The sequence below is a fragment of the Canis aureus genome, chromosome 19 (genome assembly GCF_053574225.1).
Source record: "Canis aureus isolate CA01 chromosome 19, VMU_Caureus_v.1.0, whole genome shotgun sequence".
NCBI classification, from domain to species: Eukaryota; Metazoa; Chordata; class Mammalia; order Carnivora; family Canidae; genus Canis; species Canis aureus.
In genome coordinates this window covers 38665187-38909662 of record NC_135629.1, presented here as the reverse complement: position 1 = coordinate 38909662, position 244476 = coordinate 38665187, and the positions used below count along the sequence as shown (strand labels likewise).

At 54.5% G+C, this 244476-nt stretch overlaps 11 protein-coding genes and 1 long non-coding RNA gene across 32 annotated transcripts; 5 read left to right on the top strand and 7 right to left on the bottom strand.

Moving 5' to 3' along the window:
- Positions 1-5363: 5363 nt before the first annotated feature.
- On the top strand, positions 5364-7593 carry GPR62 (G protein-coupled receptor 62). Its single transcript, XM_077858702.1, has one exon. The coding sequence runs from the start codon at positions 5721-5723 to the stop codon at positions 6813-6815; it is 1095 nt and encodes a 364-aa protein (XP_077714828.1). The 5' UTR covers positions 5364-5720; the 3' UTR covers positions 6816-7593.
- PCBP4 (poly(rC) binding protein 4) lies at positions 7543-17792 on the bottom strand. 3 transcript variants are annotated; one of them, XM_077858701.1, is made up of 14 exons: positions 17602-17789; positions 12294-12417; positions 11265-11405; positions 11099-11122; positions 10966-10998; positions 10621-10732; positions 10251-10382; positions 9974-10102; positions 9648-9722; positions 9457-9501; positions 9317-9380; positions 9128-9180; positions 8869-9038; positions 7543-8433 (listed from the first exon to the last, which is right to left on the bottom strand). In XM_077858701.1, the coding sequence occupies exons 6-14, from the start codon at positions 10642-10644 to the stop codon at positions 8145-8147; spliced, it is 981 nt and encodes a 326-aa protein (XP_077714827.1). In that variant the 5' UTR covers positions 10645-10732; positions 10966-10998; positions 11099-11122; positions 11265-11405; positions 12294-12417; positions 17602-17789; the 3' UTR covers positions 7543-8144. The 3 variants fall into 3 exon arrangements, with proteins under 3 accessions (XP_077714827.1, XP_077714826.1, XP_077714825.1); XM_077858700.1 differs by lacking the exon at positions 12294-12417 and having other exon boundaries at positions 7543-8236; positions 10621-10737; positions 17602-17792; XM_077858699.1 differs by lacking the exon at positions 12294-12417 and having other exon boundaries at positions 10621-10737; positions 17602-17790.
- Positions 17793-18747: 955 nt separating this feature from the next.
- ABHD14B (abhydrolase domain containing 14B) lies at positions 18748-22494 on the bottom strand. The gene is made up of 4 exons (XM_077858696.1): positions 22340-22494; positions 21170-21405; positions 20172-20413; positions 18748-19790 (listed from the first exon to the last, which is right to left on the bottom strand). Exons 2-4 carry the CDS (start codon positions 21378-21380, stop codon positions 19611-19613), a joined length of 633 nt encoding a protein of 210 aa, XP_077714822.1. The 5' UTR covers positions 21381-21405; positions 22340-22494; the 3' UTR covers positions 18748-19610.
- ACY1 (aminoacylase 1) lies at positions 21692-34377 on the top strand. Of its 4 annotated transcripts, none has more exons than XM_077858690.1 (15): positions 22069-22201; positions 30242-30353; positions 30986-31050; positions 31122-31226; positions 31573-31667; positions 31943-32019; positions 32113-32202; positions 32302-32358; positions 32709-32782; positions 32868-32917; positions 33008-33152; positions 33254-33322; positions 33743-33822; positions 33958-34018; positions 34101-34377. In XM_077858690.1, the coding sequence occupies exons 2-15, from the start codon at positions 30260-30262 to the stop codon at positions 34263-34265; spliced, it is 1227 nt and encodes a 408-aa protein (XP_077714816.1). In that variant the 5' UTR covers positions 22069-22201; positions 30242-30259; the 3' UTR covers positions 34266-34377. The 4 variants fall into 4 exon arrangements, with proteins under 4 accessions (XP_077714817.1, XP_077714814.1, XP_077714816.1 ...); XM_077858689.1 differs by lacking the exon at positions 22069-22201 and adding an exon at positions 29622-29864; XM_077858688.1 differs by lacking the exon at positions 30242-30353 and having other exon boundaries at positions 21828-22201.
- Positions 22638-28094, top strand: ABHD14A (abhydrolase domain containing 14A). 4 transcript variants are annotated; one of them, XM_077858693.1, is made up of 6 exons: positions 22638-23463; positions 24924-24982; positions 25695-25906; positions 26085-26200; positions 27298-27401; positions 27742-28094. In XM_077858693.1, the coding sequence occupies exons 1-6, from the start codon at positions 23142-23144 to the stop codon at positions 27922-27924; spliced, it is 996 nt and encodes a 331-aa protein (XP_077714819.1). In that variant the 5' UTR covers positions 22638-23141; the 3' UTR covers positions 27925-28094. The 4 variants fall into 4 exon arrangements, with proteins under 4 accessions (XP_077714819.1, XP_077714821.1, XP_077714818.1 ...); XM_077858692.1 differs by having other exon boundaries at positions 23127-23463; positions 27298-27533; XM_077858694.1 differs by lacking the exon at positions 24924-24982 and having other exon boundaries at positions 23300-23463; positions 27298-27533.
- Positions 34378-36861: 2484 nt separating the features above from the next.
- RPL29 (ribosomal protein L29) lies at positions 36862-39236 on the bottom strand. Its single transcript, XM_077858698.1, has 4 exons — positions 39139-39236; positions 38738-38782; positions 38356-38420; positions 36862-37397 (listed from the first exon to the last, which is right to left on the bottom strand). The coding sequence occupies exons 2-4, from the start codon at positions 38772-38774 to the stop codon at positions 36981-36983; spliced, it is 519 nt and encodes a 172-aa protein (XP_077714824.1). The 5' UTR covers positions 38775-38782; positions 39139-39236; the 3' UTR covers positions 36862-36980.
- A 44439-nt stretch (positions 39237-83675) lies between these two features.
- Positions 83676-91001, bottom strand: DUSP7 (dual specificity phosphatase 7). The gene is made up of 3 exons (XM_077858687.1): positions 90410-91001; positions 88498-88932; positions 83676-85752 (listed from the first exon to the last, which is right to left on the bottom strand). The coding sequence occupies exons 1-3, from the start codon at positions 90924-90926 to the stop codon at positions 85445-85447; spliced, it is 1260 nt and encodes a 419-aa protein (XP_077714813.1). The 5' UTR covers positions 90927-91001; the 3' UTR covers positions 83676-85444.
- Positions 91002-107851: 16850 nt separating this feature from the next.
- On the bottom strand, positions 107852-175223 carry POC1A (POC1 centriolar protein A). Of its 12 annotated transcripts, none has more exons than XM_077858675.1 (14): positions 174894-175204; positions 171993-172077; positions 170863-171034; positions 170281-170460; positions 168947-169054; positions 167915-168030; positions 160347-160480; positions 152016-152084; positions 149634-149729; positions 149502-149531; positions 126643-126786; positions 109155-109258; positions 108182-108223; positions 107852-108058 (listed from the first exon to the last, which is right to left on the bottom strand). In XM_077858675.1, the coding sequence occupies exons 1-13, from the start codon at positions 174909-174911 to the stop codon at positions 108184-108186; spliced, it is 1296 nt and encodes a 431-aa protein (XP_077714801.1). In that variant the 5' UTR covers positions 174912-175204; the 3' UTR covers positions 107852-108058; positions 108182-108183. The 12 variants fall into 12 exon arrangements, 11 of the variants coding, with proteins under 11 accessions (XP_077714801.1, XP_077714812.1, XP_077714808.1 ...); XM_077858686.1 differs by lacking the exon at positions 174894-175204 and adding an exon at positions 174654-174672; XR_013357869.1 differs by lacking the exons at positions 108182-108223; positions 109155-109258 and adding an exon at positions 123951-124126 and having other exon boundaries at positions 174894-175202.
- On the top strand, positions 152263-153946 carry LOC144289964 (uncharacterized). Its single transcript, XR_013357870.1, has 3 exons — positions 152263-152411; positions 152864-153079; positions 153233-153946. It is a non-coding gene; the product is annotated as an uncharacterized LOC144289964 (long non-coding RNA).
- Positions 175224-201165: 25942 nt separating the features above from the next.
- On the top strand, positions 201166-214805 carry ALAS1 (5'-aminolevulinate synthase 1). The gene is made up of 11 exons (XM_077858673.1): positions 201166-201323; positions 202304-202523; positions 205299-205526; positions 206352-206501; positions 206922-207144; positions 208047-208231; positions 208784-208963; positions 209504-209668; positions 211991-212259; positions 212900-213062; positions 214496-214805. The coding sequence occupies exons 1-11, from the start codon at positions 201168-201170 to the stop codon at positions 214654-214656; spliced, it is 2100 nt and encodes a 699-aa protein (XP_077714799.1). The 5' UTR covers positions 201166-201167; the 3' UTR covers positions 214657-214805.
- Positions 214806-220499: 5694 nt separating this feature from the next.
- On the bottom strand, positions 220500-227516 carry TLR9 (toll like receptor 9). 2 transcript variants are annotated; one of them, XM_077858671.1, is made up of 2 exons: positions 224641-227516; positions 220500-223743 (listed from the first exon to the last, which is right to left on the bottom strand). In XM_077858671.1, exons 1-2 carry the CDS (start codon positions 224641-224643, stop codon positions 220648-220650), a joined length of 3099 nt encoding a protein of 1032 aa, XP_077714797.1. In that variant the 5' UTR covers positions 224644-227516; the 3' UTR covers positions 220500-220647. The 2 variants fall into 2 exon arrangements, with proteins under 2 accessions (XP_077714797.1, XP_077714798.1); XM_077858672.1 differs by having other exon boundaries at positions 220500-223698.
- A 144-nt stretch (positions 227517-227660) lies between these two features.
- TWF2 (twinfilin actin binding protein 2) lies at positions 227661-238301 on the bottom strand. The gene is made up of 9 exons (XM_077858674.1): positions 238133-238301; positions 234000-234077; positions 231245-231423; positions 230785-230880; positions 230470-230574; positions 230201-230326; positions 228917-229067; positions 228637-228758; positions 227661-228242 (listed from the first exon to the last, which is right to left on the bottom strand). Exons 1-9 carry the CDS (start codon positions 238155-238157, stop codon positions 228075-228077), a joined length of 1050 nt encoding a protein of 349 aa, XP_077714800.1. The 5' UTR covers positions 238158-238301; the 3' UTR covers positions 227661-228074.
- Positions 238302-244476: the final 6175 nt, after the last annotated feature.

Below are 244476 nucleotides of genomic sequence, written 5' to 3'. Positions count from 1 at the left end.
TGACGTTAATTTTGATCTCTTAAGAGGGTGTCCACCAGGTGTCTCCATTGGGAAGTCACCATTTCTCCTGTTTGTAATTAATCAGTAATCCATGGGAAAATATTGTGAGGTATAATTAATCAGTAATAAATGGGAAAATATTTTGAGGTATTTCCATGGGAAAATATTTTCATATCCATCCTGGACTTTCACCACTAGCTTTAATATGCATTGAAGATTTTTACCCGAAATCGACGACTTAGATCAATTTTTGCTAAGATAGTTGCAAACAACAGTTACCTAATTCCATCATTTTCTCTTGCATTTATTAATTACTGGTCTTTCTTTATTATCCTTATGGACTTGTGGATTCTTATGCAATGGGTTCTAATCCATTACTGTAATGTTGATCTTCAAAATGTCCCAGATTTTGCCAGCAAAAAGTCTTTCAAGCTGACTTCCAGATCTACATCATTTTTTGAGCACTTCCTTACTTTCTGGCATCTCAAGATGTTCCAGGCTCATCTCACGCAAACCAGCCATTTCTTCAAGGAGCTCTGGTTCTCTAGAGCAGGAAATGGTATGAAACATCCAAGATTTGGGTAGTAGGTATGCTTCTTGGTTCTGGGGTGTCATTGCTTTTAAATCCTCATAGTAAAAATAGCCAGGAAATACGTATATGTGAATACATCTACCCATATCTATTTCTCCAATTCCAATCCAACACCACAGGGTTCTTCCATTCGTCCCCAAATGTATATTTAAAATGCCTCCTTTCTGGGATGCCTGGGTGACTCAGTGGTTGAGCTTCTGCCTTCGGCTTAGGGCATGATCCCAGGGTCCTGGGATTGAGTCCTGCATTGGGCTCCCTGCGGGGAGCCTGCTTCTCCCTCTATGTCTAACTGCCTCTCTGTGTGTGTGTCTCTCATGAATAAATAAATAAAATATTTTCAAAAAATAAAAATAAAAATAAAATGCCTCCTTTCTCTAACAGTAATAATCTTGGTTTCCATCAACCTTAATAAATTTACTTACTGCCTAATCCCATACAAAAAGGAGTTTTAGAATTGCTACACTCATACCATTGTGAAAAACAAACTTTGTAAGTTGAGCTCAAGATGTACTGAATCTTCTTCAAGATTTAACTTTTAGGCTAAGGGTCAGTGGTCAAAGTAGCAGTTTGAGCACAGGTTCAAATATTACTTAGATGAGCTGTTTATTTCTCTCCAGTATTGTTGTTATACATTTGAAGTATAGGTAGGTTCATTTGTTTCTGTTCATAACTTTTAGGTGTTTTTCCTTATCTTCATTGATTGATTTTTTCAATACATAGAACATTAACATAGTTTCAAAAAGTCTAATCTTTTGGACGAAAATGTGTGCTCAGAAGAACATTCTTCTCTAGCCTTTCACTCCATTCCCACCCACTTGCTGTAGTTTCTGGTTTATCCTGCCTGCATTTCTTTGTGCAAATTAAAAGAAAAGAAAACAAAACAACAACCAAAAAAACCCACAGAAACATAAATACAGAGTGTTTCATTATCCCTCCATTTTTAAATTTTTTTAAAATTTTTTAAATTTTTATTTATTTATGATAGTCACACAGAGAGAGAGAGAGAGAGGCAGAGACATAGGCAGAGGGAGAAGCGGGCTCCATGCACCGGGAGCCCGACGTGGGATTCGATCCAGGGTCTCCAGGATCGTGCCCTGGGCCAAAGGCAGTCGCTAAACCACTGCGCCACCCAGGGTTCCCATTTTTTTTTTTAATTTTTAAATTTTTATTTATTTATGATTATCCCTCCATTTTTAATTTAGTTGGACTACTTTGGAGCGAGCATGCCCTCTCCAACCCACTATCACCTCCATCCCTCCCTATCATCTACCCAGTCTACTTTTCTCATTTGCCATTCGCACTTGACCCCTGCTGACCCCTCTCAGACCCAGGTGGTTTAGGCACTGCCCCAAGCCCGTAGGCCCAGCTGGGCAGGGAGAAGAGGAAAAAGGAAGGCATTGGACTTCCTCTTATTCCGAACCAAAACCTCAAAAATCCAGCTTTACCTCCTAGAGGCAAAGGCCCACGTTTAAGTTGTGGCCAAGCACAGGAAGTGGTACCTGTGTAGAAAGAGCCCAGGAAGCCAGTGACCTGGGTTCCAGGTACAACTCAGCTGTGTGATCTGGGACACATTCCTCACCTCTCTGGGCACCAGTTTTCTCATCTGAATAACAGAGAATTGGACCAGGCCCCTCAAATTCCAGCAGGAAATGAGTCAAATTTGGAGGCTCAGGCCCTGGTGGCTCTATCATCTAGCTCTGTACAGTGCTGATCATGTGCCTGGGGTGGGTTCTACGGGCACAGACAAAGACAGAATCCCTGCTCCCCTAGAGCTTATAGGCTAATACAACAGACTCTAAACAAGCATGTGCAGAGATATGAAATTTCTCAAGTAGGAAAAGTGTCAAGAAAAAAAATAAGGCAGGGTAAAGAATTAGTGATGGGAAGGTGGGGGGATTTTTGGAAAGATGGTCACCAAAGGCATCTCTCAAACAGCGCCTTGAATTAGGTGAGGGAGGGACCAAGTTCTGGACAGAGCTGAAAGAAGTGTGTTCTGTCAGAGACAACAGCACATATGAAGATCCTGAAATGGAAACTGGTTTGACATAGTGCAGGACCAGCAAGATGACTGCTATGGCTGCAGGTATGGTTAGCAAAGAGTGTGACCTCAGAGAGGTGGAGATAAGGCCACCTGGGCACCAAGGAGGTGAGAGTCTAACCTGATCGTGGGAAGCTCTTAAAGGGATGACAGCAGGGTCATGACATGATCGAATTTTAGAAGGATCCACTTCAGTCGTTGTATAGAGTGGACTGGAGGCTGTGACAATCAAGATCCAATCAGCAGGAGGTAGGGGGGGTAACTCGATGATGGGCACTAAGGAGGGCACAAGATGTAATGAGCACTGGGTGTTATATTCAAGTGATGAATCACTGAACTCTACCTCTGAAACTAATAATGCACTATATGTTAATTAATTGAATTTAAATAAATTCTTAAAAATCCAGTCAGCACAGCTGAAATCACCCTAGGGATTCCAGACAAGGAGAATATGATAGAGACAAGGAACTGAACTACCAAAGGGGATAGGGAGGCCATCCAAGGATCAGCAACAGTAGAAAGTTGCTACCACTCTTAGGCTGGAGGGATAATGGAATGAAATGGTATTCCACTGCTCAGAGGCCAAGGTCTCCCTGCAGGCACTCAACCACAAAGGGGGCTGCTCTAGGAGAGAGAGGCTGTCCCCTGAGGAGGTGACCCAGAGACCCAGGCTGAGTGTGAGATGGAAAATAGCTTGGCTTCTTCCCTCCTCCACCTTCCAGTCTTCTGCTGCTGTTATTAGCCGAATATACCCAAAAAACAGCTGGAAAATGAGTCTGGGAAGTACAGTTCCCTGGGAGGTGGAGCACTGGGGAAGACTGGGGACTGGATCTGGCAAATGACCAGCACAAGGTGCAGGAGCAGAGGCCAGGAGACCAGTTAGGAGGATGCTGAAGTGGTTCAGGTGTGAGGTGGTGGTGGCTGGGTCCACAGATATTAATGGGTGGGATGTGGGGCCTGGGGGAAGGTAGGCATCAGTAATGACTTCCAAAATGGAGTTTATTGAGCTGCAGAAGGCTCTGAGAGGAGCACATTGGAGAAGGCTCTAGAATCATGGTTCTGCTTTGGACATAGGACATTTAAGATGCCCAATAGCCAAAGTACTAGGGGAGATGTTGGAGAGGCAAAGGAGAGGAAGGAGCTTCAGATACAAGTCAAGCCATCAGGATATAGAAGGGGTTTGACAGGGGACTGGGTGACTTTACTTAAGGGCATATGCCCCATTGGAGTCATATGACTTTCTCTGAGCCAACCACCTTGGATGTGGAGGATGCCATACACTGACTGACCAGGACTGGATTTTGTGCCTTACCAGGAAAACGGAGGGTGGGGATTTTTCTCATCCAAACCATAAGTCCTGAGAGTTGGGAAAGGGTGGTTTCCTAAAGGAAACTCAGGGTGCTCCTAGCAGAAGGGGACTTGTTTGCTAACAGTAAAAACGAAACCAAACAAAAAGCAGCAGTTTGGGGGAACCTGGCTGGTTCAGTAGGTAGAGCATCTCATCCTTAGGGTTGTGAGTTCAAGTCCCATGCTGGGTATAGAGCCCACTTTAAAAGAATAGATAGGGATCCCTGGGTGGCGCAGCGGTTTGGCGCCTGCCTTTGGCCCAGGGCGTGATCCTGGAGACCCTGGATCGAATCCCACGTCGGGCTCCCGGTGCATGGAGCCTGCTTCTCCCTCTGCCTGTGTCTCTTCCCCTCTCTCTGTGTGACTATCATAAATAAATAAAAATTAAAAAAAAATAAATAAAAGAATAGATAGATGATAGATAGATAGATAAAAAGCACTCAGCAAGACATTAAAAAAAAACCCCAGCAGTTGAGATGGTAACTACACTTAGTGTGGTGAGCATTTTATATTGTATAGAATTATCAAATCATTATGTTGTACACCTAAAGTTATCTATAATACTATATGTCAATTTTATTCTTTTTTTTAAAGATTTATTTATTTATTCATGAGAGACACAGAAAGAAAGAGGCAGAGACATAGGCAGAGGGAGAAACAGGCTCCATGCAGGGAGCCTGACGTGGGACTCGATCCTGGGACTCCAGAATCATGCCCTGAGCCAAAGGCAGACGCTCAACCCCTGAGCCACCCAGGTGTCCCAAAAAAAGAGAATTGTACTTCAATTGAAACAAAAACAGTGGGGCACCTGGGTGACTCAGTCAGTTAAGGATCTGCCTTCAGCTCAGGTCATAATCCCCGGGATGAAGCCCCAGGTTCCTTGCTCATTGTGGAGTCTGCTTCTCCTTCTCTCTCTGCCCCTACCCCTCTGGTGCTCTTGCCCGCGCATGCTCTCTTGCAAACAAATCAATAAAATCTTTTAAAAAATAAAACAAGCAAAAACAGCAGTTCCCCCAAGGCCTCCTCTCATTAATTCTACACGCTATCATGAAGCACCTATTCTGTGCTACGCTAATCCCTGTTGAGAGCGTACTATGTGCCAAGGCCTATGGTTTTTTTTCCCTCACCTTTCCCAGCCTCTCTGAGAGAACTAGCCCTCCTAGAGCCCTCTCTGCTCCAGCTCTTGCCTTACTGGTACCTCAGTTTCCCCTCAGGACAAAGGCTGATCTGCTTGCCCCCATTGATGGAGATGAGAGGAGAGAGCATGTAGGGGGCTACTTCCTACTCCCACTCCAGCAAGGCTGGGCTGACTCCAAAGCCCACATTCTGATATCCTCAATCTAGAGTCCAGCCTGTGCTCTGGGCCCTTCTCCAGAGGCACCCCCAGCACTTCCAGTCGGCAGCTGGCTGCTGCTAGGACCCAGGGGGCCGGTGCCAGGCCCTGCTCCTCCCTTGCCAGCTCTGTGTGTCTCTAAAGGGCAACATCAGAGTGTCAGCCAGTACCATCTCCAGCAGAGGCCGAGTTGCCCGGGCAGAGGAGAGAGCTGAAGTCCCAGCCTTGCACCTCCGCATAAGGCCGGCCAAGGCCCTGAGAGGATGGCAGCCTGGGCGACGGAGCCAGCGCGCGGGCAGCCTCCGAGGCGAGGGGCCGCAGGAGCCAGGGACAGGTGATGGGAAGGGGGGAGGGGAGATGCTCCGTTTCGCTCTCTGCAGTGCCGCACAAGGTGAAGCCTGAGCGCTCGAATGGCCAACTCCACAGGGCTGACCACCTCGGAAGTCGTGGGCTCGGTGGGCTTGGTCCTGGCGGCCGTGGTGGAGGCAGCGGCCCTGCTGGGCAACGGCGCGCTGCTGGTGGTGGTGCTGCGCACGCCGGGACTGCGGGACGCGCTGTACCTGGTGCACCTGTGCGTCGTGGACCTGCTGGCGGCCGCCTCCATCATGCCGCTCGGCCTGGTGGCCGCGCCCCCGCCGGGCCTGGGCCGCCTGCGCCTGGGCCCCGCACCGTGCCGCGCCTCGCGCTTCCTGTCGGCGGCGCTGCTGCCCGCCTGCACGCTCGGGGTGGCCGCGCTCGGCCTGGCGCGCTACCGCCTCATCGTGCACCCGCTGCGGCCGGGCGCGCGGCCTCCGCCCGGCCTGGTGCTCGCGGCCGTCTGGGCCGCCGCGGGGCTGCTGGGCGCGCTCTCTCTGCTCGGGCCGCCGCCCGCGCCGCCCCCCGCCCCGGCGCGCTGCTCGGTCCTGGCCGGCGGCCTCGGGCCCTTCCGGCCGCTCTGGGCGCTGCTGGCCTTCGCGCTGCCCGCCCTCCTGCTGCTCGGCGCCTACAGCGGCATCTTCCTCGTGGCGCGCCGCGCAGCCCTGCGGCCCCCCAGGCCCGCGCGGGGCTCCCCGCGGCCGCGCTCCGACTCTCTGGATAGCCGCCTCTCCATCCTGCCGCCCCTCCGGCCTCGCCTGCCTGGGGGCAAAGCAGCCCTGGCCCCAGCGCTGGCCGTGGGCCAGTTTGCAGCTTGCTGGCTACCTTACTGCTGTGCGTGCCTGGTGCCCGCTGCGCAGGCTGCAGTGGCCGAGGCGCCGGTCACCTGGGTGGCCTACTCGGCCTTCGCGGCGCACCCCTTCCTGTATGGCCTGCTGCAGCGCCCCGTGCGCCGGGCACTGGGCCGCCTGGCCCGCCGGGCACTGCCCCAGTCCCCGAGGGCCTGCACTCCGCGGGCCTGGCATCTGCCAGCACTTCTGCAGCACCTCCAGGGGCCTTCAGAGAGCCCTGCTCTACCGTCTTCTGAGGCACCAGAACAAGCCCCAGATTTGCCAGGAGGGGAGAACCTGAGTATGTCACGGGCCACCTGAGAGGACATCGGTCTCCCATGCTGAACTGAGACTGGAGAAAAGATGGTGCTATCAGAAGGAGCCCATCAGCCTCCTGCACAGTTCCGGGCAGGTGCCCTGCCTGGATTTCTGGCTCTGGGACGGGGAGAAAGGGGTCCTGCGGCCTAGTGAGATCAAGAGGCTTCTGGGAGCTAGGAATCCTGGGTTCTGGGCCCTATTCTTCATAGTCTTGAATACAGACCTACTCTTCCCTAGGCCCGTTTTCCCATCTGTATCCTGAACCATCTCTGAGGGCTCCTTCAGCTTAGGTGGTTTGAACACTCATGGATAGTCCCCAGGCCAAAAGAAAGAGAGGAGGTGTGCAGGGTCACCAAGACGAGGGCCCTATGAGCTTACAGCCAAAGGGATGGACCAAGCAGGGCAAGGTCTAGGTAACAGCCACAGCAGGAGGAACCAGTGGAGAGACACTCAGAAGGACTTTCCTGACAACTGCACCAAGAAGAGGCTGGACAAAGCTACTGGAACTCCTCTATTAGCTTCTAAAATGCCCAGAAAGCAACTTCATCAGTGTGGTGCCAGGGGCAGGAGGCTGGACATCATGAACCCAAAGGGCCCTGAAGCCCCAGAACTGGCATGTGGAAGGGGCCAAGACCCAATGGGGACAGGCGGATTCACAGATAGGGTCCTCTGGGGCCTTGGCCACACTCATTCTCTGGAGGTTTTGCCAACACCCACAATGTTTCACAGCTTCCTGGTCTCTGAGAATATTTATTCAAAAACAGGGATTGAAAAAACTGTACAGAGTGTCTGCTGCTGAGAATTCGGCCCCTGCCTCCATGCCACTCCCCCAGCTGCCCAGCAGGGTCCCTTCTTTGGGTTGCCCTCTGCCAAGCCCAGCAGGTCCATTCCAGTCAAAAGGGTATCGGTGGAAGCAGCAGGAATCTGCAGGGAGGTGGGGAGAGAAGCACGGCCCCCATCCACCCCCCAGCCCTCCTCCCTGATCCCCACGGGGGGGGCCAGTAGGCTGGGAAGCCCTAAGGGATGGGGAGTGCATGAGTGACCCTCGGAAGTGGGGGCACTAAGGATGCTCCCTGCATCCAAGCATAGAGCTAGAGGGGGTGGAGCCCCCTACCCTGGGGCTGCTGCGGCTCCCGGGCCCTGGGCCAGAAACTGCTCCCACTCTGAGAGGAGGAACTCCCACAGACCTGGGCTGGGTGGGGGGTGCATCCATGCGTCTGGGCATTAGTGGCATTTGGGACCCCAGGGTGGAGTCTCCTTGGGCAGGTAGGGTGCAGAGGCAGCCCCCTACCGGTGGTCCTGCCTGCCCCTGCGCCTGTGCCTCAGCCGGCCTCAGTAGGGGGAGAATTTCTGCCGCTCAGCTTTCTTGCTCCCATTGGCTGCTGCCATCTTGGCAGTGTAGGCCGCCAAGCCCGGCGGCGGCCCTGGGGAGGCAGGTGGTAGAGCCAAGAAGGGCACAGGCTTGAGGCCGATGAAGTTGGAGAGGGAGATGGCATAGGGTGTGCCCAGCAGGCCTGGGGGAGCTGTGGGCAGGGCCGTCAGGGGCGGCGAGAAGGGGGCAGGCAGGTCTGTGGGGGCCGAGCCGGGCGTCCCCCCAGAGGTAGACTTGGCCGTTTCTAGACTGGAGAGAGGGATATGGGGGGAGATGAAGGGGACAGCGGGGGTAAGAGAGGGGCAGTGAGGGAAAACATGGGGGTGGGGGGAGATTAGATGAAAGACAGAGAGGAATCAAAAATAATGACATGGGGTGGATGTTGCGGGGAGGCTGGGAACAGCAGAAGAGAAGGCAGGATAACAGGTATGGTATGTGGTGAGGGAAGACACGGGGAGGCCAAAACCCACAAGAAAGAGACAGGGATGGGCAAAGGGACAGGAGGACATGAGGGATAGATGTGGAGGGGAGGAGGGGGTAACATGGAGTGGGTAAGGCAGGGTTTGGGGAGGCAGGGGACGCACCCAGACAGACAGGGAAGGGAGATCAGCTCTCCCCACCCCAAGTGTACCTTTCACAGGCATGTGAGCCCCGTGACCTGGGCCACCCCCGCCTCAAACTCACCAGGCAGTGATGAGGTACTGGGCCAGGGCGATGGAGACAGGGGAACCAGTGATGGTCACGTGCCTCTCGCCCGCACCCTCCGCTTGGTTCCCGATCTTGATATGTGCCCCTGACATCTGGCGGATCTCACTGATCTTGCTGCCCTGGCGCCCGATCACACAGCCAATCAGCTGTGGGGAGAGTGGAATTCAACCCTGGGCCAGGCCTAAACCCCAGGACCCCTGTGCAACCCCCTCAAACCACTCCATCCCCTGCTCACGTCGTTGGGAACCAAGAACTCCTGTGAGCTGGTCTGTGCGCCAGGATCCAGTCCTGGGAAGGAGGAGAAGGGGGATTGGACATGGTTCTAGGCCTTTCCTGCCTCCCCATGTACATTCTGCAGGGAGGAGGAGGGGGTCCGCCTGGCCCCAGGGGTGTCGCCCCTGCCTCCCTCTGCAGGGCTGCTCACCTGGCACCATGCTGGGTGAGGCAAAGGGGACTGCGTGGCCAGAAAGCTGCTGGAGTTTAGTGACCTGTGCCAAAGAAGAGGGGTCAGAAGTCAGAGGAGGCCTGGTTCTGGGAGGGGACCCTGGGGCTATGGTCACTCACCTCAGCTGGGGTCACAGCCCCATACTGACCCTGGACGGAAAAGCCCTGTGGGGACAAAACAGGTGAACTGGGGTTACTGTGGCCAGTCACTCCTCTCCTCTGCCAAGCTCCAAGTCCTCCTTCCATCCCTCCCCCACCTCATTCCCCCTTCCCCAGTAATGCTTCCCACCCCTCCTACTGTTCCATCTCACCTGGTTGGCAGAGAGAAGGACGGTACCTAAGGAGAGGCTCGGATGATATGGGATAGTAGCTCCTTTGGGTGGGGACTAGAAGGCACCAATGGGAAGACGCTCTGTCAGGCCCCTTTAGGCCCTTCTGACCTCCCCAAGGGTCCCTATGTTCTCCGGTCCCTCCCTATGACCCCCAGGTAAACGCATCCCGATATCCTGGAGCTCCCAGTCCATCCATGCAGCCCTGCCCTGCCTCCACCTTGTGCCACACGCACGGGATTTGGGGGCCTAACAAAGCAGGCGCAGGGCCCATCCCCTGTCCCCCCGTCCCTGCACCAGGGCAGCACCTCCAGAATAACAGCACAAATCTGGCGCACACACAGGATGATGGCATCAGGCACCCCAGACACAGTGACAGCACGCTCTGTAGAGTTGGGGAGCAGGTCTCCTGCCACCTGTACCTGGGCACCTGTGGTCTACAAGCAGAGAACAGGAGCGACTCATAATCCAGACTAGGGCTGCCCAGGCTCAGAGCTCCCCAGGGGACAGGAAACAATAAGCCCAGGTTCCCTCTCCAAAGTGAAGGGTAGGACTCCCTGAGGGTGGTAATCCCCTTCTCCTCACCTCTCGAATCTCCTTGATCTTGGTGCCAGCCTTCCCAATCAGTGAGCCGCACTGGCTTGCAGGGATGACAAGGCGCAGGGTCACCGGAGGCCTGGAGACATTTCCACCATTTGCAGGAGCGGCACAAAGGTCCTGGGCAGGAAGACTGTGGTTTGGCTGTGCATGCCCCTGCTGCCCCCCCACCCCTGGAGCATCTTCCTACTGAGGTCTGAAGGAGGGCAGCCCTACCCGAGTCCTCACTCATGAAAGAACCCTGCCCTGGGCCTGGCCTTCCCTGCCACCTACTGCCATCTTGTGGGTTTGGAGCCCTATTCCCCCCACCCTGCCCTGGGGCACCACCCCTGGCCTCCCAGCCCAGCCAGCCTCGGACCTCATCCAGCTTGAAGGCGATCATGGAGACCGCATGGAAGACAGCGGCGGTAGATCCAGTGATGGTGGTGATGCGCTCGGGGCAGGAGCCCTCAGAGATGGTGATCCGGGCACTGCTCTGCGGGTACAGACAAGGCCGGGCAGCGGAGCTCCTTCTCCACTTCCTTGCCAGGAACCGGTCTGCCTGCCCACTCACTTGGCCCCAGCCAAGGCTGGAAACAGCTACCTTCCAAGGGCACTCACTGGTCATCCCAGATGGTGGGGTTCAGGGAAAATGTGGGCCAGGGATCTCCCCTCCCCTCCAAACCTCCAAACCCTAGGCAGCATTCCCACACTCCATCCTCACCTGCTCCCGGATTCGCTTTACAGTCTCTCCTTTCTGTGGGAGAAAAAAATATGAACTGGCTCTTAGCCTGTGGCCCCTTACCTGGCCTGAGGCCTCGGGTTGAGGTCCATACAGAACAGAACTGGGCACCTACCTTCCCAATTATGCTGCCAACCTCCTGCAAACAAGATAAGAATAGAGTCAGGGGGGACCAATGCCCCAGGCCTGTCCCCCAGCAGGACAGGGGCTCTACCAGAGACAGGACACAGGAGCTACAAGTCCTGGCTGGCCACGCCTTACCCTGCCCCTCATCCACTCACCTTCCCATGCATCAGCATCCGCAGTGTGAGGGTGATGCTGAGCTCTGGCTCCTCCTCCAGCCCCGCATCTGAGCCGCTCATCCTGTCAGGCGGGGCTGGGGCCACAGCAGCCTAGGAGTGTGTCCACGGTGCCTGGCGGCTCTGATGGGGGGAGTGGAAGAAGGATTAGAGGGGAGCTTGGGTTTCTTTTGGGGCCCCTGCCCTTACATGGGGACCTCAGACCTCAGACTAACCAAATTCCCACGGATGAGAGACAGAGTAGACCTCCAGATTTTTAAAATTGTATTTATTTATGCATGAGAGACACAAAGAGAGAAGCAGAGATACAGGCAGAGGGAGAAGCAGGTGCCCCACAGGGAGCCTGATGCAGGACTCAATCCCAGGATCACGACCTGAGCCAAAGGCAGACGCTCAACCACTGAGCTACCTAGGTGTCGCTAGACTGCATTTCAAATGTCACACTGACCACTACCCTTGCGTGCAACTCACTTGCTGTGTAACCCCAGACAGCTCATTTAACCCATCTGAGCCTCAGCCTCCCCATATGTAAGCAGAGACTACCAAGTCCTACCCCCAAAGAGTTAGGAGAATTAAGATGAGCTAAGCACATATGTGGTAGCCAGCCAGTCTCCATGGGTATCTTCCCCTTTCCTGATAGTGGAACAGTGGAAGAAAGAATTAACCAGAAGCCTATGAGAATCCAAAGAGGGGGCGCCTCCTCTGTGACCCCTTGGAAGAGGGGGCCCCTGTGGATTGCGCCTTGAAAGTATGGTTAAGATTGAAATGTTACTTCAAATAAGAAGCACTTGTGTCCAGGGGCCCCTCTCCACCCCCCCACCCCTGCCCTGCTGACTAGAGCATGGGGTTGCAGCTGGAACAGAGGCTGGAGCAGCCACAGGGAGCCACAAGGAGGCCTTGAAAGGAGGGAAGAAGTGAAAATAACAAGGTTCTAGGAGGGTCCTCTTGCCCCCGCCTCCCCCTGCGTGGCAAAGGCTGTGGGGAGGGGGGCACGGGAGCTGGAAGCCCCACCTCCAGAGGTCACTAAGGCGGAGGTTCTCTGCAGGCAGCTCTGAGAGCAGGGTTCCTTCAGCTCGTGGGGTGAAGGGGTGATGCCAGGAGCCCAGCAGTCTGCACAGGGCTGCTCTCCTGCGTGCTGTGGAGGTAAGAAGCGGCCATATTCCCAGCCTGCAACACTGTCTCTGTACCAGAAACAAGTCACTGGGCTCCTGGGCTCCACAGCTTCACCTATAAAATGGAGAGAATGCTTCCCCCAGGGACTGGGTGATGGGTAAAAAGGGATTTGGGGGCTGGGAAATGTCAAGGCCGTTAACTGACAGAGGAAGGAGGAGCCAGAGATTAGCCTTTGGGATTAGCCCAGCCGCCAGCCCTCCCTACCCGACCCCTTTTCATGCCCCAACCTAATCCTGAACCTTAATCCTGCTTGGAAATCCCTCTCCTCCAGTGGCCCTCTCCCACCAAGTCTCAGCTGTGATGGGGAGCTGAACCCAAGCAGGAAAACAGAATGAGACCAACTGGTGCTGAAGAGAAACCAAAATCAAGCCCCAACCCTGCAAATTCCTCCTGCCCAGGAGGGTGTGGGAGCCAAGGATGCATGCGTCTGCCTAGAGCACTCTGGTGACCACTGGGCACCTTCTTCCTCAGCCCCCTGCCCTATCCTGACATGAAGGTCAAGGGCGTGGAGCACTCTCCAATCCCCTCTTTGGAACCCCCTTGCTAGCAGAGCTTGGGCATGGAGTAGGAACTGGAGAGCTCCCAGCCTAGCTTTCTCAGGAAGCCCGAGCAAACCACTTATGGCATGAAGCCTCTTCCTTCATCTGAACCATCGGGTAACAACACTGTCTCCTCAAGAACTCAATCACTTGTCTTCCCAGCAGCTGCCCCTCCCTCTGCTTGACTTCTGCCCATAGGCTCTCTAGATGTCAGAGGTCAACAGTGGGTACAGGGACTGTACGAGATGAGCATCCTGGCCAGCCTCATGCTGGCTGTCCTTGCTGACATTCCCCCAGCTGCGTGCACTTCCTCCAGCAAAGCACTGGTCTCTCCCTGGGCAGCCCAGGCCAGGAGCCCCTTAGAGCAGGAGCCAAGGCTGCCACCTTCTCCTGGTGTCCCCAGAGCTCAGGCCAGAGCCAGGCTGGAGAAGGTGCTCTGAACGTAATGGCTAGCTGAACAGATGAATTCACCAAACAGAAGAGAATCTGATGCCAACAGAGGGTCTATCACCCGCCCAAGGTCATAGAGAGGTGGGGAGTGGTGACAGCATGGTCCTGCCTGCTAGCGTGGGGCTGTCTATCATAGGCCCCATCTGCCTTCCCTTTCTGGCTGTCCCATCTGGGTCTGTCAGACCAGGGAGGTTCTTCAAAGGTGGGGAACTGGCTTTAGTAGTTCCTGAAACCCCTGCCTGGCTAGTACACGCAGGTCATGTTTTGGAAAGGACTGACAACTTGTCGAAAGCCACAGTCCTGAGACTCCAGAATATTCTGAGACTCAGGGACTCCTGTGGAGTGATAACCAGTGGGAGACCTGACATACCATTGCCACATCACCTTTGGGGTCATAAGGCTCGGGGAAAAAAGGGCAAAGGGGCTAGAATGTGGTCAGAACTAGAATTCCCGCCCTGAAAAAGATACCTGAGTCTGCAGGAGAACCCACTGTCCCAAATTCCATGGGTAACCTTGGCCAGGCCTTCACCTAACCTGGACCTCAGTTTACCCGCCTGTGCTATGTGTGTATGTGTGGAACTGGGGGGGATTCTGGTGCTGGTCTCTCTGTGTCCTTCCTGTTCTGAGACACCCTCAAGATCTTTCCTGTTTTTAGGAGAGAACAGGAGTTCCAGACACAGGTTTCCCAAATTATCCTCCTAGGGGGTCCTAAGAATAAGTGACCCTATTACTTATTGGCTCCCCTTCTACCCTCACCAGGGTTCTAAGGGAATTATTTGCTGGTGGGCCCTAGGTCCCTGCTGGGCCACCCACATGGCAGCCAAACGTCATGCCACACTGACCTCCAGCTCACCTCTGGGGGTGCCCAGCCCCCTCTGGTCAGCAGGGCTCCCTGGCATAACATACCAAGCTCAGACTAGGCCTCTGCCTCTGACCTCGGGTGTTCCCTCCTGCTCCCCAGGCCCCCTCCCCAGATCCAGTGCCCACTCCTTCTGTCCCTGGCTTCCTGCCACTCAGGCTGGAGGGGGCGGGGGGGGGGGGTGACAGCTGTGTAAGCGATGGCGGCTGCCCCTTCCTGCCCCTCCCCCCCAGCTGTCTCTCTCTCATGACAGCTGCCCAATCAAAGGGCCGGGGGCTTAGCCAGCTCCCCCCCACACGCAGGGATCAAGTGTCCACCCTGGCTTTGTTCTGGAGCAAGAACAATCCGGGGGAGGGGAGGGCTCCTGGGGCCAGGCAACTCAAGTGGACTGGCCCGCCCCTTGGGGGATTCCCTTGGCTCTGCTAGCCAGTGTCTGGACCAACCAGGGCTTATAGACCCACCTGAGCTAGGGAGAAGGTGGGGGGGCAGTCTCCAAGTTCATCCCCCACCTCACATCCCCTGACATTCCCCTCAGCACCACCAGGCTCCAACCTAGCAGCCTCCTACTCCTAATCCAAAAGCAGCCATGCTGGCCACACCCAGTGATGCTGGGGAATGGCTCAGGACATCAGAAGGAGCAGGGCGTGGCAGGAGGTGGACACTGGGCTTGGGGAGATCATACTGAGGGATCCTGACTCCCTTGCCTGTTCCCTTCTCTGGGTAGGCTCCTCCTTCCTGATTACCCGGGTCTCCGCAAGAAATGCCCTAGTATCCTCCGACCCATGCACCCAGCCTCTCAGCCTTACAGCCTCCCAGGATGGCCATTCATACCACCCCTTGGGAGAGTCGGGGGAGGGGAGGCCTTCAGGGGAACAGCGTGGGGTCCATGAGTTTCCTGACACAAGGCTGTCCTGTAGACTCGATGCTAAGCAGCAAAGGTAAGCTCTGACAAGTTGGCTGGTCCCAGAAATGGTACAGCCTCCTTAGAGCATCATGAAGCAACCCCTCAAGAGTCCTCACAGCCAAGAGAAACTGAGGCAGACCCAGGCCCAGACTGGGCTCCAAGAGAAAGGATACAACTTCTTGGTACAACCCCACCCACTGGTACCCATCCCCTCACTGCCTCACCCAAATTAAGAAAAGACTCTAGCTTTCATTTTCCAGGCTGGGGACTGGATCGTTCTGCTGCTCAACAGCCATCTTTGGCTCCCCAGTACCCAAGGAATAAAACTTGATCACCACAGACAGGCCTGGCCTCTGCCTGCTTCTCTTGTCTCATCTCCACCCCCTGCCCCCCTACACATCAGGCTGCAAAACACGCCTAGTACCTCCAGGACTCTGGGCTTTTGTTCGGGCTGATCCCAGCTTCAAATGCCCATCCTCCTCACTCTCTGTCAAAATCCTTCTCAAATGCCACCTCCTCTGTGAAGTCCTCCCCAAGCTTCCAAATCAGATATAATCACTCAGGCCTCTGTGCCCCAACTAAGCTCAAAGGAACCGTCACGGGCATTTTCAAGCCTATCTTTCTGCTATCCAGGAGGACAGGAGTTCCTCCAGGAGGGCAGGAGCCAGGACTAGGCTCAGTGCATAGGGAGAAGGGCCTGGAGGCATTAGGGACTGGAGATGGGGCTGAGGGTCCCAGAGAAGCAATGAGGATGGGGTGAGATCGAGGGCACGAGAGACCAGACACGGGGGAAAGCCAGGGCCTGCCAGGACAGAAATCCCAGTTTCCACTCCTCAGCACCTTCAACCCCTGTTCTTGCTGTTTCTTTGGGTCTAGGGGCTCCCCAGGCATATCACTGGGGTGGGGGATTTGCGCTGAGCTTTGAGACCACTAGAGGCCCAGAATGGGTTTCTCCCTGTGGAAGGGAGGCTGGAAGAAGAGCTGGGGAGTGGTATAGGTTTCACAAAGTCAGAACCCGAGGCCCAAAGAGGGAGGAGCTTGTTTATAAGGCTACATGAAAAGCAACTGGCAGAGCTAGGAGAACCAGGGGTTCACCTGTGCGGCCCAGGGCTCTTTCCTCAAGAGGTCAATGCTACTGGGCAGTGGTGATGGAGGCTGGAGGGGGGGCAGGGATGAGAGTAGGGAGGGTGGACACAGCCTGTCTGGGGACACAGGGCGGGGCAAAGCCAGCCTCCCTGTGGCCTGGGCCTGCCAGGGTGTGTGGGCCGCCTGCTCCCAGCCCCCCACCCTGAGCATGCAAGAAGAACAATCCCCTTGTGTTTGGGCAGCCTGAGCCTGCATGCTGATGAAGCCTGGGGGGTGGGGGCTGGGATGGGGGTGCTTTGGAGATTGAGGGGGTTCCAGAGCTCAGAGAGACTAGGGGACCTTCAGATGGGGAAAAGATAAGGCCCCAGGTGCTGGCTCTGAAGCAGTGAGGGTAACCTCAGGAAAGAGTGAAGGCTGGAACTAAGGTTTAAGCTCCTGAAGAGTCCCTGGGGTCTAAGAGCTCTTTGTAGGAGAAGGAGGGCCCCTAGGGACACATGCCCTGTTGGTCCAGCATGAAGGTAAACAGTGTGGGCTTGGTGGGGACCAAGAGCCCACATTCTGGGAGGAGGGAATGCAACTGGCCCTGGGAGCATCCCCTTGAAGACCACTCCCCAGGGTGCTGGAGCCGGGCGGAGCACTGGGTGCCACAGGTCCCAAGATGGCGGGCTGGGATAGGGGGGTGAGGGGGTGGGCACCTCCCTCTCCTGACCAGGCAGGCATGAGGACCAGGCTGAAGTGAGTACCCAGAGACACCCCCAGCCCCCCCCCCCCCCAGGGGGACTGGCTAGAAGCTAGGTCAGAGCTGAGGGGCTGAAGAGCCACAGAGCATGAGGGACCACTCTGAGCCCCCAACTGTCACCTCCACACACCCCTGGTCTGGAGATCTGTCTGCCCCCACGCCCCCACCCCCCCAGGCAAGGACTGCAGAGAATGGGAAGGGGTGTGTGGTGAGCCAGGAACTGCAGGGGGATGGCAGATGGGGACAGAGATGGAGCAGAACCAGAACCCAAGGCAGGAGGTCCAGGGAAGAGCAGGTCCGAAGGACAGAAACAGCAGGTGGGATGTGGGCCTCAAATCTGGGGTCTCGTCCAGGACGGCCCTCCCTGACGCCGGGGGCTCCTCTGGCAGAGCAGCGCCCCCCACCTGTGCAGGCCTGGGCCCGAGTGGGACAGGGAAGCGTGTTCCTCGCGGTCTCCCGGTCTCCCAAACCGGGACCCCGGCCTGGAGACTCCGGCGCGGGCTCCCCGCCCCCCCGGCTGAACCCCCAAACTTCGCGGCCCGCGGTGCCCCGCCCGGCCCGCGCCCTACCTCGCTGGGGCTGTCCTGCGGCGGCGGCGGCGGCGGCGGCGGCGCGGCGGCTGGGCCGCTCAGTCCCACATTGTCCCCGGGAGAGGCGGCCGCTCACAACTGCGAGTGACATCAGCTGCGAACAATGAGGGGTTTGACAGGCGCGGAGCCCGGCCGGCCCGGAGCCCGGCTCCGCGCCCCCCCCACCCCCCGGCCCGCCCGGCCCGGCCCCTCCCCGCCCCCTCCCCGGATCCGATTACAGCGCGGCGGGCCCGCCCCAGCCGCCCCAATGCCGCAGCCGCCCGCCCCGCCCCGCCCCGCGCGCCGCGGTGCGCCCCGAGCGGCGGCCGCTTCCGGGAGGGCTGGGGCGACCCTCCCCGGCAGCGCGTCCCGGCGCCGGGAGCTGGGGGGCGGGGGCTCCCGCCGCGAGCGCCCGCGCGGCCGCGCCCCCCGCCCCCGCCCCCGCCCCCGCCCCGGCCCCGCAGGGCCGCCCGCCGGGCGCTCCGCCGACCCCCCGCTCCCCCATCCCGGCCCCGGGCCCGCCGCCAGGCCCCGCGCTCCGGGCTCCGGCTCCCGGCTCCCGGCTCCCGGCTCTCCTCGCTTCTGCGCCGCCCGGCCCCGCGCGGGGCTCTCGCCCACCAAGCCCCGCGCCCCTCGGCCACCCAACCGCTTCCTCAAGGCCCGGCCCTTGTCCGTCCCGGACAGGTGACCGGACCGGCTGGAGGAGGGGCCTGAGAGCGGTGTGACCCCGTGCACCCCGCCCCGCCATTCCCCCAAAGCTACCCCCAGGATGCCTTGTGGGGGCTGGGGTCGCAAGGGCCGCGGCGCGGTCGTGCACTCTGCTAGGGAATGGGAGAAGTTGGACGGTCCCCAAGCCCTCTTCTTCCCCCACCGCACCTCCTGGGGGGCAGACCTATCTCCCCCTCTTCTCCATAATCGGCTCAGCCTGGTCCCACTGACCTCCACCTCCCCCCACAGCTGAGTCTCTTGGCACCTGGGTGTGTGTGGGTGGGGAGGGGAATCCAATCTCCCTTCCCCTCCATCTGGCCGGGTGGACAAAGGGCAGGGGGACCATCTGGTCCCGCCAGAGTGGGGGAGGGGCCCACAGTGGCGGTCCCCAGGGGCGGGGGAGGGGCGGCGCTCCGGAGACAGCAAGAGCCTGCGGGGTCTAATTGCATCACTTTATTTCACCGACCTCCACTCTCCGCTCTCCGTTTCCCCAGCCCCCAAACCTCAGAGCAGGAAACAAGCTTGGCTGAGCAGATCCAGGCCTAATAACCCAGGGAGCACCCGGAAAGAGGGGGAAAAGCAAGGAGATCAGAGGTTCCAAGGGATGGCCCTCACCTTCTGGGAGGCAATTCTAGTCTGGGGCCAGCTGCAACCTGTGAATGGAGTTTAGGGCTGGCTCCCATAGGGTCCCCACCTTCCTGGACGGTAGGGTTCTGCATGGTTGGGAGGGTGCATGTGCCCATGCAAATGAACCACAAGAATGCATGTGTGTGAGTGCACGCACTGCAAACCTGCTGGTGACTGTGCATGTCTGTCAAGTTGCCTGTCCGTAGGTGGTTGCTCCCAAGTGAAGGGTCATATTTGGGAACATGGATGGCTCTAAATGCATAAGCATGGATGTGGGCATGGAAGTATCTGTGGTCTAAGAGGCAAGAGTAGGAGATGTGAATGCCCTGTAGGGCAACGGAAGGAAGAGGTTAGAGGCAGGATGGGGAGGCTGCACAGGGCAGAGGAAGGGGTGTGAGTGAACAGGAAAGCCTATAGGAGAAGTCCATCTAACAGATTACCCTCCACCAGATTACGTCTCTTGATTCCTGAGGTTTTTCCTCTTGATTTCACCTCCTTAGTCTGTCACTGCAAGAGAAAGAGGAAAAGGCAGACCCTAGAGACAAGAATCCAGATAGACAGAGACCCACCTGTTGTGTGTATATGATGAATAGGAACCCATGGAGGAGGGAGGCAACAGAGAGAGTCCAAGGCAGGCCAGCAGCCACCCCCCACAGCGACAGCAGGGCTGGGTCTCATGCTAGCCCCTGCAGGAAATCCAGCAGCCCCGTGTGCCACTCCTCAGGTTTGTCAAGGTAACAGGGGTGCCCTGCCCCCTCCATGACCAACACCCGGTGGTTGGGCAGCTGCTTCAGGTGTTCAAAGCTGGTCAGACCCATGGGGTCTTGGTCTCCATATACTATAAGAGTTGAGGTCTAGAGAAAGGAAAGGGAAACAGTAAGCAGGGATCGGCCACACCAGCCCAGCCTCCTAGAGGTCAGCTGTAGGCCCACCACCACTTCAGTCTCTTCCTGGGGTCACCCCAAATGAGAGGGAGAGACAAGCTGGTCCAGTGGGGAGTAGGAGAGGCCCCAGCTCCTGGGGGACAGAGGCATGAATTTTTGCTGCCCCAGTACACAGTTTAGCACAGGCCAAGGCACAGTAATCTGCTAAATAAAGATAAAGGGCAGAGTTTGGTAGTTTAGCTCCCCCCAGAAGCTACACCTTGGTTACCCTGCCCCAAGTGACAAGAGGCCCCCCGGATGGACCCTTTCTTGCTCATGGTAGGGGCATCTCAGCCTCCCACACAGGGATACCTTCACACTGGCATAATCCGCAGCATTGATTTTGTCAGTGCAGATGGGGGCCACTGGCACATAGCCCCGGAGCTGGGAGCCAGGGGCCGTGAGGAAGGGCAGGGAGTACATGCCACTCAACGATGGGCTGATCACAACTGGAGAGCCCAGGTCCAGGGCATCCACCACAGCTGCCAGGAAGCTGCTGGGGACCAATTCCCCGATAGGGGCAGGGGCCACTGCTTCCTTGGAGCGCCCCAGACCTGCAGGGATTCAGGTGTGAGAAAGATAAGGGCATTGAGTAGGAAAATGGAAGAGACAGTCCCTTCCTTCAGGAAACCCTCCTAAGTCAATCTCTCTGTGCCAGGTTCCTGCAGCACACAGTGTGCCCAAGTTTATTGCTACGGCAGCCTAGATCTGTCATATCTGTGGCAAGCACGAGGCATTTCCCTTGTCTATGCCCATCTCTCCCAGCAGTAGAGTGTCCTGGAAAGGATCAGGCTCTGAAGTCCAACACAGCTGGGGCCAGGTTTCAGTTTTCCACCCAACTGTCTATGTGACCTTAGGAAAGTCTCCTCACCCCTAAATGTGTCAGGAGACTCAGTCTCACTCCTTAGGGCTTCCAACAGAGCCTATACTTATGGCTCTGTCAAAAGATTTTAATTCCAATTGGCTGAGTACTGATTATTAGGTGCTGGGTATTGGTCACATATTCACGTAATCTCAGTCCATTCTCACTAGAGCCACCCATCCAAAATCTGTATCTCCCATTACAGATGAGGAAACAGGCTCAGAGACCCTGAGACACTGCCCTGGGCAACCTGGTTAGAAGCAGCTGGAGAGTGTCCAGACCACATCCCAATGGAGACCAGAGAAAACTGGAAGGCCCTGGCTGGCTAAGTACACTGCACCCTGTCAAGCTCAGGGCCTAGCCTGGCTAGGTCCTTCCAGTGTCCTGGTGCACAGTTTCCCCAGTGAGGCCCCCACAACCCCTGTCCAGAAGCCTGCCCCGGAAGTACCTGGCAGGTCAATGGCCACAGCCCGGTAGCCAGCCTGAGCCAGCTTGTGCAGCGTGCCCAGTTTCTGCCAGGTCTCGGAGGAGAAGCGGATGCCATGCAACAGCAGAACTGAGAAGCTGGCAGCCTGCCCGCCGCCTGGGCGACCCTCTCGGAAGAAGAGGCTCTGGCCCTGTACCTGGATGGTGCCCTCCTGCTGCTCCACACCCGCCATCCCTGCCGCTGTCCTGGTGAAGCACCTGTGGTTCAAGGCCAGACTGATGAGGAGCCACAGAACACCCTGCTCATGGAGCAAAGAGAGCAACAGAAGGGGCAGGGGTCCCTCTGGGAGCAGCAAGGAGGCCTACAGGGGGCTACCAGAACTCTCCACATGCTGTGGGGTGGGGAAGACAGGGGTGTTATTTATGCCTCTGCCAGTCAACTGTGTGGCATTGAGCTTCAGTTTCCTCTTCTGGAATAAGGGGCAATAAAGCCTACCTCAAGAATTAAAGAGTTGGAAAAAAAAAAAAAAAGAATTGATAAATGAGGGTGCCTACCCTTGGAACTCAATACCAAGAGCTCCCCTTACGATTATTGTCCTCATTGTTATTATCCTTTTCTACAAATGGGGATAATACAATAGCACTCAGCTTAGAGGCGGTCGGTGAGATTAAATTAAACGAGCTCAAGCCCGGAAAACGCTGGACGCCGCTCCCAGCGCACAGTGAGCATAGTAAGTGCTCAATCAACAGCAAGTAGATGTTTTGCTTCCACCTCTTCCTCTTCCAGGCACTGTTCACAGTTTGTAGGTTGGCACCACAGGCCGGAGCCGGTCGCGGTTGGAGTTAAAAACCCATTTTCCGGAGGCGGAAGCCGGAACGCAGAGCTGGGGAAGTCTTTGGAGTTCCGGCCCGCGAGGAATGCGGGGTGTCCGGCGCGCCGCCCGCCGGGCCCAGCGCTCTGACGCCGAGGTCAGGAGCTCGGCCACCGGCCATCCGCGCCGCGGCGGCTCGCTCGGTGCGCTCCGCGGACTTCGGTCCTGGCTCGCTGGGCCCGGTAAGGCGCACGCGGAAACGGTGGGGCAGGCCCGAGAGGGGACCCGGGAGCCGAGATCGGAACGGGAAGCACTGGGGGCAGATGGGGGTGGGCTCTCACTGGACAGGAGAAGAGGGGGTCGGGGCGCAGGGCTGGTACCTGGGGAGCTGCGTAGGCTCGCGCGGACTAGAGGCAGGCGAGTTCTGGCGGCGACTGGGGCCCGGGGCAGGGAGCGGGGCAGCGGCCCGGCGGAGGGCGGGGACCGGGCCGTGCCGCGCGGCGCCCTCTTGCGGCCACAAGCCGTGGCAGGGCCGGTCGGTGCCGCTAGATCTTTCTCGTCCCAGCGGCCTCGTTGTCCCCGAGCCCTTGGGCGCCAGGTGCTCCAAGCACCCGCCTTGCGTTTGGCCGCCAGCAGCGTGCCCCGGAGGCACATGAGGCGGCTGGAGGAGAAGGGTTCTTGGGGTCTCATCCCTGCTGCTCCGTCCTCGTCCTCCCCACCCTGCTCATCCCTGGCCTTGACTGCCCAGGCCCTGAGCCGTGCGCTGGCAGCAGGAAGCCCGACAGCTTTGAGTGCACTCAAGGTCCAGCCAGGTGGCCTCGATCGTTTTCACGGCGTCTCCGAGCCTATTTCCCGGCCTGTAGGACGGGTGTGATGTTGCCTCTTTGGCACGGGGTCCATAACGCAGTCCTATGTGCCCCGCGCTGCCTCCCGGTACCCGCCCTGGCCGCCACCAGGATAGGTGCCATAAAGAGCAGTGAAGGAGGCGCAGGCCACCCTAGCCTGTGACACTACGAGCGCCTGTGTACTTGTCGGGGTTGGGCTGAGACCTGGAGCTGCCAAGTAACAATGACATCTGACATTAAACAGCGAGGCCTCCTCTCCAGACACAGTGCTAAGGCTTGACCGAGGGTCCTTATCCATAACTCCGCTGTATAGACGAGGGACTGACCCACGGTAGTGATGGTCTGCTGGGAAGAAGCCGGTGGCTCTCCCCTGGCCCTGGGGCTGAGAACAATCCGGGAAGTCTGGACAGTGGGCCTGGCCTACTTGCTTTCGGGCGCCGCCTGGAGTCCCCCCTCGGTGGGGTTAGGAGGCGCGGGGCCTGCGACTGCGCACTGCGCAAGCGCGCCTCTCTGGCCGCGCTCTCCACCGCCTGCCTGGTCCGCACAGCAGCCTGCAGAGCCGAGGAGGCGGCGCAATGGTCGCGGCGTTGTTTGGCTGCTGGTTCCGCGTGGGCGGGGCCCGCCCTGGGGTGTCCGGCCCGGTCATCCCGGTCGGCCCGGTGAGTGTCCCCGGGGAGTGAAGACAGCGGGGTGCCCGGGAGCGGACCATCCTGGCTCCGCCCCCTGCCCCCGGGAGCCCTGGGGCAGAGTCCTGCGGGAGTGGCAGGCGCTGGGGCAGGGAGTGTGCCTGTGTCCGTGTGTCGTGTGTGAGCGCTGGCGTTTGTCTGAGTGCGTTCTCGGGGGTCTGAATGTGCGTGTGTGTCCATGTGGTGTCTGTTTCTACGTGCCAACCTTTGGGGGGGGGTGTCGGTCTGTCTGTATGCTTGCGTCTGTGTATGTCTGCTGTGTGCATTTCTGTGTACATGTGATTTTGAGGGTGTGTATCTACCTGTGTATTTCTGAGGCTATGAGCGTCTGTTTGCTTGCACATGTGTGTTTCTTGTATGCATGTGTAGTTTTAGGATGGTGTATATGACTATGATGAATTTGAGGGTGTGCATGATTTTGAAAGCATGTGTGTCTGTCTGTCCATCTGCCTTCCCGATGGCTGACCATGTGCCTGATTTTGAGGGTATGTATTTCAAGGGATCGATTGCTCATGGGCCAAGCAGGGCTGCCTGTATGTGCCATGCCAGGAATAGCTTGTGCAAAAGAAAAGCATTGTGGGAGCAAGACTGGATGTTTGTGTGCATGTGTGTACACCTGTGTGTCATTGTATACATGTATGCTAAGGACCTAAGTTGGGTACAGCTTATACCACATCTGGTATCTGAAGCCATCCATATCTGTAGCATATGCTGGGTTGCCGGCTAGCTGCCCACTACCATGATCTGCCTAGGTTGCTAAGGCAACAGTCAAGGTCCCGCCTCTCCCTTACAGCAGGCTTCCCACAAGGAGAGGTCTGCTCCAATTCTCCCACTAGTGGGAACTTAGGCTCAAGTGGAGTGGGAGTTTGCTGTTCCTGGTCAAAAGGAAGAAAAGAGTGGCCTGTTCCTCCCCTCAGCTCCTGGCTCTCCATCAGCACCAGAGGGGCTGCCACTGCCCCCTCCCCCACGGGACTGGGAGCCTAGGGGCGAGGGCTTGAGAAACATCCCCAAAGCTCCCAGGAAAGGAGGGTGGCACCATATTGGTTTCTAGCTGGGCCAGCACCCATTTGGCACTCAATAAAGATGTGTTTACTGGAAACTGGGAATAAGGCAGGTGTACTCATCCTAGGCCCAAGAAATGATGACAGGACAGCCCTGGGTCAAGTCCACTATATTACTGAAATATGGGAAACTGGAGAGGGCTGATGCAGGATTATTCTTCCTCTCATTTTACTGACAAACTGAAGACACACAGCCAGGAAGTGGCAAAGCAGAGCCTCAAAGCCAGGGCTAGCCGTTCTGTCTGGGTCCTGGGTCCTGATGTCTGTCCTCTGGATAGGCAAAGGACCCAGACTGCAGGAGTCTGTGAAGCAGGTCATGAAACTGGGGTAGGGTTGGGAGGGAGCATTCATCTCTCTAACCTCCATTTCTAGGTGTACCATGCTCCTCCCTGGCTGTAGTCCCCTTATGCCTCAGCATTTCTCCATCCCAGGTATTCTCCATGAGCCCTCCTCCCACTTAATATCAGCTGAAGTAGAGCATTAAATATTTTCATCAGTGGGATGGGGCTTGCTGTCAGTGGGATGGGGCCTTATACGTAGCCTTTCACTTGTGATGACTCTCAGTACTCTATCCTCACCAGCAAGGCTCCAGTTCATCCCTCACCTTTCGGCCCTGTGATCTCTTCCTTGGCAAACTGAGTGTAGCCTGGTCGTTAGCAGCCCAGCCCTGGGTTTGGATCCCAGTTCTGCCACTTGCTACTCTGCATTTTGAGCAAGAGAATTTACATCTCTGAGCCTTTGTTTCCTCATTTGCAAGAGAACTCTAATTATATCTGCTCCCCGGTGTTCTTGCCTGGATTCGTGAGCCCTGGTATGTGAAGGGCCAAGCACAGAATCTGGCTGTCATAAGCACTTGATGAACGGAAGTGGTTTTAGCTGGCACAATGAGGATGGTGGTCATGGAGCATGCTGTGTATCCAGGGACATCTCAGATGCTCCTTCTCAGGCTGTAGGGTATCGGAGCCCTTGCCCCAGCATGTGGAGAAGTTGGATATGAACCTTCAGACCCCTGCCCAGAGCAGGATGAAAGGGCAAGGGCTAAGCTCTTCCTCTGCTGGGGGCTTCTGGGTGGATTTGGGGATGGGGTCCAGGGGACCTGATGGGGCCACAGCCCCAGCATCTTCTTCCTCTCCTCTCCTCCAGACTGTGGTACAGACCTCCATGAGCCGGTTCCAGGTAGCCCTGCTGGGCCTGGGCCTGCTGCTCATGCTGCTCCTGTATGTGGGGCTGCCAGGCCCCCCTGAGCAGACCTCCTGGCTCTGGGGAGGCCCCAATGTCACAATCCTGGCTGGTCTCACCCCTGGCAACTCCCCCATCTTTTACCGCGAGGTGCTCCCGCTCCACCGGGCACGCAGGTGGGTGCTGATCCCAGGGTGTAATGGACAGACTAGGTCCACAGGGAAGTCCCTGCATGGGACCCCAGCTCAATTCAGGGCTCTCAGGGCCTGGGGTGGTGGTGGGACAAGCCTAGAAAGAACGAATGGTGGGCCACTCTGAGACCCTCAGGACACACACTCCCCTGTGTGCCCACAGGGTGGAAGTGGTGCTCCTCCATGGAAAGGCCTTTAACTCCCACACATGGGAGCAGCTGGGCACACTGCAGCTGCTGGCGCAGAGGGGCTACCGGGCCGTGGCCCTTGACCTCCCAGGTGAGAGCCCCCACTCCGGGGTTTAGGGAGGCAATATCTAGCAGGTACAAGGGACAGTTTCCCAGAGGGAGGAATTGGAGGGGTAGAAAAGCCTTAAGGTATGGTGGGGTGGCTGCATTTGGACCCCAATGTCTGGGGCAGGTCACAACACAAGATGGTTATACTAAAAGGTCTGTGTCTTTATTTTCTACCTTGAAAACTAGAATGTGGAGTGTTGCATGCCACAGAGCTAGTAGAAACATGATTCACTTCACAAGTGCTTGCATGGAGAGATCTCCGTGTACTTATTATGACAAACTAAGTAGCTTTTTGGTCTTTTAGCCATGCAATTGATTTATGTTATCATTCTTGTCTTTAAAAATCGAACAAAAGTGAGGCCCTTGGAGGCCCATGCCACATTTCTCTCCTAAGTGTTGCCCAACCCCCTTCAGGCATTTCCATATATAGAAAGACAATACCCAAGATTGTGTGGTGAGGTTAGAAACATGACTAGTGTCCTGTCTGCTTAGCAAATCTATCTGCAGCTTGGTTTTCTCCCCTTAAATTACATCTCATAGAGCAGGCCAGTCACTATGAACCTCCGTGTCTGTACTGGGTGCCATTGGAAGGATGGACAGGTTTTATCTGCCATTTCTCTATAGGTAGATATATAGGCTGATTTAGAGTTTTCAGCATCAGTGGAAATGCTTGAAACTGAAGCAACTTTGGACATGTTTCTTTGAGCATGTAGGCAATAATTTCTGTAGGGTAGCTACCAAGGATAATTGATGGGTCAAATGACACACATTTAAAAATTTTTGACAAATATTACCTTACCCTCCAAAACTGCTATATGGATTTGTGCCTCCCATCAGTCATGTACGAAAGTGCCCATTTCCCCACATCTTTCCCAGCACTGCACATTGTCAATCTTCTTAGTTTTGCCAATATAATGGATGAAAGATGCTTTTCTAGCAGACCTATCACATTACAAAAAATGGCTTCTGGGAAGTTGGGAGTAGCACTGCCGTGTGCCTCTGCTTTTCCCCCATTGCGGTGGGCAGGAAGTCCTAGTTCCTTTCCAACCTCCCTCAGCTACTGCCTCCTGCTGTTCCCAGGTTTTGGGAACTCTGCACCTTCCAAGGAGGCAAACACAGAGGCAGGGCGAGCAGAGCTGCTGGAGCGGGTGCTGCGAGACCTGGAGGTGCACAATGCCGTTCTGGTGAGCCCCTCTCTGAGTGGCCGTTACGCCCTGCCCTTCTTGATCCAAGGCCACCACCAGCTGCGTGGATTTGTGCCCATCGCACCCGCCTCCACCCAGAACTACACCCAGGAACAATTCTGGGCTGTGAAGGTACTGGAAGGAGGGTTTCCAAAGGTCCAGCTTCCTATTCCTGTCTCAAGTCACGGGGCGGGAAAGGACTCATGTCTCACTTGGAGGAGGCATGGCCTCATATGGATAGAAAGAGATGGGGTGTTTGGGAAAGATTTCCTAAGGAGGTGGCTAGAGGGTCAGTCCCCATCAAGCTCCCCAGATCACAGCCCCTTACCTTGCCCTGCAGACCCCAACTCTCATCTTGTATGGGGAGCTGGACCGTATCCTGGCTCGGGAGTCACTGCGGCAGCTCCGGCACCTGCCCAACCACTCTGTGGTGAAGCTTCGTGATGCAGGACATGCCTGCTACCTCCACAAGCCTCAAGACTTCCACCTTGTCCTTCTTGCCTTCCTTGACCACCTGCCTTGAGTTCACCCACTGACTAGGCCCCAGACCTGGCCTGAGCTTGGAGAATCTGGACCAGTGCTCCACAAGGGAGGCAGCCCCTGGGATTGGAGAGTGGAAGCCAGGGGGCAATGGCCAGCCAGGACCTCTCATTTCATCTCACAGACACAATAAAAAAACACATTTTTGTCATGCTTGGTGAGTGACAGGTCCTATTTCCTGGCATTACAGCAGGTAGAGTGGGAGTGAGAGGCAAGCCTGGGGCTGCTTTGGGGCTGGGAGCTGGAAGGAGGCTTCTGCAGCCTGGGAAGGCTAAGAACATGGGCTACTTCCTAGCTGGCTGTCCTCACCACTCTTGACTTCATTTCCTCACCTGTAAAATGGGCATGATGGTAATACCTGGCTCAAAATTTGGTTTTAGGTTTGACTCAGTCTGCTTAAATGGAGCATTTGGCCACACAGGGCTGGAGGGGGTCAGGGCAAGCAAGTGTTACTACTGCTGTGTGACCACTGGGATTGGTGGGAAATTCATGGTCTGGCAATTGAGCGAGTGAATCAGGAACGCAGGACCTATGGCCAAAGGGAGCAGGATGTGCAGGGATGGAAGTGAGGAATGTGGTTTAACAGTGAACATAGCATTGCTGGTGAATTACCAAGCCTGATTGCCCCCTAGGTATGTGTGGGTCAGCAAGCAGATTAGACTTAAACACCAGGAGGGTTGGGATGGATCCCCCACCCTGCCCTCCCAGCCTGCCTCCTCTGGGTACAGAGGTTGAAGTTTTCAACTCTGTCATCCATAAGCAGACTTAGTCCCTGTAGCAGGGGGCAGAACTGGCCCAGAGTACAAAGGGCAACCAGGCACACAAGTGGGCAGCTACAACTGTGAGCAGCCTGTGGGTGGCCAGTGCGACACCTGTGCCTCTTTATCCTTCCTGTCCGGTGGCTGTAGTAGAGCCAGGGAGCCTGGCACAGGGTCAGCCAAGAATATGCCACATGTATGCTTTTGTGCTGTTTCTCCACCTCTCACACAATCATACAGCCTCACGGTTACATCCTGTCACCATGACATTCTCTGTCACACCCAACCAGCATCTCACACTCGTATTGTCACACTCACAGTCATGCACATTGTTGAATTAGCTCACACAGAGGCACATTCGCGCCATCTCACATGCAGTCACACATGTGCCCCTCTGTCCATTTATCCTTCACTAGTGGCACGTTGTCCAGCGTCTGCTCTGTGCCCTGCTAGTGACAGATTCCTGCGGGTACATGGACCAGCCTCCTGGAACTTACAGTCTGAGGGGACAGATATTGACCAATAACCTCTCCAGCCAGGGGGTGAGGCAGTTAGGGAGGATCTCCCTGAGATGCTGAGACAAGGAAAGGGGAAAAGTCAGAGACTAGAGGGAGGGGCTGGGGTTGCAGGGAGGGGCCAGCTCTGGCAGGACTTTGTAGCGCTGTACCCCAGGGGGGAGGGGCGCCTGCGGGGGCACAGGTCTGCCCTGTGTCTAGGTCTGCCCTCCTCCCTTCCTGCTCAGTCTGGAGGCTGCAGAGATAGAGCCCTCCGGGGGCGGGACCACCCGGAGCTCGCGGCCTAGGCCGGCGGGGCGGGGCGGGCGGGGCGGGGCGGGGCGGGGCCCGCGGGGCTCGCAGCGGCCGCGGGGCGGAGCAGGTGGCGGCGGCGGCGGCGGCGGCGGCGGCGGCTGCCCCCGAGAGGGATCGCGTAATCCGAGACGAGGCTGGAGCCAGGGGCGGGCTGAGACGCGGTCGCCGACTCTGCCACAGAGACTTGGGCGGCCCTTACGCTCAGTCTTCGGCCCCGCCCCGCGATCCGGTGCAGCCACGTGGTGGGCAGACCGGGGCGATTCTGAGCCCTCGACCTCGCAGGACCCTGAGCCCTGGCCACAGTCCGGGGCAGGCGCTGAGAGGCGAGCGCGGGCCAGAGACCAGCGAAGAGCGAGGTGGGACCCCAGAGAAGGGCAGGGGGGTCAGGGGTTACGTGGCATAAGATCTGGGCCATTGGGAGAAGTGTTTTGAGGAGGGCAGGGAAAGTCCACGTCTGGATTCAGACCTGGCCTCGGCTACTCTGTGGCCGTCTCTGAACCTCTCAGCCTCAGCTTTCCACCCTGTAAAGTGGGCATTCAGAGGCACGAACTTCCTGGAGCTCTTTGGTGCATTCAATACGGGAATGTGTTGAAAGCGACCGGCACAGCTCCTGAAACAGAAGGGGGGCTCTCACGTGCGGGGAACCGCCCCGGGGAAGGGCTGGGTGCAGATCTAGGGGTCCCCTGGGCCCCAGCGGCTGGGAGGGGTAGGTAGCCACTCGACTTGCCCCTAGCTCACCAAGCGCGGCGCCATGGCCAGCGAGGGTCTCGAGGGCGAGCACCCGTCCGTGACGCTCTTCCGCCGGTACCTGCGGATCCGCACCGTCCAGCCGGAGCCCGACTACGGTGAGAACGCGGTGGTTTCGGGGCCTGCGGTGGGATCCGGGGCGGGGCCTGCTCTACACCGACGCCCACCAATTGTCACCCCGCTGAGCCCCACTCTGCTGCCCCAAGTGGCGCCTCCACGCCTCTAGCGGGCTGTTGTACCAAAAGTTACTCCTGGCGCTAGGGAAGAAACAACTTCACCTCACTGCCGGGGTCTGAGGTGGGGGAGGGAGATGGGACAGCCCCAAGGGAAGAGGCTCCAGAAGCAACGGTGGCAGGACAGAGACCACAGCCCTCGGGGAATCAAGCTTGGTGGCTGGGAATTATGGACATGGGTCCAGACCCTCGCCCTGTACTTACCAGCTGGGAGACACTGGCGGAAGGTCATGCCTCTGCCCATCCCTGAGGAAGAGAGCAATTTCTAACTCTGGACTTCCCACCTGACCTTCCACAAAGGGTCACTGACTGGCCAAAGATAATCTTCGCTGGAGACAGAAATGCGGGTGTCCCCAAGGGATGTGGAATTGCACTGAGGAGGCAGTGGCCTGTGTAAGGGTCGGCTCCTCTCTCTGGATGTGCCCCCCAGCTCTCCCTGGGCTGGTGGGAGGTGTGGGTAGAGGCAGAAGTAGGCCCAAGACTCTATGTGTCCCCAGGGGCTGCTGTGGCCTTCCTTGAGGAGAGAGCCCATCAGCTGGGCCTGGGCTGTCAGAAAGTAGAGGTGAGCCTGGGGCCCTGCATGGGGTTGGGAGGTGCCCCTGGGGCACCTCCTTACCTTCTGGTCCTCTCCAGGTGGCACCTGGCTATGTGGTGACCATTCTGACGTGGCCAGGCACCAACCCCAGACTCTCCTCCCTCATACTAAACTCTCACACGGATGTGGTGCCTGTCTTCAAGGTGTGTGGGGGCGCGGGGAGCGGTGCAGGCCTTGGGGTACACAAAGATGATGCAGACCCCCCACTGGTCCCCAGGGAGCCTAAGGAGCTGGTCCCAAAACTGACTCCCAACCTCATAGGACATCATTTTGTCCAGTGGGCCATTCTGTGCCCAGGGTAGGGGAGGAGGTGGGAGTAGAGATGAAGAATGGCAATCAACTGCCCTCTGCAGCCCTCTTCTGTCCCTTTCACCAATCCCACTCGTCACCTCAGCCGTAGGGTTGGCTTCTAGGGCAGGACCACAGTTGAACAGAGTAGATTAATGACTAAATGTGGGACTCGGGTCCCTCCTCTCATCTCTGCCCCAGGAACACTGGAGCCATGACCCCTTTGAGGCCTTCAAGGATGCTGAAGGCTACATCTATGCCAGGGGTGCCCAGGACATGAAGTGTGTCAGCATCCAGTGAGTGTTCTCCCATTTCCTGTCCCCCACAGTGTCCCTACTGGCCTATCAAAATGACTCGGGGCCTAGGGTGTGATTGAGAACCTTGAGGCCGAGGAATTTACCCCTTCTCTTGGACAGGAATTGTCACCCTTACATGGATAGGGAGACTGAAGGACAGGGCCTTCCCATGGTCCCCTGCCAACTGCGGGCTCCAGCCTACCTGCAGGCATCCGGTGGCAGGACAGAGACCACAGTTTAAGGCGCCTGGCTTAAACCCTGGCATTGCCCCTCAGGTACCTGGAGGCTGTGAGGAGGCTGAAGGCTGAGGGTCGCCATTTCCCCAGAACCATCCATATGACCTTTGTGCCAGGTAGGAGTGGCTTGGGGAGGGACGCTTTTAGGGAACAGGAGGATGTGTTGGCAGAGGCAGCTCCTTCATCCCAGGTCCCTGCTGCTTTCGCAGATGAGGAGGTTGGGGGTCACAAAGGCATGGAGCTGTTCGTGCAGCGACCTGAGTTCCGGGCCCTGAAGGCCGGCTTCGCCCTGGATGAAGGTGAGCAGGGTGGCAGGCCCCTGAGCAGCCGGTAGGGGGGATGTGGAGGCTGCCGGTGGCTGGACCAGTCCACCCCCTGAATCCCCTTTCCCTCCCCAGGCCTGGCCAACCCCACCGACGCCTTCACTGTCTTTTACAGTGAGCGAAGCCCCTGGTGTGAGTATGGGCTTGGAAGGAGGGCATCTCTGTGAGGTGGGGCACTAGGCCAGAAGGGGCAGGGGCCTGCCTAGAGTCCTGCAGCAAGTTGGAGCCTGAGGAGGCCTGGAACCCAGAGTCTCTCCCTCCCAGCCCCTTCCTACTTGGGCTTCCTCCTGAGTTTCTGAGGGTAGCCCCCAGGGTGGTGGCGGGGGGTGTGGGTGGCAGGGGAGTCAGCTCTACACTGTTCTGAAGCGAACAGTCCTGCCAGAGGAGCTTGGAATGAGGGGAAGACCCAGGCCCACTCCAAGGCTGATCGCTTCTCCAGCCTCTCCCTTGCTGAAGACACCCTCTTCTCCCTCATCTCCCAGGGGTGCGGATCACGAGCACAGGGAACCCAGGCCACGGCTCACGCTTCATCGAGGACACGGCGGCAGAGAAGCTGGTGCGTGGCACACAGGGAGGGAGTTTGGGAATTCCCAAGGCTCTGTCCTGGGGCCACTCTCACATCTGACCTCACACTCTCCTAGCACAAGGTTGTGAGCTCAATCCTGACTTTCCGGGAGAAGGAGAGGCAGAGGTGAGGCAGCCTGGGGAAGAGGCTGGGGGTCTGGGCGGCTGTGCCAGAGAGAATGGGGGCTCTCTATCGTTTTCCTGCCCCCCACTGCAGGCTGCAGTCAAACCCCCACCTGAAGGCAGGGGCTGTGACCTCGGTGAATCTGACCAAGCTAGAGGGCGGCGTGGCCTATAATGTGGTACCTGCTACTATGAGCGCCAGCTTCGACTTCCGTGTGGCACCAGATGTGGAGCTGAAGGTGCCAACTCTACCTGGGTTTGGAGGAGGGAGCCGGGTCCTCAATCCTCTGCTGGAGGCTCAGGGAGAGCCTGAGAGGTCAGCTTATCTCCCTTCTCATAGGCTTTCGAGGAGCAGCTGCAGGGCTGGTGCCAGGCAGCTGGTGATGGGGTCACCTTCGACTTTGCTCAGGTATCAGCTGGGACTCTGGGTCAAGAGCTCTGGAGGCAGGGGAAACGGGGCTTGTTGAGTGGGTGTCACAGTGGGGATGCAGGCCTGGTGTGCCTGTATACGTCTGGGCATTTCTTTAGGCAGGAGAGACATTTTATTCACCAACAAGCCTTAGTTGTAGAGGCCACTGTTGAGTGCTAGGGATACCGTAGGAGTGAAAGTAGACCCAGTTCATGGTCTCATAGTCTTTATAGCATGAAGAGAGGCATGGACCTGAATTAAACATTTATATAATACTACTTTTATTTATTTTTTTAAAGATTATTTATTTATTTATTCATGGGAGACACAAAGAGAGAGAGAGAGGCAGAGAGAGAAGCAGTGAAGAATAGGGCAAGATGTCCGGGCCCTGTCTTGATCCTGCAATCCTTCTCCTTCCAGAAGTGGACAGAGTCCCGAGTGACATCTACTGATGACTCAGACCCCTGGTGGGCAGCATTTAGCGGGGCCTGCAAGGACATGTGAGCACACTGGCCAGCCTTTCTCTTCCCCTTTCCTCTCTCCTCCTACCTCCCTTCCACCTGCCTCTGCCCCTCCAGTCCTTCCCTTGCTCTCTCCCGTCAGCCTCCTCATTCACCAGGCTCTTCCCTCTGTAGGAACCTCACCCTGGAGCCAGAGATTTTCCCTGCTGCCACCGATAGCCGCTATCTCCGTGCGGTGAGCCACTTGCAGTGGGTGGGCAGTGGGGTGGTTCTGGATGCTGGCCTTCCTCCTAATGGCTTCTCCTTGCCCCCTGCAGGTAGGGGTCCCAGCTCTGGGCTTCTCGCCCATGAACCTCACACCTGTGCTGCTGCACGACCACGATGAGCGGTTGCATGAGGCCGTGTTCCTCCGTGGGGTTGATATATACACACGGCTGCTGCCCGCTCTGGCTAGCGTGCCTGCCCTGCCCAGTGATGGCTGAGTGCCGGGCTTCCCAACTTCTAGACTGGGATCATCCTCCTGATCAGGGTCAAGGACCCTTCCCTCCCCCCACCCCAACAATAAAGTCTGTGTGGACAGGGGCCAATTCCGAAGTGCTATGAGCAAGGACGTTCATGGAGCAGGGATTCTCGTTTCTCTGGGGACATGCTATTACCATCCCCATTTCACAGATGAGAAAACTGAGCCTGGCTCTAGATACCTCCCTACCACCCCCATGCTTCTCTGTGCCCCTTGACACAGCACACTCGTCAGTACTACCCAGCCATGTCTGTGTCTAGCATCAAGGGGCCATATTTCCTGTCCAGTGGTCACTACACCTCTATCTGACTTATAAGCTCGAGGACACCATTCTCACTGAGGAGGAAACCAAGGCAAAGATCTCAGGGAAACACTTCTGGCTTTCTGGGAACACACTCAGGATCCTGAGACAGGACTAGAGCTGGAAGCCAGCTGGGCCCTGCCAGATGTGGGGCAGGTGGTGAGATAGCTGGCAAGCCATGACTGCTAGCATTTGTCAGATCCTCAGGATGACAGGAAGGGGGTGCAGCCCCTGCTCTGGTGTTGGGAGCAGGAGTCACAGAGGGGCAGGAGCTTTGGTAGACCACATCAGTTCATCATAGAACTCCTGCATTCCGGGCAGGGGAACCCATGTGCTGAGTGGCCCGTGAGTGAGGCTTCGGTCTGTCAGCACAGATAGGTGGGGGTCCAGGCAGTAGTACCTGGAATCACTGTGGCCCTGATGGCTGAACCTGCTCCTCTAGCTCGTCTGATCTAGTCCTGTAGGTCTCCCTGCTCGTCTCCCTGCCCTGACCTCCATGAGCATGGGGAGAGGTGGGGAGGGCTGGCTTTTGAAGTTCTAGTTGTGGCCAGAGGGAGGTCCACAGCCTGGTTCCATGGCCTACAGGCTTAGTCCCGATAGTAATAACCCCTGCTCATGCAGTTCTGACGGGGAGCCAGGACTTTGGCCAGCTTCATCTGCTTTGAACCCTCCCAGCAGCCCCTGGATGCAGGGTCGCTGGGCCCCTTCAGAAGCTCTGCTAGAAGAGCTTGCCTGAGACTACATAGCGAGTAGGTAATGGGAGTTAATATCTGAAACTCCAGAACTAGGGATTCCTTTTCTACACAAGGGAGGCTCCATGTGGAAACTGGCAGCTGATAGCAAGCTGGCTGTGACCATAAGTAAGCCTAGTTGAAGCCCCCAATGTGGGGCTTGGCCTCCCCCTTGACTACAGCAGGTTGACAGGGGAAAGGAGTCTTCATGCCTTCCTGAGGACTAGAGCACAGGCCTTACTGGAAGCCCCCCTGACCTGGTAACCTCAGGCTGAGCTAAGTTACCTTTGAGACATAAAACTTGCTCCTGGTCCCTTTTGAGACCCCCACCTACCTGACACCCCCTGGTGATGGGCAGTTGGCCACCCAGAGCATGCCAGGACGCCAGTCCTGAGCTAGCAGCACAGCCCTGGTTGGGTAAACTTTCTGGGGTCCCACATGGGCTGCCTGGGTCCAATCCCAGAGCTCCTGATTTCAAACAAGTTTACAAAGAGAATAACTACTTCAAAGAAAGGACCATGTATCATGGGTTATATATGTTGTCTCCATATAAGGAAATCCAACTTTTTTTTTTTTAAGATTTTGAGTGTGTGAGCAAGGGGTGGGGAGGGGCAGAGGAAGAGGGAGAAGCAGAAGGACAGCTCAGGGCTTGATCCCATGACCGAGATCATGACCAGAGCCTGAAATCCAGTCTGATGCCTAACCAACTGAGTGAGCTGCCTAGTGCCCCAGAAATGCAACCCTTTTGGAGCCTCCCAAGTGCCCAGGGTTGGTCCACAAGACCACCATACTCAAAGACTAGTCTTGAGGACTGCATGACCAGGAAGTGATACACTTGGTACCTTCTATAGGAAGCCTCCACAAATACCCAGGACCACTTATACCACTTGCCTCACTGGCTGCTCTAAGGACTAAGACTTTGCAGATGAAGCAGCTGATCCCAGGGGCACAGCAGGGTCAAGTCCAGTAGTGCTAGTAAGGCAGTGCCAGCACTGCCCAGCATCATGCACACTGCCCCCACAATCCAGAGTAGTGGAAGCTGGCTGTGTACACTAGCAACAGCCTAAGTCTGGACCCCAATAGGCCAAACTGAAAAATTCAGCAGGGTCCTTCTCTTTATCCCAAGAGATAAAGATAAGAGGTAAACTCCAGGGATCCCTGGGTGGCGCAGCGGTTTGGCGCCTGCCTTTGGCCCAGGGCGCGATCCTGGAGACCCGGGATCGAATCCCATGTCGGGCTCCCGGTGCATGGAGCCTGCTTCTCCCTCTGCCTGTGTCTCTGCCTCTCTCACTATGTGCCTATCATAAAAAAAAAAAAAAAAAAAAAAAAAGGAGGTAAACTCCAAGACGTTATCAGGATACTTGGGATTTCCCTTTCCTCACCAGACTGCCTATTCCAGCAGGCTATGTGCCCCAGCCTCCTAAGGCCCTCCACCATGATTTTTACCAGGTCCCCTTGTTGCTCCAAGGCTCCATTTCCCAACTCCCACCCACACCCCAGTCCCTGGATCATAGACACAGGCCAACTGACAGATCCTGCCGCAGGTTTATTTGTACAAATAGCACAGGAGGACACCGGGCCCATGCAGACAGAGGCCCAGGGGTCATACCAGTCCTTCCGTCCTCACACTGGCAGGCAGAAGCCTCTACACTGGGGCCTTTGTGGGGGCCTGGGCACCTTTGGGAGCCTGCGCTGCAGGAGTAGAAGCAGGAGCAGGAGCAGGAGCAGGAGCCGGAGCCGGAGCCGGAGCCGGGGTCGCAGCTGCAGCCTGGGCCTTGGTTTGAGCCTTGGCCTTGGCCTTTGGCCGGCAGAGCCTGAGACCTTTGGCAATGCGGGCACGAGCACGTTTCCCGAGCTTGGGGTGAGCGATGTAGGCAAGTCGATTGAGCTTGCGGCTGCCGCCCTTTGGGATCTTGGGCTTAACCTCCTTGGGCTTGACAAGAGCCTTGATAGCCTCAGCACGCGCAGCCATGGCCTTGGCATTGTTGGCCTGCATCTTCTTCAGGCCCTTCTTGTTGTGCTTCTTGGCAAAGCGCATGTTCCTCAGGAACTTGGGGTCTACCTGGAAGGCAAGGAAAGGTACAGGCTCTAAGTGCAGCATGTGGGGCCCCAAATCACCGCTGGTGACCCTCGCCACAGCTGTGCCCAGGAGACTCCTGGGCTCCACCCAAGGCCTCCTGGGGGCATGGACAGCATTGAGTCAAACTTAAAACGCTGAAATACACACCCCTTACAAACTACCTGCAGAGAAACATGTACCACAACCCCAAAGCCAGCACTCCACCCTGCTAATGCAACATACACAGACTGTATCTTCAGGGCTACATGCCCAGAGCCCAACAGCGCTCAAATGCAAGAAGGAAAAGAACAAATGAAAGTTGCCCCCTCTGCCAGGCTTGCAGGATTGTCTTTTCTCAACCCCTCCCAAGGCTATCCCCACCTCTTTAAAGGATGAAGTCGGTTAAGCACCATGCCCGGTACAATAGACACACAGCAGATGAGGCTGAAGAAGACACCAGGATGGGGAAACTGAGGTTCAGAGATAGAATGGTTCATGCCACAGACCAAAAGACCAAGGCCACAGGAGAGGGACAGGACCCCATCCTCTTGCTCAGACCCTCCAGCCTCAAGCCTTCTCAGCCAATCCTTAGAACTCCTTGGCACAGCAAGGACAGCTGCCCCCCAAGCCCAGCACGGGGTCAGATCGAGGTCACCAGCTGATAGAATGGAAGGCTCTCACAAGTTACCGAGGACACAAAGATAAGGTCCTTTCTTCCCTTGAAGTGCTCTGGATAAGCAACAGGGACCGTCAAGCCACCCTGAGGAGGCAGATTACACCTGACGACGGAGTTACAACTCAGGCTGGGCAAAGCCAAGTAAAGGTTTGGTGTTAAGGCTCTGGCAGCCCAGGTACCAGGAGGGACAGTCATTAACGGCTGCTGCTCAGGCAAGATGCTGCAACCGGGAAAAGATACGAGCGAGGCCCTGGCTGCGCCACCGGACCCGCTTTCTCAACTCACCCCCTTAAGAGATTCGTATCTTTGTGACCGGGGTTTCTTGATGCCGTTTCTGTGCCATTTTCGTGCTGTGGGGAAGCAGAGGAATTAGACCAACAGAGATGTGCTCTGCTAGGACCACACAACATCACAGCTGGCCAGTTCCCTGGGGAAAACCATTCCTTCTCAGAGCAGGTCTTCTCGAGATCCAGAATGGCCCTCATGACGGAATGCAAAGCACTGTGGGTACCTCAGGAAGACCCCCTGGCTTCTTAAACTGTAACCCAAAGTTAAGAGTGGCGGAAAACAAAACCAGCCCCAGGCCCAGTGTCCCCTTGCCCTGCCCCAGTATCCCTAATCCTTGCCAGGGTCTGAAGTGAGAGGGAGGTGGGGCGGGGGGACTTACACTGGTTGTGCGTGGTGTGGTTCTTGGACTTGGCCATGTCTGCACCTGGGGGAACAGACAGTGGACGTCAGGCCAGACGCCAGAATGCAGCTGCATCACGGGCGCCTCGCATCTGCGGCCTCCAGCGGCCTCCACACAGCATCACCCGACGCCGGGCCCCGCTTCCGGGACTCGGTAACTGCGCGCTGAAACCAACCCTCCCTCACGAGCCTGCGCTCTACCCCAAGTCCGAGCGCTCCCTCTCCCATCCACTCCCCGCGAGAACCCACAAGCACTCCCCGCGCCCCGCGCCCTCAGCTCCCCACAGCCACGCAGCCGGTCTCCCCGTCCCCCCCGACTTTGCGTCTAGCCGCCCGTGGGGAGCCGCGGATGGCTCCGGATACCGCGCGGCCGAGCCTCACCAAAGCCCGCGGCTCCCCGAGCGCCTCGGACCGGAAGGGAAAAAGAGAGAGGAAGGCCGCTGTGCAGCACGGGAAATAGGGTCGTCGAGGCCGGAAGGTACTTCTGGAAAAGCTTCCCCCAGCGCCGGGAAGAAAGGTTCCCAAGTCGGACGGGTACAACGCAGACGCGAAGGCGGTGCTATGAGCCCGGCCCGGCTTTCTTCCGGTTTTACCCTCGTTTGTTCCGACTGGCCCAGGTTCTTGGGACCCGGTTCTCATGAAAGGTCCCGAAGGCGGAGGGAGCCCTTGAGGCATGCGTGCTAGGCAGGGAGTGGCAGACTGCTGTTCTTTAAAAAGATACCTGGCGGGCCCCCGGGACGGTCAGCCGTTGAGCATCTGCCTTTGGCGCAGGTCGTGATCCCGGGGTTCTGGGATCGAGTCCCTCATCGGGCGCCCCGCAGGGATCCCGCTTCTCCCCCTGCCCGTGTCTCTGCCTGTGTCTCTGTGTCTCTCATGAATTCATCAGTATAATCTTTTAAAAATAAAAACAAATAAAGGTACCAGTGGGCAGAGAATGGACTGTAGGGGGCAGCGGTGAGGCGGGGACGCTGTGAGCGTCCTGGGAGAGTGGGGGCACCTGGCGACGAACCCGGGTAGCGGGCACGGAGAAGAGCGGATAAATACACCGCACTTGGGATGCAGAAGATGAGGGAGAGGAAGGAGGCCAGGGTGGCTCCCAAGTTTTTGGCTTGAACGTCTGGGTGAATGCTGGTTCTGCTCACAGAAGTGGGGACAACCGTTGGGAGGAACCCGGCTTTCTTTCTTTTTTTTTTTTTTATAATTTTTATTTATTTATGATGGTCACACAGAGAGAGGAGAGAGGCTGAGACACAGGCAGAGAGAGAAGCAGGCTCCATGCACCGGGAGCCCGACGTGGGATTCGATCCTGGGTCTCCAGGATCGCGCCCTGGGCCAAAGGCAGGCACCAAACCGCTGCGCCACCCAGGGATCCCATGGAACCTGGCTTTCATTGCTTTGTTTGGAGGAGGTCAATGATCCAGATGTCTCCGTTTAGATGCAGCAAATGTGAGACGCCTATTGGGCTTCCAAAATGAGTTAGGCATTGCCTCCCGAGGACTTCCCCCCCCCCCCCCCGTTCAGTCTCCCTCCACACAGCAGTGGGGGCTGAGGGCGTTGTTAGACACAAAGCAGATCTTGTCATTGAAAGTCTTCAAAGGCCTCACCTCGCATTTGAAATAAACTCTTTACCTCCCTACCCCTGACCTGTGGGCTTTTTTCTTTCCTGTGAAGCCTGAATGCTTGTTCTGACTTCAGGGCTTTGCACTTGCTCTCCCCCCTGCCTGGACGACCTTCTCCTTGCTCTTTGGGTGGCGTGCTTTCTTGGAGAGCCCTTCCTAGAATTTCCTGTCTGAAAACACTCCACTCTATCTCCCCAGTTACTTGGTGTCCTCTCGTTCTCTTTGCTTTCTTCATAGAACTTTCCAGGCTCTAGTTATGTTCTTTATTTACTTGTGTATGTATCCATCGGCACAAGCACCTTGAGTTCAGGACTCGTTTGGTCACCTTTACTTTTCCATTGCTTGACATAGAACCTGCTGTAGAACAGAAACTTAGTAAACACCTGCTAAGTGGACATTCTTTGGCAAAGTGGATTCATGAAATGACAGGAGTATATTGCAGGTAATAGGGGAGCAAAGGGGGGAAAAGAGGATATGGAGGCAGGACATGTCAGTGACTCCGTACCAAAGCATTCCTGAGAAGGGAGAGAGAAATCTGGCAGGTGTGAGTCAGGAGAATGAAGAGCAGGCTCAGTCGCTGACAGAGTGAACTAATGCCAACAAGCGGTTGAGGCCAGAGGGAAGGTGTCTGGAGGAGCAGTCCCGAGGGCTGCTGAGAACAGGTGAGGGGGGAGCTGGTGGGCAGAAGTGGGGACTATGGGAAGTAGGGGTCAGTCAGAGAGTCAAGGGCTGAGCCCAGGGAGTAGGAGAGCTGAGCCCAGAGGATGGGACAGAGAGAAGGTTGCACCCTTAAGAAAGAGGAGCAGGCATGGTAGGGGCCAGCAGAGGGGGCTGGAAAGACTTTAGAGGAACCAGGCTGCCCCACCGCGTGGCCTTCCAGCCTAGCGGCATCTCCCACAGTGAGCTCCTCAAAAGTGAGCAGTGACACCTGCTCGAACTCAGCTTTGCCAGGCTGTTATGACAGAGGCAGAGCAAGCAGTGAGTAGAGAGCCATAGTCTGACGGGGAGGCTTAGTCAGAAACAGGTGATGGCCACGCATTAACATTGGAGCTACTGGGATCCCTGGGTGGCTCAGCGGTTTAGCTCCTGCCTTTGGCCCAGGGTGTGATCCTGGAGTCCTGGGATCGAGTCCCGCATTGGGCTACATATTTAAAAACATTACTCTGGGGGCACCCAGCCTCATGTTGGGTGTAGAGAATACTGAGATAAACACCCCTCCACACACACACACACACACACACACACACACAAACTTTTCTGAAAGAGGTCAGTAAACATTACCAGATGTCAAAGGAGTCTGACACAAAAAAGGTGAAAAACTTAACCCTTCCTCCAGGTTCCACACACTTCCACCCTCTGTGAGTGAGAAGCTCTTGCTCATCTCAGGTCCATGTAGGGGCCCAGGCCTACTTGCCATCCTCTGTGGCATAGCCTTGGGCAGAGCCACTAGCTGGACTCAGCACGGTGTCTCTCTGCCAGGCCCCCTGCTAGTGCCTTGGGCACAAGACAGAGAGGCAAGGCCCTGGTGATGAGTCAAGCCTTATACTGAGCAGGATGTGACACACCTGAGCCATGTGACCTGCAGTGGCATTGTCTTGCCCAGGCCTCGTCCAGAGCCACAGCCCCATCCACAGCCCAGCTAGGATCCAGTGGGGCCCACTCAGCAACGTAACAGCGTTGGAGACATCTGGGGTTATTTCTGCTGTGCCTAGCACAGTCCCAGGTGCATGTCAGGACCTGATAAATGTCTGAGGAATTAAGTGTACACATTTCACAAGTGCAGGCAGGTGGCAGAGTCAGGAGGCAGGAAGCCAGTCAGCCTGCAGGGATTTCATGGGAAGAAGAGCCTCCTCTTCTACCAGCTCAGATCTCTGCTCTCTCGGCCTCAGTCTGAGTCTAACCTGGGGACAAACACAAAACTTGCCCCACAGGGTGACACTGGATAATTTGAGCAAAGCACTGGACCCCTGACTGAGTATACATTAGGTGCTCAATCATCGTCAGTCCCATCCACGCTTTTTCCCCACTAGGCCTCTGGAGGGGCATGAATGTCAGTGGCAAGTTAATGCCAAATATGAGGACAAGGGGATCCCTGGGTGGCGCAGCGGTTTGGTGCCTGCCTTTGGCCCAGGTCGTGATCCTGGAGACCTGGAATCGAATCCCATGTCGGGCTCCCGGTGCATGGAGCCTGCTTCTCCCTCTGCCTGTGTCTCTGCCTCTCTCTCTCTGTGTGACTATCATAAAAATAAAAATAAAAATAAAAAATAAAAAAAATGAGGACAAGATCCAAGGGAAGGTCACAATTGGGGCAAGTTACAGTTCTCAGGGGTCTTGGGTCCCCCTAGTCCTGTAGCTCCAAAGAGCCAGGGACCCCAAATAAGAGAACTATGAGTGGATTAGCAGAACCAGGATGTTATCTCTGTAGAGGACTGGGGGACAGAGTAGAGGAGCCCCCTAAGCACTGGGTTGGACTTTGGATCCGCTTTGAAATTCCCAAGTGAGAGGCCACCTGGCACTGTGTGGCCCCAGAAAGCAGAGCTGTGACTGGGGGAGGCAAGTATCAGCTCTGTGGATGAGGATCACTTCCACAATCAGAATTTCCTCCAAACCACAGAGCAGTGAGTTCCCTGATACGAGAGGTGTGCAAGCAGCGGTTTAATTACTGAGGATGGGATGCCTGGGTGGTTCAGTGGTTGAGCGTCTGCCTTGGGCTCAGGGCATAATCCTGGGATCCTGGGATCAAGTCCCGCATCGGGCTCCCTGCATGGAGCCTGCTTCTTCCCCCTGCCTGTGTCTCTGCCTCTCTGTGTGTGTGTGTGTCTCTCATGAATAAATAAATCTTTTTAAAAAATTACTGGGGACAGAGAATGAAGTATGGGATAGAAGGATGGAGACTATAACCCTGAAGTTCACTTACCTCTGGGAGTCTGGGATTCAGATTCCTAGAGAAGGAAAGGCGGGCAGCGTGTGACTCCAGGTTGGGGCTCAGGACCTGGCAGGAAGAGAAGACAGTTCAGGTGGAGGCTTGGAGGGGTAACCCATCCCTCAGGTCACCTGGGATGCCTCCAGCAGCTCCAGGCCACCAATGTTCCCTCTGGGCAGGGGGGGGGGCGGGGAGGGGGGCGGGGAGCCTCCGGTCCAGGAGGGATGCGGTATCCCCAGCCGGGAATGTGAGCCTGTTGTCCACACGGGGGCAGCACAGGCCCGAGGATGGCATGGTGCGACTGCCCGCAGGCTGGAGCTCCCCTCTCCTGGGAAACCTCTGAGCCTCCCCAACCTCTCTCTCTTCTCAACTCCCCCAACCCCCCACCCCTGCACACCTGCTTCTCCACCCCGCCCCTACCTGCGGATTAAGCCTCTGTCTGCCCATTCCTGACAGGTGCTCTGGGGTAGGGTGGGTTCCCCCCTCCCGCTCTGCTCCAAATGCCTGGTGGTGATGGGGGGTAGGGGTGAGGTGTTTTCCCCAGAGAGTTCAGGACAGAAAAAGGAGAAGTCTGTGGGTACCACCCCTGCTGGGCCACCTCAGAGTGACTGGAGGCCATGGTTTTGGCCGCAGGTGGGCTTGGGTTCAAGTCTGACTGCCACCCACCAGCAGTGACTTCACATCTCTGAGCCTCATTTTCTTCATCCATAGCTGTGAGGGAGCCAGCACCCAGGGCTGAGCAGGAGGGAAGCCCCCCAGAGCCTGGCTGTGCATTCGAGAGACCTTACAGCAGCCTCGGGGCCTGATGGGGTTCTCGTTACTGTATTTCACAGATGGAGAGACAAGAGTCCTTGGGCGTGACTTGCTAGAAGTCCCAAGTCAAATGGAGAGCTGCTGTAGTGTAGATGCCCCCCGGGGCCTGGAGGAGCATGGGATGATGTATGCCCAGTGAGGCCACAGAGGGAGCCCGGTGACACTGACCCCCCGGTGGCCTGGGAGAAGCCCTTGGCCTCTGTGGTCTAGCCCCTGCCTCTGCTCAGACCCACTCACCCAGAACAGGCCTAGAATGGGGGGGTGTGGTGGTGGGTGCAGTGACCCTGGGAGGAGGCAGAGGCGTGCAGGGACTGGCAGGATGTGAATTCAGGAGAAGTTCAGCGGCTCAGAGAACTGAATCACGGAGGTGGGGTGGGGGAGTAGGCACATGTGAGGGGGCAGGACAGGGCAAGACTGCACCCTTGAGTGGCTCCCTGCCTTCCGCCCTGCCTCTGAGATGGAAAACACAAAACCGTCAAGGCGACTCCTTTTTAACAAAGAGGGCCTGAAAAGGAAGAATGAAGCTGAGGGCTGGGAGGGACCCTTTCCTCTCCCTCCCCAGCAACCCAGGGAGCCCCCCTCCCCAGGGTCATTGCCATGGCAACAGCAGACTGGCTACCTCCTCTTACCTTGTCCAGTTGGGATGCCCAGGGTAAAGAGAGGGTGAGGGTGAGGGCAGCATCTTCCTGTGGGGCTGAAGGGCAGATGGGCCCTGAGGGCCACAGGAAGGGTGTACCCCATGGGGGAGAGGGGACGTCTAAGGAAGGCTCTTGGCTTGCCGGTGTCTGCTCCCCATTGAGTGCTTCAGTAAAATCCCCTCAAGGGCTCCAGCATGGATGGAATGAGGGAGGAAGCCAGCCTTGTTTAGGGATTCATAAGGGACACCAGAAAGAGCTGGGGATCTGAAGAGGGGCACACACAGGAGGGCTGGGGACCCTAAAGGTCCCATCAAGTGCCCCCTGAGCAAGAATAGGCAATGAGCTTTGGCCCAGGCACTGCCATTTCCAAGCTGCATCACTAGGTAAATCGCCCAGCTTTCCAGGGGCTGCCCCTCACCCCCCTTCTACCCTTACTCCATGTAAAATAAGTTCAGCCGCTCAAGCTGGGGGAGATTCTTGCCATGCAGCGAAGAGGCAGGAGATCTGTGGATGGACCCTGGGAGGCCTGAGCTTGAAACCCCTTATCTCTGCTGGGCCAGAGCTATGGTCATGACCACCAGGAGCATCTACTGTGCCCAGAGCCTGGAGGGCTGGGAGGAGAGGAAGCTGTAGGCATAGCACACCAAGATGTGGAGCAGAGAGGGGTCCATCTAGGCCAGGAGCCTCTGGGGGTTGGAGGAGGGACCTGGAAGTCTTCTTGGCAGTGGAGGCACGCTGTTGGGCTTGAAGGCAGGGAGATCAGCCAGAGGCTGGAGGGAGTGCAAGGGGCTCTCTGGCACCCGACCCCAGCTGATCGAGGCCTCCCTGAGCTGTACCCCAAAGCCCCGAGGGCTGGCCCACAATGGGTATCCCTACCTTCCCAGCGCACAGCCCCAAGTCCAGGGCTCCAGCAGGGAAAGGTGCCCTGGTAGGGCCTGGAGCCAGGAGCCTTGCATCGCTTATCCCTGGTCCTCACTGGTCCCCACCGTGCCCTCAGAGCCGCTTCTACTGTTGCACATGGGGATGAGAAAGGTGAAGTGACTTGCCCGGGGTCACCAGCATCTCCTCAGTCAAAGCCACTTCGGGAAGCTCTTCTGGGCTTGGACCCCGCCTGAGACTCACACTGGTGACAGCTTAGGGAAAGGAGGGCGATGCCTCACCTGAGGGCTGACCCTGTGGTAGAGTGTGCTCTGGATCCACGGCAAGTAGCAGAGTGGGGGGCCTGTCTCATCCCCCCAGGACAACATTGGTGAGTCCTTCCCGTCTGTGTCGGCGCCAGCTTATTCATCAGCTGGCCATCACATTCCACCCCAGCCCAGCCACTGGTGAAGGTTGGACAGTACCACCCAGATCCCAGATCCTGCCTGACGCTCAGTGGCTGGGTGAGCTTGAGCAATTACTGGACCCCCTGTGGCTCACCAGCCCCTCCTATAAGAGGAGAATGAGGACACTACCTACTTGGCAGGTTGTGGTGGGGCCTCAGGGACCCATTCCTGCCAAGCACTTAACAGGGCCTGGGCCATGGTCTCCGTCTCACTAGGTGGCTCTCCAGGGACCAGACTTGAAGTAACCAGAAGGCCAGGCGGGCAATACGGGGGTCTTTCCCCACTCCCAGAAACTTCCCTGGAAACAGGGAAGCTGCCTGCTGCCAGGCTGCCCAGTCCAGAGGGAGATGGGAGAGTGTGGAGGCCCTGGGATGTCCTCCTCCCTGCAGGCGGGGATGGCAGGGCCAGGGCCAGGGAACAGCGTGCTGAGGAGCAGCTGCTGAGCGGTGGCCGCGATGAGGGACATGTGGAGACCCCGCCACTCCTAGCCACCAGGCCGCAGCTCTGGGAGCGTCCGGGATGGGCCAACCCTGCCTGGCTGCCCTCCTGGCCTGGGCCTGGCAGCTCTGGTTTTAAGCATTTTCCACAAGCAGCTCCTGGAGTGTGGGGGCGGCTTCCCCTTGACTTGCGTATCCTCAGCTCCCTCCGTGGCTAAAAATAACTTGAATTGCTATGCTCCCACCCTAGGGAGGAGGGGCCTGGGGGCTCCGGGGGTGGGAGTGTGGCGGCTGCCTAGAGAGGGGGTTCCCTGAGAGGGGATGGAGGAAGGCAGTGCCCGTGGGGGGGAAGGGGTGCAGGATGTCGCAGGGGACATGGCCCTTTCTCGCCTTCCTCCTCGAGGCCTGCTCCCGGAGTGCAGTTCAGTGCTTACAGAGCTCAGGGCTGGCCTGGCCCCTGGACTTGCATCCTGGAGGGGGACCAACCTGGCTGAGGTGGTGGCAGGGCTTCTTCCAGCACAGAGTCTGTTTTGGAGGAGATCTCACCCCAACATACTTTCGGGGCAAAAGCCCCTTCCACCCATTCCAGTGTAGACAGGGGGGTGGATCTGGGCTCCTGTCCCCCTATTTCTCCCTTCCTTGCCATGAGACACTGAGCCTCATTTGAAACCTGGGTGCAAATGCAAAATTAAGCACTTGACTCCCGGACTGCCCTGCCGAGGCCTCCCTCATTCCACCTCTTCAATCAGTCTGAAGAGGCAGCATTGGGCTCCCTGTCACCCCCTTCGTGCAGGGCTGAGAGGGACTACCCTCAGAGCAGGTGGGGCCTGTGTCAGGGTCCGGGAGGTAAGATTCTTGATACCCTGGGGTAGGTAGGAGTTGGGCAGGTGTGGCACCACCAATGAATATCTCTTAAGAGCCCAGAGGGTACCAGGCACAATTGATGTTGGAGGGGATGTGACCAGAGCAGGACAGATAGTAATCCCAGGCTTCGGGGAGCGTATGTTCTTACAAGGCAAATTTCATTCCTGTGCTTGTATTGTGTGGTAGGTCACCAGTGTCAGTTATATTATTATGCTCTGTCACTTCCAGATATTCTTTTACACTAAACAATTATTGTATTTAAACAAATAGATAAGGAATAAACACAAATTTAATTGATCTCTCCTTCAAAATAAAAAAATCCCAAAGTGGGTGAGCTCATGAGGCTGACCTCCCCTCTCTGCCTCTTCTCACATCACATTCATCCAGAAGGAGTCCCAACTCCTGTACCCCTATCTTCTCTCCACCCTCCAATCCTGATAGAATGTCTCACAGGGTCATTCTCTCACTCATTGACAGGCAAGGGTCATATTTGGCTTGGAGTACCAGACTGGTAGGTGGGGCAGGATACTCGACCTCTGGGATGACCAGAGCCAGTGGGAAGATAAAATGCAATAGAGAGGAGTGCAGAGCCTGGTAAAGATCTCTCTCCCTTGGCCCAGGGCTCTTGCACTACATTAATAGAAGCAGAGGATGCAGAAGATGGGAGATTAACATGTCTACTCTGTCTCAAGCTTTTCATCTCTATTTGGGGGGCTCACTCTGCCATCTGTTTGTCCATCCATCCATCCATCCATCCATCCAATCATACATCTATATAACCATCTAACCAACCATCTATCCGTCTATGATAGGCAGGATAATGGCCCTCAAAAGATGCCTACATTCTTATCTTCAGACCCTGTAGATTTGTTACTTAACATGGCAAATGGGGAGTTAAGATTATGGGTGGAATTAAGGTGGTTAATCAGCTGACCTTAAAATAGGGAGATTATCCTAGATTATCTGGGTGGACCCAATGAAATTACAAGGGTCCTTGAGAGTGGAAAAGGGAATCAGAAGAGAGAACACAATGGCAGCATGAGAAAAACTCATCCCAACATTGCTGGCTCTAAAGATAAAGGAATGGAGTCACAAGACAAGGAGTGTAAACAGCCTCTAGAAGCTGGAAAAGCAAAAAAGTGGCATGAACGTTCAGAAAGAACGCAGCCCTGTCAGTGTCTTGATCTTAGCCTGATGAGAGCCATTTCAGATTTCTAACCTCCAGAACTGTAAGAGAATAGCTTTGTCTTGATTTCTGCCGCTAAGTTTTTGGTGATTTCTTAGAGCAGCCAGAGGAAACTAACACATCATCCAATGATCCAATCCATCGGGCAACCATCTATCCTCCCATTTATCCATCTGTCTTTCCATCCAACCAGCTACCCATTCCTTTAACAAATATTCATAGTAGAGGAGTGTCTCCTTTGTGGCAGTGGCCAAATCATGAAAGAGAACAGTTGGCACCTCCCAGGAGCTCCCTGTCCACTAAGGGAGACAGACACGGGGACAATCCAGCATGATCCTCAGTTGTGGTAGAACACAAGGCATTTGGGAAGGATTATGGGGGGACTCATGGCTTGATGGCTCTTGGTAGCCGGAACAGGACAGGAAGCACAGTAAGACAACCGTGAGTCTACAGGAATGGGTGCATATCTGTGTGCGTGCCTCTGTGTGTGTCATGATGCTCTGACTCTGGGGAACAGTTGGCAGAATCCTGGAGGCCCCACATCCCTACAGCAGTTGCCACACAGCAAATTGAGGTGTTTAGCAGGAAATGCCTAGGTAGCCATGGCAATTCGTATTGTGGAGCACAGGACAGTCACACCAGCGATTGTCAGCAAGCCCAGACCCGTGGAAAGGGATGGAGAGCAAGAGGCTTCAGTCGCTTTGCTTTCAGACTGTGCTACAGCTTCTGATCCCCAACCACATTGAGTCTCACAGTCTAGGAAGCTAACAGAGCTTTCCAGGAGCCTCCTCGATGGCTCCTATCTCAGCCTCATGGGACAGATGGGGAACCTGAGGCTCAGAAGAGGACAGTCTAGGGCATGTGACCAGAAGGGACCACCAGTGGGACTCTACCCACGCTTGGCTCTAGGTGTCCTCTACAGAGTGAGTCCACCCCACTTCCCCAGCTTGAAAGATTGTTTCTCTTAAGACTCAGAAGGGGGCCAGCGAAGGAGTTCAGCTCAAGGAGCCAGGAGACCTGGCTTCATCGCTGACATGAAGGCGGCAAGTCCAGGTTAAGCTCATACCTGGAGTCCCCAGGGCAGGGCCTCACCTATGACCAGACCTATGAGCTGGTCATAGATGACTTCCTGAGGGCCATCTTGATGCTGTGTCCTCGGCCCCGGCACACAGCCCAGCACCTGCTGGATGAATACGCGGCTCCTTCAATGCCCGGTTCTGCTGCTTCCTCACATGGGGCTTTGGGGACGTGACTGGCTGGCCAAGCCTCAGTTACTGCATCTATAAAGTGGGATGATCACATCAGCTCTTGGGAGGACTCAGCACGTGTATGTAAAGCACCCAGCGCATACCACACCATCTGTGCTGCTGTTGTGATTATATGAAATATTCTGCTGCCGGGGCGCCTGACTGGCTCAGTTGGTGGAATGTGCAACTCTTGGATCTCGGGTTTGTGAGTTTGAGCCCCATGTTGGGTGTAGAGAATACCTAAAAATAAAATATTGAAGAAGGAGGAGGAGGAGGAAGAGGAGGAGGAGAAGGAGGAGAAGGAGGAGAAGAAGAAGAAGGAGGAGGAGGAGAAGGAGGAGGAGGAGGAGGAGGAGGAGGAGGAGGAGGAGGAGGAGGAGGAGGAGGAGAAGGAGAAGGAGAAGAAGAAGAAGAAGAAGAAGAAGAAGAAGAAAGAAGAAGAAGAAGAAGAAGAAGAAGAAGAAGAAGAAGAAGAAGAAGAAGAAGAAGAAGAAGAAGAAGAAATAATATTCTGCTCCTCCACCCTGACACTTGTTCACTCTTCCAGGAATGTTCTTCCTCTGTCCCTCTGCTCGTCCAAAGCCTGTTTTGCCTTTTGCCTTCTGCAAGGGCTCCCTCCATGTCTCCTCCTTTCCAGCTGTCACTGACCTCCCACCTCGAGTCACTCCTCTCTCTCTCTTTCTCTCTCTCTCTCATACACACACACACACACACACACACACACACACACACACAACCACTCCATTAGCTTCCCTACTGCAATCCACTCTGTTCCCCTCATTACTACCACAAGCAGGCTCTGCATGAACCAAAGATCCTTGAGGCCCCAGGTCTCACGGAGCCTCTCCGCTGCATTCCTGGATATCATGCTGCCTGAGAGGGGCCATTCAGAAGCCCAGAATCTGGAACTTCTGGCCCATTTCAATGACGCCCGAGGACAGAAAGACAGAACGTGGGGAATCAGGATTGCCTCTGACTTTCTGGGCTGTGGGGCTCATTTCGCAGATGGGGAGACAGAAGGATCTGAGAGCAGGTACGCACAAGCTTACCCTCCAGTGACTCACATTTTGTCTCATTTTATTCCCGTGGCAACTTGCAAGGGAGGCTCTCTGCATACCCCATTTCATAGATGAGGAAATTCAGGGTCTAGGGGGTGAAGCTCACATAGCTAACAAGTAAGGGAGTCACTTAAGAACACCCGGTGAGTCTGTACCTTACAAAAGCAGTAGCAGCAAGAACTTCTGGATGATCTCCTGCCTACAGAGGAATACTTGGATGCTCTGAACCTCTCCTGACGGCCTTTAGGCCTTTTCGAGGGTGTCCCCACGGACCCCAGTCCATCTCATAACTGCCGCAGGAGGCAGGCCCCTTGGCTGTCCCATTTCCAGGAAACGTACAAGGTCAGGGTCTCTTGAGGATTCTGGTCTCACTACCCTCCCCCTGTTTCTTCTCAGGGACAGTTTTTTGGGGAGAGAGAAGCCTGGAGGTGGAGCTAGGATGGGAGATGGGTTGGGCATAACTTTTGGCTACCAGGGAAGCTTGCTCCCCGGTGCAGGGCCCAGGCTCTCCATGTGGTTCCTGTCTCCTTCCTGCCTCTCTCCTCCCCTGGTGCTGTAGCTCTGTCCTCGGCTGGGCCCAGATCTCTACTGGAAGACCAGGGTGGACACCTCTGAGGCCCACTCCAGCCACCTGGCTGGGTGATCTCAGCTTAGCCTCTTGGCTTCTCTGAGCTGAAGCTGTTTCTCTGTACAGTTGGCAGCTTTGGGGCTCCAAGGCCTCAGGAAAACAAGGGAGGAGACTTTCAATCCCAGCACAGAAACCAGGTGAGGAAATAAGGCAGGGAGGCAGCCCAGGTACTTACTGCCTGCAAAGCTGCTTTAGTGCTACTGGGAACATCTTCAAAGGAGCAGTGAGGGGAGCAGCCCACATGCCCGGATCAGGCTTCCTCCTTCGGGACCTGTCTGCGATGGCGGTGGCTCCCAGCATGCTCAGGTGGAGGGACAGTGCGTCTGCCTCAGCCAACCCCACTCTGTCCCTCTGGCTCTCCTGCTTAGCACACCCCTGGGGCTGGGCTGGTGTCTCTAATTGGTGTAGACCAGGGCTCTCTGTGGGGGGAGATCCACCCCAGACTCCCCCCGCCTCCACTCATTCCCTCTGCCTGGAATAGTGCACCCTTCACCTGGCTCGGCCTAAAAGGTCACTCACTGCCTCTGGGAAGTTTTCCAGGACTACCCCAGCCAAGCCAGGCCCCTTTCTCCACACTTCCCCCAGCACCACAGGCTGCACCCTGCTTTTGCTTGTCCAGGTCCATCTCCCCCTGAGTGAAGGGAGACTCCTTGAGGGCAGTTTGGGCCTCCAGCACCCCCTGTCCTGGGCCAGGGCTCCCAGGAGAGCTCTCAGCTTTGTCTTCTTGGCCATTACTAATCCTGAACATAGTCCAGTATATTTTTCCCTGGAGGAGCCAGGCAGAAAAGGGCAGTCAGTCACTTTACCCCCCATACCTCTTGGCCCCCCTTTCTGAGCCTTTGTCCTGTTCTAGCAGCCCACCCATCTTCCCTGAGGCCTCAAGGGCTGCATAGGCATCCACCTTTTTCCTTCTAGGACTGCCCTTGTTGGGAGACACTATGAGCGGGAAGGGTCCAGGGCTGGGGAAGGGGGCTACCAGAGGATCCCTGACAGACGACTCCCCTGCCTCCCCACCCCCTGCCCCACTCCCATGTCCACAGCCCGTGATGGATACAGGATGGGGGAGGGGGGCCATGGCAATGGCTGCTCCTTGGTCCAAATCCAGGTCACTCCCGGCCTGCTCAGCAGCCGTCGGTAATTAGGGGCCAGCAGGACGTGGGCAGGCGGGTGGCAGGAGGCCTAATTGTCTGATTTTTCAGGTAATTAACGGGAGGCTGTCTGGCCTGTCCCCACAGGGCCCAGCATCCGCCACCCCATCCCCTGGGCAGCCCCAGCCGCCTAATGAGGCCAATTACTGAGTGGTGCCTGGACCCTCATTAGCCACCTGGAAAGGTCATGTGGAATGGCACTGGGGGCGGGGCTCAGCCAGCCGTGGCAGAGGCTGGGCCACCCCTGGAGATCCGGGTGAGGGCGAGCTGGCCGTAGATCTCCGCTGTGGCCCGTTGCAAGGTAGCCATAGCATGTCCCACACCTGGGACATCATTTTTGTCTCTCCTCGCAGGGCAGCAGCTTTAGGTCGAACCGTCCCCTGCCACTTCCCAGCAATGTGGCCTTGGGAGTGTCACTCCGCCTCTGACTCTATTTCCCAAATCAGCGACGAGGAACATAAAACACCTGGTGCACAGCAGGTGCCCGGCACATGGGCACCCACCTTCTTCTTTTTTTAAAGATTTTATTTGTTTATTCATGAAACACACAGAGAGGCAGAGACACAGGCAGAGGGAGAAGCAGGCTCCCCACAAGGAACCCCATGTGGGACTCGATCTTGGGACTCCAGGATCATGCCCTGAGCCAAAGGCAAGTGCTCAACCGCTGAACCACCCAGGCGTCCCAGTACCTACCTTCTTCCACAGAGTCCCCTCACTTCACTCGTGAGGAAAGGGAGCCCAGAGAGGGTTGGGCTGGAGGTCACTCATGTGTCCAGAGCCCACTCTGCAGGGTTCCCGGGGGCAGCAGGGGTGGCCCCCTGGGATTCACCCCAAGGGACTCAGTAGCTAGGCAGGCAGTCCTGGGAAGGGTCCATAGAGGCAATCAGGTGGAGGAAAGAGGCCTGAGAGTGGCTGGACCTTCCCAGGCACCCGAGCCGATAGAGGTGGGGAAGAAGGAAATCCCCCAAATCCCCAGGAAATGAGGGGCTTTGAAGATCCTGGTGGAACTGAAGGGCCCTCCCAGCCCCTGGAGGCTGCAGGACACCCAGGGATAAGCTGACAGGCGTGTGCCAGTGCCCCAAACTGCCATCCAAGGCAGGAAGCCATCCTTTCCTGGTTGGTGCACTCCGTTCTTGAACTAGGAGAGCACTATGCCTTCAGATGTTGAGTTTTTTTGGCTTCTGTGGCTCCTCTGTTTTAAGAATTCTGTGACCTAATTCCATGCTGACAAATTCCATGCTGTTCCCCGGCTCCTGTAATCATCAGCTAATGCTACTTTTGGTCCTACTGCCAGCCTAGAATCTAGGTCAAGGGTTTCCAAACTGTGTCCCCCAGGAGCCCTTAGGTGGGAGCAGAAGAGAGATGCTACCCATTCTCCAACTGGAGCAGCTGGGCTTTGATCCCTGATGGATCAAAGTAGCTGCTCCTTTGTGAGCCCTTGCCACATGCCAGGCACACCAGGGACTCTGCCTCCACAGTGGCATTCTGTCTTCATAAAAGCCTGTGAAGAAGGTAGCATCACGTTCCCATTTTACAGATGAGGATGCTGAGACTATCGGAGGCTGAGCAGCACATCCCAGGTCTCACGACTTGTGGGAAGGAGAGCCAGGACTCAGACCCAGTTTCTATTGTGAGCTACCGAAGATGTGGGTTCCACAGCTGGAAAGAAAACTAGGTGTAGGAGTCGGTGGGGGTGTCACATTTATCATAATTTGTTTCCTCCCGGTCAAGCATGCCTGCCTCTCTGCCCTGGGGGAGCAAGCTCTCCCAGCCCCAGGTTGCCCAGAGCCTCTGTACCCCAGCACATGGTGTCTGTGTGCGTGAGGGTCCATGTGCTGGATGCTTCCCTTCCCTCTGCTGTGGGCTCTGCTTTCCTTGCAGTCCAAACCAACAGGATCCAGCCCCGAAATAGCATATGTTTCCAGCCTCTGCTCATCCAAGTCATAAATCGCCTGGTGTGATGTGCTCCTTATGTCAGCTTGCTTCAAAACTCAGGGTGGGGGTGGCTGAGTGAGTTTAGGGAGCATGCAGGGCCTCCTCCACGCCGAGAGACCAAGCCGGGGGCCGAGGTGAGCCCAGGACGGAAGCCTAGGAAGGGAAGTGGGGGCCAATCCCTGCCAGGTCTGGGGGTAGGGGCTGGCCTGGGGCTCAGCCTGGGGTGGGAGTCAGGGGCTGGTGGCCCAGATTCAACCTAGATCTAAAGGTTCAGACAAACTGGAGCTGAGGTTAGAGATCAAAGGGTTGGACCTCATTCTCCTCCAACCGTCAAAGCTCCAGACTTAGCTTGGAGTCAGGGGTCAGAGGGCAGCAGCCATTGCTCAGAACTTGATGAAGATGGAGAGCCATGCTCCGTCTGAGATCAGGGTCAGGACTCAAGCTGATGTAAGGTCGGAGGTCAGAGGTCAGGATCAGCTTGGTGCTAAGGACCACAGCTGACTGAGGAGGAGGTCCCCAAAGACCCAGAAGCCTTCCTATTTCCTGGAAATGAGTCGGACAGGACCCGTGACAGAGGGATGCCTGTGATAAGCAAGACGGGGTTTGTCGGGGGCGGGGTTGGCTTCCAGGGACTGAACGAGACTATGAACAGGACTGGGAGCAGATCTGGCTTCAGGGCCGTCCCTGCCCCGGGGATGGGAACCTCGGCTGTTCATCTCTGACGCTCACACGGTCCGATCATCCAAACGTGGCAGGCACCTCCCTGTGCACATGCCCTGTCGGGCGGGAGCCCCTATCTCTACCCTCACGACTGTGGCCCCGGTGGGGTGTCGGGGAGCTGCTGGGGAGGACTCATGGTCGAGGCAGCCACGTGACAGGCGTGCTGTGGACTTACGTTCCTTCCCTGCCTCCGCGGCGAGGGGTCCCTCACAGTCACTGCCCCGGCCCTGCGGCTTCCCAAGCTGCCCCTAGAGGCGGCCTCGCAGCCCAGCCAGGCCTCGCGGGCCCGCAGCGCGTCCAGGCGCAGTTTTCCAGGCCTCCATCCTGCCAGCTGGGTCTTCCCGCCTCTTCCCTGCTCTGGGCCGAGCAGGACAGGTATTTGGGGACAAGCCCACACAACGGCCAGTGGGGAATCTGGGGGTGGAGCAGGCAAGCAGGAATGAGAGGCCAGCGGGCAGAGAAGGGTGCCAAGGAGGAAGCCTTATCAGAGGCCTCTCTGTTCTCGTCTCCCACGGGGCCTGGGCACGGACCAGTCTCAGGCCGTTCACCCTGCACTGGGGCCCTGACCCCAGAGGCCTCCTTCTCCCCAGGGCACCACGGGGAGATTCAACGCAGGCAGGCGGGGATGTGCATGTGGGAGAGGGGTGCAGAGGGAGGTGAGAGAAGCTCTGGGAGACAGGAGCAGTGGAGAGCCCACGAAGGACGTGTGGACAACTCGAGGGCTGCCCTGCCCACCCAGGATGCGAGGCCTCCAGGGTTTGGCTGTGAAAGTCCCGGTCACCTCCTCCAGCGAGCTATTAATACCCAGCTACGACCCACGCACCCTTGTTGGGAGGACGCCGAGTTCCTCGGGGGCTAAAAACAGTCTGAGATGGGGGTGAGCCAGGCCTTCTCCCTCTCTTCTTTCAGAGGGGATGAGGCCAAAGGCCAGGCTGGCCTGGAAAGGGGGTGGAGTCAGGGTGAGGGTGCAGAGGGTGACAGCTCTGGGGGTGGCCTGAGGATTCCAGCTTGGAGGGAGAAAGTGCTTGGCCAGGCCAGTCCCCATGGCTCAGAGACCTAGAGTGGGGGCTCGCCAGCAGTCCCACCCCGGAGGGGACCTCTAGCTAGCTCCACTAGCTCCTTGTCCCCACCAAGGCCTCCTCCTTCCCCTCAAACCTCACCTTGGTCTGCCCCAGGCTGCAGTGGGGCTGAGGACTGCCTGTCTGCTCCTGCCAGGAGGGGCCTGGAGGCAAATGGGGGCTCTAAGGGGAAGTCTGGAGCCTACCCTAAAGCATAGCCATTCATGTTTCAGCTTCATGTGTGAAGTCTCAATTATTCACAGCATTCTCCGAGGAGGGAATTACTAGCAGCCCCATTTTTCAGATGAAGAAACCGAGGCTTGGTCATTTCCCCAGAGCCTGAGCTGGAAAGACCTTGTTTGTTAGCCTTCAAACTCTACCTGTGTTGCCTCCTCTTACATCATTATAAAAGGAGGGTTTCTGGTTTGTCTTGGGGATCCATGAAACAGCTGCTTCCTTCAAAACACCCTAGTTACCACAGAGTTCTAGGCCCACTGGGGTGGCTAGACCAAGCACAAGGAGCCCACACAGGTGCCTTTCTCCTGCACTGGTGAAACCCCTCCCAGGGATCAACAGTCACTTCTTCCTCATTCCAGGGGCTCAAGGGCACATCCTAGGGTCCTGTGCTGGTTCTCTGGGCTCAAGGCCATCCAAGGCCACCTGCTCCCTGCTGTTTCCCCTTCCTTGCCCGTGACAGATGCTCCAGGATCTAGACGCAGACCCCAGCAAAGTACAGACTTGTCTGGGAGAGTCCAGATGAGAAAGTGGCTGAGAGGCGTCAGCCCCAGAGGCCCCCTGCCGGAAATCCCGACAGCTGCCTGGCTCACAGGTCCTGGGCACTGGGCCCTGACCCCAGGCTGGCTGTGGCTGTGTCAGGTGTCCAGAAGAGTTGGGGGAGGTGATGGCTAGAGCCAAGGGCAGTCTGCCTGTGGTTATGGAGGCTGTCCACACCTCCTGGGCTGCCAACATGGAGCGGGGCCAGGGGTGGGGGAGGGGTCCTGCCCTCCCCTGGAGGGTTTGAGGAGGAGATCTGGGCCTGGAGGAGAGGCAGGCCCCATCCCGAGGGGCTGGGAAAGGAAGTACGGTCCTGTCATAGGCTGAGAGAGACCTGGCCTTGCCTGAGAAATCTGAGGAGGAGGAGAGACCTTTACTTTAGTCTTGTGGGCTGGTAGAGGGGATATATTTCCTAGCGGCTGCTGGTGGGGATTGGGGCACAGGGGGGATTGTCTCAGTCTCCCAGCAGGGAAGGCTGCCTGCCATCTGGGCTCAGGGTGGAGGCAAGCTCTGGACCTGTCTCCCCCGGTCTCCACTCAGCCAGCAGGTGGATGGCTCTGCATTTCTCCTAAGCAGCTGAAGGGCATGGCTGTGCAGGACGAGGCAGGGGCCCTCTGGCTGATAGCCCCGGGGCTTCCCTTCACCATCCATGAAAGAAAGGAGGTGGATTAGCCCTCCCTGGATTTTCCTGTCCCGAGGGAGGGTCTGGGTCTCTGCCTTGGGTGTCAGGCCAGGCTTAGAGAACTGGTTCGGGAGTGAGCCTCTTCCAGAATAGGCCCCACTGCTCCCTCAGCTCTCCTAATGCCCACGTGCTCACTCCTCTGGAACTGCCTCCCCAGGCAGTCTTCCTGGATTAACCGAGACGACTCCCACACCCGGCCTGGAGGGTCCGTGCCCCGCCAGCCCTGTTTCCTTGCAGCCCCTGCCAACAGAGCCTGAACTTATGAAGGCTTTGGGCCTCCATTCTCCTCATCCATTGTCCTCTCAATGCTACCTCCCTCCTGGCTCTCCCCTAGACCCCAGCCAGGCCTCCGGTTCGCTGACCAAACCAGCCCCTCTGCCACCCCAGCTCGGGGGCTCTGCTCTCATCTCAGCTGTCCCCGCTGCTGGGCCTGGGCTCTGACTGCCCCGTCTTTGCTCAGTCTCCTCCCCTGTGTCTCTGTCCCTTCTGTCTGCATATCTCTTTGTCCTTTGCTGACTCAGACGTGGTTCCATCTCAGTGTCCGTCTCCGGCCCTCTCTCCTCATCTGGCTCTCTCCCATCCAGTCTCAGATAGCTCAGCCTTCCTGTCACTGTTGCTCTGGGACCCTGTCCTGGTAGTATCTTCTCTCTTCACCTGGCCGGGATGCCTGCTGAGACATCTGCTCCGACGTCCATTTTCTCGGCCCCAGGAAGAGTTCAGACAACACTTGTGGTCTCAGCTCTGGTCCAGTTCCAGGGGAGTGGCTGTGATTCCCAGAAGGCGGGAGGGAAAGACAGGCCCGAGGGCCACGTGCTTGCCTGTCCCTTGGAGGGCCTCCCTGTGCTCAGGCCACTGGCCATGATCTGTGCCCAGGGTCCCGACTTCCCTGCACCACTTATGGTTGTGTGACCCTGGGTGAGCTCTGAGCTTCAGTTTCCTCTCTTCCAGGGCCAAGTAGCAGGTGCCACATGATGAAATGTCAGCGTACTTGGCAGGTACTTGGCACTGTGCCCAGTACATAGTAGTACTCAATGGAGTCCCCATACTGTTACTGTGACTCTAATTCCCCACGGCCCCCAGAGCCATGATGGGTGGAGTGGGGGATGGGCTGAACCTCTGCTGCTTGAAGTGTCCCATGTCCGTCCCAAGTCCCACGCCCATCCCTTCCTCTGGGGGACAGAAGACATTCCCCCACACCTGGGACCTTCCTGTCCTCAGAGTCAATCTGAATTGCACACCGTGGTACTCACCAAATTAATTACTGCCGGCTTGGGGATATACTTTTTTAAGAAGACATTTTCCAGGGGGAGAAACACGCAGGAGCTATAATTAGTTGGGAAAAGGAAAGAAGAGCGGCGCGTGTGAATCACCAGTCCCAGTGACAGACTGTTAGAGCCAAGCAGAAGTTTGGGGAGAAGTCGCAGGGGTGTGGGTGAGCTGGGGATGGGGTGCGGGCATGCTGGGGTCCTCAGGCATAAGGCACATTCACCTGTCACTGCAAAGTCTTTCTGCTCTCCCCTAGACTTGTCACCATCGCCTTAAGAAGGTCCCAGCTTCTCAGCTCCCCTCAGCTCCCTGGGTGGCCTGCCCTCCCCGGGGCTACTCATCCCAAGGCCACTGCCAGTCCCTGCTCACACGGACGTGGTTAGTGACCCTGGAGCTCAGGTGAGGAGGGAGACACTGTAGAGAAGTTGAGCTGCCCTGGGTTTAGAAACCATCTAGTCCAAGTTCCAATTCATTCATTCATTCATTCATTCATTCACTTGCTCACCAAATGCTGAAATACCGCTTGTGCCTGGCCTACAGACAAGCAAACTGAGGCCTGAGGCTACACACCTGGGAGTGGAACAGCTTCTCTGCCTGTCCTGTCACACCAACTATGCCAAGTCAGACCCTGGGCAGGGCCCCGGGCCACTGAGGTGACCGTGACCAGGCGTACTCTCATGGTACCCATATCCCAATGTGGGAGGGAGCCAGGCACCTGTAGGGCAGAAGGCCTCCAAGTGGGAAGCACAGGGCTGTGGGAGCCCAGAAGTGGCTCCGGATCCAGTTTGGTGGTCATAGAGGGCTTTACAGGAGAGGAGATGAAAGATGTTCAGAGGCTGGAAATGGCTCTATGGCTCATCATGCCTAGAGGGACCTTAAGTAGCTCCGTGGCTGGGCTCAGGGAGCGGCAGGTGGGGAAGGGGTGCTGGGGAGTGTGCCTTCTGAGCCAGGTCATTATGGTGCCCATCCCCCATGTTCCTCCTGAGCAGCTGAAGGGGCATGACCTGCTGGGTGCCCCTGGGGCACTGTTTACCATGTGGCTCTGGTTCCTGGGGACTCTCTGCTAGCTCTTTTTGCTATCTGGGACCCACTGACCCAAGCTAAACCATGTCTGAGCAGTCAGTGGCCAAGAAGGTGGGACCCAGTTCTCTCTCTGCCTCTCCCCTGGCTGAGGGCTGGCTACCCAATTCTCTAGGGGCCTCAGGGGGGCTACACTATAGCAGTTGGCCTGTGCCTGAGAGCAGAGGCCCCAGGTCTCTAGCGAGAGGACACTTCCTCCCCTGGGAGAGGATGGCATCATCCAGCACACAGAGAGCTCCCTCCTAACCCCAGACCAAATTAGCCTTCCAAATTACAGGCTGCATATCCTCCAAATTGAGGATTGGGTGGGAGAACAGAGGCCCAGCTCTCCTTCCCACTTCCTGTTCACCGAGGACTCTCAGTTGGTCCGTCCACAAATAACAGGACCACATTCGGAAACGATTCTGGGCACATACACTCTCCCACCCCAGGGTGCCGGGATCCCCCAGGTTCCAGGCCCCAGACCAACATCCAGGCTCAGGACAAGCCTAAGATTTGACAATGAGCTTGGAACCAGGACATTTGGTCAAGGCCAGTTCAGGGTTCTGAGCACCTTTTAGGGGTTACTCATTCATTTGACACTTTCTGGAGACATTCCCTCTGCCAGGCATTGTGCCAGGCCCTGCGACACTGGCTGGCACGGAGCTGACAGACATGTGACCAGGCAGGTATAGGACAGAATGAGCAGGCTTGTGGCCAGGGGAGCACAATGGCTGTGGGAACCCCTGATGGGGTAAGAGAGAGCTTCCTAGAGGAAGGGGGTATGTACATAAGCTGATTCTCTCCTTAGCCAGGGGAAAAGATGGGGAGACAGTTCCAGGAAGAAGAACATCACATAAGTGCAAAGGCCCAGAGCAGAGTGAGGGGGTGGGTCTCAAGAAGCGAGTGGAGGCACTGGTCTCTTTTGACTCCAGGGTCTTGTCAGGCATGTTGGGCAAGTGGCTTTCATCAGGAGGAGGAAGTCTGGGGGCAGGGGAGTGGAGGAGGATGCGGGTGTGTGTGCAGAAACAGAGCTGGACCTACAGCCCCAGCCCAAGGGCTCCTGGGAGGTAGAAGGGGGCTGCGGGGGGCATCCCTGGGACCTCCCACACAAGTCTCCCTCAGACCCCTTCCAGATGGCCTCAGGCCTTTGAAGAAATAATCCAGTTTGCTGCAAGGAAAACATGGAACATGACTGGATTTCTTTGTGTCCTGAAATTAGGGTTACTTTCTATGTTTTTGCTAATTGGTTTGGGATTTTTTGTGTTTTTGTTTTAGGAGAAAATTATTGTAGATGCTGAAAATAAATTCAAGTATTGCATGGTGCTGAGTGCAGAGTGAAAGGAACATTCCCTGAACTCGCCCACTTTTGTGTCACAGAAGAGGCAAGTGAGGCGGGGAGGGAGCGAGGCAGGACCAGGGCACACAGCCACCCCCCTCGGTTCTTGTCCCCCAGGAGCAGGAGAAGGTGGGGTGGCTTCCAGGGCTCAGTGGAGCAGAGGAGACATGGTGGGGGTTTCTCACAGAGGGAGAGATGGAGAGGACCTGGGAGTTCCTCCAGCTGCTGGTCTTGTTTGCACACCTCCTGGGACGGAGAGCTCACTGCTTGCCGGCTGCCCGTGGTGAATTCGGCCCGCTGCAGCTCTTTAGCAGCTCCTCCCGAGTATCCTCCAGCTCACGCTCCAGGTTCTCTGCGTCCTAACCTCTGGCCAGCCGTCGCCCTCTCATCTTCACCTCCGCCCGAGGTGAGGCTGGGGCCCGGGTGGACTCCATGGGCAGGGCCCTGGGCTTCTGCACGCTGCATGTCACTGCCTCTGCTCTGTCCCGAGTGGGTGGTACCTGCAACTCTGGGCCTGACGGCTGGCAGGGCTGCCGGCCCAGAGACTCCCTCGCTGCGGCCGCACGGGAACCTGAAGAGAGGCACGCGGTCTGCTTCCTGGATGCCTCGCCTGTTGTCCAGCACATGCTGCGTGTCCCACCCGGCCTGGCTAAGCACAGGGGCCAGTGGGGAGAGGAAGGCCCTGACAGACCGTTCCACGGGCGTGGAGGAGCAGCCGGCCAGGGCACCAGATCAGTGCGCTCCTCCCTCGGCCCGCGATGGCTGCTGGGCCCTCAGAAACGCAGTGATCACAAACCTGAGCCCTCCCCCCAGAAGCCCATGGTCTGGACAGGCTTGGGGAGACAGCAGACCACAATCAAAGGCCCACATCCCCCGCCATGCCAGCAAAATCAGCTCCAGACTTTTAGAAGCAAAATCCTACATAATCCAGCTCCCCCCGGCAGAGAGAGGGCCCTCTAAGTCGCCTCTGGCCTCCTGCTCCCTGTGCTTGAGCTACCATGGCTCCCAGGCCCAGCCGCCGAGGCCCCGCGTGTTCTCTGCTCTCTCCACCCTCCAGCCTCTCCTGGAGCTCAACCCCACTCGAAGTACTGAACACTCTCAGGTTTTAACGGCCTCTCTGGCCCTCTGGCCTTGGCCTAGGTTGTTCTGTCCGCCTGAAAAATGTCCTCTCCCTTTCACTTGCTAACTCCTACTCACTTTCCAGAGTCAGCTTCCCAGCCCTCTTGCTGGGCAGCTTTCCCAGCTTCCAGACCGTGACGGCCCCCTGGTGCCTGTCCCGGCAGCCCCCTGCACTGCCCTTGGAGCACTTCAATCAGATCTTTAATCGTGTGCTTATTCCATTGGCATCTGCCCCCACCACGGAGAGCCGGAGGGGCCGGTTTCTCTTGATCACTGCTGTATCCCATTGCCTCATCCCCAGATGAGCCCAGACCCTGCTTAATCAATATATGTCGGGTGATGAGTAAATGAATGTCAAAGCCAGTGTTTCTATTCATAGAAATGTAAGTTTAGGCACACGGGGCCAGTAAGATTGCAAGTGCGTGCGCTAGACGTTGCAAAGATGGTTACACCGGCTCCTAAAATGTAACCAACCCTTAGCCCGCCCCAGCGTCCCAGGCCAGGGCGGCTTCCAGGCCACCTTGAAGTTAACAGCAGCAGCAATGATGCTGGCTGCTTGTTGGAAGCTACCTCAGCACCCAATACGTACAGAATGTTTTTTCAATGAAACATTATATCTGGATGCAAGAACCTAGGGTATCAAAGAATTACATGGAGCCAAGATTCATTCATCAACAGATATTTCTTCACCACCCACTACGTGCCAAGGGTTGGCTGAGCACTGAGGATTTGGCGGTGGACAGACAGACCTGCCTTTGCATCAGTCTAAAGCCGGGAGAAAAAGCAGAGCCGATGGACCTCCCCTTTGGCCTTCAGATGAGGGAAGGGAAGACATTTCCTCCTACAGGATGTGTCACCTCTGGGCATAGCCGCTGTCTGCAAAGAGGCACAGACTCACCCTGTCCTGCGGGGCCCCAGAAGGCCCAGGCCAGCCTGGGACCCTGGAGACTCCAGTCCTGTGGTTGGGGGCCTGGGTCAGTTGCCCTCACACCCCGGGGTCTGTGTTCAAGCAACAGTTAGAGCTAGGATGGGCCAGTGGACCCCCCAGAGGTGGCTCACCACCTTCCCCTTCCACAGGATGCCACCCCAAGGCCTGTATGTGGGATCCAGCATTCCCCTCCTCTAGCTCCCTGCCCCCCACCATCAGCTTCTGCCAAGGGCCACAGATGGGTCACGTACGGGTCACGGCTCAAAGCAGCTCCTCCCTGCTGCCCTGCCGGGTCATGGTTCAGTGAATCCTGCTGTGTGTGTGTGTCCGGGTAGGGGACACACAGGGGACAGAGGGGGCTCTGGAAGAACGAGGCCTTGCTTTCTCCTCACACTCCCCAAGACAGGGCCTTGTCTTCTGCTTCAGACCAGAGGCCCCAAGAGCCTTAACCAGGAAGATGACTGGAAACGAGCCCAGAGCCCCCATCCCAACCTGGCAAGACTCTTGGGTCAGGGGCCTGGAATCTTCAGCCGCTGACGTGCTAAGGCTCCAGTCCTCACCCAGCTGTGCCCTGCCCAGGCAGGGAGGGCTCTGAAGGACACAGACCGCTCTTCCTCCTTCCTCTGTCAGGACAGTGGGGCCATTTATCAGGGAGATAAGCAGTAGCCAGAGGGCAGAGTTGGCGGAAGGAGCTGTCTGGAGGAGATAACCTGCGGTCACTCAGAGGGCACGGGAGGGCTTCTGTCCCCAGCCTCAGGCCACCCAGACTCTGCCCCAGACCCTGCTCAGACACCTGCCCCTAAACCTGCTGACCTCGGACATCTGACTGTCTTGCCTCATGGAAAAACCTGCTGTCCTCCAAGAACAGGGAGTGCGCGCTTCAGTCAGGCCTGGAATACGTCTCCTCTTCACACTCTGAACCACGTCAGGGCCCCTGTGATTAAGCCTCACCTAATTTATAGATGGAGAAACTGAGGCCCAGGGGCATGGGCTTTGGGCTGCTCTGGTCCCGACACTGCCCTCAGTCCTCCTGCACGGGGTGGGAGGGGAAATCCACACAGCACTGTGTTTGTCAGCACTTAGAGTGTCCCAGGTGCATTCGTGTGCGGCCTCTGTCCTGTCCCCTCTCCCCTGAGGCCCAGGCATCGCCTTGTCTGCCTTTTCCAGATGGAGGCAATGACCAGAGAGTGAGGTTGCCGACCAGAGGCTGAACCACTGGGAAGTGGCTCAACTAGGGTTTAGATGTGGGGTTCTCAGAGCTGCATCCAGGGTCTAAGCTGGCCATCTCTCAGCACTGTTGGCCCGGAGGGGCCTTGGGCGCATGCCAGAGGCTAGAACAAACCCACCGGGTAGAGGACAGGTCTGGGGTCCCTCTGCCCACCTCAATTTGATCTAAATCTAAATCTGACACCCCCAAAATTGTCAGGATTTTCCAAGGCTGCTTTGCTCACCCCATTTGCCTACAGTGGCACGCGGTAAGGCTCAGTAAATATTTCTGAAATCAATAAGTCAAAAATAAACTGCCATGGGAGCATAGATAATGATGTTTTCCCCCTTTGTGGACTCCTGGAGCTGGTCAGCCCCAGTTGGGGGGCTGTACACACTGGTCTTGATATCTCCCCATCTTGGACATGCCTGCCTATCACCTGCTGGATCAGAAAAGATGGGGTCACCCTTGGGAACCAAGATGAGCCCAGGCCTTAGATTGCAGAGGTGAGGAGGAGGAGAAAGAGGAGGAAGAAGGAGGAAAAGACCCTTCTCCTGGGCTGGGGGTTGGACTCATCATCATGTCCCATGTGGACACCCCTGTAGCCCTGTAGCCCTCACCAGCAGGGGCTCTAAGGGCTGGTGTTCCCAGGGTGTTGGATGGACTGGGTCTGGTTTGGGGATGACCCCTGGCTCTCCTCTCTTAGCCCCAGTGTCCAGGACAGTGATGTGATCCAGAACTACAGAAGCTTTTCTGGAAAGTATTTTCTACATGAAGGGTTTAAGAGGGGCATGCTAGGGAGACTTGGAATTCATCTGGCAGGCCCTGGGGTGGGGGTGGGGTGGCTTTTGAGAAGACTGGTGCCCTATGGTCCATGACCACCTTTCAGGGTAGGGGGGTTCTGGGTACCCATTAGCCTGGGCCACATATAGTGCGGGGGAAGGGTCCTGGGGGCTGGGGAGGTAGCCTGTGAACCTGACAGTTGTACACAAAGGAGCCCACAGGGGACCGTGTTGGGGAGGGAGGATGACAGACAAGCACAGCAGTGCCAGTTTCACTCCCCAGCCCTCCAGGGGTCCCCCATACCGGGGTAGGGGGGGTATTGGAACTTCAGGTGTGACACTGATTGGGTCAGCTCACATCAACCCAAGGGGAGATACAGGCCTCTAATCCTCAGGAGTTAAGCACCAGGCTGCCCCCTGAACCAGCGGAGACCGGCCCTGGGAGGCCTTCTCCAGAAAAAAATCCCACCTTTGGAAGTAGCCCTGGTGGTTGTGCGTAGGGGGAGGGGCAAGGGTTGGCCAACCCCACACTGAGCCAGTCCAGCCCTTCAGAGGACAGGCCAGGCCTGTGACAATAATATTGACGATAAGAAAAAACAATCTGGAAGTAGCACGCTGAGCTCTTGATGTGCTCCCGTCTCGGCTGAGCTGAGCTTCCCTGCTTCTCCCCCATTTCATCGCACAATTACTCATCCCTATTTTACAGATGAAGAGCCAAGGCCTAGAGGGGTTAAAATCCTGGCCCGGAGTCCCGGAGCATCAGTACTCCTAAAGGCATGTGTGTACACACTCAAGGAGGCCCTGACACTGCCGGGGAGAGTCCCGCTGCTCATCAGCACGTTGCATCAGCAGCACGGAGGGGCTCCGTGACAGTGGAATCCTTAATGAGGGTGGGAGGGGGCAGTCACCGGGAGCCTGAAATGTCCACCAATCGGGCTCCCGCACAGGGCAGGACCTCAATGAGGCGGATGCGGAAGCTGGGGCAGAAAGCAGTCCAAGCCTGTGGTCGGAGGGAGGTAGTTGCCACTGGTACAGACGGATTCCACTGGTGGATCGACGTGTTTTAAGACCCAGGTTGCAGATGCCTGGGTGGCTCAGCGGCTGAGGCTGAGCGCCTGCCTTTGGCTCAGGGTGAGATCCCGGTCCTAAGATCGAGTCCTGCATTGGGCTCCTTTTGGGGAGCCTGCTTCTCCCTCTGCCTGTGTCCTGCCTCTCTCTGTGTGTCTCTCATGAATAAATAAAATCTTAACAAAAAAAAAAAAGACCCTGGTTGGCACTGGGGCACCTTCCTGCGTGCATGCCGGGGGCACCGAGACGGAGCCCAAGGCCCGTACCTCCTGGCACCTTGGCAAGCCTTTGCATACAGGGACCGCTCCCAAGGGACCTACCAGAGCACTCTTGCGTGCCCTCTCTCCCTCTCCCCACCTCCACCTGTGCCCTGCCTCCCACCCTTACTGGCTCCAGGTCCAGGCCCAGGTCCAGGGTGCAGAGTCCTGGCTGGGGCTGGACGGCTGGCCCAGACAGTGGAGGTCTGGCTGTGGCTTTGCCCCCTTCAGCAGCTTCCCGCCCCACACTCCTCTGCTTCTCTCTTGCCTGCGCCCACCACCCTCTCTCCTCTGAGAGATTCTGAGCTCTCCTCAGTGGCACCAGCCACACAGGTGACACATCACGCTGCCTGAGGCACATACAGTTCTACCTCCCATCCTGGAGTCCCGCACAGCCTCCGGCCATCCATCTGGGGTCAGGCTGACCTGTGGTGACTATAGCCTCCCTCAAGCTATGCTTCCAGGCCGGCTGGCCTAGCTGTCCCCGCACCCCTATGGCAGCCCTGGGCCCAGGGGACTTATCAGAGGATGGAGGCTTCCTGGGTGGTGGCAACAGCCAGAGTGGGCCTGGAGGATGGAGAGGCTGTGGGGGTGGAAGGGCGGAGTGGAGGATGAGGCAAAGCAGGGGCAGATAGGCCTCCCAGGGCCTATCACGGCCCCCTGTGCTTCCCATCTCTGCCCCTAGCTTGTGCCTGCCTGGCTGTCCCCTAGGACACAGGGGGGCAGGAAGCTAGGCAGCTTCTGGTACAGACTTCCTGTGGTCTTGGGCCAGTCAGGGTACCCCGCCAGGCTCAGTTTCCCTATCTGTTAAATGGAGCAAGGTGATGATGGACTCAGGAAAAGGCAGAGGTCCTAGAAATGCCCACCAGGAGCCAGGGGGACAATGATTAACAACCACAGGCTGATCCAGAGCCACACCCTTTCCCTCCCCATCCCCAACTCCTTAACTCTTGCTGCTCTCCTCTGCTGATGGAGATGGAAACCGGCTTGCCAAGGCCCACCCAGCCAGAGCACGCTGATCTCAGGGTTTGAACCATTTACCTCTCTCAGGTAACCTGCAGTCTGAGTGGAGCAAGGGGTCGCCCGACAACAGCCCAGGATTGGGGCTATCTGAGCCTTGTGCTGGCCAGAGGAGGCCCCCACGGTCCAGCCTGCATGTCCACCCACCCCACCCCTCTCAGAGCACTTCAAAAAGTTGCCTGCCATGGAGCCTACTGAGGACTGACTACGAGTCCAGCCACCTCACTCTCCTAGCCATGTCCCTGTGGCCTGAGGCCCACCCCCCCCAGGCATGTCCCTTCTGTGCCTTTCTCAGGTGTGTTGCTCTCCTGTTCACTTTCTCTAATGGAAGCTTGTCACCTCCTATTCCTTCCAGGTTCTCCTCCTAGAAGCTCCCCCCTCACCGAGAGCTTCAGCAGGTCTCTTCGCCTTTTCCCATGCCCCCAGTTCCACCAGCAGGTGTACAGGGGACTCTCGGGGGCCTGGTGCCAAGCCTGGTGGGGCTCCAGACTGTGACTGGCCAAGGGACCAGAGAGGATGCCACTATGAGAAGAGCAGAAGGGCTGGAGGCAGGTGGCTGCCCTGGGCCTGCTCTGAACTAACTCAGAACACTCACTTGGCAGGATTTGGGGAAGAGAAGGCAAGGCTGGCCCTTAGCTTGGTGTCTCCAGGCTGGAGTTGGTGCCTGTTCATGGCAGTCGCCCAGGTCCCCAGTGTTGGCTGTTTCTCCCCTCGCTAGGGGGTGGGGCAAGGGGTCCCTTCTCGTTCCATGACTTCCCTGGAAGCTTGGCCAGCTCCCATGTGCAGACTGCAGAGCTATCAATCCTCCTGGGCTGACATTCAGGGGGTGAGGCAGGGGCCGCAGTGGTGCCCCAGGGGCAGCCTCAGTGTAGCCTCCTGGGGTCTGCTTGCTTGCTCCGAGCTGTGGTCATGCCTGTCTCTGCCTGGCCAGGCTGAGCTGCGCTAATGAGCAGTGGGGATGAGGGTCTCCTGACAGCAGGGCCTGGGGGCTCGGAGAGGACATCCCCTAAGACTAGACCCCAGACTTTAGCTCCTGCCTGCACCACCTCCCTCCCCAGCTGTGTAGGAGGTTATCTGGGACTAGTCCCACCCTGGACTCTCAACAAGCCGGTCTAATGCAGGCCCTTTCTTGCGCTGCCTCCTTCTGTTCCTGTAGCCTGGGCAGGCCACGTGCCCCTACCCCTACTCCATTCCTACCCTCAGCCTGTGGCTATAACAGGCTGCCCCCTCACATCCTCACTCCCATCAGTCCCTGACAATAGGCTATGTCTCAGCCTTGCTGAGCCTCAGTTTCTTCATCTGTAAGATGGAGAGAATGATACCCATCCCATGGGATTTTTGTGATGCTAAAAGTGAGATCAAGCATACATAATGCTTGGTGCAGGGCCTGTTAGAGAGCAAAGCCACACTAAAGGAGAGGGTTCTCATGATCAGAGCAGGCCCTGCATGGCCCATGGAAACCTCAGAGGTATGGGTCTGACGTTCTCTATTTTCCCATGAGGGATCTGGGGCGTGGCAGGGTTAGCAACAGGCCCAAGGTCACACGGCTATAGCCCGCAGCCGCAGCTCCGTTACCGTCCCCTGCTCAACCCACAACACACGGGGAGGGCCTCCGTGGTCCTCAGCCAGGGCAGCCTATTCTGCACAGCATTTTTAATGCTGCATCTCAAAATATCTGAACCCATGGGACTCAAAGTGCATCTGCGTGGCTGTGGGCGGCCCTCCAGAGAGGGCTTTGCAGGAGTCCCTTTGCCCCCACACCCTTCTCCCAGGTGGGGAGCAGTGGGAGGCTGCTGCCAAATTCACTCCCCTTCTCTCCACATAGGGATCCCTGAGGCCCGGGGCAGATGCCGCAGCAGCTCACGCTGTGCCAGGAGGCGCACCCGACCTGGCCTGGAGCCGCAGAGGCGCTGGGCAAGTGGACTCTGCAGCTCCACTTTGGGATTCCAGGCACATCTAGAGGCTGCAGCAGAGGCTGCAGGGGTGAAGCCAGGGCCCAGGCTGTGTGGCTGAGAGAGGCCAGAGCAGACAGGCCCCCAGCAGCTGCGGTAGCTCCTGTCAGTAGTGTGGATGCCGCAGGTGACTAAGGGACCCTCACCCGGCCTTTATGCTTGCTTTCGTGCCTCCCAGGCTCTCTCCCCACTGCCTGCGGGATCACTGGCTCATTTCGTGGCTCAGTGCCTCGTGTTGCTCAAAAGATGGGGGAAATAATCCCCTCCCCTTGAGGGTGAAATGAGGTGATGTGTGCTTGGAACAGAGCCTGGCACACAGGAAGGTGAATCCATGTAATTTCCTCTTCCCTGCCTCAGTTGGCCTGTGAGATCTGGGGGCAGGTGTCATGGCTTAAACTTTCTAGTGTAGCCTACAGTGCCTCTGGATTAATCACCTAATTGCTGGGTCATCCTCCTCGTCCAGCAGATTCTATCTCTGTTTCACGGACCCACACAGCTCACACAAGCCAGAAGCTCCACTCACCTCCTGTTGGGAACACAAAGGGTTTGCAGGCAACAGGGCCTGGAGGCAAGGGCAGGACAAATGACCTCCTGAGGGCCCGTCCAGCCCTAACCTTCTCAGGACCCAGGATAGGTAGGGCAAGCAGTGAGCTAATACCATGTTGAGGCTGGGGAATGGCCAAAGAGGGGGACATGAGGGCAGGTCCCTATAACGGTGAAATGGGTCCCTGTGGGGTGTGCTGTCAAAGCACCCACCAGCCTCTCCCAGAGAAGGACAGCCACCTCACATCTTCCCAGAAGCTCTCAGAATTAAGCAGAGAGTGGCAAAACAGCTCTGTGGAGAGCAGAGCCCACCCCCACTGCAGCCTATAGGACCAAGCAGTGGGGAGTTGGTGACATGACTAGAGCACTGCTTCCTGGGAAGGCAACGATCCACTCAGGGGACTCTGGACATCAGCTTCTGGAGCTGATGGGAACCAAAGGTGGGTGGCTTCAAGGGTCACCAGACCCAGGTCCTGCTCCTAGACATGGTGCCCTGACACCCCCACCCCCACCCCTGTCATGAGAGGGGAAGGACAGTTTTCTTCCCACGGCTTACCGAAGTGCCGTGCCTCACCGACCGCTAGCCCAGAGATGGCCGGGTCTGCTGAGCTCCCCCAGAGGCCTCTAGACCCCATGGGGGGCACTGGAAGGATGTCCTGTGACTAAAGGGGCAGATTCTGCTTCGATGGTCCAGGGCATCCAGAGCCCATCAGAAGACACAGAAGGTCAGGGCCCTGAAGGAGTCTGTGATCCATTAGCCACGTCTGCCGAAGGGCGACCTTAGACCTGACAAGGGCTTCGTCATACGCGGGGAACTGAGGTCCAAAGAGTAACTCTCTTAGACCACAGAGCAAGTTAGAGGCTAACTGCTTCTACTTTCCATCAAGCGGTGATTTTTTGGGGGCATATTCCTGGGAATAGGACTGCTGGGTTAAAGGGTACGTGTATTTTTAGGCCTTTGGACTCAAGTTGCCGGATGGCTTCCAAAAAGTATCTCCAGGTTCCCTGCCCCTGGTGGGCTGGGGGCAGGTACGAAGGGGAGGAGCTGCCCCAGCCCCACTTGCAGCTCAGTTTTGCCTGTGGCCTGGGGTAAAGTCACCTGAACGCCCCACCCTGCGGTAGCAGTTCACCTGCATCCTTACCCAGTGCTGTCCCCCCATGAGGACACCACATGTTCAAGCCCACCTTGCCCTCCTAGTCTCACAGGGACCCTGCAGAGACAAGTCCTCCCAGCACTGGTAACTGGTGAAGACATTTAACTCGGTCTGGGGCCAGGGCAGCTTCCTGGAAGAGGCAATGCCAGCTGGAGCAGGAGGCAACTGGCTGGGGGACAGAAGGGAGATTCAGCACCACTATGCCTCGGGCTCCCTGTGTCTCTAAGTCTCTCTGGACCTGGGCCTGACCCCAAGATGAAGCACCCCCATTCCCTCTTTCCTGCCCAGACAAGGGCTGGGGTTTGGGTGGCTGGCCCGTCTCCTCAGTTTCCACCCATACAGTAAAACCGGGACCTGGTGGAAGAGTCTGGAGACCTCATGTGAAGTCTCCAGCTCTGAGCAAGGGTCACTGCTGGCCCCAGACACCCAGGGAGCAGAATGCTCCTGGGAGGGAGAGCGTGGCTGAGTCCACCGGCATCAGCTGAGGCCCCAGGACTACCCCCAACCCAGAGTCCAGGCTCTGACCAACTGGAGCATTCAGAGTCCTACTGTCAGAGGAGAGACACCCCAGACCACCCTCCCTGAGGGCTTGACCCCTGCCCCCACCCCTGCCCTGAAGCCTCTGAGACCAGCCACAGTGCCCAGTTCTTCCCACTTACCTGCAGGGTCACCAGACTGTGTCCCCTACCTTCAAGGCAGCATTTCTACCCCCTCAGTCGTCCAGAGTGCGGCTGTTTGGACAGTGCCTGAGGGTGTGTTCAGGGCGGGGTGGGTGGGGGGATCCACCCCAGCCCAGGGCTCCGGGGCCACTGAAGGGTGTCTGGAAGCTCCTACACCTTGACCCAGTGACAGCTGTACCTATGCTCCCTGGGCCTGTGGCTCAGACCAGTCACTGCCACACCTGATGAGCCAGGTATCTTTATTATCTCTGTTTCAGTGAGGCTGGCAGGAGGGAGGGTTCACACAGCTGACCCCTTCTGAAGGCGAGACAACAAGCCAGTCTGAATACAAAGCCAGATGCAGCTGTGCCACGCAGCTCACCACCCCTCCACCCCCCGAGACACGGCAGCCCGTATACCATACCCTCTCGGCTAGGCTGTTTCCAGAGCTTTTTTTTTTTTTTTTTTTTTAAGATTTTATTTATATATCTGACACAGAGAGAGAACCAAGAGAGCACAAGCAGGAGGAGCAGCAGTGGGAGACAGAGAAGCAGGCTCCCCGTGGAGCAGGGAGCCCAACTCGGGGCTTGATCCCAGGACCCTGGGATCATGGCCTGAGCCAAATGCAGATGTGTAACTGACTGAACCCCCCAGCGCACCCCCCAGAGCTTTTGTTGATCAGAGATCCTGACCATAGCCCCTGAGAAGCTCAGGGACTCCCTGAATAGAGGCGGCAGCTGAGGCCCAGAGAGGGCAGGGTGGTCCTCAGATCACACAGCTTGAAGCCACTCATGTGCCCAGGGTGCAGTGGGGTGCACACCTACACAGAGAGAGGCTCCCCCACGTCTTGGGCTGACGGAAGCTGCCAGGAGAGCCCTGTGTGACCTCCTCAGAGGAACACTTCGTGGGGGAACAGAGACTGAGGACAGAGTCGAGTTCCATCCTGGAGTCCTTGAGATAGATGGGGAGGCCACCTGGGGGCCTGTTGGCTAACAGATGCTGGTGGGTTTGGCCTAGCAGGTGTTACCCAAGAACTCAGAGTGTCTGAGCTGGGAGGAGATCCTCAACAAGTCCAGCCAGGGTGCATTTGGGCAGACCGAGGTCCAGGGAGTGGGGGGACATGGATGCAGGCTTGTGGCCCTTCAGAGGCAGAGCTAGAGCCAGACTCCAAAGCCACGGCCTCCCTGCTAAGGAGCGCTTGGGCCCCTCTGTGCCTCTCCCTCAGACCTCAGTAGCCTACTCTGCTTAGTACAGGCCCAGCTTGGGGGTGAGCTGGCCACTGCTGGGACCTAGGACCTGGGCAGAGCCTGGACATTGGGGGCTGTGTTGGAGTGGTGGCCCTGCCTGGATGCAAAAATTACCTGAAGCCCCATTCCCCTGACCCCCACCTCACCCTGATGGCAACTGCAGCAGGTTGTCTGGGGATGCTGCTGGGGGCAATCCTCAGGGTCAGCAGGTCAGGTCCCCACTTCTGTCCCCAGGTACCTCGAGGCAGCCTCAAGCTGTCTATTCCCTGAAGGGTCTGCCTTGGAATTAAAGGCCGTCAAAGTGTGCTCCGAGTCCAGGTCTTGGCCTTTTGCACCTGGAGTTAGAGCAGGGGCTCAGCCCTTACCTCCTCCCCGGGCGCTGGGCTTGAGGCTGCAGGAGGCCTCAGGCACTAGAGATTCTGAGGCTGGAGGTCAGTAAGATGAAGGTAGCTTGGCCTGGCCTGGGTAGGAGAGCACCCACCTCCACCCCTGGCTGCCCGATGTGGCCCAGGCTGAACCCAGCACCCTCTAGCCAGGGCAGCAGCCCCACCCCCACCACATGCTCCTGGGAGCCCAGAAGAAGGGGTGTCAGGGCAGGCCGGCTCCAGGGAGGGCTGGGCCGGGCATTTCCTGCCGACGGGTGCCAGGCTCCAGTCCCCTGAAGGCGTGATTCTGTCATCTTAGTCAGAGGAAGTGAGGCAGGGCAAATGGGCAATGTGCGCGCAGTGCCGCCGGGCCTGGCTGGGCAGGGTTGGGAGGACGGCGGCTGTAGGAGCCAGGGAGTGGCCCTCGCCCGGCACATCCCCTACAGCCATGCACATCGTGTCTGCCCCCAGCAGCCAGCCTACCGGCCAGCACCCAAACAGGCCACCCAAGACCAGGCCCCAGTGGCCACCAGCCCCTGACTCCAGGTCCCTCCTACCTGGTTGCTGAGTCTCTGCTCTGTTGCTCACCTGCTGTGTGGCTTAGACTTGTCACTACAACCCTTTGAGCCTTGGGGTTCTCATCTGTAAAGTGGGAAAACTGTGGAACCCATTACCCCTGGCTTTCCCCTGCCCCAATATCTGGAGCCCACCCTCCTAGTCTGGCTCATCCTCAGGACCAGGGAAAGAGCCCACCGGGGTAGAGTCCAGGGCCTCCTTGAGCAGAAGGGGCAACCCAGGCCCATAGTGCAGGATCCTCTCAGGAACTGGCTGCTCCTACAGTTTATGTCGAGTAGATGTGCCCAGTGGTGATCCCCCAGCCCTTGGCACCACTCCCGTGGCTGGGACCCAGACTGATGAGCCTTCCTGTCCTCCACGGGGTGGTGATTTATCCATACCATGCTGCCTGCAGGCTCAGGCTGTGGGCACCTGCCACGAGGCCACTCCCCAGCCCATGGCCTCTGCTTCTGAGGGTGCCTTGGGCCCCCGATGTGTGGATTCTCAGGCTTTTCTATGACCCAGCTCTGACTACAGTGGATAGAAGAGGCAGTTTCTGTCTGGTGCCCTGGTCTGGGACCTCTTCCCCATGGTCGCATCTCTCTTCCACTGGAGAAGCCTGGCAAACCCTGGCCAAATGGAAAAAGAAGGAAGCCTGGGGCTCAGGGCTCCAACCCCAACCCCTAACAAAGGGAGGCGGGAAGTGAGGCTGTGTGTGCCAAGAGGGAGCCCTAGTCCTGTGGGCCTCTTACAACTAGGTGCTCTTGAGGGGCTGAGACTAGCTCAAGGACAAGCAAAGGTGGCCTGGAGCTAGCTCACACCGTGGAGGGTCACCGGGAGCGGAGGCCGGGCAGGGGCCTGGCGAGGACTGATGTGGAGAGACCTGTTTCCCCAGCACTGGCTGGAGCAGGGCCACAGCAGGGAAGTCTTAGCCCACAGGGTCGCCGACACCCAGCCCCCTTCCGGCAGATGGGGGGACCGAGGCTTCGGGAGGGAGGGAGCCAGGAGCACGGTCGGGTGCGGAGCCGACAGGGCAAGGTAAGGAAGGCAAGGAGGGTGTCTGGGACACGCGCGACTGGGCCAGATGGAGCGAAGGTGTGGGGCTCTGGCCAGGCTGGTAGTCGGCCTCCCCGCGCGGCCTAGGCCTGGGCGGGGGCAGCAGGGCTCAGGCTGGCGGGCTGTTGATCCAGCCCAACAATGATGAAATGGCCCCTTTGTCCTGCGGCGCCAAAGTTGCTGTGACTGGAGGAGGCGTGACGTGAAAGGGTCATTGTTCCCACTTGGGCAGCCACTCAGGGAGCTGGAGGACCGACCCAGAGCAGGCTTCGTGCCAAGGCTGCAGCCCTGCCTGCTGCCTGTGGCAGTCGGAGTGGCCTGGGCTCTCAGACTCCTACCCATGGCCACCACCCCGCAGGGCCGGCCAGAGCACAGGTGTCGCCGACCACAGTGTCCTGTCCCCTCCCTCCGCTGAGCTCTCCAGCTGGGCTGGTACTGCAGATCGTGTTGGGATGCGGCCCCAGTGCTGGGGGCTAGGCTCTGCCCTGCAGCATGAGTGCGAACCTGTGAGGCAGGATGCCGTGGGCTTGGGGAGGGGGGTAAAGAAGGTGCTTTGTCCTGGGGCAAGAAACTTGCCAGTGACATTCACATCCTGAGGCTGTGGTCTAGGGAACCCTTTCCCCCAACCTTCAAGATGAGGGGCAAGAGGCCCAGAGAAGGGAAGTGGGTAGCCCTGGGCCATACGGCACTAGCTGGTTGGCTGATGGACTTCCGTTGCCTCTGGACCCTTGAAGTCCCCTCCTTGCCGGTACTCTTCTCCCGCCCCTCCAATCTGTTCTCCCCTCAGCAGCTGACCCTGAGGTCTTTCTCAAACCCAAACCTGATTAGATCCCTCCTTGGCTTCCAACTGTCATGACCCCCCACACGCAGAGAAAGTTCAAGCTCTGATGCTGGCATTCAAGGCCTTCTCTGTGCAGTAGCAATCAGGGGCGAGAGGCCCCATCTACAGTTTGGAGTGTTCCTCAGCCGCTGCGTGGGAGCACTGACCACAGCAAAGGCTATTTTCTCTCTCCAGATCCAGGCTTCATTCCTTGTTCCCCCTGGTCCTGCCCCCTTGAGGGATCCCCCCTCCTCTGCTGCTCCTCAGGTCCAGCTGCCTCCAGCCTCTGGGGTTCAGGTGGAGAGCCAGGAGGGCTAGGCAGAGGTGGTCAGGAGGGGTTGGTCCAGGCCGGAACTGGAGCCCCTTCTCCTCACCCCAGGTGGCCCAGCTGGCTCCAAGGCTTAGAACTATTCTGCTCCCCGACTCGCCACTGCCCCCAGCAGCTGGCATCAGGCTCAGCCTGACCCAGGCTAATTAAACCCTCCCTCAGCCCAGGCGAGGCTCTGGCTCCAGCTCTAGACTTTTTTCCCTGGAGGGATGGAGCTAATTAACCGAGAGGGTTTAATTAATCAATTAGCGTGGCCTCCAGACCCCTCCACTTAGCTGTGGCAGTGGCAGATATTTATAAACAGGAGTTGCCAGACCCTTCTCAGGCTGGCTGGAACTAAACGGGAAGGCAGGCAATCCGGGTGGGCACGGAGGCAATAAGAACAGGGGCTGCAGGGGCAGGAGACCCAGCCAGGGGTGCGGAGACACCCAGTTCTGCCTCCTGGGCACCACCAAAGGCCTAAGCAGGTGCAGAATTGGCAACGCCTGGACGCATGAGGCTCCACAGTGAGCTGTGTCCTCCAGGTACACATCTATAGCCACAGGTCACACAGGCCTGACATCCAGACCCAGGCAAGGTCTGGAAGTGCCCCGGACAATGGCCAGGGGGCTGATGACACTCAGCTGGACCCAGCACCCTGGCCAACAGGGCCCAGGGAATGGGGCTACACAGAAGGCCATGGGAGCCAGAGGAGGCACCAGAACACCAGCTCGGGGAAGAGGTCAGGGAGGCTTTCTAAAGGAGGAGCCATCTGAGCTTGGCTCAGGGAAAGAATAGAGAGAGGTAGCCAACTGAAGGGGGCGTGGATGATGCAGAGTATTCCAGGAGGAGGAAATAGCATGTGCAAAGGCCCAGAGGCAGGAACAGCAGGAGGTTCTCCACCACAAGCCGTCCCGTCTCTGGGAAGCCTCCCAGATGAACTTACCTGTTAGAATTGGTGTCCCTGGTCTTTCTGCCCCTCCAGCCTGCACACTCCAGGACAGCCCTGACTCCACACTCCTCCCCAAGCCTCCTGACCTATTGTCAGCTCTCCTTCTCTACCTCTCCTGCCCAGTCCTGGGGAACCCACAGATGCATCCCAGTCCCTTCAGAAAGGGGCCTATAGATTCCCTCCTCTGAGATGCTACTTTCCTGGGGTTGGCATAGGTAGGAGACCAAGTGGTATCCAGATTGGCGGGGCCAAAGGCTCAAAGCTACCCTTTACCTCTCAGGCTGAGTTAGTTGAGAGGAGGGCGTCTCAATCCAGCCAGACCTGCACCCCAACCCCAGCACGGCACCTTTCAGGCTTCACTGCTCTGTCTTGGCTTCTTCCTCTGTGCATCGGGGATAATCCAGCACCTCTCTCTGAGGGCTGCTGGGAGGATCCATTGAGTTTATCATGTAAAGCTGGCAGGGTACCGTGGCCCACAGCAAGGGCCACATACATGTGCTGTTATTACAGTTCTTCCTGCCAGAGGACCAGATACTTAGCGCAACTCCAAGGCAGGGCGGCCGTGGGGGACAGCTGGAGGGGTTGCCCCAGGCAGGGGCTCCAGCTGAGGAATGGTTCAGCCCCCAGTGCTTTGCTGAGCCCCTGCTGGATGCCTGGCACCACCGACCGACACACGGCTTCTCCAAATCAGCTACAATAATAGCCAAGCATAAAAGATAAATGATCCTGCCTTTCTTTCAGAAACCAATTGGGAAAATGGAGCACAGGTGTTTGCCCCGGAAATGCCACTTCTGGGCACGAGGCCCAGAGAAAGAGCCCAAAATGCAGAAAACACGACACCCAGAGTCCTGGTCCAGAGGGCCTGATGGGACAATGAAGACCAGAGACAACCTGAGTGCCCAGTGACCAGGGAGGGGTAGTGGTGTACAGCCTCTCTCTTTCCCAGGGCCAGGGGAGAGGGCTGCAGAGGCCTGGCTCCAGGGTTCTGAGGGAAAGCGCGAGCCAGGCCTTTGTTCCTGTTGTGCCCCAACCTGGAGCACCATCCTAAGCCCCCCAGGCTATGCTCTGTGGAGGAGAGAAGGGAAGTAGCTTCAGCCAGCCCAGGTGTCAGGCATGTGTGAATGGGGGATCAAAGGCGGGCTCGCCCACATGAGGTGCTGAGGACGGGCAAGACTTAGGAATTAGAGGTGCTGGACAGGAGGGGCTTTGGACAAGCAGGGTAGGATAACAGGCTGAGCAAAGGAATAGCGTGAGAGACTGAACTCAACGCCCTTTCTGACAATCCCAGGAAGACACCTAGAATTGTCTGATCGAACCAGCCTTGGGCAGGCTGGGAGCACGGAGGGATGGGCCATAGAGCTTGGAGCAGGGGCCAGGGCTTACCTGGGAGCAGACTATAAATTTCTCAGACCCCCATGACCGGGAGAAACTGTGGGAGAGTCCCCTAGGCAGGTAGATGGGAGAAGCAAGTGTCCTCAAGGGGCTGCAGCAAAGGAGTCTACTTGAGCAAGGGGGGGGCAGCCTGGCTCACCCCTCCCCAGTCAGGTACCCTGCCAAGGCCCTCCAGCCCTGAACTCCAGCCTTCTCCTTTCAGGCTGGTTACTGGCTCCTAGGCTACTCCTGATACCAGGCTATCCGGCCCTTGGGATGGAAGTGAAGGTCTGGGCCAAAATCCCTATGTCCCAAGTACGAGGGCCATCAGAGTCCTTATTCTCATTTTTTTGCCTGTGAACACAGGGTACTTGAACTGGGTATGGGGGAGGCCGGCCGAGGTCACCCAGCCATCAGCAATAGCTGCCTCTGGGAGATGGCCCTTGGTGGGGTGGTCACAGTTAAATTGGCATCATGATTCACATTCCCAAGGCCCTTCATCCTGCTTTCTACTTTTTTTTTTTTTTTTTAAGATTTTATTTATTCATGAGAGACACAGAGAGAGAGGCAGGGAGATAGACAGAGGGAGAAGCAGGCTCCTCGCAGGGAGCCCAATGTGGGACTCGATCCGGGGACTCCGGGATCACACTCTGAGCCGAAGGCAGATGCTCAACCGCTGAGCCCCCCAGGCGTCCCCTGCTTTTTACTCTTAGACCCATAGCTCTCTTCCCCCGTCACCTCACAAGATTTTTAAGTACTCTCTACACTCAACATGGGGCTCAAACCCACAACCCCGCGATCAAGAGTTGCACTCCATCAATTGAGCCAGCCAGGTGCCTGAGGAAGAGGAAACCAAGAGTCTGAGAGGGCTGTGCTGCCACCAGGAATATCTCCAGTAGAAGGGAGGACCCTGGTGACTCCTGCCTCTCTCTGGGTGTTCAATGTGTGGATACACATTGAGGGGTGGGGGCAGGTGAGTGGGAATGCAGACTCCAGTGGCCAGGGTTCCAACACGGACCCACACATGTCCTGGCTAAGACTCCTCCTTCGATGAGGCATGGCGGCTGCCTTTCAGGCCATAGACACGGAATCAGACAAGCTGGGGACTTCTGTCCACACAATGGGTCCTGCCTCCCATGAGTAGCCTCCACACTGCTGGTCCTGCAGGTGTGGCTCATCCTCTTCTGGTCCGTAGTGGTCCAGCCTCCCCTACCCTGAGTGACGAGCTCAACCTCCCCACCATCCCCTGTCCTGCACGTTGCCCTTCAGACTGTTCTCCACTGAGTAGCTAGGGGATCTTTCTAGTGACAACCAGACCCTGTCAGCCCTAGGCTTAAAGCTCTTTAGGAGCTCCCTTGTTCTCTGGACCACACCTGGTTCCTCCCTGGCCCATCCAACCCTAGAGAAAGGGCTGCAGCTCCTCCTTTGCAAGCAGCAGGGGTGGAAGGACCTTGGGCCCGAGGACGCGCTGGTGTGGAAGGGGCCGGTGAAGATCCTATAGATGCACAGAAGCCACAAGGCAGATTATTCCCCTGGAGCTGTGGATGGGGCCCTGGGAAGGGGGTTGGCTGCCTGAGCAAAAGCTGTTCTGGCGGGCACTGGAGTCCCTTGTCTCCCGTGGAGGCTAATCTGACCCGGACAGAGACAACGGGGCTGAGGCCTCATCTTACCTCTTGAGAGCTGCTAATGATGGCCTTTCATGGCCTTGCCTGGGAAGGGATGACCTCACCCCGCCCGCGCCCTAATGAGAGGAGGCTGGAGTCAGAGGCAGGCGGTTCCTCCATCACTACGCGACCTGCTTGGGCTTGTCCTGTCTGAGAAACGAGGGGGCCGTGTGTGCACGCATGCGCACATGCGTATGTGTCTGGCCCTTCTCGGGGCCTGATAGAGAAGGCTCTCAGCCCGATGGCGGAGGCCGGATCTGGGTGAAAAGACACAGGGCAGCGGTGCGGGGAGGCCTAGCTTCTTCCCTGACTCACTCTAAGACCCCATCTGAGCCTCGTTTTCCCTATCTGTATGGGGTTGGGGGGACAGGACAATCCAGGCTCTCAGGTCTGCTGAGTATCAGGAGTTAGATGGGACCGATCCCAGAAGACCTCTGGGGGAGGTGAGAGGGCTGTGCTCAGGTGGAGTCCAGAGGAAATATATCAAATATCAGGACCCAGACATCCGTCATGCAACACAGGCTCCTGGGGTGCCCAGAGGTCGGCACGTTCCGACACCTGGTTCCCACATCAGGCTTTCCAGCTTAAGGGTTTGGTGTGGATGCTGGTGTTCCTGGCCACATCCAGACTGATGTAGAAGACGGCCCAATGCAGACATGGTGTCCAGAGGCAGGCCTGAGTGTGCCGGGCAGTGGCGATGTTAGGGGAGGAGGCAGGCTCCAGTGTGGGTTCGCTGCCCGCCTCCACCCTGCCCCATTCGTGAGGGATGACGATGTTTGCACCCTGGGGAGAGGCCCTAGTGGGTGGGGGGCAGCCCCTCTCCTGAGTGCTGCCTGCCCCTCCCCCAAGCTCAGAGCAGGATGCCCCTAGGAAAACATTCATCTCTTTTGTGGTCAACTTGTCAGATGCCCTGCAGGGGGGCTGCTCCATAGTTCTGCAAGTTCTTTCTCATGTCCAGCCTTAGTCACTCCTGCTGTTGCACCTGATTCATTTATCAGAGGACAAGCTGAGGGCCCCATTAGTCTGCCACCCAGCCTGACATCACCAGACTTCCCTCAGGCATGTTCCCACCCCTGGGGCAGCCCAGCCGGCACAGGAAATGGCTGGGGGATGAATGTGCCAGTGAGTGAGTGGCTCACATCTTCCTCCCATGAAAAGGCTGGGAAGTGGCTGGAAGGGAATGGAAGGGGGGGCACTCCTGGGGCCTGGGTTGGGATGAAGAGAGACACAGGAATCCAAAGGGAGGCAAAGGGGTGCCAGAAGGAGAGATGGGACTGAGCGCCCAGGAGCTAAGCAGATCAACCTCAGAGAGCTGGTTCCTGGTGCTCAGGGGACACCGGCATCCAGGGCTTCAGCCAAAGGTGGCTTGGGACAGACAGCGCCATGGGGAACAGCACAGCAGAAACAGAGTGGAATCACAGGAGCTCAGACCAGGAGACAGAGCAAGGGCCCATGAGGTGGCACCTGGGAGCTGGAGGAGAGACAGCCGTGCAAGTTTGGCTGAGCCCGAAGTCTGCCCCGCCATGACGTGGTCCTCTGTCCCCACCAGAGACAAGCTGAAGGGAACCGCAGCTGAGCGCGGTGCTGAGGTGCAAATTCCCTCAGATGAGGACACTGAGGGCCGGCGAGGCCACCTGGCCTGAGGTTGCACAGGAGGTAAAGCCCCCTGGGCCTCTACTTGAGGAGCTGGTTCAGGAGGCAGCACTGCTCCCACCCCCCACCCTGTGCTTGGGCACACTGGCACTGCCAGGCGCTTACTCGGCCTGTCGAGGGCCCAGCCCCCAGCCCGGCACCCGCGGGCTTCCCCGGCCCCGGCCAAGGGCAGCGAGAGGGAACAAAGGCCCAGTCTCTGCTTGCTCAGGCCCCCACCCCCTTGCCTGCCCCTGGCACAGAAGGACCAGGGCCCTGAGGGAGCCCAAGGGCGAAAGCAGAACCCGCCCCTTTGCCAAGGCTGTGAGAAGCCCCCTCCGCCTCCCCCAGGCCTGCTGGCTGCACCAGTGTTCCCCCATTCTAAAGCAAGCTGAGGGGGGCAAGAAGCTAGTAGCCACACATCTGGGATTGGAACCACAGGCCCTTTGCTTGAAGAACATGCCCTCTACCCCTCATCATACTCCTGAAGTCATGACTGTGCTCTGGTTGAATGTAACATGGTCAGAGGTGCCAGGGACAAAAAAACAAGTAGAGCCCGGGAGTCTTTGGAAAGGGGAAGAGTTGCCCTGACCCACTGCACCTGCCTACTTGCCTGCGGCCAGCCAGGTGGTGGTCACCGCAGAAAGGATAAAGGCAGAAGACAGGCAGAGATGAGGAAATGGAGTCAGCACCTAGTTCCTGCCTGAGGCTCACTCAACCCAGTCAGAGGCAAAGGAAACGTAAATCCCTCCGAAGTTCCATTCCACATGGAGCTAGGTCACCCACCGAGGGCCTCACATCCCCAGGCCATGGCCACCATCCTTCCTCCAGCCCCCAGAAGGGCTCTGCATGGTGGGTGGACGCTCACTTGCTCTGGAGAAGCCAGGCATGGCCAGTTCCATCCTGTAGGCCCAGACCAGGAAACCAATTAAACATGTTCCTCGTGCCCCAAGCATAAAAAGCACAGGGTATCTGAGTGTGAATGATTCCACTTCACAGATGGGAAGAGAGGCCAAAGGGTTTGAGTGACCTGAGGCTGCCCAGCTCCTGGGGAGCAGAGCAGGGCTGACCAGTCACTAGCCAGGTTTCATATTCCACAGGCTTCCCAGGGACTATGGGAGGGTGGGAGTTGAGAAGAAGGATGAGGTGAACACACACCTCTGTTCCACGCACAAGAGCAAAAAGAGGAAAGCTCAGGGCCCCAGGGCCCAATCAAGAGCCCAGAGCCCTGAGCAAATCTGCCCAATGTCCGAGTAGACAGCCCTGAGGGATTCAGGGTGAGCAGGGGCCCAGTTGTGTGACCTCAGTCCCCCAAACCTCTCCAAGCCTCCATCTCCTGTCAACCAATCAGCAGAAGCCCATGGAGAAAGCCCTGTGGTCTCTGTCGATAGCACCCAAAGGCTGGGGAAATGCCATACCTCAGCTGTCTCCCCCAAGGCCCGGCCACTCCTCCCCCTCCCAGCCCAGCAGATCACCCAAAGTAGGTGCTGGAATGCTGCTCCCCCACCAACCCCCGGCCCCAGGCCCTTACTGGACACCACAACTTGTTTTAAAGAAAAAATAATATTTATTTGCAATATAAACAAAGTCCCGTTGCTGGTTCGGGATATATATATATGTATGTGTGTGTGTATACACGTATGTTGGGTCACAAATTTTCCTTCATAAGATCATAAAGCAAAACTGGCCACCCTCCTGGCATACTCTCATTTACACAAATCTGATGCATCTTTCCAGGTTTTTCTTTCTAAAAGTAAAAAAGAGAAAGAACCATGTACAGCATGGAAGCTTTTTGTCAATTTCTCGACTGTGGCAAGATTTTAATCCGCTGCCTTTAAGAATCCCTGAAAACCGCCCCGTGAGGTAAGACGCAGTGGGGCAGAGCTTCCGTGGCCTCGCTCACACACCAGGTACTGGCTCACTCAGGGACCCCAGCCTGACCACTCCCCACTCCCTGGGCCCCTGTGCCGTCCTGACACCTGGCGGGACGCAGGCTGGAGAAGGAACGAAACTGGAGGAAGATAACGGAATCCGTGGCTTTGTTCTATGGATCCTGGGAGGGGGTGGACAGAGCCCCATACCCCTTTCACTTGTCCATCCTTGCCCCTTCCGCCCCTGCCCTGGGATTGAAACGGGTGCGAGTTTCCTGGTAGTAGAAGGCATGGGCAAGATGAGTGCAGGGCAAGCGTCCACGGGACAAGGGGCCTAGGAGTGGCAGCTAGACCGAAGCAACAGCCAGGGTGAGGGACAGGGCTGGGCCTCCACCACCTAAGCTTCCCCCAGCCCCTGGGCCTCCTCTCTCAGTCACAAACAAATGGGGAGAGAGAGAGAGAGAGAGAGAGACAGAAGTAGTGGGTACGTAGAAAAAGGGCCCGGGGCCCAGGCCCTCCTACGGGCTGAGCCCAGAGGGCTAATGCTACTGCTTGGCAGCCCCCCACAGCCCCACCTCCGGTAGGGGTGGCAGCAGAGCCTCCCATCTCCTGCCTCAGGGAGGCTGCAGAGGCCGCTGGAGGGCAGAGAACGCACAGGCCACACACAGCCCACCCGGCAGCCCAGCAGTCACGTCTTGCAAGTACAGTGCCATGGGGCTGGGCCGAGAGACGTGGGCAGGACTGGGGGTCTGATGCCGAGAGAGCAGCAAGCCGCCCCTTCGAGAAGGGCCTGCTGCAGAAATGGGAGGCTTCACACATGTGCAAAACGCATTTGGTCAAGATCAACATGGGGTTTGTCTTTTTCCATTAAAAACAAAAACAAAAAAAACCAATCATTGCTTTTGGAAATAGGAAGAAAAACAAAACTGAGAACACTTCTCTCTCTCAACGGATCAGGGAAGGGATGAAATACTGGTTTATACAATCCACTGTTGCATGTAGCCTGAAAATAACACTTTTCGTTAAAAAAGAAAAATCGAGAAGAGCTTGAACACTTGCCATGCTCCGGGGAGCTTGGATTTACCTGCCAAAAGTAAAAAGTAAACTCAGGTCCGTGGATGTGTCTTTAAAAAAACAGCCAAACTGGCCGGGCCATCTGCCGGTGGAGTATCCTGGGACAAGGGTGAGGCCCCACCGGTCTCCCGAGGCCATGCGTCCCAGAGCTCAGGGCCTCCCAGGGATGTCCTGTGGAGAGAGGCCTTGCTGCAGGGTCCGCCCCCTCCGGGCACTGAGGGAAGCTTGGCCACCCACCAGCCTGGGCCTCTGGGCACAGGCCATGGCCCACGATGTCTAGGTTCTGGCTGGACGTAGCAGGAGTGGGCCGCCCACCTGGCTCAAGGTGGGCGTCGGGAGGGGCCGGCCCCGCCCACCTGCATCCAGCCTCACGTGGACTCCAGGGTGTTGAGCGGGAACAGGTTGTGGTTGGTGGGCGTGGAGAAGTAGAGCTGCTCGCTGGGGGTATGGTTGTCGCACGGGCTGCTCAGCCCCAGCGTCCGCTCGAAGTCCAGCAGCTGCCCCATAAAGTTGAAGTTGGGCGAGATGTTGGACTTTTTTCTCTTGACGAAGTCGTAGGCATCGTTGAGCGACAGATTCATCTTCTGCATCAGGTAGGCCACGGTGACTGTCACCGAGCGGCTGATTCCTGCTAGGCAGTGCACCAGGACGCCACACTTCTTGGAGCGGGCCTCATCTGAAACACACAGGCATGGGTTAGGAAGGCGCCTCCTCCGGGGAGCTGGAGTGGTGCCAGGGCGCGGAGGTTGGCATAGTCACTAGCTGGCGCTGACTGATTCTTGGGGGACCTGGTGGAGGCCCACAAGGGTGGAATGGCAGTTTGAGGTGGAGGTCAAGAGCACGAATGTGGAGAGGGCGCTGCCATGCATTAGCTTCAAGTCACTCATGTCCCGGGGCCTCAGTTTCCTTATCCATAAAATGGGCCCCCCTGTTCACAGTGCTCTTGTAAGGACCTGAGCCAAGAGAGGGCTCTCTGAACACTGGCACCAGTGATGGTCACAGTCACTGCTCGGACCACTACTGCGACAGCTGACTGCCCGGCCTGTGCCGAGGGGGTCACCCGTGTCCTATCAGGCCATCTGCACCACGGTCAGCAAGTTCATTTTATAAATGAGGTCACAGCCACAAAAACAGAGTGACAAGCCCAAGACCACAGAGAGGCTCCTCCTAACTCCTAGCACACCACTGTCAGCCCCTGGCCTGGCAGCAGAGGCCGAGCTTGTTCTCCTGGGGCTCCTGTGGGGACCCTTGCCGAGGGCTTCCTGGGAACAGGCCCAAGGGAGGCCCTCGAAAGGGAATGGGGGGCCCAGCCCTACACTCGGCGCTGCCCTGTCCCCCACACCTTAGCCTTACTCCTGCACAGCCAGCGACGGGCAAGAAGGCGGCATCTGAGGTTTTACAAGGGAGGCTAGACGAAGTGAGCCTCCGCTCTCACTTACGGGACTTCCCAGCAGACCCCTGCACCGGTGACATTCCCACCACAGCCAACCAGGTTCTGCGGACCCTCCCAGCTTCTCCCAGCGCCGCTCTCCGACTCCTCTGCCTGACATCCAGTAGGAGCTCAATAAACACTGGCAGAGCCACTGAACAGCTCAGTCCTGTAATCACTCCTCCCGGGGCCCAGGGACTGCTGCCTCTCCCCGTGCCACAGCTGTGCCAAGCACGGAGATTAACAAGAGGCAGCTCTCTGGGGCACTCAAGGTCCCCACACCTCTCTGATTCTGGGCCCGATGGGCGCCCAGGCACACAGTGGGCACTCAATCAGTGCACCCCCACAGGACGCTGCACAGGTTCCCAAGTTGTTCAGCCCCTAGTGCTCATTTGCTCTGGCAGAGCTGCCCCTCCTCACCCACTGGAAGGATACCCGGGGCTAAGTGTGCAGGAGGTACTTAATCCAGATTCAGGGACTGCCTGGGGGCAAGACTAGCAGGGGAAGAGAGAGATGTTGTAGCTTTGTGCAGAGTCCCGTGGTCTGACCTTGAGACTTGGGGCTAATGGGGTGGTGGAGAGGAGTCTCCAGCAGGAGGGGACACACCAGGATCTGGGGAACGCTTGGCCCCCAAACCCACTCCCGAGTGATCCAAAGTGAAACTGCTTCCGCTGGCTTTATTTTTAGCCTTCTCAGGGTGTGGCTGAACAGTGTGGGGGCTGGGGCTTGATCCTGTCCCGCTAAGTCCTAGGGGATGCTTGGGCCTCTAGTCCTTCACTTGTCCCCCCACCCCTATATCCTGTTCTGTCCCCAGATGCAGAGGGGCCTCTAGGAAGGATCCAGGCACCCATGAGCCAGGCTCAGCCCTGGGAGTCTGGAGTCCCCCTCTCTCCTCCCGTCTTGCTGGGGGAGAGAGTGTACACTCAGGTGGCACCCAGAGACCTCCTGGCCGTGTCCTCCAGGGCAGAGCTGGGAAGCTCCCGACGCCCCAGTCCCGGCCCCTCCCCCAGGCCTCAGCTTCCTTCCTTCCTCCCAGCCAGGCACCTAGTTTTGGTTCCCAGTAAGCGGATGAGGCGGGGAAGCCTCCCACTTCCTGTTATTAATGCTAGCCCGGCCCAGCTGACACCAAAACGCCCTCCACTGGACACAGCCGCCAGCAGGAGATGACTGCCCAGGCCACCTCCTCTCTGGCACTGGAGGCTGGGCACAAACACGGGGTCACTATGCTCAGAGAGCCACAGGTTTACATTCATCCTTCCCCACACCCTGGGTAAGAGCTGGGCCAGGAAGATGGCCTGCAGTCTAACAGCCTCCAGCTGGCCACAGAGGAAGCAGGATGGGGAGGGCAAAGATAAGGCAACTCGTGGAGCTTGAGTCAGCTGGGGAGGAAGGGGGCTGAGGGCTCTAAGCGAAATAGCAGAACATACTGCTCTGGGGGAGGTTCCCCTATACTCGAAGCAAGCCCCACTGGCTGCCGGGAGCATCCAGGGCCCTACTGAGCCACTCTGGGTCACCACATTCCAATAGCTGCCCATTTGAGGTCAGCTTTTGGCTCCAGGGCTACCCTTCAACCCCCTCAGGTACAAAATAAAGTCCAAAGAGGCACTGTGCAGCCCCCTCCTGGAAAACATGTGTGCTGAGGCGTGATGCAGAGCAAGTAAGACCTGTGGGAGGTCTGAGAGCTGTGATGTTTCAGCTTGCTGAGCCCAAAACAGCAGAGCCAGAAAAACACAAGCTGGACAGTAGAGTCCATGGGGTGCCAACAGTTGGGGGGTGGGGGAATCCAGGACTCAGGGGACTGCTCAGGTCCCGAGGGCCCTGGTGACTCACAGCAGGCATGGGTTCGGCCACGGGTGCAAGCTGGCACATGCAGGGCACACACAGGCTCCGACAGGCCCCGAGGTACCCAGTCAGGCGCCAGGGACACCCAAGTCCCGTACACACCTCGACGCACCTGCCCACCAACCCCACCCAGAGCATAGCGACACCTACCAATGAAGCTGATGGCCTCGGGAAAGAACTGGGAGAGGTTCTGGCTCCAGTGGTCGGAGATGGGGATCTGCTTATAGGTGAACTCGCCACCATGCTCAAAGGCGTTGGGCAGGTTAGGCGTGACGTTGAGGATATACTTGATGCCGTACTTGCCGAGCACGTCCAGGTTAGTGGAGTCCTTGGCACAGCCGAGGTAGAGGTAGGGCAGGATCTGGACGGGGAAGGCTGGTTGGCTGGATGGCACGGGGCTGCCGTCCGACTCGGTGGCACTGCTGGGCAGCTCTCGGTCTGATTCCCCGTCTGAGCAGTCGGAGCTGATCCGCAGGCCCCCCAGGCCCAGCACTGAGGTGGGTGGTGAGCCACTCGGTGAGGACGAGCTGTCCACGTTGGTCTCGCAATGCTCTGAATACTCTGTCTGGAACTTGTTGAAACCACCTGTGGCCGGGGTAAGAGGGCCTGGGTGAGAGACTGCCCATGCCACTGGCCGATGCCCCCAGACCAGTGGGCTGCCCAAAACCAACAGTGGCCAGGGCTGCCCCTGTCAAGCGCTATGACACCACCAACGGCCAATATGGGTCCTGCCAAGCATATTACACGTGTACCGTGTTCTCTACATCATCCATCCAGTGACCCACTTAGAATGGGAAACTGAGGCCCCAGGAGATGAAGTGACATGCCTGAGCTCCATACCCTGACCCATAAGGCTTCAGGGTCCCAGCCATATCACCAGCTTTAGGGCACTTAAGGCCAGGCCCCAGCTCATTTCTCTTCCACAGCTCCCATGCACACCTGGCACCCATGGGTGCTCCATAACCACTAAACGGTGAAGGAAAGCAGACAACCCCATCTCGACTCAGCACCTGTGGGTTTGTGAACCCCTCTTACAGATGAGACAGCGGGGCCAGAGCTGGGTCCAGGTCCGTTACAGGTCCATAGAGGGCCTCCGGTCCTTGTCCCTCACCCCCAACCACGGTCAGGGCGGGCAGCGTGAAAGCACTGGTTGGCTCTTTCCTCTCACAGTGGCAAGTTCGTAAAAGGGGTCCCAACTCCACCTCTCCCCCTGAGAACTCAGGACCCTCAGCCTTAGAAACACAGAGGGGGAGGGCTGCGGGGGCTTTACACAGCCGAGAACCGGGAGCGCCTTGCAGCTAGGATGGGCCCTGCGCCCGAGGGTGCCGCAGGCCTCCCCTCCCCTCCCCGCCTGCCCGCCCGCTGCCAGCGAGAGGCCATTTTGGAATGTTAATTGGAAACACCGGCTGCAGCCACTCGCCCCCCAGCTGCCTCCCCCTTCCACAAGCTTTAGGGCAGTAGGCTGGGGACTTGGGGGTCCCGGAAAGCCAGGGCAGGGGACGCTGCTTATAGTCCTGCCCCAAGTGCCTCTGAAAGGCTGTGACCCCCAAGTAGTGAGACCAAAGCGGGGATGCCCGGAGTCCCCCCACCCAAACGTCCCCATACCTTGGGGGTGGGGATTAATGCTGCCAAAGGCTCCTATATCCTGACCCTGGTCTTCCAGGGACACACACTCTAGGCTGGAGGAGCTGGACACGGGTGCCCTGTCATCTCTGGGGTCCCAGGAGGCGGCCCCTTCCTCGCTGAGGGGCTCAGCAGGAACCTAGGCGCTGCCATGGTCCCAAAACAGGGGGGGGAACAAAAAGGAAAGCCCAGGCCGGGAAAGTTTGTTCAGCCCACTCGAATCGTGCCGAGAAGGTGGTGCAGAGGGGGCCCTCGTGCCAGTCTAAACCCTCACCGCGGGGGCCGAGCTCGCGGTAGAGGCGGATGCGAGCCGAGCCGGGGGCGACGTGGCGCCGGCCAGGCAGGCGTAGCGCATGGAGAGAAAGCAGCCTCCGGCGGGGGCGTCAGGGAGCCTCGGGAGAGCCCCAGTCCCGGACGGGGGTCTCAGTGCTGCCCTCACCTTGGAGGTAGTAGGCCTGGCAGCCGTCGTCGCGCAGCTTTTGCAGGAGCAGGCCAAGCACCGAGGCGGGAGCGCCGGGCTCCGGCTGCCACTCGGCCGTGGCCTCGTCGTAGAGCAGCACGGTGGCCGCCTTGCAGCGCGTGGCGAAGCGCTCCTTGTCGGCGTGGTTGGGGATGATGGAGCGGATGGGCAGGTTGCCCTTGCGCAGGCGGCGCAGCATGAGGCCCGGGATGGCCAGGTTGATGGCCGTCTCGATGTGCGACGACTCGAAGAGCTCGTGCGGCCGGCAGTCGAGCAGCAGCAGGGACGCGCCGCCGCGCGCCTCCAGCTCCTCCTGCAGCCACTCGGCGCTCTTGCAGGGCATGGCCCCCGCACCCGTCGCCGCTCCCGCGCCGGTGCTAGTGCCGGACCCGGGCCCCGCACCGGGCTCCGACCCCGCCCCGGTGTCCCCAGCAGCCGACGCCCCCGAGGCCGACATGTGCGCCCGCGCTGGGGGGCCGCGGAGCTGGTTTTTCATGGGGAGCGCGGGCGGCCCGGGGCAGGGGCCGGGCAGCCCTGCCCTGGGACGGCGCCCCGGCCGCGCGGGCCCCAGCCGCGTCTCCGGGCGCCCGCCTCCCGCCGAGCTGCGCGCCCGCCGCCCCGGCCTCCCGGCCTCCGTCCCGCCCGGCCCTCCGCGCGCGCCGCGGCCTGACAGCCCCAATTAAACGGCGGCTCCGGCGGCCGCGCGCCGAGGCGTCCTCCGGGGGGCGGGGCCGCGGGGCCGGCGCCCGGGCTTAAAGGCGCCGCGCCTCCGCCGCCCCTCCCCGCGGAGGACGCGGGCGCGCGCGCAGAGACCTGCGCCCGCCGGGGCCCTCGCCCCAGCTCGGCGGGAACCTGGCTAGGACGCGTCTGGGATGCCTGGCCGAGCCCCTTCCCCTAAGCCCGCGCTCCCAGCTCCGCCGAGTCCTACCGTGAAGAGCTGCCTTAGGGGCGTCCTGCGCCCGGCATTCCTCCCCTCCTGCACTGAAGCAGAGTCTCCCCCGGGATAGGGCGGCGGGTGGGGGCGGTCACGCTGAGCCAATGTCCCCTCCTCCTGTCTGTCAACCCCATTCATTCATTTTCTCAGCGAGCTCATTCAACAAATGGATACTGAACGCCTACTACGTGCCAGGCACCGTGCTTAGGAGGTCACCGTTTCGGGCGACTGCCCAGTCCCTACGACGGCCACAGGCTACCCCTGGAAGGGGGATCCCACCCCAGCCGTCCAGGTGGGGAATCAGCAGACAGGGGGCTGGAGGAGCAGCAGGGCCCCAGGGCCGCGCCACACTCCGCGGGCAGGACTGGAGAGATCCTGCAAAGGGCTAGACGCCTAGGAAGAGCGAGCGAGCCCTTTAAGAAGGCTTTACCCGCGGGGAGGTGACAGGCGCCCAGCGAAGCGCCACGTGACTTTTCCTCGGGGGCGGGTGGGAGGGGCGCTCTCCTTTATCGGCCCCTCTGCCTCTCCAGCCCCCTCCCCTGCGCACCAACCACCTTGCGCCGGGGGCGGGAGTGCGTCGCGCAGACGGCCAATCGCGGCTGGAGGAGGCGGTGGGGGCGGGGCGGGGCTCGGCTCGGCCCCGCCCCGCGCAGGGGAGGGGGCGGGGCCTCCGCCGGCGCGGTGTGTCGGCTCGCGGGCGGCCGGGCGGGGCGGAGGAGGTGAATGGAGCCGCAGGTAGCCCGGGAACAAAGCGGCTCGACTGGAGCGGCGCGCGTGCGCACGGCGTGCCGCGCTTTCCCTCCGGGGCCTGTGTCGTCTGCCCGGGGAGGGAGCTAGCGCGGCCCGTTCCCCGCGGGCAGGGTGCCTCACTCCGCCCGAGGCTGGTCGGCACGCAGCCGCTTTGCCTGGACAGAGCCCAGCAAGCCCATCACAGATCTGGCCCGCTAAGAGGGTGCTTCTCCGAGGTCGGGCTCGGCTGGCACTCCGGGTGGCTGGTTGTCAGGGATGGACGCAGCGCTTGAAAAGAGGCCTGAGCAGACCCACGCGGGAGGGGAGCTGCTGGCGGGTGAATCATTCCTCAGCGGGCTTGTTGCGGGCTTGCTGGGGCTTCGGGTACGGCAGTGCCTGATGAGGAATTGGCCACTGCTCTCAATAGTGGGGGCGCATCTGAAATGGGAGCCTCCACTGTGTCCTCGCAGTCCCTGCCCCCCCATGTAGGAGAAAGAACCTCCCTGGACAGAGGAGGGAGGCCCTGCCGCCCCTCCCACTAGCTTGTGATGGCTCCCTTGTCTCCCCTTCGGGACTCCTGGGGGTCAGGGCAGGCTAGAGGAGAGACCTGTGAGGATGTGGGGGACATGGAGAAACTCCCCAGGAGGTGGGGCATCCCCCAGCAAGGAGTGTGAAGACGGGAGCTAGAAGAGGCGGGGTTCAGATGAGTACAGGAGGGTGGAGGCACCTGAGGAGAAGGTGACAGTGGAAGCAACGGAGTGGAAGAGAATAAGCACGGCAGGCCAGACTTCTGAGCTTCCCACAGGGGCCCTGGGCCCCCATCAGTCAACTTGGAGGAGTAGCCCAAAGCTTTGGTTCCTGAGTGGAAGGCCTGCCTCCAGTCTCAAACAGCTAGACAATGCATAAAATGGATCAGAGCAGGGATGCCCTGGGTGCACGTGTATATGTGTGCAGGCTTGCATGCAAGCGGGACGGGGGCGGTGGGGGGACGACACAGACCCCTCTGACTTACAGAGCACAGCAGGAACTTGCCCTTGGTCAGAGAGGGGGAGCCCAGAACCACCTCTGCCCAGGGACTTGCCCTGTAACTGTGAGTCTCCCTCAAGAATGCTGGGAAAGGTACCTGGGAAAGGGAGCCTGGTGCCCTGAGCAAGGTCTTGGGATCAAAGACATTCCTCCTGTTCGGGAATGTGGCCTTTCTTGCCCTTCAGGGTTCAGGCCCTCTCCCACCTGCAGCCCCCAGGAGAGGGGCCCCACCTCCCCTCTAACACCCTCACCAAGGTCTCCCTGAGGGGCAGGGTGGGGGGGCCCCCAGAACAGGTCTGGGTCCCTGGGGGTAAGCTGGTCTCAGGAAGAGAACTGCAGGTAGCATATGTATGACAGGACAGTGTAGGGCTGTCTCCTTCTCCCATACCCCTCTGGGCCTTTGTACACTACTCCCACGGCCTGCACTTTTTTTGCCCTTACCCTTTGCCAGCCTTGTAGAAGATCCCAGTTCAGGCGTCCTCTGATCCTGTAGGCTAGAATAACCCCCCTGTTCCACAACCCTGGGACCCCTGCCCCCATCTTTGCTCTGGAATCTATCACTGTCACTGTTTAGCACCCCCCACCAGACTTTCCCCCTTGGACACCCAATGGCATGTCTATTGCCAATCAAGCCCATTTGTCCTCCTAGCATCTGTCTCATCCCTTTCCTCCCAAGCGCTAGGCCTGAACCCATGAGGCGTGTTTGGAGCTACCTTCCCTGTCTGCACATATCCAGCCCCGGAACCAGTGAAGGAGCCTTCCCAGCAGGGCAAAGCTTGGCTATGAGAGTGGGATGTTTGATATGAACTGAGCAGATGTGAACTGCTGTGCACCCGGCCTGCCCCCCTCATCCACATGGCTTGGTAACCCAGGACCTGGGGCACCTACATGGCTCAGTGGGTTAAATGTCTGCCTTTGGCTCAGGTCATGATGGCTCAGGTCATGATCCGGGGGTCATGCTTACCAGGGAGCCTGCTTCTCCCTTTCCCTCTGCCCCTCCCCTCTGTGCTCAAGCATGCTCTCTCTCTCTCAAATAAATAAATAAATAAATAAATAAATAAATAAATAAAATCTTAAAAAAATATTTAAGCATCTTCAAAGCAGACTTTCCTTTTCCCATTGGTATCCATGGATTTATTAGAGATGGGCCAACATGTTTTGAACAGCACAGGCCAGAGGGAGAGGAAGGGAGGAAGGTCAGTTCCTTTCTCCTATCCTAAGGAGGCTAACACAAATTTAGGGTGAGCTCCTGCAGATTCCAGGAGGGCAGTTTGTAATAGTGACCAATTTCATGCCGCCATGAGAGCTGACTGGGGGTTGGGGAGAGAGGCTCAGGGACTCCAGTCTATCTGGGCCTAAGACCCAGCCTGGGGGTCACTCTGCTTGTGCTGGAACCTTGGGTCAGCTTTTCCCCAATCCCTTGATGAGGTGCCTGCCTGGGCTGCAGTCAGAACAGGTAATGTGTAAGCCAGGCCAGAAGTGAACTGTGAAAGGCCCGGCAACTCTCCTGCCTTGGACAGAGCGCTGGCTGTGCACACGTGAGTTTGCACGTGTACACACTCATGTAAGGACACACAATGCCCATAGACTGGTCCACATGTGCTCACAGGCATATATGTGTGTGTGCAGAAATACACAACACACCATGTGCACACATGTTCTCCATCATCTGCACACACACAGAGACCTTGTATGTCTGGGCACTTGCCAGCCGTGTTGGAGGGATACCCACAGACAGGTAGCCCAGAGGGCTTGTTACAGGCTGAGAGAATCCATGCTCCCCTTCCCCAGCCCTCCAGTCACCTGGGCTCACCCTGTCCTATCAGCTCTTGCTGGGACCTCTGCAGTGATGAGTTCCGAATGGAACCAAACTCTGCCCCTGCCTTCCTTCCGGAGGGAAGCCGTCTGGCCCTGGCTGACGGCAGTGCAGCACGGGGCAGCTATTGCCTGGGACTGCTCTAGTGCTGGGGAGCCACGTGCCTGTTCATCCTCCCCTGCCCTGCCCAGGTGTGTAGGTCAGAGGGGTAGGAGGACAGGGCCCTGGGGAGCAGGTGGGAGAGGGTCACACCCAGGATAAGCAGAGAACAAGACCCAGCAGGATGGAGCTCCCCAAGGCTGCCTGGAGAAGGCAAAGGGGAAGAAGTGAGGAGAGCCAGGCCGCTCTGGAGCCTCCCCACCGTTCATGTTCAAACTCTTCCTGAGCATCTGCCCTGGGCCAGGGAGGGTGCGGGGAAGGGAACTGGGACTCAGAGGGAACTAGGCCAGGGTAATTCCTCCCTCTCCCAGTTCCCCGCAGTGGCAGAGCAGGCCCTTAGCCAACCTCCCCATGTGCATCCCCCTCGGCTCCCGTGACAGTGTGCCTGTCTCGGTTGCCTGCCCAGCCTCTGGGACCAGCCTGAGGAGAGAGACCAGAAGACAAGCATGTACTGCTCTGCTGTGCTTTGTCCCTGGCAGGCATTACTAGTCAATCACAGCACTGTCTCTTGCCCAGCCATCCTGTGGCCTCAAAACCCTTCTAGGCAGGCATGACCGGCTGATTGATTGTGATTGATTGTGCCCTCCCTGGGCAAGGGAGATAAAACCCATCTGCTAAAGTCTCAGTTCACAGGCAGGCCAGCTGCAGCCTCTCTGTCCCCAGCCCCAGCTCACTTCACCCTGACCTCCTCCTGGGCCTGACTCTGGGCCCAGACACGGCACCTCTGCTTCCACACCCTTCCTCGTTCTGTGCCCCCACCCTCTGAAATCATCTCCAGCTTCCAAGGAGTCTCAGCCCCAGGAAGTCTCCCCCCTGTGACCTCAGCAGAGTGCTTCTTCCCTTAATCCACGTTTATTGCCCTTTCCCTACTTAAGGGCAGTTAGGCCTGGAGGGATTGGGGATGGAGCAGCTCTGGCCATGGAGCCTCACAGGTGACTTCACCTGCGTGAGCCCCTTTATCACTGGAGGTCCCCAGGTGGTTACCTAGAGTCCTGGGGCCCAATCAGGCCTTCCTCATGGCTCTGCCCACCTTCCATTCTGAGCTCTCCCCAGCATGAGTTCCCCTTAGGGAGGTGGTGGTCTCCTGGGCTACTGTCTGTGCAGCACTGATTTGGGGCTGTTGTCAAGTCGGCCTGGTTTCTGTCCTAGCACATAGGTCACACCTGTGCTGCCCTCATCCTATGGCAGCTTCTCTGTATCCTGAGCCCTGCCTTCACTGGAAATACCCCAGTCCGGAGACCAGAGCAGGGCTTGTCTGTTCTACAGGTGGGGATGCTGCTGAGGCCTAGGAAGGGAAATGTCTTGCCCAAGGGCCTGGCTCCAGGCCCAGCCAGTTACTCACTTACCCATTGGGCCTGGGGTGAGTCATGGTGCCCAGGTGATGGGAAGGAAACATATAAACACGGGCAAGTGGGAAGGGCAGGCTTGGAGGCGGGTGGGTAGTACCTGCCTAGGGCTCCCAGCTAGTAGCTCCCACACACAGCCCCCTATGGGCTTACTGGGCAGGTGCACACCAGACTATCTCAAAACATGTTCCCTTCTGGCTCCTCGTCCAGGCTTTGCATCAGCTCCAGAAAGACTGTCAACACATTTGACAGATGGGGACACTGAGGCCCACGGTTACCAATCAAGCTGTGGCAGGGGGCTGGGTCCCAGACTAAAACCAGAGCTCCTTCCCCCAGGTGAGGGGTTCCCAGCTGGCTCTCACTGTAGCTCCAGGCCCCTGCAGGAGGAGACCCAAGCATGGCCCATAGGGAGCCCTTGCTCTACTTGTTCTTTCCTATTTCTTGGGGGCAGGGGACCAACACTGGCAGGATGGGGGAGAGACTGGAGGCATGTGCAGCTCTTCACCCCTTAACAAGAGGGGGCTGTATCTTGCATGTAGTGTATGTGCTATCAAACGTTCTTCCCACTTCTGTGGCATACCTGGCTGACCCAGCTTGGAAATTCACCTTCTCCGATGGTCACCACCTGGTCCAGGCTTCCCTACCTCTCCCTGGCCCATCCCACCAGCCTCCCTCCCAGCCCCTGCCCCACTACCCACACCGCTGCCAGAGGGACCTTTTGAGAATGTGAATCAGACTTGGCCTGCTCCTGCTCCAGAGTTCCCATTGTCCTGACAGAGTCCCAAGTCATCTCTGTGGCCAATGTGGCCCTTGATGACATGGCTCTGCCCCTGTCCCCACTGCTCTGCCTCTTCTCAGGGGCCGAGATTCTCTGACACCCCCCACTCTCCCAGCCCAGCCCTACCCCAACATTTAGGGCCTTTGCACTCACAGGTCCCTCTACTGGAACCCTCTCCTCCCAGCTCTTGCCTCGAAATACCTTCTCATCCTTCCCTCCAAACCCACTTGTCCTCCAGAGTCAGAGTGGCACCTAGGAGGTGGCTGAGCCAGCATTAGAACCCTGACCTCCTTCTAGACTTTGTGTTGTCAGCCACGAGCCCATGGTCCCGTGATTTAAAATGCCTTTGGCTCTCCCCTGCACACTGGATGATTCTGAAGCTTCCGACTTCCGTTTCCCTCCTGGGCCTCACAGCCTGTCCTGTATGACCTGCCCAGAGTCACTCAGTGAGATTACCTGGAGCCAGAAGAGGCTCCTTGCCATCGAGGGATGGATTCCTGCTCTCAACGTGCTCCCAACCTCAGGCACTAGGCCTCAATTTCCCTGTTTGAGAGAGGGCTCTCCCTCTCTGCCAGCCAGGTGCAGCTCGCCCTTTCTCCCAAGGTTGAGCCAAAACTCTTCCCTCTTGGTGGACTCAGAGGTCCTTGGGTCCCTAGGCTGGGTTCCAATCCTGCATACTGCTGCCCACAAGCCTGCAGTAAGCGTGGGGCTGGGAGTCAGACTCAGCTGGGAGCCCCAGCCACTGCCACTGAGGTCATCCCTAGAGGGCCTCAGGAAACCAGGCAGACTGGGCCTGCTTTCCTGGGGGTTCAGAAGAAAGGAGAGGAGAGAGGGAAAGAGCCCAGATAAGCCCAGGTGGTCCAGCTCCCTGCTCCAAAGCCGCATGTGAAGGCCAGAACCCTTTCCTCGTGTCCCCCTCCCCAGAGTTTTTACTCTGAGCTGATTCCCCCTCCCTCTTGTGACATTTGGGACTTATGTGCAGCACCTCATGAGCCCACCCAGGCTCTGAGGGATGGGAGCCAGGGCTTAGGGGGTATAGGAGTCCTTAGCAACCTGCCCATCTGGCCACCATGTTGCCCTTGGCGTCATGCTCCAGACTTCTGAGTCTTCTCAGGAAGGGCCTGGAGCCCCACTGGCTTGAGCAGGGGTGGGAGGCAGGAGGGTGACCTAGACAGGCATTCCCAGCTAGAGCAAAGGCAGGAAGTAGTGATGGAGTCAGGAGCAGGTATGTGTGTCCTGGTTCTGTCTTTGCTGAACCAGCCTATGGTTTTTTGACTGGGAGGGCCAGCAATGGCAGGCTCCTGACAGTAGAGTCAGCCCAACCTTTGAGGCTGAGAGGCTGGAGGAGGCTGGGAATTCCCAGGGTATCTGGTGGGGCGGAAGTGCCAGCGGCCTGGGCTGGGTCTGCTTCGGGTGGGCCAAGGGGTGGAGACTGCTAGGGCTCTCTGTAGCTGCCAGGCCTAATTGCCTCATTAGTATCTGCCTGCTGCCTGGGCCTGTCTGGTTCCCTCCCCACTGGCCCACAGAGCCCTGTTTTTCAGGAATCCCTCCTACAGGCATTGATGGTGACAGTGACGGTGACCACATGATTATGACGAGGCCTGGGAAATGGCCTGGGAGCCAGCTGGCCTGGGCCGGGCGTGAAGTTGCGGGGTTGAGGCCTCAGGGCCCAGCACCATCCCGCATGGGCTCAGCCGTCCGCTGCCTGCCCAGACTGGATGTGCCGTGTTCCCAACTTGATGGGCCCCAGGGGCCGCACCAGAAAATGGTCTAGAGGAAACCCCCCTTTCCGGCTTGGCCCTACACTGCCCTACTCCTGCCACAGGCCCCATGGCCTGGGGGAATCCATCCCTGCAAAGGCTACAGTCTCCTGGGAGACAGGAATCAAATGGACGCTCTTTCAGGGCTCCAAGGAGTATCCAAGGAGTGAGTGTGCCATGTGTGTTGGTACAGGGCAGGAGCAAGAGGAGGAATGGTGGGCCTGACCCAGAGACCTGGTTCCAATCCTGCTTCCACCACCAGCTTCCCCTCCCAAGGCTTCAGTTTCCTCTTCTATAAGGCAGGGGTGCAGCACACCATGCCAATTGCTAGGAGGCAGGAGGAAGCCCACCACTGGAGGGCCCAGCCCAGGGATGAGCACATATCCCCTGGCTCAACTCTCTTGGACCCAGGCAGTGGGGTGAGGGCCCTGGAGGCGGGCAATGATCCCCAAGGGAAGGCTTCCTGGAGCACTGGGATGAGGAGGGGTCCTGTGGCTGCTGCGCTGGGAAGTGTGAGCAGAACGGGCTCTCCGCCCCAGCAGGGAGAAGAGACACAGTACCTCTGGCTGAACCTGGAGCTGGTGGCTGCCCTGTCCTGAGGTTGATGTCGTGGTGGGGGTGGCGGCATGGACGCTCCCAACACCCGAGGCCTGCCTGTGCAGGTCCCATCCCGTGGGGCAAGGCCCTGCCCGCCAGCCTCATGCCTTTGACTCTGTGGCCACGCCTGCCCACCCACCTGCCTGCCCTCCCATGATGAAGGGTAGGAAGGGAGTCAGAGTGATCAGGACCCCAGTGTGGCTCAAACATGGTCCCACCTGCAAGCCTTGGCCGCACCAGCCCCCTGCTACCTTCTGTTCACCCTTCCTTAGCTGTCACACACATTCAGTGCCCACCTTTTGCTCAGACCCAGCAGACAATAGCCCCTGCTCTGAACTCAGAGAGCCTTTCCCATCAGGGGGCTTTGACCCATATCTCTTGCCTCCTCAGGGTTTTTCCTGTAGCACTGTCCAAAGTGGGATCCATGGAACACTGGGCCTGCCCAGTATACCTTGATAGAAAAGGTCAGGTGGTCAAATGTCTGGAAAACGCCATGAGCTCTATGGCCAAAGCTGCATAGCATATGAGTGTGTTAAAGGTTTTGACAAGTCCTGCAAGTATCTAGCTGGGCTTATTTTGTTCATCTGGCATTTCCCAAACTCTGGAGACCACAGGGGTACCTGGGTGGCTCAGTCCATTAGATGTCCAACTCTTAATTTCAGCTCAAGTCATGATCTTGGGGTTGTGTGATCAAATACCACCTCCCTTTGTTGGGCTCTGGGCTTAGAGAGCCATCTGCTTGTCCCTCTCCCTCCGCTTTTCCCTCCTCTCTCTCTCTATTAACTAAATAAATAAACTCTTAAAAAAAAAAAAACTCTGGAGACCACAGCATCAGTTTCCAGCATAACCTCCTATCAGCTCGTGGGACTATTATGCCCTCAGCACGTCCTTCAGTGAGGGAGAAAGTGGTCCATGTTGCCTAGTGGCTTTTCACACCACGTTGTCTTCCCTGGACTGTCCTTCCCATCTTCAGACGGGAAGCTGATCATCAAGGAGATCACTCAGAACCTCACGCCCTTCTTCTGACCTGCTGTGGGACCCAGCAGTCTGTTTCCCGCCGCAGGTCCAGCCACCCACCCCGCCATGCGGTTAGAAACCAGCCCAGTGGGGAGGCAAGGATGATCAATGGGCACTGGGGAGCCCAGGCTGGAGACAGAGGAGGTGAGCCAGACACCCAGCTGTGCCGCCCCTCACCAGCAGCCACCAGCCCTTGGCCCCGACCAGCTCCGGTGGCTCCCAGCTCAAAGCTGCATGGGGCTGGGCGGGGCGGAAGGGGAAGCTGCCTGGTCTCAGCTTGGGAGCCTTGGACAGGGCCCCCTCCCCAAGCCAAGGCCAGAGTTGGGTTACGAGCCCTGAGGGTCTCCTAATGAGTTCCACATGCAAGTGGATGCCTCGGAGAGGAAACGGGAAGGGGCTGGGGTGGGGGGAGCAGGACCTGGGAGAGGATTGGAAACATGTGTGGAGGAAGAGGAGAAGGAGGAGGAGGAGGAGGTGGGGGAGGACAGAGAGGAAGAAAAGGGAGAAGGGGGAGAGCAGCAAGGGGAGGAAACTTCACCCCCCAGAAGTCCTGGTGTCTCCTGCCTCAGGCTAACTGCCAGGCTCCCAGGCTCCTCTAGGAGGCTCCCAGACCCCCAGTCCACTGGGGGCAGAGGTGGGAGAGACCCTCAGAGGGCCTGCTCCTTTCCTTCAAGTGGAAAAAGCCCCAGTCTCCTAGCCCTCCTGGGCTGGGGCTCTGAGCCATTAGGGACAAGACAAAACCAGCTGGGTGGAAGGAGCCCTGGGGGCATGAGGAAGCCCCTGAGAGCCAGCCAGCCAGCGGGCCAGTAGCAAAGTGCTCCTTCAGATCCAGCCCAGCCTCCCTCCTTGTGCACCAGAGAGCCCTGGGCAGAGCAGGGCCCCTGACCTGTCAGTCCTACCCTCACATTTGCCCCTCTTGGCTAGTGGGTTCGCAGGGAGGCCTGCCATGTAGCTTGGGGCCAGTCAGGTAGGGGCCGTGCCTGGGCACCTGGATGGGCCTGATGGCTGGAAGCCTCACTAGGAAAAGGCTGTGTAGGGAGCCATGATCACATGTGTGGAGGGGGGGTCTGTGAGCAAGACCCATGGGGGTTAGGGAGCAGAGTCTCAGGGCCTCACTGGGTACAAGGGATCCCCCCCTGCCCTGTGTTTCCAGCTGGCCCACCTGGAGGCCAGCTGAGCCTGGAGTCAGCCTTATAGCCAGCCTTATAGCCAGCTGGCCGACCTGCAGGACTCTGATACTAGTTGCCGAGCCCTTAGGGCTCCACCTCTCTAGGGGCTCCCTAGCCCCCTCCCTAGGCCATGGGCTGGAGCCCAGGAAGGACGAGGCCTACTCCTAGGGCTTCGTATAAACTGTCTTGGTGAATCTTCCCAGCAGCTCTAGAAGGCCACTCCTGCTCTTCTCCCATTCTGTGGATGAGGAGGCTGAAGCCCAGAGGTGACGTCGGAGCATTCCTGGCAGCAGCAAGAGTACAGAGGCCCTGGGCCTGGAATGTGCCTGGTGTGCCCAAGGAGATAAGGAGGCTGCTGTGGCTGGGGGCAGGGGGGATGAGAAGAGGGTGGAGGGTGGCAAGAGACGGGGTGGCAGACAGGCAGGATTGGGTAAGGCCTCAATGGCTGTGGGTCACACTGGGACCTCCACTTGCCGTGCAGGAGGCTGCGGGGCCACTGGCGGTGGAGCAGGTGTGGCATGAGCTCTCTTACCTGCTCTCCCTTTACTATTTATTACTTTTTATTCTGATCACTTAGTAGACCCTGGCCACTCTGAGGAGAACAGATGGGGTAGGACAAGAGCAGAAGTGGGAGACCAGGCAAGAAACCATCAGGTAACTCAGCAGGTCCTATCTCCTTGGGGGGCTAGCTTGGGGATGGCCTGAGTGGTAGGCAGGTGCAAGCTTCTGGGGGTAGCTTGGAGGGCCCTAACCCGACCTGCATGAGCCTGAGGCTCCCGTCCCTCACCCAGTGGTCTATAGAGAGGAGGCTACCTCAAACCAGAGGCATTTATCCCCCAATGGGAGACTTTAGAGTATCTCTCAAAAGGTATGGGCATCCTTGTGGGGTCTCACAAATGGCTCTATCTCAAACACACTCTAACTACCGGAGGTGCTAGGCCCAACCCTAGGACCAGGGCAACCTCAGGAGTGAAGGTCAGCTTCACTGTTTGAGCTAAGAAGTCCATGGCGGTGGCCCAGATGTGGGCTGGCCCAGGCCTCTGCCACAGAAAGCACCTTCTGTTTCCAGTTAGCTGGCGCATGTAAGCCGCTGCCTGGAGGGCCTGGGAGGACTAATTGCACTGCTTCTCTGGCTCTAAGTTTCAGAGGCTTTGGAGGAGCCAATCCAGGAGCAGTTGTCATAGGAAGAAGATTCTGGGGGCTGAGCTGGGAGTGGGCAGGAGGGACATGTCTTGGGTGGGGTCAGGGTTTAAGGGGCTCAGTGCATAGGGAGGGTGGGGCATCATAGATCTTCTAGGAGAGCTAGGTGGTTCTAGAGAGACCTGCCCGGGGAGGGCCGCAGCAGGGCCAAGGTCTGGAAGAGGCCAGCTGGGCAGGGCATCAGTGGGATGTGTGTGTCCTCCGCCAGGTCCAAGACCAGGAGAGCGACATGGACTGAATAAACATGGGCCCCCAGTGCTCAGGGACATCCATGGCTCTGAAGGCAGTCTCAATTCTGAAGCTGAGGAGAATGGAGATGGACCAGGGCTGATGTCAGGACGCATGGCAGAGTGACACTGCTGGCACAGACCTTGGCTCCTGCAAGCCAGCCTCTGCCTACTGGGGTACCCATGGAAGGTGCCCAAGTCCCACTTGCAGGAACACACAGTGTGCCTGAAGGAGAAGCTTGGGGTTGAGAAAGGGAAGCTTCTCAGAACATGACTTCCTCTCCTGCCCAGGTTCCTTCTCCTAGTGCTCAGACTTCTCATAGGTGGTAGGAGGGGGGGAGGGAGAAAGGGGGGGTGGCATTCCTGGAGCCTGAAGGCACTCCCCGGCAGATGGGGCTCAAGGTGGCCTCACCTAAAGTGAAAGCACTCCTTGGCCTTGCTCTATAAATAGGTTCTTGGGAGAGTGTTTGCACACGGCAGCTCCCAGCCCCAGGAGGGGCTGGCATGAAAGCTTCCTAATGGCTTCGCCCCAGGCTCTCTGGCCTGGCTCCAGTCCTATCTGGAGCACAAGCTCAGCCCTCCTGGGTAGGGAGCCAGGGGCAAAGCCTCTAAAAGACTTCCCCAGAGTGGCCAAGTGAGTGAGCCTAGGTTGTCATGGCCTCCCGGCTAGGGTGGGCTAGAGCCCATCAGGCAATGGGACAAGGCCCTGTGCCAGGGCCCAGTGCCCACAGGAAGTGGAAGGACACCCCAGGACACTGGGCCACCACCAGCCTGCCACTGCTCCCTTCGCAAGGTGGTCCCTCCTCAGCAGCCCAGGGTGGGTGGGGTGGAGTTGGGGGTACTCAGTGAGAAGTCTCGGGGGGGTGGATTTCTGGCCCCCTTAAATGGCCACACACCAGTTAAGGCGGGAATCATCGGGGGCCCATCTTGAGCAAATCATTTAGGAAAATGAGGTTAATGACAGGGAGCCAGGACAACAGGGCCAGTGTGACTCACCATGCTCTCGCTTGCTCAGCGGGCTGGGTTTCCGGGATTCCGGGTAATCACCAACACCCACCCTCAAGCCGGTGCTGGCTCTGGTGGCGGCCTTGGGGACAGCAGAAGTGGCCTTAGAATGCTTGCCTCTCGAGTGAGGAAGGGCTGCCCTGAGTCCCCCTGCCTGCCGGCCCAAATCCCTCTGCACCACTGGGGATGCCCATGGTGGGGCTCACAGTGTCGAGAGATCATTACTCTGGCCACCTAGAATTCCAGGGCCAGAGCGACCCTAGGACCATCAGCCCATTAACACACGGACCAATTCCATGGAAGGCGGCTGACCTGCCAGAAGTGACAGGGTGGTGGTGGCGGCGGCGGTGTCACACATTGACCACATCCACGCTCTGTGTCAGTCACTGCTCTGAGCGCTTCCTGCGCCTGGTCAGACAGGCATTATCTCACAGAGGGACACTCCACAAGCTGCGGCAACTCACTGGAGATCACAGAGCCAACATCTGGCCTCAGGCAGTGGGTCGGGCCCCGGGACTCCCACAGCGATCCCCGACTGGACCCACTGCTCCTGCGTCAGCACGAAGTCATGCACCTGTGGCCAGTGGGTCCTGGGGCAGAGGGATAAGGACAGTGCTGGGTGGGAATACGGCAGTTTCCAGGTCAGGCTGGCTGGTGCCACCTGAGTCTCTGTGTGGCGGACACACAGTCTGTCAGGAGCTCATGGGGAGAGGAGACTCAGGAGTCAAAGGGGAGCAGGCTTGCCACGGGTGGCGACAGGACTCGGCTGCCACTGCTTTCTGGCTTGCTCGTCCAGCTTGCCTGAGCGGCCTCCCTCAGTGTCTCTGGCAGAAGAACAGGTTCATCCTGGAACCCTGAGAGTCTGGCAAAGGGTAGGTGGGGGGCGTCACAATTTAAATCACCCATCACCGACACCTTTCAGTTCACATGAGAATCAGGTCACGAGAGGAGGGGGCGGTGGGACTTGTCGCTGAGATACACTTCCTACAAACATCCCTGACCTCACCCCACCTTCCTGGGGGAGTGGAAGGGGGGGGGGGACGAGAGAGAGGAGAGGTCTGCAATTTGGTTTTTTTGGAGCTCAGTTATCAAAATCCACAATCAGGAAAGAAGGTGGCTGAGCAGAGGCATTTGCATTTCCAGAAGGCTGCTTTTGAGCTTGGGAGTACCAGTGGGAGGGCTGGTAAGAGCCCCTGTCACAGGGGAGCCACCGGCAAGGGCTGGCAGGGAGACCCCACCACAAGAAAGGCCCTGCCACATGGCCCCTAACCCTGCCAAGCCACCCCAAGCCCACCCGGGCCCCATACTCCTCCCTGGCTTGTGAGGGCCTCCACAGCTGACCAGCTGGTGCTGCCCAGTTCAGGGTCCTGTAGCACCTCCATGGGGTGGGGGTGGGGGGGTCAGAGCACCCCAGGGTCCCGTCCCCTTTCTCTCAGGACAATCTGGGCCCCTAGATCCTCAGAGCAGTGAGGCCCTGAGTCAGGCCCCACGTGAGCAAGAAAAGGAACTCTGGGGAAGAACTTGGCCCCTTCGTGGCTCTGCCTCCTGCATGTGACACACACTGACCCTCAGGCTTGGAAGGAGGTGGGTCTCTGGTGTTTCAAAGACAAGTGCAGCTCTCCAAGAGCCATCTTCCCCCAAACTCCGAATCTGGCTGGTGGCTCCTTCCGGGCAAGCGCGTGAGAGTGCAGGAAACCCCTCAGGAGGCCCTGCCTCTCAGCCCATGGTTGCCTCCACCTGGGAGAGCCCAGGGTTGGTTGTCTCAGAGCAAGCAGATACATCCCACAAGAAAAGGGGTGCGGCGAGGGGGGGCAGATTAACTAGGGGAGGGGCTTCCAGGGACAGACACTACACCATTGCCCCCGGGCTACTTCCCAAATCCCTAACAGGCTCTCAATCCACATCTTCTCCACAGAGAAATTCAAAACTCCATCCTGGTGGAAACTGAGGGCAGGAAGACGGCACCCCTGGCCTGGCCGCACCGGGCAAGAGCTGCCACACCACGCCTGGCGACCTGGTTCCTGGCCTGCTGTCCCCCGTCAGGGGAACCATTCGTGTCTCTGGAGATGACCCTCCCCCTGGGCTGGCTGCTCAGGTCACCAGGGCCCCAATACTGGGACCTCCAGCATCAGGTCTGGAAGCAAGAAGACAGCTGGCATGGGAGGGGATGACGAGGCTGGCCTCCCAAGCAGCACCCTGAGCAGGCTCACTTAGGGTTGCTCAGATGCCCTAAGAGCCTTTATGGAGGGGCGGCCCATGACCTCCTGGGGCATCTGAGCACCTTACCCAATTCAGACCAGCAGGCCTGCCCAGCTCCTCTATACACACAGGGCCACATAGGAGGCCTCAGCAGGTCCCCAGGAACCCCCGGAAGAGCCCGAGCAAGCAAGAGCCTCTTCCCCACTCATGGCTTGTGTCATAACCACCCCGAGGGGTGCCGACCACTGCCGCCTAAACAAGAACCTGAGTCTCAGAGACGTTGTGGCAACGTGTTGAGGCTACACGGCCAGCCACTGGCAGAATCTGAAGCCGGGGCCTGGCCGGCGGCTTCCTCCCCAGCCCGCTGCAGGAGGCAGCTTCCCCATTCCACCGTTCATCCAGCTCCGAGGCGTTCCGGCTCTGCTCCCGCCTGGAAGCCGCGGAGGCTGGGAGCCTCATTAGCTGTGTGGTACTGACACAGCCCCCGAGAAGTTCTAACACTGCCCCTGGGCCCCCCAGAGCAGCGCAGGTGTGTGGAGGCATAAATATCTCTGGCTGGCTGGGACCCAAGAAGCCAAATGCCGAAGGACACAACCTAGACATGTGGAAAACACTGGCCTGGCTCTCCCTGCGCGGGTGCATGGGAAGGAGCTGTGGGAACCCTCATGAGTAAATGGAAATGCAGGTGCCAGAGTCCTCCAGGACCCAACTGATGAAGCTGGCTGGGGCCAGCCAGAGGGGGTTGGGTGCTCTGCAGGGGCTCCAGCTGTTCTTGCTCTCCCGCTTCCCTGAGCAGATGCAGGCAAGTGTCCCAGGCTCCAGAGGTGACCTAGCAGGGACCCTCCAAAGCCACTGCTTTCATTCTCCCCTTATGGCATAAGGGAGCTAATGGGGATGGGGGAGCTAATAAGGTTTCACTCAGAACAAGCCACTTTTATGACAAGCTCCATCAAATCCGTTTTAATTTCAGATTCCTTCACCCTCATGCATACAGAGGAGGAAGCCACCAGTCCCAGTGAACAGGTGTGGAGCAGAAGTCAAGGCCACTGCAAAGCCACCACCTCCCTGAGTGCTTGTTCCTGGGTAAACCTGACTCAGATGGGCCCATGCTGGGCCTTTTGTCAGATTTGGAGAAAACTCCTGGCTCACCCATCCCATGGGCAGGCCATTGCTAAGCTGTTGTGGGTGGGAAGAGCCAATCATATGGCAGAAAGGGGGACAAACTCCGTAAGGGGGCTTGGGGCTACCGCCTCTGGCCGGGAGCAGCGATCTCAGGGCATGTCAGGACTCTGAGGTAGCAAACGTTTTCAAGTGACTCCTTCACATTAAACCAAACACAGTCCATCCTGCAAGTGCAGGCCCTGCCTATGGGGCCTTCCACTGCCAGGAGAGCCTCCAGGTGCAGAGGGCAGGTGGAGGAGAGAAGGGCATAACCTCTGGGGCTCAGGGATAGATGGGATTCCCACAGAGCCAAATCCCCTTCGTTTATTTACCCAAGTCCCATAGTACAAATCCCTGGCCTGCCACCCCCCAAAATCGACCGAGCTCTTGATTCTTGCTCCCCTGATCATGGTGTTGTTCTCTGCATGATTAACTGCTGGTTCTCCAGACACTGCTTCAGCTTGTCTTCCGTCAGTGTCAGCCGTTGCTCTAGGATGGAGACTGTCTGCAAAATAAATGGTGGTCAGTCTTCTGAGGATGGAGGGGCTCCGGGGCTGCCCTGGGGAATCCCCTCAGCCAGTTCTGCTCAGCTGCTCAGCCCGCTGTCCTGCCTGGGGACAGTTCTCACCTTCATGTCCCCTCCTGGCTCTGGATGGCTGCTCTCTGATGTCTGTGGGTGAGGGCAGGACACAATGAAGGAGGTAGGCAGCAGGTCCCATAGCCCTTGGGCATTCCCCAAGACGATCAAGGGTCAGGATTCCCCAGTAGTCTGGCATTTAGATTGGGAGTCTGGAGCAGAACCACTCTATTGTCTGGACTAGGCTCTGTCCACAACCAACTGGAGACCATCATCCATCTCCATTCCAAAGGTAAGAAAACTCTACCCGGAAACGAAGGCACCCCACCTGGGTCCTGCCCATGCCTCAGGCCTTTCACCTCTACACTAGGAAGGGCTTCCCGGGCTGGGGGGTGAGTGACTGAGCAACCCTAAGCCTAGGAGGGCCTCTGCCTGTCCAAGTCCAGTGAGGACCACTGCCCAGAGACATCAGAGCACAGGAATTACAGGAAATTCGCCATCAGGGAGTTAGGCCCTAACTCTATCTCTGAGCCCCTTTGCTCCTCCGTAATGGAAGGACAGTGCCAAGCTCATAGGAGTCTTGGAGACTATGAGGTGACTCAGGATGGTGCCCAGCCCTTTTCAGCTTGACCCACATTGGCAACGCTTGTCATCATGCTGGTTTCCAGAGGCTGAGCCCTAGCTCCCTGGCCTCTCCTGCACACCCAGCATGCCAGCCTGTGGACCTGGCTGTCTGGCCTGCCAGATGCCCCCAGCTGCTGGGGCTGCATGTGCCTCATAGGCCAGGGCCATCTTGCAGACATGGCTGCTAGACAAGGCTGCAAAAAACCTGCCCACCTTCTCTGGCTTTGGACAGAGTGCTGGCAGAGGGGCAGCACTACCTGGGAGTGTGCTCCCCAGAGAGCAGCTGGCCCCCTGCCCATCAGGGGACTCCCGCCCAGGGCCTGCCCACCAGTCACAGAGCCAACCCCCGTCCTCGCCCAGCCTGACCCATGCTGGTCACGACTGCAGAGCTCTCCTTCACCTCCTTATTGAGGGCTGGGCGAGGGCCTGTGCACGCCGGGCCTGCACCAGGCACTGGGAGAGTCCGCTATGAACGAGGCAGGCTTGGTCTCTGTGCTGTGCAGCCTACAGCCAGCAGAAAGGGGTCAGATTAAGAAACAATACTTTCTATTAATTTTAGAAAGTCTCTCAGCCTCAGTGCTCAGCCCCCATTTGTCTGTGGGCTTTCCCAAAGGGTTTTGCCACCTTCCCTGAGGCTCCAAGGAGGTTCTGGGCCTTGGTCCAGTGAAAAGGAAACTTTCCTTTCATACATTTAATAAAACATTGAAACATTTTGGGAGGGAGTTTCCCCTCTCAGGCTGCTATAAATTCTCACAGCATCCCGCACGGATGTCAGCTGCTCATGGAGGCTGCTCCTCCTGGCGGCTGGCCCTTTCCAAATGAGCTGGCCGGGGCTGAAGGGGCTCTGAACCCTCTGGAGTCCAGGCCTGAGCCTGAAAAGGTGCACTGCAAGCTGAGAGGCAGAGCTGGGCTGAAAGAGATAGCCACACACCCACCCCTGAGCTGGCCAGAAGCTGTGGAGGGGTCTGTACCTCGTAAAAGTGGTGGCGGAAACAGCCCCTGGCTGGCCCAGAGCAGCATTCCTGGAAGTTTCCACTGGCTGCTGTGAAACTTGCGCTGAGCCAAGCTCCAAAATCATTCCTCATCCAGACTTTTTCCGATGGCCCCGGACTCCAGGTCACAGTGGGGGAGCCAGCCTGCTTTTCCTCTCTGCCCACCCCCTCCCCACCCCTTTTAACTTTTCTTCGCAGGGACCGAATTCTCAAGTGTGGAGGCAGTAGGTGCTGGGCCAATGTCAATACCCGGGGAGCCACGCATTTCAAGGGCCTCCACTTAGTCCCATGGTGGGGCCATACTTCAGCTCGGTAGAAATATGTCATTTGTCGATATTAAAATTTCTTTAAACACAAAGGCACACACGTCTTTCAAATCCAGCCCCCTGAAAGGAGGGTGCCAGCCTGGTTGTGGGCCCTTCCTTTGGGAGTTTTGAGGGAGTGCTGCATGGCATGTTGTAGACAGAAAGGCTTGAAATCCACTAGTCCTCAAATCTGCAGCCCCTACTTTTCCCTGCCATTTTCCCATTTCTTTTCCAGAGGAGAAAGACTCTGGAAGAGTCATCACCTCTGTGTTTGGTCTGTACTTCCCATCTCCCCCATGCCCCTGGCATACTCTGCCAAGATGCTGAGTGGTAGCCACCATCCAGGGCTGAAGTCTACCAGGTCCTTTGCGCTCACATTTGATCCCACCCAACCCGTTTGCACCGGAAGGACGGGACAGGGAGAGGAGGACGATTTTGGGCTATTCGTACATTAGAACGTTGTCCGGCAGTCTCTGCTCTGCACATTTTCCTTAGTTCTCTTTTTATAAAGCAGGGGGTGTCATTTTCATGGAAAAGTTTCTTCTTCAACAATCCTTCAGGGTAGGAGCCTTTATCATCCCCATTTTCAGGCGAGGAAATCAAGACACAGTGATATTAAGCAACCTGCCTCAAGTCCCACAACTTATAAATAACAAACCAGGGCTGTGAACTTCGGTGGCCTGGCTTCAGAGTTTGGGCTAAGGCCCTGAGAGCTGCACCTCTGCTCTGTCCCCATCAGGCACACATACAGTGAGGCCTGGCTTTATTCTTCCCCATATGCCTGAGGGCTACTGGCCTTATAACCCCAGAAGGCCTGTTTGTGTGCTCCCCCTGCCCCCACCATGCCCCCGCATGGCTCAACCAAGGCCGAACTCAAGCAGCCTGAGGAGGAACTTGTGGATCTCTGCTCTTACCCACCAGCAGCTACCTGGCCTGTCTAGGCCACCTGGCCAGGTGGCTCCAGATGGAATGAGCAGCAACAGTGGGAAGGGATAACCCCCAGGGTCCTCTAGCAGCCCCCTCACAACATCAGGCCACCCTCAGGCAGTTCCCAGGCCTCAGATGCCCCCGAGCCCCATAAAGCAGTCTCTCACCTGACTGAGCCCTAAGGTTTGGAATTCTCACGAAAGTCACAATTTTAAGTTATAAAAAGGCAACGTTATATGGACAAAAGGGACATAACAACAATAACCTTTTCATAGATACTAGATGAGCAACTCCCTGGACACTTGAATTTTCGATGCTTTCTTTCACTGGGGTGCGGTGTCTCTCAGCCTCAGTGCTCAGTTCCCAAACACGCTATGGAACTGAACGCACCCTGGTCACTGCCGGATGCCCTGCCCCTCACAACATGGAGTTCAATTAAATACGACATCTCTCTCTCCCTGAACCATGGCGACAGGAAGCAGAATTCAGACCCCATGCCTGGACACTGTCACCCCTTGCCCAACACCATCTACTTCAAACATGACAGCCTTTGCCTGCAAGCCATGGAGGGAGCCTCAAGGGCAAGGTCACGGGAGACCCAGAAGTTCATCTTCAAAGTCACACCTGTCAGAGGGTCACCTGGGGGCTTGTTTCTGAACCATCTTCTGCTGCTGTTACTGGCAATTTCCAGGAAGCCATGGCCCTTGTCATGAGAAAGGTGTTCTTGGAAACATTCCTGTTTGCCACTGAACGTATTCTGTTGTTTCTCTAGACTGAAGCTTGGCACGTTCGGGGGCCTACTTTTGTAAATAAGGTTTTATCATCGTGCCCATCTGTTTAGGTATCGTCTATGGCTGCTTTCTGGCTAGAATGGCAGGTTGCACAGTTGTGACAGAGACCCTATGATCCACAAAACCTGGTATTTACTGTTAAGAAAGTTGGCAGACCCTTGCCCCAGAATCTCTTCACTCACCCATCCTCACCGAGCAACTCCTGTGCAGGCCTGAGTCACTGAGAGTGATGATGGCACGCACAGAGTCAGCTGGGCCCGCAGGTGCGCCCTGGGGTGAAGGGGCAAGTGCTGGGCAGCAGTACAGACCAGCCGGGTGTGCTGGGAAGAACAGAGGGGTCCGGGCCAGGGAAGCGGTGCTGGGCAGGGAGGGGTGAGCAAAGGCCAAGTTTGCCAGGCAAGCACGGCTGGAAGGGCACTGGGGCCAAAGGATCAGTGTGCACGGACCCCTGAGGGGGCAGGGAAAGTAACTAACAGGAGGGATGGAGCAGAGGAAGGCCCAGTGTGGGGGTGAGGAACGGCTTCCCAGAAGTGGGAGATGGGACCAGGGCCTGCAGGCTGTGCCTCAGAGCAAAAGATGGTGCTGGTAGTCCTAGGCTGAGTGGGGGGGCAGACCCCTCCGGCTGCCACAAGGGGACGTCTAGACCCGGGACAGCCACACGGTATGGGCCCGCACCACCTGGTAAGTTGGGTCGCAAATGGGAGGAGGGATGTGCCCCGAGGCCCTGAACACAGGACCGAACACAGGACAGGACGGCCCTCAAGAGAGGTGGACAACGGGCTCCAGGCAGAACAGACTAAGTGTAAGGCCCCTGTGAGGGTCCGGCAGTGAACTTGGGCCAGCAGCATGGCTAGTCTGCATCACTGACATCATCTTCACTGCTGGGGGTACGGTGGGGGAGGTTGGGGGGGACTCCAGGGCAGGGGGAGAGCAGTGGACCCACGGGTCCCTGGGCACCAGACAGGATCCGAGGCAGCCTGGCCCTCAATGCGTGACAAGGAAGGGACAGCCCAATGCAGGGGGCCTGCCAGTGAAGAGGGTGCTGGAGGAGCTGGGGGCCAAATCCAAGAGCCAGAGTGCAGCCAGCTCTGGCTGGGGGCAGGGACGCTGTTCCAGCCTGCCGGCTGCCTGAGCTCTCCAGAGGAAAATCCTCCCGGGAGAGGAGAGCAACGGCATCTTATTCGAATCCTCATTTTCCTGCTTAGGAGACAGCAGACACTGATCTGTCCCGTCAAGGCAACATTAACAGGCGAGCGGCTTCTCTCACTCACAGTTCAAGATGTGTAAGACGGTTCATGTAACACCCGAAGGGCCTTCTGAGTGGGGTATAAAAATAACTGATTTTAAAGTGACAGGCTTAGATTTCTAGTCCCCTAAGAACTTTAGTGATGCTCAAAGAAGCTGCACCAAAATGCCAGGCCTCAGCCACATGTCTGGCACCCAGGGCCCCCAACTCCAAGTAGGAGACAACACAACATGGGGGACACTTTGACAGACGCCATGGCTCTGTACCTTGCTGCCTTAGATGCCTTTCCCCGACTGGCACAAAGGCCTCAGGTGCCTGCCCAAGGCTGCGGGGCTCTAGCAGCTGGTACAGTTGAGCCCCACTCCCACACTGTCCCCGCACCCACCAAGGGCCTAAACGGGCCAGTCTGGGTGCCCTGCTTGGGGCAGAGCCCAGGGAGTGCATCTCCACTGACTTTTGGGTGGCCAAGGCGACAGCCTCCACTCCTGATGGACTCAGGCAGCTGCAGTGCTGCCGGGGGCCAATGTGGATTTGCAGGGCCTTTGCCTGGCCCTGTTGCCCGAGGGCTGGGGAACCAGGATGCTCCCACGGGCTCTGCACGGGCATCGTGTGCAAGAGGCGAGAGTCCAGTGCTCCCTGAATGACTCCCACCCACTCCGAAGTGGTGCAACAAAGGCACCAGAAGGGCAGAAGGGACTCACCCAGCACACAGAGGCCCCACTCGTCTCACAGAGCAGTGTGCAGTCCTCTGGTGACCAATCTCTGCCTGCCAGTTTCACCATCATGCTTTCCCTGGACTTGCTGAGCTCCTCCTTTGTCCCTGCTCTCACCAGTGGACTGCCTCCTTCCCGGGCCCTCTACTTCCTCAGGGCACGACCTCCCCTTCTTTCAGCCCTCCTGGCCTCTTATTTCTCCTCAGAATGGTTTCCTCTTGAGGAGGGCTTGTCATGCATTTTTTTTCCTCCACTCTCTCCTCTATTCCTCATTTCTATCTCCTTTTTAGGCCTCTTTTTCATCCCCCTTTCACTTGCGTTTGAGAAGAAGGCAAGAAGAAAAGGAGGAGGATGCGTTTACAGAGAGTGACCTCCAATTGAAATCCAGGCCCCAGACACGGCTGATGCTGGGGCTGGCGGACCCGGGAAGGAGAGCTCCAGCTCTGCTGACCAAGGCTTTGTGAGGTGACAACACACGACAGGCTGAAGGAAATGTGTTCCAAATGCCAGGTACAGCAGGTGCAAAGGCCCTGGGGCACAGAACATGGCACACTTGGAACTATCAGGGAGGTCAATGTGGTTCATCTGGAGTGCTTGAGCAGGTTAGAGTGTGGTGGCCACAAGGCAGGTGGAGGAGGCGCCCCAGGGCCCTTAACCAGAAAGGGGCAGAACAGGGAAGTCTCCACTCCCTGGCACTGCCTTATCACACTCACAGGTCTGAGCAAGTATAGCCTGAGGAAGGTGTTCCTGCATGTCTGTGGCTAGTTTTCAGAGTTGGTTCTAGACTGAGTCTGGGAGAAGAGGCTCTCAGTCCTAGAACTGACCATGGCCAAGTGGTGGCACAGCTGGAGGTGAAACGGAAGGGAATGAGCTGGCACTTCAGAACACAGACCCAGGGCAGATGCTCTGAGCCAGGGGCCTTCCGGCAGCCGCTCCTCCACCCAGAGTGCTGCTGCTACTACGACCTTTGCTGAAAGCCTCTTTCCTGTGGAGCCCACGTGCAAATGTAAGGAAAACTAGAGCTATAACTTCCACAAAGCCCTGAGGGGCCACAGTACACCAACAGGCCCTCCTGACACTCCCACATTTGTCAGGTCTGCCAGGTGCTGCAAACAGATGCTGGCTTGTGGGGCTTCTAGGCACTGGTGTGGCCATAGCACTGGTCCTGTCTGGGCAGGCTTTTGGCAAAGCTGCTCAGCCACGACTAACAGTGAGTAATGTTTTGGAAGGAGGGAGAAAGACCAAGGGAGACCAGCCAGCCATTCTATGTGCATTTCTCAGATACTCGGCCAGTTCCTTATAGAACGTTGCTGCACGTGGAGGCTATGCTCTAGGCTTCCCCCAGCCCTCCCCCATCCCATCCAGCACTGCGGCGGCCCTTCCCTCTGGCAGCCCCCCGACCCCAGCCAGGGGACTTCTTCACGTCCACTTTCTGCTCTAGGTAGAGCCCTAGGTGGAGCATGGAGCCCCTCTTAGGTGGTTTTTATGATCAACATCCCCTCCTGGGCTTCTCTGGAGGGTGGAAGACAGGTGGACAGGGTGGCTGGGCCAGAGAGTTCACATCCAGCCACATGCCCCCCTCAAGCACTCTGTCGGGCTGGGGGCACGGCAGTGAGGGGAACTAACACTGCCCTGTGCTGGCGGTGTAGCAGGAAGCCAGGAGACTGAGCCATCAACGTCTGTAGGGGGCAGGATGGGCAGCGAGGCAAAAGGTGAAGGGGTTGGGGTCGGGGGTGCCACATGAGCAGGTGTGTGCCAGGGCTATAGAGTGGGGCGAAAGTCAGAGGGAGAGAGGGGAAGTATGCAGGGCAGAGGCAGCACTGGGCCAAGGCTGGGAGAGGGCGGTGGGAATGCTGAGCACAGTGGGGTGCTAACAGTGGGTGGGAGCCACAGGGAAGCCTGATGGGGTGCAGGAAGCCAATCAGGTGAGTGGACCATGCCATCCATGACTCCTCTGGCTGCTCGGTCAGGCTGGGCAGCGCCCTTGAATCAGGGCTTGATTCGGGCCAGTTGCCCCTGCCCCAGGGCCTCCAGTCTGTGGCAGGTGGGCCCCAGCTACTTCCCTCTCTGTGACTGTATTGCTCAGGCCCCACCTTCCCCCTCAGCGTCCTGGGACTCCTGGGTCACCCTTCACCTCCACACTCCTTCTGCCAAGCCCCTTTTCTGTCCAGGAGCCGGGATAAAGGCCGGACTCAAGGCCCACATTGCCTGTTACTACTGCTCTTGCTGACCAAAGCCACCTACCTAAAGCCCCACTCCAACCCCCTTCCCCCAGAAGTCCTCATGGTCCTACCCCCACACTCGGTGCCCACCCTCCTCTCCTCTCCCAGGATGTCTTGATCACAGCACGGGTGCAGGCCCTTGGAAAATGCTGTCCCAGTAACCCCCATCCCACCTTTGTCCTGTGAGGCTCCAGAGCTGTGTTTCCTGGATTCAAACCTGAACTCGACTACTAACTTGCTAAACAGCCGTGGGCAAGTTATTGGACTCTAGGCTTCAGATTCCTCATCTATACAGTGCATCTCTCCAGGCTCCACTCCAATACAGCTACTATTAAGGAACCCTTGCTCTGAACATGGGGGTGTACCATGGGCAGCACGGCTCCCTACCTCACCGGGGCCACAGCTGAGCTCTGGGCTGCAGGGGGCCCTGGGCACAGATGAGGCCCTGAAGGAGGCACCCGTGGTCCAGCCTGGTAGGGGCTGAGCCATCAGAGCACGTGGTGGTCTGGCTGCCCCTTAAAGTTCTCTTGTGACGGAAAGTTCCTTTTAATCACTTCCAGGCTTGTGGTTGATTTGGGCTCCTCCAGGCGGTCTCCCACAGGGGCTGGGACATCCCAGCCCCCTCCCCCCAACACGGAAGCCAGATTCCTGGTGGTAGGGTCCCGGGCGCCCTGGGGCTTTGGGAGAGGGCACAGCTGCCCAGCCACACCCCTGGGGACCCTCGTGCCAGGCTGTAGGGGACATCCTGGCGTTGGCCATTGGCTCAATGCCCCCATCTCAACTGTGCCGCCCAGAATGTCTTAACTAACTTTCTTTTGGTTTCATAGCAAAGATGGAAAAATGTGGAATTAATCTCCCCTGTAGCATGGTTTTGACTTTACTCAGATTTTAAAGATCTAAAACAGATGCAAGAAAAGGGGAATCTCTTTGCTGTGGGGTCTCGTGAGCTATCAAAACAAAATGGGGCTGCCAGGCGCAGCGCCCGCACAGCTCCGCCTCATCTCCTGCCAGCAACGGCTGTCTGCTGCTGTATGTCTGTGTGTGCGTGCACATGCGCATACGCAGGGCTCCATCTTGCTGATGGTGTCCTGGCCAGCCCGTGGCTAAATGTGGGGGGTGTATGGGGGCCGGAAGGACCAGCATGGCTTCCTGGGAGTGGGGGCTGCTAGTCCGAGCCTAGCCCTTCCCACCCCCCAAGGCTCTGCCTCCCCATTCCCCGCTCTGTCTAGCACCCCATGGTCTGTGGCAAGGCGCCCTTGAGTCAAAGGTGCAGATGCTGGCCCTTGACAACCTGTTGACATCCGTCAGTCTGAATGCCAGCATCATGAGGACAGGCTCACTGCGGTCTTTGTTTCCAGGCATAGCTCCAGGCACACAGTAGGTGCATACTGGGCGCGGGACAGACAAATGCCAAGCCCTGAGCACCATGAAGATCCAGAGAATTCAGGTCTTGTACCAGACAGCCCAGGTTTCCAGGGCCTAGAGTGGCCTTACTCTGAGGATAAGCCCATTGGACTGGTGAGGAACTTTCCCAAGCTTGGGCCCTGGACCTGGCGAGCTTGAGGGGTTAATGGGGGAGGGATTGGAGGGGCAGGCAGACCAGAGGGGCCCCTGTCAGCTGGCTTGGGCCTCAGCAGGATGTGGGGGTGCACCAAGTGGGGTGGGAATCCAGGAAGCGGCCTGCTTCCTCCCTCTCTCGCCTCAGGCCTGATTTGATGAGGACTAACGGCTCCAAGCCCTGAACTTCATAGGGGAAGAAACGGGAGATTCCCTCTCATGCTGACGTCTGACAGACTGACTTGTCCAGGATCACACACAGTTGATGCACAACAAAATGTGTTCCTGAAGAAATTCCTCCAATCTCTCTGAGCTTGGCAACTGTCTTTTCAACCAGCCCCTTTCACCCCCCAGTTGGCTGCTAACAACGCAAAACAAGCCTTTGTCCCTTGAGCCCACAGGTCCGTGTTTCTGTTTCACATTATCTCAGGGATATAGGATTTCTCTGACGTTTCTGCATCCCCCAGCCCCCACCTCTACTGAGGATTAGCTCTCTTCGGGAAGTACATGAAACACTATTTTCTACTGGTGGATTAGCCATGGGATTAAGGAATCTTGGCTAATTTACCTTCCTTGTGGCTTAAAAGCAACTCCTCTTAAATGAACACATGCTTTTCCATATTATTACTTACCCCCAAAAGAGAAGCTATAAAGAGTGGGTCCACTCACCACCATCCATACAACCATGTGCTACCCACACCAGAATGGAGGATCTGAGCTGCATATTCCACCAACACTGGCCTGAGTTCAAGCTCATCTCTTTGTCAGCCCTGGGCAGGCCACCAGGGAGACAAGCGTCTAACCAGGACAGGCCCTAAGATGCAGGATGCCAGTCGCCCCTCAGCCAGAGCTCTGCTGTACTCTGACCCCATGCTGAGTCCAAACAGGGCTGAGCCTGGGGCGCAAATCTTGGCTTTGGCCACCTTCTGCATTCCATTTCTTCGGAAGTTGACTTTTCCAACAATCCGTAATCCAATGTGGTAGTTAATTTACCACAACCTGATAAAACACAATCGTCCCAAGTCAGACAGACTGTCAGGCAGCTTGATGGAGGCCTCAGTACAGCCTGGCAAGTGAGGCTGTAGCCCCAGCCCAACAGGACCAGCTCAGGGAAGAAGGGCTTACAGAATTCCCCTGGCCTGCCGAGGACCCACTGATCCATGATATGAAACCTAGCCTCTCATCTTGGATGGTTATCTGGAGCCACTAGCTGGGCCCAAATCAGAAAGGGGGGCATGGAACTTCTCCCCCAGAAGCCATGCCTCACCAAGTTTAAAGCTTCTTTCTGCTTTTTCTCCTCCACTATACCAGCGGTCCAGGCCCAGAGAAGGCCCTCTACAGGACAGGTGGAAGGAAGTAGCAGGCCAGACAGTAGCTTTCCCTGATCCTGCTCCAGTGGTGCTTCATTTGGGAGCATGCCAAATGGCCACAGGGCCAGCTGTGACTTCGTTCATCACAGAGCCACGGAGGCCTATTTGGGACTGCCAGTCAACCAGAATACTCCTAGGCCCCTTCTTGTGGCCAGGACTTAACCCTTTCCTAGAGAGCCCGTGGGTCCCCAGAGGAGTGAGAGCAAACCACCCAGTGTCCCCTTCCTCCCTCCTCGGGAGTAATCCTAGAGTCAGTCTGAATGAGATACCCCTGCATGGGCCTTGTTATCCAGCTCCAGTCCCTGCCCTGCCCCTCCTCAGCTCCAGCCTTGCTCTGGGCCTCACAGGAGAAATCTCCTAAGACTGTGAACATTCCCAGGCCCCAGAGGTAACCGCAGCCATCCCAAGCCCATCTGGTGGGTGGGGGCCTTCGATCTGTAGCTTCTCTGGGGAAGGGTGCTTTCTGCCACAACCACAGATGGCAGAGAAGATGGAGCTGCCATGCAGCACCCTGTGTAATAATAAACACGAGCTCCTCCTCTTTTGAGTGCTGCTAGCAGCACCAACCTTTGCTTTTTTTTTAAAGTTTTATTCATTCATTCATTCATTCATTCATTCATGAGAGACACAGAGCATGCACAAGAGAGGCAGAGACACAGGCAGAGGGAGAAGCAGGCTCCATGCAGGGAGCCCAATGTGGGACTCGATCCCCGGTCTCCAGGATCTCCCTGGGCTGAAGGTGGCGCTAAACCGCTGAGCCACCCAGGCTGCCCCAACCTTTGCTTTTTGCAAAGCCAGAGGAGCCTATGGATAAACTGCCTAAAAGAGCAACAGGCTGGGCAAAGGCCAGGGCCCAGCCCCTCTGCAACTAGCTGGAGTCAGACCCAAGTATGCCTCTGACACAGACCACAGAGTATCCTGTCCCCAGGAAGCAGCCTCTTGACAGAGGAAAAACAAATCTCTTGTCTCCAAACCCCAAGTGGTGGGAGCTCAGACTGTCCTGAACTTGACTTTGGCCCAAGGGCAGCTCTTGAATATCTATACAGAAGAGGTCAGCTAGACCCCTTCTGGACTATGTAGGCCAGGTGGCCAGATGTGCTAATGTGGAGAGAGGGCCCACTGCCTGCGTGTACCAAGTGACATGAAAGGGCTACATACACTCTATAAACAGGAATCCTGGCAGGGGGTAAGGGCGGCTGGGCAGGATGACTTTCACTCTATACCTTCCCAAAGACTTCGGTCTGGGTGCACCTGGGAGAGTTGGAACCCAGCTAAAATGGCGTAAGTGCTTTAAAATCTATAGAGTGTTTGCACAATTGTTGTTCTGCCCAGGAAAGAGGTACACTGAAAGCCCCAGAGAATGGTCAGGCAGCTCGGCAGGCCCTGCGTTCCCACCTTCCCTGCCAGCATGGAACTAGGTGCCTTGCCCAAGCAGCCCATCAAACAGGGAACCTCCAGGATTGTGCAGGGGAGGGAGGGTCAGGATGTCTCAAAAACAAAAACAAAACAAAACAAAACAAAACAAAACAAAAACCCAGGCCATTCTATCGGACTCCCCAAAGCACAAGACAAAAATCCTTAGCCTTGCTGAGTTAGGTCCAGCAGAGTTACAACCTGGATATTTCACAAATTCAAATGTCAGAGGCCCAAACCGGCAGGGCTGGGTGGGCCTGCCCCCGCCTGCATCCCACTGCATGCATGTTCTAGTCTTGGAGCCCAGCAGCCCCCGGTGAGTCACAGGAACCTGAACGTGACATCACAGCATTGCTGTGGCCAGCCTGAAGCACGGGTGCCATAAAAAAACATAGTTGGAGCAGGAATTTCATGGTTTGGTATTTTTAAAAAGCAGCAAGATGTGAAACTGGAGTCGAAAATAACTCTGCTGTGGGCTTCTGAGGCAAAACCACCCAGCCATTTGTTGGGCCCAGGGCCCTGGCTGTGGCCTCTCCAGCTCCTGGGTACTGACTGTGCCTCAGCACCCCACCCCTTGCCCCTGAGGAAGGCCTAGGGACTCTGCAACTCCCAGCACCACCCGAACCTCAGTCACTCAGGAGGCGCAAAGGAAGCAAAGGGAGCCAATGCGCAGGAGGTGAGCTCATGCAGTTAGGCTAGTTGTGGAAAGTAGCCTCTCCTGGCTCACTGGTGAATGTTCCAACATCTGTGAAAGGGACCCCTAGACCATCTGATGCACCCCCAGAAGAACATGAGAGGAAAGGTCAGGGCCTCTGTCTGGATACATGTCGAATGCCCATTACCAAGGAGTCAGGCCTGGCAGCCATGGGGCCCACCCTGGAGTCCTTCCTCAAGGGGAGGGGAGATATGAAAGCAACTCATGGAAAGAAGACCCTACAGGAAATCCCAGCCCCAGGTGGGGTGCTGACCTCTGCTGCCTACCCCATGGGATGGGCACATGGGCAGTGCATAAAGGCTCTCCTCCTCTACAGGAGGAAACCAAGGTTTTCTCAGACCCACACAGACAGAAGCGCAGCTGGGGTTTTTTTTCTGGACCTCGTAGGCCTCTAAGGTTAAGTGAATTTTCTCAGGAAGAGAAGACGTGGGGCAGGCCCAGAAGGTCAGTGACTTGTGGTAGCCATAGAATAGGTATACATTCTCTAAAGTGTGTGTGAAGACAGCGTCACAAGAGGAAGGGAGGTATCCACTCATGACCTCAGCCCCAGTATTGCTGAGAATTCCCATGCTGGGTTTTAAGGAGCAAAAAGTCTCCAAAGAAAAACCTAAACTCAAGGCGCCTGGGTGGCTCAGTCAGTTAAGCATCTACCTTGGGCTCAGGTCATGATCTCAGGGTCCTGGGATTGAGCTCTGCAGGGAGACTACTCCTCCCTCCCCCTCTGCCCTTCCCCCTGTTTTTGTGGTTTCTCTCAAATAAATAAAATCTTTTAAAAAAAGAAAAAAAGAAAAATCTAAACTCCACTGTTAGCAAACACATTTTCCCCAAAAACCATTATGATAACTAGATTCAAAGAATAGCTATAGGGGCAAGCCCGTGTGGCTCAGCGATTTAGTGCCACCTTCGGCCCAGGGTGTGATCCTGGAGACCCGGGATCAAGTCCCACGTCGGGCTCCCTGCATGGAGCCTGCTTCTCCTTCTGCCTGTGTCTCTGCCTCTCTCTTTCTCTCTCTGTGTCTCTCATGACTAAATAAATAAAATCTTTGAAAAAAAAAAAGAATAGCTATATGTCTATTGTCTATGTATTCAAAGAATAGCTATACGATAAGTATATGTCTTTGAAGAGCTTCAATCTTGGCCTGATGCCTGGGTCCAGATTCAAGGCTCCCATCTAATGGGCCCCATGACCCATCCCTGATTTTCAATAGCCCCTGTACACTCCAGTCCCCCATCGCCTCCTGGGCTCCCCCAACCCAGACCTGGGGAAAGACCTCTTCTTTCTTTCCCTCTCATCCTACTGCCTAGCCAGACCACTAGACTCTCACTGGCACCTCAAGGGCACTCCTGGGACTCAAGTCCAGCAGCTGCAGAGGCCTGTGGAATGTCCACTCCTGACACTCCTGTGTTACCTGGCCACCCCGGTACTTTCCCATACTTCACTGGGAACACATTAACTTCGTGCTCTGCTTCACGGAAGAGCTGGTGCCGGTCTAGCACATCCAGTTAACCAGGAGCTTCATAATAGTGCTCAGAGGACATAAGCTGGCTGGACTGTCCCCACTTCCCAAGGGAGGAAACTAAGGCTCTGGGAACAATGTCACATGTCCAAAGTCACCCAGGTGATGAATGATGGGGTTGGTCCTCAAATCCAGGAGGGCAGGTGTGTCCAAGCTAATGGGCAGGTGGCTCACACTGCTCCCCACGGCTGGTAGGGATATGTAAGGCCAGACAGACCCCAGCTGTTCGGAACATGGCACCCAGCTGGGATCAAGGTCCAAAGGAAAGCAGTGGAACAATCAGTGAAGCCCCACACAGAAACCTCACAGGATTAAAGAAGGTGTCTCCTACACAAAGAAGGGCCAGGGCAAAAAAAAAAAAAAAAAAAGAAGGGCCAGGGCAAGGGAGTGTACGCTCTGGCCAGGGACCTAAGGGCTACCAGACTCTGCGATCACAGAGCAAGAATATCTAGCCTTAACTTTCAGAGAGATCAAGTTTGGCTTGCAGGTGGACTCCTCGGTGAAGTCATCCCTGACTACACCAAAACTATCTAGCAAGTGAAGCTGGGGAGCCCTGGCTTATAATGCGTTGAGCTCAGGATCACCCAGGATCCTGGAGAAGTCCCAGGCTGATTGGCCCCTTGGGCTGGTCCAGGCCCAGCAGGCCATTACTCACACCCTGTCTGCACCTGCCATGATGCTAGCTCTTGGGCACCAGGTGGGAGGATGAGATGAGGGCCATGAAGGAAGGCCTTTGGAAAGATGCAGGTCTCAGATAAACAGTGGGAGGAGGAAGATGACAATGAGGACGTGATCCTCACTCTGTGGACTTCCCATCTAAAACAAGACCATAGGGAGACCTGCCAGGACAGGCCAGTCCAAAGAGCACACCCACTTGGGAGCTGGATAAAGGCCTGTGAACCTTGCAATGCATTCCAAGGTTATCTCCCCGAATGGGCACACTTTTGAAAAACAATGTATGCACTTTATAGAAAAGGCATCTCTGAAAAAATAAAATGGTACAACCCCAACTGGGGAGTCAAAGGGCTGGATTTCAGATGCTGCACATGGCCCAAGGAGCATTTGCTCCCCCGGAGTGATGGGCCTATCAGCCTGGGAGAGAAGCCATGCTGCCAGCTTGCTGGCCCCAGACACAGAGAGGGCTCAGGCAATGTAGGGAACTTGCCACCCCCACTGTGAGGGCGGAGGCATGGCTCTTCTGGGCAGGGAGACAGTGGGGAACTGGGGAGGCTGTTTCTGGTGCCGCTGTGACCCCCACCCCTGCCACCCTTGCCAGGGCCTGAACAATGGCAGGGGCGGCACATGGCACTGCTAGGCACTGTTCAAAGAGCTTCACACAAGCTAACACATCTAATCCTCACATGAGTCCTGTGAGGTGGCTACTCACTATTCTCCAGATTTGGAAACTGAGGCCCAGAGATTAAGCACCTTGCCCAAGCAAGCTGAGTCATCCCTCTTCATGGGCGTGCACTCAGCTGACCGACCTCCAGGCCTTTGCTTTGCATAGAAATGCCACTGAAGAGGACCGAGACTGGTCCTTCAGACTGGCGCAGATGGACCATGAACATCCAGAGAGGAGGACTCAATCACTGGGTCACACCAGCCTGTGGAGCAGGAAGACAGGCTCTGAGAACTGTGAGTTTCCACAACGGGGTATCCTGCTCATGTCACCCAGGGGCTGGAGGCTTTGTGACTCACTCAATAAACATCCCCAGCCACTACAGCCCCCACAGTTCTTCCTTGGAGGATGTTCTACGGGATGGAGGACTGAAGGCCCCGGAAGGCAGCTTCCCCCTGAGAAGCCTCTTTGAAGTAGACTTCCTTGAGGGGGAGGGAAGGGGCAGTGAGGGGGGTGAGACAGAGAACAGCATGATTCAGACAACTCTGAGGCAGGAGTCCATGTTAGGGTAGCTGAGACACCTCCACCCCTCCAGAGCACACAGGCACATCAGGATGGTGAGAAGCGCTCACTGAGGGGGCAGCGTGTAAGGCCAATACAGACCAAAGAGGCTCAGAGCCCGGCTAAGCAATCTACGTGGGCAGCTATACACAGCAGGGTCACCTGGCTCTTAGGCCTCTGAGGAGCCTCCAGAGAGGGGGCTGCCCACAGCCAAGCTGGTTCCAAGAGGAGTGAATGCCCAAGCCCACAGGGCATAGCTCTGGCTGTGGCTTGGACACCTCAGCTAGAGCCCCAAATCCAGAAGAGGAGGTATGTCTGGAAAACAACCAGGAACCAAGCTTAAGGACACCATGCTGGTTAGCACAAATGTACTTCTACTGCTCTGGAAATGGGCTGAGGCCTCAACTGGGGCTTCATCTGTGGAAACCAAGATTCCTCCTTAGGATGTTTCAAGTCCGTCAGGAACATTCAGGAATGCACACTGTTTGGCAGAGCAGGTGACTGGCATCTGGTTGGGGGTGGAGTGCTGTTTGGATCTGCAAAGGGGCTGGACGGTGTGAGGTAGGACAAGGGTGCCCACAGAGCCATTGAGACCCAGGGCCAGAGGCCCAGGCCACAAGAGAGCCTTCATTATTCTCTGTGATGCCAGTTTTCTACAAAGTTACTATCACATTCAGAACTGCTAACACATAACAAAACCTCCAGTGTGCATCCCTGAAACACAGTGACAGGAAACGCTTTTAGTGCTATACTCCAATGAAGTGATCCAATGAAGCGATCCAATGAAGCTATTTTTAACCATCTTCTCAGACTTAATTTCCAATTTTATCCTATAAAGTTCTAATTGATTCCACCTCCCCTGATCTCTCACTTGACAAGGCTGTGAAGAACATGAGGCAGGCTCGGCAGTTTCTGATGCGTCTGAGGTGGGGGATATGCACGTTGCTCCTACTTCTCTTAGCACATGCCATCTTCTCAAGGGTTAACAGGCTTTCAGAAATGTCTGATGTGCCTGCAGTTGTCCTGTACCCCTCCCCCTCCCATCCCCAGCCACCAATGTCTGACCTTTCCCTTCAAATGTCCTTTCTTCCCTGGGCCCAAGGTGTGCAGTACCAGCTGGGATGCTGTGACACTCCGTGGACCATGTGACATGACGCAGAGGAGCTTTGCTCACTTGGCTCCAGATCCAGAGACAGAGAAATGATGCCATGCCATTTCAGCTCTGTTTCTGTAAGAGACTCAAGGGTCCTTTGCAGTCCTCTCATACCCTTGGTCTACCCATGAGCTGTCACAGAAGAAGGTGGTCTACACCCACAGCCCAGGTGTGGAAGGGGCCTGATACCCTTTACATCCTGGCCTGCCCCCCGCTCCCCCACATGCCCCATACAGCCATGCTGGGCCTTGCTCATTGCCTAGATGTGCCAGTGGCCCCCAGTCCTGCAGGCAGGCTGCTCCCTCTGCCAGGGCCACTCTCATGCCCATGGTACTGGCTGCCCCCTCTTGCCAGGGCATTCTGCTCTTAGGGAAACTGTTGCACTGTGATTCTTTCTGTATTGCAAACTGCCAGATGTACATATGCTCCAGAGGTTGGAGTCCACGCCTATCTTGCTGATGACACTGCTCACAGCAACACAGCTACCATTTACTGAGCACCTACCTAGAGCCAGGAGTAAGCCAAATACTTCCCAAAGATTCATCTCCTTTAATCCTGACCACAAACAGGACATGGAGTCCATGACCACTGCATGACCACTGCACATCACAGAAGAGCGCACCAGGGCTTGGAGAGCCGAAGGGATTTCGCCAAGGTTGCATGGAGGATAAGAGCAGTGCCAGCTCAAACCCTCAAACCCAGAGCCTGGACTCCCAGATGCATTGATTCACTGCTCACAGTTCCCTGGCATGTCCCTGGAGTGCCCACCCTGCAATGAGTGGGATGAATGGACAGTGTTTCTTTCAAAGCTCTGCTGTGGCCCAGGCCAGCCCTGGGAGGGGACACCCTACAGGATCCAGCACTGGTGATTTTGGGGACCAGTGGCTTGGCCAAGGCTCAGATGGCCCTGAGAACCAGGATCTCAGGGCAGGCACTGCAATTTCATTAATTTGGGCTGGAAAGTAGGTCCATTATGATTATGTTTTTTTAAAAATATAGCACCTGCGGCCCACCTTCAAATGGTCCAGATGCCAGGCCACGTGGGATAAACACACGTCATGGCCTACCTGGGTGAGGACGTCCAGCTGGCCCACGATGTGCTCCAGCGTGCTGGTCAGCGTCTGGGGCATGCTGATGGGCTCCTGGAGCTGGCTCTGCACCGACTCCTGACTCCTGCCTCCTCCTGGAGGGACGGGGAAATCCACTTCTGGCTAAAGACAATGAAAAGAAAGGGAGTCCTTCAGTCCCCATTCAGTGCTTAGCGAAACACAGAGAGAATGGTCCCTCCAAAGGATGAAGTGGAAAACCACCAGCAAACTGGAGAAAATAAGTCCCAAAGACTGGGGAGAAACACGGTGGGGCAGTACTCCCACCTCCGGGCCATGCACGCCCTGCCAGGACAGAGGCCACGGGTGAGGAGTGCAACCAGAGCACTTGGCAGTAACGGCTGGAGGAGCCTGGAAGGGAGGTGCAGGCGGGTGGGTGAGTGCCCTCCGCTGGTTCCTGGAGGCCATCTGGGAGGCCAAGGCCAGGCCAGCTGCGGGCTCTTCATGCAGCCTGCACCCTCTGGTAGGCCTCTGAGAGTCTGGAGACCCTGAAGTCACCCCCTTTCCTGGTGAGCTCAATGCCAATTCCCCACCCCCAGCATGGGGATGGCCTAGAACTGGGGGGAACGTTCAACCCTGCCCTAGTGCAGAATCCCTGGGAAAACCAGCATTGTATGTGAACATCCAGATGGCTGGTGGGAGTCAGAATCCACGGGTCAGGCACCCTGGGCTGCTGCTGCATTCCAGAATGTGAGGGATCAGTGTTCCTGCCTAAGGTGTTTCAGCTCTCAAATGCCAAAGCCAGCCTAACCTCTGCCACATGCCCCCAAAACACTCATCCACAACCACTGAGCACAAGTGATTTCCTAAGGGGATTCACCTCATTCTAACATGTGACACCCCTCCCCCCCAATTCAGGCACCATTCTACATATAGATGAATGCTTCTCCTAACCTTCTCCTAACCTGAACACTGTGCATGTGTTCAGCAAGGTGGGTTCCCAGAGCCACCCGGTTCCCAAGGACACAGTTGGCAGACGCCTCAGTTTTGGTCTTGGAGCCTCCAATTCCTCTGTGGACTTGCTCCCTGTACAAATGAGGTTCACATTCTAGGCCGGCCCCAAAGTCCCGGTTACCCTTAAAGGCAGCCACACTTGGGGCTTAGGGTTTTAAACCACGACCTCACAGACAGACATTCCAAAGGTTACCACGTCACTCCCTGGCCTTGCCAGTCCTCCAGGGATCGCCACCGCCTCTGGGAGAAAACTCAAGCCCCTTGACAAGACATCCGGCTCCAGCCTACCTCCTTCCACAGCTCCCCTTCTGCTCTGCACCCTCCTGCCCAGTTCCCAAGGGCCTCCCTATCAGAAGGCCCTCATCCACCCTTCCTCTCCTCTGTCCCAGCATCCTATCCTCCACCTGCTCTGCAACCCTGAACTCATGGTCAGCAGCAGCTCTGTGTTCCCACACACCTGGGCCCGCCCCACCCCTGCCCTGCTCCTCTAGCCACTATATATCCAGGGCCAGCACACAAGTGGGATGAACCAATACCAGCCTGACCACAGGGCCCACTGCCTGTCCATGTGTCTGTGTCCCTCTCCCTGTCTCCTGCCTCCACCTATCACCCCTCTCCCTTCTGAATCTGGGACATCACTGGGCTCAACACTTGCCAACTACCCATGTGCCACAGAACCAAGGCTACCTCATCCAGCCAGTAGAGTATACTGGCTGTGACTGGGGCTCTCACCTATAGGATGCCTGCACACCTGCCAGCAGCAGTCGGCTTGCATCTCTGAGTGGGCCCATCTGAGTTCACCCATCCTGGATGAACTCACAGTGGCCTAGCCCTAGGAAGATGCTCCGCCCTGGACATGCTCACCTGGGCGGGCATCAGAGTCCTTGAAAAGAATCAGCCCAGGAGAAGATTCCCAACCAGCCAAGGAGGGCAGTTTGGCACATGGTCTCTACTGCCTATTTTCCTTTATTTGGAGAGTGTCCTAGTTTCACAGATAGCAAACTTTCCAGTGCATGTCCATTTGAACCCGGGAAAACACAGGCTCTGGCGGTTAAAGAGAATTTGAATGTGAGACCCAAAGCTAGTGGAGTATTCTTGAAAACAGGAGCAGTGCCATGTGCGCAAGCCCATCGTTGGTGTGTCTGCGGTGGTGCTGCAGCCACTCTGTGAGACCTTAGTCTACCAGGGCCCAGCTCCTGTCCTCCAGGAATCAATGCACTTCCCTAAGTGTAAGCCCTGAGAGTTGTGGGGTTTTTCTACTGTTTTGTAATGCAAGTGCTTGACTTCTTGACTGCCCAGGCATCCACTTACAAGAGGCATCCACTTGCAGAGGGCTATCTTGAATAAACACGTTGCCAGCACGTTGCCAGCCCATGACCAGATAAAGAGCTGGGCCACCTCCCAGCTCTTTTGTTTCTGAGATCTGGGTAGATTTTGATAATTAACTATATGGCCACGTGGCTTTTCCTTCAATTCTCACTTATGTTTAAAATTCACTAGTAAAGAGTGAGCCCTTAAAATCCCTAAGTCTCTACCCTCAATCCCAAATAAAGTAGAACCCCAGGCGCTCCCTCTCTCTACCCTCTACCCTCATCTTTGCTGTGTGGCTTCACATGTGCTGTTTTATATCTAGGTCCTGTTAGCAATAAACCTTCATTTTTTTTCAAAAGTTCCCAATGGTTACTGCTCAAGGGTATCATGTAATTATAATAAGAGGTACAAAGGCCGTTCAACCACAACATTGGTTGTTGTTAACAATGACCAGCGCACAGTTTCAGACCCCAATGCTTAGGAGTCCACCCTGAAAGGAAATGTTTCAGAAGCCTTGAGCAGCCCTCACCTCACCCCAGCAGCCCCCAGCCCCAGGCAGTAATGTCAGGAGACACAGCAGAGTACAGCGGTGACGGGGAGGGATTCAGACAGGCCTTGGCCAACATCCAAGCTCCAGCATGGTTGGTGAGGTGGCCCTCGGCCTCTACTTCCTCACCTGCTAGATGGGGGTGATGACTGGGCCTGCCCCTCAGAGGGCTGGGCTGTGAAAGCACCTCTCTGACATCACCAGCAGGCCTTTCTTGAGAAGCAGCTCCAGCCCCGGGCCTGATGCTTCCGAAGGACAACCACCCCCCACCACCACCACCTTCCAGACATGCACACTCTTCTTATGGATCGTGAGTTGCCATTGCTCCCTGAGGAAAGGCCTCAGGAGGGAGGGTGGGAGCCAGGCAGCCCTCTGTCCTGACAGCCAGCATCCTCAAGGAGTGGCCAGACGGGTGCTGCCTGCTGCCTGGGAACGACGGAATGGAAATTCTGAGTGTTTCTGAAAAATGGCCCAGAAACTGACAGTGCTGAGCTGAGTCTCTGGAAGCACAGTGATGATGAGGAGTTGGGGGGGGTGGGCAGGGGAGCACCACTGACTTGCAACAGGAACCCAGCTCCAAAGGTGCACTGAGGACAGCAGCCATGTGCCAAGCCAGGGAGGCAGCCTCTGGAGGACAGGGCCGCAGGGGCTGCCACGTCCTCCCACCTACTCCAAGCTCTCATGGGCTGTGTCCATTTTACAACAAAGGAGACAGAGGCTCAGGAAGCAGGTGACCTGCCGAAGGGCCCCAGCCTCAGGCCTCACTCACAGGCCCAGGGTCCTGCCTGCCCCGGGCTATTCCTCTGGCCGCACTGGCTGGTCCTCGTCTTAGCTTCCCTAGGACATGACCCTTTTCTGCTTCCTGTCTGCTCTCAATGGTGGACATTCCAGCACTTAACACAACACCAGGCCGGCATATAAAGGTGCCTGGCAATGGCTATTGTCCCCTTGTTACCTACCATGTGCCAGTGTTATACATGTTGCTTCATTTAATTCTTATAGTGGCCCTTCAGAGCAGGCATTATTAACTTTATTTTTCACATGGGGAAGCAGGCTCAGGGAGGTTAGAGATCTTGCTCGAAGTCACTAGGAAACAAGAGCTGGGATCGGAACCCAAAGTACAGGCAGTTCCCTGACATCAGACTGCCTCTGACAGGTGACATGGCCAGCAGTTCTGCTTCCACATGCCCGACTCCTCTTACTCCTGCGTCTAACACTTTTTGCATCACTCCCCCACCTGCCTGCCCTGGAATGCCTGCTCGGCATGGAGCTGAACACAGAGCAGGCCCTCGCACACACGGGATACCTCAGAGAGCCCAGCCCACCATGGTGACATTCCTATGTAATGAAAACTTCCAAAGGCAAAGGGCCAGTGGCCCCACCCTACACAGCATCACAGCACTCACCTGCACTCCAGCACCCTGGAGATGTGGCATTTCCCAGAGCTTGGCAAACAAGCGATAAGCAGAGATAAGGAGATGACGAACAGGACTGGGAAGGGACGCACATACAGGGCTGTGAGTAATGACAGTGACGGAACACCGGGAGCAACATGTAAGAGGGAAATGCTATCAGTGCTTTGCCCATTCAACATCAAAGGGTCCCTAAGGCCCGTGCCTGGTGGTTCACAGGGACAGTGTGCACCAGCAAAGTCACAATGACATCAGCACACACTATATACCTACAGAGCTGCACCAGGCTGACATGCTTTACTTTGGTCAAATACAAATCTCTTAACATCAAAGAGAAAAAGGCAAAAACTCAGAAAAGACAAATCTATTTGACTTCGTGGAACTCTCACTTAGGATCTGTAGGTATCCCCTCTCACCCCACCCAGCTATGGGATCCTGGGCTCTCACAGTACGTTAATTTTTTGCTTGTCTCACTTTGTTGCCACCGGCCTGTCACACGCCACCAGGAGCTCAGCACTTTCACACAGTAGAAACTGCAGAAATATCTGGCTGATCTCAGCCACTCGAACACATGGGTCACCAACCCATAAATTTACTAAAAAACAAACAACAAAACAGCTTGCAGGCCTTCCTTGTGACAAGAAATCAACCCATCTGGACTGGCTACGGTCACTTATACGTCATCAAGATGCAGATACGGATAACGAGCCTCTGCCTAGATGTAGAGAGTTGGGGAAAACCCCATCCTAACAAAAAAAAAAGACCGACAACCCAAAGGAATCGTAACTTTCTTAAATCAGAGAACTGAAGTCATGAAGCAAGAAACCAGCCTGAAATCCAAGGAAAGACAGACTCTTCTACGGAAACCAAAGTGAACATTAGCTCACCTCTGGCAAAGCATAGGAGGAAGGGACACTGAGAGCCACATAAGTGAGTGAGAAGAACTGAATTAAGCCAACAAATTTCTAAAGGCTGAGTACCTCCCCCGCCCCGCCTGGGAAGGATGAAAGCTGGGGATGGAGCAGGAACACTGAGGAAAAACCCTCCTACACCCAGACCTCACCTTAAGTGAGTAAGACTCACTTACTTAACACAGTAAGACTAAACTCAGCTCAACTCCTGATAAGACTATTTACTTGTCTCTACTGTCCTAACCATGATGTATGGCATTCAATCAAAAATGATGAGACACACAAAAAGGCAAGGAAAGAAACTCCACTGTCAGAGAGAAAGCAATCAGCAGGGGCACCTGGGTGGCTCAGTGGTTGAGCATCTGCCTTTGGCTCAAGTCGTGAACCCAATGTCCTGGGATAGAGTCCTGCATTGGAATCCCTGCAGGGAGCCTGCTTCTCCCTCTGTCTATGTCTCTGCCTCTCTCTCCTCACTGTGTCTCTCATGAATAAATAAAATCTTAAAAAAAAAAAAAAGCAATCAGCAGAATCAGACTTTGATGGTGGCACTATCAGACATAAAATGTAAAGTAACTATGACTAATATGTTAGAGGTTGTACTGGAAAGTGTGGCCAACACACATGGACAGATGGGGAATACCAGAGAGGCAGAAGTTATAAGAAAGAGTCCACGAAAATGCTAGAAACAGGAAAGGCAGTAACAGAGATGAAGAATGGCTTTGACGGACTAATTTGTAGACTCAGCTGAGCTGAGGAAATCAATGTTCTTCAATCTTGATCAATTCCTCAAACTGACACAAAAAGGGGTGGGGGCAACCAGAACAAAGCATCCATTAACTGTGAGACAATATCAGATTGTATAACACGTGTGACTGGAATCCCAGAAGGAAAAGAGAGAGAAAAGAAAACATTTTTTATAGAGCAAATTTAATGGTCATCAATTCTCTCAGCTTTTGTCTGCAAAAAAGTCTTTATTTCTCTTTCATTTTTAAGAGATGTTTTTGCTAAGTACAGAATTCTGGGTTGACAGTCTTTTTCTTTTATTTGTTTATTGATTTTATTTATTCATAAGAGACACAGAGACAGGCAGAGCCTCAGGCAGAGAGAGAAGCAGGCTCCATGCAGGGAGCCCAATGCGGGATCCGATCCTGGGACCCCAGGATAACACCCTGGGCCGAAGACAGACTCCCAACCGTTGAGCCATCCAGGCGTCCTGATAGTCTTTTTCTTTTAATACCTTAAAGATGTTATTCCAATGTTTTCTGGATTATATAGTTTCATATGAGAATTCTGTGATTCTTACCTTTTTTTTTTTTTAAAGATTTTTATTTATTATGAGAGAGACAGAGAGAGTGAGAGAGAGAGAGAGAGAGAGAGGCGAAGACACAGGCAGAGGGAGAAGCAGGCTCCATGCGGGAGCCCAACGTGGGACTTGATCCCAGGACTCCAGGATCACACCCTAGGCTGAAGGCAGGCACTAAACCGCTGACCCACCCAGGGATCCCCTGATTCTTACCTTTGATCTGCTGCATGTAATGTCTCTTTTCTCTACCTTCAAGATTTTCTCTTAATCTTCGGTTTTTCAGAAGCTTGAATGTAATTTGTGTAGAGTTTTGTTTTATTTAGTTTGCTTGTCCCTTCTCTGAGCTTTTTGGATCTCTGGTTTGATGCCTTTCATAAATTTTCAAAAATCCTTGGCTATTATCTTTTCAATAGCACCAAAAATCATGAAATATGTTGCTATTTTCCTAAAGCTATCCTAACAGATTGTCACACTTGGTGGCTTAAAACAACAGAAATTTATTCTCTCAGAGTTTTAGAGGCCAGAAGTTCAAAATTAAGGAACCCTTCCCTCTGGAGGCTCTAAGGGAGAATCCTTTCTTTCTTGCCTCTCCCAGCTTCTGGTGGCTCCAGGATTCCATGGTTTATGACTGCATAGCTCCAGTCTCTACCTCCATCTTCACATGGCCTTTTCTGCTCTCAGTGTGTCTCTTATAAGGACACTTGTCATCGGATTTAGGGCCAATAATCCAGGATAATTTCATTTTGAGATTTATCTTAATTCTATTGGCAAAACCCCCTTTTCTCCAAATAAGATCACATTCGTAGGTTCTGGGGGTCAGGACACAGATATATTTGGTAGTAGGGGGCCACCATTCAACACACAACAAAATGCTTAGATAAAATCTAACAATATATCTGTATGTTGAAAACTGTAATACACTGATGAGTAAAAATGCAAAAAATCTTTATGTTGAAAACTACACTATACTGATGAGTAAAATCAAAGACCAATAATCAATGAATACCATGTTTGTGTACTTACTGAAGGCGCAATGTTGTTAAGATGTCAGTTCTCTGAAATAAGTTATAGAAAACAAGAAGCTGATTCCAAAATTTATATGAAAAGACAAAGCAACTAGAGAAGTCAAAACAATTTTAAAGAAAATTAGAAAATTCACATTATCTGATTTCAAGACTTAGTCTAAAGCTATAGCAATTGAAACAGTGTGGCACTGGTAAAAAGAGAGATACACAAATCAATGGAACAAATACAGTCCAGAAACATACCCACAGATATCTGATCAATTGATTTTTAACAAAGGCACACAACAACTTAGTAAAGATGGTTGCTGGAATAACTGGATATCCACATGTAAAAAAATGCATTTTGGTACATACTTCACACCACATATAAAAAGAATTCAAAATGGATCACAGATCTAAATGTAAAATCTTAAACTATAATATCTACATAAACTTTTCTTCTAAAACATAAGAGAAAATGTTTATGACCTTGGATCAGGCAAAGATTTCTTAGGTATGACACCAGAAGCATGACTGTTGATAAAATGAACTTTATCAAAATTCATAACTGCTCTTTGAAAGACACTGTCAAGAAAATGAAAACACAAACTACAGACTGGGAGAAAATATTTGCAAGTCACATATCTGTTAAGGACTTGCATCCAGAATAATAAGAACTTTCAAAACTCAATGAGAGGGGCACCTGGGTGGCTCAGTCGGTTAAGCGTCTGTCTTCAGCTCAGGTCATGATCCCTGGATCTTGGGATCAAGCCCCAAGTCAGGCTGGGCTCCCTGCTCAGTGGAGAGTCTGCTTCTCCCTCTCCTTCTGCCCATCCCACTCATGCTCGCACTCGTGCACCCTCTCTCGCTCTGTGTCAAATAAACAAAATCTTTAAAAAGAGAGAAAGACAAGTACATAAAAGTTAACAGCAGCTTTATTTATAATAGCTGAAAGTTGAAAATAACCTAGATGTTCACCAACATGCAGATAAAAAAAACTTTGATATACCCCTTTGATGGAGTACTACTCAGCAATAAAAAGAAATGAACTATTGATCCATGTGACAACATGGGTGAATCTCAAAAGAATTAGGCTAAGTGAAAAACAACAGACCAAAAAGAATATATAACTACATGATTCCATTTATATCAAATTCTGAAAAATACACACTGCTCTGTAGTGACAGAACGTGGATTAGTGGTTGCCTGAGGCTGGAGGTGGAAGGAGTAGGTTGATATAAAGAGGCAAAAAGGAATTTCTGGGATGATAGAAATATTCTGTACCTTGATCAGGGTGGTGATTAACTGTGTCTGTCCAAACTCACAGAGCAATTCATTTTTTAAAGATTTTATTTATTTGTTTGAGAGAAAGAGAACACAAGCAGGTAAAGAAGCAGAGGAGGAAGGAGAGGGAGGGGGAAAAGAATCCCAAGCAGACCCTGTGCTAAGCATGGAGCCCAATGTTGAGCTCGATCTCACAACTGAGTTAGAAGCTTAACTGAGCCACCCAGGCACCCAAGCATTACAATTTTTAAAATGGTGACTGCTGGGGCACCTGGCCAGCTCAGTCAGTAGAGCATGTGATGCTTAATCTCAGGGTCTTGAGTTTAAGCCCCATGTTGGATGTAAAGCTTACTTTAAAAAAAAAAAAAAAAAATGCTGAGTGAAGTCAGTCGGTGAAGGACAAACATTATATGTTCTCATTCATTTGGGGAATATAAATAATAGTGAAAGGGAATATAAGGGAAGGGAGAAGAAATGTGTGGGAAATATCAGAAAGGGAGACAGAACGTAAAGACTGCTAACTCTGGGAAACGAACTAGGGGTGGTGGAAGGGGAGAAGGGCAGGGGGTGGGAGTGAATGGGTGACGGGCATGGGGGGTTATTCTGTATGTTAGTAAATTGAACACCAAAAAAAAATAAATTAAAAAAAAATAATAAAAAGAATAAATTAAATAAAATGGTGAATGCTACTATTTGTTATCTATATTTGTTATGTATGTATATTAATAAACCTGACGTAAAAAAAAGATGCAGCTACAACTGAAATATCCTAAAAGCTCCACTTGCCCTCACGTGACACTGCACTTAACACGACCCATCACAGCCATGCTGCACTCTGGGTGAAAATCACTACCTCTCTATTGGACATTACCAATGGGCAAAACCCCAGTCTGAAGACCCCAGGTGAGGCTCATGAGGCCTACCACTGGTCTGGGGATTACAGTTCCCAGATGCAGAAAACCAGATTCACATTTCAGTGCAGTTCAATTCTAAAGCCACAATTTCCCTGGTCGTCAGTGGAGGTCCCCAGGCAGTGTTGCCTAGGCAGCGGCCACCCAGTCTATGGAATGTCAGGCTCCAACCACTCAGGGGTCCCTATGCAACTTGACAGTCATGAGCGAGCAAGGTCTGCACACACCTGGCCAGCAGCCAGGAATGGCTGGAGATTTACCAAAAAGATGCTGTGAGCTGATGTGACCGAATGCCCCGCTCTGCGGGGTGGAGTGGTCAATTATTAACACCTGCTCAAGGTGGAAATTTCTCCTTTTCTTTTAATCTCTAACACTGGACCTTGCCCCCGGCTCGGCCTGTTTTGGAAACTGAATCCCTGTCATAGACAGAAGCACCCAGGTCCATGGCTTGACTCTGGGCCAGAAAGGGGAGAGGAAGGTGACTTGGGTCCAAGATCTGCACTGTCTCACTGGTACCTGACTGTACAGAACTGGACGGCAGCCCAACTGGCCACTGCCCACTTAAAACAAAGTGTATCACTGTTTTTAAAGCAAGACTGAGCACAATGCTGGAAGAAACAGACACACACACCGTGATTAAATCTTTTCAACTTAATCTTTTATCCAACTGCTCACTGCATAGTCTGCTAAGTGAGGGTGCAGAGATTCATGGACATGTTTCTTACAGTCTTTGCCTCAGGCACTTTGGCTTTGACAATTTGCCTTCATGAAAAGTTAATGGGTGTCTATGTCTGCCTGCCTCTGTTTGCTAAACCTGATCCTGGCAAGGAGGGCAGAAAACTGGACAGAGCTCACTTGAGCTCATGCTCCTCTCTAGCTCTTCAAGTGGAAAAAAGGCACAGCCGTTTTCTCAAATCAGAGCTAAAAGAAACCTGGTCCTATATCCACCACACATATTTGTGGACTAGATATACAACAGCCTTGTTTGCCCTATAATTTAGAGTTCCGGCCTGGAGTCCAACAAGAGAGAAAACTTCTGGTTCTAAACATAGCCCTGAACCCAAGAGGAATTCTGGTGTCTTCAAATCATCTAATTATTCGACAATCTTGCCAATGTTCTTCCAAGCCAGCCTAAGTATGAGTGTGGACTTTGGGTACTGTGTTGGCTTTTATCTAGAGTATGAATTGCAGTGTGCCTTTGCGTGTTCCCCACAGTAAGCTTCCAAGGAAGGCAGGGTGCTAGGTCATCTGTGTGGATGGAGGGAGCCAAGAGGCTCAGGGACTCAGGGCCTGGGGCCAGCAGGGCAGCCTCTGAACACAATCAAATGCCCCATGACAATTGATCACATTTGGGTTTAGGAGCCACCCCATAACCCCAGGCTCCCACTGATGGAAACAGGACAGGGTGTCCTTTGTTTTTTTGTTTTTTAAATATTTTATTTATTTATGAGAAACAGAGAGAGAGGGAGGCAGAGACACAGGCAGAGGAAGAAGCAGGCTCCATGCAGGGAGCCCGACGTGGGACTCGATCCCGGATCCCCAGGATCACGTCCTGGGCTGAAGACGGCGCTAAACCGCTGAGCCACCCAGGCTGCCCAGGGTGTCCTTTGAACTAAGAATTGTGAAGCAGTCGAAGGATGGGTCTAAAATGGATGAGGGATTCATGTGCTGGACCCACCCAGGAGACTAGGTAACCCAGGCCACTCATCCTACAGTCTTCTCTCCTCAAGGAGCGGTCCCTTTGAGGCAGGTGGCATCCTATCACAAGTTAGTCACTCACAGACCTGCCTGGCATGTACAAACCAAGGAACACCATCTCTTCATCCAGGCTTAAGGCAAGATTGAGGCCTCTATATCCAGGCTCTAATAGCCTCTCCGGGGCTCCATTCCTAGCCAAGCTCCAGCTGCCCCCAGCCACACTCTCTGAGAGTTTCCAAGTATCTCCCCCCACTCAAGAGGGCTGATGTATAAAGCCGGTCTTCAAAGAAGTGAAAAGGACTGCCTTGATAAGCAGGAACTGGAAAGTCATTCCAATGTCCAAATATGCCCCCCAGAGAGAGCAGTGGAGCTGAGCAGATCTGGCTCACCGCAGTGGCATACCCAAGTGAGGGGAGCTGTGGGGAGAAAGGAGCAAGGATAAGCCAGGAGAGGAAGACCTGGCAACTGCCAACAAGTGGAGGCTGTGAGAAAACAAGCAGGCCATCATGCAGCGAGAACTTTCCTTGGCACAGAGGGGGTCCCTGGCCCTCCTCCCTGCAGGGGCTCTGAGGTAACAAGACAGTGCCCCAGGCCTTTAGGGGCTGATGTCCTCCAGGCCCTCATCCCTAGTACAGCCAGAAACAGGCCCAAGAGGGCTGTAAGGCAGAGCCAGGGGTCAGCGACAGGGACCAGAAGGAAGGGGGGTTGGTGAGGAGGCCTCAGGAGAAGGCAGGCCTGATCGTCCTTGTGAGCCTGTACCCATGCCAGAGAACCCCTGCTGAGTCTGCCCCAGAGCTCCTGGAGCAGATGTGACCTCTGAAGCACTTGCACAAACAATACTATTGACAAGCAGATGAGCAGACAACGTGGACTTGCATCCTCCACAGCAGTGAGCAGCACCACTGTGAGAGCATTCCCTCTGAACATGACCTGTTTCTTCTAGGACCAGCTCTTGCTCAGTCCCGTTCCACAGATGTTACTGAGGGGCCCACTCCAGGCTGGGGACTGAGCACCTTAGGGTCACCTACCCCCTCCCTCGAGACAGAAACACCTGTCCTCCCACAGCAAACACCTGAATCATGGCATCCGGGGAGGGAGATGAAGTCCAAGGACTCACTGGAGATTTTCTTTTAAAAAATTAGACTGCTTTGAACTAATTTTAGACTTAGAGAAAAGTCGCAAAAAATAGTACAGAGAATTTCCATATATCCCTCCCCCAGGCTTCCCCAGTGCTCACATCTTACATAACCATCAGCACAATGATCAGACCAGGAAGCTAACCTTGGGACAATACCATTAACTAAACTAAGGGCCCCATTTGAGCTTCACCAGTTTTTCTACTAAAATCCTTGGATCCTGCCATTCCAGAAGCCCAACCAGGACCTCATGCTGCATTTAGCTATTTCTCCTTGGTCTCCTGCAAACTGGGTCAGCTCCTCAGTTTTCCCTGGTCTTTCATGACCATGACACTTTCGAAGAATAGTGGTCTGATCAATTGTGTGGTCAAATGTCCCTCTGTCTAGTATTTTCTCATAATCAGATCGAGGGTATCCATTTTTGACAAGAACGTCACAAAAGCCAGCCACCTGACATCGCAGAACTCATGTGGACAGGACATATTATCAGGGGTGTTGACCTTGATCAATGGTGATGACCTCTCTGCCAGGCTTCTCCAATGTGAAGATACATCTTTCCCTGTGTAGTTAATCTTGGCTTTTAAAATGTGGCTTTTTATAAGGGAACGTGTTGCTGTCATTACAAACTCCGCGCTGTCAGCCCAGCCTGCTGATGGCTGCAGCTGCCCCACAGATGAGAGGCGGCTAATGAAGATGAGCGGCAGAGCCGACGTCTCTGGAAGACGCCGAAGCTCTCGGTGACAAAGAGGAACAGTAGCAGTTTATTTATAGATCCACTTGAAGACAGCTCATTGTAACTACTGGGGTTGAATTTTTAAAACCTCGGGAACAAAGGCTGGCTATTTTAAACTCTCCTTGCACTTAGTTCAATGGAGAGCGTTAGAGGCACCGACCACACCCGGGCATCACTCCCAAGCTCGGCAATTCATATTTTGTGTAGCATCTCAGGACACAAGCAAAGCCTGCCAAGACAGATAACAACGACCAGCTCTGCCTAGCTCTGCCTACCCCGCAGAGGCAGTGGGTCTCTTATGGGCCAAAGCCCTTGCCCCCAGGGAGGAGTGGAGGGAGGCTGCATCCCACGGGGTCTCTCAGCCTCCCCTTCCCTGAAAATTAACTTGCGTACAGCTGTTGTGAACCAAGGTTACATCACCTCTCCCTGCCTCCCCCTGCAGGCTGCAAAGACGGACAGCGCCCTCCAGCGGATGCCTGCCCCAGGACAGACGGCACTAGTTGACACATCTCCGGGCTGCGACAAGGATGTCCTGGAGCTCACATACAAATATCCCTGAGGATGGTGGGAAGTGGCACCTTGAAGCTCCTCCTGCCCCCAGCCCAACTGCGCCTCTAGGCCAAGACTGCTCAATCTCTCCAGGCACCAGAACCATGCTGGGGAAGGGAGACGTGGGTTTTCTCAAAGCCTCCCACATCCTTATTTGAACAAAAAGCACAAAGCCATATTCTTGACACGATGTGGAAAAATGTGAGTATGGACTAGGCATTTGATAGCAAGGGATTATTAATTTTGTTGGATGTGACAAGAGCACTACAGTTACATAACCAAGAAAAGTCTTTATTTAGGGTAAAATAATGTATCTGGGATTAAACAAAAATACTCCAACTCTTCTAAAAAAAATGGCGGGGGGAGGGGGAGGAATGAACAAAATAGATTGGCAAAATGCTGAAGCTAGATGAAAGATACATGGGGGTCTGTTATACTATTCTCTCTACTTTGTCCTAGCTTGAAATTTTCCACACCATGAAGGTTTTTTTGTTTCGTTTGATTTAGTAAAAAAGAAAAAGCTCCCAGGCAACTGAGCCGTGGAGCTGAGGCCAGGCTAGTGGGACCCCAGGAAGAAGTTGAGGATGTCTCCAGCCCAGTGTCCTGGCATTTTCAAGCACAGAAGGTAGATTTGTCCGAATCCATGAATGTTCAGACCAGCCTTTGGCATTACCACAGAGAAATCCCTCTATGGCACCACAAGCATTCTGTGAACCCTGCAGCAATGTCCAGACCGTCAAAGAGACTAATTTTAAGATAATCTCCATGGAAACCATCTATTCTGATTTTTTCCATGGTAACCAATGAGAACATAAACACAAGCGCTATCTAACACCCTTACACCACATGGGCCAGCGCTGCCATCCAATCTGGAAAATATAAGCTGCAAAAGGCTTTTTTCCATTGAAAATGAGAAGTACTGAAACTTCTAGTCCAGATATGCAGATTCTACGACCCTCCATGGCCCAGTCGCTGCCCACAGCACCTGCTCCCAAACTGACAAACCAGGCCAGAAAGTGGTTTCCTCCATTTAACCTGGGACCACCAAAAGAATGAGCCAGAGCCTGCCTCTTGCCTCACAGTCTCAACCCACACTGCCCACAGACTGTAGGCATGTGTTCACTGAGCTCTTGAGTTCCAGAGCATTCTATGTGCCAGTTACATGCTGGCCTCCACAAGGAGACCAAGGCCCCAGCCCTCCGGGGAGACAACAGGCTAGCAAATAACTGACTCCAGGAAAGAGGGACTGCTCCAGCAAGCAGAATGCTCCAGTAGGTGGGGCGGAAAGAATTCACAAGCTTCAGGCCTCCCAGGGAGGGCTGCATGGAGGAAAGGTCATCTGGAAAGAAATGGCTGAGTCTAGTTCCACTGGGCAACAGGGGAGTGCAGCCCAAAGAATCATAGTCAGACTTAAGCAACTAGTCTCTTCCACTTGTGGCTCATTTCTTCCATTTTCAGGTTTCTGGGTTTGAAAAACTAGCATAGCACTAAAGAAGACCCTCAGATTCCAATAGCCTTAGTTGGTGCCCACCCTCTGTTCTGCAACCATACAGTCTCTGTTGCCTGCCCTGTAAGAAGACTTCTGAGCATGGCCTGATGGGGCTGTAGATGCTTGTCACCACTGTCAGCAAAATGACAGTGTCACAGCAGTGGCCCTGTGTCATGCATGCTTTGTAGGAAGGCATCACAGTATCTGGACCCCACCATCCACTGTCCCATGATTTGGGTTCATTTCCTCACATGCAGTATAGAACCTCCACTGACCTTGAACCCATGCTTTAGCTGCCAGGGGGAAAGGGAAACCTCAGAGTTATGAGACCCCTGAATGAGATGACAGAGCTCTGAAAGGTGTGTGCATGTGTGCCCAAGTTTATGCTCCAGATGTGTCCCCAAGCACGCAGAGATGAGGGCCAGACATGAGGGCCCTCCCGGCCTTGTGTAGATTCCAGAGTCAGGTTCTTTCATCTTCATGACTCGTGTATGTCTTACCATGCCTTGCCAGGGATTTCTGAAACCATGCCTCCTATTGATGTAAGTCATTAAATAGGCCTTCCTTCCTATAAGCATCGTGCCACTCTCCTCTGGATAGGGACCTACCTGTTTGTGAAATGGATGAGCATTTTCCAGTGGCAGGAAGCTACCACTCCAAGGGGCTACTCCGAGAAAGATGTGCAGCCTCTGTCCATTCCTATAGCTCCATCCTCTTGCCGCCATTGCTATTATCGCTGTTTTGGGACTTGGTCCTGTTCTTGCTACCTGGAGACACTGCCCCAAAACGTTCTGCAAAGACCTTCACCTGAGGGCTTAGATGTTGAGCCACAAGTACCCAGGTCATTTTAAGCTCGGGGGCCAGAGACTCTCACCCTCCAGTATCCCTAAAGGCCCAGCAGGCTCTGGAGAACAGGAGCTGACATAGGCACCCACATCCACAGGGCAGGAGGCATGGGCAGGGTGGACAATGCAAGAGGCAGGTGGCCCACAGAATGGGGGTTCAAGAGCAGGTCACTGGGCTGATGCAGCAGCATTAATAGATGGAATAGGAGTCAAGACAGGAAGACCAGTGGCAGAGGCCCAGGGAGGGCTCTCCTGCATACCATTCTCCCTGCCAGTGCATCCTGCCTGGTAACAAAACCATACATTGGCCTGCCTAGTTGTGAGCAGAGCCCAGTGGTGCCTCTAGGTTCAAAGAACCCACAGGGAAGCACAAGGATTTATTTTTTAACACTAGACTGAAGATCAGAACCAAAGCCATACCACTCTTCCTCTTCCGGAAAGAGGTAGACTATAATTTTCCAAATTGGGCTGAAAGGGACCCCCATTCTTCAAATGCTTCTCCCAATCTGTAGTCTGTACGAGTCAAAGAAACTTCCCAAGATGGACAGAGACTCTCTTCTCCCCACTACATCCTTGTCCAGGATGCCATGGTCACAACTGGCTAGACTATTTTCCAGTAGATGGTGACTCTCAAAGTGCGTCCCTGGACCATTGACGCGACCTAGAAATTGCAAATTCCTTTCCAAATCAGACATTCTGGGAGAAGGGGCAAGCTGTGTTTAATAAGCTCTCAGGGTGATTCTGAAATACACCAAGGTTTGAGAGCCACTGCAAGAGGCTTATTGCCACCCCCGTGAAATGGTAAAAGGCTTGTCTCCTCACTGCACACTGCCAAAGGTGACTTCTCCCTACCAGCAAACATAGTAATTATTTAACACGTGCCTGGTCGCAGCCCTAACCCACCTCTCAGTAGTCAGTTGTGGCCTCTGGAAGGAAAAGGAGAGAGGATTCGGTCTGCTTCTCGGGAGCAGACACAACAGGTCAGAGCCTGATGCCCAGGGTGCCCCTTGGCAGGAAGCATTGGAATCTTTGTGCTCCTAGACTGCGCAGCCACGTTACTCACCACCACCACCCCCTCCCCAGCCACTGTCCAAGGATGCTCAGACTCCAGCGGGAACCTCCTTTAGAAATTGTAGCTTGGTAACATTGAATCTTCTTTATTTCTATTCTCCTCTGTCTTCCCTCTGAACCTAAGAAACCCAGGGCACTTTCCATGACTTCCACTCAGATAAAGGCGGGGAAAATGAAACCTGAGTTTGAAGTGAAGCATCCTGTCCGGGGGCCACTGCCACCCAGAGTCAGCAAAGACGACTGTGGCCACCCTACCCCCACCCCTGCAGGATGATCTTTTACATAGTGAGCTGGTAAAATACCCAAAGGATGTACCGTAGGCTGGTGGGAAGAAATCAGAGTACAAACAATCAAGATGAAGTGCCTGAGGTTATAGGCAAGACTTGCCACATCAGGCCAGGCTCCAGCTTCATCTGGGACCAGCAAACAGGGACAGTACAGCTCTTAAATTGCCAAAAAAAAAAAAAAAAAAAAAAGCCAACCAAGTCGTTAAAGGCTGTCAGGAGTCTGAACCCCATGAAACCAACCCTCTTCCAAGACTATAAAGTACCTGGGCCTATTCTGACTCACCTGCTGACAAGAGCCCCTTTTAATAGTTCCTGGGAAATTCAGAGCCAGAATCAGGGTCAGTTGGAGAAATGAGAGGCTCCCTTCTAAGACACAAAAATCTGGGGCTTATTTCTATTGTAAACACCCACGATGCCCTATCTGCCAAGCATCCCCTTGAATCCATTATTTCTCCCCACCAATGAAAGCAAATGCCAGCCAGAAATCTGTGTTCTTATCAAGACTCCAATCATCTATGCTCCCAAACAGGGAAATCCATATGGCAGATGGAAATGGACCCCATCCCCTGCCTCAACTCTCTGACTCTTCAGGTGAGGTGCCTGGCGTGAGAACCTGGGAGCTTCAGATCCTCAAAACGGGGTAAAAGCCAGTGCCAAGACTGGAATCAGAGCCCAAGAACCTCTAAGTCAAGCGCACCCCTATGTGGCTCCCAAAAACAGAAATGTGGGAGTGGAAGCACAGGTATAGGAGGTGGCTAAGGCTTCATCCTTAGAACCAGAGGAGCTAGGAAGAAGGAAGAGGCCATTCTCAGGGAAGGCTGAGCTCTCAGGTCAGATATTCTTGGCTAAGCTAGCCTCCTCTCACGGACAGCTCTAGCACTGAGGCTCTGGGGGTCCCAACCACTTTGCTTTAAGGAGCCATGGGGGTGGCAGAGGAAAAGAAGCCTGTTTCCATCTACCTCATGGATTTGCTTTTGCATTTAGGAACACAGAGGACTTGGGTCTCTCATCAGGAAGCATAACTGATTCCTGCAAGGGTCTAAAACCCTCACTGGATCTAACAAAGACCTGCAGAGAGGAGTCAACATGGAAAATTATCTTGGTTAGAATCACCCCAATCACTGCCTTGTTCCCCCCATCCCAGCAGGTTTTAAACACACAATCATCCCGCCCGGGGAAGGGGGTTCATCCTGCTTTCAGTCTGACAGAGGAAGAGGAACATTTTAAAAATAGCTAAAGCTTGGTGAGCACTTGCCATGTGCCAGGCACGGTTCCAAGTGCCTGCTTGGCATGTACCACCTCATGAAATCTCATGAAGGAGGGCCTGGCATCTCCCCATTTGAATTTGAGGGGCCCCAGAACTCAAGGTCACTGTCTGAGCTGGAGGGCAGCCATCCCTGAGAACTCAGGAAGTGGTTTTCAGTTTTCCTGAATTACCTGGAATCCTGCATTCTTCCCCTCCCACCCTGCCCCCTACAATCTTCCTTCGCCATTTCATGATGGGCTCTCGGGTGTTTGGAGGAAAGGCGAGAACAAGAGTAAATCGCAACAAATGCACCTCTGTTATTAAAGTGATTTGAAAAAGGCTTCTGCGGCTACAGTAGAAATTAGTCCTACAGGAGCTGGGCTTGGGGAACAGGGGCCCAATCCAAGGTCAGCCAAGACACAGCGGCCCTGATGCTTCATGGGCAGGCCCCAAAGCACTAAGGGCAGGCAGGAGCTAGAACCTGAGTGGCTGAGTACAGAGCCCTGGGCAACAGCATGGGACAAAGGTAAGCATTAGACCCTTGAACACAGCAGCACAAGCACCTGCTGCAGATGGCTCACGGGGATACTTCCCCGCCCGCTACTCCCTGCCCCCCCCCCCCCCCCCCGGTAGGCACTCATCTACCTGCAAGCAGCCCCCTGCCCCAAACTTCCTCCAGCCTTTAAGTGTGTCACAGGGCAGAATGTGGGACTTCCTGGCCACCCTCAGCCCGGCTATTAGGCTGGAGTCCTTCCTCTGCAGCCTTCCAAGCAGAGAAAGCTCCCAGCCACAGCCCCAAGCTCTCTCCTCCACAACTCAGCCAGGAATAGAGGGAAAATGGAACCCATTATTCTCATTCTGAAGGGCTGGGAAATGGCTTGTGCTTTTCAACATGAAATGTGCCTAAAAATAAGCTGTGAATTTCAACCAGAGGTTGAAAATAGCTCTGGCAGTGAACAGAGCTCTGTTCAGAGTGAGCTCAAGGATGGCCTTCATTCCAAGAGTTAGAGCTGAATACTGCAGTCCAAGCAGGGGTCCTGGGCAGGGGGCTTTCCAGGGCAGAGGGGCCGTCATGTGCTCATAGGGCCGCCCTTGCCATGCTCTGTCGGTGTGCCTGCCCTCTGGCTTTAGATCGCCATACTCTGTGAGGCACACAGTACCTGGCTTGGTGGCTCCCTAAGACCCCTAAACACCCAGGTGGGTCTCATGCAGCTTTAGGGCCCCAGGTCTGGGGTATAAACAGAGCTAGATGGGGAGGGGGCCATAAGATGCAAGAGCTCCCGGGGCATGGGCCAAGTCAAGCAGCCACCAAACCCTGGCCAGCCACCAAACCACTCACCAGTTACTATCTCAGAGCCAGGGAAGCCAATAGGCAGGAAGGACAAGTAAAGAAAACCAAGTTGCTAAAGGTCATTTTTCATTATTTACCATCACCTCTGTAAGATTCCAATGTTTGATAGGCCAAAACGACCTGAGCCACAGCTGCTGGGGTGAGCCCAAATCTGGTCCAATTTGAGGAGCATGAGCTCCAGTGTCATCACAGTTGGGGCAGCCCAGTGTCTGTCCATGGCCATGTTCCTCCTGCCACAAAGACAGCCCCGTTCCCACCCACATTCCTATACTCCTGCTATATTAGCTTCCTTTCTGGGCTCATTCCTGAGGCAGGCAGTGTAGTGACTCTCAACTGGGGGCCACTGTGTCCCCCAGGAGACATGTGGCAATGCCTGAAGACATTTTTGGTTGTCACAACTAATGGTGGGGACACGCTACTGGCAGCTAGCAGGTAGAAGCCAGGGATACTGCTAAACATCCTGCAATGCCTAGCCCAGCCCCCACAACTAAGATGTATCTGTCCCAAAGGATCAGCAGTGCCAAGGCTGAGAACTCCTGGGTTATCAGAAGGACAGTATGTGGACAGCCGGAAGGGCAGGGTTCTCACTGGACGCATCAGCTCCTGGCAAGTGGCTGCAGAGCAGCTAAGGAGCTGAGACACTTTGGCCAGCCACGGAATCCATCACCAACTCAGTGCCAGGGAAGCCCTTGGGCAGGAAAGGTGAGACTACACTCATCAGCTTCCCTTCCCATCACAGGGGCAAACCTAACCACAGAGCAGTGCAGGACCAACTGGCTCTCCTGGGCATGGGGAGATGAAAAATCTCTGTAGATGACAGCAGTGATGGTTGTACAACTGTGTGAATGTACTTAATGTCATTCAACTGTACACATAAAATGGTTTAAAAAGGAAATTTTATGTCACATGTATAAAACAAAACAAAACAAACAAAAAAACCCTTAGCTCTCCTCTTGGCCAGGGAGTCCTGAGATCAGGATGCCCCTAAAAGTATATTCCACATCGCGTGTATGCTTTGGCACGGGAGTATTATCTGGATGAGGGCCCACACACCTCCTCAGCATCCCAAAGGGGTTTGTGACAAATAAGGGAAAAGCCATAAACAGAACAACTTTAGGACTAATAAGCCAAATCACTGGGTGGCTTAGCAGAGTTCACACTTGGGGTCCTCGGAGCCTGCCGAGGGGAGTACTCAGGTCCCATCATAGATACAGAGGTGTAGGAAGAGTGGGTGCTTTGTCTGGGAGCACACAGCCTGGGCTCAGACCTGGTTCTCTGACCCCAGAGCCCATATCCTTTCCCCTATTTGAGTACCATGTGGTGATGCCCAGTGGAACTGTGACTACAGCTCCACCGTGGGCCTGAAGGTAGTATGGGAACAAATGGCTTTCCTGAGAACTGGGGAGCTATTCACCCACCCATGCCAAATCCTGCCCTGTCCTGCTAGCTTCCCCCACCCTGAATGCCTTCGTGCTAGATTATCAGGACCCGAAGCTCTGGGATGCAAGGGTGCTCCATATCCCTTATCTGAGCAGGACCGAAGGACATGAGGCAGCTTGTCCAAGCCGCTTGCTTAATAACCCCAAGAAAGAGGAGTATGGGATTCCCCCCTTGCTGGGGCTAACCATTCCCAAGAGACAGGTGCAGTGCCCTCTCCTGGGATGGGGGAGAGCTACCAGGTAGCCCTCTGCTGCCTGTGGTTTCGAGCTGAGTCACCCTTGCTCAGAGGGGCCAGCGTGGTGAGGCCCCAGGTCCAGGCATCTAGGCAAGTGACTCAGCCCCAGGCATCTCATCTGACAATGAGAGTAGTAACTCTACCCACCCAGCCTGGGCTCAGCTCACTGTAAACGCCCAGGACACAGGGAGCTGGAGGGGAGATGGCACACACCCCACAGAATCCCAGTCCTCCAGTTTGAAAAATGCTTTTCTAGGCAGAAGACCAAACAGCAGCAAGCAGATCACCATGCATCCCAGTCATCCTCACCAAACCCAAAAGCTGGGAATCAGGTACTCATCAGCAAACGTGGAGGGAGAACAAAAGCTTCCGGCAAAGGCAACCCTTGGGAGAAAGCTTTAAATCTCAATGCGGCATGTTCCTAGAGGTAGCCCCAACACACAGGATGGGTGTGTGTGCGCGTGTGCATGTGGGTGGGTGTTGTGTCTCAGGCTGGGTGGGGGATCCCTCTGCTGGAGCCAAAGAAAGCCCAGGATGGACTCAGAGGCTTCCTGGTTCTATTCTGGGCCAGCCTTGACTTGCATGGGGCCTTGGGTAAGCCGCTTCCTGTTGTTCAGGCCAGTTTCCGTGGGTGGGAGAGGCTACACTGCCTCTAGGGTCCAGGAGGGAGAAATTTAAACAGCCTGCGGCTACTGGGGCTTAAAACCCCCATAGCTCCACATCCGTGGCTTTAAAGCTTATTTCAGCTGAAGCAGAATGTAACTTTATTTAATCATAGCAGTTATCAAATTTTCCCTAAAAAATATTGTTAACTATTTTAATTCAGGAACACTAAATGCCCTTTTACCGACAAAGGTACTAAAAATGGTTTGTGGTTGAGGAACTTCCTTTCCATGGTTTAAAAAAAAAAAGGAAGTGAGAGCAACAGGGCTGGACCTTTCCCATCCGTCCCAGCTGTGGCTCAGGCCCCACGCCCTCTAGGAACCCTCCACTGGGTCCTGTGGCCCAAGGCTCAGCATGGGACAGGTCCTCCCTTTCCTCAACCAACAGCCGCGTGTGCCATGGAAACACTACCCCCACCAAACAGCACATGGCCTACTCACCCAGCAGTCTTCACATCTTGTTTGTACATTCTAGATTTGAAACAAAGTACCACAAGTGCCAAAGTATTATTTGCTGTTCACCATGACCCACCAGAGTTTCAGGACTCAGGACTTGCCTGATGAACCACTTACCAGATTCCCGGAGGTGGCCAGTGGGGCTGGAGGCCTGTGCACTTTTATGACTTCCCTATAGTCCACAACATCAAAGTTACTCTTCCAAACCATCACCTGTCAAGAGCAACAAGCACACAGACATCACATCAGTCCTACTTCATGAAAAAAAAATGAACCCAGAGGTGATCCCCCAAAGTTCTGGGCCAATTGCAGGACAGTCCCCACCTGACACCCCAGCTCAACTCTGGGACCTGCCCACCTCCCAGGCTCTTGAAACAGGCCTCAAGAAGATTGGGATGAGCCATCAGGATGGAGTCGCTGCATGCTTTGTACTTGCTGGTCCCTTCCGGGAGTGTCCCAGCATAAGTGTAGCTGGCTCCCCAAGCTAAAACATCCATTTCAACAGCATCTCTTCTCTGAGAGCCCTTCCCTGGTCTCCTACTAATTATTATCATAGCCCTCTATTGATTTCTTTCATAGCATCAGACTCAGTAGTTATTTAATTTCTTTGTCTCTCTTCCTCATCTATTGTCTCTCTCCCCAGTAAAATAGAAGTTTCCAGGGGTAATGGCCTGGCCTGTTACAGCAGACCAAGGTGGTTAAAGTCCTGGATTCACCTCTTACTGTGTGGGTCCAGGTAAGGGACTCGTGGGCTGGGACCTCTGCACCTCAAGTTCCTCATCTGTGAAAAGGGGATGATCCACTTTCCAATCTCACAAGGCTGCCGTGAGGCTTGCAGGAGACATCTTGGCACAGACACCGGTACCCAGGGAGCCATGGGCAAACCAGCTATTATTTCACGATCCACCTGAAGGATCCTCACGTTCTGAAGTTCCCCGGGCCAAAGACTGGCAAACAGCCCTGCTGGGGTGCAACAGTGCTCCTGCTGGAGGCTGTCAGCCCTGGATGGCTGCCCTCTGCCAGGGTCATGATCAGTATGACAGGAACTATGGAGTATGGCCAGTGCTCAACTGAGGCCACAGAAAAAGCCCCGGATCCACATAAGATGAAAGCTCAACGTGCCTGGGATGCTTTCCTGGCTGTGACACAGCCACGAGCCTGGGTCTTTGGGAGGCTGCTCACCATTCCCAGAGCAGCCCAGTGTCTACTGCTCCCTGCCTGATGGGTACTAAGGCCTTCCTTCCTCCTCCCATTTACAAACAGAATTAGCATGCGCCCCTTGTTTGTGGAGCCCCGTGTAACTGCACTCGTCTCATTGCTGAATAAATTCCTGGGAGTGGAACAGTAGTATAAACGTGAAGATTCACAGGTCCCTCCAGAAAGGCTCTCAGAGCAGACCTGAGGAAAACAGCCGGAGAGCTGCTCGCAGTGGCCGCCTGAGGAGGGGCCAGAGCGGGCAGAAGCCCTGCTTTCTACCTGGTGCCTTTTGTACCATGTGCATTTCTGACTACTTATAGTGTGACTTTACTACTTTCTCTTGTTTAAGCAACAAGCCAGGCCTCCACACTCGGGGCCAGCTCAATGGTCCCTGGGGCCTTCCTCCTCCCTTGTTGTTAGCATAGGAACCAGTGCTGGGCTGGGAAGGTGCCCACCATCTCTTATCTAGGTTGTACCAAAAGAGCCTCCAACCACATTCTGCTTTCCTGGCAGAAAATCAACCAAAATTGGTTCATGGGGCAGGGGCTGGGGCTCAGTAGGCCAATGGGGCTTTTCTGGGCTGACCAGTCAAGAAATGTGAGGCCCAGCATCAAGAGTATGAACATTCTGGGCAGGAGGCACCAGGGCTGACAGGCAGAAAGCCTCAGCACAAAGGGTAACAAAATGGGCCGGGACCTTCTCACGCATGTTTTCTCCCTGCAGCCCAGTGGTTTGAAAACCTGACCCATCAAAGAGCTCACAAGTGGAGCAGGAAGCAAAGGGCAGCAGAGGGCACAGTGGGGTCTCCAGGGCAGCCTCAGCTCTGTCATCTGCTGAGACTCAGTCGTCTTGTCTATAGAGTGGAGAGACCAGAGGGCCTGGCCCCAGAGCTGCTGTGGGGATTAAATGAGGTTATGAAGCATTTGCCACACTGCCTGAGTTGCCAGGCTATAGTCTGTATCCACTAACTATCTAATTACTCATTTATAATCAGGAAAAAGAAGCACTAAAAATCTTCATATTAACTTTTTCATGGCAACGAGAGCTCAGGCTCCAGGCAACCCATGCTGGTTTAAGCAGTAAGGGTTTTAAGAGGGTACCACGAGATCAGCTCCCATAGGACACTTGTCCTGGGGAGACGAGCACCCTGGGTCTGAGCACCTCACCCCAAGTTCTAGCCTTCATAGTTGCTGAAAGCCACCAAGGAAGCCAGTGAAACCTGGCCCATCCTGAAGACATCTTGGCCTCCTGTTCTCTTCTGGTAAGTATCAGCCAACATTCCTCAGACCATTCGTTACTCACTTGTTCATCAGAACCTCCAGAAGCAAAATACTCCCCCGTTCTTGAAAAGGCAACAGTGGTGGCTGGACCCTATCAGAACAAACGAAAAAGAACAAACACCAAAGATCACTCTAGATTCTAAACACCCAGGAAGAAAACTAGAATCTCATGAGTGAGAGCAGCTGCAGGACAGAGGGCTGAGGGCCTACTCAACCTCCAGCAGGGGCGGAGCTCAGCTGTGAGTGCCACTGCTGAGGCCTCTGCTCCCAAGTGCCACTGATGGCACAAAGGCTAGGCCACAGGGTCATGGGTGGCCAGAGAAGAGGAAGCTGAGGACAGCGCACACTGACAGCCCTGCTGGGTTGACATCACTGTCCCGTGTCCTCATCTCCCAAGGGCAAGCTGGAGGTCAGAGAGGTGCGTTGACTTATCCCAGGCCCAGCACTGGCTCCAGAACTCAGTCCCCCTGGCCCAGACCATGCTCCTCCCCCACACCACCCCACAGCCAACCAGAGAAGCTCATGTGGCCCCAAGGAAGAGTGAATGAGCAGAAGGGCACAGTCAGGGACTTCAGGTTACACAAGAGGCCAGAACCAGGGCAGGAAGGAGGCTGGGTAGGGGATCATCAAAGGTGCCTGGGCAGAGGAGAAACAAGACGCATCCCTCCAATGTGTGCGTGTCACTTGGTGAGGAAGAAAGTAAGGACAAGGCCAGTTAATACTTAACCTGCACTAACCCACTTAATCTTCAGAGAATGGTATGCATGCTTACCCCTCCTACGGGTGACATGTTCCCAAGGGGAGACCAAGGCCTGAGAAATCAGAGACAAAGCCTCCTCCCCCTGTGCCTCTCCCTGCCTTTTCTCACAGATGGGGATCAGGGAGGCCGGGAGTCCCACAGGGCCACCCAACAGGACAAAGGAGATCCATCCTTATGACTGGGAAGGACGTCAATGATATCAGTGCAAAATGCCAGGTGCAAGGCATCATAGGCTGCAAGCGCAGGGCTGAGTGCAGGGGGAGAGGGGACAGGTGGAGCATCCCTTGGATACTCTCCCAGGTGGACAACCCCCAATGGTTAACAAGGTGAACAGAACTTATGGGTTGGTGGGGGGAGGAAATTTCAGATGACTTTTACTTGATTCTTGGGAATCTTGTAATTTCCCAAACTGAATTCTTAAGCAATGAGTATATGGCATTGCTATGTTCATATTAAAACAATACTATTTTCATTTTGAGGAAAAAACAAGGGAAGAGGGAAAAGAGAAAGAAATCAGGACATGGAGCACCAAAAGAGCCAGGCTCGCTGCCTGCCCAGAGCTCATTGAGGAATAGCTGGTCTCCAAGAAGTCACAGCAACTACAGAACCAAACAAATACTCATCAGTCTCCTTTCCTGCTGTCACTCAACCACCAGATGCAAACTGGGGACAAGATACTGGAGGCCAAGCTGTGGCAGTGCTCCTGAAGAAGGCAGCTGGGGCAGCCCATAGCCCGATGGGGGACTGGAACCAGAAAGCAGGTGCTAGAGCCATCCCTAGAGTCCAAATGCCCAGAAACCCTGAGGATGGCACCAACAACACACAAGCAGTAAGGCAGCAAAGGCCCACAGTCCTCCCCAGTAGTGTCCATTTACCCAGAGGGCTGCTCGGCTCCTGTACCAGGTACCTTTATGTTTCCCGATAGAGCAACCTTCCAAAAAGGCTCGTCTGTCCGTCTGTGGCCCATGAAAGCAGTTCTGCCACGGGCCACAGCCAGCAGGGAATAGAACACAGACTAGGCTTCTACACCACTGACACCCCTTCAGGGCTCATACAGCCCCGGCCCCCACCGACCTCACTGGTGCTCCAGTCCCACTGGCCTGTTCACTGCTCCTCACTGCAAGCTCCAAAGGGCCTCATCTTGTTTCATGATCTTTCTGCAACTTCTGGCATTCAGCTCTCAATTCAGTTATTTCCCATCTTTTTTAGTTTTAAATAAACTCATTTAAGTCTATACATTTGCCTCAGATTACTACTTTAGACACATCCCCAAAGTCTCCAACATGTGATAGTCTCGCTGGCAGCCACCTCCAGACGTTTAGTTTCCATTGCCATTCTCTTTAGCTCAGCAGTTTTTGTTTTTGTTTTTTAAGATTTTATTTATTTATTGAAAGACACAGAGAGAAGCACAGACACAGAGGGAGAAGCAGGCTCCCTGCAGGGGGCCCGATGTGGGACTCGATCCCAGGACTCCAGGATCACAACCTGAGCTAAAGGCAGACACTCAACCACTGAGCCACCCAGGAGTCCTAGACCAGCAGTTATTTAGGAGTGCATTCTAGCTTCCAAACCACTGGGGCTTTGGGGTGGGGCAGGGGAGCCGGGGAGGTTCCCTATTATCACTGACAACAATCACATGGGATCCACGTTCTTTCAGATGTACTGCCTTCAAGGTGGCTTATTCTTTTCAGTTAATTAGTCACTCTCAATGCATTAGTTCACTGGCTTGGGGTAGGGATGTCATCAAGTTTCTTCTCCCAGGCAAGACGCAGGGGCCTTTGCAGTGACTCCTGAGTGTAACTATAAGCTCTTGGCTGAGACTGCAGCAGTGTAGTCTGATTGCCAGAGGTGCCCACCTGCCTGACATCTGGTCCCCATCTGGCTCTAGGTCACATCTTCTGGCATGAACATCTCACAAGTTCAACTGGATCCTTCTCTCCCTCTCCAGATCTGGCCAGTCTTTGGTAAGACGATTCTGTGTGATCAGCACAAGCACGGGATGCAGCCTGGCCTCCCACCCTGCTCTCCCTCATGATCCAGCCACACATAGCCCTCGAGCTAGGCTGGACCCATACCCAGTCACTTCATCACATAATGTCTCTGCCTTGACAACCTCCAGATCAAGGGACCCACAGTCTGCTTTCTTCGTTTTTGCATGGCAAAGCACCAATCAAGAAAGTTTAAAAAAGGGGGGGGGGGGTGAGAAACCCATGGTGTTCAGATTCCATAGCTACTGGTGACTCTCCCTTCATAGCCCCTGCAACTTGTCCAGACCCCTGTGCTCTCCTTACCCCTTTCCACCTGACTCCCTGAGGCCCCTACACACTGAAACTTTGACCACTGTGCCCACAACAGCTATACTGGCCAAGACCCAGCCAGGTACCTCATCCACCACCACCTCACAGACTTTTGAAATGTTTTTCACTGGCTTCCAGCAAGCAAATAGGGAATATCACCCACATGCCTTGAGTCAGAGGTAGAAGAATGACCATCCAAAAAAGATATGGAGGCCTGAGAGGCCCCTGCTATGGAGCAGTGGTCTCTGATGTCCCTAAGCTGCTTCTCCCACAAACCCCCACACTGGGGAGGCTCCTACACCCGCTCACCATGGCTGGCTCTTATGTCTGAGTAGTGACCCCATGGACAAAGAGTAGCCTCTGGGAGGAGCTGGTGTCCAGGAATGCTGAGGCTCTCTCCTGACCTTGGCCAAGGACACCTGCTCCCAACCCTCAACCCTGAGCTGCTGGCAGGGGACAGAAGGCCAGGCTGACTTATTGGTTTACTGATTGGAGTAAATGAGATATTCTCCCTCTTGATGTCCTCTCACCTCTCCCAGGAGGTGCTTAACCACCCAAGCAAGGTCTGAGCCTCCCAGGCATAAATGTGATTCTCCAAAATGAAATGACTATACAAGGGCCGCAGAGCACTGGAAAAAACAAAGAGGTACAAACAGCAGCCCTGGCTGGGGTTCTAGGCCCTTGATGGCTGCTCACCTTCACCATGAGCCAGGCAGGGTGTATGGAAGGAACCACATGCCCGGTGGCCCCCGTGCAGCTCAGTCACTCCACAGCAACACGAACACCAACTGCATAGCCATAAACACCAGATTTAACTCCCACCCACATCCCGCCCACCATCCTCTCCCAAATAGCTCTGGGGACTTAAACCAAATGAGCATGGCTCAAGATTATGTTTCAGAAAATACAGAAAAATAAATCTTTATTTTGAGCACACTGCCCCCACACTTGCCACACAGAGCTATGGTGGCCTCACTCAGGGCACAAGGCTTCAAACAACAGCTGTACTTGATAGGAAAGCTCTTCCTTCTCTTGTTCTTCCCTGCTGCAAAGTGAGGGGTGGGAGAGGATGAGGTCCCTGTATACCCTGACACCGCTAAGTCTATACTGGATCCTGCAAGAAGGAAGGACTCCTTTTCCTTCTGCTTAACTGTCACTGTGGCTGATCCGCAGAGCAAGACCTTCCAGAGCCTCAGAGAGGGCAATGGTACCCGTGCTAGCCCACTGCCAAGATATCTGGCAAGTCCTCCAGGAACCAGGCCCTAGAAAAGATGGCCAATGGGCAGGACTAGTCAAGGGCACTGAAAACAGGCCTGGAGACTGAGGCAGCAGCCACACCTACTCAGAGCAATTGGTGGGGACAAATGCATTCAGGCAGAGTCACGGCAGGGACAGATTTCCCAAGCTGTATGGTTAAAGAGAAACCAAAGCAAGAGGATGCTCTGGGGGAGATGAGGACAAGCCTGAACAAAACAAAAAGCTAGATAAACCCTTGAAAGACTCCGTGGGTGACGGAAGGAAGGGAAACAGGCACTCCCTAGCCCAGAACAGGGAGGGGCTGATGACTATAGCCCTGTGCCCATCAAAGGGGGTAGAACAATTAGAGACCTTACCAAAGACTGACTGCCCACCCAGGGTGCCAAGACCATGCCCTTAACAGAAATGTTCAATGGTCTTTTGTTTACTTTTTATTTTAAAATATTTTATTTATTTCAGACAGAGAGTGAGAAAGAGAGAGGCAGCCGGGAGGGACAGAGAGAGAAATGGACTCCCTGCTGTGGAGGGACTCGATCCCAGGACCATGAGACAATGACCTGAGCCAAAGGCAGATGCTTAACCAACTGAACCACCTAGCTGACCTTCAATGGCCTTTTCAAGAGCTCTAATCTAGAGCAGCAGGGATCTTTCCCAAGAGCTGAAGTGGGAAAGGACCAACACATGTGAGGACCTACCATGCCTGGTGCTGGGGAATGCAGACACATGCTCTCCGTTTATAAGGCAGATATAGGAGTTCTCACAAATGAGAAAATCTTCAGCAAAGTTAAGGTCCTGCCCAATATCCAGGGTAAGAGGCAAAGTTGGGATGGCCTGACCTTGACATCTAAGGCCCTTCTTCCAGAATGCAGCCTCCTAAAGCTTAGATTTTTTGGCTGAACTAGGTGGGAGAGTACCCGTGGCTTTTCCAAACCAGAAATAAGTGGGAACAAGCTCTCTGTTCCTGGAAATATTTGGGTGTCTCCTTAAAGAGCTAGGCACCATCACCTACCAGACAAGGCTGTATGAACCCTCCCCCAACTCAATGCATCCTGGCACTTGGCCTCAGTCAAAGAAGCTGGCAAAGGTGCCTGGTACAGGCTCTTTACCAGCTCAAGTCACTGAGAGAGAAACTGTTCTGGTGTTCCCAGGGGTGAAGGCAAAGGAAGGAGGGCAATGTGCCACATCCAGGCTGGCAGTGCCCTCCCTACTCTGTCCACTTTCCACCTGGGGTGGGCAGATCGGCTGGAGGTAGAGGGCTACCCTACCTCTCAGCCCCAACAGGCTCCTCAGCCTGTCCCACCACCACCTGCCTTGGCACAGGTGTCCATATTTGCTTGGGTTATGTTCAGAAACCGTGGCTTCTGTTTGTCCAATCACATGCTAGAGAACCACCAAACTGCTGCTATGGTCAGATTCCTGGGCTGATAAGCTGCTCTCAACACAATACAGGAGACTCGAACTACATTGGGTGATCTTGATCTTAGCTTTGGCACTTGGCAAATGCCTCCATCCTGGTGCCCCTGTGCCTTTAGGAGACCACTAAATAGCCACTAAATAGCATATGAGATTTCTAGCCTCAACCCAGATAAGAGTCTCGGCCCAACAACACTGCCTCCCCTGACCCTTCTTCTCACCCTGACCTCCCATCACTGTTCCTACAGAGGGGTTGGCTCAGGCCCTTCCTTATGTGGGACAGAGAGACTCCCTAGCACACACTGAAAGCCCCCTCCTGGCCAAGGACTGTCTCACCCCAGCATTAGCTCCCTGTGGCTGGCCTGTCCCTGAGCCTGCACTGTCCCTTCTCACAGGTATGGAACTAGAAGCATGTGGGGGTGTGCTCCACTTGGCAGAAAAACTCAGTAGCCTTCCCTCCTACAGCTCTTCCCTCTCCTGCCTGGGGACTGTCCCAGAGAGGGCCTCCAAGTCCAGACTGAAGTTTCACAGGGTTCCCTCCTGCTGGACCAGAATGAAGTCATGTAGCAGCAAGGGGAGAACACAGGCAGCCACAAGGCCTTCTAGCCTCCTACACAGACCAGTGATCTAAAACCAAGAGTGTAATCACAACTCAACATCTCAAAAACCGTCCATCAAGACCAGCAAGTAGGGTGGAAACTGCAGAGGCTTGAATACCTGTCCCAGCTCTGCCACCCTAAGCTGCGTGGGACCCCTACCATTCCACAGCACTCCCTGGGTCTCAGTTGCACCAGGATCAAAAGTACTTTCAAGTCAGCCATCCTTGTGTGTGGGACAGAACCTCTGGGCACCAACGATCCACTCCAGAGCCCTAGGGCTGCTCAGTCACACACTTCAGGAAGTGGCTTGGGCACCTGGGCCTGATGGGGCACTTAAACACCTCCTGGAACAGGACACGAGTGCTCGGGTCACCAGAAAGCCCAAGTGAGCACCTTCCTGGATAGATGGGCCAGGGAATGGACCTCACAAGCGGGAAGCCCACGAGGACGACACATCTGCATGCTGCATGGGGCTGGACGAACTGCCAGCTGTCCCTCAGCTTCGTTCCCACACTTTCAGGTTCAATGGCAGAAAAGCAGCTATGCGTGTTTCACTTGGTTCCTGTCTCACATCTCCAGGAGAACAATGTCAACAGGTTTCCTTTATGCGCTCGATGCTGGGTCCGAACTTGGACGGGCATTTTATACACCATAATGAAGGGTTATCAGGCTAAGAGGTGAGTCAGCAGTTTAAAGAACACACACACACACACACAAAACCCTGGGTGATCATTTGGCATGCATCTATTCGCATAATATTTCTGGATATCACTTATTCTTTCTGTGGGGAGCAGGGGAAATAGCACCATTCATGTAGTTTTCAAATGCTCTCCTGGTTATAAGATCCCAAACTGGTTACACGTGAATCTGAACAATGAACATGCCAAAAGGACTAACAAAAGTGGCTCCCCAACAGTCTGCAACAAGAGCAGCAATCACCCAGCCCAGAGGCCAAATGTTACACCTAGATGTACTAGCTGCTGTATGGAGGAGACCACAGGTCCTGCACTCCAGACTCATGACATGGAGGGCAAGCAATCACCATGGGCAGAGGTCCCAAGAAGGCAGAAGAAAAGGCCCATGCTCCCACCCAAGCCATGACCAATGACCCCTATGGGCCCAACTCAGATGGCAGTGGAATCCAGAGCCCTAGCTAGACACCTCACACCTTGCTGCCAGCCCAAGATTCATGAGCACTGCAGCGCCTCACTCAGCCCTCAAGAGTCCATCCCCACTCCACCCTGCCACCCTCCCGCTCGCAGGTGGAGAAGGGGATGAACTGGAAGCTCTGGTCTCTGCACCCTCTGCCCCACTTGGCTGTGACAATGATGTCCCGACAAGAGACCTTCCAATGACTGCTCTACTTAGGCACACTTCCTGATGGGGGGTGGGGTGGGTAGGAGAGGCCAGCACCCAGGCCAGCTCCTAGGGAGCGCTGCGAGCAGCTCACCTCACTATGGCCTGCCCATAGGGGCTGGTGCCTGGTCACCGCCCACCCAGGGAATCCAGGCCACCAGCTGCATTGGCAAAAATCGGAGAGAAGGCCTCTACTCCCTTGATTCAATTCCAGGAATTTGCAAACACACACACACACACAGGAAGATGTCCCCCTTAGCACCTGCAGTTTCTAGCTCTAAAGGCACTGATGTCTGCAAAACCCCCAAGGGACCCCAATTCAAGGCATGGGTTCCAGGGTTCTCCTCAACTGCTGGACCAAGAGACCCCTAGGAGAAGTGTGCCAACCACGTTCCCATGCGTCCCCTCCCACCCCACCCCAAGTTAACACCCACACTCCCTTCTCAGCTTCTGTACCAGACCCAGCACTCTGTTAGAGGTCATAGGTCTTGGGAGGGACAAAACTGTTTCTGCATCTCACTCCATTGCCCAGGCTGTGAGGGGACCACAGAAACCGTCTCCAGCAGGCTCCAAAGGAAGGGCCGTCTCAGCTGAACCCCAGCCCTGTAGAGGCCTCCAGACAGCACCTTCTCCTCCCTCCACACCACACAGCACCAGGCTGATGCCCTCACCTGATGCCCATGGAGCGTGTAGAGCAGCCGGCCCTCCATGAGGTCCAGGATCTTCAGGGTCGAGTCGCTGGAGGCCGTGAGCAGGTAGTTTCCAGATGGGTGGAAGGAGAGGGCATTCACTGCTGCGCTGTGCACTAGGGGAGGGACATCAGTCAGACATTGGCTGGGAGGCCTGGGGATGCAGCTGAAGCCTGAAGACGGGCAATTAGGGCCAACTGAAGCTCAGCACAAGGCTGGGCCAGGATGGCCATAGCTCCAATGAGCTACGGGGAGCCCCACAACCAAAGTACAGGAACAGATTCATCCAGAGCTGAGGACAGGCAGCAGGAGACAAAGGCAGGCGGGAGCCCATGTGACAAGGCCAGAGGGATCAGGCGATTCCTCTACCTCTCCCACCACACGGAGCAATCAAGCTGGAGCAGAATGGAGTACTCAAACATAACGCACAATCTGTCTGTCATACTGCTACTTAGGGGAAACCAGATGGAAGACAATCCCTAAGGTGCCGGTACAATGCCCCTGCCCATGAGAGTCTGTGAGTGGGGCAGGCGGGCAGACGGTAAGACACTTTCAGGAGCCAGTCAGGCCTGGGTTCCAATCCCAGCCTCCCTACTCTCCCTCACCTGAGGACCTTGAACAAGCATCCTAACTCTTTGTGCCAGCTTCTCCTGCTCTTAGGGGCGCTATAGGGAGGAATCTTGCTTATGAGGCCTCTGTACAGAGGGAGCCCACAGGTGTCACAACAGAGCTTCCAGATCCCACCACTTTACCCTCTCAACAGCTCAACCTCAGCCGTGACTTTCTTTTCCCCAGTGGCCTGGCCTAAGCCCCACCGTACATCCTGGTGTCCCTTACTCTGCAAGATCCAGCCACCTCTACCCTGTCAGCAGCCCAGCTATTCTGCATGGACCTGGGAGACTTCTTCCCCTGACCCTGAACCTCACCACTCGGTCACCTCCTCAGGGAAGCCTCCTGACCTCACTGAGGCCACCCCCTCGAACTGTCCTCCTGAAGCACCATGAGTCTCCGGTGGGTGCATTATTCACCACAGTGTATAATGTTTATGTGTATCTATTTGATTCATGGCCAGGATCCCCACAAGACAATGTGCTATCAGGCACATGGGGCCATGTTGGGTCTTCTCCTCATGGCTCAGTCCTGACACTGTGCAGGGTTCAGAAAGTGGTTGGTGAATGGGTGAGGTGGACCCAGGCAGGCTACATAGGGATAATATGAGGACAAGCTACATCGCAGCTTCTTAAAGCAGCTGCTAAAGAAGACCTTGGTGCCTTCATCCCCCCTACCACAGGCTGGGTGGAGGACTCCAGGACTCCATGAGATAACCATGGCTCGCCAAGTCAGAAGTGCTACAAACAGAAAGACAAATTCTAAAACCAACCCCTCATCCTAGCTGCAAGAACCATTGCTAAGCCAGTAAACACATCCACCACAAGCCAGCCTTCAGCAGAGCCCACAGGGGGACAGTGAGCCCCTCAGACACCAGCCCAGCTGATGTGCCAATATGCCTGGGGAGTGTGGGTACATGTTCCCAAGCACACAGGGGAGACAGCCTGGGCTTTACATAACCCAATATTTATGTGTGAATACTCTCCAAGTACTAGAACTCCAGGAGCCAACCTACAGAGGGCTCACGGGGTCTCCACAGAGCCTCACAGCCCAACACACTTCCCATACTCCAGGCTGTGGTGGGAGGGAGGTCAGCATCCTCAGTGTTTACCAAGATCTGGGCATGGAAAGCAAAAGAACACAGCCCCAGCTGACCCCCTCAGGAACTGAACAAGCACCAGCCACAAGCAGTAGCAGAAAGAACATTAATAACACAGAGTGGTTATTAATAATATATTTAATTAATTTATTTACTTAAAATTAGTAAAGTAATTAATTCCACAAGTGGAAGAGCATGCGCGTGCGCACACACACGCACAGAGTGGACAGAGCTCCAGATAGAGACCTTCTACAGCATCCTCTGGGGAGGATAGGAATACGCACACTTCTAATTTTTACTCTGCATACTTCCAGATTTTTTTTTTAACCATCAGAATACAGTCACTGTGATTACACAACTGGGTGAATGATAAAAAGTGAATCCTTCCCCCTCCTAAGAAGAGTGAGTCATGTCCAGGGAGGTGGGAGCCCAGTCTGGCTCAGCATTCTCCTGCCAGCACTGTAGGTCATGAATCTACAGGCAAAGAGCTAGCGCCCTGGCGCTCCCGAGGGGCCAGCTATTCTCTCCAGATTGCTGGTTCACACTGGCAGTGAAGTGGGGTGGGAGCTGGGCCCAAACCCTGTGAGATTCTCCCCAGGGGAGCCCCGCCATCCTCGACCTCTCAGCCCCAAGGCAAGACAGCTGAGAGGCAGCCTGCCCTGTGTCTACCTCCCCATGCCCCATCTCCCTCTGGACCTCTTCAAATGCTGCTCCTGGCACATCTCCCTCCCTGAGCTGGAGAAGGGTGCTCTATTCTTGTTTCTGCAGCCCTTGGCAGCCGGTACTGGAATGAACGCCACCCCACCCCACCTGAGACAAAGCTGGCAGAGGAGCAGTCAGGGCAGGAGGGTGGGTCACGGGAGGGCGAGCTCAGGGCCCAGGGCTTCCCGGCACCAGCAGGGTGGCAGAGTCAGGATGCGGACACTACACCAGGACCTCCCACCTAGGCGAGTCTACCCCAGGAGGGAATCTCCCCACAGAGGAAAGGCATCAAAAGCCCTGCTCCACTATAAATGGCAGAAATATCAAAGGCCTCCTAGCTAGGGTGGAAACATCTGGAACCATTTACTCCAGAAGAGGACTCAGCTTGGGGGATGAGGATGTACTAGACACCAGGACCTATTACCTTTCCCTACTCATTCTCCTGCCTCACCCACCGGCCCCACCAGCCTGGAGCAGCCTCTCTAGCTCTACAGAGGTGGGAAAACACGTTCTAGGGAGACCTCATCCTAAGAATCATCCCTGCATGACAGCCCCCCAGGGAGGCTCCAGCCATAAAGACCTAAGCAGTGACTGTCCAGAAACAATCCACTTTTCATCAAGCCCAAAGCTGCAGGCCCTCTTCTTGCTTCCATGGCAGTTAATGGTGTCAATTGATGGCAGAGTGCCATTCGGGCACAGCTGTGGGCTCCTGGCTCTTATTCCCCAGAGAAGAGACTCCAGCTCAAGGTCAGAGATACACTCTCAAGATTCTACAAGTCACCAGGAGCCCAGAGAGGTTGGGACTGAGGCCACTGCAGACCCTGCCCCTAAGCACTGGGAACTGGCCATAGCTTGTGGGCATCATGTGGCTTAAGGAGAGTCCTAGGTACCCACGATCTGCTCTGCCCCACAGAGGTCTGTAGGTACAAGCCTTCAGCAAACCTAGCCCATTGCCCAGCGGGCTCCAAACTGACCAAGGGGCCCAGAGAACCCCCAGGTACCCACATAGGAGGTCCCTTTCTAAGGCAGTCACACGAGGCCAAGCCCCACCCCACCCTCAACACAAGGGGCTTAGCTCACTTCACCTAGGGTGACTCTTCATAACATGCAACTGGCATTACCAGTGACTTTGGGTTTATGAGGGACTATGGGTTCATACATGAAGGTGCTCTGATAGCAGCAGGGAAGGATGCTCAAAACGCTCCTCTTTGTGAACGTCACATAAATGCCACTTAGGGATGGCGGGAAAGAGCCAATGAGTTGGCCAGATCAGGTGGGAGAGTACACTGCCTCCTGACCAAACCTTTTGGTCTCAAAACGTCAAGCAGGTCCATCCCACAGACTGCACAGCTGCCTTAAAATCATCCATGACTGGGGTGCCTGGGTGGCTCAGTTTGTTAAGCATCTGTCTTCAGTTCAGGTCATAATCCCAGGATCCTGGGATCAAGCCCCAAGCCTGGCTCCCTGGAAGTCTGCTTGTCCCTCTTCCCAACTCATGTGTGTGTGCATGCTCGTTCTCTCAAATAAATAAAATCCTTAAAAAGAACCACCCTCCCTGACCATATCTGGGGTAGGGCGGAGGAGTGTGTTAAGAACCAGTGGACAGAGAACCTGGGACTCTTGAGTTCTAACTAGAATTTCTGGAAAGGGCTGAGCCAAGCCCTTCCAGGGGCCTCAGGAAATAAATGACTAGAATCAACATGGTGTAAGGAACCAAGCATGGGGTGGAGGACAGAACACCACACTCGGAGGCCTTCAGTTGGAGACTCAGATTCCCAGCCTCTCAGCCATGTAGCCATGGGCAAGCCTCAAATTCCCCATCTGTGAAATGGGGAGTAACGCTGCCCTGCTATCCACCTGGGCCCCTCTCTAGATAGCGGACTTGCACGTGCCTATAAGCTGCAAACCACATTATGGGTTCCGGATGGGGGTTGCTGCTCAGATGTGTGAACAGCCTTACTGTGGGCTCAGAGCATATGGAGCCTAACCCACCTCCGTGGGGACCGGCACTCCCAGGGCTCCAACAGCCCCACCGTCTCCTTGCTGAATTGGGAAACCAGAATTGCTCCCCACAGTGACAGACCAGAGCCAAGAAACTCCTTGCCTGAGACAAACGGTACCAGCTGCCTGCTGTTGCCCAAATTAACTTCCAACAACCCAGCACGGGACAGGAAGTATCCTCCACGAGGCACAACCCTGGGGCAGCTGGACACAGGCGGGCTGGGAATGCTGACCACACACTGTAGCATCAAGAATCAAAAGGTCTTGGAAAAGCCCAACAACCTCATGTGCCCAAGGCCCACCAGGAGTGCCTGGTACTCATCCAGAGTCACCAAGGGAGATAGGGGATGTCTGTGTTCTTAAAAACTTTCCTCTGGGTTTCCTAAGGATCAGGGGTGAAAAACAGCTCAGCTCGTGTCTGCTGTCAAGAGTGCCAGGAGTCCTTCCTGGAGAATCAGCCTCCAAAGAGATGCCCCTGTACCCCTGAGGATGAGAGAGCAGCTGCTACTAAGGGGCTAGTGAGAGCCTCTAAGGTCGAAGGTTCGGCCACGCAGCTCCTAAGAGGTGCCAGTAGACCTGAGCAGACCTGGCCAGGTCCCTCAAGCAGCATAAAGTGTGAGGGGTATGTCCCCCAACAGCATCCTCAGATCCACGTGGCTCTCCTTGAGCTCCAGAGGGTGAGTTTAGAGGCAGTGGGATGAGTTTGCTGCCCTGTGCACCATGTATTGGGCAGGGAGCTAAGGAAACTCAGTTGTTTACAGGGTACTCCAAGCCACTCAAGGCCTCTGATATGTATTCAGGTGGCTTAGGAACAAGACAGAGTAGGTCTGTCATAAGAGCAAAGGACAATAGCAAAAACACACTGAAATCTCTCTGCAGAGAGCCTGTAAGCCTCATGTACCCCGGGTCCTCTCAGGATTTGGCTCCTGATGCCACCTGAGCCCCCTCACCACATCCCCAGCACCGCCAGTCACTGACTCCCCGGCCCACCCACTGCCAAGCCTGCCCCCTCAAGAACTCCAGGGACCTCTCTCCAGCACCTGCCACCCTTCTCAACTGCTCTGTATCACTCTACCTCCTGATCACCCTCTTCAGGAGATTCTGCTTTTCTTTATGCCTCTGGTCCTGCCCTCTCAGCCCTTTTCCATCCTTCACTCTGGCTGCTTTGTAGACCTTTCCCTCCATGGCCCCTCAATCATAGGGACCCATGATATGGCTTCAGCCCTTCTCAAGGCCCAGATTTCTGGGCCCAGCGGGACCCTCAACCCGTAATGTCACCTACTGACTCTCTCAATCTCCAAAACCTAACCCTTGGACCTGATCCCTGCCCTACTTGGATGCCCTCCTCTCACTCAGACATGGGGCATAAGTAGCCCACCCACCAGTCGCCCAAGCACACCAGTTTCCCACCCAGGCAGGCTCTGTATGTCCTTTCAGACATACCTTTGCTCTTCGAGCAATGGGACCAGTCCCAGCACTGCCAGCCAGGCTGCATCTTTTGGACCATGGGCCAGAGTATGGCATTCAACGCCCTCCCCAATGGGTTCCTACTGGTGCATGCCACAAACCCAGACCCATGCTCCTGATCCATCAGAGGTGAGGCTGGACTCTCCCATGGTCACCTAGAGATCCTCTCCCCTCAGTGTCAAGACTTATGTGATGAAAAAAATAATAATAATAATACAAATTAGAAGAAAAAGATTTATGTGGTACTAACCACATTTCTAGTACTGTATTATAATCATCATGTAGACTCCCCCAACACATCTTCACAAATCCCATGAGGTACTATTATCACCCTTTACAGACAGGAAACAGCCTATACTCCTAACCTGCCTGGCCTCGTCACCTCCCCCTCCCAATACTCCTGACCCCACACTCAGAGGCACCTTCCCGCCCCGGCACTCCTCCATACCTGCCAACCCTCCCCCAGTCAACCGCTGCAGATGTGCGCCAACTCCAACCCAGGCCTGGCCCAGAGAAGAGAGGTCTCTAAGCCTGAAGGAGGGAAGGAAAGCTGTGGTTTCCAAGTAGAGGGTAGACCCCATAGCTACTCTGTTCTAGAAGGTCTGTCTGCAACAGCTGCAGCTACGACAAGCCCCAGGGCTTTCTGTTAAGGAAGAGTGGCTAGCCTCTGCCACCTGGTGGTGGTGTAGGGCAATGCAGGCCAGACTCCCTACTCCAGGATCTCCGGACCCAGACTTGGCAACACCGGCATCTGAACCCCTTACTTGGTTCCTGTTTTGTGCCTGGCACTCTCTAAGTTCTTGGCAGAGACTAACTCATTACCCTCCCAACACCACCTGTGAAGGAGGCCCTATCACTGTCCCAGGGGGCCCAAAGGAGTCAAATGCCCTGCCCAACGTCCCACAACTCCAAATACTGAGGATGGTTGCAAAGCCCACCCTCCGCCATATGCTTTTTAAGACCAAGAGCCTCTCCCTCAACATGGGAGGTCTGCTAGCCTCAGTTACCTCAAGGAAGTGCTGTCCTCAACAGCTGAGAATCAGCTAGGAGGGGATGCAAGGGAAAGCTGAACCCCAAGCCCAACACCTTTGTCCAGACGCATCCTTTCCATTTCAGGGGTGAATTCTGGATGTAGCCCATGGACTTTAAATCTTGTCCCAAGACAATAACCACAGTTTTTCCAACAACTCCAGCTCTACCCCAACCTGGTCTTAGCCCCAGACCCACAGGCCTGCCCACCATATTGCCCCTGGCCCCACTCCTAGTTCCTCCTGTGGCAGATCACCACCTCCCTTCCCTTCCCCATCCCCCGGCCAAGGTGACTCACAGCCCTGCCCAGTCACACCTGCTCTCAAGTTCCACACTCCAGCACCTTCCAGCTCACCCTAATCACACCCGGTCCGTCCCTACCCTACCTCCCAGCAGGAGCCTAAGATGGCCTATGTTGACTGCTCGCTGTTCTGCCCTCTGAGGGCTATAATTCTCAGGGGACATGGCCCCAGGGCTGCTTCCTGATTCTGGTCTCCAACCTGAGTTGACCCCTGGAGATCCCAATGGGCCCAGGACTCCTCCCCACTGACCAGGGCCGTCCTCAGGCCTGCTTCAGCATGATGGCCACAAGCCTGACGCCAGGTTCCGCACTGTCATGCTGTGGCTGCTCAGGGACACTCACGCTGGTAGTGCTGCAAGAGGCGGTGCATCCGCACGTCCCACACCTTCACTGTGTTGTCCATGCCGGCAGCGGCGATGCACGTGCCACTGGGGTGGAAGTCCACGTAGGTGACAAAGCTGGAAAGGCAGGGGCCGCCGCATGCTGTAGGACTGTCCTGGCCCAGAACAGACCCCCCTTTCCCATCCCTGCACATCTGCTCAAGCTGTTCCCCAAACCCAAAATATCTCCCTTCTGCCCTTTTTCTTTACCAGGTGGCCAAGGGACAGCAGAGAGAGGGCAAAAACAGTGGCTAACAGTGACCGGAGGTGGACTCATCAGGGACCGAATCCCAGCGTCCACCTCTAAATACAAGTAGAGAAAGGGGTCTTCAGCCTAAACGACAGCTGACAGCTCAGGCTGTTCAGAGTCAGAGCAAGGGCCCTCATCAAAGCGATGAGGCCTGGCCCCAAAGGGCCAGTGGGACCCCAAGGCCACTGGTTGACCCATCTGCAGGAGACAGGCCAAGGGTGACACCCAGGCTGGCACCATGGCCAGCTCTTAGGAGACGCCTTTCCCTGGGGCTCCCGCCTACCTGAGGAGGGCAGAAGTTGAGGTTCATTGAGGAGACCAGAACAGGTGAGGCCCTGCTCTAATGCAGGCTCCTCCCTCTCCTGATGATGCAGCACAGTGTGAACAGCCACCAAGAACTTACAAGAACCTGACAAGCCTTTCATTTATAAACCCATCGTCATAGGTAATACACTAACATGATTTTGGGAAGTCTGGGGTCACCTTCTTTTGGATAGACAAGTCACAATCTGAGAACCATTAAGTGAAGGGAATAGAAAGGCCCCCAAGAAGCATGTCTTGAGGTTAAGCATTCATTATTTGTGGAGATGGGGATGAGGCTGAACCTTCTAGTCACATAGGAAAAAATTCAGAGGCAGAGAGCAGCAGAGACGTGGCTCCACCTCAGGCCACAGGGGTCCCTGGGTGTCTACGTCCATGCTTTTCATGAGCACCTGCAGTTAGAGGACAGGCACTGTGACTTACCCGCCATGCTCACAGTAAGAGTGGACACACTCCCGGCTAGTCTTGTCCCACAGCTTTACAGTCTTATCATCGCTGGCAGACACGATGAGCCGCCCGTCAGGGGAGAACCTGAACCAGGCAGAGCACAAGTCACACCACCACCATCCCAGAACCAGCCAAAGCTACACGCACTGCTCTGACCCTGAGTGATCCTGGGCAAGTGGCTTTCCCTCTGTGAGATAGCTAAGAATGGTACCTACCTTGTGGTAAGCAGGAGCAGCCTCCTGTGCACGAAGCCCCCAGCACTGCACGTGGCAACTTGTGTACTGACTGCTGATGCTATCAGAGTGAAGGTGGCCCAAAGCCCACCATCAGCATCGTTATCCTGTTCCCAGGTCCCCTGAGCCTACATTTGACTCTGAGAACAACCTACCAACAAAAATGTGTGGAGGTCCTGGGGACCCATCACCAAAAGCTGGCATAGGCTCAATACTTGTCTGCTGGCCTGGTCCCTCCTGTTCTCAGGAGCCTGATGGTGAGGTCTCTCTGAGCAATCCGGGACCTCCCAGGACAAAGATGGCCTGAAGAACAAGTAACTTGCATGGGGTCCCCAGGAGAATGCCACAACAGTTCCCGACCTCTGACTACCATGGTTTCCCAGTGTCCGCAGACCTCCCAACCTCCTCCTCCAGAGCACAGAGACCTCTGCTCAAAGGATCAGAATAGCTGAAAGTAGCCACATCACCCTTTAGTCATCTGGCCCCCATCACCACAGCACTGTCCCCACCACACCAAAGGGAGAGCCAGCCTCCAGAGCAGCCTCCTCAGAAGCCTCAACTCCCAACTGGCAGCTCAAGCAAAGTCAGCTTCTCAGAGGCAGATTCAGATTCCAACCTCAGCTCTGCCACTAACCCAGCATGCACCCAGAGGCAAGATACTGCACTGTTCTGAACCTCAGTGTCTTCATCTGCAAAATGGGAATGATACCCCTACCTTGCAGGGCTGCCATGAAAAGTGCAAAGAAATCGTATAGTGGTAGTAGCAATACCATTGTGTTGCTATTGCTCCTCAATAACCCCTGCTAACTTGCTTTAGGCCACATCAGCCCGGATGTCAAGGGCTCAATCATGGCTGGCAATGAACTAATTTACTTGTTAAATGTGAGCTAGAAGCTCCTCAATAATTCACAATGTAACAACTTCTTTGTTCCTATTTTACAGGTAAGGAAGCTGAGGCTCAGGAAGAAAAAAAGAGTAGCTAGTTTGCCCAAGGTCATAATACTGGAACTTGGCAGCGCCTCAGTGCCTCTCAAACCCCAGGTCCCTCCAAAGGTCTTAGGGCAGGATGATGCTCACCTGGCGCAGCGTACCCAGTTGATGTGCTGGCTTAGGGAGAACAGGAATTTCTGGCGATGAGTTGACCACACCTTAACTGTTTTGTCGTCAGAGGCCGTCACAAGAGACTGGCCATCACTGCAGAAGTGGACGCTCCTCACTGTGGCTGTGTGTGCACGAAACACGGTAGACTCGCCTTTGCTGCAGGGATGGGTATTCCAACTCAGGAAACCCGTAACAGTGACGGGAAGGTCCGTGAGCACCTCAAAGCTCTCCCCACCCCTCCCTCAGAAGCCTCTCCCAATGTCAGTGCAGGCCCACACACCAGTCTCCCTCAAGGAAGGCCAGAACCGCACCACTCACCCTGCTCACATCAGCATCAGATGGGATCCCTTCCAGGATGGCTGGGGTAAGCCCAGAATCCCTGCTGCTAACTCTAATGGGAGGGGTCTAACTGGAGCCCCAGCTTCTGATGGCACTTCTTCAGAAGTAGGGTAGATGTCCCACTGTGACAAGTCCCGAGCCAGCATGGGGACCTGAATGTGGACAGCTCTGGCACCCGGTCCCCAGGCTCAGACAAGCCCTTCAAAGTCTGTAACTCACACATTGGGTATCCAGATCCGGACAGTCTTGTCTCGGGAGCCTGAGGCAAGCAGGTGTCCCGAAGGGGAGAAGTTCACACAGGTGACAGCATCCTTGTGGCCCGCAAAGCGGTAGGCGCGTGACTGGGGCTTCATGTGCCAGACCATGAGGCATGAGTCCATGGAGCCACTGGCTGAGAAAGTAGGGATGCTGTAACCCTCAGCTCTAGAGGGCCTTGATCCTCCAGCAGGATGACAGGGTAGGGAGACAAGAGACAGACCACACTTCCAGCATCTGCTGAGCTGGGGTTTGGAGAATCAACGGGCTGTCAGCTCTCCATGCAGCAGGCCCACATGGGAGCCAGACCAAGAGATGCCCTTCACATTTCTGCAACCCAGCAGGCCTCTGAGAAAACTCATCCCCTGTGGGGCTCCCCCGCAGTCGTACCCTAAGGGCACTAGAAAACAAGTCCTCCCAGACAACCCAATGGACCTCTTACCATTGAGAAGGTCCAAGTCAATCAGAAACCTAGAGATCCCCAAGACAGATCAAATGACCAGTTTGCTCTTAATCTACAGTGACCAGCAACCTCTGGCAGGGGACCCTGACCATGGGAATAAAGGGAGAGCCTTGTCCACAGAAAAAAGAAAGCTGCAGCCATGACAGCTATGTATGAGCCCCCAAGAGACCAAGGAGCCACGTCACTCAGCTGCTGAACAAGAGCGGCAGGAGGGGAGTACCCAGCTCTGCTCTTCATCCTTCTCACCCTTTAACTAGATGTTCCCATATTGCTGTGGACAACAGAATGGACGATCCAAGAAAAAGGAGCCACTGTTTAGGGACATTCCACCAGCCAGATCCAACAGATGGCTGGGGTATATGCAGTGAAAAAAATCAGACCCTGGGCCTACTCTCCAAGGCTACGTGCCCTTGGCAAGGCCCCGAACTCTCTGGAGTCTCACACTCCGTATATAGAATGGAGTTCACAAAGCCCAGCACCCAGACAGCTGGTCAGCTGAAGCAAGATGCCGGTCTAGACAAAGCACCTGGGCCTTCACTGTGCCCTACTCCTCCAACACCACCCCTCTCAGGTAAAGACTCAGCCTTCTCAGATCATAATGTAGTGCTTAGGAAAAGATGTTTCCTCTTACCCAGCTGCTTCGTGTTGAGACTGAAGTCCACAGAGGTAATTGCATCTCGGTGGCCCTTAAAGTGCCTCTCCAGTGAGGGGTCCTCCTGTGGAAGAGCCAGGGTCAAATGTGTGAAACCTGGGTAAAAAAGAGGCTTACCCAGGGCCAAGACTCTTCCTAAAACAGCCAAGAGGCTGTTCAATACTCAATGCTGATCTTGTATATAGAAAAGCCTAAGGAATCCACTATTAGAAAACTATTAGAACTAATAAACTAGTTAAGCAAGGCTGCAGGATACAAGATCAATATATAAAAATCTATGTTTATTGCTGATGTGCAAAAATACAAATCTGAAGAATGATAATTCCATTTATGACCTATAAGAATAGGCTCAGTCAGTAGAGCATATGACTCTTGATCTTGGGGCTATGAGTTTGAGTCTCAAGTTGGGTATAGAGGTTACTTAAAAATAAAATCTTAAAAAAAAAACTAACAAAAAAAAGTGAAGGCTTATACAGTGAAAACTATAAAATAGGGATCCCTGGGTGGCGCAGCGGTTTGGCGCCTGCCTTTGGCCCAGGGCACGATCCTGGAGACTGGGGATCGAGTCCCGCGTCAGGCTCCCGGCATGGAGCCTGCTTCTTCCTCTGCCTGTGTCTCTGCCTCTCTCTCTCTCTCTGTGACTATCATAAATAAATAAAAAAAAAAAAAAAAAAGAAAACTATAAAATACCTTTGAAAGAAATTTTAGAAGACCCAGGTAAATAGAAAAATATCCATGCTGAAAGTATGGAAAGCAATTTTGTTAAAATGTGCTACTCCCTAAATTGATCTACAGATTCAACAGTCCCTATCAAAATTTTAGGTGCCACTTTTTACAGAAATTGACAAGCTGATCTTAAAATTAAATAAAAATGTGAGACAGCCAGAATAGACAAAATAATCTTAACCAAAAAAATGAAAAAATAGTTGCTATAGAAAAAAAGTTCATTGTTCCTCAAAGAGTTATCAAATGACCCAGTAATTCTGGGTAAATGCCCCAAAGAACTGAAAGCATGTTCACACAAATACTTGTACACAAGCATTCATAGCAATATTATTCACAACAGCCAAAAACTGGACAGACCTAAATGTTCATTAACAGATGAATAGATAAACAAAATGTGGTCTCTTCATACAATGGAATACTATTCAGCAGTAAAAAAGGAAGTACTCTCTCTGTGACTATCATAAATAAATAAAAAATTTTTTAAAAATTAAAAAAAAAAGGAAGTACTAACACATGCTACAACATGGATGAACCCGGAAAACATGGGAAGTGAAAGATGGCAGATATAAAAGGCTAAACTTTGTCTGATTCCACGTATAAGAAATGTCCAAAATAGGCAAATCTACAGAAGAAATTAGTGAGGTGAGGGGGAGTGACTGTTTAGTGGGTACAGGTCTCTCTTTGGGGTGACAAAAACATTCTGGAATTAGAGTGTGATGATCGTCGCACAACACTGTGAATGAATGTACTAAACAGCGATGAATCTTACCACCTTAGAAGGTTTTATAGTATTTGAATATGTCAACAAAGCAATTTTTCTAAAAGAATCAAGAAGAGAAAATGGGGGTCTTTCAGCAACCCCCATCTCAGGAATCAGATTCCGTACCCTCAATCTCACTGTGGACTAGCCAATGAACCTAGAGGTCACCCTGGACAGGCCCCAAGGGCCAGGGCCATCGTCTCCACTCCGCCCTACGTCAAGGTAGCAGTAGTTCAGGACACTGCTTAGTAAGACATGGAGAAAACATTCCAGAGACTCTCTCCACCCAACAGCAGCTTGTCTTGGCACTTGGGAGAGTTATAGCCCTGCCATGCAAACATCTTCCCCTATCCCAAATATCGGAAACCCCAAAGAAGCATTTTGGGCAGACCAGGGAGCCCAGCAAACCTCCTCTTGGGAAAAAAAAAAAAAAAGTCCTTGGAGGCAGAGCAAGTCCATTGCCACCCTAGAGAGCTGTAACCAGAACAAAGGCCCCCATGGCCCTGCGCCCAGCTCCACCCCCAACACACCTGCCTAAGTGCCCCTTTCAACAGAAAGGGAGTGGTGACTGAGGGAGGGCCCCCAAGAGAGCAGCAACTGCCTCCCCTGAACCTCTTGGGAGAAGATAATGCCCACCTCTAGGCTCAGTGGGCAGAAGCAAGTTCAGATCCACCGCTGACCAGGCGGCCCCTGAAGCCTCCCCACACCCTTTCCACCTCCTCATCCCACTGGGCTCTGTGCTTCCTCACCCCAGAGGTGGTTGATATTTCGAAGCAAGTGGGGAGGGACTTATGGGAAGGGCCCTAGATTAGGGGTCAAAAAGCCTACATTTTGGCCCTCTGCTCTAGTCCCCACACGCCTAAGGGTGCCAGCAGGCACCACCCGGTCTTTCTGACTCTCGACACTGCCCAAAGGCGAGACCTGTTTAAACACTCTCTCGGGGGGGGGGGTTGGAGTGCTTCGCTCTGGAGGAACCTGGAATTCAGGGCGCCAGGCCCAGATCACACTGCAGACCGGCGCTGTCCCGCCCGAGCAAGGTGGACGCTCACCACGCCCCCACCCAGCCTCCCACTGCTCAGGACCGCCAGGCTGAGGCCAGGGAGGCCCGACGCTGGCCGCTGGCCCGACCTCCCGTCGGAACACACTAGTACTACCGTCTCCTCCGCGAGGATGCAGACCCTAGGAGCAGGGACTGGCTGGCCCGCCCCGGTGGCCGGCAAAGGCTCTGGCTCCAGGAGGCGCCCACTAGGCTTCCCGACCCAGCGCCCCCTGCACAGACGGTACCCCGGGGCTGGGGAAGACCGGCTCGGAACCCGGCGTCCCACATGCTCCCCTCGCAGCCATCGCCCCGGGCAGGCGCCCACCCCGCGGGGAGACCGCCGGCAGGCACTTACAGGGCAAGGCGCAGCCATGGCGGGCCCGGGGCGCCCAAGGCGCCGGAGAAGTCGGCGTAGGCCGTTGCGGCCCGTTCAGTTTCCGCGCCCCCCAACCGCCGCCAATAGCAACGCGGGTCGCGTCGCCACGCCCCGCCCACGGCGGTTAAAGGAGACGCAGCGCCTCAGCTTTCTGTCTCCCGGCCGGAAGCAGAGCGGTGTGGTCTGTTTCAAAGCCTCGGCGCGCAGCTCCACCAGGCCAAGCAGCCCACGGAGGCTGCCGCCAGAGGTCTCTGCCCACTGTCACTAATCCCCTGGGAAATTAAAAAAAAAAAAAAAAAAAACAGGATGTGGGGTTCACTCCGCCGGCCCGTAGCCCGGTTTACGAGGCGGCGAGCAAAGCCTTCTGGGAAATGCAGTTTCTAGACGGCCGCCACCTTGTGTCTGCAGGAAAGTGGAACTACTTTTCCCGAGATCCCTTGAGGGCGGGCGGGTGATTAACCACCGGTAGGAAAGGCGTCAAGGATCCCGGAAGTGCAGGACACGTGGGTCATTGTATACGTGCTCTCTTAAAGGGCCCTTGAAACCGGGTGTTCGCCCAATACCTTAAGAGCCAATTAGTCGCCCCTCAGAGAGTCTTTAAATGGTTCACTCCTCCTAATTTAAAACAAGTGTCCATTTAAAAGAGCGGTAGTCACTTGGAATTACACCTACGGGCGGAGAAATCTAGGTTCTAATCTGTTATTGTCCTGCTTCCTTGTGTGACCTTGGGCGGGGGGGAGGGGGGGGGCGGGAAGCACCTCTGCTTGCACCTTAGTTTACCCATTTGTAATACAAGGGAGTGTGAGGCAGCCTGGTCTTCTCAGACCCCTCAGTCCTGAGAAGCTGTTATAAGTTACATGTTTAAAAGAGGAGACATTTCTAGGTATGTTTCTTGAGACAAGGGAGACAAAAGCAAAATTAAACTCTTTGGACGACCTCAAATCAAAAGCTTCTACAGGGCAAAGAAAATAATTAGCAAAGCCGAAAGACAACCTACTGAATGGGAGAACATATTTGCAAATGACATATCTGATAAAGGGTTAGTGTCCAAAATATATAAGGAACTTCTATAATTCAACGTCAAAAATTCAAATAATCCAATTAAAAGTGAGCAGAAGACATGGACAGTTCTCCAGAGAGGACATCCAGATGGCCATCAGACACATGAAAAGATGCTCCACATCACTCACCCTCAGGGAAATTCAAATTGAAGCCACCATGAGATGCCACCTCACAACTGTCAGAATGGCTAAAACCAAAAACACAGGTAGCAAGTGTTGGCAAGGATGTAGAGAAAAATGAACCCTCGTGCACTGCTGATGGGAATGCAAACTGGTGCAGCCACTGTGGAAAACTGTATGAAGTTTTATCAAAAAATTCAAAATGGAACTACCGTATGATCTAGTAATTCCACTACCAGATAGTTACCCAAAGAATAGGAAAACACTAATTCAAAAAGATATATGCCCCTCCATGTTTATTGCAGCATTATTTACAATAGCCAAATTGTGGAAGCAACCCAAGTGTCCATCAGTAGATGAATGGGTAAAAAAAGATTATATATACATTATATATATATATATATATATATATATATAATATACATATATAATATACATATATAATATACATATATAATGAAATATTACTCAGCCATAAAAAAGAATGAAATCTTACCATTTGCAACAACATAGTTTTGAATGAATGAATCTAAGGAGTATAATGTTAGGTGAAGTAAGCCAGAGAAAGACAAATACCATATGAGCTCACTCATATGTGGAATTTAAGAAACAAAACAAATGAACCAAGAAAAAAAGAGACAACCCAAAAAACAGATTCTTAACTATATAGAGAACAAACTGATGGTTACCTGAGAGGAGGTGGGTAGGGAGATGGGTGAAATAGGTAAAGGGGATTGAGAGCACACTTACCATGATGAGCTCTGATAATGTATAAAACTGTTGGGATCCCTGGGTGGCACAGTGGTTTGGCGCCTGCCTTTGGCCCAGGGCACGATCCTGGAGACCCGGGATCGAATCCCACGTCGGGCTCCCGGTGCATGGAGCCTGCTTCTCCCTCTGCCTGTGTCTCTGCCTCTCTCTCCCTCTCTCTGTGTGACTATCATAAATAAATAAAAAATTTAAAAAAAAAATAAATAAAATAAAATAAAACTGTTGAATCACTATAGCATACACCTGAAACCCCTATAACTCTGTATGCTAACTAAACTGAAATTAAAATTAAAAACAAAATAAAATAAAAAGGAGACATTCTAAGGGCTTGGCCACCAGAGGCCATCCCTGCTCACTTTATGCTGTCAGAAAGTCCAGGCTGTCCTTGTCCAGACCTTCTACCCTGTCTCTGGGCATCTTCCCAATCTGGAACTGACCTGGACCGGATGTTTTGCAATATTCAGAAACCTTCTGTCATCTCCCTGGACAGGCTAGTTTGGCCAGACTCCAATACTGATTAGGATCTGGCCAGGCCCTGAGGTTTCTCACTGCATCCTGAGTCCTAAGATGGTGTCTATGTAGACCTCTAAACCAGAGCATATTCAGAAACTGGCACATGTGGGTAGCTGGCATGTAGAGGAGTGGGTCTCTGCTTTGGGCCTGGAAAGTCTGGGGCTAGACAGAAGAAACAGATATATATTTAATCCCATCTTCACTGTGATTTGGCATAGAATTGGTATTTTTGTTTTGTTTTGTTTTTTTTGCATTACAAATGTTCAGGCTCATTTAACTCAGGCACTGAAGTTCTCCTTAAAACAAGTATTACATCATTCACACACCCCAAAATTGTTCAACACTGTTCAAAGGATGATTTTCAAGTCTTCCCACCAACATTCACAACTTATTCAGCTATTCTTTTGCCTGCTGTCCAAATACTTAAAGTGAAAAACTTAAAGAAAAAAAATTAAATATGGAAAAATGTATTCATTAAACTTAGAGTTTTTTTATTGTTGTTATTGGTAGTGTTTTTGGTTTTGGTTTTGTTTTATTTGTGTAATTTTAACTATGGAACACCCCTGGCCTATAGGAGCTTATAATCTACAAAACAGAATTGAGAGAAACCCTTCTGTAAAATGATTTTCAAATGTCAAGCTCACTCAAAGTAACAGCACTGGAAGATTTTACTCTCCCTAGTCTTTCCAGATCCCACTACCTTCTATCCTTACCCATCAGAAGAGGAGCTGGAGATGCCCCATGCCCCACCCACTCTTCCTCATTTATTCTCCAAATATTGCAGCACCACATTCTGCCAACACCACAGAGACAGGCCAAGATCCACCACTAACACAACCTGCATAAATCAAGATTGGTGCCTCCACCTTCTGACTGAGCAGTCCCCACCCTGTGCCACCTCCATCAGATTGGGCTCCATTTTTATCTAAGTCCCTCATGTTGGGGATGCACATGCTCAATATTGGAAGAAACAACATTGTTGGCCTTAATGTTGGGCAGACCTCCATGTTGAGGGGGGCTGGAAGGGAGCTCCTTTTCAAGCCCCCTTGTGGCAGGAATATTTCTATCCTGGTATAAAGCCGATGGGTAGGCACCCCTGCAAGAGTCTCTCCCCCTGTCATCACTCCCAGACCCCCTGCCCCAGAGCCAGTGCCATCTCAGGATGAGACAGAGAAAGAAGGAAGAAAGGCAGGGATCACACCCACCCACATAGCGCAACTCAACCTGTGCCTAGAAAGCCCCGTTATTTCTGTCACTCAGCCCTGCATTATGGCCTGGGCTTGAAACTCTGAGCATGGCAGGCAGATGTACACATCTTGAGATAAGCCCAGGCCCTGCCATCTCTAAGCTGGGTGATCTAGCAGGAGTCACACTATATCTCTGAGCCTCCACGTCCTTTACTATAAAATAATCATAACATATCTGCCCAATGGGGGAGGAAGGATTCCATGAGCCATTAATTTATATCAAAGCTTGATATTGAGCTGCCACTTAATGCATTTGACTTTTTGCTATGACCTCAGTCACATCACATACCTCCTCTGCTCCAACTATCTAGCAGATACCTCTCTGTCTCTGCTCCCACCTCTCTCCCCTAGCTGCCTCTGCTCTGGCCACATTGGCCTTCTTGCTGTTCCTTGAATAACAATGTGTCAGGCACACTCCTATCTTAGGATTTTGCATTGGCTATTGTCCCTGTGTCCACTTGGCTCAAGCATCATTCCCATCAGGACTTTGTTCATCTACCTCCTTCTTGGTGTGGCTTTCCCTGGCCATCCCACTTAAAATGCCAACCTGCCTTCCCTGTCTCTGCTTTACTTTCCACCAGTGACATTGCCATTTGACACACTTGACTTATTGGTGTTATCTTCCCCCTCTTAGAACATCAGATCCAGGGAAAGAATGTGACTATATTCTGTACCCAGCACAGAGCACAGACAGAGTGGGGTCACAGTAAATATCTGCCAAACAAATAAGCAAATCATGACAAGATTCATGAGTGGTTATAGAGCCTGTGACAGTCAGGACTTGTTCTCAGTGGGAGAGAAGGGGAAGGGATTAGGGTAATCAGGAAAAGCTTTCTGTGAGGTCAGGGAAACCAGAGCTTCAGAGCACAAATGGGACCTAGGTATACAGGAGGGGGGTGGGGCACAATTCCAGTGCAGGGAACAGACTAGACAAAATCTGATGGCAGGATTGAATGGGAAGCATCTGGAGAGCAAAGATAAAGCAGGTGGGCTCAGAAGTGAGGCTAGATTATAAAGTCACAAACATTGCCAAGAGTCGTGGGAATCAGTCTCAGTGGGTCAGAGGGCTGGCCACACACCCCCTCTCAGAACTGAGGGTTGCCAAAAGAAACCTCTCACAGATGAGGCTATGGTCTCAGGACTGCGTGTTGTGGAAGTGATCCCTGCAGGAAGGAAGTCCCACTGCAATTCTGGGCCTGAGTCATATCTACTGGGGAAATGGTGTGCCCCTACAGGGCAAACTTCTCTAAAGACAGGTTATACCCCAAAGCAAGGAGGAGTCTAAGGGGCCACAAACCTTCATCTTTGCTCAGCCCTGCTCCTCCATCCAACCATGTTGGCCACTCTGGTAAAAAGCCCACATTGGTGGGAACACTGGGGAGTCCCTCTGGGCGAGTGTCCACCTTGAGCCTGTTCTTCCATATTGCAAACAGTGAATGGCATGGCTAGAGTTGCTATGGCAATTCCTGGGGGTGGGGATGGCAATGCACCTGGAACTAGTTTCCAGGAGGTGTAAAGAAACAGAGCTAGTTGGTAGCCACACCACACCATCCATTCAAGTCAGATGGGGAAGCCTCTATGTGCTGAGTCCTTCTAGCCACATCCCATTTGTATGACCAATGTCCTCCCTCCCATAACCACAAGCAACACCTTGGAAGGTGCTGGGCTTTCCTTTCATATTGTTCAGGGTAAAGGGAAGAGTCCAGAAAAGCCCAGCTGTGATAGAACAAACCGCACAAAGCTCAGGCCCCATGACCTTGTACAGGAGGGCTGGGGTGGGGTGCAAATGCCATAAAAGGTATGAACTCAAACCTGAGAACTTTCCTGGTAGATAATTCAGACAGGGCTTCAGAGCATCAATATTCAGCCCTGGCTGCTGTTTAGAATCTCTGCACGTGGAGACAGCACCAGCGTCTTAAGTTCCCCAGATGAGTCCATTAGGCTAAGGTTGCTCTAAACCAGAGTGACTGAGAGAACTTTCTATGGTTATGGAAATGTTCTACAGCTGCACTAATACAGTAGCCGTTGGTTACACGTGACTGTCGAACACCTGAAATGTGGCTACTGTGCCTAAAGAACTGAATTTTAAAATTTATCTAATTTCCATTCATTTAAATTTAACAGCCATATGTGCCCAGTGGCTGCCGTGTTGGATAGCACAACCTTAGACTACAATTTGGCTCTGTGGTCTTAGGCAAGTCACTGAGCCTCTCAGACTTCAGTCTTCTGGTGAGGCTGTGAGAAACAGAGGCCAGTCCACAGCAGCCAAGGCAATGCTTTGTCCCTGTACCCCTCTGCCCAGCTGCAGGGGAGAACAGAGAAAATCCGTTGGAGGTGGGAGGTGGTTGGAGATACCAGCCCAACCCCAGTGATGTGGAGCAAGAAAGGAGGATGCAGGCCACAACCATGTGGGCCCCATAGCAGGACTTTGCCAGCTGCTCCCAGAGCATTTGGAGTGAGAAAATGGGGCTGAGGGCCTGAGAATCAGGGTAATTGGATTTCCCTCCTTCAAGGAATCCTGAATTGTGGTGCAGTGAACCAGCCTAGAAAGGGTCAGCACTAAAGTCCATGATAGCCACATGAAGTCACTAAACACCAAATGCCACATGAAGTCTTCGTCCCAACCCCAGGAGTGATGCAACCTTCTGTACATTTTACTGATGAAGAAACTGAGGCACAGAGTTAGTAAGTGGGGAGCCAGGATTAGAACCCAAGTCTGCGGGGATCTCTGGGTGGCTCAGTGGTTTAGCGCCTGCCTTCGGCCCAGGGTGTGATCCTGGGGTCATGGGATCGAGTCCCGCATTGGGCTTGCTGCATGGAGCCTGCTTCTCTCTGCCTGTGCCTCTGCCTCTCTTTCTCTCTCTCTCTCTCTCTCTCTCTCTCATGAATAAATAGATAAAAATCTTAAAAAAAAAAAAAAGAACCCAAGTCTGTGTTCTGCACAGACTGCACAGTCTGAACCTTTAATTCTAACACATATTGGAAAAAGAACTAAGAACTCTTAAATAGTTTGGGCCCCAGTAGAACTCAAAAGGGCTTCAAGACTTTCACTGCAGGGCACCTGGGTGGCTCAATCAGTTGTGTCCTACTTGATTTCAGCTTAGAACAGGATCTCAGGGCTGTGAGATCGAACCCTGTGTCAGGCTCCATGCTGGCCATGAGATGGTGGCCAAAAGTGTCCCAAAGTGGCCAACCCCACACTAGAAAGTCTTCTGTTGTCTTGTATTTTATCTGAAATAGGCAAGTAAGTTTAGCATTTGCTTCTCTTTAAATATCTTTTTAATGAAAAATTAATGTTTTAATGGTGGACCAGTTAACCCCAAGCCATGCTGGTATTCGGGAATATGCCCCACATTATGCTGCAGTTTCATGTTCCCCCTCCACCATCCATCAGTGTGAGAAGCAACCAGTCATCAAACGAGGTGAGCCTGCTCATAGGGCCTAGTGCTCAGGGTTTCCAGAATACAGGGTGCATCTGGCTTAAATGCCTATTTCTAGGCCAGCACTAGAGTCTGACTCCATGGGTCCAGGTAATTCTTACGTGATGGTCTTGGTACCTCACCAAGGGGCCCTGGGCACACTAGGGGCCTGGGCAGCCCTGCCCTGCCCTCAACGGGAGCTCTCACTCATCTATGAGGTTCTGGCCAGGGACCCAAGACTAGACAAGGCTCAACGATAACCCTAGCTTGCTCTGTGGTCCTATCTCAGGCTCAGTTTCCCCATTGTCCAATAAGGAGATCCATAGGGAACTTCTATAGCCCTTCTGGTCTCAATGAGTGTATGCGGTTGGGCAGACTTACTGAAGAAAGTGGCTGAAGGCACCAGGCCTCCTTTGTCTCCCCTTCTTCATCATGCCACACTGGTGTCCCACACTCCCAGCTCAGGCCCCCGTGGGTCTTCCCTCTGCCCAGCTTGCCCTTCCCTGAGATCATGGTTTGTCTCAGGCATGGCCCTTCAGGCCTCAGCCTGAACATTGACTCCTCAGAGGCACCTCTTCTGGCTCTCTTCTCCCTCCATCCTTCTCATGCTTATGTGCCATTACTTTCTCATGCATCTCTCCCTGGACTGTGAGCTCCAGGAGAGCAGGAACCTGCCCCTGCTGATCACGAGGGGATGCTGGGCACTCATCCCTGGCCTGACACAGGGAAAGATCACCTAGACTTTGACAATTCAGCTCCTGGAGTCACTGGGTCCGAGAAACACCAGGAAATCCCTTCAAGGGCCTCAGAGATGTTCAGCCTCTGGGAGGGGCTTTCTATCAGATTGTGATCAGGCAATTCAATTCTACAAGCATCTGTGAAGTGCCACTATGTGCCTAGCCCTATTCTGGCATCACCGCATTACAGAGGGTCAGGTGTATAGCAGCAGCCCCCATGCCTGACTCATTGGGGCAGTCAGGGAAGGAGCCATCAAGCAGGCTGAGCCCAGTGAATGTCCTCCCACGGGTTCCAGCTCAGCACTGAGGGGTCCCTCTGTTGACAAGATGGGGGACTTCTAGGAGGAGACATGTGGGGAAGGGGACTTGAAGAACAAATAGGTCTTCCACAGGGAAATGGTATCCCAGGCCCCAGGAGAGGAAGGTATGGGATGGAAGAGATACAAATACACAGCTCCTCCAGAGAGGGCAGTGGCAGGTGGGCAGTGACAGGCCTGCCTGGTGTGGACTCATCTCCACTGCAGAGCTGACCACCCATCTGCTCCCCTGCTCCTTGGAGATTGGCTCCTCCCATCCCAGCTGCCAAGAGCCAAAAAGTTCATCCAGGTGACAAAGGTCTCCTGTGGTGAGTCATCCGTGGGTCCCAGGTAGGTTCCCCCTGCATAGATTACTCACATGTTCAGGGCCAGAGTAGCCACCCTGTGCAGGGGAGCCCCACGGAAGGGCCGGGGCTTGTCTTCTGTTCCTGGTGGTGAGGGAAAAGGGGTTTGGCATAGATGAGAGATGATGACACTTGTCAGACAGTATTCCCCAGGGCTTGCCATGTAATCCTTCAGTTTAAACCCATCCATGGCTCCCGGGGCCCTCAGAAGAAGGCCAGGTTCCCCATAACCCATCTGCCTGCCCCTGCTCCAGCCTTGCCTCGCATCCCACCCCACCTCATGGGCCAGACCTTCCCACCCTTGTGCCTGGTCTATTCTGTTCCCTCTGCTTGGGAGTCCCCTGTCTTCAGCCTCTCAGGGCAAATCCTACCCCCTACCCTTGGTTTAAGTGCCCCCATCCTCTATGAGCAGAACGAACAGCCACCTCTCCTCGGGGGGCCCCCATGGGGCTCAGGCTGCTCAAACTCCCTCAGGCCAGATCTTCCACTTCGATAGCCACTGGAGGGAAGGTCTTGTCAGTTGGTTCTGGTCCCCTTTCTAGCACAGGGTGCATAGCTGCGTGTGCCTGTGTCTGCATTGTGACTGAGGACGCATGCGTGTGTCTGTGTGTATAAGTGCATCTGTACCTGCATGCGTATGTATGTGTGTCTGGGTATGACTGACCATGTGCCTGGTGGTGTCACTGAGTGCTTCTGTGTGCTTGAATGTGTGTGTGCATCTGAGTGAGACTCTATGCATGTACTTTTGTCTGCATATCTTAGTTTAGGTTCTTCCAAAAGCTGACCCTGAGGAAAGATTCAGGGGTACCTCATTTATTTGGGAGGTGATTCTGGGAAATAGCTGTAGAGAGAAGGAAAGTGAGACAGAGAAGGGAAAGCAGCCAGTTGAGGGTGTGTTGTTAAGCAAGTGACCACTGAAGGTGACTGGGGCCCAATCACACCAGAGAGCTCGGGGTCACGACTCAGATCAGGCCTCAAGGCCTTCCTGCCTGAGGATCAGGGAGAGGAGGGGTTTCTCTGCACATTCGTGACAGCCACGGTGGAGGCCTGGCATATCCAGGCTCTCCTAGGCCAGGCCTAGGGCCTTCTGGGGGAAGAAAGCACTCAGCACTCAAAGTCTTGGGTGCCAGCAAGGAAGTCAGGCTTGCATGTATGAAAGTGGTACGTGGGAGAGGACCGCGGAGAGTGCCAACACAAACTGCTACACTGTGTGTGTGCTGGTGCCCTGTTAGACCACATGGAAACAAGGACACAGGGACTCCCATGACCCCTTCTGTGCAAACTTCTGCAGGTTCAGAAGAGGTCAGCATATGAGGCGAGTGCTGGGCTCACCCTCCTTCCCTCTCCCAACCTGGTCAGCTCAGAATTTGCCAGATTATGTGAGGCCTGTGCCAGATTTGGCCAAACCAACCTGCACCTGCTCTGGGCAGTGACAGCTTCTGCCCTTGGACCACCATAGGGAGTGGGGGATCAAAGCGGGTTGAGGGCAGCGAGCTCAATATGGGAAGGCCCTATTGCAGAGAAAGCACTAGGACTAGAACCCAGGCCTCCTCTGTCTGACAGTTGCTGCCCACAGAAGCCTGGACAGGAGCAGGAAAGGCCAGGAAGACCACGCTACCCCTGTCCTATAGGCAGTGGGGAGCACCAGAGGCTTGGTGTGCCAGCAAGGGGTACAGTCTGTGCTCCCCTTCAGGGGGACCACTCTGAGACTGGAAGCCCAAGCACTCAGAGGAGGTACTTAACCGGGCAGATTGGACAAAGCCCTAAGTGTAGCAGGGACACAAGGGGCTTGAGCCCAGGGCTCAAGGGGATGCACATGGGGTGAAGCTGGCCAAGGCGCTACTCCTCCTTGGGGAGGGCTGGTGGCCAGTTACTGCTCAGCAAAGTTTAGGAATTCAGAAGCTGCAAGACAGAGCTGGGGTCAGGGGATCATGGGAATGGGGAAAGGGGAACTTCCAGGTCTTATCAGCTTGGTCTGATGGCCATTGGTGAGGAGCTGGGGTAAGACAGGAGTCTGAATGCCCCAGAGGAGTTGTCCTTGGCAAAGAGAGAGCATGGAGGTCTCAGCAGGGACAGCCTCGAATAAGCCCCTTCAGAAAAGGGAGAGGTCTGGGAACATAAAGGCCTGGGCCATTCAGATTTGGAGAACAGCAGGAATAAGGGGTCCAGCTGCAGAGAGATCATGACAGCACAGAGATGCAGTAGGAAGAGCAACAGGGTGCTGGGCTGTGGGGCAACCAGAACTCCCACACAGACTGAGGCCATTGTGGGGTCCAGGAGATAGGGAAGGGTGCCCCTGAAGACTGTTGGGGAAGAGAAGGAGGGAGGTAGAGCTGAAGCTTGGGGAATCCAGGACACTGGAAAAGTCTAGGAGCTAGCAAGGAAGATGAGAGGCCACTGGCAGGGATGGCATGGGACCTCCCCTGGCCTGGGGGGCTGGGGTGGGGTGGAGTATGTGCTTTAGTGGGTCAGGGAATAGAGGCAAGGAAGAGGGTGACAATTCTGGGGTCTGTAAGGGAAAGGCTGAGCTGTGCAGATCTGGGTTCCAATCCCATGTACAAACACCAACTTGCTGTGTCACTGTGGGCAAGAGCTTAACTTCTCTGAGCCTTATTTCCTCATGTAATGGAGATCCTGTGGAGATCATAGCAGAAACTAGGTATACTAGTTTCCTAGGGCTGCCATCATGAAGTACTACAAACTGAGTGGCTTAAAACAACAAAGTATTTTATTCTTCCATAGTTTTGGAGGCCTGAAGTCAGAAGTGGAAGTGTTGACACAGTCATTCTCTTTCTGAAAACTCTAGCAGAGGACACTCCTTGGCCCCTTCCAGTTTCTTTTCTACCCTTTTTTTTTTTAAAAAAGATTTTATTTATTTATTCATGAGAGACACACAGAGAGAGAGGCAGAGACATAGGCAGAGGGAGAAGCAGGCTCCATGCAGGGAGCCCGACATGGGACTCAATCCCAGAACTCCAGGATCACGCCCTGGGCTGAAGGCAGCGCCAAACCAGAGCCACCAGGGCTGCCCCCTTCCAGTTTCTAATAACCTCTGAGTTCCTGGCAAGTGAGGCCACATGATTCCACTCTCTGCCTCCTTCTGCAAGTGGGTGTTTTCCCTATGTGTCCAAATTTCCCTCTTCTTGTAAGGCCACCAGTCATGGGATTATGGCCCATCCTCATCCAGTATGATCTCATTTCAATGTGATTACATTTGCAAAGACTCTATTTCCTTTTTTTTTTTTTTTAAAGACCCTATTTCCAAATAAGATCATATTCCCAGGTATGGGGGATAGGGATTAGGATTTCAATATATCCTTTTGGGGAGCACAACCCCCAACTACAGTTTAATCCTTACAGGCCTGGCACACAATAAACTTTCAATAAATGGCAGTTTTTAAAAAGCAGGGCAGGCAGGGGGAGATGGCAGGAGCTCAGACTGGCAGACTTTCCCTGCGGGGACCCACACATTCACACATGCACACTTGTGTGTGCCTGGACAGATACGACAGATACGGGCACAGGAAGCAAAACAATGCTCAGAGAGTTACACCCACCCAGGAAGGCCAGGACAGGTGGCCCAGGGAGCTCAGCCCCCAGTCTACCCACCAGGCAGAGCCATTCTGAGCAAGGCTCAGGGCCTAATGTCAGCTCACTGGGTAGGAAGCCCAAAGTCAAAGCCTTGCTTGTCAGAAAATTCCTTGGGGATCCTGAATAAGGCCACCACTGACATGTACAAGTTCACACAGTCCCTGTGGGGGGCTCCTCCAGGCCACCCAAACACAGTCTTATCATGATGGGGGAGGGCTCGAAGGATCCCACCTGCACAGCTACTTTGTGGGGAAGACAAGACACAGAAACAGACAGGCCCCAGGGACCCCAGTGGAGAGGCTGGGCAGCCACCCCAACTTACAGAAGAGGGAGTCAGAGGAGGGTCTGTTACTCCCATAACCCCTCCCCACAATCCCCCCTGCACCTGTCAGACTGGCCTGGCTAACCGTCCTTCCCCCAGCTGCCCACTGGGGTCACCCCTAGGCCAAGCAGAGTCAGTGGAAGGTGCAGTGGGGAGAACAGGCCTGGCCCCAGGTCCTCAGAGCCTTCTGGTTTCTGCCACAGGACACCCTCTAAACTCATCAGGATCACTGTGGGCAGCGGGGTTCATCAGCACTGCTATGACGTCTGGGGAGATGTACCAGGAACACGGAGTACTTCAAAGACAGGCGCTGATAGGACTCACTGAGCCAGTGACAGAGCCTGGGTGCCACAAGGCCACTCCCCAAGGCCTCCACCCGGACACCTCTGCCCTCCCTCATCCCTCCCAGGGCACCAGATCTGACCTCAGACCAGAGAGCCCCAACCAGAGTCCACCCGTGAGAGAGTTCCCAGCTGCTCAGGCCCTGTCAGGGCTCTGGGCTGCTCTGGCTCCATTCACCTAATAGTCCTCCGCCACACCTCCCGCCCCCAGCCTCTGCTGAGCACTGTGCTTGGTTCTGGGAACAGTCATGAGACAGCATGGCCCTGGCCTCATGGGGCCAGCAGGCAGGCCTGTGGAAACTGCAGTGATCCTGGAAGGCCTCTTGGAAGAGCAGGGGTGCAAGGCTGGGTTGGGGGTGAGGGGAGGGTTGCCCCCACCAAGATCTGAGAAAGGAGCATTACAGGGCAAAAGGAACAGCAATAGCAAAGGCCCCACGTGGGGATTTGCTGGGGAGGATTAAGGTACAGAGAAACAAGTAGAGGGAGGGTGTCATCGAGGTGGGTGGGCCAGACTCCATGAGGACTTGGCTTCTCCTGAGTGAGAGGGAGCCACGGGAGAGCTTTGAGCAGAGGAGGACCTCTGGGGTTTTGCTTTAAAAAGATCCCCCTAGCTACTCTGAGCGAAGATCAATGGTTTTCCCAGTTAAATACAGATTCCCCGGCACCCTGCTGAATCTGGAATCCTCATGCTCCTCCAGCAAAATGGTTCAAGGTCTCCCACCCCACTGGAGGCTTGGAGAAGAGAGCAGGGTAGGAAATGAGATTCACGCCATCTCCCCACCCACTCCCCGAACACTGTTGCGGCACACAGCCTGACAGAAGCTGTGCCAAAACCCACAAGCACGAAACCAGTTCGCCTTTGTTCAGCCCAGCTGAATTATATAATAGGCTTTCCTAACTTACTTGACCACAGAATTTTTTTTTCAGAGAACACTGTTAAATGTCCTTCACAAATGCTCCTTCGGGCGCACTTTGGTTTATTTTCTCTGGGCCCTTGCACTATGTCTGGTACACAGTGACTGCTCAGCAACCACCCTTTGAAAAGTACACAGATCTCTCCATGGTGACCCTGACTAGACTTGGGTGGTTTACAAACTCACTGACCTTTCCCGAGCGAGCTCCAGGGAGATACAGTGACTTTCTTTCTTTCTCTTTCTTTCTTTCTTTCTTTCTTTCTTTCTTTCTTTCTTTCTTTCTTTCTTTCTTTTCTTTCTTTCTTTCTTTCTTTCTTTCTTTCTTTCTTTCTTTCTTTCTTTCTTCTTTCTTTCTTTCTTCTTTCTTTCTTTCTTTCTTTCTTTCTTTCTTTCTTCTTTCTTTCCTTTTTTTTTTAAAGATTTTATTTATTTATTTGAGAGAGAGAGAGAAAAAGAAAGAGCATGAGCTGAGTGGTGGGCAGAGGGAGAAGTAGACTCCCCACTGAGCAGGGGGAGTCTCATGTGGGGCTCGATCCCAGGCCCCTTGGATCATGACCTGAGCTGAAGGCAGATGCTTCACTGACTGAGCCACCCAGGCGCCCTGAAACATACTGACCTCTTTCCAGGGGTCTGAGAAGATCAGAAACAAGAAGGGGAAGAAGGAAGAGCTGCTACTTGGCCTCTTCAGAACAATGACTGTCTCTGCTGAGACACCCTGCCAGAGCGTGTGGCTGAATTATGTGACAGCTTTTCTAGAAGGTTCTTTTTACCAACATGTTGTTGTAGAAGGCTTGAGTGAGTCCCCAGAGGTCAGTCTTGCTGGCCCCCTATCTTGAAGCTGAGTGCCTCTTCCTCAGGTCCTGGCAGGTAGCCAGGTATCAGGCCCGTGTGAGGGGCCCCTCCCTTTGAGGCCTCAAGCATAGCTTGGCTTTCCTTTGTTTCCAAGGAAACTTCACCAGGGGGCCCATTCATTAGTGAGAGGCATCTGTCTTAAAGTTTGAGACTCAGGAGCCAGATGTCTCCAAGGAGCCCTGCAGTCCAGGAAATGCCGGAGGGGCCACAGGACCATAGCTGTCCCTATCATAAGTGCCGGAAAGACTTGGAACCACCAGGTCCATGCCGCCTTAAACAAGTGAAGAAATTGAGGCCCGAAAAGAAGAAACTGTAACTGTCACAAGGCTTGACTGTGATGCCCGAGGGAGCTCCCTGAATCCACACTGGTCAGTTGGGACTTTTCAGAGTTGCACAGAGGCCATAAGGGCATCCATCAGTAGGATGGCCACAGAAAAGGCAGGCTGAAGGAGGGATAGTCAGGGCTCATGATAGCTTTGACCTCATCAGGGATGTGGGTAGGAGAAGGATGGTGATGTCCCATCCCAGGGAACTAGTGAGCACTTGGGAGGTGGGGGTAGCGGGCAAGAGGGAGGGGCAAAGCAGTGTGCACAACCCTGTAACCCTGTACTCCATGTGTGTGTGACACCATGTATGACAACATCACAGCAGTGGTACACTGCGGCTGCCCTAGTACGTCTGCCTGTAACAAGGTGAATTTGCAGCTACAGATGTCTCTGAGCATGTGGGCTACTCTCCCTCCCTGTGGCTAGGACAGATCAGAGTAGCTGGACATGTGGCTATGCAGAAGGAGTGTCAGTAACTCTGGCACCTGTGGGCCTGGGACCCTGGAGAAATATCCAGTGTGTGCACCTCTGAATGTAATTAGCAGCTTGCTCTGGCAGAAACTTGGCCCTAAGAACTCACAAACCTGATTTGTCACTTCAGAGCTATTAGCAAAAACACAGGCAGACTGTGGAAAACCTATTTTGTAAATGTAGTTCCCAGGGGTAATGTGAGAGCCCTCCTGCTCCAGGGCCATGGCCGTCTTCTGATGTGCTGGCCACAGAAGGCAGTGGGAGAAAGACCAAGAGATGGGGTGAAGGCCTTGGATGGGGAAGACTTGCCACCTGCCCCATGGTCTGTCCTGCAGGCTCCACCCCAGCTCAGCTCCATGGGGCCTCAGTGAGCATCTAGCCATACACACGGTCCACAGACCAGGCCTGGGATCAGAGGTGGCCTGATCCAGGATGAACACAGAGGGAGGCATGGAGGAGGACTGCATGGACACCTGTGAGGACTTGTGTGTGCTTGTATCTGGATGAGAGGAGGTGTGGCAGCAGGATGCTTAGGATGTGGGCACTCACAAATCTCCCCGGGGCAGGCTCCTGCAAATGCCCAAGTAAGCAGGTGCCTGGTCAATGAGCTTGCAAATTCCCCCACCCATCTCTGGGCTATCTGCTGACCAGCCATCTGCTTCTTGCTTTCCACACTTGCCTCTTTGCTGACACAACCTGCCCACAAACTGCCCCATCTCTGCGGCCCAAGAACCCACACACACACACACACACACACACACACACACACACATGCATTCACATATGGTTCACAGCAAATCCTCGTTTATTTACCCATTCCATTTATTCATTCACACATGCATTTGTTCGTCCATTCATTCATTCAACAAATGCTCATTGAGTACCTCTTGTGAGCCACCATCACTGCTGACCCTCTTAAGGCCCCCACCACCACCAAGTAAGAGCAATGAAGCCAAAATTCCAATGAACCTTGATGTGAGTAGCTCAGAAAAGAGGAACCTTGGGCTGGATGGCATGCAGCCGTTAGCTGGAGGGAAGCGCTGAGCCGGTGTCACAACCAGGTGGCTGCATCAAGCCGGATGGGCTCTGGAGGTTGGGTAAATGTCATGAGGTGGCCTCCCACAATGCCAACCACCCCCCAGGCTGGGTCTGGTCTGGCACTGCCACTCTGCCTGAAGCCCAAGGTCTGTGTCAGCTGAGGTTGAGCCCCAAAGCTTCAGAGCTGCCCCTCAATCCCAAACCCCATGCAACAAGGTCTATCTCTCTGCTGGCTCTCAGGGCCCCCCCATTGAGCCCAAGCTGCCTTGGCTGCCCTCCATGCTCTTTCCCACCAGCTGCACCAGCCTCTGTGACTTCAGTGAGGGTTCAGAGGGTATCCTCCAGCTCCTCCCTACTCTCCCTCCTCGGGATTCTCAACAGTCTAGAGAGCCCATCTGGGGCTACCCACTTTCCCCAGACTTCTTGCCCATGCCTCCTTGCTCACATATTTGTCATAATAGTAGTAGTATAATGAAGCATAGCTCCACAGCCCTGGGCATGATGGCTGGTGTTCCCAACTCCCCACATTATAAAGTGCACTGGCCAGAGCTGGAGGTGGCTAAAAGAATGAATTCCCTAGCCTGGCCTGCTCCACCCCTAGTCATCACCTGGTTGGCTCCTTCTCATCTATCAGGACTCACCTTGACCATCCTCTTCTTAAAGAGGCCTCTTCAAGCCCCCAAATAAAGTCGTCCCTATTCTTGTCACTCAGGCCATATATATATATACACACACACACAGCCTCCCCCATGAGAGGAGGGATATCATCCATCCCATGAGAATAGGACTACATCTACCTTATTCTGTCTTAAAATCTAGTTCAATGCCCGGTAAACAGTGGGTGCACAGTAAGTATTTGCTGGATAAATAAATCTATTTATCCATTTCCTAAAAGCTACCTCACTTCATTAAGGGTCTGAGGCTGCTTATCACAAGAACACATGCAATTCAATATGAGAGGAAAAAACAATGTTGGAATCAAAGATTTTGATCCTTGCCCTAGTGATTTCCTTTCTAAATATTCCACAGGTATGTTCAAGAATTTGTAGGAGTAACCTCCTGGAAAGCACCAGAGGACTGGTGAGGAGCTAGTCCAGTGAACCAGGAACATCAGGGTAGGGGAGTAGGATGTAGCCAGAAAAAGGCTCTCTGCTCACTATGGGGTCCTCTCCAAGCTATAGTGCTAAAGCAAGGAACAAAGAGGAATGTGTTTTATAAGTGGAGCTCATTTCTAATAGGCAATTAACTGGTAAATGTTGAATGAATGAGCAGGATCTTTCTGGAAGGACCCATGAGAACTTGGGAACAGTAGTGCCTGGGGACAGAACTCAAGGAGGGAAATTTCTTTGTTTACTGTGTCATACTATTTGCCTTTTAGCCATATGCAAATATTATCAACTCAAATAAGTTTTTTTTTTTTATTTAAAAATACAAGAATTCCGGGATCCCTGGGTGGCGCAGTGGTTTGGCGCCTGCCTTGGGCCCAGGGCGCGATCCTGGAGACCCGGAATCGAATCCCACGTCGGGCTCCCGGTGCATGGAGCCTGCTTCTCCCTCTGCCTGTGTCTCTGCCTCTCTCTCTCTGTATGACTATCATAAATAAATAAAAAATTTAAAAAATAAATAAATAAATAAAAATAAAAATACAAGAATTCCAAGTGTCCACATAAAAATCTGGATGTGAGGCTTTTCTTGAAAAAGGAGAAGGTTGGCTCAGCGGTTTAGCACCTGCCTTGGGCTCAGGGCATGATGCTGGAGTCCTGGGATCAAGTTTTGCTTCGGGATCCCTGCATGGAGTCTGCTTCTCCCTCTGCCTGTGTCTCTGCCTCTCTCACTCTCTCTCTATGTCTCTCCCATGAATAAATAAAATCTTAAAAAAAAAAAAAAAGAAAAGAAAAGAAAAGAAAAGAAAAGAAAAGAAAAAGGAGAAGGCCTGACCACACTAGGCTGTGTTCCTGGGGATGACGATCAGCAACTTTGAGATGTAGGAGGGGCCAGATTGGGGTGGACGGTGGACTGGGTGTCCACCGTCCACCCCAATCTGGCCCCTTTGCTGCCAACCCTAAGCCCATTCTGCAAAGGGACTAGCTTGCTAGGACTGCAGGGTGAAGGGTGGGGCTAAGAAGCCTTCCCCAAAGTGGAAAGGTGGTTATTTGGCCATCACTCCTGTGCTGATCTAGCTCCAAACACTCCAAAGGCCACAGCAGAGTCACGGCAGTTCTGAGGCTGGTGAATGTTGGCATGTCACAAGCGTGCTAGTCTTGCACAAGAATCTGTTAACTCAGTTATCGGTCAAGCCCCAAAAGTGCCTCTGATCTCACCTCCCCCACCAGGGCATGAAGGCTTTCATTCAACCCAAAAGGGACCTCTGGAGAGAGGGAGACACCATTGCCCCCCACCAGGTACCTCATCCAAGGTTCTTGGCAGGGAGGAGGGTGAGAGGGCAAAGACACATTGAAAGAGGTGAGAAGGCAGGACTGGCTCGAATATTGACTCTGGCCATGATATTTGGGACAAGTCACATTTCCAAGCCTTGGTTTCCTCACTGGCAGCCACTAGTTCACATTACCTGTGCGTGCTGTTTCCAGGTGCTGATCCCTCCCCCCAAGCACGGCAGCAGCGGCTCAGTGATAGCTCGCGTCAACCTTGCATGTAGGAGCTGCATCAGTCAGGCTTCTCCAGAGAGGATCAGTAAGATAGATACAGATACAGGAAGAGAGAAATTTATTTCATTTTAAGGAATTGGCTCACAGGGCAGCAGAGGTTCGCAAATCTGGAGTATGCGCGGGCCGGCAGGCAGGGGACTCAGGTGGGTTCCTAAGTTACAGCAGGCAGCAAAAGACCTCCAAGAAACCTTGGTTTTTGCTCTGTAAGGCCTTCATCTGATTGCATGAGGCCCACCTACGTTATCAAGGATACCCCCTCTTGGGCTTCCTGGGTGGCTCAGCAGTTTAGCGCCGCCTTCAGCCCAGGGCGTGGTCCTGGAGACCCGGGATCGAGTCCCACGTCGGGCTCCCTGCATGGAGCCTGCTTCTTCCTCTGCCTGTGTCTCTGCCTCTCTCTATGTCTCTCATGAATAAATAAATAAAATATTTTTTCCTAAAAAAGGATACTCCCTCTTCAAATCAACTGATTGTCGATGTTTGTTTGTTTTTTAAAGATTTTGTTTATTTATTCATGAGAGAGAGGCAGAGACATAGGCAGAGGGAGAAGCAGGCTCCATGCAGGGAGCCCATGCAGCACTGGATCCCAGGACCCTGGGATAACGACCTGAGCCAAAGGCAGACGCTCAACCACTGAGCCGCCCAGGTGGCCCCTGGTTGTCAATATTAATCACATTTACAAAATGTCTTCACAGCAGCGTCTTGACTGGTGTTTAACCCAACTATGTGTCAAGCGGGCATATAACGTTCAACCGTCGCAGAAAGCACCACTCCCTTTTTGTGCAGGAGGAAATGGAAGTTCAGAGAGGCTGTGCCATCTGCTAAAGGCCAGGAAGTTCAGAGAGAATGGGGCTGGGAGCTGAAAGCAAGCAGGAGCCGGCCTCCCCTTTCGAAGAACAGGACTGCGTGTTGCCACTTTGAGGGCACATGTGGGAATTAGATGCGAGGACACGCACAAGTGCCAGGCAGAGGCAGAACTCAGCAAGGTAGGGGCTGTTCTTAGGGCTTGTTGTGAGCACTGAAGAAGGCTGGAGGGAAAAAATAAAAAATAAAAAATAAAAAAAAAATAAAAAATAAAAAAAAAAAAAAGAAGGCTGGAGGGGCCGGGGTTGGGGAGGGGGGGTTGGTCTGGAAAAGGAGGCAGAAAGGAGGTGAGTTCTGAAGTGTGGGACAGAAAACCTGTAGCACCAGGGCCCCCAACGAGACAGGAGGGCAGGAGGAGACCTCTGCCAGGCTGTGAGTCCTGCTGCTATGCATCTCTATCCCCTGACCCAGGTGCAGGGGATAGAGAGGGAACAGTGTCCACCAGGGTGTGAGTTCTGGAAGGACTTGAGGCCCTGGCTGGCTGCCCAGGGGGTCCCTAAAAATGGGTGACTCTAAGAGTTGGGCTGGCTGGCTCCTTGGCTGGGTGCTTCCATCTGCCTACCCAAACTGACCTATCTCCTAGAAGTAAAGAAAAGCTTCCACTCAGACCTTGACCCTTGACACAGCCCCAGTCTCCTCCCTGCTTCCTCATTCTCCTCAGGGTGGAACACTAGACCAGAGAGCACAAGACCAACAGGTGAGCCATGCCCTCTCCACTTGCTGGCTGTGCGAACTTGAGCAGGCTACTTAACCTGAGCTTCTTCTGCCCCCTGGATGGGGCTCACCATTCCACTGACCTGTAGCATTTGAGGTTGTGCGTCTAATCACGGCACCAGGCCAAAATGTTGAGTAGAGCTGTTCTTGCTGTCATGCTTGTTTACTGTATTATCCTCCCCAGCCTTCTCCTGGTTACTCTTGTTCCACCTGGTACCACTTCTCCAAGCCTCACTCGCCCTTTCCCCATTCCTCCTCCTTTGTTCCCAGTGCCTCAATGTCTGGACAGAAGGGGAGCTAGACAGGCCTTTAAATGCCTCTGGAGCCAGCAAGAAATTAAGGGCCTTGCCTTGGTTGATGATCACATTGTTGATAACAGTGGGATTCTGGTGGCTGTTGGTTGGGATTCCACTCTCCCCCAGCCTCCGGAGCACACCTCCTCCTTCTCCCTCTGAGCCCTGGCCTCCCAGGCCTCTGGATGGCCCTATTCCATATCAGCCTCCACTAGCCTTCACTGGGCCCCCCTCAGCCTAGCTGCCTGTCCGAGGCACCATCTCTCTGACACCAGGCTCCAGCTTTGATGTGGGTCTCCCTCCCTGCCATCCTCTGTCCCAGCACCCTTGCCCACATTGGTCATAGCCTCAAAAATAGCTACTTTCCTAGCGTCTGTCTCTGCAGGAGCCCCTGAGGGCAGGGAAGGGGGCTCCTGTATGCAGTATGTCCAACATGGGCCCGAGGGGCAGGCCTGCTGTATCCCATCAGGAGCCCATCAGCTCACGGATGAGCCTGATCTGGCCTGACCTGCATGCAGGAGCTACAGGTGGGGCATGGAATGAGGACAAGCACCAAGGGACCCACCTCTTGGTCAGTCTCTTTCAGAAAGCCCCTCACAGGCAACCTGATCCTTCCCCTAACCCTCTGCCTCAGACCATCCTCCAGGGGCTATAATGGCAGAAGAGCCAGGGTGTGGCCCAGAAAGCAGGACAGCTGGCCCAAACCTCACTTGCTACATGATCTTGAGTCCTCTCCCCAATCTGGGTCTTAGTTACCCTAGCTCTAAAATGGGGCAGGGCTGTAGACACACACTCAGGTGCCTACAGCCAGACACATGTCATTGCTTAGACATCCCATGTCCTTAGGGTTGGGGAACCACCGACCGGAAGGCTGGTAGAGTACTGGAGAGAACGCATCTTGCTTGGGCCAGCTCAGCGGCTCCAGGTCTGCTGATCCCTCAAGAGAAGTTGTAAATCTTTCAATTTAACAGTCTCCTGACTATTGAATGTTGGCAACTAATTCACATTTTTAAAAAGCACTGTGTGTGGGGATCCCTGGGTGGCGCAGTGGTTTGGCGCCTGCCTTTGACCCAGGTCGTGATCCTGGAAACCCGGGATCGAGTCCCACGTCGGGCTCCCGGTGCATGGAGCCTGCTTCTCCCTCTGCCCGTGTCTCTGCCTCTCTCTCTCTCTCTCTCTGTGTGACTATCATAAATAAATAAAAATTTAAAAAAATAAATAAAAAGCACTGTGTGTGTCAAAGAGAACAGATCTGGACCATAGTCTGTGGGTTCTATCATGGAGCACTAGGTTCAGGGGTCCTCTGGGGCTTTCTGGGAGAATAGTGTTTGCTCTTTGGGGTGGGGGGGGAGTTGATGCTATTTCCTGCGTACAACCCTCCTCCCATAACACACACACATCTCCTAGAGCATTTGATGGCTTTACCTCACCCCAGCCCCCTTTTCCCCTAGCCAGCAGAGCCCACCCTTGCTCCAAAGCTGGCTTTACAAACCCAGGCCCAGGCCTGCCCTTGGTAGGAGGAGCCTAAGAGGGTTCTAAAGGAAGGGCCAGCACCAGGCAGGTGTTGGGGACTTCAGGACCCCCCCTGTCCTGCCCAACCCTTAAATTCCATCTCTTATGGTCATCCTTGGACCCTGTCACTGTAAACCTTTGAGTTCACATTTCCAATTCTCCAGGACAGAACGGAGCTGCTTCCAGAATCTCTAGCCATTCTGTAAGGCTCATCTCCCACTCATTGCCAGCTAGCTGGATACTAACACCCCAAGGAGCGCAGCTGGCTCCTAGCCAAGGCCACACCAAGCATCAGCAGCACAGGCTGGAGGTTTTGTTCAACTACAAAACTGTCCAGAGGTGCCTGGGTGGCTCAGTCAGTTGAACATCTGCCTTCAGTTTGGGTCATGATTTCGGGGTCCTGGTATCAAGCTTGGCATTGGCATCATGCTCCTTGCTCAGCAAGGAGTCTGCTTCTCCCTCTCCCTCTCCCCCTCCCTCTCGCTCATGCTCTCTCTCTCAAATGGATAAATAAAATCTTTAAAAAATATTTTTAAAAGTTAAAAAAAAAAAAAACTCTCCCATGTCCAGCTGGATTTCCTTGGGGGTGGGGGGCTTGAAGGATTTTTTGCCCGACTGATAAGATGTTGAAACTGAGGCCGAGAGGAAAGCAGTAAGCGTGTCCAAGGTCCCTCGTTGGCTCCTTGACCCTCACAGAGGGCACTACTACAAATAGCTTCTAGGCCCCAGAGTGGAAAAGGCTTAGTTCTGGGGCTGGGGTTGACATTTACCTTCTGCCTTGACCACTGGGTGAGTGCCGTGTGCAGCAGCCCCTGACCGTGATGGTGACGACAACCATGATGATGATGATGATGACGCAGACTGGGGTGGAGGGAAGACACAGGGGAGGCCAGGCCCAGCATGAGGTCTGACCTTGCCTGAATTCCAGATGCTTGGGCTCTCCTGCCCAGAACCAGGGTGATAAGTTGAATTTGTACCACGGTTCTGAGAAGGGAGGCAAGACAGCAGTGAGGGAGAAAAGGGAGGGAGGAACTGAAGGCAGAAAGGAAAAAGCGGGGAGGGAAAGGAAAGGAAGAAGGCTGAACCCAGGAGAGGGACCACAGCTCCGCCAGAAGGGCCCCACCCAGACTCATCACCAAGGCAGGTGAGGGACTTGTACTTTCCAGATGCAAATTCTGAGGTTTAGGGCAGAGCCAGAATTAGAATTCATGGCATATAGCACTTGCCCTTCAAAGCCTCAGACTGGAAACAACTCGGGAAGCATTTCCTAAAATGTGTGTCTAGGATATACCACCCCACATTACCAAGAGGGAGGCCTGGCGAAAATGTGGATTCCTGGGTCAGGATCAAAGGGGCATTGCCTGGGAATATGCATTTGGACCAGTGCCCTGGTGGTGGTTCTTGAGCCCTGACACTGGAATCTCTGTGGTCCTTTTATGGCTTGTCTGACCTCCTGACCTCACATTCTAGCTGTATCCCCGAAGCCCAGCTATTGGGGCTGACTCACATTCCTCCCCCAGGACAGGCTCGGGACTTCCCTACCCAAGGCTTCACTTATTAGTCTCCCTGTCTCATGTGGATCCACCCTTCCAGCTGGCACCTCAGTTCTGGGAGCCTTCCTGGTGGTTGGGATCCCCCCTCCTTCAGCGTCTGGGGAGTGATAACTTCCTCCTCCCTCTGGAATTGTTTACAACATTCTATTTCACTTTCCATGTGAGTTTCTTTGTTTCTCAACCTTTCCCCCTATTAAACAGGAAACTCCCAGAGAGCTGGAGCCTTGCTGGTTTAAACAATAAGCCTCTGAAATCCATGACTTCACCTGACCCTCCTGCCAACCACAAGTGGCAGGAGCTTTACAATGAGGAAACTGAGCCTCAGAGAGATTGTGACCTGCCCAAGCCAAGTAAGATTCAAAGCCAGGATTGAAATTCATATTTAGTTCCAACAGTTCTTTCTGCTTCTTTTGCCTCTGACCACTCAAACAGCCCTGTGAGGCAGGTTGAACAGGAATTGTGATCCGGTTGCCCAGATAAGGAAAGTGAGGCCCAGAGATGGGCAAAGCACTCAACACCATCTTTATCTTCTTTTCACTTCTGGTTGCACTTGGGTCTGAGTCTAAGTGTTGACCTTTCCTCATGCCTCCTCTTCGGTTAAAGGGCACTTCCCAGGACCCTTCAGCAGGATGGGGGCAGAGCTGGACTCAGGGCTCCCCGGTCAGAACCCTCTCCCTGGGCCATGGACTGGTCCCACTGCCACTCTGGACCCAACTTCCTCCTCTTCATGTGGAGACTCACTTTGCCCGCCTCTCAGCTGGCTGGAGACTTGAGAAGGAATTGAGAAGTGCCTGGACAGGGCAGCCCCGGTGGCGCAGCGGTTTGGCGCTGCCTGCAGCCTGGGGTGTGATCCTGGGGACCTGGGATCGAGTCCCACATCGGGCTCCCTGCATGGAGCCTGCTTCTCCCTCTGCCTGTGTCTCTGCCTCTTTCTGTGTCTATGAATAAATAAATAAAATCTTAAAAAAAAAAAAAAAAGGGAAGTACCTGGACATATCTTGGTCACTATCACTCTGGACTTTAGCCCTTGTACTATTGCCCAACTGGGTACGGAGCAACCAGGCCCAGGCCAACCCAGGTCAAGCTAAGCTGGGAAGGGTGTGGAGCACGGAGACCAGGCTGGCATTCCTGAGAGGGGGTTGCCTAATCCTACCCTGCGGGTGTGACTGGGGGGGACCCAGAGGAGGCTTGATGGCCCAGCTCTGTTGGGGATGGAGTCCTGAGGCACCCCGTTGGAGCCCAGGGTGGCCAGCAAGGGACTTTGGACAGCCAGAGATGGAAAGGGAGGGACTTTGGACAGCCAGAGATGGAAAATGTGTCAGAAAATAGAATGTGTCAAACCCTAACTCCGCGTCAGGCCCTGCGCCTCCACACCACCCTCGGTGCTCCACGCAGCCCTGCCCCTCCCGCCCCTTCTCTGCTCTGCCTCAGGTTAGGTTCCTTCACCTCGTCCCGAAAGTGCCCCTGGTGGGTCTCCTTCCTCTTCTGCTGCTCCCCACTCCGAGGACTCCTCCTCCGGGCGCTCCCCACCCCCCACCCCCGCATCACTCCCAGAACCACTCCATCCTCCAGCAAGCACACCCTCGCCTCTTCCGGGAAGCCCTTCGTCACAGACCGGGCGGATCCTGCTTTAGACCGCGGTCTGGAATCCCCTTCTTTCCCCTCCGTCTTCTGTATCCACGGGACCCGTTTCTTTCTTTTCTTCTTCTTCTTCTTTTTTTTTTTTTTTTTTTTTTTTAAGATTTTTATTTATTTATTCATGAGAGGTAGAGAAAGAGAGAGGGAGAGACACAGCAGAGGGAGAAGCAGGCTCCATGCAGGGAGCCCGATGCGGGACTCGATCCCAGGACTCCAGGATCAGGCCCTGGGCCGAAGGCAGGCGCTAAACCGCTGAGGCACCCAGGGATCCCACGGGACCCGTTTCGACAGCCCCATCACCTTCCAGCTGTCGCGGGGGGCACTGCCCCTCCGACTCTGCCCTTTCGTGCCCTTTCTCCTACATGAGGCGTAGGGTTCAGAAGCGTAGAGCAGTTGGGGGGGAGAGAGGAGGAAGATGAGTGTAGGATACAGTGATGAAGTTGCCGATCCACCTGCTCCTTCGGGCAGGGGGGCCGGGAAAGCCCGGGTCCCCCCCCCCCCCGCCGCGACCCGCGGTGCGCAAGCAGGGAGCCCGCCCCGCCCCGCCCCGCCCCGCCCCGCCCCGCCCCGCCCCGCCCCCTCCGGGAGCGCGCGCTGGGCGCCTGCGTGAAGGACGGCCGCTCCCAGGGCGCATGCGCAGCGCTCCCTCCGGCTCTATATTAGGACGACTGCGCTCGCGGCCTGAGGCTTCTCGCCGACAAGGGCAACGGGTTGGTGTGATTTGGCTCGGGTGCCCGCCGCCGCCGCCGCCGCCGCCGCCTCTTCCTCCGCCGCAGTCCCCCGCGCAGGTGAGGGCCCGCGCTCTGGGTGCGGCGCCGGCCAGCGAAGGCCCCGCGTGTCCCGCCAGCCCGCGCCCCGCTCGCGCTGTCGTTGGGACCCCATCCCCCACTGCTCCAGTCACCCGCCTCTGGGGTCAGCGCTCGTCTCCCGGACCCTCGGCCCATTGGGCTGCCTCACTTTCCCCCATGGGACCCCTTCTTTCATTCCCCGTTTAACTGGCCGCTTTAGAATTTGCTTCTCCCGTTATTCTCGCTCGAGCCCTCGATCCCCGGATAACCTCTGACCTCCGTGCCCGGGACCACCACTTCACTCCAGACCTAACACCCTGGATGTTATAGCTCCTCTCCTGACTTAACTTAACCCCATCCACGCTTCCCCTCCTTCCCCTGTCTTTTTTTTTTTTTTTTTTTTAAATGTCCCTTCCTTTCTCAGTTGTCCGGTTGGAGCTGTGGGGGATGACCTCAGGGAAATCCTTGCTTCAGGGACCCAGAGCTCAGCTGGGTGCCTTCCTCAGGTTTGGTGATGTGAGCGCCGGGAGAAGTTCGGGATCCTCTCGAGTCCTCGCTGCCTGGATGGATGACAGTGGCTTCTTCCCTAGCCTCACTTCACCTGGGTGTATGCCAAGGTGTCTTATCTGCACTGTGCATCTCCCTACAGGAGCCTCTGACCTCCCAAACCTGTTCTTGACTTGTCCCTCATCGTCCCAGCCCCTTGGTTGTTAATCACTGGCATTTACTTCACTTGGTGAAGTTGCTTTGCAGGTGCTTTTGTGTAGAGCTGGGGAATGAAAGAAGTTGGTAACTCAGGTAGAGTATGGTTAGCACTCTTTAGTTGACTCTCAGACACAAGTGCCATCCTTAGACATTTTTGAGTGAGACTTGTTTTAAGGGTACCCTGCTATAAACTGTGACACCTGAACCCAGTGACCTTGCAGTGGTATTTGCCTGATTATTAACAAGTGTTGATGTCACTCATTGTCTTTCTGTAGGATCAGTGCACCCTCTCGGATATGGAGACTGTTGTTCGCCGCTGCCCATTCTTATCCCGAGTGCCTCAGGCCTTTCTGCAGAAGGCAGGAAAATCTCTGTTGTTCTATGCCCAAAACTGCCCTAAGATGATGGAAATTGGGGCCAAGCCAGCCCCTCGGGCCCTGTCCACTTCAGCAGTACACTGCCAGCAGGTCAAAGAAACCCCTCCAGCTAATGAGAGTAAGTGTCATTGGCAGTAACGTAGGAGGTGGCAGTGTTTGCGTTCAACACTAGACTAGAAGCACTTCTAGTCCACAGTGGTGTCTAGGGGCATGTAACAGAGGAGGTTTTTTTGTGCCAGACTTGGTTCTTTGCCTGAAGTATCTCACAGTTGTCATCCTAACCCCACAAGTAGGCACTTTGAGTTTTCCCATCTTTAGAGGTGAGATGGTGGGCACTTACAGGTTTCTGGATCGCATGTCGGTATCTCTTGGAGTTTAGTATTCATCAGTACCTCATTCATGTAAATATGAAGTTGGAATGTTCTGGAGCGCCTGGGTGGCTCAGTTTGTTGAAGCGTCAAACTCTTGATCTAAGCTCAGTCTTGATCTCAGGGTTGAGTTCCAGCCTCACATTGGGCTCCATACTTAAAAAAAAAAAAAAAAAGTTGGAATGTTCTATTTCAACTTTTCTTTCATTAAATATTTGGTCTTTTGGCTTTTTAATTTTTTTTTCAATTAACAGGACTTTAATTTTTGGAGCAATTTTAGGTTCGTAGCAAAATTAAGTGGAAGCTTTTGGCTTCTAAAGTTGTGACTTCTTTTTCCAAATTATCGTTTTATGGTGGTAAAATGCACCTAACATAAAATTTACCACCTCTTACCAATTGTACAATTAAGTGGTATTAAGTACATTCATGTTATTGTGCAGCTGTCACCACTATCCAATTTCCAGAACTCTTCAACATCCCAAACTGAAATTCTGTGTTCCTTCAACTCTAATTGCCCCTCCCCCACTCCCTGGCAAACCCCATCCTACTTTTTGTCTCTATTTGATTGCTGTAGGAACCTCACATAAATGGAATCATACAGAATTTTTAAAGTAATGATTATTTTTTAACGCATCTTCATTTTATTTTATTTTATTTTATTTTTATTTTATTTTTTTAAATTTTTATTTATTTATGATAGTCACACACAGAGAGAGAGAGAGAGGCAGAGACACAGGCAGAGGGAGAAGCAGGCTCCATGCACTGGGAGCTCGACATGGGATTCGATCCCGGGTCTCCAGGATCGCACCCTGGGCCAAAGGCAGGCGCCAAACCGCTGCGCCACCCAGGGATCCCGCATCTTCATTTTATATGTGAATTTTTACAAATTTTGTTTTTAATAAAGAGATCAGAGTTGGCTTTTGTTTTGGTCTGGCTCTACCAGGAGAGGATGTGGCTTTTCAGGTTTCACTTAATCCTAGAGAATAATATACTTTACAGGCTCTGTTAAGTGTATTCTCTGGGTGTGTTCCTTGTAAGAAAGGAGTGTTTTTGTTTTTTTTTTGTTTTTTGTTTTTTTTTGTTTTTTTTTTCTGTAAGTAGAAAGGATTTAATCCTTGTAGGATTGCTTTTCCTCTTTAAGGAGCTAGTTATTTAATTATTTTTTTTTACTGAACAATCAAAATACTTTTATGATTCTGTCCGTGACATAGAGGAAGTTGAGTAGAATGTGGCTTGTATACTTGGTAGACTCTCACGCAATCATTGCAAACGACATTCACAAACTATTTACTAGGTTAGACAGATCTTTATAATGGAAAGGGCAAAAGAAGGAAGCACATGCAAAATAAGTAAAACTTTTTAAAACTTGTACATAGAGGGGAAAAAAAGATAATTTACCAAGGTTCCTGCAATGGCTATGTTTTGAGGAATAGAACACTATTATTCTAGGTTTCCCACAGTGAATGTATATTACTTTTATAATGAATGAAATGAGCTTCAAAGCAATTGTTTGACTTTATAGAAGATTTTAACAAAAACAGTATTGAGGGATCCCTGGGTGGCGCAGCGGTTTGGCGTCTGCCTTTGGCCCCGGGCGCGATCCTGGAGTCCCGGGATCGAGTCCCACGTTGGGCTCCCGGTGCATGGAGCCTGCTTCTCCCTCTGCCTGTGTCTCTGCCTCTCTCTCTCTCTGTGACTATCATGAATAAATAAATAAAATTAAAAAAAAAAAAAAACAGTATTGAGACATCTTACCCAAGTTGTTAGGAAAGATTAGCCTCTGACTCACAGTATTCCAGGATGATGCAGAATAAAACTTTACTAGAAGGGTGAATGAATTTGCTCTAGGGGAAAGAGAAGTCATTGTGACTCGAAGCACAATTACCAGCCAACTGGGTTAAGTCAGTGCACTTCTTTGATGCATTTAGATGAGCAAGTAGATGAGGTGTGTGAATGTGATACCCCTTTGTTTTTTTTTTCTTAACATAGTAATAATTTGAACTCTATTAGACAACAATAGAAAGACCTCACTTTTAGCCTAATTTCTTTTGTTGAGTAAATCAGTAGTTTATATGTTAAGCAACAGCAAGCTTCTTTGTCAAGAATCTTTCAAAAATATTAGCAGAGAAAAAATTGTATGAACGTTTCTATTAACCTTCAAGAGTGTGTCCTCTCATGAAAAATGCTATGTGTCCTTAGGGTGGATTTACTGGAAATCCTCCAACTCAAAAAGTCTAGGCTGTCTAAAACTAGAAAATACTACTTTTTTGCGGATTTATAAGGAAAATAGGGGTTTGAGAGATAGCTGGATTGTGCCAATTAACTCCTCATGGGAACATCGTTTCCAGTGAGGCAGATGAGAAGACCATTCAACTAGCAGAACCTAATAAAAACAAACTTCTGCCTGATATGTAGGGGTAGAGTAAGTAAAAAGTTTGTCTTGGAAGCAATAAGAGAAACAAGGGGCTTTCTTGTGTATTGTGCAACTAGGTCTGATGCTTCAGTTTTTCCATTTCACCCCCCAGAGGACAAAACTGCCAAAGCCGAGGTTCAACAGACTGCTGACGGATCCCAGCAGACTCCAGATGGCACGCAGCTTCCGTCTGGACATTCCTCCCTTGCCACAAGCCAGGGCACTGCAAGCAAATGCCCTTTCCTGGCAGCCCAGATGAGCCAGAAGGGCAGCAGTGTCTTCCGCAAAGCCAGTCTAGAACTTCAGGAGGATGTGCAGGAAATGCATGCTGTGAGGAAAGGTAAACACATGACTGGAACCATTAGGAAGAATGAAGAGGTCCTTTTGGTTCTTTTGATCCTTCAAATTTGTGTATGAGCTATTATTAGGGTAGTATTTGTATAAAAAACTTCCTCTTTTAGGGCCAAGGAAGAAGGTCATCAAGATAGGCGGTTAGAGGACTGTCTGAGAAAATGCGGGACTTTCTTTCTGGGGTGTGTGTAGGATGTGACCACTTTTTATAGTAATTGCTTCATTCTGAAAATACCCTGTTGGCGTAAGCTATTAACAACTGCCCTTTGTTTCTTTCCTGCCATCCTGTGGGATAAAAGGTAAAAAATAGTGTTTCTGCAGTAAATGATGGTCTTAGGACTCCTAAGCTGTGTATCTTACCGATGGTCACTAAGAGGCAACCTTAATTCCAGATGTGGCTGTATCCACAGAGCACCAAAAGTCCCCAGAAAACCTCACCAGCAGAAATGATATATATGACCAGAATTGTCTTCTGTGAAGAAAATTGAGATTAGGGTTGGGTGGAGTGGGAAGGTGGAGAAGACCTGCTAATAACCAGCTAGAAAGCTTTGGACTCTTAATATTCATTAAAGCTGTCTGGTAGCTTTGAAAACAAAACAACACTAGGCATTGGTCATTAAAATAAAAGGGAAGAACCAAAGCTTCATATTCTTGGTTGCTACTACTAGCTTTGGTTATGCTCAGCTGCTGTGTGTGTGTGTGTGTGTGTGTGTGTGTGTGTGAACTAAGCAGTAATTAATTTTTGACGATATTTCTGGGAAGTATTGTGAACTCAGAATGTTGGTTCCCTTTTTTCTTGTTACTTTCATTACAGAGGTTGCTCAAACCTCCGTGAACCCTAGTGTAATTAGTGTGAAGGCCGATGGAGGGGACCCAAGTGGATTGCTGAGGAACTTCCAAGATATCATGCGAAAGCAAAGACCAGAAAGAGTGTCCCATCTTCTTCAAGATAACTTGCCAAAATGTAAGTCTCATTGTTATTTACCTGATGTAGGAGAGGATTTTTAACTTAAACATATATTAGCTTAAACACAAAATTGCATGGTGAGTTGAGGATTAAAACTCATGTCTCTTGCTTGATGCAGGTAGGTGTTCTCAGCCATAGTAAATACAAATCCTGTTGGTAACATGTTTTCTCTCCCTGAATACCTACCTTCTATGCCCTGGCACTGTGCTAAGCAATTGACATACACGGTCTCATTTGAGACCTTCATAGTCTCAAGATGAGGATGTCCTATAATTTGCCCACATGAATACTTCGTTAATTTGTCCAGAATTACCCTGCTGCTAGGTGACCAAGCTGGGGTTGGAACCCAGGTCTTTTGCCAAAGCCCAGACATGCTTCTTAACTGTCAAACTGTCCTGTCTTTTGTTTGGTTTTTAGCTGTTTCCACTTTTCAATATGATCGTTTCTTTGAGAAGAAAATTGATGAGAAAAAAAATGACCATACCTATCGAGTTTTTAAAACTGTGAACCGGAGGGCGCACATCTTCCCCATGGCAGATGACTATTCGGACTCTCTCATCACCAAGAAGCAGGTGTCAGTCTGGTGTAGTAATGACTACCTTGGAATGAGTCGCCACCCACGAGTGTGTGGGGCAGTCATGTACGTAGCCCTCAGCTTTCAGATACCATTGACGTTATTTGGCGAGACATTAATGATTTAGAGGGATCTTTTATGGGGGCAATATTCAGCAGCTAAAAGTGTGTCATAACACACTATTATTTTAAGCTTTTAAAGACATCCACAGATGACTTTTAAGCTAGAATGCACAAATAGGTATGTGAGGATTCAAGTGTATGGGCACATTGACTATTCATGTCCATTTCTTACCACTTCTCAAGTGAGTGCAACTTCAACCCCGGGCCACCTTGCACAGAGGCATCCTTGCTGATGCCTCGGTTGGAGAGATACAAATCTAGCAGCACTGGAGGAAAAGCTACTTCAGAAAGACACGAACAAGGATGGTAGATCCTGTCATTCATGTCCTTCCGGAGGTTTGCCATGACTAGGGACATTTGAGAGAGTTGCTTGCCAAAGTCTCCAGGGAGGCTTGTTAAAGAGATTACAGTCTGAGGTGTAGTGATAGATCTATCCTAATATTATGTGACTGGTTTCTGGAGAGTAGGTTCAGGTAATCACCATCTAAGATGTCCCTGTAGAGACTGATGTTGTGTTTGGAGAGAAGAATGTTTGTCAGAGAAAAGATGTCTTAATAAATTAACTCAGCTAATACTAAGTACCTACTGGCTGATAAACACTTGTTCTTGAGGATCCCTAGGGGTATTCAGGGTATCCTCACCATAGTGTTGACATCTACTGCCTTGCTAAAGATGAAGTCAGTTGAAACTTCTGGTCCCTGGTTTGGGACCATGACGGAGTTGCTAGATGAACATAAGATTCCGTGTCCTACCTCCTAGGGAGAGAAATGATTCATATGGTGTCCAGAACTGTGAGATTTATTTTCTGTCTGCCCTTCTTTTTAAAAAAAAAAAAAATCATAAAAGGGACACTTTGAAACAGCATGGTGCTGGAGCAGGTGGTACTAGAAATATTTCTGGAACTAGTAAATTCCATGTGGACCTGGAACAGGAGCTGGCTGATTTACACGGGAAAGATGCAGCACTCTTGTTTTCCTCGTGCTTTGTGGCCAACGACTCAACCCTCTTCACTCTGGCTAGGATGATGCCAGGTAAGAAAGCCTGTCTTGGGTGCCTTAGAGTTTTTTCAGTTTCTTAGGAATTAGCAGGAATATTGACAACACAGAGGGCTTACCAAAAACAGTTAAGAGCAATGATAGTATCTGGGAACATTTTTTTCTTGAATTGAAACATGAAGTGCTCACTGCACATCACAAGTTGCAATAGCAGATGATACTAACAGAATCAGATTTGAAGGGTTTGTCCTTAAGCTAATTGCTCCAAATATGCTTTGTATTCTAGGAAAACCCTTTGGAAAATTCTCTCAATCATTTGTAGTTATCTTTTGATGGAGTTTGGAATGAGGTGGGCAGATTTAAAAGCAGATTAGTTGTCTACTCTTGTATTATTTTATACCTCTGGGCCTTCTCAAAGAAGAAGCACTAGCTTCTGATTTTCCCAGGAAGAAACTAGCTAGCAGTGTCTTTCCTACTGGGCAAAGCAGCACTTCTATGGCAAAGTCTGTTGTTCCTATTTAGGAAATAAATTATTTTTGGTGCAGATGGCAATAAATAGTGTTTTATTTTTGTTTTTTATCATGTTAGGCTGTGAGATTTACTCTGATTCTGGGAACCATGCCTCCATGATCCAAGGGATTCGGAACAGCCGGGTGCCGAAGTATATCTTCCGCCACAATGACGTCAGTCACCTCAGAGAACTGCTGCAAAGATCTGACCCTTCAGTCCCCAAAATTGTCGCGTTTGAAACTGTCCATTCAATGGATGGTAAGTCTAGGTAGAGGCTAGTCTGAAATCTTAAATGGAAAAGTAGGCCTAGACTCTTTAAAAGTGTGATGTTAATTTTGTTTTTGCAATTTCTTTTCATTCTGCTAGGATTTTGGATTTGGTGGACATTGTATAGGTTTGGTGAATGTAGATGTTCTACTCTGGCTCTTACTAGGCTCTAAGACCCCAAGATAACCTAGAAACTGGAGGAAGTTCATTGTTTTCCCCAATATTAAAAATGATAACCTTTAGGAGTGCCTGGGTGGTTCAGTCAATTAAATGTCTGCATTCAGCTCAGGTGGTGATCCCAGGGTCCTAGGATTGAGTCCCACATTGGGCTCCCTGCTCAGTGGGGAGTCTGCTACCTTTGTTCCTCCCTCTGCTCATTCTGTCTCACATGCTCTCTCTCTCTCTCTCAAATAAATAAAATTTAAAAATGATACCTTTAAAACAAAAGTTACTTTGTTCTGACTAACTCTTAACAAAACAGAACTTTGTGAAGTAGCAAGATCTTCAGAGTAGTCTGTGTTCTTTCCTTAGGAGCAGTGTGCCCACTAGAAGAGCTGTGTGATGTGGCGCATGAGTTTGGAGCAATCACCTTCGTAGATGAGGTCCATGCAGTGGGACTATACGGAGCTCGAGGTGGAGGGATTGGCGATCGGGATGGAGTTATGCCCAAAATGGACATCATTTCTGGAACACTTGGTATGTATACTCTGCACATTCTGTAAACTACACTAAAATTATATTCTCCTAACAAGGCTAAGGACTAGGTGGGATCAGGTGAGGAGACAGTGTGATAGCCTATAAAGCTTGGGTCACTTTTTGGATGAGTTTATGTCTTCTCAGTGGTGCCATAGCTTAGCAGAGTCCCTTGAATCGTGCGGGCTCCAAGAACCAAGGTAAATCTCAAAGCCTAACATGACAGAAATACCATTTGTTGCCATTCAAGGTCATTCCAAACGTATTTGTGGTTCTAGCTACATGCCATGGCAACAGCCTTTTCTCTCTGTTCTTCAGGTTTTTTCATTGTATTAAAAAACAAACAAGGGCAGCCCGGGTGGCTCAGTGGTTTAGTGCCTGCCTTCGGCCCGGGGCGTGATCCTGGAGTCCTGGGATTGAGTCCCATGTCGGGCTCCCTGCATGGAGCCTGCTTCTTCCTCTGCCTGTGTCTCTGCCTCTCTCTCTCTCTCTCTGTCTCTCATGAGTAAATAAATAAAAAATCTTTTAAAAAAAAGAAGAAAAAACAAACAAACAAACAAAAAAGCCGTAGTGCTGTTCTCCTAGAGCATTCATTAGGACCTATAGGTTCAGGTGTCATGAAGCACTGAGCTCTGTGCCCACTACATGGTGACCAGTTGCAGTTCACTCTGGTGACTTTGTATCTGTTTCCCCTGGTTGAGAAGAATTGTGTCACGGAGCTGAGCTCTGTAGCCGTGTTACCTGCTGGTTGTGACTCCTGTCTGCCCCAGCTGTGTGACCTTGGGCAGGTAGTTAATCTCTCTGCCTTTCAGCTTCCTCACCAATATAGGTTTCCCCACTACCCAAAAAGTAGAGTGTTCCTTTGAAACCTTCATAAGCCACAATGGCATAAAGTGAAGACACAGGTGCTCACAGACCCAGGTCAAAGCTGTGGTGGCCTGATGCTGGGATGCTGAGTGTGGTTCCCTGGGGCCGGGGCTTGGCAGGGCTGTTCTCGCTGCTTGAGGTGCATGCTGCCTCTGTGATGGCTTGCTGCCCCACACCAAAGGCAATTTTCACTTTTCACCTTTCATCATAAAAGTGAAAGTTCTCTTCAGATTTCTTCTGGTTAGTGAAAACAAGTACTAATGTCGGTTTCTCATAAAAGTGAAGTGATAGAACAACTTTTGAAAAGTAGGAACACCTTTATAATAGAAATAACAGACTCTACCTCAGTTTTTTTGTGGAGAAGATAAATGAGTTGTGTGCAATTACCATAGATACTCCCTTTGCCTGTGAGGACTCTAGAAAGATGAAAACATGAATTAAACAAATTGGAGGATTTCACAGTAAGGCAGTCAGAGACCCACGTACCACTTAGCTAAAATGCTAATTTACAGCCTGCACTTGGTAAAGGAAAGGCAGGACAAAAGAAAGTGTCCTTCAGCACTGTCGGGGGCTGAGAAGCTTGGGTAGACCAAGAGAGCCCAAGGGTTGCAGGGCCAAGCCCTGCCAGGAGGAAAGCACTTACTCTTGTGTCCTGATTCCACCAACCCTTTTCTTTCAAAGAGCTCTTGTGATGTGGGCTTTGTGAAGGTGTAGTCACTGCGCTGGAACAGGCTAGAGAGAGAAATTTTCCACTGTAAGAGCTTATACCAACCCAGCCCTGCATGGGGTTCAAGCAGGAATGTTCATTACAGAACACAATGTTAACATCTAGAAGGACTCTTCTGCAGTCCTTAATCCTGAAACTTGAGATACAGATTATACAAAGGGATTTAAGGAGAATTGAAAAATAAGGTTGGCCCTAAATCAACCCTAGCAGGTTCTGAGTTTTCATATTTCTCTGGGCAATGGTGCTTGTCAGAGTTCTGTGTTTACTTTGGTAGAAAATAATACTGGTCACACCAAAACAGTTCATGTCTTAGCCGGGTTCTACTCCAACCTCCAGGGCAATGCTCACAGTGAGAGGACCTGGTGGAACCCACCATGCACCCCGTGGGAGGTGGCCCCTTGCCCACTGGTAGAGCTGCAAGGCCAGGTAGGAAAGGCAGATAGGAAGAGAGGCCACAGCTTGCTGTTCAGGTACACTGGGACAGGTCATTTGGTCCCAGACCTGGTGTGGAGACCTGTACTTTGGTCCTCATTGGCTACACCTTGGTCATGTGATTTAGGGGAAGACCCTGACCTCCTCAACTTTCTCCCTTTCAGAGATAGGTAGACATCCCTTGACTTGAGTCTTTGGGCACATAGGATAAAGAAAAAAAAATGCTATGAGGCTCTGCAGCGGCCTGCTGGGCACACATGGGGGCCGCTGCCAGAATAAATGAGGCTGTCTCCTCACAGGCAAAGCCTTTGGCTGTGTTGGAGGGTACATCGCCAGCACGAGTTCTCTGATCGACACCGTACGGTCTTATGCGGCTGGCTTCATCTTCACCACCTCCCTGCCGCCCATGCTGCTGGCTGGAGCCCTGGAGTCTGTGCGGATTCTGAAGAGTGCTGAGGGGCGGGCGCTTCGCCGCCAGCACCAACGCAATGTCAAGCTCATGAGGCAGATGCTCATGGATGCAGGCCTCCCGGTCGTCCACTGCCCCAGTCACATCATCCCTGTCCGGGTAATGACCTATCTGGGACTGGACTTGCTGGGGGCTGTGCCTCCACACATAACATGGGATGTTCTGGTTCATACCTTCCTGAAGTTGGGCTAGGGCAGGGTGACTACGGGGGCAAGAGGCTGGAGTCAGTGGCCTTCTGCTCTGTTTCTGCCTTTGGCTGACTTCACAGTGAGAGTGAAGCCTTTGAACCCAGCAGGCTAGCACAGAGATGCCTCCTCCAGAGCACTGGCCTTAAAAGAGCTTCTGTTTGAAAAGTACCAGAAGCCTAAACTTGGCTAGCTTTGAAGTCTGGCTTTTTATTCAATTAATTTCAAAATCGGTCTCGCCCTTTGCACTATAAATGGTAGCCCTGTTGGTGTCACAGTTGAATTAGTAGAATTAATATAGCTAGTATAATCAAAGCTGCTGCTTTCCCACAGTACACACATCTGTGGGTAGGAAAATCAGTTGGCAGCAACGAGTTGAAGCCTGGGAGGGAGATCAGTGTGAAATCTCCTTCTAATGTGCTTTCAGCTCTCTGGGCCCTTTAAATTGCAGGCTTGCATCGCTGTTTGGGCCTGAACCTCCCAAGTGTTCGTTAGAATCGCTGCTAAGGGGTGGTCTGTCCTGTGGTGACCTTACCTTCCGTTATCAAACTTAGGTCGCAAATGCTGCTAAAAACACTGAAGTCTGTGATGAACTAATGAGTAGACATAACATCTACGTCCAAGCCATCAACTACCCCACAGTGCCCCGGGGAGAGGAGCTCCTGCGGATTGCCCCCACTCCTCACCACACACCACAGATGATGAACTACTTCCTTGGTGAGTACCTGGAGAGCTGTGGTGCCTCACTGGAAAGTTGTGCAAAGCTGTCCTTGTGTGTAACTGAAGCTCTTCAGAGGCATTGATTCATTTCTTCTCTCTCCCAAGTAATTAAGAGTGCTCTTAGATGGTATAAAACCGTAAAAGATGTTTAGTTGTTTGATTCTCCTTAGGGGTGCAGACACGGTTTAGAAGCTCTGAGGGCTCGTTCCTGCTCATCCACCATTTCCAGTGCTCCCTTGTTGGGATGACTCAGAGATGCACAGTAATGACTAGTGCAGGGGAGTAGAAAGAAGCCTCTGAAGGCCCAAGTCAGCCCTGGCCCTCTAGGGGTCAGCTTTGTGCTTCTCGGTTTCTCTGATGTAGGGTCCCGGAAGCAACCCCCCACCTAACCTCTTCTCATAAGAGTAATTGTTTGACATTTATATGGCTTGCAGTTCTGTACAACCCAACCCAGCACCCTGTGTCCAACCTAAAGGCAGAGATCGAGGGGCTGCTCTCAGCCACAGGCTGCCTCTGCCTCCTGAGCACCCACACACCCCAAGGTGATCCTCCTGCTTTGCAGGCTTTGGGGCCGTTCTGCTGGGAATGCTCAGCATTGTAGTGGAACAATGTTGGAGCAACTTCTTCCCTAAAGCTGTGTAAAACAAAGCCAGAGTTGGGTTTCGTGTCTCAATTTTTATTTATTTTTATAACAGCCTTGTTGACATATAATCCACATCCCACAAATTTCACCCTTTTGTGTCTTTTAAAGATTTGTTTTAGAGGGCAAGAGAGAGCATGTGGGGGGGCAGGCAGGGGGGTAGAGAGACAGACTCCCAGGCAGACTCCCCGCTTAGCATGGAGCCCAACATGGAGCTCTGTGTCAAGACCCTGAGATCACGACCTGAGCTGAAATCAAGAGTCAGCCTGCTTAACAGACTGAGCCATTCAGGCGCCCCAAATTTTTTAAAGTATATAGTTCCATGGGTCCTGGGTACATCGTGATGTTGTGCACCCATCACCACTATCTAATTGCAGAACATTTTCATCAGCCCAGAGAGGAACGTCATACCCATGAGCAGCCACTCTGTGTTTCCCCCTTCCCTGGGTCCTCCTTTGCGCCCCTGAGGCTTTGTGCCTGCTTTACATTCCACATAACACTGGTTCGGTCCTATATGCCTGGCTTCCTTGACGACACAATGTTTTCAAGGTCCGTCCATGTTGTAGCATGAATTCTCTCTTTCTGTTACCAAATAATCATCTTTGGTTTGGATATGCCACATTGTGTTTGTCCATCAGTCGATGGACATTTAGGTTGTTTCTGCTTTTTTGCTGTTAATGAAAATAATGCTGCTGCCAACATTTGTGTTCGACTTTTTATGTGGGTCTGTGTTTGTATTTCTCTTGGATACATATTCCCTTCAATTTTTAAAAACTGTTTCTTCTCACAGAGAATCTGTTGGCCACGTGGAAGCGAGTGGGGCTGGAACTCAAGCCACATTCCTCAGCTGAGTGCAACTTCTGCAGGAGGCCGCTGCATTTTGAAGTGATGAGTGAAAGAGAGAAATCTTACTTCTCTGGCATGAGCAAGTTGGTATCTGCCCAGGCCTGAGTGTGTCATGACCTCAGTTACTCACTTAACCCCAGGCCACGTTGTATCCGGATAGTCTCCAGAGTTGTCTTTATATGTGAATTAAATTATATTAAATTTTAATCTATAGTAAAAGCACAGTCCTGAAAATAAATTGTTGTGTTAAGTGATGGGTCCTCCTGTTCTGACCACTGAATCAAAATCATCATTTTTCTTCTTCCCTTTTGATTTGGCCTGCGTTGTTCCAGTATGTGAAGTGATAAACCCATGCCGGCCCTCTGGCCATGGCTTCACCCTGCTGGAGTGGCAGCGCTTCCTACTTGGCTGGAAGCCAGCCACCTCTCCCTGCCCACTGCCGCACCTGGCCACCCTAGCAGCTGAGCCAGCCCCCACCCCACCCGCATTGGGAGAGCTCTGAGCAGTCCCGGCACCTGGTGGCTGTCTTACTCCACCTCTGATCACCATCCTGCCGCAGCTGTCTCCCTCCCTGCTTCCCCTGCTACAACCTTGGCTGTAGGCTTTCCTCTGAAAGTAGGGCGGCCAGGAGGGAACCTTGTTGCCCCCGAGTTCTCCATCCCGTCTGCCCCCTTCACCTGTGATCATATCCCTCCTGTGCTCTTCTCTCTGACTCCTCCCGCTGGTATTCTGGGTCCCCTTGGTTTCTGGTGCCTTCCTACAGCCTTCTCTAACCTCCTCAGTCATGAATTTATCCCCCTGTGCCCTGCAGCAAGCTTTGTTGTCTATCTTAAAAGTAAACAAGCTCTCCCTCAGTCTACACCTTCTTCTGGCTGCTGCCACACCCCTCGGTTTCTGCTAGCTGCCTGGTCCTTCACCCTGGTCTCTGTGGAGGCTTCCCTCTTCTTGCCACATCTTACCTCTGTCTCACCAAATCCAGTGGTTCTGTTTTCCTCTCATTGACCCTCCCAGGGTCTTTGAGGTGGCTGGCTGTCCTTGGCCTTTTCACAGCTTCCTCCTCTGAGCTGCTGTGCCACTAACCTCTCCTGAATACGATCCTCCTACTTCATGAGCTGGCCCCTCTTTGGATGCTGAGTACCCACAGCTTCATCTGTAACTGCACTCAACACTTCCCCTCATGCCACGTGATCTCCCCCAGCCCTGGGTTTCCAGTTCCAGCTGTTCCTTGCTGGCTGCCGTCAAACACCTGGAACTGCACAGGTCCGGAGGGCACCTGGGCCTGCCGACTCTCCCCTGCTTTCTCTTCCCTTGTCTTCCCAACATCTACCCACTTATTCTGGCCACTCATGGGGAAGTCATCTGTCTTTCTTCACTCTAGACTGTTAGCAAGTCCTGTAAGTTCTACCAGTAAGATACATGCTGGGCCAGGCCACTTCCTATCACCCCTGCTGCTATGATCCTGCGGGTTCTACTGTTGCCCCGGCATCTGCCCAGCCTTGACCCCACATGGCAGCCCAAGGGAGCTTTTAAAATTATAAAGTGGATTATGTTCCTCCCCTGCAGAAAACTTTCCTGGGCCTTCCAGTGGCACTCAGGTTACATTCTAGCTTCCTCATATAGGCTGACCACGTTGTCTGAGGTTGGGAACCCATCCCTCCTCCACTCACTCCCTCTGCTTCGTGTGCTGGCACACAATCCTAGGCCTCAGGTCCCCCAGGTGCTTTCCTGCTTCCAGGCCTTCGTGTTAGCCACTGTTTCTCCTCTGGATTTTTCTATTCTGGCTCATGGCATGGCTGTCTCTACACAGGGTAAGGTTCCTGAGGAGCAACCTTCCCTGAGCCCCCAGGATAGGGCAGCCCAGCCCCTCTGTGTTCTTACTGTCACTTGACTTCCTACTGTGCTGCCCTTCAAAGCTCTGGTCACCACTCATAATGACTCCCCCCTGCCCCCAACCCTGTTGATCATCTGCCCTTTCTTCTTACTTCTATATCCCCAGAACGCAGCACAGTACTTGACATACAGCAGGCATTAAGCAAACGCGTTGAATGAAGGAAAGGGGGCTTCCTTTGCTCTGGCGGCCATAATAAAATACCACAGACACCAGACACCAGGAGACATCCGTTTCTCAGAGTTCTAGAGGCTGGGAAGGTCAACATCAGGGTGCTAGTGGACTCAATTCCTGGTGAGAGCCCTCTTCCTGGCTTGCAGACCACTATCTTTTTGCTCTTAATTCCCAGGACCCTTCCTCAATGTGGTTGGAGAGAGAGAGATCCTTCTTTCTCTAAGGCCACGAATCCCATCATGAGGGCCCCACCTCCTGGCCTCATCTAATTATCTCCCAAAGAGCCTACCTCCCAATGTTATCACATTGCGATTAGGGCTTTATTTTTTTTTAAGATTTTGTTTATTAATTCATGAGAGATAGAGAATGAGAGACAGAGATGCAGGCTCCATGCAGGGAGCCCGATGTGGGACTCAATCCGGGGACTCCAGGATCATGCCCTGGCTGAAGGTAGGTGCTAAACCGCTGAGCCACCCAGCGATTTAACCCCAGGGATCCCGGGGTTAGGGCTTTAATACATGAATTTGGGCAGTACACATTCAGGCCATAACAGGTACCAAGGGTAACATTCAAGTCTACTTCACCAGAAAGCATAGGCGAGCTGAAGAAACAAGCCACTGGAGGACAAAGAGAATACTTGGCCTTCCTCCCCTCTCTTATCTCTCCTCCCTGGACACGGCTGTGTTGGCATGCCTTCCTGGGGCGCACCCTTCTCTGGATTGGCGCTGGAGAGAGCGGCCGAGTCCTGCTTCCATCAAATAGAGCCACACATCTGGGCATGATGGAAGTCACGTCACCTTGTAACCACCACCCAGTTCCTTTTCTGCTCAGGAAACATGCCTCGCTCACTCTCCCAGCCCTGTCCCCTCGCCAGAGCTGGCTGGGCTTTCCCTTTGTCCCCCACACTCCCACACCGGGAACTCCCTCAGTCTTTTCCTCCCAGGGTGACTTGTTCCCTCTAGCCCGGGTAATGTTTCTTTCTCTCTGAGCACTTAGCAAGACCCCCCTTCCTTCTCATGAGACCCAAAGTCAGCTGGGTCAGTGGGATTGGTCACCCCCCTTTGCTCCTCACTGCTACTCAGGGTTATGAGGACACAAGAGGATGGAAGGATCTGTAGGAAGTGGATAGGATTTGTGAACTCCTTCCAATAAGGACTTGAGTATGAAAATGTATGATGTCATAGAAGTTTTCTAAGAATATATAGATGTCTGGAGCATTAAACTGAACTCTTTTCCTTGAGGGAAGGGAGTTGTCCCTTCCAATCTTAGCAGGGAGAAGTTCCTTACATTTTTTACAAAAGATTTTATTTATTTACTCGAGAGAGTGTGAGACAGAGAACATGAGAGAGAGCCCATGAGAGCACATGCACCAGCAGGGAGAGGGGCAGAGGGGGAGGGAGAAGCCGGCCTGAGCCAAAGGCAGACTCAACCCACTAAGCAACCCAGGTGCCCTGAGAATTTCCTTACATTTAAGTTTTCCTGCTATTAGGTTTTCTTAAGTCTTGTGCCCAGATCTCTGTCTAGTACTCACTGGCCCCACGGGAGCAAAAAGCACAGGAGGCAACACCAGAGTCACGCTCTCAGTTTCATGTGCCTCCAATTCAACCACATCTGCCTCTGAACCTCATTCAGTGCTCCGGGTACAGAGATAAAATACCGAGGCCACATCAGCCAGCTGTCCTCAGCGTAAGCCCCTTACCTAATAACGATGACCGGGGGCTGCTAGTTTCCCAGACCTTCACACACATCAGCACCAAGCCTTCTAACAGCCTGCAGAGTAACCCTGGCCACCCCCATTTACAGATGAGCAGACCTCCCTCTCCAAAGCGGGAGTCTCCTGCCCGAGATAATCCAAATGGCAAAGCCAATTGTTAGCCCAGGTCACCTGACCTGAGTCCCACTCTTCCCCAGCCTTGTGGGGCCAGGTGGCAGCTGGCGCTCACGGTGGAGGATGTCCAGCGGTGTAGAGAGGGCCTTGAGTCAACCATGAGCACCTTCCTGAGCACAGTGCAGTGACAGCTGCCTCTCACCCAGCCCCACGTGAGCCTGGGACCTGAGATAATGGAGTTCTGCCCCCTTTCTGATCCTGTAGACAACAGCAGAACTTTTTTCTGCAGGTTGAACCAAAGGCCATGGACTCTCAGGCTCACTTAAGCCAAGACAACAGTCCTACCATTACGCCGTGCTTCATTTCCAAAATGTTCTTCTTCTGAATCCAAAGCCCAAAAAACCCCAGGACTGTGAGCATGAGTGGGTGGGTGGGTACATGAAGATTCTATCTGGCAGCTGCCTGAGGGCAGACTCAGCTGTCCTGACAGGCAGATTGTTCCCCACCTGCAAACTGTGGGGCCCTACATAAGGCCCTGCTTCCTGCTCCTGCTCCTGCTCCTAGATGTGGCCAGATCAGCCCATGAGCCGTGCAGGAGGGGCTTCTCCTGGACTCCAGCCTGGGTGAAAGACAGTCCTTGTTTGTTTGTTTTTTTAATCCCCAGACACAAGCAAAGGAAGTAGGCAGGGCCACGCCGTGCTTTGGCCCCACTCCTCCAGAAGCTAACAGGCCTTCTCAAGGCAGAGCAGAGCCCACGTGGGACTTCCGATCGGTGGAGCAGACCCGGCCTTTCTTTTCAGGCAAGCAGATAACAGGGGCCATCAGCCTACCACAGCAGCACCTGTGCCCCAGTCAGAAAGAGGAAGGTGGCCTACATTTCTCTTCAGCCATGCCCTGGACAGGAGGCTGCCACAGTCAGGCTGGGTAAGATTAGCCAAATCTGCGGCCAGCATCAACCTTCCACCCCAGAGGCCTGGAGCGGCTGGGCTGGCCCCCGGCTGTCCTGAACCAGCCAAGCTGGTTCCACTCTCCCGCCATCCCAGGCCCCGGCTTCAATTGTCTGGCTGCACATGTCTCTTCTGCTCCTCAAAAGGCGGTTCAGTGGTGGGGACAGTGAGGCAGCAGCCCAGGACAAAGCAACCTCCAAGGCTCCAGACCTGACATGACCCACAACTTTGCACACACTTAGCTTTGTCTCCAAACGCTGGTCACTGGTGCCTCAAGCAATGTCTGGAATTCTACACTGGATTTCGAAGCTAGAAATGGACACACATACTCCACCCTCCTGAGATGTGGCTGTCTCCCACCTCTAAGAGACAGGGGCAGGGAAGGCAGGGGCCCCATCTTTGTAGTCTGGTGGTGGCTCACCCGGGTGTCCCTTTGATGTCAGAACAGAGAGACTTAGCACTCACTATAGGTGAAAACAGAAAGGATGAATTGTGAGCTCACTCTAGAATCTCCTGTGGCTCCCAGACCCCTGCGGTGGGCCTCTACGCAGAGGCTTCTCCCCGAGCCGGCCAGCCTCCTGGGCACAGCACAGGCTTGGCCACCAGAGGGCGCAAACGCCCCTCTGAACTCAGCACAAAGCTTTCCGCCCACTCCTCCGCTTGGGCTGCCTCCCAGGACTCTGCCAGGGGCCAGAAATGAAGCAGGCCTGCAAGTTCTCTGCCCCGGAAGCACTGTCAGTCCTACAGGTTTGGAAGGCAGATCCTGAGGCCAACATACACCAGAAGGTTGCTGACCCAGCCTGCAGCAGGACTGCCTGGTGCCGCCTGGCATGGGGAGGGGCCGAATGGAACAGGAGACCCAGCCTGCTCTCTGGGAGGGACCAAGACCCCATTCAGAGACCTTCCTCGGACCCCCTGAGAGGATGCTCGTTCACACAACTGCCCTTAGCAGCTTCCCTCCCCTGCAGACCCGCGCTCTGTGGGCACTCTCTTTTTCTGCTTGGCAGTTTCTCCCAAAGCACCTCTTGTCCCTCCTCACTTTGGGAAGGAAAGCCTGACGAATTCTCTTCTTTCCTCCCACTCGCACCTCCAGTGAGCTCAGGGTTAGCCGTTTGGTCTACCAGCAGCATTTATTGAGCGGTCGCTTTATGCCAGGGCTGGGTGTAGGGGAGACAGAGCGGCGGTGTAGAGCCAGCAGGTCGGGCATCCCAGACAGACAGGCAGGGTGTAGGGGCGCGGGGTGCTGGGCTGTCTGCCTATCAGGCTGTCGTGGGGCCCCGGCAGAAGTTCTGGTTGTAGAAGTGGCGGTTGTCCCTGGTCAGGGCCGTGCCCAGCTGGGCCCAGAAGCTGCGCTGGCCACTGGGCTGGTGGGGCCAGAGGAGGACACTCTGGCGGCAGAGGCGCTGGCGCAGCCGCACATAGCGGGAGCGGTGGGCGTCGGGGCACAGGATCACCAGCACCACGACGTCCTTGCGGTCCTCCAGCAGGCGCTGTTGGGCCAGCAGGAAGCTGGCACGCAGGAGGCCGCTGACTCTGTCCGTGCGGGCCAGCACAAACAGCGTCTTGCGGCTGCTGTAAACTGAGGCCCAGAGGTTCTCGAAGAGGGTTTTGCCGGGTACCCAGTCACGTTCCTCCAGACACAGGCGTAGCGCCCGGCGCCCACGGCGCTCCTCTAGCTGTACCCGCAGCTCATTGTACACCCAGTCCGCCACCGAGCTCTGCGCCTTGTCGAAGACCACGAAGGCGTCATAGGCCAGGGCATCCACACCCCGCCGCCGCCCCCGCCGGGGCAGCCAGGCCAGGCACAGGTGGAAGCAGTACCAGAGGTCCCAGCCACAGAGCTGGTGCAGCATGGGCACAGCCAGGCTCAGGGCCACAGCCAGCAGCGAGAGGCTGAAACAGACCCAGGAGAGCGCTTCGTCCAGGCAGAGGCGCAGGTCCTGTGCGAAGATGCTGCGGCCCTGGAGCTGGCCCGGGCTGCCGCACTTGACACGGCTAGGCAGGCCGGGCACCGCAGCCTGCACCTCCAGCAAGAAGTCCACGAAGGTTGCGCCGCAAGCGCAATGCAAGGGGTTGGCGGTCACGTCTAGGACTTTCAGGGCACCCGCCAGGGAACCAAACCAGGAGGGCTCCACCGTCTTGAGGGCGTTGGCGCTGAGGTTGAGCTCTCGAAGCCTCACGGCCAGGGCAAAAAAGCCGGGGACCACGAAGCCGATGCTGTTGCCGCTGAGGTCCAGCCTCTGGAGCTGGGTGCCGTTGGGCAAGCTGCCATTGCTCAGGGCCTTCAGCTGGTTTCCCGCCAGGTCCAGGGCTTCCAGCTTGGGTAGGAGGGCCAGGCTGCTCCAGTTGAAGAAAGCCAGGTAATTGTCACGGAGCCGCAGGAGCCGCAGGCTCTTGGGGAGGTTGTCCAGGTTGCGTGGCAGGAGGGTATGCAGGCGATTCTGGGACAGGTCCAGCTGAACCAGGCTTCTCAGGCCTTGGAAGAAGCGGAGATAGAGGTCTCCCTCGGCCCACATCTGGCTCAGGGTATTGCCACTGAAGTCCAGGGCCCGGAGCGAGGCGCTGCGGAGCTGCTGGGACACGCGGCTGTGGATGCCATTGTGCGCCAGGCTGAGGTAGCGCAGGGCTGGCAGCTGTGCCACAAAGCTGAGATTGTGGCCCACGCCCCGCATGCTGAAGGGCTGGCTGTTGTAGCTGAGGTCCAAGGCCTCCAGCCGCGGCAGCTCCGTGAACGAGCGCCCGTGGTACAGGTCCAGCTTGTTATGGGACAGGTCCAGCACCCGCAGGTTGCTCAGAGGCACGAACTGCGAGCCATTGACCGCCTGCGAGATGCTGTTGTGGCTCAGGCCCAGGCACTGGAGGCGCGCCAGCCGGACAAACATCTCCGGCTGAACAGTCACTAGGTTGTTCCGAGACAGGTCCAAGGTGAAGTTGAGGGTCCTGCAGCTCGGCATGAAGGCCTCTGAGCCGGGGGTGCCCAGTGGGCCCAGAGCAAGGTCCCGGGACTGTGGCCAGACTCTCTCCCCACAGTCCGCCTCTACCTCCCCTGTGGCAGCCGCGGGCTCTGCAGCTCCACTGATGCGGTTGTCTGACAAGTCCACGTACCGCAGGCCAGGGAAGGCGCCGAAGATGCTGAGCTGGGCCTGGCTGATAAAGTTCAACTGCAGATGCAGACGCTGGAGCATGGGCAGGTGGGCCAGCGACTGGAGCGTGGTCTCGCTGAGCGAGCGGAAGAAGATGCCATGTATGTCCAGCTCCTGCAGGGACAGTAGGCTCCCGAAGGAGGATGCCAGATGCAGGTGGGCAAAGGACACCTTCTTATGATAATTGAAGGACAGGTTGAGTCTGCGCAGCCGGGCCAGGCCGTAGAAGGCTTTGGTTTTGGTGATGCAGTCATACAGGAAGTTCTCACTCAGGTCCAGCACCATGAGGTTGCCCAGGCCATGGAACCACCTGGGGTCCAGGCTGTAGAGAGAGCTGTCCCTCAACACCAGGCCTTCGAGGTGGCTCAGGTGGCCGAAGGTGTTGGGGTGCAGCTGGGGGAAGCCCTTGGGGCACTCCCTGCAGGGGTTACGGGCATGGTCACAGCGGCGACAGTTTCCACCCACATCGAGGACACGCAGGGCAGTCAGATTGGCCAGGTCCTCAGGTGCCAGGGTGATGATGTGGTTGTAGGACAAGAGCAGGTACTCCAGGCTGGGGGGCAGGCCCCGCGGCACCACGGTGAGGTTGTTGTACTTGAGTGACAGGTGTGTGAGGTTGCCCAGGCCCAGGAGGGCACCTGGGGCCACCTGCAGGGCCTGCTGGCAGGGGTTCTTGTAGTAGCAGTTGCCATCCAGGAACAGGAAGCGCAGGGCATAAAGGCCTGCCAGGGTGGCAGGGTCCAGCACCAGGATGTTGGTGCGGCTCAGGGACAGGGACACAAGCGAACTGGGCAGGGCGGGCACAGTCGTGATGCTGTTATAGCTCAGATTCAGGTCCTCTAGGGTGGGCACAGCCAGGAAGGTGTTGGGCTCAATGGTCATGTGACAGGGAAAGTGCATGGGGCTGAGGCTGGCGGGCGGGCAGTTCCACTTGAGATTGAGACGCCGCAGGTGGACGAAGTGGACAAAGTCATAGTCATGGAGGTGGTGGATGCGGTTGGAGTACAAGGAAAGGCTGGTGACGTTACCGCGGGGTGCAGCTGCCGAGAAGCGGGGCACGGACTTGAGGAACAGCCAGTTGCAGTTCACCAGGCCATGGGGCTGGAGCTCACAGGGCAGGAAGGCAGGCAGGGTGCCCTGGGCCAGGGCCAGGGCTAGCGCGGCAGCCTGCACCAGGAGAGACAGGGGGTGCAGGGCGCCACGGCAGGGGCCCTGCGGGCCTGTGAGGGGCAGCCCCAGCCCCAGCTCCACCTGCCCCACCCCCTGGGGTCTCCCAACAGGGTTCCCAAACCCCTCTCTCCAAGCCCTCCCTGGGGAGCCTTCTGCCTCTCTGCATAGCGCCCACCCCGCCTCTAAGGCTCTGGGAGAACTCGGACTCCGGTCTCAGACCCGGCCTTCAACTCAGAGCTGCTTCTGATACCTGGAGTCCAGCCTCACCATCTAGAACTTTCACTTAAAACCAAACCCCAACCAGACAGGAGAGCCGGGCAGGCAGTCAGCAGGCCCACCGGGTTCTCCCCTACCTCTCTCTTCCTTCCTCAGGGGCCATTTCTCTCTCCTCCTGAGCAGGGGGGCATCTGGCTCCCTTCCGCCCAGCTGCCCTGGAAAGCCCTGCATGTCCTCCGCCCGCCTCCCCCACCAGCTCCCCCTGCCTCAGGCCAAGGCCCAGGCAGGCACGTGGGTCTCCTGCCAGGGTCCGGGCTGAGTACGACCCAGGGCCCCGGCTGGGGTGGGCACCGCCCGGCTCTTCCCCCTCTCCCCACCTCTCCCAGACCAAGCACTCAGCCCAAAGCAGGACAGAACAGATCAGACAGGGTGGGCAGCCCAGGGCCAGACAGGGCCTCGTCCTGGGCATCCATCTTGCTTGTAGCCCTAGCGCCACCACTGAGCGAAGCCCCAGGCCTCAGCCTCCCCATCTACACAATGGGTTCAGGTCTCATTGCTCAGAGGAAGGCTTCTTCTGCTCTGAGGTGTTCAGGGTTCAGTGAGTGTCCCCAGGGCCATGTTGGGTGACAGCCCTTCCACTATTGTCTGCAGCCACCAAACCCACCCCTCCCCCACCACTTCCTGCTGCCCCCTTCCCTGGGGGGCTGAGGGTCGCTGTCCTACCATGACAGGGAGCGGGGGCTTCTCCAGAGGGTCTGGCTGGCAGGCTGGGCAGCAGCTGCAGGAAAGGATGCTTGGAGCTCACAGCCCCTTCCTGCAGCATCGGCTCAGAGAACAGAGGAAGTGGGAACTAAGAAAAACCACAGCAGCCCCCCCCTTGCCCCACCTGGTCCACAGCGAGGGTTGAGGGGCACACTGAGTCAGAGGCCATTTGCATTGGCAGACGGCAGACAGCCCCTTCACTCCTTCCTCTTTCCACTCCCCCACCACCCCACCCCATCCTAACAATTCGCCGCTGCCCACGTGGGCCTCACACCTGTTGTCAGGGAAGTCTGGGGAGAAATAGAAGCCCAGAGCCCAGTCTCGGCTCAGTGAGAGACTGGGACTGGGGGCAGTGCCAGATGTGGGTTGGGCATGCTGACATCTCTGCCAGCGCACTCCCTGTCCCAAGAGGACTGTCACTCTCACACCTCAGCCCCTTGGCCCCTATCTCAAAGGGAGCTCTATGGAGCCAGTGGCCCTGCCCTTTCCTGCCCCCTTGGCCCTGGCCCCAGAGCTCTGGGAGGCCTGGCACACCTGGGGGTGCAGCAGCATCGGCCTTGCCCTGGCTCCACCTGCTTCCACCGCAGCCTGCCACTTTCTGCAGGGGCAGGACTTCCTCTTCCGCATTCCCAGGGTGCCTGAGTCGCCGTCAGAGCCTGTACTCTGAGGCCGGACCAGCTAGAACGGCTCTTTCCACGTGCCCTCTGACCCAGCTGATTATAACAGGTTACCCCGGCCCAAGCCTCCGGGTGACCCGGGCCCTCAGCAAGTCTTGCGGGCTCCAGCTTCAGCATTTTCCTGTTGCCCACCACCTTCACATTCACCAGGCTGGCCTGAGCTGCTATCATCTCCCTCCTAAGCCAGGGCAGTCACTGCCACCTCACGGATTGCCCTGCTTCTGCTCTCACACCCCACAGCCTGTTCACATTCGGCCCCTAAGTCACACTAGGCCCCTTCCTCTGCTCGGACTCCTTCCTGGTCCTTTCTGGAATCCAAGGCATAGTCCACATAATGGCCAACATTATGGGATGCGCCCTCCCATTGCCTTCCTGACCAATCTCCAGCCATGCTGGCCTCCTTGCCGTGGCTTGAATATTCCCATTCAGTCTCCTGCCCCAGGGCCTTTGGACTTACTGTTCAATCTGCCTGGAAGCTCCTTTCCTACATACTCAGCCCCCTCCTGGCTCACTTGTTATCCTTTGGAGGCCTTCCCTGACCTCCTTTTAAACCCCTTACCCTAGATCTGGCTGCTTTCTACCTGCTGCTTTTCCTTAAGTTTTTACCTGCTAACACATCATATCATTGATTTTCCGTGGTTTATTGTATATTGTCTTATTCCCCTGCTGGCATGTCTGTTCTTAATGTCAAGAGTCTTTTGTCACTATACCCAGGGCCCAGCACAGTGCCCAGAACATCATAGGTGCTCAATATTTGCTGAATCTATGAGTCTCCAGCATTCAGCTCTGGGCAGGCACAGAGAGAAAGGCTCTGAATGATGACTGGATAAATTAATGAATGAACAAATAGAGCTTCTGCTGGGAGGAGGCGGGGCTGGACACCTGCCACCCCTGCTTCTCGAGAACATGCCCTCTTTTGGTGGCTGTCATGGCAGGCAGGCTCCAAGCTGCTGGGCATCCCGCTGGCACACAGGCCCAGGGCTTCAGCAGTGCAGGGGCAACACCACATCTTCCTACCCACCTGGGAATCAGTGTTTGGGGTGGGCAAGGATAGGCCTCCTTCTCTGGGTCCTAGCTATGGTTCCAGCTCTTTTTTCTAGAATTCTAGGGTCTTTAGTAGGGGCTGAGAAAGGCCCCAGGGATGGGATGCTCTCCTGAGCTCCAGCTCAAGACATGCTCCCAAGAGAAAGACCATGCCCGTTCAGCCACTGAATCCCAGCCACTGACCCCTCGCGTCCCCACCCCAGCACACCTCCCACCTGGGATAGGAGGGGCCTCTCACCCACTTCTCAGAGGCACTGACGGAAGTTCCAGCAGCTGCAGAATCTCAAGCCTGAAGGAGACTCTCCCAGAGTCCCTGGGATGAGGGAGCCAGCCCCTCAAGGGCAGGAACAGAGAGAGCAGAGAGGACCAATAAGCTGACAGAAGGGTCTACATGCATGTGTGCAGATTGGGGTCCCAGCGCCACGCCTCAGCCCCAGAGTCCAGGAGCCCCAGCGGGCAGAGCCCACTCAGCATGGCAGGCTGAAGTACGCCCCAGGGAGACCCACGTGCGAATGCCCAGAACCTGTGAGTACCTTCCTGTACAGGATAAAAGGGGCCTTGCAGGTGGGACTCAGTGAAGCATCCCAAGGCGGATAGAGTATCCGGAAGGTGGGGAAGTGAATATAATCACAAACATCCTTAGAAGAGAGGCAGAGGAGGATGTGACTACAGAGGGAGGCCATGTGACCAGGAAACAGAGGGGAGCGGGATCAGAGGTGCCACCTCTCTGGCTTTGAAGAGAGAGTAGGGGCCCTGAGCCAAGGAATGTGGGCAGCCTTTCAAGCTGGAAAAGGAAAGGTAACAGATTCTCCCCTGAGGCCTCCAGAAGGAACAGGTCCTGCCAACACCTGGACATCAGCCCTGTCAGACCTTAGCCTTGTTAAGTTTACCAGAGCTGTTAAGATGGTCGACTTGTGTGCGCTTGAGCCACGAAATGTGTGTACGTTGTCACAGCAGCCATAGGAAACGAATACACCCAGATGCCCCGCATCATGGTGAAGGTGTGCCTGCCTCTTGGGCTGAGCGCCCATCAATGAGGTGACCCGTGTGAGTCCTGTGCCCCCACACAGATGGACACACACTGTCCCATCTGGCTCCCTTCCGCCCAGCTGCCCTGGATGTCCCCACCTGTAGCCAGGAGTGCTGGAGCTCCACCTAGCAGGCTGACAGGTCCCTTCTGACCTGAGAGGGGGCAGTTATATGCACAGGGCTTCCCAAGTCCCCGGGCCAGACGTGACTTCTCAGGGTCAGATGCAGGTGTTGATTTAAAAATATTTTATTCTTTAAAAAATACAGCATTCAACCATCTTATCTTTCAGTGACCCCCTATCCCAGCCCTGACTGAACCCACTCCTGTGTCCAAAGGCTCCTGGGCTGTGCTAGGACCCCTGGGGGGAAAGCTCATTCCAGGCTTCCTACCCAGCCCCCTTGAGCCAGCCAGGCAGGGTTCCCAGACCCCCTTGGGCACACAGATGAGAGGCAGGAACAGCAACAGGGGAAGGTCACAAAATTCCAGCCCAGTGGCCTTCAGAAGCTGCAAGAATGTTCTGTCACCAGCCCTCCTGCCCCACAGGAAGCAACCCTCCCCTGGAGCCCAGGCTGGGAATGAGGCAGGTGGCCGGGAGCAGTGGGACGCACACAGTCCACACGCCGGCACGGCTCAGGTCCGGCCACCTAGCTGTCATCCCCATTCTCGCCAGGGCCGCGGATGAGGCGCTTGTGACCCCGCTTGCCCCCTGGGCCCTTGGGCTTGGCGAAGGCCTGCTTGAAGGCATGTTGTTTGGGGTGCACCTCGTCGTAGAGGAACTCGGCTGTCAGCTCCGCCCCATCGCCAATCTCAATCTGCATGGGGCAAGGCAGTGGTCTGGTGGGGCCCTGACACACATCACCCTTGGCCACCCCTACTCCTGGGGCACCCTCTTGACCTCTCACATTCCAGCCCTGGGGTCTTCTCCCAGACTCCCCACCTGGAATGCCACCCCTAGGAACACAGTTGAGGCCTGCTGCCCTGCACGCCTTGGCGACCCCTGCCTGCCTTCCATACCCAGGGAGAGGAGACTCATGGGTGGCCCAGGCTAGGGCTTGTCCATGCCACCAGTCAGCTGGCCTCATCCCCATCCATCTCCCATGGCAATAATAACCCCTGCCCTACCACTGCCTTGGGACTCCAGTGCCCCATGTGAAGGGTGGTGTTACAGGCCCCTGGGAGGTTAGGCTCTGGGGAATGGGCACCCACCTTCTTGGAGATCTCCAGCTGGAAGTCCTGCTCCACAGAGTCGAGGAGGCGACTCTTGCAGCTGGAATAGAGCATGCGCTCCTTGATGCTGCACTTGTACCCTGGCATCGAGTAGATGAACACTGGCGGGGGTGGGGGTGGGGCAGGGAGGGGAGACGGGGAAGTGAGCTGAGGCTGGGAGACCTGCTGACCCAGGCCCCTTGCAGCAAGCCCACTCAGCTGTAGGCCAATGCCGTTCCTGTCCAGACACAGGTGTGGGAGCCCTGCTGTGGCCACTCACCCACAGACTCGAGGGGGTCACCCTCATGAGTATGCTTGTAGAGGAAGAAGTGGTAGCGGGCAGCATCTCGGGGAACCCTTGAGGGCAGCTGGGCCACTTCCGTGGGCTCTGTGTGCACCAGCTCAATTGTCTCCCGCTCCAGGTCCAGCTTCTGCCAAGGGCAAGGGGAGATGTGAGAACGTGAGCCAGGGAGGACCTGGGCCCACTCTAGCAAATAAGAATTTCCCAAGGTGACAGGCAGAAGCCAGGGCAGAGACCGTCTATGGTCCCCCTCTATCAGGACTCCCTGCCCCAGTGGCTGTCCTGCCATGGGGGGTTCCCTGTGAAGAGGTCACACCTGGGCCCCTACCTCTGCCCCTTTGAAAGCTCTCCGCTGTAAGAGGAAGTCCCACCAAGGGCAATGGACAGGACAGGGGGAGGGCCTCAACCTGAGGAGACACCACTATCAGGCTGGCCTATCCTCAACAGTGGTGCTTCTGGGGGGTATATGCCTCAGAAGGAGCCATTCTGTTTGGTAGGGGAGGCATGGGACACCTGGTGGGCTTAGTCAGTGGAGCATGTGAGTCTTGATCTCAGGGTCTTGAGTTCAAGCCCCATATTGGGTGCAGAGCTTAAAAAAAAAAAAAAAAAAGAAAGAAAGAAAGGACAGGGGCACCTGGGTGGCTCAGTAGGTTAAGTCAACTTTTGATTTTGGCTAGGTCATGATCTCATGGTCGTGGGATGGAGCCCTGTGTTGGGCTCCACACTCAGCAGGGAGTCTGCTCGAGATTCTTGCTCTTCCTCTTTGTCCTTCCCCCACCCCTGTTCATGCCCACCAGCTCTCTCAAATAGATAAAAAATTTTTAAGAAGTAGAAAAAAAGGGGGAAGCCTTGCCCCTGGGTCAGGAGGCCCTGCCTGAGGAGGGGGGTAGCCAGGGGGCTACAGAGGGTGTCCTGGACAGGCAGGGGCTCAGGTCTGAGGGGTCAGCATGAACTCTGGGATGAGTGTGTGTGTGCAGTGAGGAGCGCAGGGTGAGGGACAGTGGCTCATGGATGTCCCTGTATGTGAGCAAGGACAGGGCAAGGCAGGGGACACAGTGCATCTACTACATGTGGTGTCTGCACCCCCAGTAGGAACATGTCGGACAGGGGAAGGGGCAGGGGATAGTACATTCCCACAAGTCCGGGGGGTGGGGGTGAGGGGTGCAGGGTGCTGATGTGCGCAGACTTGGGGCACATGCACATCTGTACATGTGTCCAAGCGGGGTGGGGCCACAGTGCGCCTGCAGCAGGGGGGGCACCCACCAGCTGGATGTAGTTGACGGCCTTCTGTTTGAGCTGCTGAAGTGCCCTCTGGGCCGCCGGCTGCAGTGGGAAGTTGAGGCCCTGCAGGGTCTGGTGCTTGCTCTCCACGCTGATCTCTGTCTTCACCTGGGGGCGGGCAAAGAGTGACTCAGGCCCTGACCTGCCTGCCCAGGGTGGGGCCTCCTGGAGCACAGGCCCCACGGGCTGGGCTACTGTAACCTGGGGGGGCTCGGGCTGGGACTTCTGCCCACGCGGTCCGGTGCACTCACCTCATTAATACGGATCTGCTGAAGCTCTCTCTCAGCCGACGTCAGTGGGGCGGGCGCTGCACAGGACGACAGATGCTTCTGGTACCCAGCAAAGGAGAGGTCGTCCTGGCCAGTGGGTGCAGAAGTATAAATGGGCTCCTTGGGGTGGGCTGGAAGAAGCCCATTAAGCACCCCAGCTTGCAGCCCCTGGACTCTCCCAGCCCTCCCCACACCTCCTCACACTTGGCACCCACTTCCTGTGTGACCCTGCGTAACATCCCCCACTCTGTGGGCCAGTGATTCTGGCCTGGTGGAGGCTGGCCTAAGGGGGCCTACCTTCACAGTCCCAAAGAGCTCATCCTTGATGTGGCCGCCCCCAAACTCCTTCTTCACTGTGGCCCGTGTGGCCGCATACAGCATCTTCAGCCGCACCTGAAGGGCAGGAGCCAAGCCGTGAGACCCCTCCTCTCCAAGTGCAGCCAGGAACCTTTGCGTTGGGACCGGGTCAAGGCTTTGCGCCCATATACCCAGCAGGGGGCGCAGCACAGTGCTCGGATGTGTTGAGGTGGAGCCCTCTCCACTCTGACCTCTCTGCCTCCAGAGCCAGGCTGAGGTGGCTGGGAGGCCTCTGGGAGATGCCAGGCTCAAGCCCGGGCCTTGCCCTCTCTTAGACTCTAGGGCAGGACCTGGTGCCTCCCCCCTCAGGCTCCCTAGGGCAGGGGACTTTGTTGTCTTGCTCAGAGCCAGCTTCCCCACACCCCTGACCTAGGGGTTGGACAGGGTCCCCAGGACTCACGGGAGAATTGTCAGGTGACCAAGCAAGGAAGAGCCACTCGAAGCCCTGGGCATTCTGTGAGTCCAGGCGGTAGAGCAGGTAACAGGGCTCCTGGGCGTCCAGCAGCGGCAGCACGGTCCTGTCATAGTCCTGGTCCCAGCAGCCCGCCAGCTCCCGTGAGGCACCCAGCACAAGCTGCTCTGGGGGCAGAGGCCGGGTGAGCCAGGGAGTAGCCATCTCCCATACCCACCCTGACTGTGGGCCTGCTTGGCTGTGGCTCAGATCTGCCGGCCACTCCACCACCTTCCCCTGGAGCCCCCAAGTCTCTGAAGGATGAGGCTATGTGACTGAATCTGTGAATGAGTAAATTAATGAACGAGGGTGCAAAGCTGCCAGCTATACAGACGCACACACGTGCATCCACAGAAACGGCCTCGAGAATGCGCCCACGGATGACCAAACACCAACAACCACAAGATGTGTGGCTGTGTTGCCCACAGCAACCAACAACGTGGTCCCCTCCCAAATACCCACACACTCAGACCCATTCCACCCACACCTGCTCGGCACAGCCCCCGTCCCACCTCCCGCTCCCCTCCTCCCTCTGTCTGAGGCTCCAGCAGAACCCCCACACACTCTTCTCAGAACAACTGTGTGAGGGAGGTGGGGTCCAGCCTCAGGCCCCAGGGACCTGCAGGAGCGAAAGCACATGTGACTGGAGGGTATTATGCTGAGTGAAGTAAGTCAATCGGAGAAGGACAAACATTATATGTTCTCATTTATTTGGGGAATATAAATAATAGTGAAAGGGAATATAAGGGAAGGGAGAAGAAATGTGTGGGAAATATCAGAAAGAGACAGAACGTAAAGACTCCTGACTCTGGGAAACAAACTAGGGGTGGTGGAAGGGGAGGAGGGCGGGGGGTGGGGGTGACTGGGTGACGGGCACTGGGGGTTATTCTGTATGTTGGTAAATTGAACACCAATAAAAAATAAATTAAAAAAAAAAAAGAAAGCACATGTGAGAAGGATGGAGACGGGCACTCTGCCAACCTGTACTCTACTGCCACCAGCCAACCATGGTCCCCTCCCCCCAAAGTAACAAATGTCTTAGCATCTGGGGTGGACAGCCCTGCCACCTCCCTAGCTGGCACACAGTGGCTGAATGGGCCATTGAGACGGACGTACATCTGACCTATCCACCTACTGGGCCTTGGCTAGGCACCAACACCAGCCCAGATGTGCACAGGCCCAGGCTGGAGGAAGTACTGGGGCATGGGGTAATCACTGCCCGGCCAGGGGGAACCTGGCCACAGCCCTCCCGATGAGGGCAAGGAGCCCAGCTGTCTGGAGCCCAAGCATGTCAGGCCCACCAGCCCAGATGCCTCTTTGCAGGCCTCGGCCTCCTCACCGATCCTCCCACTACTCAGATGGGATCAAGGGTGAAAAGCAGCAGGCACGGTTGGCCCAACAGCCTTGCCAACACGGTTTCATTTGTTGCCAACATTTTCAAAATGGGAAATTTACATCAGAAGTGGAATGGACATATTCTCTAGAAGGTGCTCAAGCTGCATTCAGTAGGAGGTAGGCTACCTGTAAGGGGGCCTGAACCTTCCTGGGGACTCCCAAGTGTTCCAAAACCCACAATGTAGAATGGAGCTAAGAGCCCACCCAGAGGTCCCTCCTGCTAAACACCCACACAGATTCCCTGTCTGGGAGGCAACAGGGAGGCTGAGGGCTGCGGCTAACAAGTCTCTTTGTGGGGGCTGGGGCCTCTCACCCCAGGAAGTCCCTATTCTTGACCCACTACAGTGACCCTGACCTAGCCTCTGAGGGCATCTGAACTTGGGGACCCCAGCAAAACTCTGGCACTGAAGCCTGGGGTAAATTCTGGGTCTGGGCAGACCGACCCTGCTTCACACCAATGCAATGGGGTAAAAAGTCAACTGAGCACCACGCCTATTTGGGGAGCCCCCCAAAGAGCTCACAGCTGTTGGCTACCAAGGCCTGGAAGGATTCACACTCCCAGTGTCTGTCCCCTCACCTACACGGACAACCCTCAAAAAGAAGGGAAGGGGGAAAGGAGGAAGTGTCACTACTAAGCCTCACTCTAGTCCTCTACCTCCTCACACCCTACCCCCACTTCAGGCCTCAGCTCAAGCTCCCCACCTATAATCCCTGTATGCTGAGCACCCACCCTGCGCCAGCCTTGGGTTCCCAGCATCCAGGCCAAGGCCTGGCCAAGCCTGGAATCCCCTGATCACGCTCTCAAAGCAAGCTGGGCATGAGTCCCTTTGCCCTGTTGCGGGGGCACTTTCCAAGGGCAGGGCCCCTGGCTTCTCCTTGGGACTACCCCCAGCCAGCAAAGAAGCCAGGCCAGCCTGCCGATCACAGAGGGAGGTGAGTGGCACTCGCCACATGGGGCAGTGCCTGGCCTCACTGATCCCCTGCCCCCATGGCCAGCCCAGCATCCTGACTAGGCCTCTGACCCTTACATAGCCTCTGGAAGGCTGGACAGGACCCCTGAGCAGGGCTCTCTTTGCTGTCACCCCAGCTTTTAATTCCTGCTCTGTGTAACAGGGGTAATGATCATGCCCACCTCCAATGCTCTTCTACAAGACACCTCCCATCCCCAGACGGAGGAAGTGAGGTCCTGAAGGGGCTGGAGGCAAAGATCTAAACAATTCCCAGAGAAGCAGCTAGGGCCAGTGCACCCCAACCCATTGCCACCTGCCTTTGCCCTCACCCATTAAAGGGGGCAGTAAGGGGCACTCACCATCCTCGATGACGACTTTGATGAGCCGGACAGAGCCAGCCCGTGCCTTGGCGAAGAACTCCTTCAGCTCCTCGGTGGCTACGAGAACAAGAAACATGGTGAGGGAGGAGAGAGCAGAGTGATCAGGGCGGACAGGGACACATTCAGGGCTGCCTCCGGCCTGTGGGGTCTGCCGGTGGAGCTGGGAGCCGGGTTAAATACAGCCCCCCATGTGACTGGGAACCTGACACGGCCCACAGACATAAGCTCCCAAATTTAGCCAACAGTGTGGCCTGTTGGCTGAGACAGCTCTGGTAACAGGGTAGGCGGGGATGGGCCAGCCCACTCAAGGACCGGGCGGGCTCCGGGACAGGCCAGGCCTACCACAGCCCCCGCCTGTCCCCTGCCCCCAGGAAAGCCCAACACTGACCGGCCTGTGACACTTGCAGCTCTGTCATATCCACAAACACAGAAGACGTGAACAAATGCCCCCACTGTGTGTATGTCCATGAACACATACACAGTCACACACACACACGCACACGTGCGTCCCCTGTTGTGTATGCCATTGGATACCTACTCAGTCCAGCCAGCTTGTCTGAACGTAACAAATAAACATAATGTGACAGAACGGAGTAGAAATGAAAACACTCTCACACATGAAAACACTCAGCTGGTCAAACATAAACGGATGCACATATTTAAAGACACAAACATGGGGATCCCTGGGTGGCTCAGCAGTTTCGCGCCTGCCTTTGGCCCAGGGCGCGATCCTGGAGACCCAGGATCGAGTCCAGGATCGAGTCCCGCGTCAGGCTCCCTGCATGGAGCCTGCTTCTCCCTCTGCCTGTGTCTCTGCCTCTCTCTCTCTCTCTCTATCATAAATAAATAAATAAATAAATAAATAAATAAATAAATAAATAAATAAATAAATAAATAAATAAATCTATCTATCTATCTATCTATCTATCTATCTATCTATCTTTAAAAAAAATAAAAAATAAACACACAAACATGGGCAGCCCATGTGGCTCAGCCCCGGGTGGCTCAGCCCCGGGTGGCTCAGCAGTTTAGCCCGGCCTTCAGCCCGGGGTGTGATCCTGGAGACCCGGGATCGAGTCCCACGTCGGGCTCCCTGCACAGAGCCTGCTTCTCCCTCTGCCTGTGTCTCTGTCTCTCATGAATAAATAAATAAAATCTTTAAAAAAAAATCACACACACAAACATATACATGGACAAAGTCCCCAGAGTAACAAACACATAGGCCTGCACACCTGGACCCAGCACATAACCCGTCGGTGAGGCCGGGAGCCCAGCCCTAGCACAGCCCTGCCATGGGCAACAAGTCCCCAGCCCTTAGGCAGTCCAGAAGGCTCCCAGGTGAGGAAAGGCAAGCGGGAACCCTACAAAACAGAGCCTCTCTTGGTCCTTGGGTCACAGAGCTGGAAGGTGGCAGCCAATGACCAAGGACCTGAGTGCAGAGGTGAGGACCAGGGATGTTACAGATGTACCAGTAGTTCAGATGCAGAAATCAAAGTCCAAGTGGGGAAGGGCCCGACTCGGGTCTCTGGGTGCACAGGGCCAGGCCAGCATGACCTTGAGGCTACCCAGGGGTCAGGAGAATTCTGCAGGAACACAGCTGGAGGGCTGAGGTCAGAGAATATTTATAGGGCCCAGACTAGCCAGCTTGGGGGTGGGGGGAGGATGGGGGCCCTTTAGGAAAACAAACTCTGGTCATGTCCTCAGGGGCCCCTCAGGCAGGGTGACCCTGAACCTGAGATCTCAGGCTGTATACTACCCTCTATGGCTTCTGGGCAAGCAGGGTCCTAACCGAGTACCGAGTACTGTGGCATAAAGGACACCCAGCCCCACTGGGCCAGGACAGAGCTGCCTACGAGCAGACCCCAATAAAGTCCCTGCGGGTAAAGCCTGGCTCTCCACCTTTCCCATAGCTGTGTGTGACCTCTGACCTTGCTGAGCCTCAAATTCATCTATACTGTGGAGCTAATACTTCTAAGCTGCAGAAAACCATGCTGAGGAGTAAATGGGGGGAAAATGCTCAGTAATGGGGCCTCTATGAATAACAATTGTTAAATTTTGTTATTGTAATGATGGTGGGGCAGGCTGTGCTGAGTGGCCCTTTCCACCTGCTCAGACCTTCCGGGAGGGAAAGCCAAGAAGCTCCCCTAAGGGAGAGGCTGCCACACCCCTTCTAGAGTTACTAGGACAGAGTGACACCCCAGTAGCAGAAGAGACATCCCCCTCCATGACTCCTCAGCCACCATCAATAATCCAGAGGCCAGGCTTGGGACACCTGAGCCTCTCTCATCAATGATTCATGCTCTCCCACCTCCCTGCCCCTGCCTCTGCTGCCCTGCCCACCCTCTATCCGGGTGAGCCTCAAGTTACAAGTACACCGCCCCTCTCCAGCACCCCTGTCTCCGGCCCTGCTCTGAGGTCACTGGATCCACACCTATGGCCATGACTGGGCTGGCATCTGGACATCTAGGGCAATCGATCTCACCTGCCATCTCCCTAGGCCAGAAAGGGGAAGGAGTAGGCTGCTCATAGGCAGGAGGGCTGGGGCAGCCCAGTTCCCAGTGATCCCCTAGGCAGGCCTGTCTCACCACGTGGGAAGTGAAGGAGTGAGGCAGCGCCTTGGCCACAGGACCTGTCTGTCCTGAGCAGGGAGGAGGGGCCCTAACTTCCGATCCCCTCTCAGATGGTGGCAGCAGCAGTGACCAGACAAAGGGGAAGGAAGGGGCAGGTCCAGGGGGTGGCTGTTCCCTTCTGTGGGGCTGAGTCACCCTCCAGCTCCCCCAGCTCCTTCTGGAGAGGCTGGCCCACCTGATAGGAGGCTGGCCTTGACCCAGACCCTTGCCTTTTCTGGTCTTGTGGGGCGGGGCCAGGGAAACCCTCTAGCTGGTCTAGCCACCAAGCAGCCACGATGACCACAAGCCAAACTGAGATCCAAACAGTCAGGCTGGTCGATGGTGGTGGTGTCCCCAGGCTGAGGACCCTGATGTGGTGGGAGGAGTGGCTGATGGCCAAACCACCAAGCTGTCTGCTGTCTGGGCAAGCAGCCTGGGCCTTTCCCACAGGCTAGGCAGTCCTCCCAGTCTAGTGACAGAGGGGGACACTCAGACCCAGGTAGGGTCAGGACACCTGGCTCCTGGCCACTGCTTCTCCCCAGCCTCCGTAAAGAGGAAACTAGTCCCTTGGGGGAGGGGGTGATGCTCTAGGCTGGAGAAGCTTGAGGTAGGGGGCATTGGCCAAGAGGCTCTGCAGCCAGGACCATCCCTCACAAACCCCATATCTGGACCTTCTTTTCTGCCTCCAGCCTGGAGCTGGGACTTTCCAACCCTGGCTGGAGCAGACACAGGAGATCAGAGTGGAAAATGGTAGGGAGGTCAGAGGTCAAGGTCATATTGGCAACTCTCCCCATCCCACTCTGAAGGCCCTATTCCAGGTTTTCCATAGTCTAGCTTGCTCAAATGTGTGAGGGTCCTGGGAGGAGCCAAAGGTCAGGGACCCTTCCTCACAGAGACACAAACCCATACAAGCCATACACAGACTCATCTAGTATGTGCATCTGCGGTAACAAATGCACACTGAGATGTGCCCCAACTGTGCACACACACACAGACACCCACAGACATGTGCACCTAGTCACAAAACACTGATCCCTAAAGATGGTTCCATTGCAACAGTGATCATTCAATCAGCTATCAGTGCATATGCATGAATGATTCCAGACATACACAAGCAGTCACATCCAGATGTGCAAACACAGCACTGTACACAGAAGACAAGTGCACATGCGTGCACACTCCCCCAGATGTGCACATCCGGTACACCCACCCCCCAGAAAGGAACAAAAATACATAGATGGGCACACACAGGCACATCCACCCCCAGATGGGCACACAGATATTTCCACTCCAGCTGTGTGCCTGCACGTACGCCCACTCCCAACTATGCAGAGTAAGTCGCACGCCCCCAGATGTGCCCACCCCGGGCGACCTGCGGCTGCAGAAGAGAACAGGAAGCTTCCCCGGACTCCTGCCCGGGAGGGGAGAGGGGCTGAGCGCCAGGGAGGGGCGCAGCCCGGGCGGAGACCCTCGGCCCCCGGCCCGCCCGCCCTCTGCCCTCACCGTGGATGCCCGTCTGGTGCGCCATGGCTCCGTGCCGCGCTCCGCCCGCGCCCTCAGCGCCCTCAGCCGAGCCCTGGACCCGCTCCGCTCGCCCGGCCCCGGAGGAGGAGGAGGATGTGGCGGCGGCCGCCCAGCCTCGCGCAGCTTCCCGGGCGGTGCCGCAGGACCCGGCCCAGCGCGCCCCGCCCCCGCCGGGCGAGGCCGGGAGGGGGCGGAACCGGGGCCGCGCGTGCGCGCTCCGTGCGCCGTGAGCCGGGGGGGCGCCCGCCGGGAGTCGGGGGGTGCTCGCGCGCCTGCGCGGGCCTCTGGCTGGAGGAGAACAGGGCCTGCGTGTGGCCGAGCGTGCGTGGGCGCCCGCGGCGGGTGTGTCTGCGCGCCCTGAGCGCGGGGGCCCGGGGCTGCGGCGCGCCCGAGACAGGTGGATTTCGGTGCGGGGGGGATTCGCGCGTACCCCCACTTGCGGCCGGGAAGGGGTCCGCGTGCGGACATGCGCGCGTGCGGTTGGGCCGCATCCCTTTTCCTAGAGAACGTTTTCTGAGCGCCTCCTGCGAAGCACCCACCGGCGCCTGGAGGCTGGCCTGGCCGCAGGCCCTGCCCTGATGGTGGGAGTGGGACTACCTGCCTGGTACTTAGCAGACGAACCTGTGGCAGCGAGGGCCCTGCCCCGAGAGCAGGCAGCCACCAGGAGGAGGTGAAGCTTGCTGGAGACCTGGAGATCAGCCTAGTGGAGTGGAGGGGAAAGTTTTCTGAGAAGAGGAAACTACATGTGCAAAGGCCCAGAGGTTGAAGGAGAGCTTGGCCAATGAGGAACTTCCCAACTGCTCATCAACTTCAAGCTCCATACCCAGCCCTTTAGCCTTTTCTGGCAACAGCCCTGCTGTTACTGGCCAATCAACATAATGTATCTTCCAGGCCAAGGTGAGTCAGGGAGGAACACGTGACCCCAGTCACTCCAATCAGAGCCTGTCCCAGACTTTGGCTGGGACCATTGGGAAGGAGGCCACGTTTTGGGGCTGGGCTTGCTGAGAATTAATGATGGAGTGTGGGGCCTGCCTGGCGTGGGGCCCTAGCTTGAGCTCCCTGCTCACTGTCCCTCTACCCTAACCCTGAGTAATATTGCACCCTCTGTGTGCCCCAAGCCCTGGATTTCTCGTTTCCTGATAGTCCAGCAAATGCAACATAGAAGGAAATTTTTCTCCTCTTCTTTTTTTTTTTTTTTTTTTTTTTTTTTAGAGAGCGAGGTGGGGGAGGGTGGGGTAAAGAGGAGAGAGAGAATCTTAAGCAGTCTCAATGCCCAATGCAGAGCCCAAGGCCAGGCTTGATTCCACAACTCTGAGATCATGACCTGTGTGGAAATAGAGAGTTGGTCGCTTAACCCACTGAGCCACCCAGGTGGCCCGAAAATTTTTCTTATGTTCCTGTGCACACCCTAAGGACGGGGCCTGTGTGGTGTGCTCACATTGGCCACCCCAGAACTCACAATGGAACATTAAAACTGGCCTCATGGACTTCCCTTGGGAGAATAGCTCATAGGCACGTCCCCAACTCAGCCCTGCCACAGCGCAGATGGGACCAGCCACACAGAGCCAGCAGTTACATCAGCTCTCAGACCTGGCTACCTCCAGGGAGCATTTGGCAATTCCACAGAAGCCTAAGAGCCTCAACTTCTTGGAAATAGGAATTAGCCAAGAAAACAGATTAATTAAAAATGATAATGTTATGTTCCCTGTAGCAATGTCCAGCATGGGATGAACTGTAATTCCTTAACTGTATGGTCTCCCCTGTTGCCTGGCTAACCCCTGACTGCATCATTCTCTGTGTTTATTGCTGCCTGATATATATATTTATATACTTATTTGTTTATTGTCTTCCCTCTACCAGTAGTTAAGTTGTTGCCCTTGCTTTATCCCCAGCACCTAGACAGTGCCCGGCATTGGTAAGTATTCAGTAATATTTGCCAAATAAACGAGTGAACAGTTAGTCTTGGGGCACCCGGCTGGCTCATTTAGTAGAGCACAGGACTCTTGATCTCAGGGTCGTGAGTTTGAGCCTCTTGTTGGACCTAGTGTTTACTTAAAAAAAAAAAAAAAATTAGAGTCTTTATGTTACACCCTTACTATGTACTGGGCACATTGATTTAGTCCTCATGACAACCCTATGAGGTAAGTGTTATTGTTTCTCTCTTACAGTTGAATCTGAGGTTGGGAGAGATGAAGTGATGTGATGCAGGTCACAAAGTAGTGAGTGTCCCCAGGAACCTTAGTTTCCTTTACTCAAGACAATGGAACAATCAGAGGTTGAGAAATCCTGTTGGGCAGTGGTCCTGGTGCCCTCCATCAGTTATCTCATACCTCAGTGATGAGAATTTGACCACAGAAGGAAACTCCTTGGGAGACCAGGGTTCGAACCTGGTCCTGCTCAGCTTTACAGCCTGGGATGCAGGCAAGGAGCCCGAGGCCTAGCAGAGTGCCCAGACTCCATCTCTGGCTGAGATCTGGTTTCAGACAGAAAGATGAGAAAGCTGCACACAGCTCCTCACATGAGTCCAGGATGAACACAGTATCCAGGAACAAGTTGGTTGCTCCTTTCTTTCTGATGTTTGTCAACACAGAGTCAGCCACTGAAATTATTAGAACATACTGTTGTTTTCAGGTGGATCAAAGGTTTAAATGTTTTTTTTTTTAAGTGAACTATAAAAATACTGCAGAAACAAAGGAAAAATTTTGTAGAATCTTGGAGTGAAGGAAGCCTTCTGAGTATGTCACGAAACTCAGCATCCATAAAAGAAAAGAATTGGAAAAAAATTGATAAATTCATTTATATTAAAAATTAAGCTGAGTGAAGTAAGTCAGTCGGTGAAGGACAAACATTATATGTTCTCATTCATTTGGGGAATATAAATAATAGTGAAAAGGAATATAAGGGAAGGGAGAAGAAATGTGTGGGAAATATCAGAAAGGGAGACAGAACGTAAAGACTGCTAACTCTGGGAAACGAACTAGGGGTGGTGGAAGGGGAGAAGGGCGGGGGGGGGGGTTATTCTGTATGTTAATAAATTGAACACCAATAAAAAAAAAAAGGAAAAAAAAATTAAGTCTATATGGAAAAAGCCACCATCAAAGCCAAAACAAACAACAAACTGCAATTGGCTACAAACAACATATGTGTAACTCACTTCAAATTAAAGAGCTCTGGCGCACCTGTGGCTCAGTCAGTTGGGCGTCTAACTCTTGGTTTTGGCTCAGGTCATGGTCTCAGGGTCAGGGGTCAAGTTCCAAGTTGGGCTCCCCACTCGGGGAGTCTGTTGGGGATTCTCTCTCCATCTGCCCCACTCCCTTCTCTCTCCTCTCTCCCTCTAAACAAACAAACAAATAAATAATAAATAAAAAATAAAATCTTGGGATCCCCGGGTGGCTCAGCAGTTTAGCACCTGTCTTCGGCCCAGGGCATGATCCTGGAGTCCCGGGATTGAGTCCTACATCGGGCTCTCTGTGTGGAGCCTGCTTCCCCCTCTGCCTGTGTCTCTGCCTCTCTTTGTGTGTCTTTAATGAATAAAAAAATCTTTTAAAAAATATTCAAAATAAATAAAGAGCTCTCATAACTCAATAAGAAAAAACCCCAATGGCTCACTAAGAAACTGGGCAAACTATCCAATACAAATAGGTCTCTCAGAACTATGGAAAATTGGTTATCCTTTCTTACTAAGTGAAAATCAAACTAGATTTACATATCTTTATAGGGAAAGATTAAAACATTTAATGAAAAACTGTGATGGTCAAATGATAGGAAAATAGGCTGATGGGAGAGTAAATCGGTGCAACCTTCATGTAGGACTATACAAAATTGTAAATAAGTATGCCCCCTTTTCTGAATTGAGGTGAAAATCACTTAACATAAATTAACCATCTTAAAGTGATAAGTCAGTACGTTCACTAGGCTGTGCAACCACCATCTCTAGCTCTAAAACATTGTCATCATTCCAAAAGAAGACTGTATTCATTAAGCAGTTACTCCCCATTCCTCCCTCCTCCAGACCCTGGCAACCACCAGTCTGCTCTGTTCCATGGATTGACCTATTCTGGATATTTCATATGAATGGAAGTATAAAACATGTGACCTTTAAAAAAAAAAAGATTTTATTTATTTATTCACAAGAGACACAGAGAGAAAGAGAGGCAGAGACAAAGGCAGAGGGAGAAGCAGGCTCCATGCAGGGAGCCGGATGCAGGACTCAATCCTGGGACACCAGGATCACGCCATGGGCCAAAGGCAGACACCCAACTGCTGAGCCACCCAGGCGTCCCAACATGTGACCTTTTTATATATGACTGTTTTTCACTTAGTGTAATGCTTTGGAGGTTCATCCGCATTGTTGCATGTAGCAGTACTTTGTTCTTTTTATGGCTGAATAATATTCCATTGTACATATATACCACAGTTTGTTGATCTATTCACCCAGACGATGGAAATTTGAGTCGTCTCCACCTTTTGGCTATTGTGAATACTGCAGCCATGAACATCAAATGCCTTTAACCTAACAATTCCATTACTAGGGACTGATCCTACCAATACACCCCCACAAAAAACTAAACAATCTATACGTCTGTCATGGAGCGGCTAGCTATATAAGGTCTGTTTTTTTGCGGAGACCACTCTGTAGCTTTAACAATAAGGCAGCTCTTCAAGGACTAATACTGAAAGGTAGAGAGTTATCTTTTATGAAAATTTCAGGTTTGGGTTTGGCATAGAGTAGGCTATATCATTTGTGTAAAGAAAAAGAGGGACGAATAAAAAAAAAAAAAAAGAAAAGAAAAGAAAAAGAGGGATGCCTGGGTGGCTCAGTGGTTGAGCGACTGCCTCTGGCTCAGGGTGTGATCCTGGAGTCCGGGGATTGAGTCCCACATCGGGCTCCTTGCATGGAGCCTGTTTCTCCCTCTGCCTGTGTCTCTGCCTCTCTCTCTCTCTCTCTCTGTATGTCTCTCATGAATAACTAAAATCTAAAAAAAAAAAAAGAGAGAGAAGAGGAGGGGGATCCCTGGGTGGCTCAGTGGTTTAGTGCCTGCCCTCGGCTCAGGCATGATCCTGGAGACCCGGGATCGAGTCCCATGTCAGGCTTCCTGCATGGAGCCTGCTTCTCCCTCTGCCTGTATCTCTGCCTCTCTCTCTCTCTGTATGTCTCTCATGAATAAATAAATAAAATCTTAAAAAAGTTAAAAAAAAGAAAGAAAAATAGAGGAGGAAAGACTTTACAGACTTAATTTTTAAGTTATTTAAATTGAGATATGTGACATGTCACATTTGTATCAGTTTTAGATATATAACAGTATTTAATATTTGTATATTTTGTGAAATGAGCACAGTAAGTTTAGTTAACATCCATCACCACAGTTACAATTATTTTTCTTGTGATGAGAACTTTTAAAATCTACTCTCTTAGCAGTTTTCAAATGTGCAATACAGCAGTATAACTACAATCACTAAGCTATAGATTACATCCCCAGAACTTACTTATAACTGGAAGTTCATACGTTTTGACCAGCTTCACCCATTTGGCCCACAACCACCCCCCACTTCTGACAACCACTTCTGTCAGTCTCTGTTTCTACGATTTGGGATTTGTTTGTTTAAATTCCACATATAAGGGATGCCTGGGTGGCTCAGTGGTTGAGCACCTGCCTTCTGCTCAGGTCGTGATCCTGGGGTCCTAGGGTCAAAGTCCCGCATTGGGCTCCCTGTGAGGAGCCTGCTTCCCCCTCTGCCTGTGTCTCTGCTTCTCTCTGTGTGTCTCTCATGAATTAAAAAAAAAAAAAAAAAAAGGATTCCACATATAAGTGAGATCATACAGTGTTCATCTTTCTCTGACTTATTTCATTTAGCATAATGCACTCAAGGTCTATTTGTGTTGTTGCAGATACAGAGTTTCCTTCTTTTTTATGACTAATATTCCTGTGTATTTGTACACTACATTGTCTTTTTCCATTCGTCAGTGGACACTTTTGTTTTTTCCATGTCTTAACTATTGTGAATAATATTGCAGTGAACATGGGGGTGCACATATTTTCAAGATGTTGATTTCACTTTCTTCAGATAAGTACCCAGAAGTGGAATTGCTAGATCATATGGTAGTTCTATTTTTAATTTTTGAGGAACCTCCATACTGTTTTCCACAATGGCTGCAGCCCATTTATAGACCTACCAACAGTGCATAAGAGTTCCCTTTTCCCCACATCCTTGCCAACACTCACTATTTCTTGTCTCTAGGTAAAACAAAATAAAACAAACAAAACCAACTTATTTTTCTTGAATTTGCACAGAATACATGGTATTCCTGGAAGTGTCTACAA

Bases quoted from the DNA above. Each gene is read 5' to 3' on its own strand.
- ABHD14A (XM_077858692.1), top strand. From the start codon at position 23,142: ATGGTCTGCTGGGAAGAAGCCGGTGGCTCTCCCCTGGCCCTGGGGCTG. The intron at 24,983-25,694 runs GTATTCTCCATG...CCTCTCCTCCAG, and splicing joins TCAGCATTTCTCCATCCCAG to ACTGTGGTACAGACCTCCAT. The intron at 27,534-27,741 runs GTACTGGAAGGA...CTTGCCCTGCAG, and splicing joins AACAATTCTGGGCTGTGAAG to ACCCCAACTCTCATCTTGTA.
- PCBP4 (XM_077858699.1), bottom strand. From the start codon at position 11,345: ATGAGCGGCTCAGATGCGGGGCTGGAGGAGGAGCCAGAGCTCAGCATC. The intron at 9,723-9,973 runs GTGCTGCCCTGG...GGTGCCTTCTAG, and splicing joins TTTGTGCTGTTATTCTGGAG to TCCCCACCCAAAGGAGCTAC. The intron at 9,181-9,316 runs GTGAGCAGCCCT...CCTCCTTCCCAG, and splicing joins CTCACCCAGCATGGTGCCAG to GACTGGATCCTGGCGCACAG.
- RPL29 (XM_077858698.1), bottom strand. From the start codon at position 38,774: ATGGCCAAGTCCAAGAACCACACCACGCACAACCAGT. The intron at 38,421-38,737 runs GTAAGTCCCCCC...GCTTCCCCACAG, and splicing joins CCACACCACGCACAACCAGT to CACGAAAATGGCACAGAAAC. The intron at 37,398-38,355 runs GTGAGTTGAGAA...CTTGCCTTCCAG, and splicing joins GATACGAATCTCTTAAGGGG to GTAGACCCCAAGTTCCTGAG.
- ACY1 (XM_077858688.1), top strand. From the start codon at position 22,066: ATGCGGGGTGTCCGGCGCGCCGCCCGCCGGGCCCAGCGCTCTGACGCC. The intron at 32,020-32,112 runs GTAGGAGTGGCT...CTGCTTTCGCAG, and splicing joins CCATATGACCTTTGTGCCAG to ATGAGGAGGTTGGGGGTCAC. The intron at 32,783-32,867 runs GTGCGTGGCACA...ACACTCTCCTAG, and splicing joins ACACGGCGGCAGAGAAGCTG to CACAAGGTTGTGAGCTCAAT.
- ALAS1 (XM_077858673.1), top strand. From the start codon at position 201,168: ATGCGCAGCGCTCCCTCCGGCTCTATATTAGGACGACTGCGCTCGCGG. The intron at 202,524-205,298 runs GTAAGTGTCATT...TTCACCCCCCAG, and splicing joins AACCCCTCCAGCTAATGAGA to AGGACAAAACTGCCAAAGCC. The intron at 212,260-212,899 runs GTAATGACCTAT...TATCAAACTTAG, and splicing joins GTCACATCATCCCTGTCCGG to GTCGCAAATGCTGCTAAAAA.
- POC1A (XM_077858675.1), bottom strand. The intron at 168,031-168,946 runs GTAAGTCACAGT...CTGCCTTTCCAG, and splicing joins TCTTACTGTGAGCATGGCGG to CTTTGTCACCTACGTGGACT. The intron at 149,532-149,633 runs GTAAGTGGTTCA...TTTCAAATCTAG, and splicing joins TGGCCACCTCCGGGAATCTG to AATGTACAAACAAGATGTGA.
- TWF2 (XM_077858674.1), bottom strand. From the start codon at position 238,157: ATGGCGCACCAGACGGGCATCCACG. The intron at 231,424-233,999 runs GTGAGTGCCCCT...CTCTGCCCCCAG, and splicing joins CAAAGTCGTCATCGAGGATG to AGCAGCTTGTGCTGGGTGCC. The intron at 230,881-231,244 runs GTGAGTCCTGGG...CCTGCCCTTCAG, and splicing joins GGTCACCTGACAATTCTCCC to GTGCGGCTGAAGATGCTGTA.
- ABHD14B (XM_077858696.1), bottom strand. From the start codon at position 21,380: ATGGCGGGTGTGGAGCAGCAGGAGGGCACCATCCAGGTACAGGGCCAG. The intron at 20,414-21,169 runs GTACTTCCGGGG...GAATCCCTGCAG, and splicing joins TGTGGCCATTGACCTGCCAG to GTCTGGGGCGCTCCAAGGAA. The intron at 19,791-20,171 runs GTATCCCTGTGT...TCCTTTCTCTAG, and splicing joins CGGATTATGCCAGTGTGAAG to ACCTCAACTCTTATAGTATA.
- DUSP7 (XM_077858687.1), bottom strand. From the start codon at position 90,926: ATGAAAAACCAGCTCCGCGGCCCCCCAGCGCGGGCGCACATGTCGGCC. The intron at 88,933-90,409 runs GTGAGGGCAGCA...CCCCGGCCACAG, and splicing joins CCAGGCCTACTACCTCCAAG to GTGGTTTCAACAAGTTCCAG. The intron at 85,753-88,497 runs GTAGGTGTCGCT...TGTGTGTTTCAG, and splicing joins CGAGGCCATCAGCTTCATTG to ATGAGGCCCGCTCCAAGAAG.
- GPR62 (XM_077858702.1), top strand. From the start codon at position 5,721: ATGGCCAACTCCACAGGGCTGACCACCTCGGAAGTCGTGGGCTCGGTG.